At 41.8% G+C, this 288,358-nt stretch overlaps 1 protein-coding gene across 1 annotated transcript; it reads left to right on the top strand.

Moving 5' to 3' along the window:
* The first annotated feature begins 157,371 nt into the window (after positions 1-157,371).
* On the top strand, positions 157,372-282,914 carry CUNH10orf90 (chromosome unknown C10orf90 homolog). Its single transcript, XM_044445663.1, has 9 exons — positions 157,372-157,534; positions 206,929-207,023; positions 216,825-217,941; positions 249,854-250,141; positions 254,334-254,527; positions 255,761-255,962; positions 277,750-277,813; positions 279,847-279,946; positions 282,818-282,914. The coding sequence occupies exons 1-9, from the start codon at positions 157,372-157,374 to the stop codon at positions 282,854-282,856; spliced, it is 2,262 nt and encodes a 753-aa protein (XP_044301598.1). The 3' UTR covers positions 282,857-282,914.
* The last annotated feature ends 5,444 nt before the right edge of the window (positions 282,915-288,358 follow it).

Raw genomic sequence — 288,358 nt, 5'->3', positions numbered from 1 at the left:
CTGCAAATGGATACTTATTAATGCTCATATTTATTCCTAGAATGTTGTATAAATTTCATACAATCCTTGTTCATATATTGACAAATAGAGATAATATAAAAATTGGGCATCTGTTGGCATCACATTGGAGACACGTTTGCATGTGCCCTTGGAGGTCCCCTGGGCACCATGGCATTTGTGGGCAGCATGTTGGAGTCCCCTGCAATTGATGGTTTACCCATGTTGCAAGAGAGGGACAGGGCAAAGATATTCTGTGGTAGGAGAACAGCAATTTAGGAATGATCTGCAAACTTGGGTGCTTGCAGTGGAAAATTAAGCACATTTACAGTTGCAATCCTATGCATGTCTTCTCAGAACCAAACAATTGAGTTTAATGGTGCTTACTCCCTGGTGTGCTGGCATATGATTGTAGCCTTAGGTCCACTGAAATGAATTCTTTTGCATCAACACTATCTTTACAGAAAAGAATCTGAGATATACATAGCTTCATGTATATGTACTTCTTATATTGTACAACATGAACTATTGATGGAGGCTGTCAGCTATAATTTACTTTGAATGTTCTTAGCAATCCTTTTGGGCATAACTTTTACTGTGAGGCATGTATGACCAAGGATTTCTCATAAAAACACTAACACATAAAAGGTTGCAGTATTGAAGTAGGCTAGTGTGATGTTTATAGCACATTATTTATATTGTAGTAGTCGCAGTATTTTTACTTGTTTTTAAGTCAGGCTTGTTAAAACATGCTGCAGTACAGAAGAAATTATGTCATCCGTCAGGGAAAATCTGTTCTGGATACTGAAAGAAAAACTTCATGTAAGCACAAGTGAGGGTTGCATGCGTGGCTTCTTCCCACTCTCTAGGGCAGGAGGCGTGGAAGAGGAAGTTGGAATTGGTCTGGTCTCTTATTTTCTCCACCAACAAGCAGAGGATGATTGTGATATATGACAATCTGACTGGAACTGCAGAATTGCTGGATGGGGAAACCATGACAAAGCAGCCTTTTCTGTCCTTGAGTGTAAATGGATTTGGCCAATATTGATGATATCACATTTCTAGTGCCTCCAAAAAATAAATGTTCATGGAGTTACAGTGGAGTTACAGTGGAGTTACAGTGAATGCAGGGAAGGCAAAGCCTTCTGTTTCAGGATCTTTTGTTGGTTAAAGTATGGGCAATCTTTTGATTTTCTCCAATCCTTTCAGGACCATGTAGAAATGGCATTGAAAAATTTACTGCATTTAAAAGTTACTTATGAATACAATCCAAGCTAATGCTCCAATGCTGATTAATGAATAAACTTATCTAGAACATTGGTATGCTTATTTTCATATCCAGACATCCAAGTATATACTGTATTTGCATTTTAAAGCATTACAGAAACAAACAGACACGTGATAAATCAAAAAATGTTCCTTCTACAAGCACCAGCTTGCCTCCATGGTGTTACAAAAACGAACTGTATGATACAGAAACACAACAGTACAAATATTGTATTGGCTTTCCGTGGATATGAAATTAATTGTACTCGCAGGAGGAAAACTGTACTCCAAATTTGTCTGAAATGTCATGCTATCTCTGAGTTAACATAGTTATGTAAGGTCATGTTAGGGACAGCAGTGGCAAACAGTGCTACATTTCAAAGATTATATTTAATCTGAAAACTAATGTGTTTCTACATGGATTTGTAAAGAAGAAATCATGCCAGACAAAAATGATTGCTTTTTTAATTGAATTATAAAATTAGCAGATGAAGTAAATTATCTGCATGTAAAACATCTAGGCCTCAGTAAAGGTTTTGACACTGTGTCTGAGAGAACCTTGCTTGGAGAGTGAATTAAAATAAGGATGGAAAGCATGTCGATATACAGTTTGGGAGGTTGATGCTGCAAATGCCAAAGCTGGCTCAACTATGAGGGAGAGACAGGTGATAGTTTCAGGTGGCAGGTATTGTGGGGAGGGCAGCAATGATGGACTCCAGGGCAGTGTTTCTCTGTGTGGAATGGGAGAAGGGCACCCTCTTGTCTTTGCAATCTTATGCCTGCCTATCAGGGAGCAAGCCCCATTAAACTCAACCATTTAGCCCTTAGCTGGCTTGTGGTAGTTGCTTTACTGCTGCAAGTTCAGCTGTCTGTTTCAGTTCATAGGCGGAACAGTATTTGTACTTAGAGCCATTAGTTCTTCTGCTGGACTGCGATCAGAAACTCATAAATTTGTGTTTACCTCAATATGGAAGGCTGCCTTCCTTTCTTAACTTTGTGCTACATCTTCTTTGCCCTTTTGATACTTTTCGATAAATCCCCTAATTATTCAGATGCATAGTGAGCAGAAGAAGCCTGATCATCATTTTATTATTTATTGATTAAATTTACATTCTACCTTTTTTCCTGCAAGAAACCCACTAAACCTAGAAAGTCCAGACTTTGTCTGACACAGCGTGTGGCTCATTATCTGAAAATGCAGTATCAGTAATATTATACTTAACATCCTTGTGACTGTTTACAGATTGGTAACAGGCAGTGGATTCATTCCCCAAATTGGAATAATGATCTACAGTTAACAAGGTAGTCTTTCCCTTGACATGTAAAATGATCTACCTCTTCTTCCCCTCACCCTCAAAGTTGCCCTCATATGGATGCAGTAGCCTCTTTCTGCTCTTGGTCCCTAAGACCATGTGAATTATCCATTTTATGTTATTCCATGTATGCTTTTAACTGGACATTCAGAATATTCTTCTGCTTTCTGAAGATTGCTCTAAATTACCATGTATAAAGACTGCATCCTGTGTCCTTACACAATGCCTCTGAGATGATAGCTGTTTTCTTTAGAAAGAATATATAGAAACAGCATTTTTAATGGAAAGTGTTTATTTAGAAGAAACTGCTGTAATAAAATGTACTTCACTGTGAATTTAAGAGATGGCTGTAATGTTATTAGGAACTGGATTCCCTAATCATCTACTGATGGGCATTAGCATCAGAGGCAGGGTTTTCTGTGAGATTACCGTATTTTTTGCTCTATAAGACACGCCTGACCGTAAGACGCACCTAGTTTTTAGAGGAGGAAAACAAGAAAAAAAATATTCTGAATCAAATGGGCACATAATCACAGGCACATTCCCCATCACTTCCGCATGGGCTGCACATCTGACAGACTTACTGCACACACATATTCGCTCTATAAGATGCACAGACATTTCCCCTTACTTTTGACAGGGAAAAAAGTGCATCTTACAGAGCAAAAATACGGTATATTTCTTCTTGCACAATCATAAACATTGTGAATGCTGATAGTTCCTTACACTGATTTCTATAGCTTTTCTAGTTTTCTCATTCTTTCTTAGAGCGCTCCCTCATGTCATTATTTCATACTTCAGGAGTTGGAACTGAAGCCCTCTCAAACTCTACCTGGTGTGTTGCTTATGCCCCTTAGTTTTTCCCTACAGCACTCCACTATCACACAAAACTTTCAACTGTCATGATTAGCATAGACTGCATGCTCTTTTCCCACACCCCTTACATCAACTGGCTCTGCTCCGGGGCAGAGTAAGAACAACATTGGTTTGTAGAATGTATGTATGCAAAAAGTTATTATTTAACCATCTAAGCACCTAATAAGTTCCTATGTGGACAGGGATTTTAAACTAGCTTTCTTAAGTCTAAAGACAAAATTATACATGCTGGATAGTATTAATACTGAAGCAGCATGATGCCTTTGACAACAATAGGACAAACTTTTGCAAACAGAGTATGTCATACATTATTATGACATATTCATATAATGTAGCTAGAATTCACACCAAATTTTTAATGGGGCTTGATCCCTGATAGGCAGGCATAAGATTGCAAAGACAAAAGGGTGCCCTTCTCTCATTCCACACAGAGAAGCCACTGGCCTGGAGTCCACCATTGCTGCCCTCCACACAATATCTACCACCTAAGACTACCACCTGTCTCTCCCTCATAGTAGAGCCAGCCTTGGTGTTTAGAACATAAATTTGGCATTAAAAATGAGGCCAGAAAACAGAGATATTTAACTGATCTCAGCAATGTCATGTGGCTAGTGGGGCAGGTTAGAAATCTAATGAATAATAAATAAATAAATAAATAAATAAATAAATAAAGCCATCAAAGTAGGTAACATTATGGCAACAGAGAGATATGCATTTACATACTCACTGGACAAGAAGGCAAAGGTTTTTAAAATCTGGAAGGACAAAACAGAGGGACAAGAATAAGAGACTCTGCAAGGACTTAAAAGTTGTTTAAGCCTGCAGTCCAGATCATCTGGGTAAGTGAAGTTGTCCAAATGATATTGGCTCCAGACTAAGTCTCCACTGAAATCACTGGGAAGTTACGACTGCTTGCAAGGTTTCAGTAAGGCATAAAATATAACGGGGATCTAATTCAATATGTTTAAAACAGAAACAGTCTGTTTTGGTCATTTTGTGTTTGTTAACAAGAAAAGGCATTATAAGTACAATGCAGAGATAATTGCATCTCAGCTCTCTGATTGTGTAGATGAGCCACAGATGCAGACATCTGCAAGTAGGCAAGGCACATTCTTGCTGCAACTCAGTGTGTGGTTGGTGGCTCTTGCCTCTGTCATAGAAACATAGCTGGAGGGTATCTTGGAGATCATTTAGCCCAACCCCCTGCTCAATGCAGACTCTGCCACACAGGATGAAGGCACAGCATCTTGGATGGATGGCCATCCAGCCTCTGCTTAAACACCTCCCACAAAGGAGAACTCACTACCTCCCATGCAAGTCTGTTCTGTTGCTGAGCCCCTGTTAGAAAGTGTATCCTAAAGTTGAGCCAAGCAAAGGCTTTCGTAACAAATATTCTTGCTCCCAGAAAGTTGTGTATGAAATCAAAACTGTTTTTTTTCTTTGAAACATTTTTCATAGAAGCATCTCCTCATTTTGCATGGCATCTTGTACCTTTACCTCTAAATGTCATCTGACTCTACTTTGCTAATAAATTGGACTCTGTAGAGATATGTTTGCTGCTTTGTGTATTTGCTTACTCACACTTTCCTGGCAACAGTGGCACCACATATTTTTAAAAACTTCACAGGAAAAGTTTGACATGCATCAACCACTTTCACTCTAATAAGCGGATACAAAACTAAAATGTTTAGAATGTGCAGTAAACTCCTCTGCTGACTTGTTTAAACAGTGCATTTTTGATGCTTGCATTTATTCAGATAAGAAATTTCATGCTTTTTGACTTAGCTGTCTATGTGCCCATAAAAAGTAAAGGTAAAGGTTTCTCCTTGACGTTATGTCCAGTCATGCCTGACTCTTGGGGGCGGTGCTCATCTCCATTTCCTAGCCGAGGGAGCCAGCGTTTGTCCACAGACAGTCTCTGTGGTCATGTGGCCGGCATGACTAAACATCGAAGTGCACGGAACACTGTTACCTGCCCACCGAAGTGGTACCTTTTTATCTACTTGCATTTGCATGCTTTCGAACTGCAAGGTTGGCAGGAGCTGGGACGGAGCAACGGGAACTTACCTCATTGTGCAGATTCGAACCAGCAACCTTTCGATCTATCAGCCCAGCAGCACAGCGGTTTAAAACACGTTAATACTTAAGAACCAGTTTTGTCCAGGTAGGCTGAGAGGAATGATTTCTATCTCTACAGATGCTGCATTATTCATTTTAATGAATAATACTTAGTTCAACTATTTTGTGCCATGTTTAGGGCTATAAAGTATATAGAAAACAAGGCGAAATGATTACAATTTTGAGGTGGCAGCATAGGAAAGGATACCCAGAATTACAGTGTGGAGTTACTGACATAAACTCTGCTATTAGGCCAAGGTTGCCTGCATGAAGAAGGCTCTGCTGCTGCAGTCATGGTTGGTATTGCACAGTGCAAGCAATAGACAGATGCACAGATCTCAGAGAGTTTGGGTTAATCATTCATAAAATCATTTATAAAAACTGCCCTTCCTCTTAAGGAGCTCAAGGCAGTATACATAATTCTGCTCATCTCCATTTTCCCTACAACAAGCTTGTGAAGTAAGTTGAGAGTGAATGTCTGGCCTATAGGTATCCAGCGAGCTGAATGAGGTTTAGAGCTGGGTCCCCAGAGACTCAGCCCAGCACCCTTAACCTCTGCACCACACTGGCTTACTGGTTTACATCCCCTTTTTCATCTATACAGTTATGCAAATAAAATCTATTCCAAGGCCATTGATTATAAATGTCTTTCCATTAACTTACTGGGGTCAAATTCTATGTGCTTTGAGAGTGTGTTATTGGTCTATCAACCTTTTTAAGTATGAAATGAAGCTGTAGAGGATCAAGAGTGGTGCCACTGGAAGGCATGTTTCTTCTTTCTGTTTACACTTTATCCCTGATCAAAATACTCCTTTTCCTACTTCTGTTTGCCTTGTGACTAAAGGGGCCTATAAGGGCATTGGGTTATTTAGTTCATATTTCACTTTTTCACCAAGGTGTTCCAGAATGCTAACCATAATAAGGACTATTTAAAAATAGTTAAAACAATCATAAAACAAATGCTTTTAGAACAATTAAAAACAACAATAGGATAAGAAAACAGCACCTAACCCAACAGACAGCTTACACATCAAAGGTCTGTCAGAATTAAATGGTCTATGCCAGGGGTCTCAAACTCAACTTACCTGGGGGCCGCTGGAAGTAGAGTCAGGGTGAGGCTGGGCCGCATCAAGTATTCCACCACGGCGGTGGGGGTGGGCCGCTCATCCCGCAGCTGGCCCGGGCGCCGCCGGCACTTTGAAGGCCACAGGGCCCCTCCCCCGTGCCCCGCCCGTCCCGGCAATTGGCCCGCCGGCCTCGAGTTTGAGACCCCTGGTCTATGCCCATTGGTGGAGGGAGAACAGAGAAAGAACCAACATAGTTCCCCTTGGCAGGACGTTTCAAAGCCAGGGCCAGCAGGAAGTCTTTCTCTTTTGTTTCAACTAAACACACCTCTTGAACCAGGAGTACTCCAAGAAGGGCCTTTCCCAAGGATCTGGAAATCTGGGCAGGCTCATAAGGGAGAAGGTTTTTCAAGTCTGTTTCCAAGCTGTATAGAAACCAGACTAGCACTTCGAATTCTCCCCTAAACAGACTTGTAGCCAGTGAAGTTAATGTAACAAAGTGGTTACATGCTCCTGGTGATCCCCACCACCACCACCATTAACAGTCCGATACATCATTCTGTACCAGCTCCAGTTTCCAAGCAATGTCCAAAGATCAGCCCTCATAGAGTATGATACAGCAATCCAAACAGAAGGTAATAAAGCATGTGTGACTAAGGCTAGATATTCTAGGAACAGAATAGGAAAAGTTGAATTTCAACATATTTTTCAGGTTCAAGAAGTAAGTGGCAGGTATCTGTGTTGCCAGGACAAAGGGTGATGGAGATCTTGCACTGATCCAGTTGGGCCAAAGGCAAAGTTGAAGTCAGTAACAAGCAAGGGTCACAAGTTCAGCAAGGCATGGCAGGTTCAGAGTTGAAGGCAGAGACAACGCCAGGAACAAGCAAGATCAGATACCAACAAGACATGGCAGTTCCAGAAAGGAAGGCAGAAATCAGAAACAAGCAAGGGCCACATCCCAACAAGTTACGGACAGTCCAGAAGCAAAGGCAATGAGTCAGCTCCTGGCAATATTTTTTCAACAGGCTAAGAGGATGATAAGAAAAAACTTACTGGGAAAGAGTTTTAAACAAGTTCGGAGCAATCAATGCATACCAAAAGTATTTAACTGTGAACTGAGGGCCTTCCTTCAAGAACCAACTCTGAGGAAGGCTTGGAGAGCAGCAACCAGAGGGAGGGCCTTCTCAGTCACAGCCTCTTCACCGAGTTATGGAATGATCTCCTCATGGAGGCCCATCTGGTGCCAACCTTGTCCTTTTGGCACCTTTAAAAGATGGCCTTCTATGCTGAGACATTGAAAGACATCGGGTTATTTAAGAGCTTGGGGGAACTCCTCCTCCCAGGTGTTTTACAGATCTATTCTTTATCATATTCCATTTTTGCTGTTTTAAATTTGATTTAATTTGTGTTTTACTTTGAAGAAAAGGTATGGTATTTTGTTGTATTTTTATGGACTGTTCTAAACAGCACAGAGAGCATCAGCTATTGGGTAGCATTAAATAAATAAATAAATAAATAAATAAATAAATAAATAAATTCTTTAATGTCAATGGGTCTCAGACTTTTACTAGACTGTGCCAATTTTTGACAGGCATATTTCCCGTTTTTGTTCTCTGGCAGCTCTTTGTCCTACAGCAGAAACTGATTGAAGTTTTTAAAGCAAAGCAATATATTTTAATAGGTCATTCTCACCACAAACTGCTTTGAGAAGAAAACTGTGTTCTTGCAAGTTGACTTTTCAATTAAGCCATTTTTTAAAGCAATATATATTTGGCTTGACTTCATGAATATGCATGCCAGCAATAGATGTAAGTTGTTTCATGCCCCATTGTTCACCTTAAAAAGCCAGAAGCTGCCTACTAGCAAGATACTGTAGTTTTGCTTTTCATGTCAAAATTAAAATCACTTGTTTTTGCCTTGATACTTGCTTCAAAATAGCACAGTGGGTTATATGTTGAGGAAGCCTTCTTGATCTGTTCCAAAGATTGTGCACAATTCTTTTGTTGCTTCATCTCTTTTATCTTTGAAGAAGTCTAATTTTCATCATGCTTCCATCAGATATCCCTTGAGACTATTTACTCCTGGCAAGTATAATCCCTCCCAAAAGGAGGCTTTTAGAAAAATTAGGTGTTACATCAAAGATGCCTAAAATATTATTTTGGAAACTCAGGCCTTCAGGCATTGAACACAATTGGGACCTTCAGGGAGTGAAAGCTACAATTCTTGCACTGTTCTTGCTTTTTTGGTAGTGGATAACTTTGAGAGAATTTACTGACTTCATACTTAACAAATCTAGCATAGTCAAATAGAAAGACGTTCATTTCTAAAGCAAATTTCTAAATAATAGCTTTTGAATCATATGTTCCACTTTTATTAAAAATCCTGTTAACTGAATACACGGGCACCCAGTTCTTTCTGAAAATCATTGTTTTCAGTAAATGCTATTTTACACCAGAAAGTTTAAGTAGTTTTTTTTGGCAATATTCACTGTGGAATATCAGAAGGAAAGTGTATTCTTTCTTATCATTCTTCAAATCTCCTAATGCAAAAAAAAAAAAAATACTGACAAGAGTTATGACAGAAAAAACAGTGATACTGCCTTCTTCAAATAATTGCAAGATAGCCAGTGATCACCTTTATCTCCTGGTCTGCGGATCTGTGTGGTGTTTGTATATGCGTGTGTTATGGCTCTCATTTGTAAGCCTTGAATGTGGATAATGAAAAACACAATGTAAGTACTTTAAAATAAGTAAGCACATAAATCAATATCACTGAGATCTTGTGAAAACTGGCTCTGTAGGGCAATTTATAAATATGAACTAGAGGCCTTTCTGCTACATCACAGACAGTAATGACACTTCATACATTCTTCATACTGATAATTTTCTACTTCACAGATAAAAGTGCTCATGTATGCTTGTCTTGTGGGCAGAAAGACTCCAGTGTTTATTTGTTTGGTTTTAAAAGTTTAAAACCAAAGGGAAAACCAGAGTAAAATCTAGAAGCAGAGTAAAGAGGGCCAAACAACACACTGACATCCTGTATTTCTAGTACTGCTACTCTGCTCTTGATGATTCTGTTGTAGTAGGGGAACCCACCACAAGTAGAACAAAAACTGGCACTTTGGACACAGATGCAGGAATAAATGGAAACACTAACTTCCTGAACATGAAAAGTCAACTTATCTTCTTTCCACAAGCTCTACTTACCAGCCCAGCATTTTGACTTGTTTCAGGTTGCTTCAGGATCTTCTGATTTCTTATTGTGCCAGCAATGGGTTCTGCTGGCATGAGGGCAGCATTGGATGCGGTTCCATTTTTAAAACAGAAGGATTAAAAATCCTGGGGTAAAGAAGAATCTTCACCTGATGCTGAAAATGCCAGGTGAGACTTGGGAGGGAATTCAGCAGCTTGGGTGCCACCATTGAAAAGGCCTTGTCCTTAAAAGCCAACTGTCTCATCTTTTTGCAGGATCACTCAGAGAAGGACCTCTGAAGAGAATCTTAGAATCTAGGCAAATGATACAACTTCTTTGTATAAAAAAATTCTGCTGCCCTGCATTTGGATCAGCCACAATTGATATTGTCTGCATTTCCAAAAAGATTCTAAAGGGTTCTGCAAGCCACTAGCACAAGTTTGTGCCCATTCTGGCAGATGAAAGCCAACTGGGAAAAGTTAGGTTCTGTCATAGCAATGGTTGAGAAGACAGGATGTCAGATCGTCCTAAATCTGTGGTTACTGCACCCCTTCTAAAAGAAGAAGAACACTTTTTAATTATCATTTCATTTTGTATTTTGCTGTGCATGCAGCAGTGTGTTGTGCTAATATCTTGATCTGTGTGAAGCATCTGTACTTTGTGATATATGGTGCATGTGATACAGATGCGTGAACACAATATATTTCTGACTGTTCACCCTCACAACACTTGCAACACTTCCTGCCCATGGAGTGAAGCTGGCACAGGAATGATACAGATTAATCAAACAATAAATTTGCATAGAAATGTTTTAAATAAATAAAACATAGAAATGTTTTAAATAAATAAACAAACACATTGGGTCTTGGTGCACTGTGGGAAAATCTAGTCTTTACAGATGTAACATGTAATAATTAATAAACTAATTCTGATGTCATTCACACACTTCAGGGGTGACAGTGCGATGCAGAGTACCTTGCATCCCATTTCAAGTGCATCTGGATGTGCATAGCTTGTTTCACATTCCTGGCATTTAACAGAGGCTCATGGGTTTGAATAGGAGCTCTGAGGTGTGCAAAAAATTTTCGGCCCCAAGGGCAACATGTGATGCATGCCTTGGAGTTGGGGGACACATGTGTGTATGCCTTTGGCAAACAACACACACTTACATATTGACAAGGCTTGTTAGTCTTAATGGTTTTGCCCTAAGACTATGGGTCATTTTCATCATTTGAATTACAGATCAGATATACTTTGGAAAAATATGTAACTATTATGCCACATATTCAACTATTCACATATTTAAACTACCATAAAAGCACATTTTAGGCACTATAACTTTATTTAGAACTGCTTTTGACAAATCTCTTAAGTGACTTCATTTTTAAATTAACTAGTTGATCTAGTAGCTAGTTGATCTAGGTTTATTAATTTTGTAAACCTCTTCAGTATTAATCACTTCCAGATAATATATTGGTATCTTAGTTTCCAGGCAAACTTTAACAGCAATGAAGATAATTAACATGGAAAAATATTTAAGTTTCAAAACTTTTTTTAAAGTTTGCAAGTTCTTTCTGTTGAAGTCCGATAACTAAAAACTTAGAAAAGAATGAGTCAAACCACAGCAAAATGTAATTAATTTTCTAATACAGATTCTTTAAGGAGCAGAGAATGTTGCAGGTTGTTTTTAATTGTGGAAAACTATTTTATTTTATTCCAAACATTTCTAATTCAGTTTCAATTTAAAATTTCCAAAGGGTCTAAAAATAATAAAAGCACAATATAACACAATAACAACATACAGAAAAGCACTGCTGAAAACAATCACAGGAAAGGTGGGTGGGTGTGGAAAATACATCAAAGATTAAAGGACTGGGAACATTTAAAAAATATCTTTTACTTGCAAAGCTGTGATACCTTTATTGTGGAATTCTTATCCAGGCAAGTCTCCCTGGGTAAGAGTTCCATAATAATAGCACCACTGCTGGAAATGTCCTTCTTTCAGAGAGCAGAGGTATATGCATAAAATATATAACCTACTATGACCTATTAATAATTAGTCATTAGCCACCAACCACAGATTTGCACCTCAAAAAACAGACTGCAGAGCTGGAAAAGGAGAAAAAGGTCAGCCAGATTGTCAAGGTGCTGGAGCAGCTTTCCTATTTGGAAAGATGGGCACACCTGAACTCTTTAGGTAAGAAAAAAGACAAGTGAGGGGGATCATGATACAGGCATATAAATGTATGCATGACATGAAGAAAAGGGATATAGAAACATTTTTCTCCCTCTCATATTCCTACTCATAGCTAGTCTAAAATTCATGATGCAGGAAAGCAAAAAAAGTAGGGAGGGCAGCTCATCTGGTTGTAAGCCTTTAAAAAGAAAGCTGTAATTTTTAAAAAAATTATTAGTTTGTAAAAAAAAGAAAAAGCTGGGTGAGAAAATTTAGGGCACAGCCCATTGGCCAACTTCTGGCTACAGACCCACTGGAGTTTAATTCAGGACAGATAAAGTATTTCTTCACACACTGTATTGTTAAACTACTGTGTTTGTTTCCACAAGATTTAGTGATGGCTGCTAACTATCACAGCAAAGGCATGTGAGTATAAATGCCTGTGATGTGTTCAAGTCCTTTACTCCAAGTCACGAGTCAAGTCTCAAGACTTTACTTTCAAATCCAAGTCTCAAGTCATTGCAAGAAATTTTCAAGTTAAGTCTCAAGTCTCTTCCCGAGTCCTTTTAACAGAAAAAGGGAAGTGGTGGTGGGATAGTTGCAACCTCCCCCCACATTCCCGTCTGCACTTCTCTCAGTGATGTGTTGAAGTCCTTTACTCCAACCATGATTTATTTAAACAAAGCTGTTCTGTTCTTTGAATTTATCAAGATTGCAACTTAGAAAAACAATGTTCTTGACACAATTGGCCTCCATTCTGGCACAATTGTTCTCCCTGGAAAGGCATGGGAGCAAAGCAGGGGCAGCAGGTAGGAGAAGTGGTGTTGCACTTCCTGCAGAGGAGAGCAAAGTACACCAAAAAGAGCTGAAGCCTTCCCACTATACAGGTAGTACCCAGGTTATGGACAAGTGCCATTCCTGAGAACATCCTCAAGTTGAATTTGTATGTAAGTCAGATCACATGCGTAAGCCAGATGTTTGTCTTAGTATATGCATATATTTTACCTTTCTATGCATATAAAACACTTCCATATTCACTAAAACATCTTAAACAAAATACAGTGTTGCAAGAATGATAATAATGCAGTAATAATAAAGTAACTACAGGTACTGAAGAGAATTTGTATGTATGTTTGCAAGTATACAGTATCATAAAAGACAAAAGAAATAGTTCCTGAAGCAGTTTAGAATGTTCTTTCAAATCAGGGTCTTATAGAGTTAAGCTAGCTTACTATCATTTTTGCATAGCCAGTCATGAATATGAAGCATTCTGAGCACTTGAAAGTACAGTATATTTGTTCTTTTCATTATCTAAATATATTTCTGAGTTGCTCTGCTAATTTACAATAAACCATCAGAAAAATAAAATGCCACAGTTCCCAACAAAACCAAACCTAAAACAAAATGGAGAACATAATCAGAACTCTTCCTTCCTTCCTTCCTTCCTTCCTTCCTTCCTTCCTTCCTTCCTTCCTTCCTTCCTTCCTTCCTGCAGTCCTGTTGGCTACTTTGGAAGAGTTCAAGCCTGCCACATTCTACTCAGACAGGTTCTGGTTCTCTCTCTGCTGTCAATCCAGCTTCATTTCCCCATCTGTGGTATGGGCATACTAATATTGACCTAGTTCCCCTTTAGCATTTGCCAATGTATCCAGGCTCTCTGCTGGAATAACAGAATTTATGGTGAGAAAAAGAAAATGGCTGTACAAACAACTCTTGAGGCCTACTTCAAGAAAGTAATTCCAGTGGTACCCCCCCCCCCCCCGCTGCACAGTCAAACCCTGACTCTCCAGCACCAGGTCCATCTCCATCATCATCAGTTAACGTTAGGCTTAATGTTACCTCATGGATTAGGAAATAATGAATAAAAACAGGATTTTAAGCTTTAGAACAACAGCAGCAGCAACAACAATGGAGTAGGGAGAAATCATCTGGGCATCTCTACTTCTGTCCTTCCCAGAAATCATTTTGCCATGGTTCTGATTCATCCTTGAGACTGTATACATAACCCAAAACACACTGTCTTGGGTTCTCTTGAGCTGACACTGTGGAATGAAAACCTGTTAATATCTCTAGGTATTCTCTATCTCTACAGAAAGCTATGAATATCTCTAGGGAACTACATGACCACTGATTATATTTTACCAAACACATTGCATTGTTCCCTACAGATATTTAAGGTTTTTCATTAGAGATGTTCATATAGGGTTTATGGCAATCTGCACATTCATAAGTAAGTAACCTGGGGACTACCTGTATCATAATGCCCCCCAACCCTACCACTTGATCCTCCTTCCCACTGCCTACCTCATGCCAAAAAATAACTTGGTCATAAAAACAACAGAAAACTTGAGTTGAGTCAAGTCCCTGGCTTGTTGCTCCCAAGTCGAGATTGAGTTGAGCTGCTGACACAACTTGAGTCGGACTTGGGAGCAAGTTGCTCGATTTATGTCCCCAACACCGGTAAACACATCGGAGGTTATGGGCCTGCAAACAGTCTAGAAAATGGATTTTGCCTTGCATTAGTGAAGGAGCCTGATTAGTTTAACAAACACCATTTGCTTTTTGTAAATCTGCTTGCCTTAGAGAGGAAAACAAGGCAAAAGAATGTTGATAAAGTGAGATAAAGAGTTAGTGAAGAAGACCCCCTCTGCAAGGTCTGGCACACAGTGATCACGCTCCCCCTGTGAGGGGATTGGACATAGATAAGTGCTGGCACGAGGTCAGGCATGCAGTGGACATACAGACCCCGCAAGGGGATTGGGTAAAGGGTCAGGCAGACCCTGAGAGGAGATTGGGTGAAGGAACAATGGGGCGAGATTGAGTGAAAGAAGGTAAAAAGTATAAGAAGGGTCAGTTGGAGGAATGTGGGTGTGTCACTTCCTGCCTGCGTGTAGGGAGCAGACACCCAGTTGCTTTGCTCAGCTGAATAAAGAAAACTGAACGAATCTCTGCCTGACTGAACCTCATTGGCACTTGGTTTGGTGGGTCTTCGCCTGGCTAGCAGGGACCTCAACATTAGCATAGGTTTCAGGTAATCCTACCTGCATAGTCCCATAATGAAAGCACCACAATGACATGTCCTTTTCCCACCTAGGACAAGATCATTCAAAGAAGAATATAGAATAAGGAATGGTCTTGCTATATACGAACAAATTTATGGAGGATAAGGCTTTCCATGGCCATTGACCTTTATGGATTCTCCTGTAGAAGTAGTATGTCTATGTAAACTATTTGCTGGGAACTTGACCAAGGGGGTGCTATTGTACTTCTGCCCTGCCTGTTCACTTTCCATAAGTAGTTGCTTGACCACTGCAAGAACAGAATGCTGGACTGGATAGTATAGCTCCTGTGAAATGAAGGCATTGTGTTTTAACTGTCAACTGACAGCAAATTGATAGTATCATAGAATAGTAGAGTTGGAAGGGCCCATGAAGGCCATCGGGACCAACCCCCTGCTGTTGCTGGACACCAATTTACACCATGCCACTCAGATGGCTATCCATGATAGCTGTAAATCATCTCTTAACTGATTAACAAAATTTATATAATATTACCAACAGCTTAATATAGGTGCTATCTTGATGTAATGAAGAAAAGATGGGATAATAAACATATCCTACATATTGCTCAAAGCAGAGGGTATCTTGAATATGTTCTTTTTCAAACCATCTTATAAAGGCACACCAGACACAATGCAGCCTCAGAAATAAAAAGATGTGTCCTTGAATTATAGTTCTGCCAATTATGATATATGTTTAATATTCAGTCATTTATTAACTGATGCATTTATGGTGCACAGCTCTGCGTGAACAGGAAAATGTCCTACAATTTGCAGCATGCTGTGAAAAGTAGGAGTATCTTCTCTCTCAACAGGCATAGCCTTGTGCCCTAAATTGATTAAAGTAGTAATCATAAGGGTACATGTTAGGGAATAAATCCCACTGAATCCAGTGGGCATACTTATAACCTGTTGTAATTGAATGTATGATGGATACAGGCAGCTCTGTCATTCATATTGTTTCAAAGGATTTTACCAGGCTTGATTCTGTGAAAATTTAGCACACTTTTTTACATTTCTGATAAGGCCCTTTGAACTAAAGCAGATGACTTAATTAATGTAACAAAATAAATTAGCAACCATTTGAAAATCCTAAACCACAAGCATATGCTGGAATCCAAAGAAAGAATCTTGTTTAACTGTAAGTTGCCATGTGCACAGCTAAAAATGTAGCTGTGGTCATTTCTTTCAGATCAGTTGGTTTTTGCTTTGAACCATTTATTTAATTACCTTCTTTGTTTAACCCTGCAGGGCAGAAATTCATACATAGTTTAGGGATGATTGCTCTGAGAAAATCCAATCTATATTGGCAGTAAATATTGCTGTACTTTTCAAATACAGTTTCATAAAAGAGAGAAAAGAAACAATACATACACCATCTCTGTTTGCATACCTGTTTACCCCAGCAAAGATAAATTCGTATTGAATAAGAAACAAACAGAAAATTCAAACACATACTTGAGAATTTTATGGTTTCCAAATAATTTGTTACACAAAACAAACCTTATCATCAATCATCAGATGAGCAAGGTAAAATATAGGTTCATATAGGTAAAATATAGACCATTCATTTTAAGAGACTTGATGGAACTGGCAGTACATAGACATGAATCAGATTGTTGTTCATGCATACGGTTTGGTTTTTTTTTTTTTACATATTTGAATATATAGTATAGTCAGATGCATCTGAGCCATTAAACCAGTAGCCATTATAAAAGGAAAATTCAGTCACAATTCTTTTCTGGAATAAGTCTTTGCAGGATCGATCTGGTAGCTGTTTGCATCCTCACCCAGGACTTTTAAGTCCCTCCACTCCCCCGCACACCAGAAAAATGAGTAAAAATGAATAAAAAATCTTGTTTCTGTTTGCAAATCATGCCCTACCCTGAATGCAAGTGTGAACCATTGCATTTTTTTCAAGAAATATTTGCACAGTCCCAAATTGGTGATCACATTTAAAAATGCACATTTAACCCATTGAGGAAAAGTGCATACTTTAAAAAAAATGCACAGAAATGCATCCCTTTCTGTTTGTATGAGGAAAAAGAACAAAAAGGTGTAATGAGGATTGAGCCAAAATGTGCCTCAAAGTGAGTTTCAGAGAATTTAGTCAACCTCAAAAATAATCAGTTCTTCCTCCCCTAAAGAGGAAGAATGCAAATTTATTCACATTAGAACTTAAGTTCTTGAAGTGCCGTCTGCTGTTCCTTGATTTCTGCAAATTATGTACAGAAATCAAATGTATGTTTCTATAAATATTGTGTAATATTTCTGAGAGCCATCAGAAATACCTCAGACTAGTAAAATAAATGTGGGGAATGTTTGCCTCTGTACAGGGCCAGCTCTACGATTAGACAAACTGAAGCAATCACCTCAGGCAGCCAAGGTGCAGAAGGAGTGGCAGCAAGTTGTTTGAAGAAAAAAGTGTAAGCCTTGAATCATGCAACGTGGACCAGCTCTGTATCTGTATACCCATATCCTGGGCACTTCTGAGTGTTTGCCTTTGTATGCTAATACAGTGGTACCTTGGCTAACCGCCTTGCTTCACAACCAAATCGGTTTGCGAACAAAAATGTCATGAAAATTTTGACGTGCGTCGCAAACTCCGCATTGGGTGGTGACCAAGATCACAGCCATCTCCCCACTTCCCAAGTGGGGAGATAGCCAGGATCGCAGTTGCATTCATGCAGGGAAGACGTGCATGATCATGGGCATGCTTCTGCAGGAAAGATGGGCGCAATCTCGGCCATCTCCCCCCCTGCCCCCAGCATGATCGTGGCCATCTCCCCACTTGGGAGATGGCCGAGATTGCACCCGTCTCTCCCTCTCCCAGTGTGCCCATGTCTTCTCCCCCACCCCAGCATGCAGGGATGACAGGCACGTGCAGGAATGACAGGAGTGATCTCGGTCGTGCTGGCGGGGGTGGGGGTAGATGGCTGTGCTTGTGCTTGTGGGGGCGGGGGGGGGGAGATGGCCACGATATTTGTTGTTCTTTGTCACTATGTTTCACATTTTTCTGATTTAAAAAAAAATTGTTACAGAACGAATTAACCTTATTTACATTGAACCTTATGGGGAAATTTAACTTGGATCACGACCAATTTGGATCATGACCAGAGTCCTGGAGTGGATTAAGTTCATGAGCCAAGGTACCACTGTATTCTTTCCTGTGATCCTCTCTTTTTAAGTCTGTTAAACTGGGTAATCTTGGCAGTTGGTTGCTAGACATTCAGTCAGGTCTGAGCTGAAGGTCAGGACTGCTGGCATATATTTCCAGTTTTCGCTGTGGCTTGCTTTCCCTCCAGTGAGAGCTGTTATGGTGCTGTAGACTCTACAATATCGCTGTTGCTACTAATTCCAGGTGAAGCCAGGGGCATATTCACTAATGGTAGTGCTTCCTGGGCCTTATCTCAGTGGATTATCTTAATATTTTCCATAAAGGACATTATTAAAGCCGTTAGAGAAGGTTGACATTAAGTTTTCTATCAATCATTATTATAGCACATCTTTTCAAACAGTATATTTTTACATTACATTATTTACATTACATTATTTTACGTTATTTTATAATGTTAATGTGTTTTATATTTTTAGTGTTTTATATTTTAACTGTTGTTTTGTAAGCCGCCCCGAGGCTTCGGCAAATGGGGCGGCATAGAAATTTTTAAATAAATAAATAAATTTTTCAATAACCATGGCATACATAGCAAAGGAAAGAATTTGGTGACTGGGTTTGCAATGGAATTATTAATAATATAATAGTAAGATAATTTATCTAGTGAATCACATTACTTGAATGATATATTGAATGATATATTCATCTTGTTTCTGAATCTGATTCTAAACAGGCCTTGCAAATTAATTACATTTATCTGCTCATATTTCACATCCATAAATCTTATTATCTATACCAAGTCATTGTTTTAATGGTCAAATGTGCTTAATCACATAGCAGAACACTATTGTTTGTTCAGCATAAATATATAGTTTGCTGTTTTGTAGAATTTGAGAAGTGTACAACTCCTTGCCAGAAACATTTGGAGGGGCAAATATACTGCATAGAATCATCAGATTATAGGATGGAAAGGAACCTGGTGGATGATGTAGCCTGATAGCATCACAAACATTCTTTTCCAAAAGCATTTCTGACATGCATCTTTCAGAACAAATTGAGCAAAAGGTTTGTCATAATATGGCTGTTAAAGCCTGACACTGTAAGAACAGCTTTAGACTTAAGATGGGAGTCCTGATCTGATCAGGAATCCATGTTACAAGTCTTTCTTCCCATGTACACCTTAGAAATGCTAATGCCCCTATCCTGAAAGACCTGTCCTTTGGGGCACACCTTAGACATGCTAATGTCTGCCTTTATTGAAGGTTCTTCTCTGCTGTATTGTGTTCATCCTTTTTGTTGCATTCTTATGTGCCTTTAGGAAACTGATCCCCTACTTGATACCCCAGCCCTCCTCCAAACTGTGTATGTAATTTATATAAAAGCATCTTGGACAGACTCCATCTTTGTAGTGCCTTGGGGTGGGGGCTGCCTACATGCCACATGTATTTCCTGTATGTCTGAAAATACTGTAAATGTTTTTTTAATTGTACACCCCCAGCACACTCTCAAAGGATTTTTTTCATACTTGTCACATCTGTCCAACCTTGGACAACGAACCAGGAAGTTTTCATATGTAGCAGCCAAAACAGTTGTTTCCTTAAATCCATGTCTAGGAGATACATATTTTATTTTGTACTAGCATAAGCACAGGGCCCCAATCTGGATCTTAAAGGCCTTCCTACCCCTTATGCTAGTGATAGGTGTGAAAGAATGGTTTGAAACAAGGTAGTATGAAGAATAAAAAGAAAGGTAACAAAGAAAATTCCTTAGCCTAAGGGGGGGGGGTTTGTAAACTCCCGGTATCCTAGCCAATGAGGGGAAAGGAGAAGTGGCTGGGGCTAGGGCATAAAATGAGATGTGAACATTGTGCTGAGTTGAGCTGGATGATGGGAAGGAAACCAAAATGGCTCACTTTGTTGCAAAAAAGTTTCAAAAAGAACTCTGCACGTTTGGAATATTTTCTCTTCTGAAGGAAGGGAAAGAGTGTTTCTAACAATTTGGGGCTTGTCTGGGATCCTCCTAGATCCGGCATTGGCTTGGTGAGTGACTGTGGAGGAGGTGCACTTTGCTGAAATTTCAGCAACCCCATGGGCAGCTTTCTGGCCAAAATGAGGGCGATCAGAGACCCAAGACTAATTGAAAATCCAGCAGCAGAGACTTCTAAGAACCCCAGAACCTCAGAGGAAGGAGGAAACCTGATAGATGCATCTGAATTTAGGTAAGTAATCTTTATTTCTCATGTGAGGGAAAGTGATTACCCTATAAGGGTAAAGGGACCAAGGAAAGATGTTTTCCTTGAAAGTTCCTGGGGAGGATGTTAAAGTTCTGGGATCATTTCTGGGTTAGGGGACTGGGAAAAGGTAAAAAATGTAAAACTGTGTATTTGTATGATGGATGGGAATCCTGCCTTAAAAAGAATATAATTAGTCATGGTTAATAGGGCATTCTTGCTAATTGGTCTTAAAGTGTGGGGCCTTTTAGGAAAGAACTGCCCAAAGGTCAAGTTGAGGTAGGGAAACAAGTTATAGGGGCTAGCAGTTTTTTTGGGAAAGGAACTAAGGCTGGTTTTGGGGGTTTTTTTGGTATTTTGTTTCCTGGTGGAGAATTCCAGTTGATCCAGTGGGCAGCTAGAGGTGTGAGGATTTGAGGGAACCCCACAAGAGCAGAGAATGCTCTGTGCTGGCTTCCAGAAAGGGAAATTAGGAATTATTAAAGTGTATGGTCAGTATATGGTTAAGGGGATTAAAGGGATGGTATTTTGGAACAAAAGAAAGATGAAACTGCGTCTGAGGGGCTGGAGAAGCTGAAGGAAATATGGATTCCGGAAATCCAGCCCATCAGATATTGCTGAAGTATCAGTTTGTGAAGGAAGGCAGGGTAGGATGTTGGACCGTGGATGGGAAGTGAGGACATTGGAAGACAATTGGATGGGAAGTGAGGACATTGGAAGATTTGTTGAGGAAGATTCAGAAAGTGCATGTAGGAAAGAGAAGCAAAGAAGGAAGTGAGACTTGTTCAGGTGAAAACATGTGCAAAGGGAAAGTATTATGTGGTGTGGTTTTGTGCTAGTGGAAGGGAGGTGTAACTTTTTGTAGGAGATGTTGCAAGTGAAAGTAGAGGGAAGTAAACAGAAGGATTGCTGCTAGAGGCAGGTAGGGCAGATGGATTGTGGTAAGAAAGAAAAGGGGGGAGGCCAGGAAGAGAAATTCTTGAGGAGGAAATCCTGAAGGGATTCCCAGAGAAAGAAATGAAAAGGAAGGAAAATGGGAGCAACGATGCAGAAGGTAAGGCTTTTCTTTTATGTGTTGAGGAAGTTTGTTGGTAAAAATCTGAGAAATTGAATTATTGTGTTTAGTAATCAGCCTGAACAGTGGCAGGCTGGAGTTCAACAGAGTGAAGATTGTATCTGGAGGCAGTGATAGAGGGAGTGGTGGTTGCAGGCCCTGTGGGCACAGGCCTTGCATTTTCCCTCTCAAGCAAGGACTGCGGTTATAAGTCTACCTTACCAGGCAGGTAGTAAATATGGTCTTGGTTTTCTCTGGGCTGATTTGGTTTCTCTACCTGTTGAACATGCAACTGTTTGGAATGTGGGGTTAGAGTAAAAGGTAAAAGGAAAATTTTGCTGGATGTTGTGTATGCTGTGTGGGAATGAGAGTATGTGAGGTGCAGGAATTCCTTGCTTTAAGGAAGTACATGGTGCTTGGTGTGTGAGAGGGCTTTTTAAGAGCTTTGGATAAATGGTGATTGAGTGTTTTGGTACAGAATGGGAAAATATGTAAAGAATGCAACTGCTAAAATTTTTCATGGAAGCACAAAATGGAGGAGGTGGGAGGGGCCATGAAGGCCATCAAGTTCAAACCCCTGCTGTTGCAGTGCGCCATGTTACACTCTTTTCATTTGAGTAAAGAAAAGAAGGAAAAACAAATGAAAAAGGGAGAGGGTTGGTTTACCTTGTTTGCAAAGAGCATCTTGATAGCAACTGCAGGGGTTTTTTTTGGATTTGGTCTGGCCAACTGAATTCAGGGAAATGTGTGCTGAAAATTATGGATTTCTTGACTCTGTGGGCTTGGCCATCCCCACAGAACCAAGAAAAAGGGGAATGCTCTGGCAGGAAGGTACCATCACTTTGTGAGTGCTGCAGAGGGAGCACATACACAAGTGCCTCTGAGCATATGCAGAGTTCAAAGTGCTTTGGGAAGTCGGGGCAGTGCTGCTTCCAGTCACAAGTTGGGGGGCAGGCTTGCACTGGTTCTCTGGATGGGTCCTGGAGTATCTAGAAAACTCTAAAAGGGAAATCTTGGGGTGCCTAAAAAAAAAAAAAGGAAGGGGGGAACAATAAGGTTATGCAACTGAGGCAAGATATTGAAGGTTCTTTGAATGTTCAAAGCTTATATTGCCTCAGGAAAAATTCTGCTTGGGGAGGGATTGGGTTAAAACAAAAGATCCTTAAACAATCTCAGTGAGAGGCTGGGGGAAATTTTTTAAGGTCCGGAAGCCTTCTAGAAGCAGCATTGAGTGCATGCATTTATTGTTTGTGTTGGCCATCGGTTTTCCTCTCTCCAGTGATGTGTGAAGGGGGGGATTTTTTTCTGAATTCTGAGTATACCATCTGGTGGCTGTGCCACAACAGAATGATGGGGGGCGGGTAATGGATGAAAGTGGGGCTGTTGGGGGGGGTACACGTTGCTGGGTTGCCAAATATTTTTGATTAGGCCCCAAATTTTACAAGGAAAGGGATCTATGGGGTGTGTGTTGTACCAACAATTTTTTTAAAAATGATGGTGCTAAAGATAATTTTTCTTACAGTAACCTAATGTTTGGGGTGGGGTGGGGTGGGGTGAGGGGTGGAGCTGAGCCCATTTGCTAGCCCAAGGATGTAAAATACTTTTCTAGAATTTTTCTTTCTGTGAGCATAAGCACTCATGTTGATAAGATGCACAGGCATTGATTGTTTGCTTGAGAAGGGTGCTAGTTCAAGGTGTGCCTCCTCCTTGCAAAGGAAAACCTTACAAGACATTAGTATTTCTAAGGTGTAGGTGGGAAGCAAGACTTGCAATATGGACTCCTGATGAGATCAGGAATCCTATCTTAAGTCTAAAGCTGTTCTTGCAGTGTCAGGCTTTTAGCAGCCATATTACAGCAAACTCTTTGCTCATTTTATCCTGACAAAATCAATAGGATGTTAGTCAGCATTTAATTCAAGTCTCTGTGACTTCAGTGAGACAAGTTTAACTAACTTGCTCTGAAACTAATTCACTGAAATTAATGGGCTCTGTAAAGAATGCAGTATGGAAGACTATCTGCCAGAAAGAGCTGGCCTTAATGATGTTACATTTGAATATCTTTGTTATTAGGTGGATTAAAAATATGAATTCCCTCACAGTCCTCTCCATTCTAGTGTAATTAAAGGCTGATTTTAGGAGAATACAGAAGTTTCTAGTCTTGCTTGCTGGCAGACTTACAAAACACTGGAGATTTCTGGTCAGGTGTATTGTCTGTTGTAATCAAGGATTGTTTAAATTGGAAGTTGTACATACTGGACAAGATACTGGACAAGTGTCTGCTAAAGAGAGAGTATTCTAGCTGCTCTTCTATGTAGAGGTAGTGGTTGAAAAACATTTCCTGGAAAAGCATTACATTGGAAGGATTAATTTGGACAGTAAGGAAAGATGTTTCCCTCAACAATTCAACTGTACTTTCATTGAAATATGATTTGATCTGTATAGAATGTATACATTTCCTGTTCAAAACAAGAATAACCTAGTCAATTAATATAGGAATCATAAGGATGAAGGTCTCTATTGATGGATGTCTGTCCTGTTCTAAACTCTTCTGGGAATTTTTTTTGTTTTGTTTTGTTCTCTCCATCCTGAAAAAAGGACATTTCCATTACACAGTTCTTAGAACATGTCCCATTTTCTTGCAGGCTCTGTCCTGCCCTAAGCCCTGCTAGGCTTTTCTGACCTCTCCATTGTCCAGAAAGGAAATTTATATTGGCCTTAGAGCTTCTCTAACTTTACTTCTATACTACAGAGATAGTTGGGGACAGGAAGGGCAGAAGAAGCCATCATGAAAACCCCTGCAATGACTGAGAAAAACCAGATGGGTCTCCAACTTTAGAGGACAGAGCTTTGTCTAATTTCTTGGAGGCACTTCTCTAAAAAACAAAACAAAAAAAAACCCTATGGCTTTTGAAATACTGCCTATAGACCATAGGATTTTGAAAGAGTATTTTCCGTTCTGCTGAAGGAGAGCCTTGCAAATACCCTTGACTGACAGAAAGACAAACAAGTGGATCACAGATCAAATCAAGCCAGAGCTTTCCCTAGAAGCAAAAATGACAAAACAGAGGCTGTTATACTTTGGACACTGACATGAGAAGGCAAGATGCACTGGAGAAGTCAATTATTCTAGGGAAAATCAAAGGCAGAAAATGAAAGGGAAGACCAAATATGAGATGGATTGAATCCACAAAGGAAGCCACAGCCTTGAACTTAGAAGCACTGAACAGGACTGTCATGGACAGGACATTTTGGAGGGCTTTCACTCAAGAGGTTTCGATAAGTCAGAGATGACTTGATGGCATATAACAACAAATTTCTGTTCATTCTTTTCTGAGTTGAAGGTTATTTCTTGCATGTTAAAGCAGTAATTTAAAAATGTAATGCAATAGCTGACTTACAAACTCCGAAATAGGATATAAGCTCATGAAAGAATCCTAGGATGCTTGCAGACATAGGGCTTCTAGTGCCATCAGTCAAGAGACAGCAGGCATTCTGTTTTTCCTCTATTATCATTATTGTTGTTATTGATGGGGGATATAATAGAAACCATAAGAAAATTCCACAGAATTACAAGTAGATGACATCAGCATCTTCGCCCCAAATTCCATGAATAAAGCAGGGCAGCCTCATCTGGAAGCACCTTGGAAAACTATAAATTATCTCTTCTGTGATATAACCCTCTGACTAAAGTTGATCAAGTTGTATGGTCCAGCTAAAGTCTTTCTCCATATGCTTGCCTGTATTTATTTATTTATTTAGAAAATTTCTAGGCCGCCCCATTCGCCAAAGCCTCGGGGTGGGTTACAAATAAATAAATTAAAATACATAAATTAACAATATAAAACACATATAACAGTATAAAATAAGTCGCCCTGGCCAAAGAATAAAAATAAATACCTTTATTCTTCCATAAAGAAGGAGACTACAACAATGTGTTGGAGGCCTAGGGTCCTTGACTGCAAAATAGAATACACCTGTATCATTTTTCAACAAAAGTTGAAACCTGTATGCAACTCAGATGATCAGAAGAAATTGCTACTCTGGTAATATAGAAATTCAGAACGAAAGGCTCCCCTAGATGCAGATGAATACATTAGGTAGAAGAACTCTATCTTTTATGAGGAGAGCTCTGACACTGAAACAGAGGAAATGCTGGCATTAAAAAACAACCCCCCCCCCCGCCAAAGCCCTGGATTTTATTCCAGGATCGTTCTAGGCTTATTTTAGCATTGTTTAACCCTCAGACACCTCACGTTGTTCAGGTATTCATGAAAGGGCCATCTATGGTAGATGCACAACATGGCTTGTATATTCAAAATGGTGGTTGGCACACACCATGGCACCCAATCGTGATTTAACCTATAGTGACTTACTAACTCAATGAGACATACTTCTGAGTAGACTATATAGGATCCCTCCCTCATTCTTTTTAATCCCATTTCCTCCTTTCTTAGTATTGGGACACAGTTTCCTTAATGACAGGTGAGGAAGAAGGGAAGTCTGTTTACCCAGTACCTGTTGTCTGGCAAATGCAATCATTTGCTCCATCTCTGAAGCCCAAGTTCCAATGGGTCATGCTCTTCCTTTGCTCTTTATGTAAGTGTGGCAGTAAGATTCAATGCTACTGAGGAACATCCCCAAGGTCAGTTCTCCATTCTAAGAAGACATGCAGTCCTCCACTTTTCTGTTGTTCATTAATGTCTTTCCAGTAGCGATGAATTGTTTAAACAGGGATCCTAGGATAACCATTCTCAAATAACTGAGGACCCCCAACTTGTTTACATATTCAAGAGGTGAGTCAGAGGTCAAAGTGAACAGGAAGAGACCAGGCTTAAATGGGAAGCTTTTTAATTGAAGAAACTCATGAATTATTCAACTTATTCAATTATAAATCAATATTTAAATATGCTGGGTTTAAATCAGGAGCCAGTTATTGGTCCCAGTTCTGCAATAATTGGAAGCCTGCTAGTAACCACTCAAATTATTGTTGACCTAATTTAGGCCTTCCCACCTAAGTAATAATTTCCTTCAAAGTCCCTAGGATAGCACTTCAGGGAATTATCATTCAGGAAACACATGTTCCTTGCATTTCTTACTAAGGCACCACACTTGTTATTTACCCATATTATTTGTCCAAGTACATAAAATGTAGTAATGCTTATTATGTTTACAGTTGTTCTGTGTACTTCAAGAATTTACTTAAAATCAGCTGTAAACTTAATATATCCATGGCAAAGTCTCTCCATGCTCCACATATAAAACTATGAAACATTTTTATTTTCAGATGAGAAATTACTACATTCAATGCATTGGACAGAAAAGAGGGAAAGGATGGCGCATTTATTAGAACATAAATAATTAAAATGGGTGTGGGCAACATTAATTACCAATACAGCTGATCATACAGTTCAGCTCTACATATTCTAATGAAGGTATGTTTATTATAGAAAAATCCTCATGCTGTATTATTAAACATATATTCATTTTGCCCCTTTTGAATTCCTGAAAGAGTCTACATCTGTCTATATGGCATAGCAGCTAGAGAATTGGACTGAGTCTGGGAAGATTTGGTTCTAGACTGGGTAACTTTAGGCCAGTCACAGACTCTCTATATTCCACAAAATTTTATAGTATACTTTCACTTCAGACTTGGAGCAGAGTGTTTTGTTGGCTGTTTGACTAGTAGTTCTTTCACTTTAGGAAATAATACCCCATTTTCCCCACTCTGAAAATCCCCCTGGATTTTTATAAAAACAGGTATGAAAATGGAAGACTGCTATGTCTCCTAAAGAACACATAAACAATCATAAGAAACCATAAATTTATGACAAATTCCTTGTATAGAAAAGCTCCAAGAAGGCAAAGAGGTTTCTCCAATGCACATGTGCAGAAGTGATCTCTTGGGATCTGCTGCACATCAAAAGATGACTGTTGGGTCAAGTTCCAATGAGGTCAATGGAAAAAGTCTTGCCTTAGTTCCCAGTGGAATCAACAGTATTTAAGCTAAGTCCAACTCACAAGTCTGGATCTTCATTTTCACAGGAAATCTTTAACTCATATTGGTTTTTCTTTTCCTATCATGGCATCCAAGTACTGGAATGCTTGTAAAACATTCCCACTGATGTATAGGCTAGTCTGCACTCTAGTGTACAGTGGTAGTGGTAGTTAGAGAAGAGAATCTAAGGCCAGGGTCTCAGTGTTAGAAAGAAGGCGAAAGCCATAGATTTCTTAGGTTGCAATCCAGGTTGGCACCCTGTGTTGGAGGAATGGCAGCCACTTCTCTGCAAGCAGTTGGGCCTCCTCATGCATCAAACGGAGTGCTGCCAATGAGTACTCACTTCTGCTTTTTCATTACAAAAACGCAACAACATAAACAGTGGAATCCTTCCCTGCATGCAGGCAACTCATGCATCTTCAGTGGGGGAGATGTCAACTCCCTGCCTCGTTTATGGCAGTGCAAGTAGGAAAAAACAAGAGTCTTACTCACTTGTACTTCCAGTTTTGTTGCTTGGAATGCTTGAAAGGGAGATGGAGTATGAAGTATATGTGAATATATCACATCCTAAATGCCACTGGGTAGACCCTGTCCCTTTAGTGCCAGTACTACTTTGCACTTTAGCAAAGAGTAATTGCCCATTTTCATTCACTATTCATAGCTGAGCACAGAAAGCATTTTTTAAAGTAGGCAATTTGTATGTTCAATATCAATGTGAAAATACTGCTTCAACTTAATATAAAAAATCTCTTTCTCTAGACTAATATTTACATAACTGTGTTGCTTATGGTAGGTGCAATATGTTTAAAATGGAACAAAACCTACTTATCTCTTCCCTATCAGATGCACACATATTTGACGTTTAAGACAGCCCAAAGTATTCTGCTTGGGTTTTGTTGTTTTTAATTATAGCTTTCTCCTCTGGCTGCTTCAAAAGTATTGTCAATTAACTTGAGAGTTTTTATATGATGGATGGATACCTGTGGATATGTTATGGATGTAACCAGGCTACCACTGAGTGAAGAACATTTGGATAAGCTGCAAATACAGCAGATCATTGCTATTTGTACTTCTATTACAAATTCTATTTTTGAATACAGCATTTCTGAATGATAGATGGGAGAACCTGAAACAACCAATCGCATGTGCACCATCACATTAATATATATGTTTTTGAAATTCAGGCATCAACTTTGGAAAAATGGGAATAAGTATTGCCATCTTCACAGAAGTCTTTAAATATTGGACAGACAAAAACTGGTAGCTAATTTTAAGGACCGTCTTGCTTATTTTGAGGCCATTTTTTCAATTCCTATTGAGAGTATGATTACTTTTCATAAGGCAGAGAAACATAAATTTTATTCTGTGGTTCTCAAGGTTTAGTTAACATTTCGTTAGTTATACAAGATAGGCACTGAGTTGATTCAGCAAAATCAGGTGGTGTGGCAGTTTCAGTCACTGATTGTAAGATGATGAGAAAACGCCACCCACCCCAAACAATCCACTATGTGCGGTATTAATAGACGGGTTTTTGTAGGGGTGATTCCAGATGGATGGCACAAAAAACATGAATGGGTTTCCTGTGCTAAGAAAAAAAGATGGAAGAAGCAGTGAGAAACCCTGGCAAAGTTACAAACAGAATATGTCACCATCTGGATCCTGCAATACTCCAGAAATGAGGCAGAACAACAGTACAATAAAGCTTTGTATGGAAGCACCCTGTATTATCTTCTGGGGGATTCCTTTCTTGTAAATTCCATTCATAGAAGGGATTGTGGCTTAGCATTCAATTTCTCAGGCTTAAGAAAAGTTTGGAAAAATTGCTTGGCAAAGGTCTTGCTGTATTAGCCATGATGGTGATAAAGTTTATTTGCTTCTCATATTGACCAGAGCACAATCTCGTAACCTTGTGTGCTATTTAGACAAGAAGCTCCATAGGCTTATCTGTTTGGCTAAAGAAGCCTTTAAGAAAGGCACAGTATTTGGAAAGATATGTTCACTGATGTTATTTATCATTGTGTGTGTGTGTGTGAGAGAGAGAAAATTCAAAAATAATGGCAAAGCAAAGGTGTGATTACTGAGTGCAAATAATACATCTCATGTAGAATGTTTACAGGGTCAAACCTGACATTATAATTCTCTTTCAAATATTATTTTAGAGTAAATATACTCTATGACACTGTTTCAGAAAAGAACTAGCATATATTAGAAGTGGAAGATTAAACTTTTCCCTCTCATGTTTACTTCCCAAAATTATGTTCCTACCCCTGGACATGGAAAAGAAAAAAACTACATTAGAGTAAAAAAAAAAACCATAGCAATGATTTGTGCAATGTTAAAAGAGTAATTATACAACAACAATGATGATAAACTGTATCATGTTTGCTCTGCTCGTAAACCTATGGACCTGTTTGCACAATAAAACAGTCACAATGGGCTGCTGTGCATGTGCACATCCATTCCAAATATTCAGTGCTTGGCTATATCCTGTTGTCTCATGCAAACACCAGGAGACAGGTTATGCAAGGGTTAAACAAGCAACATATAACCCATGGTCTGTTGTTGGGTTATGCAAAGGTTGTTTACATAACCATCTCAATAACCCATGTTCTATGGATTTGCATGTCATGATAAGCCACGGCTGCATGTTGAATATATAAATCCCACCTATCACGTGGCAACTCATGGTGAAGCCCACTGTGCTTTAACAACCCATGGCATGCTGTTTTGAATATGAAAATCAGGTCACATGTTAACTTCTAGGAGTCAGTTGTAGCCCTTTAATAATATCCACTTATCTCATTCCCACCTCTGGCAACTAGCAAGTGATGGACTGAGAGCAATGGTTTTCCTCCTGCCTGTTGATAAACCCACTCTCATAACAGAATCTCAGTTAAATTTGAGTTCTGTGATAATTTTACAATAGTATTATATTCTAGAATATTTTCAAGAAGCTGCAATATGTCTAGCATTGTCTAAATGATAGGCAATGCAGAAGTTCCAAGTAGGTACTTAATACAACAGTAATTGAAAATCTCTGGGTTGAAATCATTCTTCTTCTTTTTTAAATAAGTAACTACTGGTTTTGTCATTATTAGATGATAGGTTCCCTTCATGCATCCATTGCTGTGGCAAAGAACCCATTAGCTTTACATGATGATTCAATTATACCAAAAGAGGTTTAGTACTAACAGTTAAAAATGCAGAGGGACCTCAAAATCAATTTCTGTGACAGTATCACACAGCATGCACGCATGTGCGTACACACACACAAACTTCCTAGCACCAGAATAGTAGAAATTAATTTAGATTTAGTGGATTTTCCACTTTTGCCCACTTGGTTATTATCAGAGATATGAGAAAATTCTTCTGCATTGATGAGATAGGGAAAAGAGGATTTTGACTCTTCAATGGAAAGCCAGCAGATTTTGATAATTGGGAAAGAAGCCTCAAAGTAATTTTTGTTAATATTGATGACAGCTAACTTCTTTGGAGCTGTATTTTTAACAGAATTAGCTAGGTAACAGTTTATAGGTCAAACCTTGAATTCTTTTGTGAGAAGCCATATGAAATATTCTTCATTTGGTTCTACAACTGAATCTTCTATGTCTAAATTTACTGCTTGCCTACAGACCTCACACATAGCCAAGTATGATTAAATTTTACTATCTCTTCTTTTGGCTTCTCATACACTGTAATCCAGATGTATGTATCAAGCTGTTGGCCTAAAGGATCGAGCTAGAAGAAAGCCATGTTTTCCTCATCCTACAATTCTTCAGTCTAGGATTTTGATGTAGTGCTCTCATGAATTATGTGGGCATCTTTTGACATTGACAATGCAATGCAACATTTGTTAGAGAATGGAAACATTTATGTTTTATCTAGGAAGGTTATCCTAGGATCTGGATTATAGAAATACTGAGGGGTCGCTACAAAACAAATACATCCCAAACATTTCTAATTTAAGAATGATTGTAAATGGAGCATGAACTCCATTATACAAGGCTTCACTGACTGTAGAGAGCTATATATGTTATGACATGTACACTCCATGTTAACTAGGCACTAAAAGTGCTGAGTGATGCACAGATTCGCAGTACCTATGAACAGGATTGTCCAGTTTAGCTATGATAAATAGTGCAGAGCTTTTAGAAATTACATTTAACACAGCTTTACTAAGAAGTGTGATGCCTTGTTTTTACCTTGTCTGTGTTACATAACAAACTGCCATAGTCACTACAGATTCACATATACATCTTGAAGTAACTTCTCAGGTCTTTTCTTCATCCACGTTTTCAAGCAGTGCATAGATATCTTTGACATGGACAGCACAATGTGCCATTTTACCTGCTGTGTTGCAAACTGAGCATTCTACTATAGCAACAGTAGAATTCTGTCCTTTGCAAGCAAGGCACAGTTTCTCAGTCACCCTGCTTGACATTTATGTGCAGCTCAGATAAGCTCAGATGCTGCAGTGCTCAGGCCCAGAGCTACAACCACTCACTAATCATACCCTTGTATGGATGATGGAACCTTGATGGCTGAAATGACACATCCTCGCAATAGCCCATCACTTGTAATAATGGATTTTTTTTTTCATTTCATAGAAGTGCATTTCTGTGTAAGAGTCACAGCCTCTTGATATTACAAGATTTTTTTTCTTTTAGAAACATATGCTTGAACTAGTCCAAAGATATTATATTTTCAATAAGCTTTAATGAAAAATTTGCAGCCACGTGAGGATAAATGCTTTCCAGACATTCTTCTGGAGGGGAGGGGAAATTCAAAGAGGTTATGTAATGTTGCTAGGAAACAGATATAACTGAATTATTTAACAGAGAAGGGTCTTCTCACCTCGTTCTCTCTCAGCATTATTAGTATGATGTTTAAATTGTGACTATGTAGCACCAACTCTATGTAATAACTGATATAATAAGTTCCTTAATGTGCCTTTAGTTAGTACTCACCAAAGCACAAAGGGTAGGCAGTAAACTGTGTGTATCCATGTATATTTCAATGTAGTGTTCTTTCTGAGCTTAAATTCTGCAAAGTGATGGAAGAAAATGGTAACCTTGGCTCCTTAAAATATGGCTCACTCTACTTTAATATTTTAATGCTTTCTTCCTACTTCACCTTGCACTGAAGTGGTGAACAATGCAACCTAATATTGTAGACTATGTAACATGTTTTCTTCTTCCTTGGAAACTTTATATAAGGAAGACCATTCTCATTATCCAGGTAGGTCAGATCTATTTCTGTAGAAGAGAAAAACTAGCAAGAATGACCCCCCCCACCCCCATCAAACAACTTGTTAAGCCCTGAACATATAAGGCATAATGCTGCTATGTCGAATCAACAGAACAGATCAGGAATGTTGAGAGCCAGAGTGGTCTAATAGTTAAGAGTGTGGGACTGTGATTCAGATGACCTGGGTTCTGGTTCCCACTCAGCCATAAAACCAATTGGGGGACTTTGGGCCAGTCATAGATTCTCAGCTCAACCTACCCCATCGGGTTGTTGTTGTGGGGATAAGTTTCAGAGAAGGAGGAGGGGAATGTTGGAAACTACTTTGATTTTGTTCTACAGGACATTTTACAGCTTTCTTTTGTGGGTGGGGACATGGCCAGCTGAGATTTATGTTAGGTTCACACAAAACATTGAAGAACCCCATGCTGTTTCCATGTCACACAGATTTATGTCTGAGCTCATTGGTCAGACAAGCATGTGGGACCCAGGCAGCATGGTTTCTGTGCTCCCTGCTCTGTCCTCCCAGGCTTACCACACATCCTAGCAGTATCCACTAATAAAATCCACATCCTTTCCCTGCTCTTGCCTATGGATTGCAGCAGCTTCCTTTTGATTGATCTGCTGCAGCCCTGAGGCAGATCCCACATTTCCCCTCCTAAATATATTTGCATGTCTGTGGCATTTCCTAGCCATGCCGGCCCCACAGAGATTTTTATTAAAATGCTGCCTCCGTTTCCAAAGGTAAACAGGGAGATGGCCAGATAACTTGGCCAATGGGAATAAAGTGAAGAATGACACATGTCTTGCTCTCTTGCCAGTGGACCCTAGGGTGTTTCTATACTGGCAATACTAAAATGGCATTTCTAAGTCCAGATGACTGGAGAAGCCATGGTGAAGCAGGGAAGCCTTAGAAGAGACTGTTGATTCTCTTCATGGTTTCAGAAAATTATTCTTACCATCCAGAAATTCTGGAACTGGATGACAGAACAGATCCACAATGGTAGGATTTTATCATGGCTTCTTATGTTGTGTTATCCACCCTTAGACTCACTGCTTGTACTCATCATGGACTATTCAATCCATGCATTATTTAAACCATGCCTGTGGGCCACAGGTTGAATATACAACTTCCACTCAGAAGTTGTCATGTTGTAAGAAGATCCTCACTGTGTCTTTCTGCAGGATCCTTTCCGTAGGATTCATATCTGGAAGCTGATGGATTCTGATAGGTTCCACTGGGCTCTGGAGAATTTTCTGGCTAGGATGGCAGCCAAAGCTCTGATTAATTTGAAAACTATGGAGATGACCTGGGCACTTGTCATAAATGATCTAGAATGTCCTCTCCAGCTTGCGCAGTCTACACAACGCCCCACAAAGTCCACTGAGCTAAGAGCAATGAAGCAAACTGGCATTACAATGGGACAGCAAGTGACTATTACAAAACCAACAAAGCTCAATATTGAGTCTACTCTGTGGCAGTCATGGAGGTGAAGAAGTGACTCTTCACCACTACCATCACATCCTTTCCATGCCATCTAGTTACTGGGAACATAAGACACCCTGTTGCCTAGGGCAGGAGAATGTATACCAGTACCAGTCTCCAGAGAGCCCACCCGCACTATCTCTGCTCTGGCAGACCTGATAACCCAATCTCTTGTTTTGTGAGAGGGCTCAGGGTAAGAAATAGGGAAGACAGATGCTTGCTCTTGTCCTACTCTGGCATTTGCTGTGGTGGCTGAGTGGGGTCAGTGCAGTGGCACTACCTATCTGGGGACCTCTTGGCAAGGGTGGGGAATCTACTTTCTTTTCCAGACCTCTGCCTGAATAGAGGATTCACCCAGCTTTATCAGAGGGTCAGCTCTGCACCCACTGAAGCTTTCTGAGTGGTTATGGCCTTGAATGTGGCACATTGTGACATATTTGCAGTTCATGCCAAGTGATTTACTTATTTTTTTAACTGAACCAAATCTGGATCCATCTCAATTAGGTTCCAAGCTGGTATTGGTGCAGAAACTGCCCTGGTCACCCTGTGGGATGACTTAACAAGACCACAAGGAGAAGGGGAAGTATGACTCTTGTTGATTCACCTTAACTGCTGAACAACTTTTCATAGTAACCTTTGGAAAGAGTGCCCAGATTAGGTGTGTGCATCAATGAACTTCGGTGGCTTATTCCTACCTGGTTAGATGGCTTTAGAAGGTACTGCCCCAAAATTTCTGCTTGCTTTCATGGCATTTATGCTGTGTGGTGGTACAGGCTTTAGCCCATTCCCAATAGTGTTCTGCATCTACATAAAATTTCATCTAGAGAGTTGCAATGTCATCAATATGTTACATAGCTCTATTTCCTCTAATCCTGTTGAGGCAGTGGGAGTTATGGATCAGTGCTTGGCTGTGGTCTTAGACTAGACAAGGACTAAAGAACAGAAACTGAATCCAATAGTTGCTGGGCACCATTAGAGGATGATTCCCCTTGAAGGACAAAGGGTCTGATATTGGAGCAACAGCCCAATCAAGCAGGACAAAAGTGAAAGGGAAAAACATAGATTTTTATTTTCAAGAATAGTTTGATCACAAGTGACAGGGTGATCAACCTAGAATGTTGGTTCAGTTTCCTTTTACACCTTTGCTAACCCAGTAGTACAGACAAAGGTTTATTAATTCGGAGACCCAGTGAAGATTTATCAATCCTTGCCTATATGACTTGGCTCTGGTTTCACTGACATAGCTAGTACAGGTTAATCATTCCTTTGTTCTAGGGATCTGGCATGCCTGGGCAAGCTTGGACAAGCCTTACATGTCCTACACCCTGTCAGGACTGGTGATGTTCAATCAAGTCTATGTTGATTCCTAATTGTTATTGAAGGCTTCTGTGGAATGGAGTGCCTTTTAAATTGGGACCTGGTTTTGGAAATTCATACCTTGTTTGGGAACAGAAAAGGCAGTTGTGCTTAGCATGAGTTTCAAGGTCAGGAAGATTTGGACTATTCAGATGGGGAGGATGGGCCCTGGGAAACTGGGCCTCCAGATATCAAGATGGGAGAGGTGGAGAAACTTATCTCAAGGTTGCCTTCTCCAGGCGTGGACTCTGAGAATAGCTGCAGCCTGTACCAGCCAGGAAGGGTCATGGGACAGGAGCCGCAAGAGCCAGCTGAACCCAGTACAACTCTTGACCCCATGATGTGGCATTGCGAGAGAAGGACTAGCCAACTAGAGGGATAGGCTTGTCACCTCCAATTGACACCTCCCCCAGAGGGCCCAGGGTTACTGAAAAAAAAAAAAAAGGATTCTTAGAAGTAGTTGCTAGATTGGGTTCAACAAACCACTCTGTACAAACTCAGAGACTAATTCTGTGGTGATTGTGCTTACTGGATGTACTCTGCAGAAGGAAATGCTTTTGCCAGAGAATGGTCTGGTGCTTTGAAAGTAAGAAGGGGAAAACCTAGCTCCTGATACCCTGGTAACCTCATGTTTTGCTTACTGTAAGGGTACATGTTCTGAAGACACAGAATATGACAGCAAGACTGCTAACTGGCGCACTGTGAAACTGTTACACCAGCTCTTTACCTCCACCTTCACTGGCTGTCAGTTAGGCATATTAGAATGTGTCATGTGATCTCTGCATCCTGTTTTGTAGGATGAACTTTTTTTTACAGTGAACTTTTTTATTGTTCCAATTGACACAGTAAAGTAATGTATAAAGTGCAAATACTTGAACTGTATTTATGTCATTATCCTTATTTATTTACCTACTACCATCAGTGTGAATGGCACTTTACAGAGTACACATGATGAATTTCCTGCCTTAAGCAGCACAATAACTTTTATCATTACTGTACTAATAAATGTTGCATTGTTATCTTCCATGAACAGAGTGGAGCTTTCCTGCAGCTGCCTCTTTCTGGGCCTTCCTGACTAGCTGCCCATTAGGGTCAGGCTTCCCATGGCATTGGAGGTGGTATGAAGGATTACAGTAGAAAGAGAGGAGATTATATTTTGCTAGACACTGTCTGCACATTTTCAAGCTTACCTTTATAACCTAAAGCACTAGGATTTTTTTTTTAAATGAGATATAGGATGCGTGTGATAAATCTCTGCCCTATGCCAAATTCTGTACTTGGTCATTGCAATCAAGAATCACAGCACCCTGCAGCCTGGTCTATACACTTGTCTTTTAGCATTTTCAACATATACTTTCACTCTACCAATTATTGATTTTGCAGTAATGGCTCCTATCCAGAGGAGACTTCTCAAAAAGAGTGCATTCATTTCAGGAGGTAAGATAGTTTCCAGTGTTATGGCCTTAGTTACTCAAATCTGAGCATTGAATTACATCAATATGTTCAATTTGATTTAAGATTTGAGAACTAAAAGAGAAAAGTTATGTTTTTCGCGACCCATGGACAACATTCCCCCAGGCTCTCTTATCCTCCACCATCCCCCGGAGTCCACCTAAGCTCACACCAACTGCTTCAGTGACTCCATATAGCCACCTCATTCTCTGCCATTCCCCTCCATTGCTGTCAATTGTTCCCAGCATTAGGGTCTTCTCCAATGAGTCCTTCCTTCTCATTAGGTGGCCAAAGTATGAGTTTCATCTTCGGTATCTGGCATTTTAAAGAGCAGTCAAGGTTGATCTCCTCTAGGACTGACTGGTTTGAACTCCTTGCAGTCCAAGGGACCCCATAGGAGTCTTCTCCAGCGCCACAATTCTTCAGCGCTCAGCCTTCCTTATTTATTTATTTAAAACTTTGATATGCTGTCACCAGATGCCTTGGCATCCTTATGGTCCAGCTTTCACAGCCATACATTGCAACTGGGAAAACCATAGCCTTGACTATATGCACTTTTGTCGGCAGGGTGATGTTTCTGCTTTTTAGTATGCTGTCTCGATTTGCCATAGCTTTCCTCCCAAAGAGCAAGCGTCTTTTAATTTCTTGGCTGCAGTCCCAGTCTGCAGTGATCTTGGAGCCCAGGAAAATAAAATCTGTCACTACCTCCATTTCTTCCCCATCTATTTGCCAGGAAGTGATAGAACCAGATGCCATGATCTTAGTTTTCTTAAAGTTGAGTTTCAAGCCAACTTTTGCACTCTCCTCCTTCACCTGCATCAAGAGGCTCTTTAGTTCCTCTTTGCTTTCTGGCATTAGAGTGGTATCATCTGCATATCTGAGGCTGCTGATATTTCTCCTGGCGATCTTAATTCTACCTTGTGATTCATGTAGACCCACCTTTCTCATGATGTGCTCTGCATATAAGTTAGATAGGCAGGGTGACAGTATACAGCCTTGCCAAACTCCTTTCTCAATTTTGAACCAATCAGTGGTTCTATGTCCAGTTCTCACTGTTTCTTCTTGGTCCGCATATAGGTTTCTCAAGAAACAAATAAGATGGTCTGGTACTCCCATCTCTTTAAGAACTTGCCACAATGTGTTGTGATCCACACAATCAAAGGCTTTAGCATAGTCAATGAAGCAGAAGTTGATGCTTTTCTGGAACTCCCTAGCTTTCTCCATGATCCAACATATGTTGCCAAATTGATCTCTAGTTCCTCTGCCTCTTTGAAACCCTGCCTGTCCTTCTGCTTGTTCTCAGTCCACATACTGCTGGAGCCTAGCTTGTAGGATTTTGAGCATAACTTTGCTAGCATGTGAAATGAGTGCAATGGTGCGGTAGTTTGAACATTCTTTTGCTTTGCTCTTCTTTGGGATTGGAATATAAACTGACCTTTTCCAATCCTGTGGCCACTGTTGAGTTTTCCAAATTTGCAGACCAGGTAAAAAGTATGTCCTTAACACAATATTAACATAGTCAGATTTCCATAGCCAGAAGTTTATGCATGGTGCATTACAATAATATAGTCCAATATAGAGTACTGAATAATTTAGTGTTTTTGACATTTCTTTCCACAGTGAGAGCAGCATAAGAACATATGAACAGCCTTGCTGGATCAGACCAAGGATCAATCTCATCCAGCATTCCATTCACACCAACGTTTGTTGGAAGCACCCATACTTATATTTCCTTGTTACTGGTGTGCATCAGGGCTAGTGATCATAGATAGTCTTACCCTTTATTATCATAATTTGTCTAATCCCATTGAAAGCCATCCAAGTTTATGACCATCACTACATGGTGGTAGTGGTAGTGAATGGTATGGTTTATGTGCTGGAAGAGGCATCTGTCCTGAATATCCTCCAATCAGCTTTATAGGATGAACCCAAGTTTTAATACTATGAAAGAGGAATCTTTTTTTCTATTCACTTTCTCCACTCCGTGCAAAACGTTGTACACCTCTATCTTGTCTCCTTACTTGCCTTTTTCACCAGAAGCTGAACAATCATTGATGCTGTAACCTTTCCTCCTAGGGGAGTTGCTCCAGCTCACTGATTATTTTGGTTAACCTTTTCTGTAATCTTCTTCTATTCACAGTACGAATATTTGTCCAGTTTTTTAAATTTTTACTGGTACAATCCTTTTAGTCCCACAAAACTGAAACAACCAGGTCTTCCAGTCATGCAACCATGTTTACCAACTTAAAATGGAGAAGTGTGAAGAGATGTCATTGGTTGGGGAGCACAAACAAACAATACAAACCTTTGAAATGAGGCTTAAAAATAGGGTGCAATTCTATGCATGTTTATAAAGTCCTACAATTCCCAGCATTCCATAGCCAGACATTTATAAATGTCTTGAAATTAGATTACTGCAGCAACTAAATTAATAACTGGAACCAAACAGTCTGAACACATATTACTAGTTGTGGCATACTTGAATTGGCTTCCTATATGCTTCCAAGCCTGATTCAAGGGGCTAGTTTTAGCCTAGAAATCCCTGAGAACTGCAGTAGTCATTGGAATGACTTTGCCACCTGCTATCTACCCATACACCATGATTGACATCTGGAGCAGTACTCAGCGCCAATTCCAAAGGAGGCTTGGAAGGGCTGGCAGCAAGTGGGACCTCCCTCCCCAGTGCAGTTCCTGTGGCACCAACTTTGCCAGCCTTTCTTTGCTTTGTAAGGAAGCCTTTAAAAATGTCTAAAATTATGTAGTTGTTTGATGGGAAAACCCACTTCTGGTGTTTTAACAGATATATGTTTTAATTTTTTCAAACTGTTTTTAAATTTTGTATTATGAAAAATGTTATGGTGTCTAGGAGCTATTGTAAACCACCCAGAGAGCTTTGGCTATTGGGTGGTATAGAAAATGAATGAATGAATGTCCATAGAATTGTCACTGAAGCTTAAACTAGACAACACATTCAATGCATGCATACATGGAATTTTTCTTCTTACTTTGAGAAGAACCACAAAGGGCCCTCTGATTAGGACCACAGTGCATTTGGAAATAGGTGCAGTCTCCATATGTGACAAACTTGATTTAAAAAGTGCTGTATAAAAAATGTCCAGTGTCAGGCCAATGAGCTTCAAGGGAATGATTTTCACTGAACTTGCAGCACTGAAGAAATGGTCCTAATCCTGAAGCCTCAAAACCTTTATACTTAGATTTTAAAATTGAAGTTCTGTTTAAGCTTTTAAAAGCAATAGGAGTTGAAGCTTTTAAAAGGAAACTTAATCACTATTCATCAGTAGTAGAGTTACATAGATAAAGATTCAAAACCATGATAAGACTTTTATCATAAGAGTCCCAAATCTCCAACAATGTGTAAGGCAGACACAGATTCCAATGAAGTATGAAGCATTGTGGAGTAGCCCCCAGTGACAATGTACAGTTTCCTATTGCAGTATTCTTTCCCTGATTATAACCTGTACAATCTGTGTTGACATGGCTGGTTCTGGATGGAGTCTGATTGACCAAACTATCTGCAAAAAATGAGCCAAGAAGGAGATGAATGTGTCAAGGACAATCCTATGGGCTCCTCACATTGTCTAGGAGGGTATCTTTCAGAGCCTAAACTCCAAGATCCTAAAATCCCAGAGCTGGCACTCCAAAGGTGGAGCCCCTGTCACAGCCCCTTGTAGCCAGCATGGAAAGAACCATGGCAGTTATCCTTCTTGGACAATTATCCTGGAGGGGAGAGAAAGGGAGTGGGAGGGAAGGAGCCTGGGCCTGAGGACTCTGGCTAATCCCTACTGGCAAGGCAGGCTCCTTCCTTCTTCCTTCCTGGTGCTTTATCTAGATGACTGAAAGTGCTAATCTGGATAAAAATCAGTGCAGAGATCACCACAACTAAGCCTCATTCAGGGCCCAGGATTCATTCAAGACATGTAAACCTTTGTGTTTGCAGACCTCTGTGCATTGATGGCAAGGCAGCAGAACTGCACCCTTACTTTGCTTAACCCTGAAATAACTGAAAAATTATTTACCACCAGAGGTCACTGTACTCTTATAATGACCAGACATGATTGGACCTTTAAGGCTGAAATGTGTTTGGTAGGAAGGGACATTTCTGGATTTCATAACTATTCCCAAGCCATTAATACCCAATACTGAATTTTCCCTAGCAGGTTTCATGAAGGGAGATCAGCAACAGAGTCTGAAGCATAGAAGTTGAGATCAAGAGAAATGTGGAACAAAGCCGTGAGCAATATAGAATTGGGGTTCCATGCAGAGTTCTTCTGCAAGACCATAATTGATTAGGTGAACAAGACCAACTTATCCAAACCTGGTCTTGAGCCACGATTCTTAACATCCCAAGCCATTCATTCATCAAGGGTGGGGATAGTAGTCCCCATCAGGCATGTGCCACCAACTCCAGCCCAAGCATCTCAGAGCTTCTTCCCCTCCCGCCTCTTCTGCCCTCCACATACACCATAATATCCATGTATTAGGTGAAGGTGTCTGAACTGGAGAAGCCTATGTGTGTGATCAGAGCTACTCTCCTCTGGAAGTCCACACTCACAGAAGTCTACACATAGCAGCTTTCCCAGTGCAAGACATGTTGCTGTAAGATACTGGGGGCTGGGACTTACAATGCATAGATATTTTTCATGTGACTAAAGAATTAGAAAGCATACTGGGAGGCATATTCATTGGTGAATCAGCTCCGAGACAGTCTGTAGGAGAAAGGACCAAACTTAGGATGTCAGTAGAACAAAAACTGAGGCAGAAATACCATAATGAGGAATTAGACCCAGCAATTAAGGCAGGTTGGCTATAGTTAATAGAGCTTCATTTGGATCAATGCCCTCACCAGGACTTAGCATGGAAACCTGTTCTGAAGGTAAAAGAGGAAGATGTGGCATGTTAAAAATAAAGGCATCTCTGAACATATATTATGTGCCCTGCCCTCACAATTCCTTCCTGAAACTTCTGACATTGGATGCAGTTGTATGGACCACCTTGATTGGAAGGTGTGGTATCCAGGCAGGCATGGGATCTGGAAATGTTTATCTTTCCCACAGAAAACCTTGGTAACATAAGCCCTGTTTTATCTGAAGAAAGATCCATCTAGTTCAATTTTCCCCAACTTGGCACACAGCTCTCATAAGTTCACCAGAATGACCATGGACGATGGATGTTATACAGGGAGGGCGGTCCTCAAGTTATGAAGGGGAGAATGATAGGCCTGCAAAGCAGGCCTTCCTGCCCCACCCATCTGGAGGTGGAAATCCCTCTGGCATTTCCTTGGTGCAAAGAGCCACTGGTGAGTTTGGGTGGGGGGTAATATTTGTGGTTTTTCCACTTTCATGGGGGTCCTGCACCCCTAACCCCTCATGAATATTGAGGGCTGATCCAACTTACATGCAAATTTGACTGAAAGATTAATTTCTGCTTTTTCAGTAATGGAACTCACTCATAGCCCAGGGACTGCCTGTAGTTCAAAACAGCTGGAGGCGCCAGATCAGGGAAGGCTGATTCTAGCCCCTGACCTGCTTCTGATAATGGATCATCCAAATCCATCTGAGAAGCCATCAAGCCCTTTCTGTTGTTTGCTCCCCAGCAAACCGTCTCTGAATTACTTCCACTTGGCTATTTAAGTTAGTTATGATCTGCAACAGCAGCAGGTTGGACCTGATGGCTTTCGTGGTCCTTTCCAACTGTTCCATGATTAATTGCTGACTAACAGCCTTTGGTAGATTTGTTCTTTATACATTTAATAAATTCGATTTTATAGCCATCTAAGAGCTTAACAAAGAGCAATAAAAAACTGTGATCAGGATATCCCATCTAAGTGAGTGATAGCTATGAGGTACCTCAAATCAAAAATTGGGCTCAAGCACTGAAGAAGAAGGATGTGTTTTAACCCTTCCTCATGACAATTTTCCTGATTAATCTGGTGCAATGAATGAAACTTGCAGTACCATGATGAACAATTCATTTGATAATCTATTGCATTTGTACAGCTTGCTATGAGAAAAGCAGGTTGCTTACCTGTAACTGATGTTCTTCGAGTGGCCATCTGTGCAGTCACACATATGGGGTGCTGCGCCTGCGCAGTGCCTTTGGCCAGAAGATTACAAGCTAATGGTTTATTTTGGCGGGAAAAAAGCTCCGCTCCCCCTCCCCCACAGCCTATAAAGAGCGGAGCGTCTGCCATTTTGTTCAGTCTTTGACAACCGAACGGACACCCTCTTGTGGAAAAAATGACTTGTAAATGAGTTCTACCGTGAACAGTATCGGTACCAAGAGAACAATGAATATTGGTACCAAGAAACAATGATAACATTCAATAATGACAGAGGTCCACTCACTGACACCGAGCGGGGCCGGTGGGTGGGTTGTGTGACTGCACAGATGGCCACTCAAAGAACATCAGTTACAGGTAAGCAACCTGCTTTTCTTCATCATGGCCTCTGTGCATCACACATATGGGTAGATTAACAAGCTTGCCATAACGGAGGAGGGGAGGTGTCCTCAACGAAGAACAGATGAAAGAACGGCTCTGCCGAAGGAACAATCTTGTCAAGCGTGGACGTCTAAGTGGTAATGTTTGGCGAAAGTGCAAGGATTCGCCCAAGTAGCAGCTCTACATACATCGTCCATCGGTATTCCCGATGCGAAAGCCGATGAGGTAGCCACAGCCCTAGTCGAATGGCCTCGAGGGGTAGTGGGCAAGTCGATATTGGCCAGTTGGTAAGACAGGGCAATGGTATGAACTATCCACTTAGAAAGTCTCTGCGGAGTGACAGGGATACCTTGGCCCCTGGTAGCATATTTAATGAAAAGTTTATGTGAACGTCGGGTAGACTCAGTCCTGGATCTGTAGAATGCTAAACAGCATCGAACATCAAGTGAATGTAATGTCCTTTCTAACGGAGTAGACGGAGCCGGAAAAAAGGCAGGTAAAATAATATCTTGCCCACCTGAAAAGGTGTGGATACCTTAGGCAGAAAAGATGGATCGAGCCGCAGGACAACCTTTTCTCTATGAAAATTGAGATAAGGTGGGTCTACGCACAAAGCGCAGAGTTCGCTGGCCCACTGGGCTGAGGTAACTGCAACTAGGAATGCTGTCTTCCATGAGACAAGACGTAAATCGACTGTGGCCAACGGTTTGAAAGGAGCTCTCGTAAGCACTTGCAGAACAACAGAGAGACTCCAGGTGGGCATACTGGTCTGATCAACGGATTCAGATTATAAAGTCCCTTCAAAAACCTTTTAATAGTAGGTTGGGAGAAAATGGATGAACCGTCCACCATACCCCGATGATAGGCGATGGCCGCCGTATATACTTTAATCGAAGATGGTTTCAGTCCAGAGTGGAGGAATTGATGATGTAAATGGAGAGAATGAACGAGAGTCAGCAAAGGCGGAGAAACGCTTCCATTTAGCTTCGTAAGACCTCCGTGTAGAAGGCTTTAAAGCGGAGTCCAATATGTATTGAATGTCCGGATGAAAGGCTGTCAGATTCGATGGCACAGTAGTTGGATCCAACAGTGCTGGTGCAGTGCCATCCCCAGCAGATTCAGAGGTTGCAACTGTATTGGATTCCAAAGTAGAGTTCGAACCTTTTGAAGTAGTTGTCGGTGTAGACGTAACGAGGACAGTAGTGGATTCGAAGGTCGGATTCGAACCCCTTGGAGTAGTGACTGGTAGAGATGTAGTGAAGTCAGCTATCGGATTTGCCACGCTGTTAGTTTTAATGATAATATATCTGGGTGACGAAGTGCACCATCTTTCTGGGTTATCAAGAGTGGGAGCGGTGGAAGATGTAGGTATTCCCCGTGAGAAATGTCCAGCAATGTGGGAAACCAAGGTTGGCGTGGCCACCAAGGAGTAATTAGTATCCCTGTGGCCCGATCGCAAACAATCTTCGCTATGAGTCTCATCACCAGTGGAATTGCTGGGAAGGCGTAGAAATTCAGATTGTTCCATGGAATCATGAAGGCGTCTCCTAGGGATTCGTGTCCGATTCCCGCTCTCGAGCAGAAAGTCGCACACACCTTGTTCTGTTGTGTGGCAAACAAGTCCACGTTGGGGAACCCCCAGCGATGGAAAAGGTTGTCGCATGTCTGGGGGTCCAGTTCCCATTCGTGAGAGATGAGCATGCACCTGCTGAGAAGATCTGCTTCCACATTGTCCGTACTGGCCAGATGGACTGCTATTATCGTAATATCTCTCGAAATGCACCAGTCCCAGATCTGCATAGAAAGTCTGGCCAGGGTTGGAGACTTCGTCCCGCCTTGCTTGTTCAGATAAAAAACGGTGGCTATGTTGTCCAATGTTATCTGAACAACCCGATGTTGAAGAACATCTTCGAAAGAGCATAGGGCTTTGAACACGGCCAACAATTCCAGGAAGTTGACATGCTTCGTGGATTCTTGATGAGTCCATGTGCCTTGAGTATACAGGCCGGAGCATATTGCTCCCCAACCTAGAAGAGACACGTCGGTACCGACTGTAATCGATGGGCCTCGGGACCTGAAGGGGACCCCAACAGTCAGATTGGTCAGATTCGACCACCATATTAGCGAATGGAGGACCGAGGATGGGACTCGAAGGAGTTTCGATGGTGGATCCCTCTGTGGGTGGAACACTTTGTCAAAAAACAGCTGCAACAGACGGAGTCGCAGTCTGGCATGTGGCACCACTGCAACGGCGGAAGCCATATGTCCTAGAAGTCTCTGGATGGACTTCGCTGGAACCTATCTGTCTCGTCGCATTCGATGAACATGGCAAGCAAGAGTCATTTGTCTGTCCCGAGGGAGGAATGCCTTTTCCAACGTCGAATCCAAGTGGGCTCCGATGAACGTAAGCTTCTGTACCGGAAGGAGAGAAGATTTCTCAGTATTAATGCAAAGGCCCAGGTCGTCCAATAAGGTGCAGGTAATACGGATAGAAGTGAGGAGCGCTTCCCTGGACCTGGAGACTAGAAGCCAGTTGTCAAGGTAAGGATAAACTTGTATGCCCTGGAGGCGTAGATAAGCACAGACAGGGGCCATGCATTTAGTAAACACCCTCAGAGCGGTAGCCAAACCGAAAAGTAGAACCATGAATTCATAGAAATTGGGGGCAACAGCAAAATGAAGGAAACGTCTATATTTGGGATGGATTGCAATATGAAAATAGGCATCCTTCAAGTCCAATGAGGCGAACCAGTCCTCTTTCCTAAGCAGTGACAAAATATTTTGGAGGGTGGTCATTTGAAACTTCCTCGTCACGATGAATCGATTCAGACCACGTAAGTCCAAAATCGGACGTAGGCCACCGTCCCGTTTGGGAATGGTAAAGTATCTAGAATAGAATCCGTGATGCCCGTCATATTGAGTTACTTGACGAATCGCTCCTTTATGAAGAAGTTGTTGTATTTCATCGAGCAGTACTGGTGTGCAAGATGTAAACCAAATCAGAGTCGATGGAGGAACAGTGTCAAATTCTATCCTATAGCCGTGCTGTATGATAGATAATACCCATCCATCAGATGTGATGGACTCCCAAATGGGGAGTCGGCTTCGCAGCCGGTCCCCAGATGAGAGGGGGGTGGGTATAGGATAGGGTAGAGGAATGGTTTGCCAGTCCTGTCAACGCTGCCTCCTGTCATCATATCAGCGACGGCCCTGCTGGTAGCGTTGCTGGGGCTGTTGTCAACGGCACTGCTGCTGTTGCTGTTGCCTGTGCTGAGGCTGTTGCCTGGGATGATACGGCTGTCTGTAGGGCGGATGGTTCCACGGCCACTTACGCCTTGGAAGCGACTAGAGCTCCATTCGTCGGGCCATCATGCGGGACTCATGAGGTTTTTTAAGTTTATGGTCCGTCTTTGAATGGAAAAGCCCGGAACCGTCGAAGGGCATTTCCTCGATGCACCGCTTGGTCTCTTCGGGGAAGTTGGCGCTCCTCAGCCACGCAAGCCTGCGAAGAGAAACAGCACCGACCAATGCCCTCGAGTTAGTGTCCATATGGTGCCTGGCTGTGGACAACTGTTGCACCGCGATGTGCATCGCCTCCTTAATCAAGACTTTGGCCAATTCACCTTGTTGGTCTGGGAGGGCTGAGATGACGCTGTGGACGCATTGCATTATAAAATACTGGTATCTCACCAACATCACCTCGTAGTTTGAGATACGCAGCCCCAGGCCTGAAGCTGTGTAGACCCTCCTGGCCAGGGATTTGATCTTGCAGCCCTCCTTATCTCACGGCGCGGTGTGACCCCTTGCCTCTCTTCCCTGGGAGGACTCCACCATGATCGAGTTCGGCTTGGGGTGTCGGAGGAGGAATTGTATGTCCTCCTCCCAAACCCGGTACATGGCTTCGTACTTCCGAGATGTAGGTTGAGGGTGAGAGGGCAAGTCCCAGGGCTGGGTCATCGCCTGCCGTAGGGTGGTGATCAAGGGCAGGACGATGGAGGTGGACTGCTCCCCGCGGACGACGTCATAGATTTTATCTGTAGACGGTCCTGGCCGCTGGATGGCGTCGATGTCCAGGGATTGGACGAGCCTGGACATCAGCTCCGCAAAAGAAACATGTGACTCGTCCGGTGATGCGGGGCCCTGGGAGGTCACCGCGACGTCAGGAGAGGTAGAATCAATGTCTGAGTCATCGGAGTCCACGCCGTAGTACGGAGGAGCCAAAGAAGAAGACTCCACTGGCGAAGTGGACCGGCTGCTTTCATCCCGGGGTACCGAGGACATGTGCCTTGGATCCAGAAGCAGCGGGTGATCACGAGAGCGTGGTGGGGACCGATCCCTTGGTGGGATAGTACCCAGTCAAGTATGGCTCGCCCCAAGATGGGTAGTAGGAGCGACGCCAGTCCTCGAATTGCTCGGATCGCTGCTCCCTGGAGCAGCTCCGGCGGGCCCTGGGCGGGGATTCGACGACATCCACCTCCAGTGTGGCCATGGGCACAGGCGTTGGTGACCTAGCCCTGTGGGGAGAGTCCTGAATCTCTCCGTCAGAGATCGAGCCCCTCTGGAGAGATGGAAGCGGCTCGATCGGAGGGTCAGCCACACGACAGGGAGACCCTTGAGGGGTAACCCTCATGGCTGCCTGGAGCGCCGGCTCAGGTGGGGTCGGTACGGTGGTTGGTGCCGGTACCGACGCTGCCGTCAAACCCCAGATAGAGCGTCGGGGTCAGTTTGGATCCTTTGCCTTTCGGGCCGGCTTAGAGGGCTTCTCTTTCCTGGCCTTTTTGGCTGATTTGTCGGCATTGGCATGCTTGTGCTTCTTGCTTTTCTTTTTGGGAGAAGCTGGTGGGACCCTCAAAATAGAGGCACCTTCGTCCGACGGGCAGGAGGGCGGGACCACCGCAGCCAGGCCAGGCTTCGGAGCGGCGACCAGTGGGTCGGACTGCATAAGAGCCCGATCCCACAGGAGCCTCCGGAGGCAGTTCTCCCGATTTTTTCTGGCCTGCTTGGAGAAGGCCAGACAGTGGGAGCACCTGTCGGTCCTATGCCCCTCCCCCAAGCAGAGGAGGCATAGGTCGTGTGGGTCAGATGGTGACATCTTTGACCTGCACTCCGCACATTTGCGGAAGGCCGCTTGCTGCGCCATCGCAAGAAGAAGAAAAAGGGAGACAGTGCAGAGGGTAAGAATATATTTTTGGGTTTTTTTTTTTTTTTTTTTAGAAGAAGAAAATAAAACGGTAGAAATAACTAGAGCTAACAAGAACTATCAGGGATATAAAACTGGGAGTAAAAGGAGAAAAAACAGGCTACGAGTAACGATCAAAGCAATAGTTGAAAGCGGCACAAGGCACAGCGAACGGCGGTCGCAAAGACTGAACAAAATGGCAGACGCTCCGCTCTTTATAGGCTGTGGGGAGGGGGGAGCGGAGCTTTTTTCCCACCAAAATAAACTGTTAGCTTGTAATCTTCTGGCCAAAGGCACTGCGCAGGCACAGCACCCCATATGTGATGCAGAGAGGCCACGACGAAGAATACATGTATTATTCCTTATTGCTTTTATATCCTAGCATTTTTCCTTTTGCAAGGAACTCATAGCTACTTACACAGATCTCAGCTCCATTTTATCTCCACAACAATCTTGTTAGGGACAGTAGGCTGAGAGTTGTGACTGGCCCAAAGTCACCCAGTTGGCTTCATGGCTGAATGGGAAATAGAACTAGATTCTCTGACTCACAGTGGAGCTCTACCTCACACTGGCTTTGTCTCCTGTTATGTATAGTGGGCATCATTTTGTCAAAAGACTTCACTTGGAATGTTCCATTCCATTGGGGGGGGGTACATTTTAAAGCTGAAGCCCATGTTAGTGATTTTTCTCATTTTTTTAATAGCCAAGAATTCTGCATGCTTTGTACATGTAAGGAATTACAAAAGGAAGGCAGATATGGAGTGGAAATTGAAATAAAACAGCTGCACTGGATTTCACAGCTGGCGTGTGAAAAGGCTATGGCACTCCAGAGAGAAGGTAAAGTGCCTGAGTGACAGTAAAGATCATCTGGCAATGTGGCCATTTTGTTTACTGCTTCATAGCATATCTTACATTTGTATTTATGCAAGCTGGGTGTATTGTTTCTATGGCTGTCCTGTATCTGCCAAAGGAAAATTGAATTCTTCCACAGATGTGTGTCTGCAGTACATAAGCATGAGGTTCAGTGAACACGTAATTATGTGTGAGATTCAATTAGGGGCTTTTGGAGGCATCTCCATTTCATTATGAAAAGTGTTCCTGTAATTCTTGCACAATACACACATTACACCTCTATCCTTGTCACTTTTAAATCCATAAACTAATGGAAATCAGAAGAAAAAGAGGGGGAAAGTCTCTGATATTTTGCCGTCCACGATCCTTTGTGGAATGCATATTGTATCTAAGAGGATAGAAGGTTTAGCGTAGGAAGGAGGGGTAAAGAGATTCAATTTCTGTCCTCATCTATCCTGAAGTCTTAAGAAATAATCCTGAATAAATGTTCATTTCTAATCCATTCTCATGGTGCATGAACTTTGGAGTGGATGCATCATCCTTCTATCACATTATTTCATCCATGATATTTTAAAATCACAGCCACCTGCATGTTGGTGGCAAACAAATGTTACGATTTTGCCATATACAGAAGAATTCCACCAAGAGACAGGACAACTGTATTGCACTAAAGACAAGAGCAACTGATACCATAATCAACACATTTATATGACACAATAGACTTTATTTGCCTTTTTGTTAGGAATTGTGGGTCCAAGCTGTGCTGCTTTCTTTTCTTTTTCAGTTGTGGCAGTTCAGTTGTGGCAGTTGAAGATCCTAACTTATGACTAGGATCTATGCCAGCCAGACTCTGCATGAAATCAGTACCAAGCCAGAATGCCTGTGACCACAGCAATTATCCTTTCCCTTGTTGACTCTTCATATATGGCTGTGCTCTCTCTCTCTCTCAATATTGCTGCTTATATTGAGGCCTCTTCATGAAATGTATCCTCATGTTTAAGGCATGTGTGAGGCAGAAGTGCAACTGTGCTACCTAGCTTGCTCCTGAGGTCAGGTGTAGCTAGGCGGATGGGTTGATATCCAGGGCAGAACTCACAAGACACTTCCTGGATGCTGGAGAACCTGTGTTGTGACTGCATGTCTAGCAGTGTCATCTGGTTTGTAAGAGCCTGAGCTGTGACTCAGGAATTTGCTGATTCAGTCTTGCCCTTGTCATGAACTCACTAGGTGACTGAAGGCAAACACATGCTTTCTTAGCCATCTGCTTCCTTGCTTTGGCCAGTACTATGGGACTAACAACAATGGTGTATCTTTAAATGATTGCTGCAGAGATTCCTGAGACATTGAGACATTATCCGTAAAGCATTTTAAATTCCTTCTATAAAATGTTCAATATTAGATGGCTTAAACACTAAAAAGGATAGGACAGAAAACAAAAAGATTCATTTTTGTTGCTGACTTCTTTGTAAAAATCAAACTGCCTCCACAAAGTCTAGATGGTACAAGTATTTAGAAAGGTGTATTTCCCAACAGTTATGCACACATCCCTTTTGCTATGGAAACTATTTAGTGAGGTATCATTTGAATGTAAAATGCCATCTTTGGCAAAAGCAGGTATCTTCCCTGTATCTTAATGTCATCCTTCCTTTCTGAAGTAATAAATTCTGCCAGTCTAGACTTACTGATCCTGTAATGATCCAGAATTGGAGGATCTTTGTTGAAAGGCTTAGTTCCAAAGGAAATAATTCCATGTCACCCTTGGGACCTTTTTGAATACTGCCTGCATCTGCAATTAGCCAAATAGCTTCATCCCCCAGATATTTAGATGGTTAAGCGCTCCATACTGCCTCCGGTTTTGCAGCTCTTTTGAGAGTCTGAAAATGTAGAATTCTTACTTCTTTCCATGGTCAGAATTCCTCATCTGGACTAGTATCTGATCCCTAACCATGCCTGGAGGGATTCTTATTCCATCCAAATGTATATATGGAAGTTTGATCTTTCTATGAGAACCTTTTTTCCCCCAACATTTTCCTACCTCTCTGATAAAAATCCTTCAGTGTATTCATATTTTCTAGCCTGATGTGACTATGCAAGTTCACAAACCCACTCATTTCCTTAGCTGTTTGCAACCTGACAGGAGCAGATAAAAAGAGGTCCAGATGGTCCTAATGCTTAGCAGTCCTGGGGAGGAAATCAGCACACCGAATGGCCCCACCTCCATCCGCGCCGCCCGGAGCCCGCGTCGCCCAGACCTCGCTGTTGCTCCACCGCCCGCTGCTGCAGCTGCCCCGCCACAGAGGCCAGGACCACTGGCCCAGGACCCTGCTCCGGCCTGCTTCCCCCAGCACGTGTGAGAGACGCACCGGGATAGGGTGGGGCACAGGGAGGGGCCCTGTGGGCCACAAAGTGCCGGCGGCGTCCAGGCCGGCCCCCGGGAGGAAACCAGCACGCCAAACGGCCCCACCTCCATCCGCGCTGCCCGGAGCCCACGTCACTCAGACCTCGCTGCTGCTGCCCCGGCGCAGAGGCCAGGACCACCGGCCCAGGACCCTGCTCTGGCCCACTTCCCCAGCGCGTGTGAGAGACCTGCGGGCAGTTGCAGTTTGAGAGCCGATCAGGGGCTGAATGGGGGGCTGGGCTGGCCAGGGGCTTTGGCCGTGGTTTGGTTTTATCTGTGGGCTAGCGGTGGATTACGGTGGATTACAGTAGGATGTTTTTAATGGTTTTAATTGTTGGTTTTAAATCGCTTTTAATTGGTGCATCTCGTGCTTTACTATGATGTCACCTGGGGAGCACAGGGGCGCCACCATCGGGGTGGTGATGGGCAATGGACGTTATGGTGTTGGGGGGGGTCTAACGGGTCTGCATAGAAGAAGGAGGGACAGATGGTTAACACCTTTCCCTCTTTCTGGTTATTCTCCCAGCGGGCGGGTTCCAGGTAGACTTGTCAACTGCTCCGCAGGCCTGTTGGTGCTGCTGCTTAATGCCAGGTCGGTTCAAAATAAGGCAACACACATCCATGATTTGATCGTGGATGAGAGGGCCAACCTGGCTTGCAACACAGAGACCTGGGCAGGTGAGGGGGTATGTTTCCCTCTTACAATTGTGCCCGCCCAGGTACCTGGTCCAGCACCGACCACGCCTAGAGGGGAGCGGGGGTCGCTCTGGTTTATTGAGCTTCTCTTTCCCTTATGGGGCTTCCTGTCCTCTCGAGGCCGGGGCTGGAGTGACTCCACTTGGTGTTGGGCAACCGAGACAGATTGGGGATTCTGTTGGTGTACCACGCACCCTTCTGCCCAACAGACTCCCTGCCTGAGCTGACGGTGATCGTCTCGGACCTGGTGTTGAAGAATCCCAGGATCTTGGTCCTGGGGGACTTCAATCTTCATGCCGAGACGGTTGTAACCGGGGCGGCTCAGGACTTCATGGCCTCCATGGTGGCCATGGGGCTGTCTCAACATGTCATTGGCCCAACCCATGAACGTGGACACACTCTGGACCTGGTTTTCTCGACGGGGCAGGAAGAGGGTGATCTGAGGGTGAGGAATTTAAGTTTGACACCCTTGTCATGGTCAGATCACTTCTTCATAAGGTTGGAGCTCAAGAGTGGCCTTTCCCTCTGTAAGGGTGCGGACCTGATTGTATGGGTCCGAAGACAGATGGATCCTGATGGATTCCTGGAAGCTCTGAGGGATTTTCCGGTTGACAAGGCTGGTGATCCTGTCGATGCCCTGGTTGAACTGTGGAATGAGGAGATGACCAGGACTATTGACACGATCGCTCCCAAGCATCCTCTCCCACCTGGCAGAGCCCATTCATCTCCTTGGTATACAACTGAATTACGGGCAATGAAGCAGGTTGGGAGACGTCTAGAGCGTAGGTGAAGGAGATCACGGGGTGATTCTGACTGAACACACTTAAGAGCCCACTATCGGGCCTATGCTGTGGCGGTGAGGACGGCGAAGAAGAAATTCTTCTCCGTTTCCATTGCCTCCTCACAATGCTGTCCGGTAGAGCTCTTTTGGGTGGTGCAGGGGCTGGTACATCCGGGCCCAAAGAAAGATCTTGTGCCACCCTCAAAGGCCCGCTGTGATGACTTTGCCAAGCATTTCAGGGAGAAAATCGCTCAGATTCACCACGAGCTTGACTCTACTATTGAACCAGATTCTACTGGGGAGATGCCATCAACGCCGTTGAGTCCACAATTAATGGACGAATTTCAGTTGTTGCGGCCTGATGATGTGGAAAAGATGCTTGGACAAGTACGCCCTACCACTTGCTTACTAGACCCATGCCCATCTTGGCTACTTAGGCTGGACGTCCACATGGTGGGCATGTCGTGAGCGGAGCCAGCTGGTGCCGGAGGTCAGACTAGATGGCCCAGGAGGCCCCTTCTGACTCGCTCTGTTTCTGTGTTACTTAAGAAAGCCAAGAACGGGATTGGGACCTGGATCCTGGAGGTGGTCAATGCCTCTTTAAGAGACGGCCGGGTACCTGCACCTTTAAAGGAGGCGGTAGTCTTGCCAGTCCTAAAGAAGGCATCCCTGGATCCAGAGGTGGCCACCAATTATAGGCGCGTGGCCAACATCCCATTCCTGGGCAAGGTGCTAGAGCGGGTGGTGGCAGGACAACTCGAAGCACTCTTGGATGAAACTGATTATCTGGACCCGGGTACAGCACTGAATCTGCCTTGGTTGCCCTGTAAGATGACCCGTGCAGGGAGAGAGACAGGGGGAGTGCGTCCCTGTTAGTTCTCCTGGACCTCTCAGCAGCTTTCGATACCATCAACCATGGTATCCTTCTGTATAGGCTAGCGCAGGGGTCTAAAACTCACCTGGGGGCCGCTGGAAGTAGAGTCTGGATGAGGCTGGGCTGCATCAAGTATTCCACCACCACGGTGGTGGTGGGCCGCTCATCCCGTGGCCGGCGCTGGCGCCGCCAGTGCTTTGAAGGCTGCAGGGCCCCTCCCCCGTGCCCCGTCCGTCCCGGCACTTGGCCCACGGACTGCGAGTTTGAGACCCCTGGGCTAGCAGGATTGGGAGTTTGAGCCACTGCATGGCTGTGGTTCCGCTCCTATGTCAACGGCCGATTTCAGAAAGTGGTGCTGGAGGTCTATGGCTCTGCGCCATGGCAGTTGTGCCATGGAGTTCCGCAGGGGTCCATTTTGTCCCCTTTGCTATTTAACATCTACATGAAACTGCTGGGGGAGGTCATCAGGAGGTGTGGGGTGTGGAATCATCAGTAAGCTGATGATACCCAGCTCTACCTCTCGTTTTCCACCAATCCAGGTGAGGCAGTGGCTGTGCTGAACCGGTGCCTGGCTGAGGTAATGGGCTGGATGAGGGCCAATAAACTGAAGCTCAGTCCAGACAAGATGGAGGTCCTGTTGGTGGGTGGCTCGGGCCTCAGGATGGGGGACTTGGGCCTTGTCCTAAATGGGGTTGCACTCCCTCTGAGGGACAGGGTTCGCAGCTTAGGAGTGCTCCTCAACCCTGAGCTGTCTCTAGAAGCTCAGGTGACAGCGGTGGCGAGGAGCGCCTTTCTTCAGCTTCGGCTGATACATCAGCTGCGTCCCTTCCTGGAGAACAACTGCTTGGCGACAGTGACACACGCGTTGGAGACTTCCCGAATAGATTTCTGTAACGTGCTCTACGTGGGGCTACCCTTGAAGATTTATTTATTTATTTATTTATTAAAACATTTCTATGCCGCCCCATTCGCCGAAGCCTCGGGGCGGCTCACAACATGGTCCAGATACTTCAATTGGTGCAGAATAGAGCTGCCAGGTTGCTGACGGGGACTGGGCATTGTTCTCATATAACCCCAGTTCTCCGTCAGCTCCACGGGCTCCCGATTGAAGTCCGGGCCCAATTCAAGGTGTTGGTTATGACCTATAAAGCCCTAAACAGCTTGGGACCTGGATATCTAAAGGAATGCTTGAATCCATATATGCCCTCCTGCCCCTTGAGATCAGCAACAGATGCCCTTCTCCGGTAAACTGAAGCTCAGTCCAGACAAGACAGCGGTCCTGTTGGTGGGTGGCTTGGGCCTCGGGATGGGGGACTTGGGCCTTGTCCTAAATGGGGTTGCACTCCCTCTGAGGGACAGGGTTCGCAGCTTAGGAGTGCTCCTCAACCCTGAGCTGTCTCTAGAAGCTCAGGTGACAGCGGTGGCGAGGAGCGCCTTTCTTCAGCTTCGGCTGATACATCAGCTGCGTTCCTTCCTGGAGAACGACTGCCTGGCGACAGTGACACACGTGTTGGTGACTTCCCGATTAGATTTCTGTAACGCGCTCTACGTGGGGCTACCTTTGAAGACGGTCCGGATACTTCAGTTGGTGCAGAATAGAGCTGCCAGGTTGTTGACGGGGACTGGGCGTTGTTCTCATATAACCCCTGTTCTCCGTCAGCTCCACTGGCTCCCGTTTGAAGTCCGGACCCAATTCAAGGTGCTGGTTATGACCTATAAAGCCCTGAACGGCTTGGGACCTGGATATCTAAAGGAACGCTTGCTCCCATATATGCCCTCCTGCCCCTTGAGGTCAGCAGCAGATGCCCTTCTCCGGGAACCATCTGTGAATGACATCAGGAGGGTGAGTACCTGGAAGGGGTTTCTCTGCGGTGGCGCCCCATTTATGGAATGCGCTCCCCAGAGAGGTCTGCCTGGCGTCATCATTATTTGTTTTTCGACACCAGGCTAAGACCTTTTCACTTAAACTTTATTTTAATTGTTAATTTATTTATTTAACTAGGTTTTTTTTAAATTTTTAGCCAAGAATGCACTGAGATTTTATTGCACTGGGGTTTTATTGTATTGTTATTTATTGATGTTTTGTGAGCCGCCCCGAGGCTTTATTGCGATGGGGCGGCATAGAAATGTTTTAAATAAATAAATAAATAAATAAATACTGTAGTTCAAAATGTTTAAATTTTATTATGTGTTTTCTGTTTTATTTTATGGCTTGGGGCAGTACAGAGATGAAATAAATAAAATGAGGTGAATGTATTGTATTTCTATTTTTAATTCAACATACTATTTCTAAATTTGCAAATTGGTGCCCTCTTTTGCTGATGTATTTTGGTGCTGGTGTTGCATAAGTAGGCAGGCAGGTAAAGAGCCCTTCATGTCCTGGTTCTGGCTGGACTACCTCTCCTTTCCCCACAGTGCCTTCAACCATCAATTGCCTCAGGGCAATTGGATGAATTGCTTATTGATGTTGTTTCTTGTGATGTTATTAATGTAATGTTACCTCATTTGTAAGCTAATTTGGAAGGATTTCTATGCTGAAAGGCTGGTTAGATATAATTGCAAGAAATGATTAATTTGTTTGTTTGTTTCACTTCCTACAGCACCCATAGAAGAAGCTATCTGTACAATAACATACAGTAAAATACCATGTAATATTATCAAATGAAACATTAAAAACAGTTAAAAACATTCTGTGAAGAGTGATGCTGTTAATTACAAAGCATCTGGGATAGGTAATGCTCTCAAGTCCCTGGATAAGCAAGTGTATCTTTAAAAGCTTCAGCACAATATCATCTTGGTATTGAAAAGATGATAAGGTTGGCACCAGATGGGCTGCAGCAAGTAGGTCATTCCAAAGATGGGAGACCACCACAGAGAAAGTCCTCCCCTGTGTTGTCACCCTCTGAGACTCCCTTGGAGTTGGAACTCAGAGGAAGACCCCAGATTTTTGCACAGTGTCCAGGTAGGAGCCATTGCCTGTGTTGTTTCATTGCTCTCAGCTCAAACAGAGTTGAGCAAGATCTATAAAAGAAAGGATACTTGAAAGCAATTATATTCCACAGCTTGAGCAGGACTTCTACAGGAGCACCAGCCATATCAGTCAGAATTCCCTCCCCCCCTAGCTGCTGCCCCAGGTCCCCTGGAAACAAGCCAAATCCATTATCCTTCAAGTGTTGATCATAATACATCCTCTACCCTAAACCTAACCTAAGTCTCAGTCTAACCTCAATCTAAATCTAAGAAGGCAGTAATCTGACTATGGCAAAGTTGCTAACTCAGAATCTCCTGCATTTGAGCACCATCCTCGTATCCGGCTGAAAAAACCTAGAGTATGCCTAGTACATGTGCTGGACCAATGATACGTCAGGTCAGTCCTATGGCTGTCATGGAGGCCAAGAAATCCTGAGCCATCCTGGATAAGGTTCCTTTAGCATGAATGTTGACATTCCCCAGAATCAATAGCTTGGGGTACCCTATATCACACCTGTGACCACCTCCATTCACTCAGATAGGAATATTGATGGGCTGCAGGATGGGAGGGACACCAGCAGAATCCCCCCTCTGTCCCACTGGCCCAACCCAAGGTGAAGACACTTCAGACTAGTTATTGGAAGGACAGAGCACCTAGAGAGAGAGATTGCATTCTTACAGATCACAGTGAGCCCTCCTCTCCCCAACACTCAAGTCTACTCTAATGCTGAACCAAGCATCCTGGTGAGCACAGCTGGGAAAGGCTAACTCCTTTCTCTTCACCCACTCGTTCATCTGTTCACTCAGACATGCCAATTCAGCTGCCTCATCCATAATTAAATCATGGATAAGGGAGGTCTTATTCTAAATGTCAAGTTGCAGCCTAAGATATCATAATCCCTGAGCACTGACCAAAGAAGTTGTGGCTCAAAACATCTGGAAGCCAGCAGATTGCCTAATCCTGCAGTGTGGTGTAACACAATTTGAGACCACCAAGCTGAACAAAGTCTGCCAGTCACGTATGATGGCCTGCCAGGTAGGTGACCATTCCTCTGTCTTTGGCAAACAGCAAAAACAGGAGACATTTTGATCCCCACTTAGCTGGTGGGCTGTATTCAGCGTGATGGACCACAGACCTATTTTAGCCCCTTTATGCTTTATTAAACTAAACAGATTCCAACACTTAAAATGAACAGTCTGACTTAATAGCATCATCTTTGCACTGCAGGGGCATGAAGAATTGTACCTTCATTTTCCTTTTGTGGGATATTAAATCTGAGGCTCTAATGAGAATGTAGTGCATCATTTTCATGCTGCTCTCTTTATCTTAATTTCTGCCTGCTCATTGATAATATGATATGGAGACTTTTAATGCTCTTTAAACACTGATCTTCCTTTTAATTGCCCATTGATTCTCATGTGTAACTCCCTGCCTTGCTTTAGTGAAGTATATCTTACTGGGTATTGGTAAATCTATACACCATATTTTTATGATCTGTTATTCCAAAGGGATTTATGAATGCCATTATATATTAAGATGTTTAGTCTGATTAATAGGTAGTTTATGCTCTGGCTTTATACTTATCAATGAAAACAACAACCTCACATTTTATTTCATCATATCTGTGTCTGCATTATTACTGTTATAAAATATTTAATTATTTCAGATGACATTCTTCATTTTGAATGTAGGAAACCTGGTGAAGGAATGAGAATGAAAGGACAAAAATGGTTTTCTATTTTAAAATGTTTTTTAAAGATTGAAAGGCCATAACATGCTCAATCAGTTAAAAAATCTCAAGGTTGTTTAGAATACTTGAGCTCAATTTATTTCAGAAATAAATTTCGTGTGTAGGATTAAACATGTCTTTCATTTTTGTGTTGTTCTGGTGTCATTTAGTGGTTAAGAATATGAGTTATAAGAAGGACCCACCTACTCCTAGTTCAGCTCTCAGCTCAGCAATTTTCCTCTTGCTAACCACTTGCCTAGAGGCCTAAATAGATGTTAAACAGAAATCTTTTAATACATTATATATGTTTAGGACAATCACAGATACAAGGGGAGTAGAACACATCATGAACCCTACAAACATGCCCTATCTCCCCCTTTCCCCGCTTTCTGTCCATTTTTTTAAATTTATGTATTTACCTTAATATTTACATACTTCCCCATTCCCATGGACTCTGGGCAGTTTAGAAGAAATGGAAACCAACAATGATTAACATTAACTGATATAATATAGTAAACAAAACTGACACAAGAACTTATCTGGGGAGCCCTGTTGGAAGAGATACATTTTTAACTCCTTAAAGATGGGGATTTGGGAAATCAGATGCATCTCTCCTGGCAGACCATTTCGCAGCTTAGGGGAAGCCACTGAAAAAGATCTTTGGGTAGTCGACAATCTTACGGAAGCAGTCTTCAGAAGATTATCGCCAGAGGACTTTAACTGGTGAGATAGAATGCATGGACAAATGTGCTCCTGAAGGTATTTTGGGCCCAAGCCAAAAACTTCAATACCAGTGATATACTGATATTATACAGTCCCAGATGTCCCAGAGACCAGTTTGGCCGCTGTACTTAGTACTAGTTGTTATTTCCAAAGTAGGCACAAGGGTAGCCTGAAATGCACAAGAGTGCATTTCAGATTTTGAGCCTAGAAGTTACCAACACATGCACTACTGTTTTCCAATCATTCTCTAGGAAGGGATGCAGTTGGTGAATCATCCAAAGCTGATAGCAAACATTCTTGACCGTGGCTTCTATCTGAACTGACATCTGAACGCTTGGATCAAGTACTACTCCCAAACTTTGAACATCTTTCAGTGGGACCGTGATCCCTTCTAGAACCAGTTGACACACCTCTAATTCTGGATTTGGACCCTAAACAGCAAACATCTCAATTTTGTTGGGATTCAGCTTCAATTTGCTTTCCTTATCTAGTCCATTACTGGCTTCCAGAAGTCATTCAGGGAGGAGATGCTATGTCTAGAAGAAGTAGCAGCAGATGATGGTAAGGAGAAGTAAGTCTGGGTATTATCAGCATACTGATAACATCCAGCACCACTCCTCTGGATGCTCTCTCCCAGTGGCTTCATGTAGACGTTAAACAGCATTGGAGACAGAATGGACTCCATAAGTCAGCTTTCTTTTGGAAGAATAACAGTCTTCAAGCACCACCATTGGGAACTGACTTGAGAGTTAGGAATGGAACCATTGCAAAGCAGTGCCTCCAATTCCCAACTCACTCAAATGACCCAGAAGGTAACTGTGGTTGATAGTATTGAAGGCCACTGTGAGATCTAACAGAACCAACAGGTGCACACTCCCTCATCAATTCTGAGTTGTAGATTGTCCACTAGAATGACCAAAGCAGTCTCAACTCCATGTCTTGGTACAATGCAAGTTTGAAATGGGTCCAGAAAATCAGTATCACTCAAGCTCCTGGAGCTGGAGAGAGATTGCCTTCTTGATCACCTTACAAAGAAATGGTATGGTTCAGACTGCTCAGAAGTTGTTAAAGTCCAGGATGTTCAAATTAGGTTTTTTGAGGAGGGGCCATACAACAGCCTCCTTCAGACAGGCAGGAACCCCACCCTCTCTGAAGGAGGCATTGATGATAAGGCATAATAGCTCTTTCAGTGTTTTCACCCCCTGGACTACCAGCCAATTTAGATATGGATTGAGAGGGCAGGTGGTTTTTCTCACCAGTACAAGCAGCCTGTCAACAGCATCAGAACTTACAAATTGAAATTGATCCAGGATAACCCAATGCATGGATTTGTTCGACACCTCTTTGTTGATCTTCATTTCCACAATCCCATCAAGCTTGGCTCTAATCTGAGAAATTACATCTGCAAAATGGCTGTTAAAAGTGTCACAGTGAGATAGTGCTAAAGATAGGTTAGGGGGCAGTGGGGCTTTAGACAAATCCCTTAGTTCTGCTGGATGTGCATTAGCAAAAGTGATACAAGCAGAAAAGAAAGCCTTCTTTGTTGCTTGTGTTGTTACCTCATAGGAATGCTTCTAGATGCTTTCTATAAAGTGTTTTGTCAGAGATGAGCCATCGGCACTCCAGTCATCATCCTTCCTGCTTCATACATCAGAGCTCTTCTATATACTGAAAAACTTTTTTGTAAGTAGGCCAGAAAGGATGTTTAGGAACAGTTGTGTCTAAGGTTCTAGTCAACTCCTGATTCCATTTTGTGACTAGGGGCATGACAGGATCACTGGCAGAACTGGCCAGAGAAACCCCTAGAGCTAACTAGAAACCTATTAGATCCATAATTCTTCAGGGGTGGACCATTCTAATAGGGCCAGCAGCACAAAAAAGGAACTGAGATCTTAGCATCAACCAGGTAATGAACTGACCAAGCCAAGACTGAGGGTACAGAAATCTCAGTCTTCACAACCAGCTGCTCAGAGCTGCATTTAGCATCGAGTGTGCCCAGCAATATGGGTAGGTCCAGAGACCACCTGGGACAGGCCCATGTTTGCCATGGTTGCCATGAATTCATGGGCAGCATCAGAGAAAAGTCAACACTGAAATCCCTCTGATTGTTAATGCAACACCAATTCTGAGGCAAGTTCTGTGAGCTTGGCCAGATATTCTGCTAGGTAATGAGGTGGTCTATATACCAGAAGAATCCCAACTTCAGAAGAATCTCTGGACCCCAACTTCAAGTTCACACACTCGATGTATTTCAGCTCTTTAACAGGGTGCCTAGTCAAAGTGATGGTATTCTTACAGATCACAGCCACACTGCCCTCCACAACTTTCCCTTGCCTGCTTCACAACACAATAGCCAGCTGGGAAGGTCTGTTCCCATATGGGACCACTATCTTCTCCCAGCCAGGTCAGATGGACCAGGTTGACTACCTCATCTCTAACAAAATTATGAATGATTGTAGTTTATTATGGGCCACCCTAACATTACAAGGGAGCAGTGAAAGGGATTGTGGGTGCTCTCCCATTTACCCTGGTTGGAGTAAAGGATGACCAGAAGGAGAGGTAGCTATAAGATAATGTTTTCTCCTCCTGCAACAGTATTTTGCCTTGCCAGTGCCATATCACCTATTGCCTTGCAGCACCTGAATGGGTGCCCCCCTAAACATGATTCACAAAACTTAATTCCCAAGCAGCAATTGTTGGAGAACCAAGCCAGGTGCTTCCTCCCTGTACCAATGTTCTTCTGGCAAGGCAGTGGGGGCTGTTGGAATGTGGGGGTGGGAGCAGCCAGCCACAGAGATGTTTTAGGATCAGGACTCCTCTTCCTCACTAGAACCCAAGCCCCTCACCAGCGCTGGATGCAGGGTGCCAGACAGAGTATCTGCCCTGTCCACTTCCGGTCTGCCTTTAAGCCCAAGATGAGCTTTCCGGAGAGCCAGGCCAAGTGCTTCCCCTCTTATTCATTTATTTCAAATATTTTTACCCCAACCTATACAAAAAACGTCCCAGGATGGCTTACAATGATGGTCATCTGCTCCATACTCAGATCTAAAGGAGAGATTACTTTAAATCGTTATCTAGCAACTACCACTCATTTTTACAGAGCCCTGATCTGTATCTTAAAAGTGCCCAATGTCCCATCATGTAGTCCTCTCTGGATCAAAGCAGTTGCACCTACTCTAGAGCAAAAGGAAAAAAAGATGCCTATGGGTTGAGTATATAGGGTGCAAGTGCATGCTCCTCCTTATAGCTGTGACCGTAATACTTAAAATTAGTAAGGAGAGACATACTTCTATTTTTTGTACTCATCTTAAGCTTTGGTTCCTGTTTGGATCAGATCATTATATGGGTGGAGAGGGTTCTTGCCCTATCTCTCTGTACAACAATTTTTTATCTTTCCAAAGCTGCTGTTAGGTACAAAGAGAACAGTGTGTTTGCCTGTTTCTCTTTCCATAATTAATAATAGTTTGCATTTTTTAAATTTAATTTAATTTTATATTATGTTTCGGGAAAATTCTAAGAGCACTTCCTCCCCTTCCCTCCCCAGCCCTCCCCTCCTGCCATGGATCTGATCCCAATTTGAGTTTCTCAACTACCTCTGGAGATCCATTCACTGATTTTCTGTATTGCCGATGGACCAAGAGGGAATCTGTAAAGATGATTACAGTTTAGGGTTGGAAGACTGCACTGAACTTCCATATTTTTCCCTGTAGTGTGCAGTGGGACAGAAGGCAGCTGTAGCATCCCTCCCTTGGATTCTCTGGCCTGCCCGCTGCCCATGTGCTGTGCTGCATTGCTGGTGCCTTGCTCATTATGGCAGGGGGTGTGGGCAGGCTGGTCCCTACTCCGTTCACAGTGAAACTTCCATAGTGGGCACACTGCACAGGGCTGCAACCTGGTAAATGTTGCATTTAATGTGGATGGCGACGATGATGGTGATGGCAGCCATGTAAATGGCATCACTGGGCACTGGGCTCATCATTAGGGCTGCTCATCCATGGAGGTGGATTCAGTGACTGAACCCTTTTCATTTCCACTGCAATCCTTCGGAAGAGCCCTCTTCTGAATCTGTTATTTTCTTAGCAGTGGGGGATTTCCCATTCCAAACAGCAGATCATTTTGGAAGAAGAATTTGAAAGAAGGGGGAGAGGAGATTTCCTCTTCTGCAAACTTAATAATGATCACTGCTTCCCCACCCCTAATGCTGCTGCTTACATTCTTAAAACCTGGACATTAAATGCAACAAGTCATTCAAAGTCATGCCTAGTTGGACCTGAGATAATGTATGTGAAACAGTTTGAGCAGGAAAAAGCATTATTCAAAACACTTTTTATGATGCATTATTGAATTGGAACTTGAATAAACAGCAAGTGAATTAAGTTAACCTTAGGATGTCCCCTGGCTGGTTTAATGATGTGTTGCACCCGGCATTAGCAAGCTGCACAGCTTAGCAAGTTAAAACTAAGCTCAGAGTTTTTTTTGCTATTATCCTGGAGCTCTGGTGCAGACCTAGTAGGGCAGCTAGAAGACATATACTGAACACATTCACAAAATCATCAAGGAACAGAAGCCATGGCAGCTTCTTTCACCTGTCACCACAGGTGTTGGTCATGCACTACACAATTTGCCTAATTACCCTCACAACTTGTGAATTGCCATGCCATCTGAACACAATGATGTACATGGTGCCTGTGGCTTCAAAACCACCCCAGAATACACCCCTCTATGTTCCTCACCAGGTTTGGACTGCACAACAACCAGCATACCGCAAGGGTTATTAGACAAATAGTGCAGTGTACAACTGGATTGCATGGGGGTGAAGAAAAGAAGCCACCATGGCTTCTTTTCCCAGTGATCCTAGGAATCTTTTCCAGCCTCAGTTTGGGATCAAACACGATAGTAATCTTCACTCCAGAGATGAATATGGGTTGACTGTGGGTTGTTATCATAGTGTCTGAATCCAGCTGTGGTAGCAAACCATCTTTTATTAACCACAAAAAATCCACCATTCACAACGAACATGAGTTCTCCTCCTGGTTTGTTCTTGGCTGCCAAACCATAGTTTGGTAGCATGTCTGGGTTCAGCCAAGAGGATAGCCTATATCTTAGCAATACCCCACAGTTCAATAACAACATAATGCTCAGCCCTCGAATGTAGCTTATCGTTTTGTCTAAACCCAGACGCCATGGCTTATGGGTGACTTTCTTTGTAAGATAATTCATGGCACTTTCAAATGGCTGTTGTCCTTCACTGCTGGCAAGAATTTCAGTTGGTGTTCACAAGTTGTGAGGAATCAATAGTGTTCTCTGAGTACTTTTTAGGAAGCTGAATTAGACTATTGCTCCTGCTGAGACAGTAATACTGACATTTATTGGTGGCTTTCCAGGGTTTCAGGCAGGATCTTTTCTCAGTCATATGAGGGGATGCCAGGTATTGAACATGAGACTTTCTGCATGCAAAGCAAGTTCTCTTCCATGTAGTTGCAAACTAGTGGGACATGCAAGGACTATGTTATGATGGAGAATAATACATGCCTTCAGACAGGATTGCCAGGGTTACTTTTTTTACTGGTTTAACCTGTAAGCCATATCCTGGTAGTATCAGAGTCTGAAACACCAATAAGACCTAAAGATGACCTAAAACTAGGAAGGTAATGGAGGGCAGTAATCATGGAGTGGGTTAATTTTCACTATTTACCTCCCCTAGACCTATTAATCTTTCTGTGCATGCTGCCACTTTTCACCAGGAATTTCACTATAATGCTTAAAAATTATTCTGTCCTTAATATAGTAAGAAAATTCCTTTGCATTTTGCATGAATTGGGTATATCTGGTTTGCTTTCTGCCACGTGTTGGATAGCAGTATACTATGGCAAAAGTTTCTACTGCACTGTCATGAACTCAGCCCTTCCCTTCTTACCCATTGTGTCTCTTTACAATGTAGCTCTTTATTAGCACTTTTCAGCCACAAGACAAAGTAACTCTAAAAGTCCTTGGACAAGCTTAGAAGTTAAGCCTCTGTTCATGTGAGGAGTGGTGAACTCAAACTAGGGACTGCTCCCCAGAATCCTTCCCTTTTAGCAACTCTGTGGCTCCACCCTCAGGGGGCTCCAGTTGGGGAAGGCCCAGTCTGTGAGACCCACACAAGGCCTCATTTCTTCTGATGTCTTGTCATGAGGTCAGGGACCAGCCAAGGTAAAAGCTTTCCCTCCTCCCTTTCTTTGACCCCCCCATCCCTTTCAAAACATTCCTGCTCTCATGGTCTGCTTTGGGCAGCCACCTTGAGGATGCCTCCGAGGTTGCTGCTTCTCCCTCTCCCTGGATTTCCAAAACTCCCTTCGCCAAATCTTAAAGGTCTCCGTCTTCAGAATCTCAGTCAGGATGACTCTGGGATGCCCACGAAGACTGGTGAACTAGTTCATTCACTGCATACACATTCCATTTATTTGAGGCAATTTTCACTTCTAGTTCTGTGCCTGAAAACTGGGGTGTGGTGATGCTGGCGTGGCCAAAAGCCACCCTATAAGGCAAATTAGTTTGGTAGAGTTGAGTCACTTTTCCTAATTTCATTATTGGAAATCAGTTGCTCAATGCCTGTAAAGACTGTGACCACAGAACCTTTTTCCTGGGCTTCCTGCCCATGTTGTGAATGTGTGTTTCTGAGAAGGTACATTGTTACCTACTGCTCTAGAAACAGCACCGTTCAACTGAGCCTGAATATTTAGTGTCTACCACCTGGGAAACATCACTCTTGCCATATGTTCCAACGGGCTGAAAGATGTTGCCTGGACTGTTTTTCTCCACACATTGCTATGTTTACATAAATGGATGGTCAAAATCCTCAATCTGCTAGTGCCATCACCTTATGCTATCAGCATTTTTTCACAGTCTCTTCTGTAATAATCAGTATTTCAAAATCCTTAATTCCTGTTTCTGATTTCTTGTCTGATTTAAATAAAGCCCACAGTTATCCCTGCTTTGGGGCTTTATTTAATATGGGGTCCAGTATGCTTCTCATGTTGTTTAATTTGACTGATGGGTACAAGTTCCACATTTATATTGTCTTGTCTAACTCCCAGTTTTGTTCTATCCATCAAGTCACTTGAAATAAGGCAACCTAACATGTAGTGGCTGATCCCTTTCCACTTTATTTCCTTCTGTCATTTGTCATCTTTGCTCCTCTTTACACCTGATTTTCCCCTCAATAATTACGTAGCCATCCATGTGTGTTAAACACTCTTCAAAGAAGATGTCAGATGCAACTTGTTACACTATCTATGACACGTGGGTTGAATAATACAACAACAACAACTACAAAACTGCAAACAACAGAGTAAAAAACATGGGATTATATCCAGTCCTATCTGTGGAACTCTGAAATGGAAACACTGACAGAATGGATTTCAAAAAACCATAGAATCATAGAACAGTAGAGTTGGAAGGGCCACTGATCCTATCAAGTCCAACACCCTGTTCAATGCAGAACTTTAGGTTAAAGCATTCCTAGCAGATGGCTGCCCAGTTACACCTTGAAAGCCTGCAGTTTGGGGGCATCCAGACCTCCCTAAGTAATTGGTTCCTTTTTCAGATTGCCTTAAGAGTCAAGAAGATTTTCCTGATGTCCTGCTGGAATCTGGATCCTTCTGACTTGAACCCATTATCTGTGTCCTGCACTCTGAAATGATTGAGAAGAGATCCTGACCTCCTCTTTGTAATAACCTTTCAAGTATTTGAAATGCTATCATATCTCCTTTCAGTCTTCTAAAGGCTAAATGTGCCCAATTCTCCTGTCACAAAGCTTTGTTTGCAGTCCCTTGGTACCTCTTTGTTGCCTTCCTTTGAATCTTGTCCTCTTTGTCTGCATTTGTCTTAAACTGTGGTGTCCACAACTGGATATAGTATTCAAGATGAGGTCTAACCAGTGCTGAGTAGGGGGAACTAGCAGTTCTTATGATTTGGAAGTGATATTTCTATTAATGCAACCCAAAACAGCAATTGCCTTTTTTGTAGCCACTTCACATTGTTGATTCATGTTCAGTTTCTGCTTCCTCTTAGATGCACACTTTAACATGGGAGCAAGGTGGTGGGCGGGGTGGGGTATTGAGAGTGTCAGAGAAGCCAAGAACAATGCTGCAAGGAGGCCAGACTCTCAATAGACTGATTTCACAGCAGGGTCACCCAAGACAGTAGGTTCAGAGCTGAGACACCAGGCTATGATGCATCCATCCTCTTCAGAAGTAATTGTCACATCAGCAGAAGACAATGGATATCTCTAATGATGATGGGAACAGAGAAGCTCCTGAAGGGCAGCTAATGGGTAGCAATGATAGTTTAAGTTGATACTGGTAGAGGATCTTTCACAGACAGTGGCAGAGGTGACCAGACTAACTCTAGATAGTACTACACAGAAGGCAATGGTAAACCGCATCTGAAAATTTCTTACCTTGAACATCCTATGCTGAAATGATCCAAAATGAAACAAGCAACAGGGTCAGAATATGAGAAAAAGCATTCAGTCAGCTAATGGGGAAGAGCAGAGGACGTACTCTGTCCAAGCCAAGCTCTACTATTTTCTCCTTATGAGAAGTCCATTTTTTTAATTGCACAACTATCAACAATTGTTTGCTTTAATATCTACTGTCTGCTTTTGACAAAATGTGTGCTAATATCCTTTTGCACAGGGATGAAGTGGATGAAAGTAAATGTTTATAGCAAACAATAAAGAACCAATATAAAAACGGAAGGGGAGCAGGATGCAGCCTTTCCATTTTCTAGCTAGAATCTTCTCTTTCAGCCTCTGCTTTATATTCTGCTGCTCACTGCATCAAGTTTTACTACAAATACTAAAGAGTTTTTAAATTTCATTCCAGTGGTACTTCATTGTCAGTTGCAATGTATCCTGGGAAACAGTGCAAGGCATGCATTAAAGAAGGGGAACGCAAATGTTTGTTCTATCCACAATTTTGTTCTCCCTGAAGAACTTGTCTGTCCCATTGGTGTAAAAGAAACTCTGCACATGTTCAAAAGTTTTCCTGTCTTTGCTGTCACTTCCTATTTTATTGACCCATTGCGTACTAGGTCTAAGTGACATGCTCAGAAATGTCTTTTTGCTATGACTACTTCACAGTTCTGGCCATTAATATGCTTCCTCCCCAGGGCTGAAAGTAGCTTTGGGTGCCTTGTACCATGATCTAATATTGAGTTGTATCCTTCACACCTGTTATTTATTCCCTGCCCACCCCACACACATTTTTTTTAACAGCATGCATGCCACTTTCTGTGGTACATTTGAAATCCTACATGATTTGGCCCTTACATTCGGAATTCTCATTTGTTTCCTTTCCAACATTTGTGCTCAACTGGCCCTAAATAAGATACTAGTAGCTTGGATTCATCATGCTGCCTTAGTTGCTAAGCAACTGGTTTTACAGAACTGGAATTTCCACTCTGTTGCTAGGGATTCCAGAGCCATCACAATTTTGGTTAAAAGCAAATTTAAATGGAGAGCCCTGTTGATGTGGCATGTCCCTTATCATTTCAATTAGATTCAAAAATTGGGTGTTCGGCTTGATATCTGTTGGTAGCTGTTTCCCAGTGCTCTGGATTTCCTAGTGCTCTGGGCTTCTACCCCGGATTCAGAATGGCAACTCCTACATAGGACACAGATCTCTCCCAGGAGCCAAAATGGCAATATAGAGCTGGCAGCTTGTTCTGTGGTGTGTGTGGACTCTGGTGTGAGAAGCCAGGGTTCCTCCTTTGCCATTCAAAAGCTGCAGACCATTTTCCTTGCAAACCATTGTTTATTGACCCAAAAAGCGCAAATCACCCAGAATGAATCTCTGAGCATGCACAGAGCAGTTTGTTGAACCCAATCTAGTATTCACCTCCAGGAACTCTCCTTAGAAATGCCTGGGCCCCATCCTTGTGAAAGTGACCACGCCTCCTCTCTGCATGCTGATCCCCTAATTGGGCTGCCCTTTGCTGATGCCAAGTCATGGGGCAAGAGCCATGCTGCCCCTGCCTGAGTCTGAGAAACTCCCCTGCTCCCAGTCCTCTCTCACCAACTGTACCCCTTGGCTGTATCCAGAGACTGCCTGCCCATCTCGGGAGTCTGACCCGAAATAAGCATCTTTGCTTCTCTCATCTCAGTGTCTTGGCATGGCCCACATTCCTGCCTACCTCGCAGTTCTCCTGATTCCCCTGAAGCCCAGCCAGTAGTCCCTGAGAATGAGTGGCTAGAGCAGCCATCTTTCTCACTCCCAACACCTGGCTTCAGACTCATTAGAGAGCTTTACTGGGGAATAAAATGATCTCTCTGGGTATTTGAGGCAAGCAGATCTATCAGGCCAAGCATGGCAGGAAACCAGAGAGTTTGTCCCTGGAAATGTTGGATAGGTATAATCATGCAAGTCACAAGAAACCTGTGCATTCTGTGCAAGAGATCTCTGCAGCGAGTCATGCTGGGCAAACCTGCCCACCTTCTCCCGAGTCTCTGCAGCAGTTCCAGAGCCTTAAGGGCATGGCTGGCAATTATCAAGCTGGAGAAAAAGGGGTTCGTGAGCCAAAGTGCGTGGCTAAGCACACAGCACACAGCAGAGAGTTCCTCTGCCACACAAGGAAGTATAGAAAACTGTAGCTTGTATTTTCTGAACAACGCTGCTTGACCCTTTCTTGTCCAGCACTTTTCTGTGTTTCAAGGAGTGGAGTAGCCTTTTCCAAATTGGTGCTCTCTAGTTTATTTATTTATTTAAAGTATTTATATGCCGTCCTGTTGCGAAAGTCTCAGGACGGCTCACATAGATAAAATACAATAAAATATAACATAGATAAAATTATCGACCCACACTGGCTGCAATAAAACATTTAAGTCATGATATTAAAACTTATTAAAATATTGCTGAAATAAAAAGGTTTGTTGTGCTAGTTGTGCTAGAAGGCACATAATGGGATGATGGGAGTTGTAGTCCAAGACATCGGGAGGACACAGGAAAGCTGGACTAATTAAAAGAAAACCCACATTTTTGAAAAAGGCAATTACAGAAGTACAAGAGGAGATGCAGTAGCACTGTCAGGTCTGAGAACTGCCCTCATATTAATAATGCCTGCATAGTGCCACAGATGATTATTTAGTTAATCTGATGCCATATCCAGGTTTTGGGGGGCCTTTGGGCAAAAGCCCTTCTGGGCCCCCTCCTTCAGTGGCTTCACTCACTGCTGCTCTTGCTCCTCATGTTCCTTCTTATCACCACTGCTTCTTGCTTGCTTGCCTGGCACAGGGCCAGCAAGCAAGCAGACGGGCGCCCACTGTGCCTCCTTCACAGCATCACCATTACTTGAGCCACATTGAGAAGCAGGTGGACCAATTGGCTGCAATGATGAAGAAAAGAGTGATTCCGGTGGGCCCCTGGTGGGGAGTGGGTCCTCTACAAGCGCCCTGCTATACCTACCCTTGATGCTGGCCTGCGTTTTACTTGCCATTTGTATCCTGCCAATTTTGTTGCAAGAATCTTTTTAATTAGGAGATGGCTCACTACTCTCAGCTTTGTGTAACCAGCAGAGTTATGAGGAGGATGCAGAGAATCATTTTAGAGCTCCAGGGTATTTTCTTAGTACTGAAAGTGGCGACATGTGAATAACAATATATTCCTCAGACTTCATATTCTGAGGTAATCCTATTTAATTCAATGGGACTACTTTCCACATAAATGGCTGGAAGGGTTTCAGCCATATCTTATTAAATCACTTATGCCCTTGAACAATTTATCCTTAATCATGATTTGTCTTATGCAAAATGTATTAGATTTCTTGTGGCCAAGTGCTTACCATCATGCTCAATCATTATGATAATTTATGTCCTTGATAACAAAAAGTCTGAGTCGGAGAAATGTGTGCAGCCTGCTACAGTGGAGTTATTTGTTAGCAAGTACCATGGAGTTAGTTTGGGCATCTCCCTTCCAAGGAGCTTGAGTTCCACACAAAAGTAGCCTTGTGCCATGGACGCCTGACTGGATGAGGGGTTGAGAAAATGACTGCTGTGTGCGCACAAACCGCTGCCCAATCCACCTGTTAGGGCTGCAGCCAGATAGCCAGACTTTTGGGACCAAACTGCAAGTCACATGGGAGAGCTGTGATAGGTTTTCCTAACGTTTAAGTGCCAAGCAGCCTCAGGAGGCCTGAATTAAACTGGAGCATTAATACTGGGGAACCGTTACTCTTTCCCCACCATGCAGTTTTCCCCAGCCAGATTCTTCTTCCTCCCCAAAGTGGGCATTAGTTCTACAGTGGAGAGGAGAATATGTTTCTGAGTTTTGTTTTTGCAGAGGAGATCATAGTTGCATCTGGGGAATGTGGCTTGTAATAGAGAATGACACAGGTGGGGGGGGGGGAACCATAGAATCATAGAATAGTAGAGCTGGAAGGGGCCATGAAGATCATTGGGTCCAACTCCTGCAGTTGTAGGACACCACGTTAAGCCATCCCAGATGACAGTCCAGTTTCTTTTGAATGTCTGTAGTGTGGAAGAACCCACAACCTCTTGTTCCACTGTCGTATTGCTCTGACAGTGAGGAAACTTTTCCTGCTATCTAGCCTGAACCTGGGTTGTCACAACTTGACTTGATTATTCCGTGTCCTACACTCTGCCATCAGTGAGAAGAGATCATGACCTTCCTCTTTGTGGCAGCCTTTGAGGTACTTCTAGAGGGATATCATGTCCCCCCTCAGTCTTCTCAAAGTTGAACATACCCAGTTCTCTCAGTCTCTCCTCATAGGGCAGTGTTTCTAATCCCGATCCAACTCCTATCCCCCTAGCCTGCATGGCCATTGAAAATTGTGATAGTCACCTGGGAGGCACCCAGTTAGGAAATACTGAGTTAGACAAAGGGTGACTATTGCTATTTATTTACTGGTTGGGGTGCAGGCATGTGTGTGTGTGTGTATACATGCAACCTAGTACTCGGTGTGCATACTCAGAAGTAGATCTTAGTGTATTCAGTGGAGTCTGTGTTCACATGAAAGCACACACTGAGCAGATTCACGTGTCACAACATGCAATCATGTGTGATTATCAAGATTATTGTTTTTTACCTCGATGTGCATGACAGATGATCAGGCTTATTGTGGTAAGTCTCCTCCCTCCTGCTATCTCCTCCCCTCTCAGTCCCCAGGTGGAATTCCAGGAGGCACTGCAGGAGGAATGAGGCTTCTTTCTTTGACAGCCATGGCTGTCAAGCAGTCTCTGTTGGGCAAATGAGGCTCATGCCATGCAGTGCAGCAGAGAGGATGAGGGAGCTGATCAGGCACACTCACCTCCTGCTCCAGAGGGGACCACAGGAACAGGAGCAGGGGCTGCCTGGCCCATGCTCAGGCAGAAGGGGGGAAATCCACTAAGCATCAAGTGAGAGGGGAAGGGGCAAGAATCAGCTGGGGGCATTGCTTGGTTGGGGACTGCCCTCTTAGGAGATTCCCCCATCCACCCCTTTTTGTGCTCTGGCAAGCAGTGGAAAGGGGGTGGGAGTGCCACCTGCCCTTCATTGCCTCTGCTAACCAGAAGGGAACTCAGCTGGGTACCAGGCAGGAGTGAGCAAGCTGTCTGAGTGTGAAATCTGTGTGCAGACCCCAACTGGGTGACACCATGGAGCTTATTCCCATTCCTCCCACTTGCATGTGAGGGACTTCCCCCAGGCACTCATGAGAGAAGCAACGGGGGAATCAACTGAGCAGCACTAATCCTTTCCCAGCACCATCCAGTGGACTGAATGGCCCCAGGCCACTCCTGCCAAGCAGCTCTATGGCATTGGCCTTGGTACCATGGTGCACTGGGTTTTCTGGGTTTGAATGACACAACAAGCCTGTGGCACTGAGACACAATAGAAGAGACCTTTCATGCTGAAATACCACAATGGGGTTTGGATGACATAACAACTCTAACAAGCCACCTTGGGTTGTTCAATAGAAACATAGTTTTAAAAAGCAACTTTCCCAAATTACACAGGAGAGTGCTGCAGATAAGAGCTGTCCATCCCATCCTGTCTCCCCCCCCCCCCATTATATGCATGGTGTGGTCAGTTAACATTTGGCAGATGTCTGTCGTTCAGACAGCTTTCTGTAGCAGCCTGCCAAGTAGTGATCACACTCTCGTTGATCTCCAGATATCTGATCAGGTGCTGAAGCGTGGTATCATTAAAACACCATTTGGCCAGCTACTTTGGAAAGCTAAGAACAACAACAACAAAGCAGGCAAGAGCAGAGGGATATGCATGTGTGGAGAAAGACAGAGAATTCCATTAAAAATATTAAATGATACTTTAGAGTACAAATCTTTATTTTATTGCATAAACATCCTCATTCATGTTGGGTTGTCAAAGTTACACTAGATATACAGAGTTGCACAAAGTGTATATTCAGATCTTAGGACATTACAAATGCTTCTCCAAGATTGTGTGAATGGATATCTGGATTCTTCCCTCCCTCCCTCCCTCCCTCCTTTTGTAAACAGAAGTGAAACGTTTCAACCATATCCTTATAAAACAATTTTGTGTGGTCAGTCCTCTGTTCCATCCACTGTGATGGGTGATTCTTGACTAGTACCAAGAAGATCCTGGCATGCCACCCTTGGACCATATAAGTTTTCCACCCTTTTGTTTCCTCTCTATGTGCTGCTGCCAATAATAGAAATAAATATACCTTATGGCTTACATGGGACATTAAATAATTGCAAATGGACAGAAGTGCAAATAAAAGGTTTGGTCAATCTGTTGCTGTGGCATGGCTGAGATTTCTATAAAACTCTTTAACCAAAACACTTGCACAGCAACACACCCCCACTGCATGTGAAAGAGCTTCCCTGGAAAGCCATCTGCTCCAGCACAGTCGTGTTAGCTCTCCATTCATGTAGCATTATCTCACTAAGATGAAGCACCACTGATATAGGCACTGTCTTGAAATCAGGCTGATGTAATTCTTGACAGCTGTATGGATCACCTTAATTTCTAACTTGCTTCTGGAATTGTTATTTCTAAATCATCTTCCAATCTTCTGTTAATATGTATTAGTCTCCATTGCCTCTGCTATCAGCATCATATAGGTGGGTAAATTAGACAGAAAGACAAAGCCCTTTTCATTGCCTTCTTTGAAAGCAGATTTTTTTTTGATCCATATTAAAGACCCCCATGCTTCTCCAGAGGTGAACTTTATGTGTGCAGATGTTCTGAGCTGTAGGTTGAGAAGTCAATTTATTTTTCCCCCAGGAGGTTTTCCAGTATGTTATCCTCAGTTATCACTCTTCTTTTTTCACAGTCTCTTAATATGTAAGGTAAAGGTTCCCCTTGCACATGCGTGCTAGTTGTGACTGACTCTAGCGTGGTACTCATCTCCATTTCTAAGCTGAAGAACCAGTGTTGTCTGAAGATCCTTCCGTGGTCATGTGGCTGGCATGACTAGACGCTTTCGCACACAGAACGCTGTTACCTTCCAACTGAAGTGGTACCTATTTATCTACTTGCATGTGCATGCTTTCGAACTGCTAGGTTGGCAGAAGCTGGGGCAAGTAACGGGAAATTACTCTGTTATGGGGCACTAGGGATTCAAACTGCCAAACTGCTCACCTTCTGGTTGACAAGCTTAGCATCTTACCCACTAAGCCACCACGGCCTTCTCTTAATATGTACATGCCTCTTAATTCCCAATCTCTGTACATTTTGTACTTGCTTGAGTTTTTAAATTGAGGATGACCTAGGAAAATAGAAGTAGCTAGGGCAAAATCTTTAACTCACCTTTCCATGTAGACAAAGCAACATTTTCAATTTTGGCAAGAATGCTGGATTGAAGGGCTGAAATGGGAGTGCTTGAATCAGTTATTGTCAATGTAAAGACTCTGTATTTACTCATGATAGTTCTTTGTCATTTCAAATGTGTATCAGGTGTACAAGTTGCTTTACTTGTGCAGAATCATACCTCATTTTTAGATTGGAAAAACATGGTCTTCCCTGCCCACCACCCAGTTTTGGAGCCTATCCTAATTTACTTGCTTATATTATAGTTTTTCCCTTCTGTGAAACATTCTTCCTACTGTTTTCATTTCTTAATTCTGTCAGCTGTAATTGTTATGGGGAAAGTTTGAAAAAGAAATGAACTTTGTGGTAGATATATCATTTTGATTGATGACAATTTTCTGAGTCAGAATAAGTTCAGACCTTTCCATTCCTTTAGCCCTTCCTAATTTCACCAGTTAACTGTTTAGGATTTTTACATAATTCAATTCTGAAGTATTTAAACCAGCCAAATCAAAGTTTTAAATTCAACATCTTCTGCTGTGCTTTTTGCTCCTCAAGAGGCATATTAATGCAGACTAACTGAGACTCAGCATCATTAACTTCAGAACTTGCTGTTGTTTGGAATTCTGATATCAGTTCCTTAAGCTAACCCTCCTTGGGAATCCTTAAGTTTAGCTGGATACCCTCTTCCAAAGGGCTGACTGTATATTCCCTTCGGTTAACACTGATTTCATTGACATTTTTTTTTCTTTTTCTTTTCCTTATTCTGGTAGTACAGCTTGTAGTACAGCTGCAAACAGGAGGCATTCCAGTCCCATGCCTTTTCTTATATTAAAAGGTGCAGAATCTAAACCATTTGTCCATACAGAGTTCCCTGAATTTTAACCATCTGCTATTACCATGGCTTTTGAGAGAATGGACTCTAGGCCTGTATATCCGATTAGAAGAGAAGAGCATGTGGATAAGAACCCCAGTCTAAAAGGAAGAAAAAAGCTTTAAGGCTATGCTTGTCTCCATCACTTCTCCATCACTTCATTCAACAAGGGTTGGCTGTTGCCACTGCTTGGACACAAGTGCAGTTGGTGAATGAGCTGTGAGGTGGTTTCCATGTTGGGAAAAAAGCCTTATTATACTTTTGACTTCCTAATCTTCTTTATGAAGAAAGGAGGAACAACTTGGATGTGTGAGCAAAATTTCCTATGTGCAATTTCTTCATCCTTCTTGCTCTCATTGTGCTGCATCCCCTAGTTAGACATTTTAGTCTCAGAGTTCATTACATTGTTCCTGATAAACTTGTGTCTTCTGGCTTTACTTAAATTAATTTTATTCTTAAAATATTTACTAAACCCAGATCTTTTCCCAGTATACTTTGCTTAATTGCATAAAGGCAATGTTCTAGCAATCCTTTTCCCACTGCAACTGATGAGTAGCCCTATTTGCAACTCTGCACTTTTTTTTTTTAATATCAGAGGTGAATTTGATCCATTCTCCCATCATACTTATCAACCTTTTAGGCCCTGCTTGCCCTTTTTCTCTATGGCTCTCTTATATATTAAACCATACCAAAGTAGGAGTAAATCACATGAAGTATCTCTGCATAACAACTAGGAGTGAATTTCTGGGTGCTTGGTTCTGAAGGTCAGCATGCACTCAGAAACACCTTACCTCTTCTTTCTCAGTGATATATCTGCTTGACTTAGTTATTTTGTACCTAGGTATAGTTGATAGATCACAGGGTTATAGTACAATACCAAAAACAACAGAAACGAAATCCTGCTAACTAAAGTCTGTCCTGATCAAGAGAACCTGAGTTCTAATCCAGCTTCTGAGAATAAAAAGTGATTGAAATGAATGTCTAGTACCCAAGCCCTGCATATTGTGTGTGTTTCATGGCATTGTTAAATCTTCTGGATCATAGCTTCTCTAAACCTTAAAGGTCCTTCCAATCTCTAAGTTTCCTTTTGATCCCACAAAACCTACAGTATGCAGGGGACTCTAGCATATTGATTCTTCTGCTTCTGTTTGAAGAAAGCTGTTTGGGCTCCCATTTTCTTCAATGAAGGTAGCCTGGAACAGGAAATCACTACTCATCTGCAGTGTCATACATGCAAAGCAAAATGCCCACAAGAAAGTAAATAACCTAGCATTATTACCTCAAAGAAAACTAAATCACCAGTTCATGAATTCTTTGTAATCTATTTTACTTCTGCTGAATGCTTTATTAGATCTATGCAACCCCCTGCAGATAAGCTCAGAAAACACTGTGTAACCTGTAGCAGAACATCTTTCATAGCTGTAAAAGTTAATCTCATTATAAAACAGAATAAGAACCCACAGACATGAAATACTGGCATAATGTACTGATGGTTCCTTTTCTCTCCAAAGAGTTCATTCTTTAAATACCTAAGTGCCCAATCATCTACTACATTTCTAAAAACACTGTGCACATGTAAAATCAATTAATTTCCTAGGCATTATAGGAGAGTGACTGAAGCTCGTTTATGCTGATTAAACTGCCACAATTGCTAACAATACAATTGTTTTATGATAGAATTAAACGCCCTGTATCTGAGTAATTGATTGCCTAGCCAGGCAGGAGTGGCATTGTGCTTACTTTTCCCAGTTTATGTGTCTTGGAATTGGCTTAGATAGGTTGGTTGCCTGTTGACAAGAAACACAGGCAATTTGCTAACAGTCCTGACTACATGGACTGGAAAGATCCAGGATACAATACTGAACATGCTTACTTGAAGTTAGTCTCACTGAAATCAGTGGAACTTACTCCTGTGCAAATGTGTTTGGAATCAGGTGTTAAATCAGTACTTGTACTGTGAGAGAGGACATCAGGGGTGGGGAGGGGTTGTGCTTGTGGTGGTGGGGGCAGGGCAGGGCAGGGCAGGGCAGGGCAGGGCCAGGCAGCACTAGGCAGCACTGGAGTCCTTTATCTTGCTGGCCATGGCCTTGGCCAGTGGCCAAAGGGTGTGAAGCTGTTTGGGGCTGGGTTGGGCCAGGGATTATGGTAGTTTGGGATGGGATGGGATGGGATGGGATGCGGGGAAGACTGGGCAGGGCAGTTGATTTGTCTTTAGTGTATTTATTGGTGGGACTCTTTTTCTCTTTAAGTGGAGCCAGAGGCTTTTTTTTTTTTTTTTTTTTTTTCTTTAGGGCTCCTTTTTAACTTCACAGCTTCCTATTTTATGTTTATATTTTAATGTATTTTAAGTTGGTATGGGAGTTCCTGGGGAACAATGGGGTGCCCCCACAGAGGTGGTTATAGATAGGGGAAGGTATGATGCTGGGGGTTTAACAGATCGTTGCAGAAAAAGGGGGGGGCAGATGGTTAGTACATGTTTCCCCTTCTGGTTCTTCTCCCAGCTGGAAGATTCCAGGCAGTGACATCAACCGGCCTCAGGCTTGGTGCTGCTGCTGTTGAATGCCAGGTCGGTCAAAAACAAATCATCCCTCATCCATGAGTTAATTGAGGATGAGGAGGTTGACCTGGCATGTATCACGGAGACCTGGGCAGAAGAAGCAGGGGTTGGCACTCATCCAGCTGTGCCCGCCCAGATACAGCATCAACCTTGCCTAGAGGGAAGGAGAGGGAGCATCACTCTAATTCACAGAGATACAATCTCCCTCATGGGGCTTCCTGTTCCTTCCAGACTAGGTCTTGAGTGTTTACACTCAAGTGGTGTTGAGTGATCGAGACAGAGTGGAGATTCTGTTGGTGTACGTGCATCCTTCTGCCCAACAGACTTCCTGCCTACACTGAAGGAGACCATCTCGGACCTGGTGTTGAGAACCCCCAGGATGTTGGTCCTGGGAGACTTCAATCTCCATGCTGAGACTGTTCTGTTTGGGGCAGCTCAGGACTTCATGGCCACCATTACAACCATGGCTGTCTCAACATGTCACTGGCCCAATACATGAATGAGGCCACACTCTGGACCTGGTCTTTTCAACGGGGCAAGAAGATAGTAATCTGGAAGTGAGGGACTTGACATTAAACCCTTTGTCACGGTCAGATCATCTCCTTGTGAGGTTTAAACTTAGGGCCAACTTTCCCCTCCGAAATGGTGTGGATCCTATTAAAATGGTCCTCTTCCAGAGTCGTATGGATCCTGATGGATTCCTGAGGGCTCTGGGAGAATTTCCAGTTGATATGACTGGTGCTCCTGTTGATGCCCTGGTTGATTTGTGGAATGGAGAATTGACCCAGGTGATCAACACGATCACTCCTAAGCATCCTCTCCCACCAATCAGAGCCTGCACAGCACCTTGGTATACTCCTGAGCTGTGAGCAATGAAGCAAGCTGGGAAACGACTAGAGTGCAGGTGGAGGAAATCCCGTGCTGAATCTGACCAAACACAAAATTTGGTACATGAGACAGAAAATCCCATAAGTACCCATCCTTATCTTGGGCAGCAGAAATACAACACAATACTAACAATTTTCTGCCCTTTAATGACATCCTAAATCTGAGACCTGAAGTAGCTGCCTAATGGTAGAGTTGTCCCTCTTCTCAGCAGCCCAATTACCTGATGTCTTCCCAAAACTCTCAGGGAATGTAGTAGGTATAGATGCCTCCACATCTGAGTTCTGCCAGGGGATAGAGATGTTTGTTTGTTTATTGCATTTATATACCACCCCAATCGCCCAGAGGGCTCTCTGGGTGGTTTACAAACATTAAAACCCCAAATACAATATCCAATCCTAAACAAATAGATTGGCTACACCACAACTGAGTATAAAATAACATGGTTAAAATGGATTAAATGAATAAATATACAATTAAATTAATTAACTTTAAAATATTGGTTAAATAAAAAGGTCTTGACCTGGCTCCGAAAAGCATATAATGACTGTGCCAGGTGGACCTCTCTAGGAAGCGCATTCCATAGTGGGGGCGCCACTGCAGAGAAAGCTCTCCTCTGAGTTGTAGGGTTAGCTGGCAGGATTGGACTTGGAGAGAGTGAGACGCTCTTGTACCCCTGCCCTTGTGGATCACAGATGTCATCACTGCCACATAATTGCCTTATTTTGTCCATCCCCGAGAATTGCAGTTGTGACTACAATTTCAGTTTTCAGTTTTTTTGGGGTGACACTCCATTTTGTAGTGTTACATTAAAGGTTTTTTCAGGTAGGAGAATCCTTAAAATCATTCCAGAGCAGAGTGCTGAAAAAAATGCAACATCTGGGTACCCTGAAGAGCCTTGTTTTGAGAATAAAAGAAGGACTCTGAAATTAAAGATCTGTTTTCTGTTACTTGATAGCCACTGAACAATGACACCAGATTGCAAGTGAACAGATGAAATAGAGAACACCTCAGGATCTAAAGGGGCTCCATAAAGCAGCTTAATAGTACTGCAGCGGAGGCTTTTCATATTCACTGTCGTAGTTGTGGATTAACAGAGCAGAAAACTTCATAGTTTGGAAATATGGGGGTGGGGGGATGAAAGTCTGAACAGCAGAAGCTTTTGAAGCCACTTTCAGCACCCACAGTGAGAACAAAGGAAAACCTGTTTAAGGAGCCATGAGATTTGTCGAAGCATGCATTGTCCACGAAATGGCAAGACACATCACTCACAAGATGTGGTCAAAAAGTGTCAGCTAAAAATCTTTTGTGCTGGAGTGAAAGATCATGTAGTGATAAAAGATGTGGTGGGAAGTAACTGGCTTTCCAGACAAAGCAGAGCCCGACCATGCTTCATTTTGACTGCAAGGGGGTGAATGGAAAGGGGAGAAATAGAAAACACAAGGTGAGTACTGAACGGCATTGCTAATACATTGGAATACAATTCTGCCTGGTTTCAGTCCCAAATCCAGAAATGATACTGAGTTGATGCGTGATCTGATATTAATCTGATCTGATGATATTAATTCTCCTAGAGCTAGATATTTGGCAGTGGCCATATCATAAGGTGGAGTGTGGTGGCCCATTCAGATGACATATATTTTGCCCGTTCTTTAACAAAATGGCCTAAGAAGGAAGTTGCAAGTGACTGCTGCCCCTCTTTCTGGGATTTTTCCTGCAGGTTGCCATGTCTCAATATTTAAAGGAAAATGCTGCATTTATAGCACAGGGTCATGTATCAAAATGAACTCTACTCCACAAAAACTTAGGCCATAAGAACATTGTCAGTCTTTAAAAGGTCATAATACTCTGGTAAACTGTGACACCTTAACATGACTAGCCCTCTGCAAAGTGTGCTGATCACACCCAATTTTGTTTTCTTTTCCACCAAAGGAGCTGCTCGGTTTCTTAATGTTTGCAGTTAAGGGGCAGATAAGAGCCAAGAAACTGATGCTTACTGCAGATAGGATGGAAATAAGCATGGTTAGGGGCCGTTACCTTAGAGATGTCAGTTTGTTCTACTTCAGATCATACTCTTCCTGAAGAACTTTAGGACTATTCCTACAAGTGGTTTTCTTTTTGGAATTATATTTTACCTTGGGACTGTATTAGCTACACACTTCCTTGGAAGTTGAGCAATTATTTGCATTTCTTGGTCATTACTCAGATTGATCATTGTAATTTGAAAAAGTATTTGAAAAGTGTATGGAAGTTGGCATACTTCTGTCAAATAGCAGATGCGGGGAACAAATTGAACAACTGACTACACTGATTTGCTGTTAATTCTAAGGCATAATGCAAGCAGTTGTTTTTTGCTGTATGAAGCCCTAAATAATCTGGGCCTGGTGGGCCTGAAGGAAAATGTTCTGAATCCTTCTGTTCCTTAACATCTCAAGCAGAATTTTGCTTTAAGTTCTCCCTGTGAAGAAATCTGTGAGGGTGAAGTAAGGAGTGTTTTCAGTTTTAGTTTTCCAATTACAGAATGTTCTTCCAAGAGAAGAGGTACAATGCACCATCGTTCCTTTGTTTTAGGAAAGCAGTGATAGTTTTTTTTTAAAAAAAACTGTTGTTATGGTCATTTATTATCATTTATTATCATTATTATTATTTATTGCCTACGTATACAGTTTAATAACCATATATGGCTCCCAGAACAGTTTACAGAGAAGCAGTACTATACAGTGTAGATGCTAATAATCGCTACATAACAACAACATCCAACAATTTCATCATTAAAACAATAAAATACAAACAGTCACAAAAGGGCCACTGTAAATGGACCCTGTAGCCACCCTGCTACCCACCACTTGTCCTTACCCAATCCTCATAGCAATGGGTAGCCATCATGATCACAACTCTGCTTAATACAAACAGTAAAATTAAATTTAAATAAATTAGATTGATTTAAATAATTAAATAAACAGTACAAGATTAAGTAAATAGTCAAAATAAATAAAAAATAAAATCCATAAATCATAACAATTGTTATTCCACTTTATTCCAATTTATACAATCTGCAATCACAGATTGTATAAAATACAAAGTATAAAAATGAGAACATCCTAACAATTAATAGACTAAAAAGTTAACCCCTCACACCCCCAAAAAATATGTTGGTTGCTGCCGAATAAACCAAAAACAAAGAAAGCCTCCTTCTTCCCTCCTGACGACCTCTTAGCATACTTCTTACTAATTCCCATTCTCTCCTTATTGTTATTCCTTCTCCTCTATCTACTTATTACCTTCTTAATAGTCTCCTCAAGAACTTTCCTTTCCACAACCTACTCACTCCTCTATTCTTCTACAGCCTTACTACCTTCAAGTTACTATCTTCTAATCATCCTCATTCCCTCATCCCCAACAGCAACTTTCCTATTTATTTAAATTCCTCAACCCACTTCCATAGCTAGTAAGGGAGAGATGGGGGGGGGCGGGGGATGCAGAAAAAGGCAGAACGGTACCCAAGCAGCCCCCAAACAGGTTCTAAATGGACAGCGCCCTTTGGTAGCCCCCCCCAAGGGTCTGGATGCTGCTGGCAGGGTCCAGTCCCCTCCCATCTGCCAGCCCACCTCCTTCCTCGTTCTTCCTGCATGCTGTGCCGCATGTCTCCCTGCATGGCTGCCCAGGTCTCTCACTCCCTGGCAGGCCCAATGGAAGGGAGGTGAGTGGACTGCAGTGTCAGTGCTCCAGCAGTGGGAGCCACTCTGAGTCCAGGGTCTGTAGGAGGCATAGAAGATCGAGCAGGAAGGCAGGAGCAATGGTGGCCAAGCTGGCCTAGGCAAGGCAAGGGGAGGGAGGGGCCAGACATGTCTGCCAGATTTTTGGTAATTTGACTCTCAAAGTAACTGCTATATGATGCAAATTACCTCTGTGCTATTATTGGTATTTTCTCTCATTCTTGTGATAATTTATTAAGTTTTTTTTAAAATTATGTTCCTCAATCTTGTAAAAAATGAATACATCTTGGTAAATTTTGTTCAGGCACAGGCCTTTGGCCTTGCAAAGTCATTGGGAAGGAGGAATGGTATTCAAAGTCCCAGCTCTCTAAGATCCTGTGATCTTGGAGCTAGGACTTTGCGGGCTGAGACCCTTCCCTCTGCCATGACCACCAAAGCTGGTGCAGAAAGAACTGTAATGGCTGTCTGCACCAAGGTTGCAAGTGTACCTTTGAGGGCAGAAAAGGGGGCATGCCAGGTGGAGCAGAGGAGGAAGCTGGGGCCAAGGAACTAGGTTGACTCCTGTTAGGATGAGTCCACTGAAAATGGACTTCTACGTAAACACCAGGGTTTGAAGGTGCTGACAGCAGAGACCACTGCTGCCATGTTTCATTCATTCAGCCCATAGGAATCACATAGGCCTCCAAATTCAGAAGCTTCTGCACATCGAGAGTAGGTGTACAGGATTGGACCCAAGTCTAGTAAATATTTTACAAGCTTGCCAAACTTTCTAATACAAATAACACTTCTGCATATCAATTAATGGATGTGTGTGTACAGACTGTGCAATTCCTGTCAATGCATACATTTAGTTTTTTACTTTTTTTTTTTACTTTACATTCATCTTTAAATCTCACTTTTCTTTAATTTACATTTGCCAAACTCTAAATAGCATTTTTGATTTATAAACTTTCAGAAGGCTTCTAGCTATAATGCATTGTAAAGTACAGGTGACAAGTTAACCCTTCATAACAACTTACATTTTTCCTCAGAAGTCCTTGATACATTTTATGTTCAGAGTTGCAAATATGAAAACCAATCAAGTAGTGGTTCACTTTTCAAGATGGTAAAGGCAAGCAACCTTGACTGCTTAGGTGGAAAAATAGGTTCTACATTTTTAAAATAAATGTTGCTCAGAATAGGAAGCTCCTTTATCCTGACCATTGGACCATTGAGCACAGTATGCCTGTATAGGAACTCGCAGTAGTTCTCCAGGGCTTTAGGAAGCAAAATTTTGCATCTTTACCAAGGGAAGCAGAGGACTGAGCCTATAGAGGGGGCCTGGCTCTCATGCATCAAAGCCGGCTCACAAATTCTTCTGATTCTGAAGAGGAGACAGAGGGGCAGAATTGGACAGATGATTTGGCAGTTTCATGGGCACCAGGTGAAGATTCTCAAGCAGAGCACAAGAACCAGCCCACCTTGAAATACTTCAGAGCTGGCTGGGTGTGGGGAGACAGACTCCCATAAAGCAAATAGTGTCCTATAAACTATGATGGAAGGTCAATTTGAAAAGGGGAAAGGGATAAAATTAGTAAAATTTATTCATGAAAATAAAGAAATATGGGCATTTATGTGACAGATTTATGTGCTAACTTTCACAAACAAATTCCAGGGTGGTGTGCAAAGCTCATTAAAACAACAATTAAAAGTGAGATCAAAATCCTCAATAAAACAAAATTTCTAATTAACCTCATGCTTGGCTAAACAAATACATTCCACTAAAGTAGCATCAGGTGGGCAATCTGTTACTGCAGGAAGGCTGAATAATAAAGGTGGAGCTCCACAGTCAAAATGTCCTTCCGTTTGCTCCCAGGTACATGTGCAAACAGTGGAGCAGCCAGGAAGCCCTGATCTGTAGATCCATACTTATGGGCAAGCTGAAGTGTGCAAAGTACCAAGTTTGACATATATATGTCAATAGCCAGGGGACAGTGAAGCCACACTTGGCTTAGATGGAGCTTTTAAGGAGCTGTCCATGGTGCTGACCCCCCCCCCCGAATTTGTTCAGCATCAGGGTCAGCTTCTTTAGAGCTCTGGCTAAAACCTGGCATAGATATGCCACCTCACTAGTACTGGAACTTCAGCCTCAGCTGTCAACAGCAGCACCCTGAAAGTGTTCTGGTTACGTACTGGAAGCCAGTGTGGTTCCTGGAGTAAAGTTGTAACATGCTTGCAGTAGGTTGCTCCCCTCAGCAACCTCTCCACTGAGTTCTGCAGTAGCTGCAGCTTCTGGACCAGTCTCAAGAGAAACCCCAGACACAGCCCATGGCAGTACTCACATGGCAGAATCAGGCCCAAATTTCTACTAGTTGTAACCCTTTTCATTCTGTTAAAGGCTTTGACAGCTGTACAAGAGTTATGTAGTAGTCTTAAATACAGTAAACAGTGTTACATGTTTTATATACAATTTTCTCAAGCAAGGCATGTTTGAAAGAGCTTATTATCTTATAAATACAAACTGCATTATAAAAAGCAATGAGTATAGGGAAATTTTAAGGATTAAAATGTCAGGGAGATAGACATATTATCTGGACAATATTTCTGCTCCACAGCTCATTCAAACAGGAAAGGAGATGTTTTGCAGGCAACTGTCTTCCAGAAAGAAAACCTGCATGAGATTGAATGAGGTCTTTATTGTATATGTGTTAAATTATGCAAGACTTTGTAATAGGATAACTCCTATCTGCCTCTTCTTCCACATTTTCTGATCATTGTAGTTTGTACAATTTCAGAATTTTGTGAGACAACATTGTATATTTTATGTGAAGTTTGAGAGATAATTAAGGACTTTTCTACCAATTTTTGGAGGAATGCATGTCTCAGAACTAGGAAGGAACTGAAGCAAAATTCAATTACATTATTGCTTTACATTTAAGTCATGAATCTTTATCTTAAAAATCATTTCATTATACCAACAAAAAATAAGTAAAAAGGGAAAGGAATCTAGTCTATAAATATGCAGCTAAAATACAACTGAAAGGTATGATAATTCGCTTCATTCCATGAAGACTAGTTGAAAAATGTCTTATCAAATTAGTTGAGCATGCAGAATATTAGCTAATATTTGAAAGCTCCCTATTTTGGAGAGCTTCAGTAGCTGCGTCAGTGATTTGTGTCTGTTTCTTACAAGAAGGTCCTCTGAATGCTGAACTGCCCTATCCCTGGTGGCAATTACAGAGCATCATTTTTTCAAAATTCCAGCACTCTCCTGGTGGGAAAGGATTCTCTGCCATGGAGATGGGACACCCACTGCTACCTCTTCTATACCCACTACATTCCCTGAGAGTTTTGGGAAGACATCAGGCAATTGGACAGCTGAGAAAAGGGACAAGTTCAACTCTACCATCAGGTAGCTACTTCAGGTCTCAGATTTAGGATGTCATTAAAGGGCAGAAAAGTGTTAGTATTGTGTTGTATTTCTGCTGCCCAAGATTAGGATGGGTATTTAAGGGATTTTCAGTCTCATGTACCAAATTAACTTGATAGCTTTGGCTAATATAAGACTTAACTTGGGGTGGGGGTACAGTTTTCTGTTGAGGTAGCAAAATATCCAAGACTGTTCCTGGAAAAGGGTAATGAATGGTGGAGATCAGTATCCTGCGCAGCCTGCAGATACGCCTGCTGAGTCCAAAGTGAGCATAAGATCTCAGGGCTGTGGTACTTGATATATTTAGAGAAGCCCTCCCCATACATCTTTCAGATGTTTGGGATTCCCAATTCCCAATATCTCCCTGCAAACTATGATAGAAGTTGTATACATCTGGAGGCTGGAGAGGAATGTCTGTCTAACAAGCTGGATACCTATGCCAAAGTTATGGATAGGAATGTATGACAATTTCATTCTTGCTGACAAAACATCTGAGCATGCCATACTTGAAGCCCTGATTGCAATGGTGAGTGCAACCACATCTCCAGAAACTGCTGGGCATATGTTCATGTTCAGTTAGCACTACTTTCTTGGTTTGATTGTGTGCAGATTTCCCACTTTGCACGGAGTTCCCTGCAGGATGAATCAGCCTACAAAGGAAAGATGTACAAATTAATAAATTCACATAAATGTGGGGAAATTTGTGTAAGTCTCATATATGATTGTTGGTTGATTTGACAGGTTTCCTGTTCACAGAATGAGGAGTGATTGCAAATATGAAAAGGAATTGAGCAGTGTGACAGTATTTGGACAATTCTGACCACTTCAAGCATGACCTGTTGCTCATCCCTAGTTATAGGGCTAATCTTAGAAAACACATAAGTTTAGAACAAAGTTTGCAGAATTAGAATTCCTTATAGATACAGATGTATTTATGTGTGAAAAATTTGTGATGAGAAAAATTGTTTTGTCTTACAGAATTTTAATGTTCAAATTTTCTTTCTAGTGTCAAGAGTTGCAGAAGTCTGTATTGACTTTCTCTACTTGATTCTCTCTAATGGCTAAGAAATTATAGGCATAGTGCTTACTAGGTCTGGTTTCCTTTCAAGGATTTTGTGAAAAGATTATGGGCTTCTCTACATGAGGCATTTACTGTGAGCTCATGATTCCTCACTCACCTTAGTCTGTGAGGCCTCTTCATCATGCTGTTGTCATCCAGGGTCCCTCCCATGTTTTCATGCCATTGTTGTCAATTTTTTCTTAGAAGAAGGAAAATCGAGTATTAAAAATAAATAAAACCAGAAGAAAAGCCTTGTATAAAGCCACAATTTCACTATACTGCAGCTATAACACAGTGCTACAATGTGGTTGGTTAACTGAATATACAGAAAGGCAGAAAAATACAAGCCCCAGGAGGAAAATCCCCATGTAAAGAACATGTTTTATTTCCTAAAATGAAAATGTAAACAGCCTCAGCAAAGCAACAGGTTAAACCCCTGTTAAACCTCATGTTGAGAAGGCTTAAGCTAAACTGTGAATTTGCATTTTTTTTCCAAGTACACAGGTTGTTCACAGTCGAGGACACCACATTCTGAGAGACAGTTCAATCCCCTGCCTCATTTCAGATTCCAAAGTGAACATTTCTGCTTTCCCTAATGTAGGTAGCGTCCAGATATTTTCCCACAAAACTCCTCCCCCCCCCCCTTCAACAGTTTGACACTAAGCAGGCTGACAGCTCTCTATCCTGCAGAACTGTACTTAGCCAGGTGGCTGCAGCCCTTTGGGGTGTAGGGAAAGCAGCTCTGGTAGTGTGGGCTTTTTAAAGTGCTTGTTCTTTTCATCCTGTTAATTCTTACATTGCTTAGCATTTGTTTCATGGCAATAGTGACATTATGTTGCAATATTGAAAAATTGTTTCATTTTTGAACTTTTATTGGTATGTTTTGTAAAAATTGTTCTTTCAAATGCTGTTTTGAGGAGTTAAAATTATCAGCTGTTTTGGATACAATTTACTCTAGAAAAAAGGCATATAAACCCCTCCCTTCCCAACTAAAGCAGCATATATTTCTCTCAAGCCCCTTTATAGTCTGAACCTTTATTTCCTTTTACAGACACCTCTCTACATAATCCATAGCTGGAGGGGGTATACTCCCTACCTTTTTGTTTGTACAGGTATGTACTTTTATTCAGATAATTCCAGACTCATCCTGTATCAAGAAGCAATCTTCTAGCAGTTAGGGTCCATTGAGATGCTCCCCTGAATATCCCAGGCTATTAACATTCCTTTTGCAAGTGCAAGATTCTGGCCAGTTATTGCATCAAGGCAACTCTATGGTTTCACAGAAATCTCATAGGAAATCCACAATAATATCATAGATATTGCAAAAGACATCCCCACAGACTCTCTCACACAATCATTTTTGAGATATTCATTTTGTATTGCTGAGCACTGGGGAAAAAAAGCTTTCTTCACTTTTTAAATCCCATCTGCCCCACCCCTACGGATTGCTTTAACTTGGTAAACTTACTTTACCCTGTATGTTCCATACCTGTTAGCAACAAATTATTAAACTATTCAGAGGTGTACCAGATGCCATTCATAGTTCTTATTTTTAAGTTGACTCAGCTTTGGATCAATCCCTTGATTGTGACAACAAATCTTAAGGGATTGTGACATACCAGAAAAGATGCAGTAAAAGAAATTGGATGAAATATGGGCTTTAAAAATATCGTGTATTGTCAGAAAAAATAAGAGAAAACTTGAAGGTAGTACTGAGGTGATATTTGACCCTGGTAAGTTTAAGTCATATGTACAAAACTGTGTATGCCACCTCCAAACTGCTGGAAGGGGTGAAATACATTAAGTATGTATCATCATATGTGGTGGGAATGGAGGCAGATACATAATTTCTGATATTGATGCAAATGAAATATTCAGTTCATTGGGCAAGAAAGAACAATCCAATTTAATCTTAAACCCCTAATGAATCTCTGTGGATAACTATAAGGCTATTAATATACTGAAATAGAAAAGAATGTGATTGTATTCTGTATTCTCAATTGCAATCTATGGGTGTGAAAGCTGGACAATGAAGATAACTGACAGGTAGAAAATGTATACTTTCAAAGCATGGTGCTGGAGGGGGGCTTTGCGAATACTGTGGACCAACAGAAAGACAAACAAGTGAGTTCTAGATCAAATCAAGCCAGAGGCTTCCTTGAAAGTAAGAATAACAAAATTGAAGCTTGTTATCCCCATCATGAGAAGGCAAGACTCATGGGAGAAGACAATCATGCTAGGGAAAGTTGAAGATAGAAGAAAAACAGGAAGACTAAATATGAAATGGACTGCATATATAAAGGAAGCCACTGCCTTGAACTTGGAAGAGATGAATGGAGCTGTCATGGACAGAATATTTTGGAGGACTTGACAGCACAGAACAACCAAACCAAACCAAACCCCTGAACCTCCTATGATTCCTGTAAACTAGAGTTGTATTTTTAATGCATGTATTTTGCTAAAGAAGTTGTAATACATTCTCATTGCTTAAACTGAAAACATATGATTTAAAGCTCAATAACAATTAAAAAAGAACAAATCTTAAGGTAGGGTGAATGAACTGTTATTGCATGCTAACAGTGCTTTCTTTACAAAAGAAAAGAAAAGAAAAGAAAAGAAAAGAAAAGAAAAGAAAAGAAAAGAAAAGAGTTCCTGTTTCCCCCTAAAAATGTTTTAGAAACTAAACATGGTTTAAGTCACAAAGGAGGAATTTTTACAAGCAACATTCTTTGGGTCATGAGTCCAACCGAAGTTTACAGAAATGCAGCACTCCCCTCACTGCAACGTCAAGTAGACCTCGTCTGTCAAAATGACTACAGAAGCCATGACTCTGTCATGATGACTGTTGTCGTTCAAGAAGAAAATAATCTCTCATGCAGTTAAAGAAGGCTTGTTCAGCTGTCTTCACGCACAACTTAACATCACCTTAAACATACGCTTATACAGAAAATATGCTTCTTATGTCTTTATAATATAATACAGTTATACCAGCATAGGATAATTTCCTATTTTATTTATTTATTCTTCGTAGTGGCCTCTGTGCATCACACATATGGGTACTGCGCCTGGGCAGTGCCTTTGGCCGGAAGATTGATAGCTAATGGTTTGGCAGGAAAACTCTGCTCCCCTCCCCTCTAGCAGTATATATGGAGTGGAGTGTCCACCATTTTCCAGACTTTGCAACTGCCGTCCATTGTGCCTCGTGCCGCTTTCACGCTGACCATTTCTCGTTCTCCGATTTTGCGATTATTCTTCTAATTCCAAGTTTACAACCCCATTCTTTGATAGTTCCTGTTGTTTCTCTTGTTGTTCTCTCGTTTATTCACTTTCTTTCTTTCTAAAAAAAAAAAAAACCAAAAATATATTATTACCCTCTGCACTATTTTCTCTTTTTCCTTTTCCAACAATGGCGCAACGAGCGGCTTTCCACAAGTGCACGGAATGCGGGTCTAAAATGTCTCCGACAGACCTGCATGACCTATGCCTCCTCTGCTTGGGAGAAGGGCATAGGATGGACAAATGTGCTCATTGTCTGGCCTTCTCGAAGCAGGCCAGGAAAAAATTGTGAGAATCACCTTCGTAGGTTTTTGTGGGACCGTGCACTCCTCCAATCAGACCCATTAGTTTTTCACCCTGCTTCTCAGCCGACTTCTTCTTCTGTGGTTCTACCCTCATGCCCTTCAGATGAAGGTGCATCCACCGTGGGCGTTCGGCCTGCTTCCTCGCCTAAGAAGAGGCGTGAAAAGCGGAAGCACAGTCGTGCTGACAAGCTGTCTGACTATAAGAAGGCCAAAAAAGATAAGCCGCCCCGAAAGCCTAAGAACCCTGAGCATTCCAAGCACCGAGACGCGGGTTCATCGGTGTCCTCAGTCTATGTCTGGGTGGCCCCAGCGATGGAATAGCTGGTCGCATGTCTGGTGATCCAGTTCCCATTTGTGAGACGTGGACATGTGTCTGCTTAAAAGATCAGCTTCCACATTGTCCGTACCGGCTAGGTGTACTGCTATCGGGGTAATGTCTCTCGGGATGCGCCACTCCCAGATCTGCATCGATAGCTGTGCTAACGTTGATGACTTTGTCCCTCCTTGTTTGTTCAGATAAAAGACCGTAGTGATGTTGTCTGAGGTTATCTGAATGACTCGGTGCCGAAGAACATCCTCGAACGAGTGTAAGGCCTTGAATACTTCCAGGAGTTCCAGGAAATTGATATGGTTCCTGGATTCCTGTCCATTCCACATGCCACCCGGCAGAACAGGGTATGCAAAACTTTTTGCTCGAGAGCGGGAATCGGACAGGGGTCATCAGGGGATGCCTTTATGCTCCCTTGGAACAGTATGAATTTTTACGCTTTCCCTGCGATTCCCCTCATTATGAGAGTAATATCAAAGATAATCCACGACCGGGCCACAGGACTGCTGATAACTCCATGGTGGCCACGCCAAGCATGGTTTTCGACACTTCTTCACATTTCTCAGGAAGAATATCTTCAACTCCCACATATTCCATATCTCATCACCCAGTGAAAAGGCACAATTCACCACCCGGACTTAACATCGCTGAAATTGACAGTTTGGCAAATTCGGTAACAATTGGCACTGTTCACCGACGTCATCTGCATGTTCTACGGATCCTGTCCCCAAATCTGACGTGTTACTCCATGCTTCGCATCCATCTGCCTTCCCTATGTCATCAGATCCAACGAATGTCCCATCGGGTCTGACTGGTTTTCACCCGGACATCCAAAACATTCTTGATTCTGCGCTAAGGCCATCAACTCGAAAATCATATGCAGCTAAGTGGCAACGATTCTCTATCTTTGCCGAGACTCGCTCATTTCTTCCACACTCAGCCTCTATAGACCATATTCTCCAGTTCCTCTTAGAACTCCATCATTCCGGACTGAAGCCATCTTCCGTAAAAGTGTACATGGCAGCAATTTCCTATTACCGTGGTACAGTTCAAGGTTCCTCCATTTTCTCTCAACCACTGATAAAGGGCTCCATAACCTTTATTCAACGGTTAGACCGGTTATGCCTACTTGGAGCCTTTCAGTGGTATTACAAGCGCTAACAAGAGCTCCTTTCGAACCCTTGGCAACGATTGACCTACATCTTGTTTCTTGGAAAACAGCATTCCTTGTAGCAGTTACGTCAGCTCAGACATAACCCTCAGGGTAGACCCTCCATATCTGAATTTCCACAGGGAGAAAGTAGTTCTACAAATGGATCCATCTTTTCTTCCCAAAGTGGCTACCCCCTTCCACTTGGGCCAAGAGATTGTCTTACCTGCCTTCTTTCCATCTCCATCGAATCCGATTAAGAGAGCCTTACACACACTCAACGTACGGCACTGCCTAGCCTTCTATAGATCAAGGACTGAGTCTATTCGACATTCCAACAAACTCTTTGTTAAGTACTCTGAGCAAAATCAAGGTTTTCCAGTTACCCCTCAGAGACTCTCCAAGTGGATAGTCCACACCATTACTCTCTCCTATCAGTTGGCTAAGATAGAATTGCCTATAATTCCAAGGGGTCATTCTACTAGAGCTGTAGCTGCTTCTTCAGCCTTTGTGTCGGGAGTTCCAATTGATGATGTCTGTACGGCTGCCATCTGGGCCACTCCATGTACATTCGCGAAGCATTATCGGCTGGATGTCCATGCTAGACAGTACTGTTCCTTTGGCAGAGCCGTTCTTTCAGCTAGTCTTCGTTGATGACACCTTCCCTCCTCCAGTCAGGGTAAGCTTGCTAATCTACCCATATGTGTGATGCATAGAGGCCACGACGAAGAAAAGCAGGTTGCTTACCTGTAACTGATGTTCTTTGAGTGGCCATCTGTGCAGTCACACAACCCACCCACCGGCCCCGCTCGGTGTCATTGGGTGGTGTTGTTTTGGTACCGTGTTATTCTTGTCCTCGGTACCTACACAATATTTTTCTTTCTTCTCGATACCGAAAAAAAAAAAAAATTCCATACTTAGCTACAATTTGTTTCTTTAGAGAGCGAATGTCCGGTCTGTCAAAGACTGGAAAATGGCGGACACTCTGCTCCATATATACTGCTAGTGGGGAGGGGAGCGGAGTTTTCCCGCCAAACTGTTAGCTTATCAATCTTCCGACCGAAGGCACTGCGCAGGCGCAGTACCCATATATGTGACTGCACAGATGGCCTCTCAAAGAACATCAGTTACAGGTAAGCAACCTGCTTTTTTCAATTTTATAGGCTGCTGAATAGCCCTCTAAGGGCTCTCTAAGTGGCTAACAACATTAAAACAGGGTAGAATACATTATATTTTTTATTTTTATACTTTTACACATTATGAAGGAAGCTCTTTTCTTATTGTTGAGTAAACTCGGGCACACGTGCTGAAATCTTCTGTATTGAAAAGTTGTCCTATGAATTTTAAGAGAAGGAGCATGTCTTGCCTGCAGCACATTCATCTCTTCACATATGCATCTCTGCTGCCTCCACTGAAATGCCTGTATGTGTGCAAGAGCACTAAAAGTGCAATAAATTCCAGACTGAAGCAGCTGTGATTTGCTGTATTTGCTTTCAGAGGCATCCTGAATGTTGCCTAATTACAGATAATAAAGAGGAGGGGTCATTACTATGTCCTACTTACATACAAGTTGACACAAATGTGAAGTAGACATTGATACCTTGTTTGTAGGGTGATGTCAGTATGGGAGGAGCTTGATTAAATTCTACATTTATATTAATTTTCAATATAAGCTTGAGCTGTCATTATTACACAGAAGAGAAAGTATTTTTTCCAGTTAAACATAAAAAGGGAACTCTGGATAAATAATGAAAAACTGTGTCTTCACCATGGTGTCATTTTCATCTAGCATATTAATCACAAACTTTGGATCTTGGATTTGTTCACACACCACTAATGTGGAGAATGCATTATTGAAATTGGCATTAATCTGTCCTGAAGGAGAAATTAAAAAGAGATCAGTTGTTTTCCTTCTGCCATTGCATAACCATAAATTTAGGCTGCAACCATGCACACATGAAGGGCAAAGGGATTGCTACCATAGTCCCCTGATATTTGAAAACCTTCCAAAGCATACTTTTAAAAGTTCACATCTCTGTTTGATGAACTATGAATAATATTTAAGGAATAATATTTCTATTGCTCTATTGTCATTATTTCACAAGAGAGTAAGAAGGTTTACCCGACTGTGTGCTATCCTAGCTGACCTGTATGCATCCTGCCTGAATGTCACCTGGTGGGCTTACAGAAAGATCTTTGCATAAATGAAGCCCATCTGAATAACTGTTGTAAGATACAACAGCTCTTCAGGAAAGTGAATAATCTTCCACAAAGCCTTCATTTCACCTCTAAAGAGAGCATATTTTGTGTCAAATTGAAGTGAGCAGCTATTGAGGTCTGTGCAAAACTACTGGAAAATACAGATTATGTAACATAATTCATTATGGTCTAGCAGCAACATTTTTTAAAGTACGCACTTTCAGCAGATCAAGACAGGTTGGAAATGTCTGCTTAAATGTGAAATATTGCTTGAACTGTGGTAATAATTTACAGTATGTTTTGTTGAGTTTTTTTAAGTAGGCACAAGTTTTATACAAAGCAAATACAAAGCTACAAGGATGATGACTCTACAACCATAGCATCTTTATTCATATCCAAACAGGAGAACAATTCTACCATTTTATTTCAGACAAGGGATATTATCTCTCAGATAAAAAGGAATTGAAACTCTAAATGAAAAATCTAATGCTTTTTTCATGCTGATTTATTTTAGATTGGCAAAGTTAAACGATGTACGCATGACTAGATGGAGCTCGAAGAGAGAATTGCTGTGAAGTGAGAGTGTTCTGCTTCCATGGGAGTTTGATTATATGAAATTCGATTGGATTATTGATGGCATGCTGCTGATTACACATTGCATAGCTATGGGCTATTCCTCTAATGTCCAACCATGCATCAATTTACTCTTATCAACACAACCAACTCACTACAACCTGAACAGTTCATGCAATCTCATTTACCAACATTATTGTGAGAGAAAGGTAATAGTGTGAAGTAATGTTCCTAAGTGTTAAGCAGTCTCCTCAAAGAAAAGAAAAACCAAATCAGATTACAACTGGCAAGGAAGATGACCTTAAACTGGAATGGGAAGATGTCACTCAAAATTCTAGAATTAGGAAGAGAATGATGAAATTGATTATGAAAAGAAAAACTGCAGTTCTCCCATAATTTGATATATTAAAAAGATCCATTTTATATGTAATTGGGTTTTCAAAAAAGCTTCTGAGAAATTCATCAAAGAGTAAGCACCATTTCAAAGATGGAAGTCAGGTTCTTCAAGGCAAGCTTCTCCCAAACTTAGGTACCCACTACTCAGTAAACTAAAATTTCCATCTTCTCTAGCAGCAAGGCCAATGGTCAGAGACTATGGGAGTTATAGCTAAACAATATCTGGGGACCTAAGACTAAAGAAGGCTGTTCTGGAACCATGATGTATCATGGGGACAATGTTGTGTAGCTTGCCTAAATGTCAAGTCTATTGTTAAATTTACCTGACATATGGCTTTTTGCTACTTGCATGTTCTGCTTCCTGTAGGTCAGCCAGGGAAGAGACAGAATTGGCACATTTGGGAGTCTTCAACTACACTGCTTGTTTATGCCATAAATCCTCTGGCCTGCATTAGAGCTTACCATAGGATCAATCCACAATTAGTATGAATCACATGTGGCTCAGGAATTTCACATTTGCCATTATTCCCCTTCTAAACTTCATGTCTTTGCTCTGTGGCACTACCTGTCACAGTATTTTGACATATTTGGTATGGAAGAGGTGAAATGAGGTTGCTTAAAGGCCTGCAGCTTGCAGCAGGCCCCAGCTAGCATGGTTAGGTCTTGCTGAGAATTGTAAGCATTCATAAGATCACAACTTAGATGTAACAGTTCCTAGGTTAATCATGCTTAGTTAGAGTTCCTAAATGCAAGAGAGCAGATAAAGAAGCTCACAATAGAAACATAGGAAAAGTGAGTTAGAAGGGGTCTCCTTGGCCATCTAGTCTGATCCCTGGCTTCAGCTGGCTCTGCTGTTGTAATTCCCTGACCTTCACCTTCCAACTAAGACCTGATATTACAAAGCAATCTCTCCCTGCCTCAAGTGCTTCCTTTTGCCCTTGGCTTCCAGGATGATGCAGATGTTTCAGGACTACTCAAAATCACTTGGTCTTTCAGTTTTCCTCCACAGTCAGTAACTACTCTTTTACTGTTCCAGCCAGAACTTCTGACCAACCCTGTTTTCATCTAGTGGCCTGTTAGTGCCCAGTTGTTGGCTCTTTACAAAACTTCTAATCACCAGTCACATTTATTGAGGCTTTGCTGATCCAAATTGTTGTTTTGCTATCTCCCTGAGGATATAAACAAAGACAGCTTCTTTCCATGAGGCGTTTTCAGACTGTCAGCTGGAAGTCCGTTCAGCCATATTTTGGGCAGCCAACACACAAAGAGAAACTGCAATTTTTGGCCTACTTGGTTATATGATACCCAACTCAGACATTTTTACCAGAATAGACACATTATGAAACGTAAAAACAAGGTTTAAATTATAGCATTTTAACGGTGCATTTAAAATCTACATGGTATGAGTAAATTACATGTTTATATCAGCATTCCATATGAATATGAGTGGTGGGACTAGTATGTGACTAGTATGTGAACAGGAGAAAATGAAGGGTTCACTGAATATCAGCATTATGTTATCAGCAACAGCATCACATTTTATAGTAACAGTGTCTGTAAAGTGTGCTTGAACATAACTATGCATTGTATTATATGTTAGGGATAGAGCATCCATACAAATTGTGCATCAACATTATGAAATGGGCTGCAAGGCCAATGAAAGAGAAAATATTCATCAAGTGAATAAATGAAAGGGGGTCCTGGAGATACTCTCCTGGGGAGACATTTGGTCTCGCACAAGGGAACCTCTGGCACACTGGTCTGATACAGCCATTCACATATGGCCTACTTGTACCTCTGTTTCAACCTCTTCTCTCTCCTTGCCCTACCACTGATCCCCAGGTCCTGCTCCCTCTGTCCTTTATGATCTTTGCAGAGATTGGAGATAACCATTTTTAGCACTTGATATAGTAAAGGTGACAGATTCCCACCACATTTACCCTGCCCCCCCCAATGAATTAAGCTTGAAGAACAAGCAATTTTGTTTGCTTGTTTGTTTATCACACTGATAAAACAATATACATCAAAGTCATGTTCTCCTTGAGGTGTGAGAGAAGCATCTGCATTTGTGAAAATTGAATCCATACTGAAACTTCTTCCCCTCCCATCCCTTTCTAAAAAGGTTTTGGAGTGGCTCCTGCTGCTTGAGGGCTAGATGGTAGAAACACTGGACACTTCACAATTGGTCCTCTTGTTTCACCTGTCACCTCCTGAGCAGGTTGAGGAACTCCCTCTCAGTTTGTTCCCTCCAGTTCTGGAATGGCTCTGTCCTTTTCCAAGGCAGACTGGTTCTCACACTTTCCCTGAGAATTTTCACTAGGTAACCTTGGAACCGCCAAGTCATCTGCCCCTCCACCTCTTCCTCAGAGCAGAATGAATTCATCCAAGCAGACTATAATGTGCAAGAGCTGGGCCCCCTGTCTGCAGCTCTTAGGCCATAAGCATTCTTCTGTACCTGGCTTAGAACATGCTCTATCCCTGTCTAAGGAAGTGAAGTAGGAGTGCATTCTGCTTGCATCTGTCTTGGACTTCTTGTTTATTTGTAAACAAAGCAACTACCATGGAAGCACCATCAGTCTCCAGTGCACACTCCTTCAGAGGAATCCAAATATAGATTGTGCTATCCCTCAGATTTGTACCATTCTGGGAAGAGAGAAATGCACAGAGATATAACTAAAAAACTGTTGAAATGCACTTCAAGAAAATTATATATCTCAGGAGCTGGGAACCTCTGTCCCTCCACATGTTGGACTCTAGTTCCCATGAGATCCAGCCTACATGACCAACTGGATGATGGGAGCTGTAGTTCAATAATAACTGGCAGTGGCACTAGTTGTCTGCCCCAAATCTATAATCAGTTTTTCAAACTGTGCAATACTGAGTGAAAGAATGGGTTTAGTTGACCAATGACTTTCTGACAGGCAGCTGTTTGACAGGGTCCTTGGAGAAGGGAAGACTTCCTAGCCATACAACCTCAGATCTGCTTAAGCTTTAATTTAAACTTGTCCTTAGCTATGATCCACAGTGAACTAGCAGCTCAGTCAAAATAGCAAGTTCTGCACATATAATTATATCCTGTACAAAATGGGAACAGTCACACCATTCTAATGCTAGCTTCTTTTCAGCATTAGATGCATCTGCGTATGGTTACAAACCTCATTACACCTTGTAGAAAAATGCCAAGCACTTCAAATATTTTCTGCTGTAAATGGAAATAGAATAATTTCTATTGCAGGGCATTTAAATGTATTGTTGATTGCAGTGTATTATTTAGTCTTTCCCATTCCTTTGAAATCATCAGTATCCGAATTTCATTTTCTGGCAGAATTAGTTCAAGGGGGAAAGAAGAAATACATCATGCATTTTATTTCTCAGCAACATTCTTACATTGGATCTGATCCTGTCATCCTTAATGCATGAAAGCTGTCAAAAACGAAAGTGCTGTATGATGGTATTATTTGCCTTTACAGATAATCATCATATCTCAAGTGGTATTGAGTCAGCTGGTAAACAAAAGGGGGGTTGTTTTGTTTTCACAGATTTGTAACAGCTTATTTTCACCATTGAAGGATCCCTCTCTGTGGAGAAGAAAAGGAAGCCTTTCTTACTCAGGTGAAAATAACCAGTTTCTGTCTGTAGAGAAAAATATATTTTCTGGAACATTTATTTACCTCTCCTCATATTAATGATTAATAATGAGATAGACTTTTTGAAGTATAGTGTACTTTGCTGAGCCAGGCGACTGCAATGGCAAGACATGAGCAGATTAGAATTTCTGAGCCAAGACAAAAGCTTTGCAAAGAGAAGGAAATGAAAGAAACCATATCAAAAGAAATCTTGGCCATTTATTTCATACTTGTTTGACCAGTCTGTCTGAACCTTTGTCCAAATGGCTGTGGAGACAGCATCATGATCATCATTTATTACCATATTCAAGTCATTCAACCAGTATGCTGGCCACACAAAGCATCCATGAACAAATATAAACAAACAGAGCTAGTAAAGTCCAACTGGAGAAGAGCACTAAAGACAAGACAGCAGGGCTGCAAAGTTTACTTCTTTCATTGATTAGATTGATCAATTAAAGTGCATTCTTATGCTTCTACTCAAAATTTAAACTTTACTGAATTCAATGGAACTTACTTCCAGGAAAAATGTGTATAGACTTGCAGCCTAAATCTCTGTTTAACTAAAAGAAGGCTTCAATTAAACTATCTGCTTTTCAAAACATTAAATGGCTGGTGGCTATTGAGGCTAGGAGGAATGTGGTCAGGGCTGCTGACAATAGACCAACTAATTTGTTTCAAAGCATTTGAGGTGGGGTGGCCATGCAAATTGCAGATTGGTAGGTGACAAGAAAAAGCAGAGAGTCTGCTGAGGGTAATCAAAAGAGTATTTACAGTTTATTCAGACATGTGAGAAATTCATGAAGCATGTAGGTAGCCCCTCAAAAGAATTACCAAGATGGAATCTGTACAAGATGTTTCAGAACCTGGAGGTGGGTGAGGGATCACATAAGCAGTTTGCTAGAGGTATATGAGAGTAAAACAATAGGGTTAAATGTGATTAAGACAAACAAAACAAAAAGAAGGACTATCAGAACAGGCAAACATTAGCATTTCTAAGGTGTTCTGGGAAGCAAGACTTGCCACATGGTTTCCTGATCAGATCAGAAATCCCACCTCTAGTCTAAAGCTGTTCTTACTGTGTCAGACTTTCAGCAGCCATATTATGGCAGAGCTTTTGCTCATTTTGTCCTCACATCGGCCTCAGTCCAGCCTGGGACTGCAGTGGGGCCAAAGAGTGCAAGATCCCGTAATCCCCATGCCTGGGTGCTGGAATCAGATGAGAACCCTCTCTGGCAAGTTGCAAAAACACAATGAATAACTGCAACCACTCAACAATTTAGCAACTGAAGTCATGTGTAGTTTGGTCTAACATTTCATTCTTATTTAGTTTTCATCTCTACACCAATTTATTTTTTATTTGTGATATAAAAGTAATGTTAAAATAATAGGAAACCTTATGAAATTACTGATAATCTTTGATGATAAAAAGATCCACCTGATTAATGGAGCAGAACATACTTGATATACACATATATATATTCACAAAAATTTTGGTGGTGGCTATCTTCTCTTAAAAGACATATCCCTTTCTTTGTGATTGAGCAAGAATTGGCTCCTCTGGGACTCTGGCTATTGTAACACAAGGGTATATCATCTAAAAACAAACATTGGTCTCCAGAACTATTTGTTTATCAGTATACAGATTTGCATGATTAATTATTCTGTTAAAACTCATATAATTAGCTGAGAAGGATTTTTTGAAACACGAGAAAGCTGTGACAACCAGTATGTTAGTAAACTCAAGGTCAAACTGTAGCCCCAGGAACAACCAAGGGTGCATGTTCATTGCACCCGTGCATTTACATCACATTTGCCTGAAAGTGATTTTGTAAACCCAGGGCCCTGCTGCCACAGAATTTGCAGCCAGAGGAACATGATGTGCTTCCTAGCAAGATGTCTTGATTGAAAGGAGAATCACTGTTGCAGTGGCAGAGGGATGCAGCCTGAGGGGAACTGACCCCCAGACCCACAGCAGTTGCCAGCCCCCATGCACGGTGCCTGTCTCTAATGGGCCAAGTCACACAGTCAGGCATGAAAGGTTTTGAACACTGGTTTCTGTAAAGCAGATCCCAGCTAGCCCCTTGCTCCTTTACTAAGTTAGCCTTAGATGAAGAAGGGTCCTGAAATGGTGGAAGAAGAGCAGAGGGCAGGTTCAGCTGGCCAGTGCTCAGACACCAGCAGGGATGGGGAGCAGTTCCCATCTTCCATCCTAATCCTGTTGTTCCCCTCTTTGCCCCACATTCCACTCCTTCTGAATTTACTAGATGAATTTCTATAATGAATTTTGATATTTGTGTGCACTGAGGAAAAAGATAGTCTTGATGTGGTCATATTTCATTTAGTATTACATTTTTGTACACCACCCAAGCTCTCTGAACACTTTATGTTGGATGAAACTTTTAAAAAAGCACTCTAAACCCATATACATAGAAGCATATAAATGTTTATACGACACACACACACATATCAGTTTTTTAAAAAAATATAAAATAATATGCATGCTTACAATACAAATATTTACACCCTTAAGATACAATCTTAGACATCTTTACACAGAAAAAAGCACTACAGCCCAGGAATGCTGAGAGCCGTTTGGCTTTTTTTCAGCCTAAACATATATAGGATTCTACCTTAAGCTTTCTAATTTGAAAGTAAGTTCATTTGAAATGTATGGACTTTATCTTTTTATTTTATTATATCACTGTGTATATTTATATAATGCCCTTTAGCAAAACAGTTTCCAGGGGCACCTGGAAGAAAACCTCTCTAATGAATCCCAACACAAGGACAGATTAATTTGGGAAGAAGCCTTCTTTCAAGGGCCCATGGGCCATAGCTTTAAAGCTGAGTGGGCTTTAAAGGTAAGCAATAACACATTCGCTTGTGCTCTGAAACGAACTTGTAACGAAAGGCTCTCTTAAATGTATTGGAGCAATGTATTCCCAATGCCCACCTGCATTTAGTAACCCAGCAATTGTGTTCTGAATATGGTCAGTTCCTAGTCTTACAAATTTTCAGCACAAACTAAATGCCTTTGATGAACTTGCTCATCCTTGCCTTTGATTTTGATTGTAAAAATACAATCAAATACAAGCTTCATCTTGTAAGCTACTGCGTATCTGTGTTACTGTTACTGTCATATAATTTTCTGTGGTTTCGCGCTTCACTTTGAGATTATTTTTTTAATGAAGATGGGTAATAAATGTCAAATAATATTGACATAAAATTATGCCAGATTAAGGCAAATAATGGATAAATGCTTGCTCTAGATATTTATCAATATTTATAAATCGGCTTGATTGGTAAATCAGATCATAGAACAGTAAAGATGAGCTATTTCAGTATGTTTATTACATCATAAAAAGTGGCAATGTATGAAACATTTCTTAAAACAGACTGTTTGTAACAAATAATATATTGATCTATTTTTTAGGTTTGTTGTATAGGGATTAAAAAGATATTGATAAACTACTTAGAGTAGAAACATAGTGGTATACAAATGTTAAACATGATTATAAATAGGCTTAGGATTAGAATGGTTGCTTATTAACTGTTTAGCTCTTTATTATTGGAAATTAAACATTAAATCATTATGGGGAAAATTCCCTGTAATCCATTTAGAGGACCAAAACTGCAGTCCTACACAGAGGCTACTTGGCTGCTGCAATCTAAGTTCCAGACAAACTATATTCCATTTGTGGATTGGAGGCATAGACTTCCTATGTTTTGTCTCCTCTTTAAAGGAAAATATCCCAACTACTTCAGTTTTATATATATAAAACATAGTTCATGCAGACTAATGCAATTCATAATGTGCTGTAACACTGCCAGTACAAATTGTTTGCAAATCAAGCATTGTGACTTTAATCAGATTTGTGCAGAAGGTGTGTGTGCGTGTGTGTGCCTTATGTGTATTCAAGTGTCACTATTAGGTTAATGAAATCTCTCAGTTCAGGAATTTCTGTAAGAATAAATGTGGAATAAACACTACAGCAGGACATCAAGGTGTGATTGATTTACCAAAGCTGCCTCCATTCCATTTTCTGGCTTTTTAAGTTGACAGACTAGGATTTGGAAAACTATCTTTTTCTTATTTATACAAGATGAACAGAGTCATTTTGAGATACCTGGACTTCAGCAATGGTGCAGATTTTATTTTTTTCAAATGAGACACCTACAGGAGGAACACAAGTACAAAAGCGTGGGTGTGCCAACTGGAAATGGTCTTTTTATTTGTCGGTGTTATTGGGTAACTAATCCCCTGTGAGGTTGAGCTATAAACACTCTCAGAGCCATAAATGCTGGCCCATTGTAGACATGATAAAACAGCATGGTATAGCATGATATGAAAGAGCATGGTGAGCCTTAGGCTTACCCACTTGGCCCTCCCTTCTTCTGTTTTGTACAACACAAAGGGAAGAGGCATTTCAATGAGAAAAAAGAGAGGCACTGAAGTATTTGTGTAATATGGAGCTAGATTCTCAGGGGAACCTAATTCCTGTTGAAATTGATGAATGATGATATAATCATTTTAGGCAGGTTCGAAATGGATGGCAACTGCTGCCTGTGTCCCTTCCCTACTGGAGCACTATCATGTACAGTGCAGTAGAGGCAAAAGACAAGCTCTGGTACAAAAGTGTATATGGATTCATGAGCACTGTACTCTTGGACTGGCTGTGCCTTGGTCCATACCACTTACACCTATGCATTAGCACTGGGAATTTTAAGACCATTCAAAATAGTGGAGATCACACATTTTAATGACACATGAAGAAGGCTACTCTTTTTGTATGTCTTGAACCAGTGTGGGTTGAAGTAGGTGGGTTTCAATGGGCCACTGAGGCAAAATGTCTACTGTTGAAATTTGAAACTGAACTATGTACTTCATGTATTAGAGGGGCATTGCATGTCCTGAAGGTTAGGAGACCCAAGGAACCCACAGAGCTACCCTGGACTGAATAAAAACTCAGACTCAGGGCTTGCTCTTCAGTTTGAACAACTTGTTTCCTGGTGAGAAGATGCTGATAAAATGAATGTCTGTTCTTTATCATTTTACCCAAAAGCAACCACCTTAGAAAACTGCCATGTTGTCTGCATGGTCCAGCTTGCTTTGGTCTGAACTGGCCCAGCTGCCTATTAGCTGCCATTTTTGGAACTTGATCTTTGCCGTGCCATTTGCCTCTACAACTGCCCCACTCACACTGGCTGCCAGCTTGCCCCTTTTGCCTGCAGGTCCTGACCCTGTTATTATTTGGGACATTGATCCATAGCAACCTTGACAGTTCATTCTCTTGGTTAGGTATCACTGGTCTACAAGGAGAAAGCCTTGGAAATGAAAGTAGCTGAGTATTAATTGGCTCCAGTTTGCAAGACACAGCTTCAGGTCCAAATTGCATCAAAATAATTCAAAATTACGAGGGGAATGTGCAATTATGCTCCACAAGTTTTCTGCAAAATGTGATATAGCAATGAGAATGGTGCCACACCAGTCATTATAAACTTATCTTTTTATTGATTCCAATAACATAACTTTCCATTCATTTATTGGTTTTTCATGTAACATTTTCATAGGGGAACCATGCAAAAATAGCAGTCACTACTATGATTGGTGGGTTCCCCCCACACCACAGGGACTGCGAAAGGCATAGACTGTTTCTTCTTGTTTAGCCAATGACGCAGATAAGTTGCACATGTAATGCAACAATAATGAGGGGCCCAACTCTTTTCCTGATCCCCTAATTTGCGTCCAAAATGTAGGTGGTATGCCTTTTTTTTAACCACTGCTGTCATACTGCACTTTTGAGATGCAAATGTAACCTTGCCACAAATGTAGCAGAAGTCATCTGTATTCTTTACATAGGTTCAAGGCATCTTGGCTTCTGAGGAAAAAAATCACGCAACTGTTCCTTGGAAATGTTAGGCAATTACACTTTCACAAGCCACCAGATGTAACATTATGATGCATAGATCTGACCAAGACAAATGTACCTTGCAATAAAAGAACAATAAATTACAGTTAGGTAATAATCTTTAGCCTCAAAGTGAAGATACTTTTATACACTTCCATGTGGTACTACTTTCATTGTTCTACCATACTTTGTCGAGAAGTTACGAGGCATCATGATCATCAGAAACCTCCCTCCCTTGTAGGCAAATATATTCGCCTGTGTATAAATATTTATTGTGAAATACCTTGAAAACTTTAGCCAACCAGCAACTTTATCACCTGTTTTCTAATTCATCTAATCAAAATATGTAAGAATTAGCATGTTTTATATTGGAGGCCAATAATTTCCCAAAATTTGTAGACTAGTGTATGTAGGTTCAACCATAAGTGATAGAGCAACATGCCTTTTCTCCTGTTGAGAAAATCTGACCCCACAGAGAAGCATGCAAACTCTTCACTGCAGGCCGGAAAGTTTTCTTCACTGTTGCCTCCGAGAGGACCTTTAATGACATGCTATATGAACCAGTCTCTGTCAGGTGGTTTTGTTGTTTCTTCACCATGCAAAACATGGAAGAAAGGGTGCTGTGGCATCTAATCCATGTGGCATGGACAATTCACTTCATGGAGTAGACTGATGGTATTTTAAGCAGGATTCTCATGAGAATCACTAAACAGTTAGGTGCGCATGATTCTAGGCTACATACAACAGGTTATTATCTAATAGTAAGATAATACCACTGAATTCATTGGTGCCATAGCAGGCCATTTTTGTTAAGGACAAAGATAGCTACTACTTTTGGTTAGAAAATATTTGTTATTTGTGTTCCTGGTATAAGCCAGCTATATTTTTAAAAGTACAGTTCATTCATTCATTCAAAGCAATTTTACCAAGGTCTCAGGACAGCACTACAACAGTAAAAAGCAGTGACAATAATCTATAGTATGTTTGAGACTACATGTATCTTCTGTTGGCTTGCAGCATGTAAAATTAACAGTATGATATCTGTATGTTTACCTATACCATACAGTGATCACCATTACAAGCAGTCTTGTGTAGTTGAATAGATACACTGACCAAGGATGGGCATGCTTTAAGCTTGCAGAAAGTACCATTTTTATCCTGGAAACATCAGGTCAACCAGTCATACCCAGATGTTCAGGAAAACTGTTGTGTATAATATCCAAGGAGGCTCTGAGCTCAGGCCAGAACAAAAAAACGCAAAAGAAACTTCTTTGTTTTTCCCAAGTTTTCTTTGCTTCAGCAGCTCAATTTAGATGGCAAGAGGAAATCGAGTTGTTGTTGGCAAACAAGTGGGAATCAGAAAACCTTACGCATCTACTGCAAATCTTCCAGAAATTTGTGGAGCAGGATAGAAGGAAGGAGAAGGGTTTTGCCAGCAAGTAAAAACCTTTTTAGTCTCATGGAGGCTCTTTCCTGCCCCTCCCTAGGAGCTACAGTTTATCAGTCAAAGATGAGTCCTCCAGGATAAATTATCCAGGCATAACCTCTGCACTCCTGCTGCTTATCCTCAGCAACACCAGCCTGTGGCAGCCCCTGCACCAAAATTTGCATTGAATGTTTTAAAAGATTTAAAGCAGCAAAACGAACAAATGAACAAACACCAAAAGCTGAAATTTCGGAGTATCAGAACAATGGTTTATATTCAGAAGCAGATATTAGGGCAAACAAACAAAATTACTGCACCTGTTTTAAAACAAGTTTTCCAATTTTATTAATTATAATTTGGCTTTGGAAGCCATTAAGAGTGTAGTCCCATGCATAATTAGGCAGAAAAAAGTCCTTCAGCTCCCACAATTCCCTAGCCAGAATGGGATTGTGCTGTACATGCATAGAGTGCATCCTATATCATTTTCTTTAGAACCATTTGTTGAGCTTCTTGCTTTCTTGATCCTATTGCATTATTTGAAGATACTGTTGTAGACCTAATTAATACACAGGATATAAACTAATTGCCTGCCCATGAATCAGAGCAGGAGGCAGAACTTCCTCCTGTGCTTATTTTCCAAACTTCTAGTCCTCCTATGGAATTGGAAACTCTCCTAGAGATTTACCAGTAGATCTCAACCTACCTTCTGCCATTCAAGAGACTATACTATAACCACATCCCTGGTATAGCATATCCTTGGGTATGAACAAACCCTCATTTCTGTATAAAGGACTAGTAAGCTCATCACCAGTTGTGCAGTAATTTCAGGAGTCTTTTGTTGCTCTGCTGTCAGGAATACTTAACATTAATTCTGAAAATGGATTTGACATCAGTGAACTTCAGAAATATTCCAGTACCAGTAAAATCCAGCATCTGCAATACCCTGACTCTTGGAAGAACTGCATCCTTTGTGCTGCTTTCCATTTGCTAAATCTCCAAAGACAAAGGCCTACACAGTGCTCAGGATAGCAGATATAATTTCTGGCCTACTTTTTTGTAATTATATAATGTCTTGCACAGATTGAGTTAACATCTTGAGGAATGCAATTTCCCTTGAACAGTTTTAAGCACAATATTCTGGTTCTATTAGGTAGTTTCACTTGCATGTAAGTTCAGTTGTTACGTGTTCAGGATGCAAAACAAACCCTTATATAGTTGATAGGTCTACAATCTGTGCTGAAGCTGTGGTGCCTATCTGTAGCCTACATTCCTCCCCCCCCCCCCCCCCAAAAACAGGGTATGGTACAGCTGCATCTATAAACTGGCAATTTACCAGGCAAAACAGCTTTATGCATTTGAAAGCAGTTCCCTTTATGTCAACAAACAATGTACACTATTATGCACTGGGAATGAACTTAGCCTCATGGTGGGCTCAAGAGACCACCCACAGCTTTCTCGGTAGGGTGTTGCACAATTCGTTTCAGTTCTATGAATTTGTTTTCTCAAATAGTAACATTGGAAAGGGCCAACCAATCAAAGGGCCAAGCAACTCCTCTTCAGCTTGTTTCCTAACTTAAATACAGAAGGGGCCATCTAAACGTCTGTGCCCTTTAAATCTTATGTCATAAACCTGGAGTCCTCAAACTTTTCCAGTAGGGGGCCAGTTGAAAGATGGCGGTGACCCGCGTGGGCCGGTGAGGAGGCGGGGCTGGGCGCACAGGCCGGTGAGGCATCGTCGGACGCACGCAAGGCGGTGTTGGGCGTGTGCCGTGGCAGCTCGCTCTTTTGGAGATCTCCGAGTGAGCAAGCCACCACCTCTTCCCCTGCGCTGTGAGGCTGCGGAGAGCAGGCGCGCACACAGGCAGTGGGCAGCGGTGCAGGCCGGATAAATCGGCATGGCGGGCCAGATCCGTCCTGCGGGCTGTACTTTGAGGACCCATTTCATAAACCCTTTCTATGTTATACAGTGGCATTGGAGCACATCATTATCCCTCCCACTGCCTGCTTCTCAAGATAACAGGAGTTGTATGGTCTAAAGTGTACAGAATGGCTTAGAGAGCCACACTTTCCTTTAGTTTGCTCAAAACCAACTTCCAAATGGCACCAGGAAATAGCAGTCCTTTTTAGTTAGACTTGTTCAAGTGTGCACTTATACAGTTTTGTGGGTCTGAAATAGCGTTCCTCACTTGGACAATATCCGGGGGGGAGGGGGCGGAATCTGTCATCAAAGCACACCGAGGTCTCCTCCTGGGCATTAAACCAGATAGGCTGCCAAGAATTTTATCTTTTACTTTTAGTTTGTCTTGACAGCTGTCAGAAAGGGAGCTGTCAGAAGAAACCAAACCTGCAAATTATCTTTGCCTGGGCAAAGGGGGTGGCCACTAGATCACCCCCCTCATGGTGGGAACTCAAGCTTGTTTTTTTTTTAATTATTTTCTCACTTTTCCAACTTTTTCCAATATGTTAACTATTGAAGAAGGTAGAAAACTTTGAGAACCTCCTTTTAGTGGAGCCATCATTTTTGACAGCTATCTGTAAACATTTGGCAAAGGGTTTTGACAGGCCACTTTGTTCTTTTTTGATAGGGGCATCTGTGTTCATGCCTGTTTTGTTTTTTTCAAAAACCATGGGGAGTCCTGTAACCCCCCCCCCCCACACCTTTAAAAGAAACTGGAATTCTGAGAGCTAGCTCTCAAACCTGTGCTCCAAAAAGGGGTGCTTTCCATTTGTCCATTTTCCACTTTTCCAAACACCTAGCATCTCAGTAAAGGCTGTAAAAGTGAGAGGAGACTCAAAGTAGGCTGGTTCAGCCCCCCCTCCCACTTGAGGATGTTATTGCAAAGGCTGTAATCTAGCAGCCATCCCTTTTCCCCAAGAAAATACTATGTGTGACTTTGGTATCTCTGAAGGTGGCATCACCTTGTGATAAATGATGTCAAGACTACCAAAGGTACCAAGACAATGTGACCAAAATAAAATGGTCCTTGATTTAGTAAAGAGGAGACTATCAAGTTTCCGAGGAAAGCCCTTATCAAAGAGAGACTGAACACCAGATCTGTTTTTTTTAAACCCCCCTTTTTATTTTTTTAACAGAAAAAAGTAACATAAGTACATACAATTGAAATACAAATACATACCATTCAAAATATATCAATGATATTAACACCTAGAGCCCAACTGATAACTAAAAATAACAATTAACACTGTGCACCCACTTCCCAGGAGACCAATTATTATCTCCATTTCATTTCATATACAGTAGTATAACAATTAACAGTATATAATATCCTTCAGTTATACCCACATCCCCTCCAGAAATTCATATTTTCTTGAATAGGCTTACACCCTTTATCTTCTATCAATACTGCTTTGACAGAATTTCCCCATATTTCATTATATGTATTTACTTTTATTATCCCTTTTTAAATGTTTATTTCTGTTGTCAGTTTATCATTAACTACCATATTCCATATTTCATTATACCATTCATTCCTGCATAACCCAATTCAGTTTCCAATATTTAACCATCACTAACCTGGCTGCCATTATCAAATTTAAAATCAATTATTTCTTAACTTCATTTATATCTTGTTTTTACATCAACAGCAATAACACAATTCTCGGTGACATTTCTAAATTTATATTTAGAATTTCTCTAATTTGATTAAACACCATAATCCATATCTTTTGTATATTGTCACAATCCCACCACATATGTTTGTAAGTTCCAATCCTTCTGCCACATCTCCAGCAAATATTAGAAATTTATTTATTTATTTATTTACTTACTTACTTATTGCAAGCATTTATATCCTGTCCTTTCACCAAGCGCTCAGGACAGCTTACACAATATAAAATTACAATGTAAAACCTCAATTATTAAAGCAATATAAACAACACATCATGAACTTTTTTTTAAAAAAGGAAGGAAAAGAATAGAAAATGTGACTGTGGGGAGAAGAAAAAGAAAAAATATCTTAAAACATCCAAAACCCTTGATTATTAAAATGAAGGTTGAATAAGAAGGTCTTTACCTGACGCCAGAAGGAGTATAACGTCGGCACAAGGCGAACCTCTCTGGGGAGCTCATTCCATCGTCTAGGTGCCACTGTGGAGAAGGCCCTCCTCATTTTATCATCAATTTGGTTTAACTTAACTGGTGTTAAATACCATCTCCATATCACTTTATATCCCTGTTCTTTAATTCTAACTGACATATTCTTATATACTCTTCTATTCCCGCCAGATCTGGTTTTAAACACTATGCATGTAACATTTATTCTATGATATAAAGAATACAAAAGTATAAGAATACAAAGTTAGTAATCATCAGCAACAATATCAAGAAAGGCCTCATTTACACTCGCATTCATCCAATATGCACACACAACCAATAGACCCTTCTCCAGCGGTGACCAAGCATGGCCACCAAGGGCTGTGGGTGACCACTTGCAGTGCTGTCCTGGGAGCTGGAAAGCCCAGGCATTTTATACCTTAAAGTTGATCCTATCACCTTAGTCCAACTGGATCAGTGAGCTTGTTTGAGCAGAGCTGATGCAGAATGTGCTGGTCTTCCCTTATCTCAGACAAACATGTTCATCACATTGCATTCTCTCTCTGGATGGTACAGGGCAGGCTTATCTATTACATTCCATTCTCCAACCACTCCTGGCTTTTTGGTTTTGCTGTGCAAAATACCTCTCAGTCAGTCCCATCATGCTCCTTGATTCTCCATTTTCTTCTGGGTCTCTTAGGCCTGTAGGAACCCATGCCCACTGTAACAACAGTAAAGCTCTTGGTACCTTCTTTGGGTCAGTGCCCAATAATGGTGCCTGTTGCACTTTGACAACAGCAGGTGAGGCATGGCATTTTGGACCTGCAAAGATATATAAGCATGAACATTTGCATATATGACTTAGTTTCTTTTTTAAAATGTGCATAATTACAGTGCAAAGAATGATGAACCAGTGGCAGCCCCTGCAGTGGCACACTTTGAAGAGGTATCATTACTTGTCAAATGAGAGATCACTTTTTGTCATCTCTAAAAAAGGGGATAAAGGGATATTGGGCAAAAAAGCCATGGAAAGCACAGAAGGGCTTGTAATCATGGCAGGGGGCACAGAGCTATAGCCAGTCACTCTACCTTGCCCACTTTGGCATTGGTAGGAGGCTGGCATTGCCTGTCCCAGTTGAGCTGGCAATCATGGCAAGCGGGGGGGTTTCCTTCTCTTGCCAAGTAACTTGCTAGCTGCTTTCTGATACTAATGGTGGGTTTGGTCACTTAGGTTGGGATGACTTAAGAGCCCATCATGGGTACAGCCCCTGCTATGTCATGGCTTGGCAGGATGGCATGTTGCCTTCAAATAAGGTACCCTGCAGGAAATGGGTAATCCAGATTCTCATGAAATGTCAACCTATGGTGGCTTTTCACTCACAATGGGTTGTTATGTTATTCAAATCCATCCAAAAAAAGAAGTTTTTGAAGGGGAGCTACTCAAGATCACTGCAAAAGTTCTTTACAGCAGAACTCAGTTTGAAATGTGTTGTCTCATGGAAGTATGGCAATGCTTCAAGAAGAAGAAGAAGAAGAAGAAGAAGAAGAAGAAGAAGAAGAAGAAGAAGAGGCAGAGGCAGAGTTTCTCCAGTCCATGTTGCTTTTGTTGAATTTGCTATCCTGGAAGGGTTCTAGTGAAGTCCTAGAGTCCCCAGTAAGTTTTCAGGCTTGCCTTTGGAAGTAGACAATGCTTTTTGACTCATTTCCAAATTATTCTTCTGCATGTATCAAGCACTGTAAGGAAAACCTTGTGAGTAGTCTGCCAGTACAACAGCAGTTGACTATAGCACAAAGGATTACAGTCAGCATTTACCTTCAGAATACTGAACTGTTACTCCTGAACAAGCATTGTTCATTCATGCATGCAAGACCTCTTGTGGCCTAATCTTAAGTGGTGGCAAATGGGCCTAGTTGCATTGAAATTAATGTGCTTAACTCTGCTTCAGATCCAACTGTAGTACCCCTCGCCCAGTATTCTGTCCACTACTTAGATCAGGAATGAGCTGGCCTTAGGCTTGAAGGATCTACTCCCCACCCTTTTTACTAAATCCTAGAGACCAACCAGACCCTCATGCAAAAGACATACTTAGGACTGAAGAAGGCATGACTTTAAATGTGTGTACAGTAATATGTCATGTATTTATTTATTTTTCTTGCTAGAATAGGTAAATAGTCCCTTATCTGGATGAGAACCTTTACTTGAGGGAGTAGTGGGCTTTGAAGATCTAGATCAGGCCTCTATATTTACTCTGGAGTTAAAAAAATTAAAAGACATAGCAACTAGACAAATTTAAAGAAAATCCTTGTTTAGCCCTGAGAATGAAAAAGTTCTGAATCCAGGAATTTGTTTTGAATATTAGAACTGAAGGGAATTTATACTCCTTCCATAGAAATGCCTACTCCCGCTTTCTAACCTTGTTTCCAGGTTCTTCATTTTGACAGCATAATTTTATTGTTAAAACTTGGAGACAGAAATATTTGCCAAATGATGGTATCAGAAAAAGATCTACCTTCTGTCCAACCATGGTTTAAATGCAAGGATTATTTTCTTTTTTCCTATGAACTTCTTACAAAGTGATAAGGATAGCTTAAGGGCCAAACCACATGGCCTGATCATTTAGTTGAATAACTATCTATTGCTCTATATTCACTTTATGCTCTTCAAATTTCAGAAAACATTGTAGGCTTTTATTGGTGTCAGTATTATTATTGCATTACATTTACACCCTGCCATTCTTCCTCTTGCAAGGTACCCAAGACAGCTTCCACAGGACTTCTCCACTCTTCTCTATCCCCCAAACAACAAACTTGTGAGGTAGGTTAAGCTGAGAGTAAGTGACTAGCTAGAGTTTCATTAGGTTTCAGTTCAAGTTTATTGATGAAATAAGCAGAACCTGTATTCTTCAGGGGTTATATATTTATTTAGGTTTTTATATCTGAGTATTTAAAGCACAAAGCCTGATTTTACTTAAGCTGACTATATAAAAATGGGATTTAGCAAATTAAGAAATGCATTCTAGCTACAAATCAGTCTTGAGCTCAAGCTCTTGAAAGGTTTTGTGATGTCTGTGGAAGCAGAACTGTGTAAGGACTTTGTCCATTTGACAGCAGAATAAATGCAGGCAAATATTACATTTTGTTAAAAGACCAAGACTCCTGGAGCCTTTCTTGTAACCTCATTTTGGAACAATATGTATTACTATTTTTAATGGTGATGTGTCTATTGGAAATATTCTGAGATGTTATCAGCATGTCCTTAAGAACTTTTGCAAAGTGAGAGGATGCAGAGTTAGTGTCATTTTCTATATCCAGACATGGAAATAGTTGCTTTAACTATTTAATTAGCATTTGGCTATCCATTGGCTCTTTCTGCCTCCAGAAGCAGAACCCTCCTTGCAAGAACCACTCGAGAGAGTGAAGCAAGTAAATGCAGTGCTCTGCAAAAAGCAATTATGGGTTACATATGGATCGAATGTGGGTTGTTGTGGAAACATAAAGTGTTGTTGAAGCATGGGTTACTGTGTTGTCTGGACCCATCCAAGGTAACAAAACATGGCTAACAGCCCACAGTCCACAACCCAATAGAAAATCAGGGGCCTCTTCATGGAATGTTTGTGGTTGACCAGTCACAGCTTGTGAATTCAGCAAGGTTCATGGAATTCACTCCCCAAAGAGGTCCGCCTGGCACCATCATTACTGGTTTTTCGGCGCCAGATAAAGACCTTTTTATTTAAACATCATTTTAATTGTTAAAACATATGATCTGGCCAGGGCAACTTCTTCTTCCTTCTCTTTTCTCCTCCTATATTTTTATTTACTTATTTTATACTGATAATTTTAATTTTATATTTGTAACTCAGTGTATTTTTTGTATTTTTGTATTTAATGGTAATTTATTATGTTCTATTGTATTTCAATGTATTTTATTACGTTGTAAGCCGCCCCGAGTATTCGGCAAGGGGCGGCATAGAAATGTTATAATAATAACAACAACAACAACAACAACAACAACAACAACAACAACATAATAACCCACATTTCAACAGCAACCCAGTGTGGTACAGGGCTCAGAGTACTGGACTGGGATTTGGAACACCTGGGTTCTAGTCCCCTTTTAGCCATGACTTTGGGCCAGTCACCATGTCTCAGCATATCCTATCCCACAGGGTGGTTGTGGGGTAAAAAGAAGAGAACTGTGTAAGCTAAATTGAGTTCTTTGTAAAAGGAAAAAGATGGAGTATAAATGTAATAATAGTGATAGTAAAAACAACAACTACCACCCTACAGTTCAGTAAGAAGCCATATTCAGCCTGTACTCAACCCCCATGTGTGGGTGATCATCATGCCTTAATCTAAACTGTGTCCTTGACAAGAAAGCAACAATCAGAATCACTCTGGATTTGGAGTTGGTAACTCTCACCAAGAGATTTGGAATCAGAATATTGCTGTAGTTATAGAAGATGTTAAAGAAGCATCTCCAATATGGTGGCCTTAAGATATTCTGGACAAATTCCCTGGTTGGGGAAGGCTGTGCTAAAGCTATCATCATTATCATCAGAAGAAGAAACTTTGCATTGGTTTTATTGAACAAGCATAGCCTAAAAGAAGGTCATGTGAATTTCAGTGCCAATCAAGAAGTATGTTTAGAATTAGGGCTTTAATCTTGCTGAGGCTCAATTTACCCTTTTGTAAATTTCCAGGAATTCCTTGTTCTCTGTTCCTCTTGAGTTTTGTAAGGTTTAATTGAAGGATGTAGGTGACATGAGCTCCTTGGAAGCAATTATTACTACACTGCAAAGAACTGATATTTTGCCTATATTTAATTCCCCCGCCCCACACCAACTCATTCTCCATAGGCTGTATGATTGCTGTTAAAATGTGTGTCTGTGAGTGAGGAATCAGGGAAGAAACATCAGAAGTGGCTGATTCATTCTTAGAAACAATTTTGGGAGGGTGAGGGAATTAATATACATGTCATCAAAAAGTCTCCTGTTATTTACAGCTTGATTGCTCATTTTAATGAAATGTTAATAATATTGTACTGCTTGAAAAGAGCTGCTGATGAGCTAATGTTGTAGGTTTCTGGGACTTGTATATCAAAACTGATCATTTTGTGAGTGAGTATTTCAAAACAAGCATTACTCCATCATAACTTCATATGATATAAACCAATGGATTAAAAATGCTGCTTTGTTGCTTATTCAGTCCCTTGTACCCCCCAAGAAAGGTCTTCCTATGGAACATATTTTAAGGGTCCAAGGTGGAAGGGGGAATTACTCCCTCCTTACTCTACTGCTGCAAACCTTGAGTTGGCAAAGCAAGTGGATTTCCTCCTAAAATGCCCCCCTTTCTTTGCATGTAAATAGTTTATGTTGCATAGAAATACATTTTACTTGGCAGAAATATGTATGGATATATAGCACAGAGTAAAAATAACGCACACAGGAATTTCAATATATGACTCTAGCTTATAGAAAACAGAGAGAGAGAGAGAGAGAGAGAGAGAGAGAGAGACTGATGTTCTGGAATGCTAGCACACTGTGCAAATTATATAATATGGAGACTAGTAAAAGAGTCTGGAATGGCTTTCGGAATATGGGCGTGTAATTGGTTCCAGTTAAAATGGAAGCGGGAGTTCAGTAACAGCATTTGAACTTAGGAGCATGTGGATTCATGCCCATGAAAGATGCATGCATTATGTAATGTGGCAGTGTATATCCCCCTTTCTGATTGTAATACCATGGTATGAATATTAATACAGTGACTGGCTTCCAGATGCACTGAAAGACATCACGTACATAGCCATTCCCACACAGCCATTCTCAAAGGGGGAAAATTGCACAGAGTTCAGTTTGCTATTCCTTCTTTCTCTGATTGGCATAAAGGTATTTTGCTACAAGTTTCTTCCAGCATTTACCTGCTGCTCCTGTTTCTTCCTTTTGGCTCAGGGAGATTTCTCTAGTCTTGGAAAAATATGGGCTTGAATTAGTGGGTAAGTTATAAGCAGTTCCCAAGGGCATTCCAATATTGATTCATTGATGCAGCTCAGAAAGTGGGGAAGCAGTTTTAGTTTGGACCAAATACTAAATGAATTCTAAATGCACTTGGACATAGCAAGATGAAGGCAAGGAGATTTCAAAAGCACAGATAGGGTAAGACTGCAGCTGTGCCTGAAGGACTATGACTGAAGTCAAGCAGTATAAGGAATAATCCATGAACTTCCAGCCTGTGGATAAGATGCAGTGCATGGGGCATGGCCAGTGTGTGGGGCATGACCATATGGCTTAAGCAAATCCTCCCACTGACTTCAGTGGGAATTTTCTGCAAGCCTAATTTTCACAGGGTGATTCTCAGGTGAGTGAAGCAGAACATGGGGAAAGCAGTGCTAACTCCCCAGCTGTAACCCCTCCTCTCCCCATGCAGCAATTCAGTTTTTTAAGGAACGTCCAATAGGGCTTCACAGCCCTGAACACTACCTGTGTCATGACAACACAGGCATTCTCTGTGGCCATATCACCCACAACCCTGTGAAGTAGGTTAAGCTGAGAGTGACTGGCCAATGTCTCTCAGCAACCTTCGGCTGAGTGAGGAGTAGAACTCAGATTTCCGGAGTGCCAATTCAACACTCTAACCGCTATGCCACGCTGGCTTTCTTAAGCTTGTGCAGTCAGGCTATTTCAGTTCAACATAGTACTGCTGTCTTTCTATGGCAATGCTCTTGTGCTTTTAACAGCAGCCTGAGAGACAGAAGTTCAAAAGGGATAGCCACAGATGGCACAGCAGATCTATCTACTCTGATATCAGAGAAGATCGTCCAATTAAACCAACAAAAGTGGGCCAGCCAGAGAGTACAAAGTTATATACAAGTTGGTATTGTAGTTAAGCCTCCCAGGGCTTAACTCTTTTTGAGAGTTAATTTGGTAATTGCCTAAGGTTTATCAGAAGTAAGCGCACTTTGGGAAAAAAAAATCCTGCACTACTGCATGAGTCTGGGAAATAGTTGTGTCATGCCTGAGGTGACACCAGGTTTCAAAGGGGGCATCAGTATGCCTTGCATGCTACTCTGCACCTCCTACTGCAGAGGAAAAGCCTGCTACTTTTCGATACAGTGGAGGGTTCTATCCCTTCATCAGTATGGAAGACATTAATTTGCCAATCCAGTCTGCTTTTGTACCGAGCCGCCAGTGTCTGTCCTGCTATCAACCAGCAATCCACCAATGAGATGACAGAAGGAAGGGGAAGGAACTCTCTCATTTTTCTCCACACCCCAGTTGCTACTGCTCCCACCACCAACAATGTCAAGGAAAAGCATGCAAGTGTGCTGAGCACAGTGATACAGAGGGCAGGTTAATGGTATTGACAAAAATAATAGTTGTCCATGGGGAATGGATTGAGATGCATGTGAGCAGCAGAAAGGAGGCATCACAGAATTTAAAGGGAAAATTAAGATGGGATTGACACAAAGCAAGGGTGACTAAAGGCTGATACGATGAGCACAAAGTGTTCAGCAGGTGTTTGGACAGGCAATATTAGGCAGATATGCATAAGGTGTAAAACTGAGCATTCTTTTCCTTCTGGGAGTTTGATCAGAGTAGCAAAAGAATTTCAGGACTTCTAAAATGCTCTTCTTAGTTTAAGGGGGATTTTTGAGTCCCCAAGGTTTGCTTCTCAGCCTATGCCCATTGAATTTTGCTGGCATCTCTACCTTCATAGAATCATAGAAGAGTTGGAAGAGGCCAAGAAAGCTATTGGGTCCAGCCCAGTATAGGACTCCAAATTAAACCTCTCAGATGGCTGTCTAGCTGCATCATGGATGCCTTTCGTGTGGGAGAGCCCAGAACCTCTCTAGGAAGTTGGTGTCATTGCTGTATTGCCCTATTGCCCTAACAGTCAGGAAGTTCTTCTAGATGTTCAGCTGGAATCTGGCTCCTGTAATATGAGCTCATTATTCCATGTCCTGAGCTTTGAGATGATCGAGAAGAGGTCCTGGCCTTCTGCTGTGCAACAAGGACTTGTAGAGTGCTATCATATCTCCCCTTATTCTTCTCTTATCAAGGCTTAACATGGCCCAGTTCTCTCAATCTCTCTGCAGAGGGCTGTTTCCAGTCCTTGGATCACCCTCGTTGCCCTTTTCTGAATCCTTCATAGATACATATTTTATACACCGTGTCTAATGATATACCATAGAAACTGGCTAGTTCCAGCAACTTTCAAGGATAGTCATACCACATATTTCTCAGTCAATGAGTCAAGGTTACAGCAGGGCTTCTGCTCAAATGGCTGCAGAGGCATCTGGCTTCTTTAATTGCTTGTACAAGGCTGCAACTGCAGCCTGCAGCAGTTGCATGGCTCAGATATGTGTATTGATCTTGGTGAGTCAGAGGTTTTGCTTCCAGGCCCAAGTTAACAGCACAGTTAACAGCTCTGCACAGCAGTTCAAGGATCAATCAGCACTTCCACCTCCTGATCCATTTTAATTATGGTATCAAACATGAAGTAATCCTTGCTTAGATTAAGAAAGAGATTTAAAGCTGGGATAAAATGATATGATAAAAGCAAGAGGTCAACATGCAGACCTAAGAAGGAAAGGAAATCTACTAATCCCATGAACTGACCCGATAGTAAGCAATCAGTACAGTGCTGGGATCAGTTTAAGCCTTTGTACTAGGAAGCAATTCAATCAATACAAGTAGTTTGCACCCCTCGCCCTTCTCACTTGACAGCATCAAAGAGTAAGTAGGCAAACCATCTCTGCAGGACACTAGAACTCAGGGGATGCGATTAGAATCAGCTTCACCAATTTTGTGCTGACATGCTGGCCCTGACACAATATGCTGATATATCTATGGCAAGGCTTAGTTTGGGTTTGATGTGAAAACTTTACTGCTCCAATTTTTCAAGGACTGTCTGAAAGCAAATTCCATGGCAGCAGCCTTGAATAACTGAAGTGCTAAGTTTACAGAGTAAATCACCACACGGCTCCCAAATTCCAGGCACATGCCTGATCTTCTACCCCAAGGCCTATGAGCATCATCTCCTTGCCCATCCACAGCTGCTAATCTCAGCAATCAAGTGCCTTGGGTATCTGAACAGGAGTACAAAACACATGATAAGAGGTAATTCATCATCTCATGTTCTACTTAGTTTCCACTGGAAGAGAGGTCAAAATTAGAATATTAAAAAAGGCCAAACAAAATAGATAAATTACTATATATTTCAATAGCAACTTTACTTTTAAGCATCATGGGTCCTGGAGGCCACTCTACAGAATGAATAGCACATCCTGTGATTTAAGTAGTGCGAGGCCAAGACACATCATTGCTCGAGATACAGAACAAGAAAGCACTTTTGCCCATTTTGGGTACAAAACTCAGCTTGCCCAATGAATGAATGATGAAAAATCATCCCATCTGAGGGCAGGGGGGAGGTCTTCAGCTCTGTGTGTTTCAGACTATAAGTGATGGCCAAAGAAGAGCAAGCAAACAGTGTGCCTGCCCCACCATCCCCACAATCTCATGCATTCAGCTAAGCTCACTGTACCTGAAGGAAACACTTAGGAGCACAGAACAGGTTGCACAGCACACAGCTCTCTCCTCCAAGGAAAATCCCCGTTTTGGCAACTATGAGTGGTACCCCATTGACCCCTCAGGGCTGGCACTTGCTCTCCTCCCTGTTGCTGTGAATTGGTTCTGCTTGACTAGCTTGTTTGCCTCTTAACCTTTTCTTTTGGTGTGTGTGGGGGGAGTGCAGGAGATCCCCAAAAGCAGAACTTGTACTCCCCACTACTTTTCCCCCATAGAAAAAAGGATATAAATTATAAATTTATAAATTATAATCAGCATCAATACAGTGAATGTGCCAGGACCACAAGTTAATTGTGCAGTTAGTTGCATTAACAAAAATAATAGCTGTCCATGGTGAATGGACTGAGATGCATGTAGGGAGCAGAAAGGAGGCATCATAGGATTTAAAAGGAAAATTAAGATGGGATTGACAGAAAGCAGGGGAGACTAAACGCTGATATGATGAGAACAAAACACTCAGCAGGTGTTTGGACAGACAATATTAGCTAAGCTTGTATCAGCCTAACAGTGAAACAAGGCTGTGTAGCACCCAGGCACTATCTGGTAGAGGGTCAGGGGACTTGACAGATAAAAGTATACTAGGAAACCCAGAAGCAATAGCACACTGGGAAGGGGTTGACTGGCACAATTACAGTGATTGATGAAAGCGAGTGAATAGGAAAAAGGATACAGGGAGGAGAGGGGAAAAGATGGTGTTGAAGTGGAAATCTATTAATTCAGCTTCGTCATGAAAACTGCTTTCTCCAGTGGGAACATGATCTGAAAGTCAGAATGTTCTAAAATGCCTTTGAATTGAGGTGAAGATGGCCTAACCCTGAATAGGAATGTCAGGATCATTAATGAAAAATCTAAGTGTGAAGATCATCTTGAGAGGCCCAGCTGGCCCATTCACACACAAGAGAGAGCAGCAAAGCTTTCCTTCCATGGCTCAAACTCAGTTCTGTTTCTGACAGTGTTGCATGCCCCTGGGGTATGCCTCAGGACAGTCCCTGTTCCAGGTTTGTGGTGGGGCTTGGGCAAGATAACCTCGACAAGCCCCTTCTCAGTGAGTCTACCTCCTTATTACCATTGCCACCAGTGCCTATTTGCTCCTGCTCCTGCTCCTCCTGCTTCTCTTCCTCCTCCTCGTCATTGTTCCCACTTGCTTTCCAGTGAGTAAGCAAGCAGTGGCTTCTCTACTGATCCCCCTCATTGTGTGGGGGCAGAATAAGGGACACATAAACAGGTAGGTTATGATGGCGAAGAGGAGGAACAACAACTAGAAGCTTTGTCTATGTGCCCCTACCAAGGATTCAGCCCTTTGCAAGTGCCCAACCGTGCTTCACTACCTCAAGAATAGGTGTAACAGAGCATTTAGTGCTGTAGTACCCACTTTCTGGAATATGTTTCCTATTAACATCAGGCAGTCGTCTTGGAATGTGATCTTCAGATGTCTAATTAAGACCCACCTATTGATGCCAGCTTTCTCTGGTAATACAGTTATGAGTTTAATTGCCAAGCAGTGATTATTTTAATGTATTTTATGGTCATATCATTATTATTAACCACCTTGTTATTTTTCTGTACTGAATTACAAGCCTGTGTAATTAAATAAATAATAAAGGCAAACAGTTGAAGGTTTTGCCCTGATAAATGGCTATGTTTTTAACTTAGTTTGTGATGAAAAGCATGCAGTACCTCAGTTGAGTTGTATTAGGGCAAAAACCTATTCATGTTTATTCCGGAAAAAATGGAGTATACCTTTGGTACAAAACAGCTGGCTGGGGCATGCTTGGGGTTGTAGTCATCTTTTTCTGCCCAAACATGCCTAGGATTACATTTTTATTAGCATAGCTTGAATCAGTTGATGCACATATGTTTTAACATATTAATTAGAGCTGAAATAATATATGCAACTTTCTATGCCAAATATTACACATGCAATTACTTCTCTTTTTACTGAAGGCTTTGGTAGGCCTGACACAATGCCTGTTAGTTTTGCACATAGGACAAATAGCAGCTACAGAGGAGCTTAACAATGAAAATGGCACACAGTGTGGGTTAAACCCATCAGTGGCATAGTTCCAGCTCACCACCATAATCTATAGGGTATTTACATTTAAAACATGTGCACACACACACACACACAGAGCACTTTACTCATATATACACTATGCCATATCTAATTTGACATTGCCTAGTAAGAGTGACCTTTCAACAGATAAGAGAGGTGCAATGGACAATAGTTTCTCTTGCTTTGAGGTTTTGTCCATAAGCTACTGGTCTGTGGGGCTATTGACCCTGGCTTCCTAGGGCTGGAAATTCCAGCCCTGCTGTCAGAAAAGAAATGTTTGCTAGTGAATGCAGCAATGGGGTGGCAAAGTATAGTTCACCTATATAATTGGGAATGTTGGGGTGGCTGGCTAGCTGCATTATTAAAGACTTTTTATAGTTGTGTGGACATGTGAATTTGTGGGAAGGCACAGCTTTCAATCAATCAATCAATCAATCAATCAATCAATCAAGTTTTTATACTGGCCAGTAGCTGAGGTTATCATTGAACTTGAAGCGCTAAGGAGGGATGTACTACACCCTGGTTTAGAAATGAGGCAAGAGGAAAGGTGGGATAGGGCCACTTTTTTCAATTTGGGTGACCTCCTTTCTGAAATATGGCACTGCTGTGGCAGGAGGAGAATGGACCCAAAGAACACTTTGTTTAGAACAGCAAACACCCATAAGTGGTTTTGAGCATTCGTGGCAGAAACAGGACAGCTGGCAAAACCAGCCCTGTAATGGGATGGGCACAGGTGTCTGTTTCTTCAACCACAGCTAACTTCCCTTCATTTCCCCAGAGAAAGAAGCACACCATCTGCCGCTCATTGAAGCAGAACGTCTGGTAGCCACAAATGCTGCCCAGGAATGGCTGGAGATACGCTGTAATTTTGACAGAAAGAGTTGAAACTGGCTTGAGACACAGTGCCTTTCACAAGGCACAATTTGTTTCGATGACTTTAAGTTGAAGGTTTTTGAAGCAATTCCATAACTTGACAAACCTGTTTACCAGAGGTAAGAATTGGAATGCACATATCTTTCCTTTAAATCACATCATTGTGTCTGGCCAAAGGGCACACACTGATTCAATAAGGGTGCAATCTTATGGATGTTTCCAGCTAGCTACTCTGGGAGTTGTAGAACCCCCTTCGGTCTAAACTTGCATAGGATTACATCCTAAGGCACAATAAGAATATTGGGCTCATCAATGAATCATCAGTGTCTGAGATTAGGGGGTTTTTTGGTCTTCAGATCACTAATTCTCCCTAATAGCTGAGGTATGACAGAAAGGTGGTTGAAATATGGAAATATGGAAAAGATGATCCAGTAGAAGTCACTGTTCCCTCAGTAACTCCCTCAGTAATAAGTAATTACTTATAGAATCAGAACTTCTTTGTAAATAGCTTTAGCTATTGAACAGTATAGGAATATAATAAATAGGTGGGTGGGTGGATGGCTAGATGGATACATAGATATGGAGATATTACTTTTGAAATGTTTTCTATTATTGGAAGTGGTTATTGTACAACCAGTGAAAAGTAACTTTTGAAAACTGTACGATGAAGACACAAATCTTCCTTTCCTGGATCAAGAAGTCGCCCTTTAGACCACATGCAGCCTGTAATTAGGGATGGGCAATGGCACTCTTTGGAGTAACACATACATTTTTATCAGGCTTTATTGCTGCAACTTCATTTTCAGCCCCTAACAAAGGTGCAATGATTTTCTGAATCACTTCAGGCATAATATTTCTAATAGGCACTCAAGATTTTCTTTCTTTTGTTGCTTTGGCTTGGAACTCCCATCATGCCCTCAGATAATCCCACCTGTTCTGGATAGTGCTTGGCCTTGTGCAGCTCTCAAATCTGCCTAGTAGACCCCCTCCCCCAAATCCAACTGTAATTATTGTTGTAATAAAGCATAAGCCCTTAAGAATAAAGGGCCCTTGAGGATACTGGAGCAAAGTGGAATGATGTAGCTCTCTTAAAAGAATGTGTTCCTTTAAGTTGAAATCATTGGGTGCCTGTAACTATATAAGAATTGATGGATACAGCCTATTTAAGATAAAAAATAGAAAGGGCAAAGGGGAGGTAAGTTGCATAATATGTGAGAGAGAGAGAGATCTGCACAGAAGTCAAGAAGGAGAACTTAGTAGCCCCACTGAATGCATCTGGCTAAATTTAAATGGAGCAAAAATAAGAAAAACATAGTTGTTCGGATATATTACTGTCCACCCAGTCAAAAAGAGGACAAGGATGCAACCTTGGAAAAACAACTTGCCAGCATTTCCAAGAAAAATGATGTGGTCATTATGGGGGACTTCAATTTCCCTGATATATGCTGGAAGACAAATTCTGCCAAGCATGGCCCCTCCAAGAGATTCCTGACATGTGTTGCTGACATGTTTCTCCAGCAGGAAGTAGAGGAAGGTACGAGAGGATCAGCTATACTCGATTTAATTCTAACTAACAGGGATGGCCTGGTGGACAAAATAACAACCATGGGAACTCTGGGGGAAAGTGCCCATGTGATACTTGAATTCTCAATTATGAAGGAGACAAAGGGTAACTGGAACCAGACAAGCATCCTGGACTTCAAGAAAGCCAAATTTAACAAACTCAGTAAAATGATAAGAAAAGTGCCATGGCAATACACCCTTAAGGGGAAAGGTGTCCAAGAGGGATGGGGAATCTTGAAGAAGATTCTCAAAGCACAACTACGAACAATTCCATCAAGAAAAAAATGTAGAAGACAGCAGAGGAAGCCCACATAGCTCCACAGATAGTTAACTGACAGCCTGAAAGAAGAAAAAAAAGAACATGTACAGGAAGTGGAAAAAGGGCCAGGAATAGCAAGGAATTCCAGGAATTGCATTAGGAAGGCTAAAGCAGCAAATGAACTGAGAAAAGCAAGGGATGCTAAGCACAACAAGAAAGCCTTCTTCAGATATATCCAGAACAAAAGACATGAGAAAGAGAAGGGTGTCCAGCTACTTAAAGTGGATGGCAGAGTGATAACAGATGGCAAGGAAAAGGCAGAAGTGCTCAGTTCCTACTTTGCTTCAGTCTTTTCCCACAAGGAAATCTGCAATCAAGAAGAAGTTCAAGCTGGAAGTGAGAGATGACAGCCTAAGATTGACAGACAAATGGTCAAGGAATACCTAGGTGGAATAAACGCTTTCAAATCTCCAGGGCCTGATGAACTCTATTCCAGAGTCATAAAAGAGCTAGCGGAGGAACTCTCAGAACCTCTGGCTATTATCTTCAATAAATCTTGGAAAACAGAAGTGCCAGATGACTGGCGAAGGGCTAATGTCCCTATCTTCAAAAAGGAAAAAATGATGAACCTGGAAACTATAGGCCAGCTAGTCTGAAATCAATCCCTGGAAAAATTCTGGAGCAAATTATTTAAAAATTCATCTGCAAGCATCTTGAAGAAAACGCAGTGATTAGTAGAAGCCAGCATGGATTTATAAAAAATAAATCCTATCAGACTAATTTAATCTCATTTTTTTAACTGGGTAACCTCCCAGATGGACAAAGGGAACACTGTGGACATAATCTACCTAGACTTTAGCAAAGCTTTCAACATAGTGCCACACAACATTCTGATAAGCAAATTAACAAAAACTGGACTAGATGGAAAAACTATTAGGTGGATCCAAAACTGGCTGCTAAATCGATCACAATGAGTGCTCATCAATGACATCTTCTCAAATTATATGGAGATAACTAGTGGGGTGCCACAATGTTCAGTCCTGGGTCCAGTGCTGTTCAACATCTTTATTAATGATTAAGATGAGGAAGTGCAAGGAAAGATAATCAAATCCGCAGATGATACAAAACTGGGCAGAATAGCAAACACCCTAGAAGATAGAATGAAGATTCAGGGTGATCTTGATAAACTTGAACACTGGGCTGAAACCAACAGAATGAAATTCAATAAGGTCAAGTGCCAAGTCCTCCACCTAGGGAAAAGAAACAAAAGGCATCAATACAAGATGGGGAATACATGGCTCAACAGAACTGAACAAGAAAAAGATCTTGGAGTAATTGTGGACAATAGGCTAAGCATGAGCCAACAATGCGATGCAGCCACCAAAAGGGCAAATGCTATTTTGGGATGCATTAATAGAAGCATTACTTCCAAACCACGAGAAGTAGTAGTTCCCCTATACTCCTCACTAGTCAGACCTCATCTGAAATACTGCATGCACTTCTGGGCACCAAGATTTAAGAAAGATGCAGGTAAATTAGAAAGGGTCCAGCGGAGGGCAACAAAAATGATCCAGGGTTTGGAAACACTGCCCTATGAGGAGAGACTGAGGGAACTGGGCATGTTCAGCGTTGAGAAGAGAAGAGTGAGGGGGGACATGATATCCCTCAAAAGCTGTCACAAAGAGGAAGGTCAAGATCTCTTCTTGCTGGTGCCAGAATGTAGAACAAGGAATAATCAAGTCTAGCTGCAGCAACCCAGATTCAAGCTGGATATCAGGAAAAGCTTCCTCACTGTCAGAGCAATACAGCAGTGGAACCAGCTGCCTAGAGAGGTGGTGGGCTGTCCCACACGGGGGGCAATGAAAAAGAAACTGGACAGCCATCTGAGTGGGATGGTGTAACATGGTGTTCTGCAACAGTAGGGTGTTGGACTTGATGGCCTTCATGGCCCCTTTCAACTCTTTTATTCTATGATTCTTTACTGTATTAGATCCAGCTGAGCTTTTCATGGAGCCCTGGACTAAAATGAGGTTGCCATACTTTTGTAGACCCTTTGTAGCTAAGTTTGTCGCAGAAAGCTGCTATGAAGAGGCAGTTGTGGAAAAATGCTTCTGCTGATCATGCAGCCATTAAAGGGTCAGGAGCTTTCCCTCCCAGCCAATGGCCAGGGATGATAGGAGTTGGAACCCAACAACATCTGGAGGGCCACAGATCCTCCACCTCTGTGCCCCACAGGCCAGCTCTTCTGTGAAAATATTTGTGTAAGGGCAGTTAACTGTGCTGTTTTATACGTGTTTACTTAAAAATAAGCACCACTGAGTCCCGGGTAAGTATGTATAAGATTGCCATCCTGGAGGTGGGAGGGGGAGTCCTGGAGAAGTATTGCATTTATATTGTTAATTTATATTGTTTTATTGAATTCTATTTATTTGTGAGCTGCCCCGAGGCTTTGGCGAATGGGGCGGCATAGAAGTCCCCTAAATAAATAAATAATAAATAAATATGTACAAGCAAGTGTTTAGCTGTCAAGCCTGAAAGTTAATAAAATCTAAAGAGTTTTTTTTCTTCCCTTTTTTGCCCTTGATTTTTCCCTGCATGTTTATACTTTAACTAGTATCAGAAGATATGTGAATATTATACTCCTGTGGATTTTATGTGATTCAGAGGAAAATATTTTTTCTCTTGCTTGCTGTCTCAACATGGAAAATCTCTATTTCTAATTATGTGTTGAGCATCTAAATTCTGTCCCGTATTGCTTTTAACTGTGAAACACAGAGACACTTTTTTAAAAAGTATATACTTACTCCCTTGGGATGTACTCAAGAAAAAGGAGGTGAGGCATTATTTCAAATAGTGAAACCTGGAATAAGATGTATTATTAAGATGTAGTGAGCAGAAGGAATATTATGTCCTTAGTTGAAAGTGTGCTGGCCCAGTACATTTTGCTTTTGGAAGGAAGCAGCAATCTCCCACCCCTTGGTCTAAATGCAGTTTTCAAGACCAGGCAAGTTAAACTCTGGTTTTCCAGCAATAAATTTCTCATAGCTTCTGCTGCTGCTAACTCTCATCCTGGTGGACCCAAGACATTCCATGGCCTGACCTTCCCTCTCCCACCATAGCAGGGAATCTTGGGCATTGCTAACTGTTGCTGCTAAGTGACTGCCCAGAAAATCCCCAAGTTTTTGTGGTAATACCTTGCAAGAGGTCCCCAGTCTTCAGTGACATCTTGTGAAACCAGGGAACTTCTCACAAGGTGTGGCTGGGTGAGACCTCCGTTTCTAACTTGAGGCAAGTGGCTGATAACAAAGCTAGCTCTCGGAAGGAACAAATTTTGTCACTAGAATTTTAAAATATCCCTTCCTTCTTTCATACATGGATAGAATGTCTTAAGTCCTTCTGTCAATGGAATTTTGAAGAAACAACAATAGAACCGTAATAATTATAATTACAGTTATTGCAGTACTTTTTGATATTGCACTGAAAAGACTGATAAAGACATGTGTGTACATGCGTGTGTGTGTGCATGTATCAAAACTGTGGAAATAAAGCATCTCTGGAGAACTGAGACAATGCATAAAGTATTGTTCTCGATATCAGCTTTATGAGTTATTCTGAATATTGGTACGGGGGACTTCAATCTCCATGCCGAGACAGTTCTAACCGGGGCAGCTCAGGACTTCATGGCCCCCATGGCGGCCATGGGGCTGTCTCAACATGTCATCGGCCCGACCCATGAACGTGGACACACTCTGGACCTGATTTTCTCGACGGGGCAGGAAGAGGGTGATCTGAGGGAGAGGAATTTAAGTTTGACGCCCTTGTCATGGTCAGATCACTTCCTCATAAAGTTTGAGCTAGAGAGCAGCCTTTCCCTCTGTAAGGGTGCGGACCCGATTGTATTGGTCCACCCCGGGAGCTGGATGGATCCTGATGGATTCCTGGAAGCTCTGGGGGATTTTCCAGTTGACAAGGCTGGTGATCCTGTCAATGCCCTGGTTGAACTGTGGAATGAGATGACCAGGGCTATTGACACGATCACTCCCAAGCGTCCTCTCCCACCTGGCAGAGCCCGTTCATCTCCTTGGTATACAACTGAATTACGGGCGATGAAGCAGGTTGGGAGACGTCTATCACGTAGGTGGAGGAGATCACGGGGTGATTCTGACCGAACACACTTAAGAGCCCACTATCGGGCCTGTGCTGTGGTGGTGAGGACGGCGAAGAAGAAATTCTTCTCCGTTTCCATTGCCTCCTCACAATGCTGTCTGGCGGAGCTCTTTCGGGTGGTGCAGGGGCTGGTACATCCGGGCCCAAAGAAAGATCTTGTGCCACCCTCGAAGGCCCACTGTGAAAACTTCGCCAAGCGTTTCAGGGAGAAAATCGCTTAGATTCGCCACGAGCTTGACTCTACTATTGAACCAGATTCTACTGGGGAGATGCCATCGACGCTGCTGAGTCCACAATTAATGGATGAATTTCAGTTGTTGCGGCCTGATGATGTGGACAAGGTGCTTGGACAAGTACACCCTATCACTTGCTTACTAGACCCATGCCCATCTTGGCTACTTAAGAAAGCCAAGGACGGGATTGGGACCTGGATCCTGGAGGTGGTCAATGCCTCTTTAAGAGATGGCTGGGTACCTGTCCCTTTAAAGGAAGTGGTAGTCCGGCCAGTCCTAAAGAAGGCATCCCAGGATCCAGAGGTCACCGCCAATTATAGACCGGTGGCCAACATTCCTTTCCTGGGCAAGGTGCTAGAGCGGGTGGTGGCAGGACAACTCCAAGCACTCTTGGATGAAACTGATTATCTGGACCCATTTCAGTCCAGCTTCAGACCCAGGTACGGCACTGAATCTGCCTTGGTCGCCCTGTACAATGACCTGTGCAGAGAGAGAGAGAGAGAGAGAGAGACAGGGGGAGTACATCCCTGTTAGTTCTCCTGGACCTCTCAGCGGCTTTCGATACCATCGACCATGGTATCCTTCTGTATAGGCTAGCAGGATTGGGAGTTCGAGGCACCACGTGACGGTGGTTCCGCTCCTATCTCAGCGGCCGATTCCAGAAGGTGGTGCTGGGGTACTATGGCTGTGCGCCATGGCAGTTATGCCATGGAGTTCCGCAGGGGTCCATTTTGTCCCCTTTGCTATTTAACATCTACATGAAACTGCTGGGGGAGGTCATCAGGAGGTGTGGGGTGTGGAATCATCAGTAAGCTGATGATACCCAGCTCTACCTCTCGTTTTCCACCAATCCAGGTGAGGCAGTGGCTGTGCTGAACCGGTGCCTGGCTGAGGTAATGGGCTGGATGAGGGCCAATAAACTGAAGCTCAGTCCAGACAAGATGGAGGTCCTGTTGGTGGGTGGCTCGGGCCTCAGGATGGGGGACTTGGGCCTTGTCCTAAATGGGGTTGCACTCCCTCTGAGGGACAGGGTTCGCAGCTTAGGAGTGCTCCTCAACCCTGAGCTGTCTCTAGAAGCTCAGGTGACAGCGGTGGCGAGGAGCGCCTTTCTTCAGCTTCGGCTGATACATCAGCTGCGTCCCTTCCTGGAGAACAACTGCTTGGCGACAGTGACACACGCGTTGGAGACTTCCCGAATAGATTTCTGTAACATGCTCTACGTGGGGCTACCCTTGAAGATTTATTTATTTATTTATTTATTAAAACATTTCTATGCCGCCCCATTCGCCGAAGCCTCGGGGCGGCTCACAACATGGTCCAGATACTTCAATTGGTGCAGAATAGAGCTGCCAGGTTGCTGACGGGGACTGGGCATTGTTCTCATATAACCCCAGTTCTCCGTCAGCTCCACGGGCTCCCGATTGAAGTCCGGGCCCAATTCAAGGTGTTGGTTATGACCTATAAAGCCCTAAACAGCTTGGGACCTGGATATCTAAAGGAATGCTTGAATCCATATATGCCCTCCTGCCCCTTGAGATCAGCAACAGATGTCCTTCTCCGGAAACCCTCTGTGAATGATATTAGGAGGGTGAGTACCCGGAGGAGGGCTTTCTCTGCAGTGGCACCCCATCTATGGAATGCGCTCCCCAGAGAGTTCCGCCTGGTGCCATCGTTATTTGTTTTTCAGCACCAGGCTAAGACCTTTTTATTTAAAACTTATTTTAATTGTTAAATTATTTGTATTTATAGGATTTTAAATTTTTAGCCAAGATGCACCGGAGGTTTTTAAATATTTTTTTTATTGTTATATTGTTATTTATTTATGTATTTTGTTTCTGTTGTGAGCTGCCCCGAGGCTTCGTTGCGATGGGGGCAGCATAAAAATGTTTTAAATAAATACATACATACATACATACATACATACTGGAGAAAGTCAGCACATCAGCACGTGAGCCTCTGCTTTTAAGACTTTTTCGTAATGCTCTGTCCAGGTCTGCTGTAGGGTTCTGTTGTGGAAAAGAGTAAAATAAAGAAAAACAAGACTTTCCTGGGCTGATTCCACTGAAGCAGCTCCCCCTGACTGCCTCAGCAATGCAAGATCTCTTGCTAGCTGTGGTGTGCTCAGCTCATGCATCTCGCCTGTGCCTAGCTGCATCTGGTCCCTGCCTTGCTGTACTGTCTCAGCAGGGCAGGTCTTCCTGCTAGGTGCAGTGCATTCTGGTTCCTGAGTTTCACCTGATCCATTGCAGATCTGGTTCCTACCTTGCCTTGCTGCTTTATCTTGCTGTGCTGTCTTACTACTTAGTCTTGCTTTCCACACCTGCTGCTGCTCCGAAATCCCGCCTGGTTACCCTGCCTCAGGTACCTGCTCCATGCTGTTTGTCTTCCTGGTTCTCAACTGTTGGCCTGTTCATGACCATGCTCTGGCCTTTTTGCATTCCCAGTTCCTGACTTCAGCCTGTTTCTTGATCACAACATTGCTCCTGACCCAGCTACCACATTCTGAGGAGTCTGTAAGCCCTGCCCTGCCTTGTCCCAGTGCCTCTGTCTTTACTCCTGCCACCACAACCCAGGCCTCAACAGGTAGAACCCTACAACAGATTAATAACAACTAATAACAAATGGCAACAAATAGTAAAACCAATTGTCAAGGTTCTGGTGATGTTATTTTATTTTATAATCACATCTTCCCAGTGAATAAGTGTGAGCAGAGTGCAGAAACAGGCTTCTCCATAGTATTGTCCTTCTGGATGGACCCTCCACACAAGGTGAAATATATGAAGACACTCTTCATTCCAGCTGATGGTGCCAGGTATATATGAATCAGGGAGCATTCTTGCTGTCAGCACTTGGCATGCTGTCTAATACTGCATGTGTGGGAATCCCTAGATCAGCCTTCCTCAATTAGGTGTCCTCCCATCAGACCCACATTATAGTGAATGATCAAGGAGGAAGGAGGAGGGATCTAAATAGTGGCTAATATCTTCATTAAAATGTACATGTTTTACTAATGTAACAGATTTATATATTGATAACTAGATTTAAAAATAATTCTAAGTGATTTCCATGAAAATCATACACATTAAAATGCATGATATATATTAAATACATAATAATTGATAAAACACTTATATGACAATAATAAAAACAAAACCTGCACCATAAAGAAAAACAGGGTGGGCAGCATATGTTACTGCTTACTTTAGGTCCTTCACAAACCATGATGTTTCTCCAGGGAAGTGTGGATTCCATGCTGCTTCATCATTAGCAGGTTAGTTGTTCTTTACCTGACCCATTTCAGGGTTTTAAAAGATTCAATTAAAGGTCTTTAACATAGTTAGAGGATAAGGACTTGCTTATGAATCACTTCAATTTCTGATTTACCCATTGAATATGATGTTCCTTCTCAAAGAATCAGAACTCCCAGAAATCAACAGAATTCCTGATTGTCACCAGACCAGGTAGAGCCTGAGGAAGGTGGGTGTTTGTCCATCCCTGTCAAAGGGAGGGGACTCTTTCTCTTAGACTGAGCACCCCGCAGGTGTCTCATTGCCTGAAACAGCAGGCCAACAGCAGGCCATGAGCAGCACTGCTTGCCTGCAAAGAAGGACTCTCCAGGAGAAAGCAATTTCTTTTGAGTAGCCCTCTGACTGGAGAGCTCGGATGTACTACAACTGAGACCAGGATGGTGCTCAGCAGGTTCTGGTGATAAAATCCTTTAGTGCCTGCCTAACCACTGTTGGGAAAAATGCTCTTCTTTCAGCTTCAGTGGCTTCTATCTTGTATCACACACCTTACCTTGTGATTGATATTCCATGCCCCTGTCCCTTGAACTCTTGCTTGACTCTGCTTATGGACTGTGCAATGCATCTGACTGCTTAATAGTGCTTTGACCACTGCCTGCTACCTTGACTACTCCTGCTTTAACCTGGTTCCTAGTGGACTCAAATTGTTGTGCTTGAATATTTTGTTAGTTTTGTTTGCATTTTGGATGGCCCTTCAACTTAGAGTCTGCTTCAGTCAAAGTGGGACAATTAATTCATAAACAAATAGAGATTGAAGTGAGTTTGGAGCTGTAATTCTTGGAAAACTGATCTTAATTTAAGCCTTTTAATTAAGTAAAAAGGCTTTAAGGGGGGCGGGGGGAGCAATTCTTGACTGCAGTAACAGCACTGCAGAAGACAGTGGTCCTGCTGAACCCTTGATCTGTCTGCTAAAACTTAACTGAGTTCTGTGTAATTTCTTCCCAGGGTAATGTCAGTGCAAGGTATCTGGTAACATAAATTACAACACTCACTTTAAGTAGTAGTTCAGGTTTGTTGCATAATGAAGGGGGAAAGCACACTTTAATTAATATTAACAATTGAAAGCAGATTACAGTAAAAATCCCCTATTAGACATTTCTCTAATCCACCTATAATTGTGTACCAAGCTATCAACAAAGCACTTAAATTCTTTAAAGGCTTTAGTAAACCCAGAAGGCAGTTGTCTGCTCTAGCATCTCAGAGGACTGGATGGGGATTCCATCCAGTTATCAAACAGTATTTTTCCATATAGCCTATCCAAACAGCATGTCATTTTGTCTCTCACAATACAGTGTATTTAAAATGTGACTGAAGTTCAACATGCAAGGCAAAACATTAAACCACACTCCAGAGTAGCAATGGTGGTAGCTTGACCATTAGTGTGGCTGAGTGGGAATAAATTAATAAGGATTTGTTTTATTGCATATCTCCTTGCCTCAACAGCTCAGAGAATATAAACCATGCAAGGTACTGGTTCACATGATTGCCAAAGCCCACTATGTTCTATTTAAACCATGTGTGTAGCAATGTGTGCAGGTGGCCACTTTGAATATTTACACTATGGCAGGTTGTTGCTATGGCTAAGAAACCGACGGCAGAGCAAAAATAGCCCATGGATTGTAGGTGATTTGTTAACCACAGCAACAACCTATCCTGTCTGGGATCAGACACCACAATAAGCTGCTAGTGACTGCATGGCACAGCTTGACTATTCACAGTGGCTACCAGCATAAATTGCAACCCTCTGAAGTTTTAAAAAAGCCACAATGGGCTGTGGCAAATTGTGAAATGACACACAATGTTGATTTAACTTGACTGCAGTTCAAAATACAGGAAGAAACTTGGGAGTTGCATGCAATTCTGCCTTGGGCTTTAGATATTTAGAGCAAGACTACAAAAGCAAAAGCACACCAAAGAAAAATAAATGATGCTGTGCAAGCTGAGTCAAATCCAAGGAGGTTTTTGCTTTCCTATAGCAAAATTTCATACCTTGAAAAGTGGTAAGAAAAGAAGAACTGTAATGGGTCAAGTTTTTTTCCAACTACATGGTAGAAAGAACATCTTCTATTTAAGCTTTGTTCATTATACACGTGTTAAAAAACCCAAGTCCTTCTAGAACAAAGAGGTGTCAGCTTCATTGTTATAGCTAAAATTATAAATGTCACAGACCATTTGTTGTTGTTAAAGTATTTTAATTTTAAAATGAGCATGCAAATTCTTAGAAAATCACTTTAAACAGTTAATCTTACAAATGCTTTTCAGGATCCTCATTTAATGCTCAGCAATAGTTTTTACTCCTTCAGCATTGTCCTTACAAAGTAACCTTCAATAAAAATAATAAAAAATCCTTAATAAATATTTGCATCTTGCTATGAGCCTCTTATACATTCAGTTACAGGCTCTCACTCATTTATACTTCCTTATATAGAAAAAAAATCCCAATGAACATGCAGACAGAACAGATTAAAGAGCAAGGAAAAGAAGGGAGAAAAGAAACGAAAGAATGAGGGAGCAGGCAAGAATAGCCTCTTTTTACCAGATACCTCATTTGACATTGCATTCATCTCTACCATATTCCTTGATATCCTAAAACTTAAGCTTTTTACCCAAACACAATATATAATACAATATAAATGTAAAAATAATAACGGCACAAGCAGTTCTCCTTCGCGGGGCTTCCAGTCCCTTCGAGACCAGGGCTGGAGTGCCTCTACTTGGTGTTGGGCGACCGAGACAGATTGGGGATTCTGTTGGTGTACCGTGCACCCTTCTGCCCAACAGTCTCCCTGCCTGAACTGACGGAGATCGTCTCGGACCTGGTGTTGAGGACCCCCAGGATGTTGATCCTGGGGGACTTCAATCTCCATGCCAAGTCTGGACTGACCAGGGCGGCTCAGGACTTCATGGCCTCCATGACAGCCATGGGGCTGTCTCAACATGTCACAGGTCCGACCCATGAATGTGGACACACTCTGGACCTGGTTTTCTCAACGGGGCAGGAAGAGGGTGGTCTGAGGGTGAGGAATTTATGTCTGACACCCCTGTCATGGTCAGATCACTTCCCCATGAGGTTTGTGCTCGAGAGCGGCCTTGCCCTCTGTAAGGTTGCGGACCCAATTGTGTGGGGCCGCCCCCAGAGCCGGATGGATCCGGATGGATTCCTTAAGGCCCTGGGGGAGTTTCCGGCTGACAAGACTGGTACTCCTGTCGAGGCTCTGGTCGAACTATGGAATGGGGAAATGACCAGAGCTATTGACACAATCGCTCCTAAGCGTCCTCTCCCGCCGAGCAGAGCCCACTCTTCCCCTTGGTATACACCTGAATTGCGGGCGATGAAGCGGGCTGGGAGACATCTAGAGCATAGGTGGGGAAATCACGGGATGAATCTGACCGAACACTTAAGAGCCCATTATCGGGCCTATGCTGTGGTGGTGAGGGCGGCGAAAAAGAAATTCTTCTCTGTTTCCATTGCCTCCTCACAATGCTGTCCGGCAGAGCTGTTTCGGGTGGTACAAGTGTTGGTTCGTCCAGGCCCTAAGAAAGATCCGGTTCCACCCTCGAAGGCCCGCTGTGATGACTTTGCCAAGCATTTCAGGGAGAAAATCGCTCAGATTCGTCATGAGCTGGACTCCACTAGTGATTCGGAGGCTTCTGGGGAGATTCCAATGTCGCCGTCTGGTCCAAAATTGATGGATGAATTTCAGTTACTGTGGCCTGAGCATGTGGACAAGGTGCTTGGACGAGTATGTCCCACCACCTGCCTATTGGACCTTTGCCCATCTTGGCTAATTAACAACGCCAAGCATGGGATAGGGATCTGGATCTTGGAAGTGGTTAACGCCTCTCTGAGGGAGGGCCGGGTACCTGCCCCTTTAAAGGAGGTGGTAGTCCGACCGGTCCTGAAGAAGGCGTCACTGGATCCAGAGATCGCCACTAATTATAGACCAGTGGCCAACATCCCGTTTCTGGGCAAGGTGTTGGAGTGGGTGGTGGCAGGACAACTCCAAGCACTCTTGGATGAAACTGATTATCTGGACCCATTTCAGTCCGGCTTCAGACCCGGGTATGGTACTGAATTTGCCTTGGTCGCCCTGTACGATGACCTGTGCAGGGAGAAAGACAGGGGGAGTGCGTCCCTGTTAGTTCTCCTGGACCTCTCAGCGGCTTTCGATACCATCGACCATGGTATCTTTCTAGTTAGGCTAGCGGGATTGGGGGTCCGAGGCACTGCTTTGCAGTGGTTCCATTCCTATCTCAACGGCCGATTCCAGAAGGTGATGCTGGGGGACTATGGCTCTGCGCCATGGCAGCTATGCCATGGAGTTCTGCAGGGTTCCATTTTGTCTCCCTTGCTATTTAACATCTACATGAAACCACTGGGGGAGGTCATCAGGAGGTGTGGGCTGCGGAATCATCAGTACGCTGATGATACCCAGCTCTACCTCTCGTTCTCTACCAATCCAGGTGAGGCAGTGGCTGTACTGAACCGGTGCCTTGCTGAGGTAATGGGCTGGATGAGGGCCAATAAACTGAAGCTCAATCCAGACAAGATGGAGGTCCTGTTGGTTGGTGGATCAGGCTTCAGGAAAGGGGACCTGAACGTAATCCTGAATGGGGTTGCACTCCCTCTTAGGGGCAAGGTCCACAGCTTGGGAGTGCTCCTCGACCCATAGCTTTCACTGGAAGCTCAGGTGACAGCAGTGGCAAGGAGCGCTTTCTTTCAGCTTCGGCTGATCCACAAGCTGCGCCCCTACCTGGAGAACGACTGCCTGGTGAGAGTGACACACGCATTGGTGACTTCCCGACTTGACTTCTGTAATGCGCTCTACGTGGGGCTGCCCTTGAAGACGGTCCGGATACTTCAATCGGTTCAAAGTAGAGCTGCCAGGCTGCTGATGGGGACTGGGCGACATGACTCCAGTTCTCCGTCACCTTCACTAGCTCCCCATTGAAGTCCAGGCTCAATTCAAGGTGTTGGTCATGACATATAAAGCCCTTAACGGCTTGGGTCCTGGTTACATGAAGGAGCGCTTACATCCATATATGCCCGCCCGCCCCTTGAGATCAGCGGCCCTTCTCCGAGAACCCTCCGTGAAGGATATTAAGAGGGTGAATACTCAGAGGAGGGCTTTCTCTGCAGTGGCGCCCAATCTATGGAATGCACTCCCCAGAGAGGTCCACCTGGTGCCGTCTTTATTTGTTTTTCGGTGCCAGGCTAAGACCTTTTTATTCAAGTGCTATTTTAATTGTTAATATTATTTATTCTTTTTATTTTCCGGGCCAGGTCGACTCATATTATATTGTTTTATACTGTCCTTATTTATTTATTATTGTGAGCTGCCCCAAGGCTTCGGCGAATGGGGCAGCATAGAAGTCTTCTAAACAAATAAATAAATAAATTCATTTAAAACGTTACAGCAAGAACAATAGAAGAGTGAGATTAAAAGTCCAGGAAAACCTGAGTAAGTCATGACATCCTGCAGAAGCATTTAAAGTTCACCATAGTTTCTGCCTCTCAAACCTCATGTTTGTCATGGGATTTATATAGCACTTTTCCCCTAACAGGTAGGTCTTTCAGTTGCCACGTGTGAACCATTATAATAATGCAATAAAAGAATGGATGAACAAACTGAAAGGGCCATACTGCCTGAATTAGTGGTGTTGTTCCAGGTAGAGATGAGAGGTAGGATAGAAAGGAAAAGCAAGGCTAGCTAGGGGCTGGAGTGGCCCCTCACACCTGCCCCCCATGCCTGTGACTGCACTCAGCAGACTGGCACTAGGCTTCTGTCGTTTTAATTTCTGCCCAATGCTGCTTCAGGGTATTGTGTGAAATGGAAATGGTGCTATGGTACTATGAGGGGTCTCCAGTAGCTGCCTGAAGAGGCTGCATGGTGATGTCTGGCTTGAGATTATGTAAGGTGGGCAATATCTGGCACATGAAGCTGGGTCCTTGCTAAGGGCAGGTGGAGGAACTGGAGAGAAAATGATGGATTCTTCTCACTGAGATATGGCAGGTTGCGGGAGGAAAATTTTTCATAGTAATTGACTTTAAAAGGTAAGCATTTCTAAGTTTTGGCTAAGCACAGCTAGGGACAGCTTTCTTTTGGAAATAAGCCATAACTTATGGGCATATAGTTGACATATATGAGATACTGTCTATGTGTGTTTTTGTGTACACACCATAATAAGGGTAATCCTGAATATAAACTGTGGGTTGCCTACCAACATAAAGTAAAACCTCTTTGGTTTTGGGACTGGGGACAGAATTCATCTAGATGGACAAGATTTCACTAGTTTTGCATCAATTTTTGTTGACTGTGCGAGAGAGAGTGTAGAATCATGTAGTAAGCTAATTAATTTCAATCACTTTTGACATGCTGCTTAAATCAGCTTAGACATGCCACAGCTGAATAAACCCATCTTAGAGTTTATGATCGCTTCCTTCCAAAGTGCTATCTCACATGCCAACCCCAACTGCAACAGTGCATTGCAAGGAGGTGCTTAATTAAATCACTGCTGGAAAGGGTGATGTATACCTGTGTTTAAGAAGCAGATCACTTGTCAGCAAATCAGAGTGATGCTTAAATGAATGATAAGTGAAAAGGAATGTTTAAAAGTTTGTGTGTGAGAGATGGTAGTACTCAGTGAAAGGTGAGAGACACCATTATTCATTAATGTTCACCCCTACCCAGTTTTGCATTTCTACTTTTAGACAATTTAATGGGAACTGGAGAAATATGGATGAATGATATTATCACAGAGTATACCATCTTACTGGAGAATAAGGCCCAGTAACATCCATGGAATTTAATTCTGCTTAAATATGGTTGGGACTGGTACATGACTATGTTTGAGACTACAGGTGGGCAGCCTGGGGTCCTCTAGATATTGTTTGGACTGCAACTCCTACTATTGGATATGTTGGCTAAAGCTTGTTGGAGGTATAAAACAACATCTTCAGGATCACAAATTGTCCCGCTTAAGACAAATGTACTGTAGTTTTCATAACACAGCCCTGGGTAGAACACTACTTTTTATCCAGTGCTTGTCTATTTCCCAATTTTGCTTCTGTCTTGACTTGATTTAAGTAACTGCCATTCTAGAAAAAGCTTATCAGGCCAGGTCTGCCTTTTCATTCCACAAACAGTAGTTTTATTTATTATTAATTTATTTAAAAGGTATTTTGGCCACCTTTGCGGGCAGGAGCCCGCCTAAGGAGGCATAAAAGTCATGTAATAGAGACCAGCACAGTAATAAAACAATCAATACAGAGGAAGCAAACCTTTTGGCTAGCTTCCAGTTGCTGTACGAAGTGATAGTTTCCTGCCAACAGTAGGATATTGCATAATATATTTAGTTTATTAGGCAGTGAGGCAGTCACCTCAGGTGGCAGATGCTGGGAAGCACAGCAAGGAGTTGGAGGAGCGCACTATGGACCTCACAGGGTGCCCCGCACCTGCTAAGCTAGCCTGCTGCCTTAAGGGGTGGTGGAGGTGCTATTCCATTGCCAGAGCTGAAGAAAGATTGTACTTCTAGTCCAATGGGGACTTGCTTGCTTGCTTGCTTGCTTGCTTATTTATTTATTTATTTAAAGTATTTATATGCCATCCTGTCGCAAAAGCCTCAGGACAGCTCACATAGATAACATACAATAAAATATAACATAGATAAAATTATCGACCCACACTGGCTGCGATAAAAACATATAAGGCATGATATTAAAACTTATTAAAATATTGCTGAAATAAAAAGGTCTTAACCTGGCACCGAAAAACATATAACGACGGTGCCAGACAGACCTTTCTGGGGAGCGCATTCCATAGGTGGGACGCCACCGCAGAGAAGGCCCTCCTCCGGGTACTTTCCCTCCTAATATCTTTCATGAATGGTTCCTGGAGGAGGGCCTCTGCTGCCGATCTCAGTAGGCAGGAGGCCCTCCTGGAAGAAGGCGTTCCTTTAGGTATTCAGGTCCCAAGCCATTAAGGGCTTTATAGGTAATGACCAGCACCTTGAATTGAGCCCAGACTTCGATGGGAAGCCAGTGAAGCTGATAGAGGACTAGGGTTATATAACGCCCAGTCCCCGTCAGCAACCTGGCCACTCTGTTTTGCACCATCTGAAGTATCTGGACTGTCTTCAAGGGCAGCCCCACGTAGAGCGCATTACAGAAATCCAACCGGGAAGTAACCAATGCATGTGTCACTGTTGCTAGGCAATCTTCCTCCAGGTAGGGACCCAGCTGATGGATTAGCTGAAGCTGGAGGAAAGCGCCCCTTGCCACCGCAGTCACTTGAGCTTCCAAGGACAGCTCCGGGTCAAGCTGTGGACCTGTTCAAGCTGCGGACCCTGTCCTTTAGAGGGAGTGCAACCCCGTCCAGGGCAAGGCCCAAGTCACCTACCCAGGAGCTCAATCCACCCACAGCAGGACTTCCGTCTTGTCTGGATTGAATTTCACTTTATGAAATATGAGGGGTGCCAAATAGCAAAATGTCTAGGGCTGGGACAGATATTGATAGAGCAAATCGTCTGGGGAAGGGAAACTGCCACTTTCTAAGCCCTCCCATTGTAACGGGAACCAGGGCAAAAGAGGTGGGGAGGCTTTTTTCCTGCTCCACTGCCACATTATAGCCAAGGTATCTGGTAGATTCAAGGCTGACATCCTGATATGCCTCTTCGTCATGGTGGACAAAAAAGTTGATTTCTGCTCAAAAGGGCTTTCAGCTTCTTTTTTCCCTGCAAGGCAAAGGGAAACTCTGAAGTTGTATCCAATGCTGTGCTTATTTACCATGGACTCATGGAAATGAATGATTTTAAATAAATCTAACTTCAAATACAATGATTTGCATTCTTCTCATTGCTTATGTTTGTTGTGAAGTCGTGCCCAACTCATCACGACCCCATAGACAACATTCCTCCAGCCTCTCCTGTCCTCCACCATCCCCCAGAGTCTACCTAAGCTCACACTGACTGCTTCAGTGACTCCATCCAGCCACCTCATCATCTGCCGTTCCCTTCTTCTTTTGCCATCAATTGTTCCCAGCATTAGGGTCTTCTCCAGTGAGTCCTTCCTTCTCATTAGGTGGCCAAAGTATTTGAGTTTTCAGTATCTGACCCTCTAAAGAGCAGTCAGGGTTGATCTCCTCTAAGACTGACTGGTTTGATCTCCTGCAGTCCAAGGGACTCACAGGCATCTTCTCCAGCACCACAATTCAAAGGCCTCAATTTTTCGGCGCTCAGCCTTCCTTATGGTCCAGGTTTCACAGCCGTACATTGCAACTGGGAAAACCACAGCCTTGACTATACAAACTTGTTGGCAGGATGATGTTTCTGCTTTTTAGTATGCTGTCTTGATTTGTCATAGCTTTCCTTCCAAGGAGCAAGTGTCTTTTAATTTCTTGGCTGCAGTTACCATCTATAACTATTTTATATCTATAAAATTTTAATTTTATATTATTGTATCTCAGTGTATTTTTTGTATTTTTGTATTTAAGTGGTAATTTATTTTGTTCTATTGTATTTGAATGTATCTTATTGTGTTGTAAGCCGCCCCGAGGCTTCGGCAAGGGGCGGCATAGAAATGTAATCATCATCATCATCATCATCATCATCATCATCATCATCATCATCATCTGTGGTGATCTTGGAGCCCAGGAAAATAAAATCTGTCTCTACCTCCATTTCTTCCTCATCTATTTGCCAGAAAGTGATAGGACTGGATGCCATTATCTTAGTTTTCTTAATGTTGAGTTTTAAGCCAAGTTTTGCACTCTCATCTTTCACCTGCATCACGAGGCTCTTTAGCTCCTCTTCATTTTCTGCCATTAGAGTGGTATCATCTGCGTATCTGAGGTTATTGATACTTCTCCTGGCAATCTTAATTCCAACTTGTGATTCATCTAGTCTGGCCTTTCACTCTGCATATGCTTCCTACTTTAGTGTTTTCTGCTTCCTACTTTAGCATTCCAATCCCCCATGATGATAAGGATATCATTTTTTAGTGTTATTTCTAGAAGGTGTTGTAGGCCTTCATAGAACTGGTCAACTTCAGCCTGTTCAGTATTTGTGGTTGGGGCATAGACTTGGACTACTGTGATGTTGAATGGTTTGTCTTGGATTCGAACTGAGATCAATCTGTCATTTTGGAGATTGTATCCCAGTACTGCTTTTCCTACTCTCTTATTGACTATGAAGGCTAAAAAGTAGCTAAGGAAGCAATATGAAAAATAGCTGCAGGGAAAGTTTTAAGCAAAATCTTAGGGTTGCCAGAAGCAATTGTCATATCATGGGTAACAATTTGAGAAACTAAAGATGCAAATTAAGAATTTACTTTAAGTTTAGAAGTCATTCAAACTTGCCCTGCATTCAAATGCAAATGGGCTTGTATTTTTTCCACAAAGAAAGTTTGCAAATCCTCAACCTTGCAATTGCTTTATAAAATGTGCCCTTTAAAATGTATATTCTAAAAGAAGCAGACTGTATTTTCATGATTTAGTCAAGGGGTCAATTTTCAAAAATGTGCATGACAGTACAAACTTTTCCCATTCAAATGAAAAAAAAAAACATTGCAAATGAGAATGGGTGTGAGCTTCAATTAGCATAGAAAATGGAGTTGGGAAAATCTTGGAGAACTTGAATTTAGTTTGGAATCAGTTTCAGGTATGGGCAAAGACTAACTCCAGAATTAGAAGATCTTAGCTTGATGGATGCCTCTTGTTAACAACCCTTGTATTACTATTATTGTATCACAAAGTCAGTCCTGGCTGGCTCAATTTAACATAATAAAGATGGTACTTAGAAACCTCTTGTCATGATCTGCTGGAAAGAGACAAAGAAAGAGCTTGGTAGAGAGAGATAATGGCTCATGATACTATCCATGGTTCTCCCTTTCCTAGCTGAAATTCCCTCTTTTGCATAGCGTTTAACAGTCTGGAAGCTGGAACTGCTTTTGCATCTGGCCACCCTACTCCCAATGGCGAGAGCACTGATCAATGTCATACACCTCTGCGATGGCATTTCAGTAATAAAAATGCATCCTGACACACAATTTCATCAAATTGGCCACAAATCTCATCAAATTGGCCATTAGGTTGTAAGCTTCTTGTGGCATGGACCTTTTTTCTGCTTCAGTTATTCTGTAACATGCCATGGAAATGCATTAAGTCATACATACAAATAGTGTTATAAAAGAGAAATGTCTTGAAATTCTCAAATTCACTGGCTACGGGACTGGGAATAGCAAGTGTGCATAATCTTTTAAATTGTGGTTTTGTTTTTCTAAAGCTCAGCACATAATCCTATCACTCAGCCTAATTGACCTGTTTCTAAGTTTTTAATTTACAGCAGGCCTTTCAGCCTTCTAAACTCCCTGGAAAGCTATTCCCTGCCTAGCAACAATTGCAGCATCAGCTGAGTCTTTGTAATCTTTGGGTTGTTTTCTCCCTCATCTCTCCTCCCCATCCTGGTTTCCAGAGGTTAGTAGCTTCTCAAGACAGAAACTCAAGACATAGAACATCAATGGAGTATTTCCTACCACAGTTCTTTTTTGCATCTGGATAGTGCCTTGTAGGATTCCAATGCTGGAGAATAACAAAACAGTCAAAATGAAAAGGAGAAAAAATTGTCGTAATGGGTAGGGATGTATGGATTTTAATTTTGTGTGTTGTGGATTGACGGGTGTTTTTCATTCATTTGTCAAGTGAATCACCCACACAACATGTTTGTTCTACTTATGTTAAGGTACTGGGATGCATGAGTGCAAGTGTGAATATACATCAGTGCAAGTGGGAATTAGCATTAATCCATAATAACACATCTACGCACTGCTACACAGGTGACTTTGTGCAATGCCCATCAAGAAGAAAAAAAACAGATCCTCATGCCTGTGGAACCTCAGTAGTTCAGAAAAAGTCGTTTTGCAAATGAATTGGCAGGTCAGATTCATACAAATCTGAACTCATTTGACTATTTTGTGGATTTCTCCAAAACCGCAATAGTGAATGATGGTCCTTCTCATTTAATTTTTTGGTCATGAAGGTCACTTAGTCTATAAATCCTACTTTCCATGGAAGTATCAGGAAGTGATAAAATATGTCAGAACACAAATCTTTCCTGTCATTCCATCATCTTTGAACTCTTGGATTCTCAGAAGGGTTAGATAAGAAAGAAACCTAATCTAAAATACTTTCATAGAGCATGGGTGTTGAACCTGAGGAATGTGGGACAAATTTGGAGACCCACACTGACCCTCAGGGATTTTCCAGTGGCCATGCCCTCTCCCCTTGGTTTTGGCCTCAATCCTTTTTCCCAACTGTCAAACATTTGGGTATTCTCTATTTTTATATGATCCCCCTGTTCTAAAAGTGAAATGCCTCTCCTAAGAAGTAGTAGTAGTAAGAACCTGAAGCTGCAAGACACTGGTATTTGGCCTTGACCCTTTTGTCCCTGACCTACCCCTTTTTCTGGTCTGCCCAACTCATCACCCCTCACTGTTAATTATTCTCAGCAGTATTGATGGGCTTTTAGTTCAATTATCTTCTGCTGGACCACATTTAAACTACCCTTACTATAGAAAGGCCCTTCACAGAAAGGAGGGAGGGGGGAATAATCCCTACCTCTGCTCTAAATGGACAGATTTCCTGCACAACATTTAAAAAACCTGCTTCAGACCAGGTCAGTCTATTTGTCCCTCCACCCACTGTTTTCCATTCTAACTAATCAGCTTCTGTCTAGGATCTCAGGCAGAAGTATTTCACTTCACCTAGCTCCCAATCCTTTCAATGGGAAATGTCATGAATTAAACCCATAACCATTTGGCTCTACAAAGTACATAGTTGTCAGCATAAAACAGAACTTTTCTGTAGTTGCATTTTGGGGATGAATTCCAGTTATGTCTTACTGGAATAAGTAGTGCCTATATGAGGCCCATGTGCCCCATTATCCAGTTTTCCATTCACATTTAGGGGTCACAACTCATGAGGGGGCTGACCTGGCATGTATCAGAGAAACCTGGGTGGGAGAAGTAGGAGATGTGGCACTTACCCAGCGGTATCTGCTTGGGTATCTGGTGCAGCACCAACCTTACCTGGAGGGCTGGGGAGGGCATGTGGCCATGGTCTATAGAGGTTCACCTCTCTCACAAGGCTTCCTGTCCACTCAAAGATGGGTCTTCAGTGTTTGTACCTTCTGTTGGGTGATTGAGACAGATTAGGGATTCTATTAGTGTATCGTGCACCCTTCTGCCCAGCAGATTCCCTGCCTGAGTTGATGGAGATTGTTTCAGACCTGGCATTGGGTCCCCCAGAATGCTGGTTCTAGGGGACTTGAACTTCCACTTAGGTCTTCTTATTCAGGGCAGCTCAGGACTTCATGGCCACTATGACAACCATAAGGCTGTCTCAGCATGTCATAGGCCCAACACATGAAAAAGGTCATACTCTCAACCTGGTTCTCTTGACTGAACAGGAAGACGGTGACCTGGAAGTGAGGGATCTGATGTTAACTTCTTTGTCATGGTCAGATCACTTCCTTGTGAGATTTAGACTGAGGGCCCCTTTCCACCTCTGTAAGGATTTGGAACCTGTTAAAATGGCTCACCCTGAAGTGTAATGGATCCTGGTGAATTCCTGAGGGCTCTGGGGAAATTTCTGGTTGATATTTCCAATTTTGACAGGTGCCCTGTCTGACAGAAATTTCCAATTCCTGTTGATGCCCAGGTCGATCTTGGAATGCAGAAATAACCTGGGCAGCAGATGCAATCTCTCCCAAATGCCCTCTTCCACCAAGCAGGGCCTGTGCCGTGCTTTGGTACACATTTGAACTGTGGGCGATGAAGAGGGCTGGGAGGAAACTAGAGTGCAGAGGGGAAAGCTCATGCTTAAATCTGACTGAATGCTTCTCAGAGCTCATTATTGAGCCTGTGCTTTGGTGACAAGGGCGGCAAAGAAGGAATTCTTCACTGCTTCCATTGCTTCCTCACAGTGCCATCCAAAGGAGCTTGTCCAGGTAGTGCAGGGCCTTTTACATTCTGGGCCTAAGTCACATCCTTTTGCACCTCAGCAGCTCACTGTGATAACTTTGCCCAGCACTTCAGGGATACATTCATTCAAATTCACCACGAATTGGACTCCACAGTTGATATTGTCCTTGAGCAGGAGGTGTCCAGAATGCTATCTGGTGCATCTTTGTTGGATAGGTTTCAATTATTGTGGCCTGAGAATGTGGACAAGGTATTTGGACAAGTCCATCCCATCACCTGTTTACTAAAACCTTGGCCTTCGTGGCTGCTCATCAAAGTCAAGGACGGGATTTAACCTGGTTCCAGCAAGTTAACACCTCTCTGAAAGTGGGTTGGGTTCCAGCTTCCTTAAAGAAAGCAGTGATGAGACCCATCTTAAAGAGGGCAAACCTGGGCCCAGAGATTGCCACCAATTATATACTGGTGGCTAATATCTCATTCTTGGGCAAGGTGCCCAATTGCATGGAGGCCAGACAACCCCAGGCTCTCTTGAAGGAAAATGATCACCTGGACCCATTCCAGTATGATTTCGGGCCTAATTATGGGACTCAAACTGCTGTAAGAATCTTACAGCTAGCTTTGGTGTAGAGGATTTATGAAATGGATTGGGGCACTAGAGGAGGGGCATCAATCTTTTCCCTATATGATGCTTCCCAAATGAAATTAACACTACAAAACAACAACCAACCAACCAAATAAATAAATATGATCATGAATTGCTCATATCATTTTTAATTTGGCCCTCACCTAGAGACTCCTAGTGTACTGAATTCCAAAACTCCTTAGGCAGCAAGGTTTTCTTCTGAATGATGCATTAATGATTCTGGAGAGCTAAAAGACAAACAGACTTTTCAGCCTCATACAACTTAGTATATTTTGTCCAGTCTGCCTGATGCATCTTAGTTTGCAGTCAATTTCCAGTAGGGACACAGAAAATACACAACTGTGCCTTAGCAGTGAAATGTGCCAATGAGCTTTCAGAACAATGGCTGGAGCAGTTGCACAGTTTCTAAAAACTGCATTATGTTTCTTACCTGTTATTTCAGAGGCTAGGGGATGTCCCAGCCATCAGTAGCAAATTGGTTTTATTGAACACTGTGAGAAATGCAGCCTGATAATGATCCCACTCTAGCATTTGAGGTCCTTGGGACTATTAGGTATATTATTTATTCACACAGTTATGGCCTTTGGATTTATCCATATTGTGCAAAGTAGCAAGCATCTTCAGCAGCAATAAAACTTCAGCAAATGCTGAAATTAGGCTTAAAGTTGGGACACTTTAAACACAGAGCAAAGAACTAAGCAGTTGCTGCTTGCCTTGGTAACCTGAACAGGATTCTAAAAAAGTTAGCTAGTAATAGTTCTATATGTTATTCATTATTTGAATGTCAAATTTAAAGTTGACAAAACTATTAATGTAAGACTATTTAAAACATAAATACGCTACTTTCATGTAACATAAAAGTAAAGGAATGGTTTGTAGGAATTATATAGCCCTGGCTCACAAATCACAAATCTTCTGCTCAGGGCAGTATTTGTCAAAAAATTGTTGGTATTTTAAATGCCCTGAATGAACATTTTAAATATGTACCATGTTTTCTCATTTACTTTCTCATGTATTTATGGTGGACCATGCATGAATTGTGGAAATATACAGCATAACTGAGTATTTTGGGGGCAGGGTACAACTGAAAAAGTAGTGTTCAGTGTCGTATCCTGAATTAGGATTGTTCAGACATGCAGCAAGTCAAGCTTCCTACTTTATGTAGCCCACTAAGGGGAGGGACAGGTGAAGACAAGAATTTATGTCTGAAAAGCAAAACAAGACTTTTTAAAAGTGGTGGTTATTGCAGGAGTAAGGATGTGTGACTCTGCAAAACATAAACTGAAGTTCTCAGATTCTATGTTGGAGCATGCTTTGTTTTATTGATCAAATGGAACTGCAAGGCTTGTGGGGCTATTTATATGCAGTTCTGAAATGTACATTACCACCACCCCCACTGATTTAAAATATTTCACATTTCTGAAATGTGCACTACTTTCATGTGCATTTTTAAATGTATACATTTTCTTAACACATTTTTGTTTGTAGTATGAATCCCATCACAGAGTCAGAAATTTATGAACTTCAGACCTCACCTGGTGTTCAGGTTTGTGTACAATTCCAGAATGTGTAAATTACATAAACTTTCATTAATAATTACCTGAAATGAAGTCCTTAGCCCTCCCTAAGCAAGGATAGGTACCATTTGGGCTTGCCTTTAGACAGCAAAATCTCATGGGCCAGCATTGGCCTTTTTACTTGAAATATTAACATCTGATTACTGCAGACATATATTTGTTGTGTCTGTGGATCTAAGGTCTTCCTACAGGCCTCGGAGTCCCTGCCAATTCTATTATTTTATTCCAATTGTATTTATCAATACCCTTCTATAGGCAGCCCTTCCTGCCAGTTCTGTTGCACAAGCAGGACCTATAACTACAATGGGGATTTAATGCTCCTTTATGTTAGATCTTGCTTTTTTCTGGTTGCTCCTAGAAGTGCTTAGTTATGCTTGGCTGTACAGTGGTATCTCAGCTCATGAACACCTCACTTCACGACCAAATTGGGTCGCAAACAGAAATTTCTGAAAAATTTTTCCTCAGGTCACAAACTCCACATCGGGTGACGATCACGACTGCACCCATCTCCCCCCCACAAGCACACCCATGATCACGCCTGTCTGCCCCCCAGCATGATCGCACTCGTACAGGGAAGACAGGCGCAATCGCGGTTGTGCTGCAGGGGGATGGGGGGAGATGGCTGCGATCTTTGTTGTTCTTTGTCACATTGCTTCAAATTTTTGAGATTAAAAAAAATAGTTACAGAACGGATTAATCTTATTTACATTGAGTCTTATGGGGAAATTTGACGTGGCTCATGACCAGAGTCCTGGAATGGATTAAGTTCATGAGCCAAGGTACCACTGTACTTGGCGGGTGCTGCTTGCATAAGAGAATTGGTGGAGAGCAATGGAACTGGTGCGGTGTAGCTTCCTATTGGATACTGCCCTTGGAGCACTATCAATCAGTAAATAAGTGGAAAGTGGTTGTGCAACAACTTTAGATTAGTTGAGGCAAGCAGTCTGCACAGTCCAATAACTGTTGATTCATTGAGTAAGTGTTCTGCAAAGAGAAAACCCCTAATTGTGTCATTTTCCTTTATTCTGACATTATCTGGAGATTTTCTTATCATAAAATGGGAAAATGATCCTTTGGATTGTGCAGTATCATGGACAGTGAAATTATAAGTCAAATGTAACAAAGGTTTAGGACCCCCATCCCTGCCCTCACTTTATAAATTAAGCAATGTCCATAGACTGTGGTGTTTATTGCATTTTCCTCTTGTGGTTTATATTTTTGTCAAACTGGTGTGAGAAAATTAGAAAGTAAAGATTACTAGACAATTAAATGGCTTCTATTAAGTTTAAAGGCTTTCAGGAAAATAAAATAATAAATGGAGGCTATTTCAGGTTCCTTATCTTTTCAGACAATAAATGTTGACTTGATTTACTGTTTCTCCTGTTTATAATGAGAACTATAAGAAGACAAAAAGAAAGTTATGATCCTCATTTCTACAAATGGCTTATGAGTGTAATAATTAAGCAATAGGCAAACTCAGGTCTCTTTATATGGAATAATAATTTGATTTGTCCTAATTTCTATGTCATAGGCTTCTGGGAGGTTGCAAATTGCTGTATAAACACCTTCAATGAAATTAAGGCAAATATTTTAATACACTACAGTTACTTGTGTCTCACAAAAGTGAAAGAGTTGGTAGGGAAGACAAAAAGATGTGTAAATGTTCAATTCTGGACAGAGCTAAGTTCTCAGTGCAGGAGTTTCCTCACACATCACTGATTTAGAGTAGTAATGAAAGCATGGCCTTTGATGAAGAAATGTTAGAAAATCTGCACACCATTTTCACCTTATGGTGGTTTGTGGGGTCATAACACCCCAGTATGACTTTTATTTTTCAACAGCACTTTTGGTGAGGTTTTATTGCTGGGAAAATGCATAGATATTTGTGAGGGTGAAAGTCAATGTTTCTTCCATTTGTGTAATTAGGTTATTCCACTATATCACCTTGCAATCTAGATGTTATGCAGCAGAAAATCAGGAAAGAAAATGCCTTTGTGTAGTGCTCAGATCTCATTTCTGAGATGAAACTGAAAGTAAATTGAATGGACCTCCAACTTGAGGATTGTGTTAATTATGGCTTCTCACAGACCATCAGTTAGCTCTAAGAGGCATAACAAACACAGGACCAAAAAAAAACCTCATAGGTTCTGTGATGTTAATGAACTGACCAATGCTGAGTCATCTATTCTTTCCTGTCCCATCCCCTGATCCCACCCAGGGGGAACCAGTTTTGCAAGATCAAAATGTGAAAAACTCAAACACTCCCTGCCAAAATTAGAGATACTGGCCATTTTGTACATCATGGATGGGAGAAGGCAGTTTAAATCTAATGCTAGGTTCTTGAGTGATTCATAGCTGATTAGCCAAGTTTTATAGCTAATTTAACAATAGCAGCAACAAAAAGGATTCTTCCTTCTAAGTTAGGCTACTAGGTTGCAGTGTTGAGGACTTCACTCAAGCGACTCACTCCCAAGCAAGTGACTAAACACGACATGAGATTTCTATTGTGTTTAAGACTCAGTCACTTTTTGGCATGAGGAAGGTGGTGGGAGGGAGGGACAAGGGGTAGGGGCGGGGAAAGAGGATTGTGATATAAGTAGTCCCTGGATTACATACTTATGAATGCAAAGACCGCCATAAACCCTATATGAATATTGCTAGAAAAAGCTGTGGATATTTCTAGAAAACTATGCAATGCATTTGGTGATCCATCATAGGTGGCTGTGTATTTCCCTAGAGATATTCATGGCTTTTTGTTCTGCAACATCATACTGAGTAATACCCAAGCCAGTGTGTTTTGTGGCATGTGCAGAGCCTCGAGGATGAAGCAGAACCATGGCAAGGCAATTTCTGGGAAGGGCAGAAGCAGGGATGCCCAGATGGCTTCTCCCTATTCCTTTGTTGTTGTTGTGTTAAAGCTTGAAGTCCTGTTTCTATTCATAACTTCCTAAACCATTAGGTGACATTAAGCCTAACATGGAGATGAACTTGGTGCTGGAGAGTCAGAGTTTCATTGTGCTGTTGTGGGGAGGGGGAGGTCGCTTTCTTGAAGCAGGCCTCAAGGGTTGTTTGTACAGCCATTTTCTTTTTCTTATCATAAATGGCCTTATAGCAGCTGAGGGTCTGGTTACAAGTGCAAGTGCTAAAGGGGAACTAGATCAGTATTAGCATGCCCATACCACAGATGGGGAAATGATGCTGAAGTGACAGCAGAGAGAGAGAGAACCAGAACCTGTCTGAGTAGAATTTGGCAGGCTCCAAAGTGGCCAACAGGTTTGCAAATATTATTCAATTCTATAGAAAGAAAGAAAGAAAGAAAGAAAGAAAGAAAGAAAGAAAGAAAGAAAGAAAGAAAGAAAGTTAGTTCTGATTATTGTCTGTGCTTTGTTTAAATCTGGTTTTGTTTAGAACTGTGGCATTTTATTTTATTTATTGTAAATTAACAGAGCAACTCAGAAATATGCTTAGGACATTAATCAAAAAGAATAAACAACATAAAGTATTTTAGGGTGCTCAAAATCTTCATATTCATGATCTATGCAAAAGTGATAGTGAGCCAGCCTAACTCTGTAAGACACTGATTTGAAAGGCTCTTTTAAGAACTATTCTATTTGTGTTTTAAAATACTATATACCTACACACATACATACAGATTCTCTCTCTGTCTCTCTTCAGTACCTGTAGTTACTTTATTATAAGCAGACTGTATATATGGAGGTCAAACAGTCCATGGCTCATAAGATGAGGTAGGTAATTGCTCCATCTATTAAGGTACTGATTTGCAACTGGCTCCACTCCAAGCCACTACTTCGAACCATATTGATGAATATTAGGATTCTGCAAAGATCTTGAAAGCCTGAATTATCTCTATGTTCACGACGAATCATATTCCCTTGACAATCATACAACTTCATTAAACACAGCTCTTAAAATCAGGAAGGATGAAGTGGCTGGGAGAAGCACTACATTTTTTCTAGTGCCAAATCAGCTTGTGTTTTGAGTGCTTTGAACATCTGGCCTGCACACCGCAGAAGCACCATGTAGGAAATGGTATCAAGATTCTGATCAATGGCTATTAATAGCTGCACAATTATTATGCTGAAGAAAACTGGAAAGGCTGTAAAATGCAGAGCAGAAGACTTAGATGGAGACTCAGGAACAGAAATTACCATGACACATGACAACAGTTGCAGTCAAGGAACTCGTTGTGATTACTTCCAAGAGGATTCAGAGAAAGCCTGTTCCATCAAGTCTTCTTTGACTAAACAGAATCCCACAGGTTTAAGACTCATAATATAAAACTTGTTCGGCCAAAACATGGGGAGATAGAAATGCAAAAGATAATCAACTGTTATAAATGAAAGATTACTGGCCTAGATCCAGGATGAGTTCACCAAACCTAGATCCCATTGAGACTTAATAAAGACTATTAGGAACTAAGATCTCCTAAATCTGCCTCTATACAGCACGTTGTCTTTTAGTGTACATGATAGTCATAGTATGCATTCCTGTACTGGAAAAACTCAGCAATCTCATTGAGTTTTGGACATATATTTGGTACCATGCAAAATACCACTTTTTGATATGTTTTACATACATTTGTGGCTATTTATAGTAACTTTGCAATGACATGCAACTATAAAATGAGTGTTTGTCAGTAGTATGTTTATTAATGTGTATTATCCAAAACACCCCCCCTTGAACATTTCCTTCTGTATGTAGGAAGCACCATGGACATAGATTTCAGCACATACACAAACATTCATTTGGGGATGTGATCTGTTCCCTGGCTTCATCCATGATTTTAAAGATATAAAGTTAGGATTCTCATTAGAAGTAGAAGTTTATTCTGGAAAAGCAATGCATGTCATACATCCAGATATCAATGCCATTTGCCATAGTAATGTAGTTTTTCTCAAAACATGACTATAGTGGATCATTGCATCCTGTAGGCTAAGCACCACCAGGCTTTGGTCTAGCAGACATCCACTTTATTGTTTGCTAGAACCCTGAAGTTCACCAGCTAGAGAGCAGTGCAAAAAAAAAAAAAAAAAGCTTGGAGCAGAGCTGGATGAAGATCAGTGTTTTGGCATGTGGAACCATTTATGTAATACACCCTGTAATCCATATGGTGTGATGATCTGCATTTGCCAGTGCAAACTGGCATTTCAGTTGATACAGATCAGAAATTCTAACAGTAAATTCAGTCACCTCCCCAAACCCCCACAATGCTTTATGTTGTTAAACAAATGGAGGACAAATACCCTTATAAATCCATTGCAAACCATCCAGCAATCCACCAGCATGAGGAGCCCCAGTTATGAAGAATCTCAGCACAAGTGAGTTAAGCAAACAGCGAGGTATCATTTATAAGTATAATTTACTTATCTCTATCTCTCTAGCTAATAATCTCAAACTCACAGATTATTAACTGAATCCAGGACAAGGACACAGCAACAGGGCAAAATCTCAGAACGGTAAGCATTTGCAAACTTATAACTGGGAGCTAAAATTCAGAGGGGAACCTGAGCAGGAACCTATAACCTCTCCCCCTGCATCCTTGTTCAGAGAGGGCGTGCATTTTTAAACTAAATCCATATTTAAACTAAACCCAGGCTTTGAAAGGGAAAAGGGAAAAAAGCCACTGTGCCCACATAGCTAGTGGAAGTGATTGCTTATAAACATAAAGTGAAGGCTAACTTCAGTTTGGGACCAGTGGAGATTTGGGTTTTTAGGACTACAGAGAAGTTCACAAACTAAAGCACAGAAATAGAATAATCTCAAGTATGAGAGTCCAGGCTATCACTTAGTTTTAAATGATACTCAAAGGAACTGAGCCTTCCTAATTCCTTCACAAGTTACATATCCTTTGTCTGCTGTCCCCTCCAACAACCCATTCTCTACTGAGTAAGTTCTGCTAATGAGTAACACTCTCACTCCCAGAAAAGACAGCAATTAGAAAGTGTTTCCAATCATTGGAAGCTAAGGCAGATCCGGAGTTCAGTCATAGCCTCCCTCCTTTTAAATGAGGCCCTCCAATAAGATTAGCTGCAGCTGCAGTCAGAACAGCCTATCTAGAGCTATACAAAAAGATAGGCTTGTGAGAGGGGTTCCAGTGATGAAGCCCCAGTTAAGTCTGGCAACAGAAAAAGAAGGCCAGGCCTCTGTTCTTCTAGTCAAGAGCTGTACAGAAACAGCTAAAAGTAAATCTACTGCCCTTTTCCAGTGTAATAGGGAAATGAATTAAAAAACCAGCCCATCCTAAGTTTTTTTTTTCAGGTGAACAAACTCAGTAATACTAATTCAATCAGTTATGAAGGTAAAAAGCCAGTAGAGTTGTGGGTTCTATCCGGAGTATTGCACCGAGATTCACATACATGTGAATTCCATAACTTCTATATATGACATAAAACAAGCATGCTTGAGTCATTTATTTTGCCATGAGCTGGGCAAATAGTTTTGCATGGCATTGAAGCCTTTCTTTCTGAGCCCTAGAAATCCTTTCCTGTTGTGCCTCTGTACATTTCATGAGATATAGCCAAGCATTGTGTCACACTTTCATACTTCTTAAGGAACAGTAACATGCTTTAAAAAAAAAAAGGAAAATCAGAGTTTTGAGATGCTGAGTACAGTGTACATAACAATTTGTATAATGGCATGGTTACGCTACTGAAAGCAGAAAGTCAAATGTCCCACAGGCACTACTTTCTAAGTCAGGGCTGGGCAATCTGTAGCTCTCCAGATTTTGTTGGACTCCAATTCCCAGACAGTGTGGCTGGTTTACAAATAGTTATGAATTATGGAAGTTATAGCTCGATAACATCAGGAGGGCCATCTGATCTCCACTCTTCTTATAAGCAGTGGTCATGAAAAGTGTGGTTTTATTAAATATTCCCTTTAATTTTTCTCCCATTTATTTAAAATGTAAAACTTATTTAAAACCTGAAATTTTAAAAAAGAGATTCATGAAGTTAATAATCTGAAAGTCTTGCTCAGTCATTCCATTTCTCTATATGTCTTCCAGGCACTGATAGGGTTATAACATAGCCAGTATTTTATTACTTGGTGTTGCCTTTATTTGGTTTAGAAAAGTCAAGTCCTCCTAAATTCTCTCTAGTTTTCATTTCTGGCCAGTTTACATTATGATGCTGCCGAACTGAATTGTTGTTTTTCTCCAAGCACCTTCTTGAATCTTCCAGATGGTCTTCCTTATATTCTAGATTCTGCTCAGGGGACTAATTTCTTGAGAACGAGAGAGCACAACCTTAAGCACAGTTGCATGATATATCAAGAGCACGAGACTCAGGCAATTGTCCTTCATTTTCCTGGTTATTGTGTTCTGGAGTTGCTGACAGAACAGGCCTTCTCTGCTCATATTTTCTTTTTTTGTCCAACATAAACATTAAGATGAACATTCTGGAGCAAATTCTCTCCTTAACATGGCTCTTAATGAAGCACCCAGAAACCACCACCAGCTTAAATATTAAAGTTTCAGGCATTAAAAATTTATGGAGCTTCAGCCGGATAGATACCCTTGCTGGCTGAACACAAGATCTCCTGCCAGCAAAAAGGTTTTTTTTCTTGTTGATGATGTGGGGGTGGGGAGTGTAGGAAAGTTATGCAGCAGACAAAATTGATATGCTGGTGATGGGGGCCCTGCATTAAGAGACACAGTTTCTAACCAATCAAGCTAAATGAAATCCACAGGCCTGGGTCTTATCTTCCTAGATAACCCTCATTAATCCAGTGAGCTTCTGAGGACAAAAAAGAAGAAATGAATTGCTTTATTTGTGTTGCTTGAACAGAATGCTAATAAGGGGAGGTGGTGGAAAAAAGTTAATTATTCATGCCAGCCGACTGAGAAGGCGGCAGATCCTGGCTTTCCCTGTTACCATTGCAACAAGTGGTGTCGGCCTAGTGCAGAAAGCAACGTAAACATTTTACACCTAAAAGCGGACAAGAAAGATGCCTTCTCAGGAAAGGAAATGTATGCTTTTGAGCTGCGCATCACACAGCCAAATGGATTTAAGAAGAGCAACACCCTTTGTAGCTTGGAACCCGAATAGATTTATATCTCAGATTTGCTTTATGATTAACCATTCCTCCTGGGGGAGACCGTGTTGCCTCGGTAAGTTGGGTACAAGTTTTCAGGCTTTCCGCTTCAATAGTTGAACAACAATTGTTTGCGCTCTCTCTCTCTCTCTCTCTCTCTCTCTCTCTCTGTATGTTTCCTTCTGTTCCCATATATGTGGTAAAGTTTTGAAAACAAAGTGGGTGACAGGCCATTTTTTGCATTTAAAGCAAAGAGAAATCCAATACATGTCCCTCGGGAAAAAGCCACATTGCATTCGATGAAATTTATTCCTACGTAGCTATTATAGAATTGCACCCTAAATAACACAAAGGATTAAGCAATACCTTTAAATTAAGCTTGAATTATAGTGTAAAAACATATACCTAAATTATGTTTTCTCCTTGTTAGTCAAAGGTTCACAAAAGCTTAAAAGGAACATTTTCATTTTACAAATGTGTTTCTGTGTCTTAATTTTTGCATTCAGCCTTGTAATTTGATGTTTTAAAATCCTGCACTGGTCCATCTTTGATAGGAAAAGTAGAATGCAAATTCTTCTAGCGAACTAAAAGCAACAGAAATTAAGGAAACTGTTATTCATAAAAAATGTAGCAGATTCTTGTAGGTTAGAGAGAACAAAATTAATCCAGATATTCAAATTAATTTAGCTATATATTTTCTAAGGGAATGTTGTTTTGCATATGATGTGTGCACGCAATATATGCAAGTGTGCAGGTTCCTATTTAATGTACATTTAGTGCCAGGTGGTTCTATCAAACATTTCACTGTACTTGTAGGAGCTTTTTATGCACAGAATAATTGTTGCTTTCCAGAAGAATGGTGTAGGGCACATGTTCTGCTATACATCATTTGAAAGCAACATTGTTAATGAATCTTGTTTTTCCAATGGCAAAAAAGACAGATGCTGTGTCTGTGAGACACAAAACAGTGGGGGAGCAGTGTTAGGCATCTATCTCCATTAGTCGGAACATTAAAAAACAAACAAAAAACCCTTAAAGTTTTGATTTGTTAGTCAACACTAGTGAAATTGTTAACATTTTCCCATATGCCTTGCTACAGCAAAGACAAGCATCACGAAATGTAAATAATGGCATTGCATTAATTCAGTACAACTCACATGCCAACTTATAAAATAGATTTTACCCCATTAAAAGAAAAAGACTAAAATAAATAACTTCTTAGACAAGAAGATAAATAGAAACAGGATTAATTTCCTTTTGTGAAAACAGTGTTAGCATACACAACACTTAAAATGTACTCATTTTTCTCTCAAACTTTATGATCTATGACAGCCTTCATTCTGTAAGACATTTAAAAAAAAGCCAACAACCCTTGTATAGCTCTGTCTTGCCACAAACTGAAAATACCTGGCAATTTGCTGTAATCTCCTGGCTAACTACAGTGTATTAAGGCAACATGAAGCAATAGGCATGATTACAGAAAGCACTTTTATAGCACGGGTGCAGTCTTTCTTCTTGTGACTAATGTTGGACTGTTGGTGATTCAGGTTGAGCTGGAGGGAAAGCTGGCACCCAGTTGCTATGCAGTGTTGTTGAAACACATGTGAGTGCTATAATCTTAATATTTGAATGGATTTAGTTATTTGGCTAAGTGCCTCTTTTACTTTGTACTTTGTATTGTCTGTAAAGTAGAAAATGGAGCCTGCAATACAGAAACTTTGTCAGCAGCAGCTACAAAAAACATGGAGCATACTGGTGAGCTGACCATAAGCAATATAACTTGGCAGCAAAGAAAGGTATTTTTCATCAATCAGAATGCACATGTCTAATTGCAGAAGTGGGCGACTTGGGCCCTCCACATGTTTGCTCTCTAGAACTTCCAGTAGCCCTAGCCATAACTAATGGTGATGGAAAATGGGAGGTGTAGGCCAAATTATCTTGAGGGCCAAGAATCACTTATAATTCCCATTATCCATAACCATTGACTTTGCTGGCTAGGGCTGCTGGGATTTGCAGCCTTCTAATTGTTTCCTCCTACAAGTTTTAGAATGATTCAGCTAAACTTGAACAAACTGAGAAGATATAGCCAGATGCTTTTGCTATTGCCTTAGGCTATAGTCCTAAACAGAATGGATAGAGAGCAAATTCACTGAAATAGAAGTGGTTGACTTCTGAGTAACACATTTAGGAGTGTGTCATTAGGATGCAACCCTTCTCGCCTTATCAAACGTTATTCAGCCAATATAGATGTAGGCTAGGGAAATGCAAGGAACCTATTTTGTGTGAAAACACTGCCAGATTTCCTGGTTTGGGCTTTGTAGGTACACTGGTCCACTTTGCAGCAGCCCAGAGCCCGAGTTCCTAATGCGCATGCCCAGGGATTGCAGGGTACTCACCAGGAACTGAGTCTCATGTGCTGCATAAGGGGTGTCATTCTTTCGCACTTGCTACTGCTGACTGCTTGTTGCTGCAGCAGAGAGCAGGAAAGCAGGTTGGCTACTGGAAATGGCAGCTGACATGCCCTCTCACTGTGCCCCTTTGCTGTGGATTCCAAAAGAGTTTGTCCCAACCCTAATATAGACACATACTCTACTAACTATGTCTTCTTACAAGTTTCAACAAAACCATAACAAGAAAAAAGAAAGATACCATAAAGTAGATTAGAATATATTTATTACATATAATCTTCAACAAAGTCAGACCAAGCATGCATGTATGCAGCTTTTCAAGAATGGTGCCTATATACTGCTTGTTCAAATGTTGAAAGTATTGTTAGATCCATTATAAGTGATAAGCATTTATCATACCACTACTTCAGTAATAGTCTTCTGGCTGTCACAAGAGTATGGAAAGTCCATTTGTGTTGGCTATGTATTAACTTCTAGAAAGCTGATAGCTAATTTAAAAGAATGTATGCATCAGTAAATATTAGACTGTTCCAATACAAAGTTTATCCCTATTATAACTTCCTTTGAAATTTCACTGTAATTACTTTTTCTTACCAATTTTTAAGTCTGGATAAAATCAAATTAGCATGCAGAAATAAATAAAAATCTAACTGATGTGATGTTATCCACAACATGTCCCTAACAGTCATAACTGTGGGATGATCTCTATTTTAATGTGCAAAAACCTAATGCCATCCATGCAAGAAGGTTTCAGAACTGATCCAGGTGGACGATCTAATCTAAGTAAGAAAGATCTAGTGCAAGTCAACAGTCAGGCCCAATGATATGAAACAAGTTCTGGAAAGCCAAACCCATCTTCCCTAATGAAAAACTGAATCTTTTTCAAGGGTATTCATGGTGGGGAGGACCTCTCTTTTCCAAATGTACAAAACACATGATAAAAAAATCGAAAATATTTGCCATAAATAGAAGAATGCCATGCGTAATATAAATGATCTATGGCATAATATTTATCTTATATACATTAAGCTTACCATTCCAACTCACCTTTAGTGATGTTCATCAGTTTATTCAAGTTTTGTGGAATCATTTGAGATATGCCTTTGGGGTAAACATTTCCAAATAAGTAAAGAAATCTGGGCTTCATCAAAGTTGCCAATTAACTAATATATCAAGTATGAATCAATAGTATGAAAGGTAGATTAGATCGGTGGAATTGTAAAATGACTATTCACTGCTTGAACTGGTGTGGTAGAGTCAAAGTCTGCAAGGATGCAATGCTTGCATCTTTTTTTTTTTAAATTAAAAGGGGTGTCAACATCATCTGCCCTTTCCCCTGGATTTCTTGATCGCTGCAATCTTAGGTGCAACTCTCAGAGTAATTGGAGAAAAATGAATTTCCCAAAACCAATATATTGTTTGTTCTCTGCTGTAATACAAAATACTTTGGGGTGGTTTCATCTGGAATGGGCAATTAAGATGTATTAGATTTACAGAAGATCTGCTCCTAGTGCAGAAGAAAATTACTGGAACTGATTTGTTGATATGGGTTAAAGCAGCTGCCTGAATTTTGAGGCCCTTCTTGGGGGTATGGCCATGAAGATGTCATGATGAGCACCTGCATTTCAAAATGTGCCAGCGCAGCATCGTATGCATCCCTTTGCAAAGCAATAGTTGCATGCATAATTGTTCTTATGTGACATGTGAATAACTTTTTGAACACCTCTGTTCCACATTTCTTGAAAAAGTAACCACGGCAGCTCTGAAAATCATGAGGTTTTTCTTGCCATTTGTCAATACCTAGGATGGTTGTGTGGTTACCATTTGCATCATGACATCATAATACATATGTGGGCTTTCAGCAACACATTCATGTCTGAAGAAATTTGTTTCTCAACCTTGGCAAACTGTAAACCTGCTGCGACTATATGGCCATCAGTGGCGATGGCACAGCTGTAGGTTCATTCCATTTTAATTGCTTTGTGGATATTGAATTCTTTCCTGTCTTTGTTTAATGTTATCCTTCTGGCACTGGGCAGAGGTCAACCATCCACGCTGATTTTATTAGATATTTTAGTAGCCTTTCATAGGGCTGATCATGAGGCTTTATTGAAATGCCTGTAGATCCTTGGAAAAGATAATGAGGTTGCTCTTGATTTGTTTCTGGCAGGTGAGACAAGTTCTTCCCATCATCATAAAGGCAGCTTACCTTGAGGCATTGCTAAATATGGGTTTAAAGTGGTGGATATGCTTGTCAAATATTTGTTTTTATCAGTAAGTAGATGATCTGCCTCTGCATACTGTTGAAAGCATTTTTTTTAACAAATGTCATTTTATGTGTAAGCATTGATGTTCATATTCCATGACCCCCCATAACATCTATTGGCAATTTAAAATGTTATTTTCATACAGTATTTTTTAAATTAATGCTGATTTTTATCATCATTTTAAATATGTAACGGACCAGGAGACTTCCTAATCATTATATGAGAATAAACAGAAAATAAAACAATATTTTAACAGTTTGTGGAAACTTTCACCAACACAATCCACAATTCATTGTTTGTGTTTATCTTTTAGAATGTATTTTGCTCAAGATGATTTAGGTGTTACAATATCCTAACCCTGGCCAGTTTAGGATCCTTCTTAAATAGCAGCGTGACTTCAGACACCCCAAAATGTCATAGGGGACTCTAGGACAGGCACAGAACATATATAAGGATAGGTTGAGTTGGAAACAGCATGCATTGCCTCTGATCTAGGACTGGGGAGGCATTTGTTTGTATTTTAATGCCAACTTTAGTACACCTTAAGTGAATTAAAACTCAATTATCCTTTGAAACTCATGCTCCTAAATTTTGTAATGGAGTTCTCCAACAGTTGAAAATGCAGATATTAGGAGAAAATGCCTTTTTTTAAACATGCTTTCAAAAATACATTATGTGAGAAGAATAGCCTGTAGAAAGTGTGTATATTAGGCAAAATTGCATACAAAATACAAGTGTTAGGAGAAAGTCACATTAAAATGTTTCAGATTTTAATTTTGAGAAGTCTGGGCCAGAATCAACACTGGTCAGGAATGCTGGGAGTTGAAGACCAAAACATCTGGAGATATTCTTTCCACTAATAAAAGAATAAAATATTGAAATTAAATGTAATCGAATAACTGAAATTTTAAGAGACCATTATGTAATTCAAATAAGGCTACTGCAAAATCTGCTATTGCTTCTTTTTAAGAATATTTGATCAAAAATTGCAATTGCAAAATACAAAATATAAATGCAATACTATGCTCATAGAAAATACAAATTCAAATACAGTGTTTACAGCAGACCAATGCAAAATCAAACAAAGTTAGTTAATACAATAATATTCATAATGTTAAATAATAAAATACAATGAGCCCCACCCATGCAAGCCCCAGTACACACCAGCACAGCCTGGCTGAGAAACACTCTGAGCACAATCCCGCCTCCATATTTCCCTTCCCATTAGAAAACACAGCAGAAGAAGGAAAAGACCTAGTCTTCGGGGCTTTGCCCAGAGGGCAGACCCAGCATGGTCTGCTCCCAGCTGGCTCCTATTGAGCTGCCTCTCCCCTCCCCAGCCTTCTCTGCCATGGAAGAGGTGGGGGATCGGAAGCGAGAGCGTAGCTAGCTTCGCACTGGTCCTGGTGAGGGAGCTCTTTCATGGACCAGCAGGAAATGAGGGTGGACCAGTGCCAGCCCATGGACTGGCAGTTGAAAACCACTGTGATCCAGAGAAGCATTCAGGCTTTGAAGCCTACTGAAGCTGGGGACAAACAAAGTCAGGATCAATGAGAAATAGGTAACAATAATCAAGAAAAACTATTTAAGTGTTCAACAAGCTTTAGGCCTGATGCAGGTTAAGTAGTAGCTGTTTTAGGCTGCTGAGTAAATATGATGAATAGGGATCCTCAAAAATTCCCAGTAGATTCAAATGAGTTCAGGTTTCTAGACATTTGATTTGTGGATTCTGCAACAGAGCAGCTTCTCCCACATCACATGGACTTACCAATTAATTCTTTGCATTCCAATTTTTTTGCACATTTAGACAGAAAAAGATACATTTCATCCTGTAGATAAAAGTGTCAAAATATGCATTTTGGGAAAATTTGTGCATTTTGCAAGTGCAAATTTGTGCAAATATGAAAGTTTGGGAAATCGCAAAAAATAATCCTATTCCATCAGTGAGTGGGCAACAGAATGAGAGAAGCCTGACAATCCATGAAATGCAGACAAAACAGTTTTTGTACATCTTGTGATGGATAAGCATACTGTTGATAAACACATATACCTACTTACTATATCTTACCTACTTACATCTACTTAGCTTGAGAGTCCTCCCTGAAACTATTAGTAAATTGACTGGAAAAAATGGTTTGACCAGCATAAGTTTTGCTCATCTTTTCTGATATATCTTATTTCTTTGTTTCTTTAATTTCAATTATATAGCCAGAGATTTCTGAGCCCCACACATGGATCATCTGCAGGTGCTCAGGCCACAGTCCTGCTTAGAAGAAGGTTATTGCTCCTGGAGGATCTTTTCTTCTTCAGGAGTCCCCTTGGTAGCCGAGTTCTTTTCAAGAGAGCTCTACTGGCCTGCCTCTTGAAGTCTAGGTGGTTGCCTAGCCTCTACCTTAGAGGTGGATTTTTCTCTTTAAAGACATAACTACAGTCACCTCCCCAGAGGTTCTGGGGTCCCCAGTCCCCTGACATGGGTGGCTTCTCGGTGCTGTTAGTCTCTGGGAGCTCTAGCTCCATGGAGAAGGAGGATTTTTTCAACACAGCACGTTACATTGTAGCATCTACTTCCCACACGGTTGCTACTACAGCAGGACCCCCATATCTGTAGGAATAGGTTCCAAACCCCATAGAGGATGCCTGAAACTGCAGATGACTAGTGAATACTATATACATACACAAATATACATACACTTTTCTTTTTTCACAATGACCTGGTCAGAAGAGTCCTTACCATACATCCTTGCAGCCTCAACATATGATTTGTTTTACTTACCCTGTTAAATCAAGACTTTTCAGTTAAAGGAAGCGCTTTACAACTTCTGTTTGGCACTTTATGGAATTTGATGACTTCTCTTTTGAACTGAAGTCAACCATGGTTAAATGAAAACACGGTGACTGAACCAGTGGAGATGGGGGTCCTACAGCATTATTCTTTTCCTCTTTCACTGTTGCTTTTGGTCAATATCCTGCGGCACATGTGTTCAACAGTCAGGCAGAAGAATTGCATCTGATAACTACAGAATTAAGAAGGATCCCACTAGTCCTCTCATTTGATAACTTGAATTGGAGACATTTAGAATTGAAGTGTTCATGGCTGAAATGATTTATGGAGAAATGGTATGTCAAAACACCTGAAACACTTTTTTTCTGTATCTCCCATGTCATACGTAGGCAACTTTTTTTTTCTGTTGGGACCCACATTTCCTCCTGGGCAATCTTCCAGGGGACACATGGGCAGGGTCAAATCCATAGAAACAGAGTGAGTCAAAAGGGGCTTCGCAGGCTGTCTAATCTGACCCTTGGCTCCAACCAGCTCCACTTATGATATGTCCACCATGCGCATGTCCAACCTATCCTTGAACACACTCATCGATGGGGCTTCAACCAAATCCAGCAGTAGGCTAGAGCCAATTATGGGTAGGCTTCCTGTTTGCTCTTTTTCTTCTCAGACAGCAGGCTGCCAGGGAAGGAACAGATATTCGTGCTAAACTGAAGCATGCAGAACAATTTTGAAATTAAGCCAAGAGCCCCATGAAACTAAGTTGAAGGCCATCTGTGGCCCTAGGACTGCAGGTTGCCTGCTTCCTGTGATTTCAACTTCTGTTGATGTTATTTTATCATTCCTATATGACAGAACATCTGTGAGGAGAAACAGTATCTTGGGCTTGTTTTTCTTCCTAATTCTTCTTCCTAAGACTTCTTGTGTTGGTCTTTCCTTTAAGCCTTCTTCCCACACTTAATTCATCCTCCAAATCCTTACATTTCTGGGCATCTTTTTTCTGTTTATTCCTTTGTTCTGTGTCTTTCTTCTCCCAAGTCCGAGTATGAACCAAGCTGGAAGATGCAGCAGAAGTCTATTAGTGCCAAGCTTCTAAGTGCTTTCCCTGCAGTGCTACTTGCAGAGTACAACTGAGTATGAGAATCTGGTTGTGCATGCTGGAGTGCAATGATAATAGAATTCTTCTGCTGGAGCAGCAGGAGCTGGTAGCCTTGTGGACTTCAGTTACTTGGAAAAAAAAGTAGCCCACTGGGAGTTAATTTTGATGCAGAGTTGGCAGCAAGTAGCTTGGATTATTTTGAAAGTTTAAGAGAAACAGATAACTTTACATGTCAAATGCTATGACTTGTTGGTGAAACAATTTTTATGCCATGACTAATTGGCAAAGTGTTCTTGAAAGGATGTTGAGTCCACTGCTCTACATTTCTTTTAAGATGGTTTCTAGCTACATTTGCAGAGTAATTTGAAACATTCTAGCTGGCACAGAGTGTACATTGTTAACTTCATGCCACAGATATTGGCCTTCACTTGTCCTGGCAAATAGGATTATTAGTACAAAAAGGTGAGTAAATAATAGTACAAAAAGTATTGTGTGAGACTTGACTATCAGTTTAATTATCACCACTGTTTGGAAAAGTGGGATCTTAAAACCAGGGTTCTAAATTTAGACTTTTAGGCCAAAAGTTTTGCATTGAAATTTTGCATGAAGCTAGATTGCTCTATGTTAAATACAGAGAATAACCTAAGGGAAATGTCCTACTCTGGGTGCATTTCTGAACCCCCTACAATATGAGTTAGCAAAACACTGTGCTCATCACAACATGTTAACCATCAAGTGGACTGTGGAAAAAATCCAAGTTTTATTGAATGCTATGTGGCAGGATGTCAAGACGAAGATGGCTCTAAAACAGTTTTGTGGTTTTAACAATTTTCTCTTGCACTGAATCATTTAGCAAAATTTGAATACTGTGCATAGTTGTGTTTGCATAACAGTGGCAATGAGATTCTCATGGTAATAGCAATTAAATTTGCATATATTTTATGTAAGAACAGTGATTAAATAAATAAGAAGGCAAAGGTATATGTACAAAGTTGGCAGTTACGTCTGCCTCTTTCTCTAAATTGTGGCAACATTATAAGGACATACTCTGTTCTAACGTATTTTCAAACACATCTTTAGTTAAGATGAATAAGTGGCAGCTGGTGGCAAAAGGAGGTTTTTTGCCACCATTGCATCTACTTGGCAAAGATTTTCCAAGTGACTCATAGCCTGCTACAAGGAAAGTAATGGCGTGTTTCTCAGAAAGAGTCAGATGTGTCATGGACGGAACATCACTGTTAATGCACCTCTGTTAATAGGATTGTCTAGTGCACCATCTAGTCCAGTTCTATAGAATGAGTTTCAGTTGTTGAAACCTTGGGATGTGGACAAAGTGCTTGGCTAAATCCAGTCAGCTACCTGTTTCCTTGACTCTTGCCATTCATAACTTACTACATTTCAAAGGATGGGGATATCAAGCTGTGTCCAGGAGTTCCTAAACTCCTCCTCGAGAGAGGGAGTGGTAGTGGACTTTTAAAAGAAGGCAGTAATTAGGCTAGTCCTCAAATTGCCATCTGAACCCAGATGAGGATAACAACAATGGACCAGTAGCCAACATTCGCTTCATAGGCAAAGTGCTTCAGTGGTAGTTGTAAGTCAACTCCAGATACCCTTGAATGAAATGGATTATCTAGATCCGTTTCAGTCAGGTTTCAGGTCTGGTTTTGGAATGGAAACTCCCTTGGTGGCTGCATTTGATGACCTTAGCTGGGAGAGGGATAAGGCATGTGACCGTGCTGATTTTCTTGGACCTCTCTGTGACTTTCCATACCATTGAGTATGGTATCCATCTGGATCGGCTTCCTGGGTTGGGACTGCAATGCTTCCTCTCCTAACTGGATGGCCAACTTCACAAGGTGGTGATGTGGGTGGGGGTGTTATTGGTCCATGCCTTGGCAGTTCCATGGGGGGCTGTTGTATTCCTCATGCTGTTAAAGAACTGCATAAATCTGCTCGGGGAGGTTTTCCAGAGGTGTAGATTCTTGTTCACCTTTTCATCCAATCCAAGTGAAGAAGTGACTGTACTGAATCATTTGCCTGGGCATAGCAATGGACAAATTAAGGGCTAATAACCTGAAATGCAATCCAGACAAGATAAAAAGTACTGTGCACCTACCAGGATGACTTGTACTTAGTGTATGAGAGGATTGCATTGCCTCTCACAATGGATTGGGCTGATATTTCCAACTATATCCCTCTTTAGACAGGCATAACCTAAACTTTAGACACCTATGTTCTGGTAACCTGTTGGCTGGATTACTGCAGTGAATTATATGTGGGGCTGGGTGAAGAGGCAGGGGGGGCTTACCCCTTTTCCTGGGGCCTTCCACAGAGCAGGGCCGAAGATAACAGGGCAAGGCTGGGAATCTGTGGGAGAGCAACTCGCGAGAAGACAACCGCCAGGAGATGCACGCGGGCGCACAGCTGTACGGGATTGTGGATGGAGAGAGGGACACCTGGGTTGGGTGGAATGGTGCAGGAGGGCAGATAAAAGAGGAGAGAGGGGGTGAGCAAGGGATGGGCGGGAGAGAGGAGAGAAAGCTGAGACACACGTGTGGTTGAAGGAGAGCAGGCAAGGCAGTAGCTGGCAGGCGAGCCAGCGCAAACTCAGAGCGGAGACTGGGGAGCGTTTGGCGGGACGAAGCCATTCGTTGCCCTAGTGACAGGAGGGAACGGAGCCAGAGCAGGCCAGGACAAGGCGCTACAGGAAGTGAGCCAGTGAAAGTGTAAAGAGGCACTAAAGACCTGGTGAGTGCACAGTCCTTCCGGTGTTGCTCTTCATGGAACTTCAAGGAAGAGGCAGCTTAGGCGGCACCCCTCTCCTGACACAGTCACAGACTGTCTTTGAAAATGGTTTGGAAATTTCAGCTGTCCAAAACAGGGCAGTGAGATTGTTAGCAGGGACTGGCCCATATGATCATATTAAGCCAGTACTGTACCATCTGCACCAGCCAGCATCTCATGTCTGAGCAGGATTCAAACTGCTGATATTGACATGTGCAACCCTAAATGACTTGAAGCCATGTCTGGATTCGAAGATCATCTTTGGCAGACCTTCTCTGGGGGCTCCTGTCAGAGGGAGTGAAGTGGTGGCTACTGAAAAGAGGCCTTTTTTGTTGTAGCATCACAGTTGTGGAAAGAGCTTTATGGAAAGACTCACCTGGTACCAAAGTGTGCTCTTTTCAGTGCCAGTGAAGGCTTTGTTTACCCAAGAATTTTAGTCTTTCAGTTACTGTTGTTTTAAATCCTTCACCTTTTTTAAAAGTTGCTTTGCTGCTAGGTTTTACTTGGACTTTTAATTCTATTTTATACTGTGGTTTGAAACTATTAATTGTTTAATTGCTGTGAATTGCCCAGGAAGCGTTGAATAGTAGGCAGTACAAAAACATACTACATAAGTAAAAGAATGTGGAAGTAATAAAATGATAGAGTTGCAGAGTGAAAATGTATAAATATAAAACTCTCAAAGAAATTTGGTTGATGGATAGAACATCATAATAAATAAAATAATAACATAATTTCTACCACTTTTAAATGTGGTCTGTCTCTTTGAAACCATTTGTGTACTATGGGAAATATATATGGGATGGTATGCATAATATCCTTCAGCCTCATGATTAGCGATGTGCTGAAGAGTTGCCAGTGTTGCTTGGCTGTCTAGAATAGCACTGCAGCAAAAACTGCCATGCCATTGGTGGTGGTGGAGTCAGATGGAATAATATTTTGAAGATTTATTTCTAGCTAGAGGCTGAACTTGATATTCTTTGACCACTTTTGGATAAAAAAAAAGGATAGTCTCTCTTACAACTTTATAGACATTCCAAAATACAGTATAATTTGACAGTAGTTTTATGGTAAATTAGTATGCGAAATTATCTCAATTGTAGTTGAAGAGTTATTTCTATTCTGATTCCTTCCTCAGCTTTTTCTTATTATGCATAACTCATGTAACATTATACACTTTTATATGAATGCGAGAAATAGTCATTATTATGTTTTGATGCCAACTCTACCTCACACTGTCATATTTTCATGTGTGGAGTTGTTCAGTTTGTTTAGCTTGATCGGTTACTACAATTTTTTTTTTTTACTTCTCCGTAAGAAACAGCCTCTGTATCTGAGGACTGGAAAGTGGTCACTTGAATACTAATTTTTAAAAGGAGATCAGGGTAGTTCCAAGGAATTATAGGGCAGTTACCTTAATGGATTAATTGGCTAAAATATTGCTACACATAAAACTATTAAAGATATAGAGGAACAAGCTGGAAAAGAATTAGCATGGCTTCTGCAAATACAGGTTCTCTTTCACTAAATTTTTAGACTTATTTGAAAGTTTTGGCAAGCATGTAGATAGACGCTGCAGTAGTTCAACTTCAGACTTCCAGGACTAATTTCTAGATTAGAATAGAATTATCCCTCAGATTGCTCACTTGTCTGTATTTTCTGATTTAGTGTAGGCTCAAACATGCATATATGAGGTGTATTATGGAGGAAACATGCAAATATCTGCTTGGGGGAAAATATGTAGTAATTAAAATGCACATTTTCATGTGAATGCAAATTTTGTTTTTGAAACAAAAAGAAATCACAGAAAATGGGAATGAGTGGGCTTAAGAGTAAACACAGGACTAGAGATGGACAATGAATGAAAATAGAATGATTTATCCATATGTGTGGAATGGGATGACCTGATACTCACACCCTGCTGTTAGGCTTCTGCAAGACATCCGCCTAGCCACTGGTGGAAACAGAAATCTGGGTGAGAAGTTTTTGGCTTGATCAAGAGTCTTCCTATTATTTCCTATCCTGCTATGGTCCTCTGAGTAAGTGAAGAAATGCAGATAACATAAGCCAGCCTAATCACTTCTCCTTTGGTTGTCAGTAGTCTCAATATAATGGGCGATGAGGAATGCCTAATGCTTTTAAATATGCTTGACAATTGTAAGCACTTTTGGAAATGCAGTGATTCCTTCTAATAGCTTTGTGAGTTCTACTTTCATAAGCTGAAAGCCGTTTTGTATTGAAAGAAAGAAAGAGAAAAATATTTAAAATTTGATGCAGGGTCTTTTCTCAAGCTATTTATGAGGTCTGTAAAGTAATCAGCACCTAATATGATATTCCATTCTATTCAAGCAGCAGCATATCAATTCGTTAACAAAAATGAAAGAGCAAAGAAGTGCAGGTCTTTGCATATCTGAATAATATAGGCTAATATGATTCAAGAAACTTTTTACTGTGCAACCGGTTTTTCATCATCATCTGTTTTATTACAAATACTTGTTAAGAATACATTTTCCAACCGCTCTTCTAAAGCATGGCATGGATAAGACTGCAGCCTTGCCAGTCTAAATTGTTAAAAACCAGCCCCAGCCTATGTTGCCCCAAAATCTCATCAGATAAAGATCACAGTTTAAATCAGACGTGCAGAACCTTTTTCAGGATGAGGGCTGAACTACATTTCAAGAGAAGTTCTTGGGGCTACATTCTAGTAGTTGGTGGAATCGGAGGCAAAAGGGATGGGCCCAAACATAGCAGCACATTTTTGCTTAAAGACTTTACTACGGGTAAGATAAGCCTTAAGAGAGGCATTTCAACCTTCTAGAATAGGAGAAAAACTGCACAAAGCCTGGGAAATGAGGAAACCACACAATGACCAGAAGTTGGGGGAAGGCCCCTTGGCTAGGAAAAGGGGTTGTGGTCTTCTGGGACTAATGTTTGACACCCCTGATCTAAATTGTGACTCAAGGGCCATTTGGCTCCAGCACAGCAAGCACTGATGAGAATGTATGAAACTCTGAAGTTTTCTGCCACAAAGTAAACCTCATAAGAAACAAGGAAGAGAGAACCTCAGAGGTGCACAAGCATCAGTAAAGGGTGTTAAGGTTCAAATACAGCATACTCCTCTGCCCAGATAATAACTCTTAGTCTTATAACTATGGGTCACACCATGAGAGTTGTAGCCAGTTGCCTGGGGAGTCACATGCTGCTCTTCAGACCTTTCTCTGAAACACAGATACTTGCCACCCACCCCCTCTCTCCCCCCATTCCCATGTGTGCATATGTACTGTCTCATCAGGAGAAGCTGGATAATGTTTGCAAATATTGATTTGCTGTTCATAAGGACATGAACATGCCTTTGCAGGAGCATAAAGAACTCCATCTAGCCCAGCTTTTTCCCCAATTATGAACAGTTCAAACTGTCATATCTCCCTTCATTTTCTTTCAGCATTTCCGCCTCTTTTCTCAGACTTTTGGAGACTGTTGGATGCATTTCTGGAGAATCTTTTGGGGTGACACAAGCTCTCATAATAGTTCTCTTTTCCTCTTGGAACCTGCTTGTCCCCAATTCCTGGGATGAGAGTGAGTGCTGAAAGCTGAGAAACCTGTCCCCATTATTGTTTGGGATTGTTATTAATAGTGCCTTACCTTAGGGAGGCCGGTGTACAATAGTGAAAAGTGAAATCCTCTGTTCTGTAGTCTTGGCTGTGGCTTTAAAAGAAATAACAGAACTGATCTAATTTTCTCTTGGTTTCTTCTCCTGTTATCTCTTTCAACTGTTGCCAGAATGTAATGACTATCTAGAAAGGTCTAGTGAGGAAGATTGCACTGGGTCATTTCAGTGCCATACAAGATCAAGGGGGTTACCATTCTGCACTGTGATTTCCTAAAGAAAAAGAATGAATTTTAGCATGACAGATTCTTTGCTGAGATACTGAGATGTTCCTTTGTTAGAAACAGCAATTTGGTCATAGCATTGCTATGCCTACTCCTGCCCATCTTACATTCTTTGCATATGGATATATAGATAATAGAAATTATTTTCAAATCACATTTTTATAACACTTTGATTCATATGTAGGCTTTTTTTTTAGATGGTGGATCTCAGAACTGATTCTGCATCTCTATGACTTTAGAGTATGTTTTCTGTGCATTGTTATTTCTAACAACTTTTAAAGTCATGCACAGTATTTAGTTCACCATTATGTATCCTAAGTTAAATTGGGGCGAGTTGTTAAAGTACTCAAGTATTATGATTGTTTACCCATGGCTCTACCCTGTACCTCTCCAAAAATGGACAAACTATGTGATAACTCAAGTATCATATGGGAAGACTGCACTGAATCATGAAGTATTGTGACCCATTCAGAGATTTTGGAATATTAAGGATGCAATTCTAGGCATGTTTAGAAAGGGGAAAGGCCTACAGAATAGCTAGGGCATGCTGGGAGTTGTGGGCCTATTCTCTGCCTAAACAAGTGTAGGCTTACATCTTAAGTGATAGAAAAGTAGTATTATAAATATATGTCCTTATCTTTCAAATGACCCTTCTCATGTGATCCCAGATGTCTTATATGGTTCTTACATTTCTGTGTTATCAAAGCAGTGTAGCCACCATGCTACTCTCATGAAAACTTCTCCTTAAGGAGGGCACTTTACCTCACTCTTCAGTACATTAAGTGACAGGTCAAACAGAGCTCCATAGTTCGGATTTTCAAAAGGGATTATAAAAACAAAATTGAAGATAAAGAGTATATATTTATTTAGTTAAACCAGGGGTCAGCAACCTTAAACACTCAAAAGTTCCATTTGGAACTGTTTCCCACAGAAAAGAAAACACCGGGAGCCACAAACCCTTTTGACATCTAAAATGAAGATAACACTGCATATATCATCTTTTACCTTTATGCTATGTATAAAAAACTATAGTGTGTTGCATTTATGAAATCAATGAATGATTCTTTTATATAATCTCCATCTGTAAACGGCTTCCCGTGCCTGACTATTTCCTGAGTGGCCACAAAACTAGCATATGTAGTTGAATTTGCAGACTTCATCCACTTCTTGAAATGATTTTTGCTCAGATCAACCTTCCGCATCAGTTCTGAAATGGCTTTTTTTTCTCTCATCTCCTTCCGGATATTTTTCAGCAAAGGCTATGTGTTTATTCTGGAAATGTCTTGCAACATTCAACTTTTTGTTGTTTGCCTATTTCTCATCACATATTAAGCATTCTGGTAAACCAGTCTCATCAGCAGTGAAAGCAAATGAATCTGTCTGCATACCATTAAATGTTCTGTTTTCTTCTGAAACTTTTCTTTTCTTGGCTTTATCTATGGTTGGCCTACTGGGGGTCGAAAAGCTCAATAAATTGCATGCCGGCAGGTGTCGCACATTGGCGGTTGTGATGCATATTTTGAGTGACGGAGCTGCAGCAGAGGGATGAAAGAGCCACATGCAGCTCTGGAGCTGCGGGTTGCTGACCCCTGAACTAAACAATTGGAAATAAACGCAAATGCTAAAATATCTCAGCTATGAAAGAGGATCTTATTTCTGTTTTTAATCTACATTCACTGAGCTTTATTGAACCTATTAAATACTCATTATGTAGATCCCTCTACCCTAGCACCTGTCTTTCACAAATGTTGCTAATGATGCTGAATCTGGTTTCAGTCCAAGCAAATAAGGAGCTTCTGCATTCTTCATTGGCTGTTCTTGCTGCATGTGTCCTTCCTGAGTTTTTACAGAGAAATCCAGAGGTTTCTGATGTGACCAATATGCCCTCTGCAACCATTCACATCTATTAGCTTGCCTCTTATGGGCTTTGATGATAGATACTTTTTTCAATTTTTTTAAACCTCTCAATGTAAATTGAATTTTGGTGAGAAAAATGGGTGGGAATTTTGACACCTCCTCAACTTCTGAACTGGGACTGTGCATGACAGTAAGGAAAAGGAAAATTATGATGCTTAGCGATACTACATGTGATTAGCAAAATGTTAAGTTTGGCCCTTCTGATCACCCACCCCCACATGCTGACAGTCTAACAAGGGTTCCCTGCAGGTTTCATTGCTTTTGCAACCAGAACACCTTTCCAGTCTACTTCCACTTAATTACTTTTCAGAGGTTACAGCATGAACATAGGAAAGCCCAACTGCTTAACTGAGTAACCAACTGTATGGAAAGCGGTTTGGGGTATACCACAGCATGAGCCTGATTGTTTTAAATGCACTGTCTCCACTGGTGGATTGTACCAAATGGAACTGATCCATTAAGAAATAGAATGAATGAAACAAGAAGCTGGGCTTTTTATGCATTTTGTTCCAAGTTAGCTATTAGACCAGTTTCTCTATTCACTGGTGATTTTATTTGCAAAATATGCAGCAAATGTTTGAGAGCAGTAGGGAGGATTGATCAGTGGCTTAGTCTCAAAAGAAATACTGAATTTACCAGTCCATTCACGTACCCAAAACCATGTTTTGTCCAAGAATGAAATGCAGCTGATATATCTATATCTGTATGACTGTGCATGTCAGAATGGATGCCTTTCCTTTTATGAATGCCTCACACAATATTGTATGCAATACTTTTTTGTTCACTTTACCAAACACTGCATGTTCTGATTAAGGAGGTGATACAGCTTCAAAAGCACAAGAATTCCATTATGGCTGAGATTCAGCCTTAACTCTCCTGTTGTGCCTGTTATTGTAGCTTTTGCTGAAGAGCATGTGACCTTACATAACGTCATTACATGCTGTCAGGACTAGGAATGGGAGAATGCATTAAGGACTGAACAACACACAGTAAGCTTTCACATTCTTTGCTCTGCAGTTGGCAGGCTGTTCACATTATTTGAACTTGGACTTTATGTTTAATTAAAATCAAAGTAATTCTGAACTTTAGGTTAATCCAATCAAGGTGGCTTAAATTAGTGGGACTTTAATTTGCAGTAAATATTGCTGCTGCAGAACTGTGCTTCATTTTCAGTTTCCCAGCTTTTGTGCAGATTTCCCTATTCTAAGAGGTTGAAATGCCTAGTCGAAAGCATAGTTACTAGCAGAAAGGGCGCTAAGCTGAAGTAAGTTGGTATTTTGGCCCTGGCCTTTTGCTTTTGGTCTTGCTTACCACTGGGATGTGGCCCTGGAAAACTGAAATCCTATGCAACCCCCTGGCTAAAAGGCATTGCTGTCATCGGGTAAAACCCTACTGATGGCACATTTTGTGCATGTCCGCTCAGAGGTAAGTCCCGTGTGTTCAGTACTTACTTCAGTGTATGGTATTGCAGCCTGAATGCTATGGCTGTCAGGTTGAGAATTCACTAGGATGATGCTATTTTGAAAGACATTTTAGAACTTAATTTGAGGCAATGCTGCATGTCCAGCATATTTTTGAATGTGAAGGCTTAGTTTCTGAAGCACATGAATTTAAGCATTCACAGCCTACATTTTTATCTCTGCAAGGTAACCACAGCCCATCACACATTAAAGAGGAGAAATAGGTACTAGTATGTCTTCTTTAAACTATTTGACCAATTTGAGAAGATATATTCAGAGCCAAGGAGAGAAAACTGAGTTGGGAAGATTGCTGGATCAAGACCCAAACTGTAATCAAGGGCATGATAGGCAGCACAGTTAAGGGGATGGAAAAGACCTTGACTGAAGAGATATTCAATGAATCTGTGGAAGTCAGGGTTGATGGGTAACAATAATCTGTAGTTATGACCTGGAGAACAGAAATGTGTCAATATATGAAAAAAGAGATTCTGCAGAAATCTCTCTGTGACTCCTTTGGCCTTTTCTCCTTTTTATTGATCTACTAAGACAGGGGCTACAGTCTCACACCCATTAATTTTAACCTGAAAAATCCACTGTGGTTCTTGCCACACCATTTGGAACCATTTCCACTGGATTTTGTCCAATGTAGAAGACTGATGTTATCATTATTGCCATATATGAGTAATGGTTGCTGGCCTTGCTCTCCCTTCCCTTGTTGTAAGTGATAGTACATAGTGAGAATGTATGAGAAATGTAATGAGAAGGAAGTCTCACTGCCCAGGTCCTTCAGCCGTACACTCCTGGAGGGGCCACTGCCACACAATTGCTTTCATTTAGTCATGGCACAAATCTTCAGCAACTGTCCCCAGAACATCTAAGTTCCCATGAATCCAATCCAGTAAACACCTCAGAACAGTTGCTAAATGGGGTATCATTAGGTGATATTCAGTGTGGATGACTGATGGTCTCTTTTGTTCCCTTTTCATTTTTTTCTTTTTTCTTCGTGTAGCAGACTAAGGAGATATTTCCTGCTTTTGACTAGGGTGGAGTTGAAATAGAGTTAAAAGAAAAGGTTTATGCAGTGAGGTTTTAAATTTTGATTTGGGATGTGGATTTTTAAAGTGTATTTTAGATATCTTATAATAATGATTATCCTCCTGAATGTCTTGATTTCACTGGATATATCAATCTAGTATTTTTGGGATCAGCCATGGTGGGCTGTTATTTTTTATGAACAAGACACCCTCAGAACCCATGGTTTGTTAATGAGTTGTTCGTACCTATGGGGACGTCTTGTAACATCTGAATCCAGCAGAACAGCTTTATTGTGGATTGTCAGGAATGACTAGAGAGCCATCCAACAAAAGCAGTGGAAACTCCAGCTACTCCTTGCAGGCTTATTAATGCTGCTGCCATCCTCCCTCAGTTCCCTCCCCTTAAGCTCATAAAAATTGAGAAAAAAGGATATCTGAGTGTGTCTCAAACATATTCCAAATGTAAATTTGGTCTATGCAAGTGTGCTGCTAAGAAATTTGTGTAATTTTCTCAGTTCTACTGCTTTACCATGAAATTAGCACAATTTCCCCTTTCATTTTACTGCTTTAGCGTGACATTTGTGTATGGTTAGCAATTCTGATTCCTCTTCTGTAAGCCATATGTGCCATGTTTCCCCAAAAATAAGACTGGATCTTATATTAATTTTTGCTAAAAAAGATGCACTAGGGCTTATTTTCAGGTGATGTCTTATTTTTTTCATGTACAACAATCTACATTTATTCATTTATTCATGTACAAAAATCTACATTTATTCAAATACAATCATCTTCTGGAACATCGTCATAACTCTCTTAACCCCAAATTGTGTTGCAGCGGATGTACTAAATGCATCCGTCTGGCTGACAGTCTTAACTGGGGCTTATTTTTGGAGTAGGGCTTTACAAGCATCCTGAAAAACCATGCTAGGGCTTATTTTCCAGTTAGGTCTTATTTTGGGGAAACGGTATATGTGACAGGTAGCAACAGAGACCAGTAGAGGGAAGTGACAAGTGGAGGGTAGGGAGCCAACAGCAGCTGGCAGACAGCTGCAGAAGGGAGGGAGCAGTGGGTGGGTGCTCTTATTTCAGTAAAACATGAACCAGCCTTTAAAAAAAAAAGCAAAGGAAGCACAAAATGGAAGGATGGAATTGAGAAAGACCATGATAAGAGGAGGGTAGCAGTATGATTGGCTAAATAGCAGACAGACAGTCCTGTGTAAGAGCACAGACTCTTAAAAAAGTGCTATTGCATTCATAAGGGCTAATCAAATTAATTCCTTTTGGCAATCTGAGGCAACAGTGTGGGGAGAGCTTCTCTCAGGAGCCAGCAACCACAGTGGACCAATAACAGGAAAAGGTGCTGACAGAGAGATGGAAGGGACAAGGAGTTCTGCAGCAAACTTGCCTGTGATGCTGAAAGCTGGTGGGAGAACTGAGGGGCCCTCAGAGAGGTAAGCCATGGCAAACCACAGAGCACCTGGCTGGATTAGCGACCAGCCTGTGGTGGTTAATTCTCTGGGTGGGTTAATGGGATGTGTGAACCCACTTTGTGTGTAGTAAGGGAAAATAGTATAAAGGAAAATTAATAAGAAAGAATGACAGCAAAATCTTTTGCTGTGTACCTGCTGATGTATACCTCTGAAGAATCAAATGCACCATTTGGTAAAATCACTGGATTTAGTGTCATCTATCAAGGCATTGGTTGCACCAGGGGTGTCATTTACCAGCTTAGCCTAGTTCGTCAGCTGTGATTCTGTCTGGAGTGTGCAGAACTGGCCAGAGTTACACACAAACTGGTTACACCCAGGTTAGACTAATATAATGATTATTGCCTATGGAGCAAAGCAGGGGCTTGTGCAAATGGGGCTTCCAGAATGCTTGGGCTGGGAGAAAGAACATTTGATTATATCACACCAGTTTTTCACCAGTTGCTTTGGTTATAGTTACAGTTACTTTCAAGCTCAGTACTACCTGGTAGTATTGTTTAATGCCTCAGCTACTCATAACCAGTTTATTTGAAGTACCATCCCCGGCTATATGAGCCTGCTTTGATTTGCCTTCCCCTACATTGGTGAGGTTGGCTGCTACCATGGACAGGGCTTTTTCAGTTGTGGTTTTAGACTTAGGAATTCCCTTCCGCAAAAACTTAACTTGGCTCTGGCATCTGATTTTAAGTGGATCACAGAAGACTTTTGTTTTATCTTGCCAATCCTTTTATTTCATCTTTCTTGCTGGAGCCCCATAAAGTCTACATTACTTTATTTTTTAGCATTTTAATTGTAAGATATCTTGTGATGATTTGCCCTGAAACCCAGGGTAGAAAGATATTAAATAAATAATGTGGGCATTTTTCAATTTTATTGATTTTAAAGAAAAACATAAGTATGTTATAACTTTATTAAATGGCATAACCAGAAAATTGTGAGGTATAGAAAATTTAAAATTGCACTTCCATGTAGCTAATCTTTCAACAGTGACAAACCTCTGCAATATAAATTATTGTCTCTGAAACTAAAAGAAGTAATAAATTGTTCCAAATTGGAAGCTTGTAGCTTCATCAAGGTTTAATGAGAGTCTTGCAATTTTTGTAATTGCTTCTCAGCAGTAAATATATGTGGAATCAAGTGCCTGAATGGGGGGGAAAGGGGCACAGAATAAAGGAGAAATGGGTGAAGAATCAAATGTGACATCATTAAAATATGTCATAGCTGAATACAGACAGTGTCTTTAGCAGATCATTTTGAAAATGGTAACTCCTACAACAGGAGAGGTTAGGTTGTTTTTAATCTAATCCACAGAGATATCATGTCTTCAATCCATATGCTTTATGATTATATGTGCTACCAGATGCTTAAAAATATTTACCTATTAGGATCCAGTGTCACTGAGTTATAAAATCTTCACTTCTCATTATCTTTGATACTTGTGCTACCATGTAAGAGTTTCTTGCAACAGAATCAGGACAAGTCACAAAATCATAGTAATCAGTCAGTGACCTCTCCAACTAAGCCAGTTGCATTAAGGGAACTCTGATCATGTCAGTTCTTGTGGTGGATCACCAGCTGAAAATAGCTCTGGCCCTATGCAAGAATTTTTCTATTTGCATGTTGGCCAAAAGTGGAAGGGGAACATGGGCATGTATGTAAGCCCTGCCCCCAATGTCCCCACATGCTTGGCTGGCAGTTTTATGGTCCAAAAAAGGGCTCTGTATATTTGGTTGACTTAGCATGCTTATAGTGCTCCCATGAACACTGCCTTACTGGCGTGTCTGGTCATGAAAGTTCTGTAAACTTTCAGCTGACTTTGCTTACAGAGCTTTTCTTAGACTAGCTGGTGGAGACTGTTGGAGTCAGGAATAAAATGCTTGCCCACATCTTCTCCCCACTTCTGCCCTACATGCAAGCAGGCACACACTTGCATAGTGCTTGTGTTACAGAAAACAGCTGTGTTTAAAAGGACAAAACTGTATAGAGTGTCAGCATGAACAGTTATTCAATAATAAGCTACTACAGTAGACCTTCTTTGCATCTTTTATATGACATACCATCATTTCGTCTAGAAAACAAGGGAATTCAGTAAAATAGGAAAGCAAAAGGATCAGTGCAAATTTTAGGTTCTGCTGCGGTACTTTAACAGAAACAAGAAGAACGATCGTTTGATCATAGCAAAATTTCAAAGGAACCCAAACATCCATACGAAGCAGATATTTCATTTGAGAAACAAACATTTCTCAAATGAATGTGTTTAAAAACAGACCTAATTCATCTCCAGTGGTCCTACTTCTAAGTACTTGTTTTATCTGAAAGCTCCCTAAATCTGCTGAAAACACTTGGCGCTGCAGCTTGGGTTCTCACTGTTGTTTTGCTCATGGCTCCCTTCTGTGCCTCATTTACCTCTGTGACCCTCCTCATAGTCACTGTTAGCTGGAAAAAAGTACTTTACCATCTGGACTGTATTTTTAAATCTAAACTGTATTGTATAGCTGGTTTCTAAGGAATATAAACTTTCACGTATTATAGGCTGTCTTTTTTATTAAGATATTTATTGTAAACTGTAGTAATTTTCAATATCTATGCTGCTGAAATTAGCACAGAGAATGGTATGTGAGGATTATAACAAATGAATTATATGCTTGGCAGTTAAGTTCGGATGGCTCCCTCAGAAGCTTATTCTGGCGCCCTGGAAATATGGCATGTCCCCATGGGTGACCATGATGTCACTGATGTGAAGCAACCTAAGTTATGTATCTGACAACATTTAATGATGAAGCAATGCAAAGTGGGGAGAGAACCCCCATTTTAGGATAGTAAGATCCATTTTTCATGCCCTTTCTGACTTCTTGGCTATTTTTTTTCAAGCCCTACACAAACCCTGGTCACAGAGAAAGTATCTATAGCAGGGGTTCTCAAACTTTTTCAATGGGGGGCCAGTTGAAAGGTGGTGGCAGCAGGCACGTTCATGCAGGGAAGGCAGGCGTGATCGCGGCCATCTCCCCCCCCCCCCAGCACAACTGTGATCGTGCCCATCTTCCCTGCGCAAGCATGACCGCGATCACGGCCATCTCCCTACTGAGTGCTCCTGCCCCAGCTCCGAACAAGTCCAAAAGCTCTGAGGTAGGCCGGATAAATTAGCATGGCTGGCCAGATACGGCCTCTGGGCAGTAGTTTGAGGACTCATGATCTATAGAAATAGCTAAGGTCCTTGTAGACAAGGTTCTTATTGCCTCATTCATGGAACTTTGAAGAAAGTCCAGACCTTATCTTCTTCCATTTGCAACATTCCTTTCTGATTGATGCTTCTATTTGTAGGGCTGTATTCCAGTAATAGCAACCATTCCATTAAAAAACAAAAAACAGCACCCCTACACTAGTCCAGCTTCTAAGCCCTCTGAGAAAGGACTTGGTTGTACAGATTGTTTTCCTGACAAGGACTTTCTGAAGTGCATTATAAGCCTTCAGTCACTGTGAGTTATAGTATCTTTCAGAACATATAACAGGCCCTTTTCAGCTCAGAAGCCATTAGTTTTATAAGTATGTTCAGCTATTCCAACTCTTCACAAAGCAATATGCATCATTTATTGGATAAAATGCATCACTTAAAAGCATAAACAACAGTGGTGTTCAGCAGGCTCTAAATGCCAAATCTTGCAGCAACTTCTTTAAGGCAGAGAAACAAACAAAATGTTTAGCTTCCACAGATACTCTGAGGCCATTCATGACTGGCAAGCCACAACATCCTCCCTGTTCCCCCCCCCCCTGCAATCACCATCTGTATTTATAGGTTTATGGCTGGTTGACAGTCTGAAGATTATCACTAATCTGTGAATCCCCCCCCACTCCAGATCATACTGTACTGTGCCAAATTCATTGTACCAGAACCAAGATGTAAGGCCCCTATTTCTTGGGTTGTCAGCTTTTGATTTCAAAAATACCGGTTCCCTGGATGGGGCAAGAGACAGGACAGAATTTTGTAGGGTTTTATTTTATTGACTGCTTATACTCCAATAGTGGCTAACATGGTTTATTGACTAGGTTAGAAAAAGACTGAGTGCAAATTGTCTCATATAGCTGCAGAATGCTGACATTTCAGGTTCAAAAGGACCTGCACTCACTTTCTCACATGGGGGCATTAAAAGGCAGCCATTTATCTGAATGTCTTGTATGTTTGTTGCACTTTGCTTCCTCCTCAGTACAGACTGTACTTGGACAAAGTGAAGCATTAAAATGTTGCACTTTGCTATCTACCTAAAGTAAAGGATTATTTCTTGCCTCAGGTCTAAAATATAACTTCACTTTGTCTTCTCCATGCATGCATGCTATGGCACATGTCATAAATCTTCATGCTTCAGAAGTGAAGCAACTGAATCTGTATATTACAGTAGCTTAAAAATGGTTTTATTTTGACACATAATTCAGGCCACTTCTTATTTTTGCATTATTTTAAAAATGCACTAATACATATTTAATTCCACAGGGAATTTACTTCAGGAAGAACCTTTGCACTTCAGGAAGTAACTTCACTGCCTTGTGTTGCATATCCCTTTGTTATGTCACTCCGTGAACCTTTCCAGAAATGGGTTGAAAACCATTATGTAGCTACCTTAAGGCACTATTGTCTTCTTAGTACAGTGTCATTTGCTGCTAGAGGTAACTAGACCAAGTAGTTGCTGCACATTCCAGATGACATGTCAGATATTCAAAATGCACCTTGCATATATAATTTCAGTGAGATTCTTCTTGTTTGCCTTTAGGGGACATAACCTTAAATATAACTCTTTACATTCGTCACCCCATTTTTTCATTTTTCTTTATGTCTTATTTTTTATTCAGGGAAAATCTGGAAGTGTTTGTGGGTGACTGACTTTATCTTATAAATTCTTTATGTAAGTGACAGATCTGTAGGCCTAGTTTACATGTTCAGTTTTACTCGGCCTTTAGCAGCAAGGTTTAGGCAGAAGTACCATGAAATTCCCCATAGTACATCACTGCAGCAAGACAGATTTTTTCTGCAATATAAAGTTTTCCCAAACTTTCTTAACCCACCATATTTAGAATAAAGGTATTAAACCTAAAACATGTACACTGTCATCACATATCTTTCTACTCAGAAGTAAGCTCCATTGAGTTCAATAAAATTATTCCCTGGTAAGTGGGTCTAGGATTAAAGGTTTATCTTAAAAGTATCAACAAGTTCTATTTAACTCAATAGATATGTCTTCTGAGGCATAGGATCATCCTGAAAAGCAAGAATAACTATCCACTTTCAACCTGTACAGTACAAACTACTCAGACCCTTCAGCATAAATTACAGAGCCATCCCATACATACAATTTCATGAGTCATGAAAGAAGAGTTTCTGTTTTAATTTTGATATACTTTCTTCATTTCTGCAATGACATCTTGGCCAGCCATAACACTAGGACTTTTCAAGAATGATTCCAACACCACTTCTTTGCTCTTTTTGTTTAATGTAACATCCAGCCTGAAAGAGACTCACAAAGCTTGCTGACTGTTTGGTAACCTTTTGCTCATTCCTAATAAAGTTATTAGGACTTCAGGTGGCGCAGTGGTTTAAACCGCTGTGCTGCTGGGCTGGTTGATTGAAAGGTCACCGGTTCGAATCTGCACAACAGGGTGAGTTCCCGTTGCTCCGTCCCAGTTCCTGCCAGCCTTGCAGTTCGAAAGCATGCAAATGCAAGTAGATAAAAAGGTACCACTTCGGTGGGCAGGTAACAACGTTCTGTGCACTTCAATGTTTAGTCATGCTGGCCACATGGCCACGGAGACTGTCTGTGGACAAACGCTGGCTCCCTTGGCTAGGAAACAGAGATGAGCACCACCCCCTAGAGTCAGGCATGACTGGACTTAATGTCAAGGGGAAACCTTTACCTTTAATAAAGTTATTATTCTGCTGATCTTTTGATTTTTTTTTTTAATGTTCCAATGGACCAACATGGTTGAAAGCATTTTATAAATTCACTGTAAAGCTTTGTCTTTCTGACCTCCTTCATTGTAAAATCATGAGTTAACTCCCCAAAGTCAATTTGTCTGTTAAGTTTATATTTGGTAAATAATATAGGAGGAGAGCTCTGCTCAGCTATACTGAAGTTTTTTATGAACTTGCTTTCTGAGGTGTCTTTCAGGTTCTGGCAGTCATTCAACAGTGTGCAAAACCGGAAACAAAGTAGGGCCATTCACTTTACTGAAAATTAGTTGCAGTTGTGTGTGTGTGTGTGTGTGTGTGTGTGTGTTTAATCTCATTTAGAAAGGTACATGGAATAGTTCATACTCTTTTCAAAAAGTAGACTTGAAGATTTGTTTGTTTCAAATGTAACATTTCACATAGGAAATTCTCAGAAAGATGTATAACATACTTGTGAACTACTAAACTAGACAGATTCACGTTTTTGGCCTGTAAATTTTATCAGCAGCAGAGTTCCTAATTCTCATGTTGTATTGTTCCTCCTACTTGCTTAAGCACCATGAACTCGGGGACTGGTAGTTCTTGAGAGATGGGTGTCCTTCCCATAGGGAAGCACAGCTATGTCTTCTAAACTAGAAGTCCTAGTTACACAGGCACACACACTCAGCTCTGCAGGAGACCCTGAGCCAGCAATCCAGTATTTTGCTTGTTCTGCTTCAGTGCTGCTTCTGATTGGCAGCTGGTGATATTACATGGACGATGGATGTTGGGAAATAAGTCTCCAAAAATTCCCTCAAGCACATTCTACAGTTTAGCCTAAGGATGCTGGAGGACTTCATTATTCCACATATGCCAGCTGATACATGGATTAGAACAAATTTATCCTTTGGCCACACCTCCCAGAAGTTTCCAACACAGTTCACTGTTCTAAAACAATTATCCAGTTATGTGGAAATCTGTATTTAGGTTAAAATGCATCCCAAACCAGATTTTATGAAAAATGTTAGATTCGTGTGGATTTTTATGCAGGTTTTAGAAAAGATAATTGCAGATTGATGTAGACATGAGATGGAATTATTTATGAATGGATACATGTGAAACTGACACAGACTTGACATCTGACTAAATTCATGGATGATATCAAAGTGGGGGCGGTGGCCACAACTGAGGAGCAGGTGATGCAGATCCAGAAGGATCTGGACAGACTGTAGAAGTGGGCAGGGAACAATAGGATGGCATTCAATGTGGATAAGTGCAAGATCTTGCACTTGGGACACAGGAATATGGGTCACAGGTACAGGATGGAGGACATGTGTCTGGAAAGCAGCACTTGTGAAAGGAATCTTGGGGTACTTGTTGACAGCAGGCTGAACATGAGGCAGCAGTGCGATGCAGCAGTTAAGAAGGCAATTACCACCCTTGAATGTATAGCCAGAAGCATAGCATTCATATCTAGGGGGGGCTCTACATGACTCTGGTGTACTCACAACTGGAGTACTACATCCCGTTCTGACTCCACATTATAGGAGAGGCATAGCTATGTTAGAATAGGTTCAGCACAGGGTCACAAAAATGGTAACCGAGCTGGGAGGGATGACATACGAGAGATTGAGGGAACTGGGTCTTTTCAGCCTGGAGAAGAGAAGACTCTGAGGTGATCTTTTAGCAACATAGGCATGTGAGGGGGTGTCATGTGGAGTAGGGCCATGACCTGTTCTTTTCTGCAGTGGAGGGCAGGACGTGTTCAAATGGGGCAAAGCTCAAGGGACCGTACTTCAGGTTGGAAATCAGGAAGTACTTCCTGATGGTTAGGACCCCTAGGTTATGGAATGGGCTTCCAAGATGGTTGAGGCCCCATCAGTGAGGGTGCTCAAGGAAAGATTGGGCAACCACATGTTGGGGATTAGATGAGTGGAGCTGGCTGGAGCTGGGGGTCAGACTAAATGGCCTGGGAGGCACCTTCTGACTTTTTTTCTGTGTTTCTATAGGCTGGTCTATATTTATTCTCATTTTTATCTCTCATAGTAATGGAGCCTGGAGTAGGTGTCCCAGGATCTCTGTGGCCCAGAGAGCAGTTTCAGCACTGCTTCATTGAAAATAAGACAGATATACATATACCTATAGTTTTGGTGGCCAAATCTATAATGGTACACATATCTAGGACACATGTTCTGCGTATTATATCAGAAATGTTTCATGTGAACGTCAGTGAATTATGCAGAAGGAATGTTCCTAAGAAGTTGAATGAATAAAATTGGTCTTCACTTTCTCCATCTATTTTTCTTCATCTCTGCCATGTGTGCACACCGTGCCATGGTGCCTGTGCATGCACAAGCAGCTGCCTGATTTGATGGGAGCGCACACTCAGGTAGCCAGGATGGGATTGTTGTGAAATCTCAGCATGTCCAAGCAGTAGAGCAAGCCCAGGGAATGTCTGAGAAGATAGAGGGGAAGGAGTTGACACTTAGAGCTGATGAGAACCTAGTGGATCCACCCACGGGAATGGGGAAATGGGGAAGAGGAGGAGGGGTTGAAAGTTCAGGTTGATGGGAGCCTCAGTGGTGAGGATGTGGAACTAGAGGGTGGATAGGTCTCAAAGCAGGGGAATGGGAAAAGAGAGCTCTGTCATTTCTCAGACATAGAAGTCCCTCCTCCCGAAGAGGTGGTGCCAGCTGCCAGGCAACAGCACCGGCAGGAGGTTCAATTGGATAAAAAACAGGAAGAGTGTAGTTGGGAATGATTTTACAGTAGTCCGCCCTCAGGAACAAAATGCCAAAGGGATTATAAAGAAGCAAGGGAATGATGGATATCAGAGAGGGCTCAACATTTCACTCTGGTTCTGGAGAAGTGTGTTTATTCAGGAGGAGAACCACAGCTCATGACAACCGCAGAAATCAGCTATTGTGGGTTTTGAGTGCTTTGGTTTGTGTGTGTAAGATATTATACAATTGTAAAAATTTTATTTGTTGCTAAGCAACAGGTTTCCTGCTTTTCAAAAAAGCTAAAGTTGTTGCATTGCATGATCTGTCTGTTTAAATATGAGAAAAATGTCTAACCATTTAGCACTTTTTAGACTCCAATTTCAGACTGAATGCCAGATATGATTTTGTGCTGATCCAAAACATAACAGCTTGCTTTTTTTCCTTTGACGTTTATGTGTGTGCATGCACACATGCATGTGCATGTGCGTGCACATGTGTGCTTGTGTAGAATGAGAAAGTTTGTTGATGCTTTGAATTGCTGTCAGAATAGAAATCTACCATTTTGAGATGTGATAGCATCCTTTGCTATGTTCTCCACTTTCAAATATAAAGCTCAAGTTATAAAAAAGCAATTGCCAGCTATCTTTTGTTGAAACTGAAAATAAGCACAAAATCTGCTTACATTCTACTTTACTGCTATACAATTGTGCATTGTTTAATCTTGGAAATCATCTTTGCTCCTTAACTATTTGCAGTGAAATGGGGTGGGGGGGGAGATGATTTCCAAGATTAAAGCAATCCACAGTATTGCATGTTGAAAGCAAAATATGCCTTGCAAAGACAGATAATAAACTGTTCTGTTATGGGTTTAATTATTCAAAAGAAATATCTAGATTAAATTTTTACATGCACACCACCAGTCACTGCAAATCTGATTGAAACCTAATGCTCTCTGATGAAGGATTGAATGCTTTGCCTCTGGAGTGAGCTGGCAGGCACAATTCTATCAACTGGAACTTGCTGCTTGAAAACCCCAAGTGCACACGCACTGCGTGTGCGTGCATGTGTCCATCCAGGTCTCAGTTACTTTAGCACCATGAAATATTTTAAAAATCACAATTAAAAGCATTTTCCAACTTCACAAACTTAGGACATAATACTATGGCTAGTAGGCACTGTCTGGTCAACCATAGCAAAAATCCAAGGTTCTTTGTGGTATTCTGCATTGCACATATGGGCTCTGCACACATGTGTGCAGCCCCTTTGAGAAGATACCAAATTTGATTAATTATTATTCAGCAGTAGCCTGAATAATAGGCTTGCCCAGCGTGAGGGAGAGGTGCCCACTGAGACCTCAGTTCTTCTTCGACTGCCATCATGAGTGCATCAGAAAGTTTTTCTTTTGCTACTTACTTTGCAAATGTTGCCTCTTCAGTCCTTCTCTAACCATCTATTCCCGGTACCAGGAGTATGGGATCAGTATAGGTAGAAAATCAGTTGGATCTAACTAGGCTCCAGTGTGACCTTTCATGTCAGGAATTGAAAGATGCCCAGCGTTCCTTGTAAAAATCGGCTTTGAATTCACGCCTGTATGGAGGAGTCTGCAACTGACATCAGTGATCAGGGAGAAAGCTCAGTACCAGTGTCTATCATCTGTACCCTTTAAACCTCCTGATGCACCCCTGGAGAAAAGAGCTAAACCGGGAAAGATTAAAAAGGCGGCAAAGAAAAATAAGGCACCAAAATTGCCCAGTCTTACTAAGGGCAAGATGGCAGCAAACACGCCAAAAAACACTGCAACATGCCACTCTCTGCTGGCCTTCCATGCACCAAGTACACTGTGCCTGAGCAAGAGCCAGCTCCACAATTTTGCTGCCTTGAGTGGCAAACAGAATGGAGCGACTTTCTCATTTCATGTATTGAGCTAGAAGGTAAATCAGCACTGGCAATTGCCTCACTGTGCCTAATGGTGAGCTATCATCTAGTGTTTGGCATCTTTTAGAAAACAAGACTCTTTTGTGTGGCAGGGGATATATAGAAACTCATCTGGCTCAAAAACTAGAGAGAAAAAAACCAGTAACTATGGGATAGACTTTTGATTTCTTCCCAAATAATTGACCTCAATTCTTGCCCAGTGGGACTTTTGAGTCCGCTCTTACCCCTGCAGCCAGGCATGCACATCCCAAATCCGGATTAGTGGGATCCCTCGACCCTCCAGAGCGGATGTGGGAGGAGGTGACAAGGAAGGGGGATATCCTTTGTATCAGAAGTTCTCTCTCAGTGGATATAGCTCAAAGCCCTCTCCCATCCTTGTTAAAAATTCAAAGATTTATTCACGTCAGGAAATTATTACAAGGGATCTGGATTTAGCCTTAATAATTTTACTGATACCATATAGATTTAGCAGTAATTTCAGGTCTCATCCTTATATACATAGGATGCATCAGCTTGTGCTATTGCATGGAAGAACATCATGGTGGCTGGACAATACACATAGGTGCAAAGGCATAAAGCTTCTGAGAGTGGGGCACATAACCATCTTGACAGTTTGCTCCATGAGTGCAGTTTCAAGTGGGGCTGTTAGGATTATATGAGACACTTTTTCATTCATTTTTATCAGGATTTACCCAGTTTGTACTTTTCAGATACATTAGGAATTTTTAGTGGTATTGTAGTGCCTGACATACTAACATGTCACATGATGCTCATTGCAGCCCATCCTCATCAAACTATCTCTGCCATTATACCTGGGCCAGTTATATCATGACTTTATATATATATATATATTGCATTTTTCCCACAGAAGGTATTTCAGAATATATTGTAGCACTGCTAAGTTTGTAGTACTGTCCTGCAGGGGAGAGGGAGCTGTTTCAATGTGTTTAGGGTGGGCAATGGCACAGCAAGAGGAAATGCTTAAATGACAGACTGATCAGGCTTCATTGTTTTTCTGCCTCTCCCACCAGTTTTCTGCCACTCTGCTTCACTCTCTAGCTTGGCCAGAGAAGTGGACAGTAAATACAACCCCCCATTATTCTTTGAAGAAGAAGAATGGATTTGGCATGTCTCTCCAAGCCTTCCTGACTGGCTCCTTTGGCCTCTTGCCTCATAAGAACAACTAACTGAGATCACATTATCTTCAGTGGAGTGTACATGTGGGAGAGGAGCTGCCCTTATTTGCTTTTGGATGGAGGGGAAAGAGAGTGCTGATCATGCTTGCTTTACCCCATGAGGAGCATTGCAGCAAGCTGCAGCACACCCTCTCCTCCTCTCCTCTCCTCTCCTCTCCTCTCCTCTCCTCTCCTCCTCTGATTGTTTTTGTGCAGGGACAGAAGGAGTTGCTGTTTTTTTCAGGTATGTATGTATGGATGAGACTATGTCCTTTTCTTTTTTGTACTTTCACCTAGTTATGGGTTAAAAAAACAGAACAAAACAACTTTTATTCTTAACGGGCTGTTTCTCTGCACAGATCATCTTTCCAACTCCTCTTATTTGTATGTGACAAAAGATCACATTTTCAACACTCTGGAAATTATGTTGTATTCACTAGCATGTGCTCCAACTGTGCTAAATGTGTTTTGTATTAATACCATGAATGTACTTCTTCATAAATATAGGGTCTCTAGTGTACATCTTCTCATGGACTCAGGCTGGGATGAGCTGTAAGATGGAATTTGGGAATTCTTCTTCGTGGTCTCTGTGCATCACACATAATGGGTACTGTGCCTGCGCAGAGCCTGTTGCCGGCCAGAATACCCAAGCTGCAACGGTTTTTGGCGGGAACTCCGCACCCCTCCCCCTTGGTACTATATAAGGCAGAGCGCCCGCCATTTTCCTCAATCTTCTTTCGATCGCTAATCGCATTGCCTCGAGCCATTACCTTGTCTTCTCGTATCTGTTTGTTCTAAATCGTTTTTTCTCCCAGTTGCATCCAAGTTACTTCTCCTTGTTTCCAGTTAATTCTTTCCTCTTTCTATATAATATATATATAGTTAGTATATTTCTTCTCTTTCCTCTCTTTCTTCCCTTACTTTGCTATCCCTTCAGCAATGGCTCAGCGTGCGGCATTTCGAAAGTGTTCTAAATGCGGGGCTAAAATGTCCCCAGTGGACCCTCTGCCTCCTTTGTTTAGGAGAAGGGCATCACACGGATAAGTGCAGACATTGCCTGGCCTTTACCAAACAGGCCAGGAAAAATCGAGAGAACAGGCTGAGAAAGATCCTCTGGGATCAAGCTTTGCAGGCCTCTGATGAGCTTGCCGCTCAATATATGTCGGCCAGGCCTTCTATGGTAACCTCCCCTCGACCATCCGGGGGAGCGGCTTCCAAGGAGCTCTCTCGCTCCTCCCACTCCTTGTGCAAACAAAAGGAGAAACGGAAGCATTCCGACCACGGGGATCCGTTGGTCCTGAAAAAGGCCAAAAAGGACAAGTCAGGCAAGGCCACTAAGAAGCGCAGATCCACTTCAGAACCATAAAGGGACTCGAACCTGACTATCTTACCGGTCCCGATGGCACCTTCGGTCCCGACAACCTCGGCACCGACACCGAGAGAAATGATGCAAGTTACGCTGCCAGGATCTCCACAGAGGGTTGAGCCTGTGGACCCGATTATGCTACATCCACCCGAACTGATCATTCATGGGTCGATGTCCGACTGGGAGATCCATGATTCCCCCCCGAGGTCCTTGCCGTGCTGCCAACCGGCCCATTCACCAACCCCAATGCCATCCTCCCCGGAGGCTTCCAGGAGGACTATGGTGATAGAACATGACAGACAATGGCGTTCATTGGGACAATCCACTAGGTCATGGGTTCCGATCCCATATGAAGGACCAGACGCATCTCAGCCTCAGTACTGGGGGCCACCCCCATTCGGCTACTACATGCCTAGGGATGATGCCCGTTGGTCCCGACAATCTAGAGAGAGGGTGCCATCTACCTTGGCCCCGATGACCTCCCTCCATCCTTCTTCTCTGGCGCATTCATCCTCTAGTCCGCCCTATCCATATGATTCTGAATCAGAGGACTCCGATGACTGTTCTACATCTCCAGTGGCAGTCATCTCCACCCAGGGACCTGGGTCACCAGAGGAGTCCTACGCTACCTTCGGGGAGCTTATGGGCCGACTCACAAGAGCTTTGGAGAAAGAGGTTGAGCATCACCAAATACAAATAAGGACAACTTCTATGACATTGTCCGCAAAGAACAGTCATCGGAAATCACCATTCCGTTGATTATGACTTTGCGGGAGGCTATGGAAGAGACATGGACCTTCCCCGACGAACCTCAGTCAATCTCGCAGAGGTATGAGTCCATGTACAAGGTCAGAGAACAGGACAGCCCCTTCCTTCTGCGACACCCAAAGCCCAAGTCGATTGTGGTTGAATCATCTCAAGGGCGGGACAATAGAGAACACTCGGTCCCCAAGGATAGAGAAGGACGGAATATCAACCTCATGGCGAGGCAAATTTACGCAGCAATGGGACTGGGCCTGAGAATTTCAAATTACGAAGCAACGATGGCGAGGTATCAGTACTTTCTGATGCAGTGACTGGACTTGATTACCTCATCCATCCCAGAACAACAACATGATCTTGTCCGTGTTTTCATTCGAGAGGCGTTGCAGCTGGTGATACAGCAGCTCACCACAGCCGGCTATCACGTTGACTGCAATTCTCACGCCCTAGTGGGCTCGGTTGCTCTCCAGACGCATGCCTGGCTACGTTCGTGCAACTTCCCGGAAGAAACTAAGAAATGGATCAAAGGAATGCCGTTCGATGGTTCGGGCCTCTTCCATGATCGGACAGACCACAAGCTCGAGCATATCTATAATGCTCGAGCCACCGCCAGGAAAATGGAAATCCCCGACTCGAACTGTCGTAAGTGGCAGCAACCTAGATATCATAGATACCAGCCCTACCATCAGTACCAGCCGCGCCAGCAACAGATTCCTCAGTGGCAACAGCGAAACCGCTCACAACCGGCTGCCTGATATCGACAGGGCCGCCGTCACCAGCCTGCCGATAAGAGGCAGTGTTGACAGGCACCGCGAACCCATCTTCTCTCTCCTTCTACACCCCTCCCCCCTCCCTACGGGAGCCGGCTACAAAGCTGACTCCCTCTTTGGGAGACCTTCACATCTGACAAATGGGTCCTCTCCGTAGTTGAATCTGGATACCGAATCGAGTTTGATGTCGTTCCTCCTTTGGGACCGATCTCATACACGGCACCATCAAAAATCTTTAGAGAAGAAGTATCTCAATTACTCCAGAAGGGAGCAATCTGCCAAATTTTGCACTCTGATGGACTCTGCGGTTTCTACTCGAGATATTTTTATTATTATAATTATTATTATAATTATAATTATTATTAGAACATTTCTATGCCGCCCCTTGCTGAAGCCTCGGGGTGGCTTACAACACAATAAAATACAATACAATACAAAAATAACAATATAAAATTAAAATTAATAATATAAAATAAATAAATAAAAAATAAAAAAATATAAACGATATAAAAGAAAAGTTATAAAAGAAAAGAAAAGAAGAAAAGGAAAGAAAAGAAGTCGCCCTGGCCAGATGAATAAGTGAATATTGTTAACAATTAAAATGACGTTTAAATAAAAAGGTCTTCACCTGGCGCTGAAAAACAAATAACGACGGCACCAGGCGGACCTCTCTGGGGAGCACATTCCATAGATTGGGCGCCACTGCAGAAAAAGCCCTCCTCCGAGTACCTACCCTCCTAATTACTTTCACAGAGGGTTCCCGGAGAAGGGCCTCTCCCGCAGATCTCAAGGGGCGGTCGGGCATATATGGATGTAAGCGCTCCTTCAGGTAACCAGGTCCCAAGCCGTTTAGGGCTTTATAGGTCATAACCAACACCTTGAATTGGGCCCGGACTTCAATGGGAAGCCAGTGAAACTGTCGGAGGACTGGAGTCATGTGAACATAACGCCCCGTCCCTGTCAGCAACCTGGCAGCTCTATTTTGAACCAACTGAAGTATCCGGACCGTCTTCAAGGGAAGCCCTACGTAAAGCGCGTTACAGAAGTCAAGGCGGGAAGTCACCAGCGCGTGTGTCACCGTCACCAGGCAGTCGTACTCCAGGTAGGGGCGCAGCTGATTAATCAGCCGAAGCTGAAGCAAAGCGCTCCTCGCCACCGCTGTCACCTGAGCTTCCAATGAAAGCTCCGGGTCAAGGAGTACTCCTAAGCTGCGGACCTTGTCCCTAAGAGGGAGTGCAACCCCATTCAGGGCCAGGTCAAATCCACCCTCTCTGAAGCCCGATCCACCAACCAACAGGACCTCCGTCTTGTCTGGATTGAGCTTCAGTTTATTGGCTCTCATCCAACCCATAACCTCGGCCAAGCACCGGTTCAGCACAGCCACTGCCTCACCTGGATTAGTGGAAAACGAGAGGTAGAGCTGGGTATCATCAGCGTACTGATGATTCCGTAGCCCACACCTCCTGATGACCTCTCCCAGCGGTTTCATATAGATGTTAAACAGCAAAGGGGACAAAATGTACCCCTGTGGTACTCCATGGCATAGCTGCCATGGCGCAGAGCCATAGTCCCCCAGCCCTACCTTCTGGAATCGGCCGTTGAGATAGGAGCGGAACCACTGCAAAGCAGTGCCTCCGACTCCCAATCCCACTAGCCTATCCAGAAGGATACCATGGTCGATGGTATCGAAAGCTGCTGAGAGGTCCAGAAGAACCAACAGGGATGCACTCCCCCTGTCCTTCTCCCTGCACAGGTCATCGTACAGGGCTACCAAGGCAGATTCAGTACCGTACCCGGGTCTGAAGCCGGACTGAAATGGGTCCAGATAATCAGTTTCATCCAGGAGTGCTTGGAGTTGTCCCGCCACCACCCGCTCTAACACCTTGCCCAGAAACGGGATGTTGGCCACTGGTCTATAGTTAGTGGCCATCTCTGGATCCAGTGACGCTTTCTTCAGGACCGGACGGACTACCACCTCCTTTAAAGGGGCAGGCACCCGACCCTCCCTCAGAGAAGCATTAACCACTTCCAAGATCCAGGTCCCAATCCCGTGCTTGGAATTATTTAATAACCAAGACGGGCAAGGGTCCAATAGGCAAGTGGTGGGACGTACTCGTCCAAGCACCTTGTCCACATCATCGGGCCGCAATAACTGAAATTCATCCAATAATTCTGGACCAAACGGCCGCATTGGCGTCTCCCCAGAAACCTCTGATTCATTAGTGGAGTCCAGCTCGTGACGAATCTGAGCGATTTTCTCCCTGAAATGCCTGGCAAAGTCGTCACAGCGGGCCTTTGAGGGTGGAACCGGATCTTCCTTGGGACCTGGGTGAACCAGGCCTTGCACCACCTGAAAAAGCTCCGCCGGACGGCATTGTGAGGAGGCAATGGAATCGGAAAAAATCTTCTTTTTCGCCGCCTTCACCGCCACAGCATAGGCCTGATAGTGGGCTTTCAAGTGTGTTCGGTCAGATTCATCCTGTGAGTTCCTGCACCTATGCTCTAGCCATCTCCCAACCTGCTTCATCGCTCACAATTCAGGTGTATACCAAGGGGAAGAGCGGGCTCTGCCTGGTGGTAGAGGACGCTTAGGAGCGATCGTGTCCACAGCCCTGGTCATCTCCCTGTTCCACAATTCGACCAGAGCCTCGACAGGAGCACCAGTCTTGTCAGCCGGAAACTCCCCCAGGGCCTTCAGGAATCCATCTGGATCCATCCGGCTCCGGGGGCGGACCCACACAATTGGATCTGCACCCTTACAGAGGGAGAGGTCGCTCTCGAGCACAAACCTCACCAGGAAGTGATCTGACCATGACAGGGGAGTCAAACATAAATTCCTCACCCTCAGACCACCCTCTTCCTGCCCCGTCGAGAAAAACAGGTCCAGAGTGTGTCCATGTTCATGGGTTGGGCCGGAGACATGTTGAGACAGCCCCATGGCTGTCATGGAGGCCATGACGTCCTGAGCCGCCCCGGTTAGACCAGACTCAGCATGGAGTCTCCCAGGACCAACATCCTGGGGGTCCTCAACACCAGGTCCGAGACAGTCTCCGTCTGCTCAGGCAGGGAGACTGTTGGGCAGAAGGGTGCGTGGTACACCAACAGAATCCCCAATCTGTCTCGTTCGCCCAACACCAAGTACAGGCACTCCAGCCCTGGCCTCGAAGGAACCGGAAGTCCCGTGAGAGAGATGGAGGCTCGGTAAACCAATGCGACCCCCCCTCCCCTCCCCTCTGGGCGTGAACAGTGCTGAACCAGATACCCAGGCGGGCACAGTTGAGAGAGGGCAACATCCCCCCCCCCTCTCCCACCCAGGTCTCCGTTATGCAAGCCAGGTCGGCTCCCTCATCCACAATCAAGTCATGGATGAGGGAAGATTTATTATTGACCGACCTGGCATTGAGCAGCAGCACCGTCAGGCCTGAGGGGCGGTTGACAAGGCTGCCTGGCACCCTCTGGGTGGGGGAAGAACCAGAAAGAGGGACAGGTGTCAGCCATCTGTCCCTCCTTCTTCTACACGGACACGTTAAGCCCCCACTGCTGTTACGTCCATTGCCCATGACCACGTCAATGGCAGCACCCGCACGCTCCCCAGGAAACATAAACGTCGAAATGGCCCGGGACGACTCCATAAAAACAGATTAAACAGGGTAAAACTATAAAGCAGTTACAAAAAAAGAAGAGAAGAGAAGAAAGAGAGGGGGAAAAAAATCCCCCTTCCCTAATATACAACGGCAGATGGGTCAATTTCAACCAAAGCCCCTGGCCAGCCCAGCCCCCTGCTCGGCCCCCGAACGGCTCCCAAACGGCGGCGACCGCCCTTCAGCCGCCGGCCGCGCTTTGAGTCCACAGGGCGCTTCCAAAGCCCCGCCCGGTCCCGCACGCGCTCAGCTGTGCGGGGGGGGCGGGGCAACCCAAACCGGACCTGCGTGCTGGCCGGTGGTACTGGCCTCCGTCGGCGGCGCGGCAGTGTGCAGCTGTTTGCGCATGAAGGTCCTTCCTTCCTGCAGCGTGGGGGAGCCACGGTACCGAAGAGAGATGGTGGCTTACGCCCCATACTCGATCTAAGAGGCCTTAACACCTTTATCACGACTAGAAAATTCCATCTGACTACCCTACAAAACATTCTCCCCCTGCTAGAGAGAGATGATTGGTTCACATCTATCGACTTGAAGGATGCCTATTTTCATTTTGGCATCCACCTGTTTTTTAGGAGGTTTCTCCGATTCATGGTCGGTCCCAACATTTTTGAATATAATGTACTCCCTTTCGGACTTGCCACAGCCCCTAGGGTATTCACAAAATGCATGGCTCTGATATGTGCTCACCTTCACCAACGAGGACTCCAAATTTACCCATATTTGGACAATTGGCTTATAGTTTCTTCTTCTTCTCAGGACCGACTTGTAGCAGATTTTCATGCCACTTGCGCTCTTCTGGAAGACTTGGGACTCCTTATTAATCCTGTCTCACTCCTTCACAGGTCATCAAGTTTATAGGGGCACAACTCAATTCAGTTCGAGCCCGGGCATATTTATCATGAACCTCTATGGACAGACTTTGCTCATTGGGTCCAAAGAAGTGGACGGGTTCGGGCATTACTCATACAAAAATTGTTGGGCCATATGGCATCCACAATCGTCGTAGTTCCCAATGCCAGACATAGAATGCAGCCACTTCAGCTGTGGTTCAATGCAGCCTTTCAGCCCCTCCACTATTCACCAAGACGGCTTCTTCTTCCGCCCGCTTCAGTTCACCAGATGCTAACTTGGTGGATGGACCCGTAAATCTCACGGTCAGCGTCCCATTTCACCAGCGACAGCCTTCCATCTCGCTCCACACTGATGCGTCCCTCACAGGATGGGGAGCACACTGCTCCAACTTACCGACACAAGCACCTGGCAAGCACATGAGAGAGTAAATCACATCAACTTCCTCAAGTTACTGGCAGTGTTCAAAGCATTATGATCATTCGAGCCCATGCTTCAAAACCGGTCGGTACAGGTAGCCTCTGACAACACAGTTACCGTATTTTACCTGAACAAACAGGGCGGTACGAAATCAGTACCGCTAGCTCAGCTATGCATGCAGATATGGGATTGGTGGAATCCAGGGGGATTTCACTAATGGCAATCCATCTTGCGGGGATTCACAACCAGGAGGCAGACACCCTGAGCAGGAAGATGTCGTCAACCCACAAGTGGGAACTGGATGATCGAGTGTGCAGAGATCTTTTTACCCAGTGGGGTACCCCGACTCTAGACCTGTTCGCGACAGCGTCAAATTCGAAGTGCATGACCTACAGTTCCAGGGCGGGAATCGGTCCGAATTCATTAGGGGATGTATTCATGGTGAGTTGGTTGGATTCATTCCTGTATGCTTATCCACCAATCCCGTTGATCACTCGCACTCTGGAAAAAGCTGCTCGGGACCGGGCACACCTGATTCTCATTACTCCATGGTGGCCCCGCCAGCCCTGGTTCTCGACCGCTCTCAGGCTGTCAAGACACATGTTTTGTCGCCTGCCATGAATTCCTCACCTGATTTCGCAGGGGAAGGGGACAGTCCTTCACCCCGACTTCAGTACCCTCAATCTTACCGCGTGGCTCCTGCACTAGCTGTTATAGTCGATCCCGACTTTCTTCCACAAAATTCCTCGATCCCGACGCCAGAACATCAGTCGGTACTGTGAGAACTGCCCGATTAGCTTCCAATGCTACATCATGGCGAGAGCTCGACTTTATGTTACAATCCGCCCTTCGACCGTCTACTCGCCGATCGTGTGAGGCGAAATGGAAACGCTTTACCGCATTTGCAGAAACTAATCATTTTAACCCAGAATTAGCTTCCATTGATAATATCCTCCACTTTCTGCTCTCTATACATCAGTTGGGACTTAAACCTACGTCGATTAAAGTCTATATTGCAGCTATATCACACTTCCCTTTCGGGTTCATCTGTGTTCTCCCATGCACTCATCCGGCGATTCCTTAAGGGGCTACAAAACCTCCAACCTCCAATCTGACCATCGGTACCGACTTGGAGTTTGTCTGTAGTCCTCCACGCACTCACTAGAGCTCCCTTTGAACCTCTCGTGACGACAGACCTGAGACTGCTATCTTGGAAAGTAGCCTTCTTGGTCGCCATAACGTCAGTGAGAAGGGCAAGTGAAATTGCCCTCCGTGTGGATCCACCTTATCTTAATTTCTCTAAGGAGAAAGTAGTGCTCCATACCGATCCGGCGTTCCTCCCCAAGGTGGCCACACCGTTCCACATCAACCAGGACATTGTGGTTCCAGCATTCTTCCCATCCCCGTCCACGCCAATAGAGAAATCTCTTCACTCCCTTGATGTGCACCGATGCTTAGCTTTCTATCGGTCACATACAGAAAGCTTCAGAAAGACTAAACATCTGTTCATCAGGTACTCCGACCCTGATAAAGGCGCACCTCTTTCTGCACAGAGACTATCAAAATGGATAGTCCAGACTATTGAACTGGCCTATAAACTGGCGAAAATGGACCTTCCTGTGATGCCCAGGGGCCATTCCACTAGGGCCATGGCAGCCTCGTCAGCCTTCTTGTCAGGCGTTCCGCTGCTGGATATCTGTAAAGCGGCTACATGGACAACTCCCTGTACCTTTACCAAACACTACAGGCTTGATGTCTGGGTCAGGCAGGACTGCTCCTTTGGACGGGCTGTCCTATCATCCATCCTTCACTGATGACACCGACCCACCTCCGGTGAGTGAAGCTTATTAATCACCCATTATGTGTGATGCACAGAGACCATGAAGAAGAAAGTCAGGTTACTTACTTGTAACTGTCGTTCTTCGAGTGGTCATCTGTGCAGTCACACAACCTGCCCTCCGGCCCCACTAGGTGTTGAGGGACGGGACAGTAGTCTTTCTTTCTAGTGACTTCTCTGATGAGTGGTACGCTCCGCTAGGGGATGATTTACCAGTCTCCAGAGACTGAGGAAAATGGTGGACGCTCTGCCTTATATAGCACCAAGGGGGAGGGGTGCGGAGTTCCTGCCAAAAACCGTTGCAGCTTGGGTATTCTGGCCGGCAACAGGCTCTGCGCAGGTGCAGCACCCATTATGTGTGACTGCACAGATGACCACTCGAAGAACGACAGGTACAGGTAAGTAACCTGACTATTTTTGTTGAGCTCAGATTTTGCTGATTCACACATCCCTTGGTGCAATATAGTTATAATAAGGCTGTGAAGCACTAATGCACACAAGGAATGCAGGAAGCATACTTTTGCTTGGTCAGGCCACTGGTCTGTTTAGTTTAGTACTGTCTACATTCGTGATGGCAGCTCTTCAGTGTTTCAGGCAGGGCTCTTTCCAAACCCTACCTAGAAATGCCAGGGACTGAACATGGGACCTTCTTCATGCAAACCACAAAGTCTGAAATATTCCTGCAACTTTAGTGCTAGTATCTTCAGAGACTGGAGCTTACTCTATTAATTCTCAACAAGATAAAGTACTAATATGCTCCTATTATGCTGCACTCTTTATCAGAATTAAGAAGATGCATGGATTCCTGTCCTGTCTACCTGTGTTCTTTTCCAAGCTTATTTTTGCATGGGCTAACTGGGTCCCAAATTCATCTTTCTGTATACACATAGAGCAGAGACCATACTAAATTATCAAAGATTGCTTATTGTATCTGAAATCTGTGCATCAGATTCACAGATCTAGTTTCCTAAAAGTAAACTTTGATAACTTACTATGGCATTTTAGAGAAACAAATCCCTTTCCGTGAGTTTTCTTTTAAAATAACCTATTTAAAAACATGGTGTCCTTCAAGTTCCTGTGTTGCATTATTCTTCCCAAGTGTACAGTTGCACTTCAGGAACTGTCCTAATGTGTTTGAATAGAAGCTGAATAGGTGGAATGTATTTTACTCTGCGTTTCCTTTTGTTAAATCTATCCAATATATGAAAATATACGTGACAGTACCCCTTTAAAAAAAAAAAAAAAAAGCCATAGTGAGTAGGGTGGGATTGGGACTGGTTAAGTATATGGGGAAGAAGTAGTCCTTAACATTTTCCTCGTCCATCACTATTGCTTCTTTTCATATTAATTTTATTTATTTAAATCTTACTGTTTCCCCTGCAGGGAATCCAGAGCAGCTTACATTATCCTCTCTCCATTTTATCCACACAACCCTGTGAAATAGCTTAGGCTAAAAGTCAATGAGTGGCCCAAGGTCTGCCAGTGAACTTCTTGGCTGAGTGAGGGCTAGAACTCAGATCTCCTTTTTCCCCCCCAGATTGCCTTTCAAAAATATTTGAAAAGTTACAGTTGTATTATTTGGAGGAGGAAAATGGCTAGGAGTAATGGTTAAAGTACTTCTCTATGCTGCTTTTTCACTCCAAATCACTTCCTGAAGAATCCTTTCAAGCTCAGAAGGAGCAACTGCCCTGTTTGCATGTAACAGGTTTGGCTGTTAATCTCCACAAGCTGGTCAAAGTAAAACTATTTTCGGCTTTATCCCCACATTGAAGTTCTTTTTCCATTTCACCTTCTGTTTTTAGGCTTAAGTAAGTCTACTTGCATGAGGAAGTAACCAAAGCACGCTTAAAACAAATATACAAAAAGAAAAACTAGCTACTTTTATCCGAGTTCTGGGATGCCTGATATATTGCTGGTATTTTATTTCTTTATGCAAAGAGGGTTGTTCATTCTATTAAATAAGCATAAAGGGAGATGGCACTGCAGAATATAATGTGGCATTTCTTTCTACTGAGGACCTTCTATAGGATGGAAACCAATAATATTCTTGGTAGTCCCCTGATAGGAGCTCAGCCCCTTATTGTGCCTCCTGTAAAGGATTTGCAACTTCTGGCTTTTTGATAGCTGAAAAGAGTTCATTTGTCTGTTTCATGTTAGATCCTATAATCATCTCTGCAGGCAGTTAGCTTTTGCTTCAAGATGTGCAAGACCCATGCATGAATCTCCTGAGGTTCTTTAGAACAGAAGCAGAACACCCAGACAGCATCCTAAGGGAGAAAAACATGCCTTTGTTTTCTTTATTTGGTGTCTCTGTTATTGTACATACTTATTTCAAGGTTTCATTTTTTTGGCAGGGGTTTTCTGATTAAGGTGAAATTTGAACCAGAGGTTTCCCTGCTCAAAGCTTACCCTGCATTAATTCTCCTTTTACTATTACCAAAGGAGATAATATTTAGTAGATGAAGAGTCAACTTTCCCTTACCACTGACTATCTAGAATTGTCCTTTTCCTCCTGCTGCCTGAAACTGAGGTAAAAAGTTCCTCCAAGGCAGGGGTCCCTGACCCCCATCCCCCCCCCCCCCGGTACCGGTCTCTGGCCTGTTAAGAACCAACCCACACAGCAAGACTCTAACTTCGAATGATTTAGAGTTCACTGCAATTTGAACAATGCTTCTAAATTTGAACTGTGAGCAAAGTGAAAAAAATGCAGTTGCAGCAAAAACATCGATTGTGTGCCCAAGTTGAAAAAAATATATTGCAATAAAAGACACTCTGTCTCAGTGTCTTGTCTTGAATCCCATTCGGCTTGAATTGATTCAGGATATCGAGGCAGCCCTGAGTGCAACTAAAGATACTCAAGAACGATGGGGAAAGTGTGTTTGAAGCAAGGGGGAGCATTTGAGGGGGATTAATGGCAATGTGTCTTTTATTGTAATTTTTTTAAAATTTAAACATCCACTGTTTTTTATAACATCTCATATGTAATCTCAAGCTTAATCCATTTCAGGAGGCTATATTTGATGTTTAAATTTATCAAAATGGGTATTGTTTAGGGTCTGAGAACTTTCACTTTCTGTTATTTCTAATAGGAAAAATTAATTCAGACTTCAAACAATTCAGAGTTCAAATGGCCTCTTGAAACGAATTATATTCGAAGTATGAGACACCACTGTAATGCCCTTGAATCATCCTGAAACCACCACCACCGCCATCTTTGGAAAAATTGTCTTCCATGAAACTGGTCCCTGGTGCCAAACAGGTTGGGACCACTGCTCTAAGGAACATGCCAGGCCTCAAGTTCAAGAGAGAGTAAAATTCCTAATTTTAGAGCTATAGTACTGGGGGAAGGAAAGGTCTTTCTCATATTCTTTTGCTACAAGTGATTCCATTTGTTTTAATGTATCGACTCCTTGTCATGTAGGCAGTTGGGACATGATCATTCACTTATATTCTGAAAGACGGCTGCTTGCACCACACAAACAAATCTGTAACATTTGTTGGTGTGCCAATCTTGCTTTAAGGCAGAGAGAAGACTCAATCAGGAATTCTAATTTGCATACTGGACCTCCCTAAGTTGACCAAGCAACTATCCAATCCTGATGAAGTAGGCACGCTAAATGCTAAAGCAGCATCTCAAGGATCTGGGTAGCCATAGCAGGCAGACTCTTTTTGTTTTATTTTATTTTATTTTATTTTATTTTGTTTTTTGTTTTGTTTTGTTTCGGCTCAAACTGATTCTGCACACTTTTGAAGTGCTTCAGCTTGTGTCCTGGAAAAGCCAGAAATAGCCACTGGCCTAAGCCTTAATTCAGCAGTTTAATGTTACTATGATATTCTAGTTAATCTTAATACCAGATGGTCAGACATATTAGGCGGAAAACACTATATAGGGACATGCAGTGATGAGGGGTGAGAATATGGACAAACAGGGAAATTGTATGTTAATCCTGGATTATTACTTGTTGTTTGAAAGATGTAATATGATTGAGGAAAACATGTGGAGTTTACAATTAAAACAATCACTTCACTTTCTCACTGGTGCACATTTTTCCTTTCCATGATGCCCAGTTCTCCTCTGCATCAGAGTTTGAACACTGGGACTATACCTGTGCTGTCTAGAACTCCACTGTAGGCCCATGTGGGTGATATTGGAAGTCACTTTATAATAAGTAGCTGCTGGCCTTTATGTCCACATTAGCAACTAAAAGTTTTAACAACATAGAGACATGAGCGTTACAACACGAGAGAGTGCACACACAAAAATTTTGTCCCCCTGTTCTTCCATGAGGTTTTATCCTCATATTATGCTACTGTGGCTTTCACACTTTAAAGCAGCAAGACTCCTATGCATGGTTTTCTGACTCATAAAGGGAATACAGTACAGAAACTGAATACACTCAATATATATATGCAAACTATCAGAAATATTTTATATAGCCATGATTAATCTAAGAAGGGCAAGTGAGTTTCAGCACATTTTTAAAAAGTATTTCTGAACTCGCAGGTTGATTATTTTGTATGAATTAGTGATCTGAGTTTTCATCTATGCATCAACATAGACTTTCAAATACTGGTTCAAGTTCTGATTGGGGGCGGAAATGGAGTTAGACCTAGCTCCATTTAAAAAAAAAAAAAGACTTGCAGTGCAGCAGTATACATATTTACTTGGAAGTGATGGTGCTTATTCCTAATTGTCCATAAGATTATGTTCTCATGCCTGAATTAAGTGGGAGTACATTTTAATATTGATTAATGTATGAATATACTGCAGGGGTGAGAAAGTTTTGGCTATCCAGATGTTATTGTACTGTGACTCCCATCAGCCATAAGCAACATAGCCAGTGATGAGGGATGATGGGAGCTGTGGCCTTCTGGATGTGTTGGGCTACCAGTTCCTTTGTCTGATATACTAAATATAGTAATCGGAGAGATGGAGAAGTGATTTAGTTCAGGTTTCAGTTCAGATACAGTTTGACTTTCTAGCTCTGAGGCCTGACTGTCTGCTGTAAAAGTTTTGTGAGACAGAAAAGCCAAACCAAAGTGATTGCCCATTATTACCATTTTCTAGTTCTGAAAATGGAATATTTGCTTAAGTGTCATGGTAACATGTAGAATAAACATTCTATCCTACATCAGGACTCACTGATATGCTTCAGCCAGAGTAGTAAAAGGCTGAAGGACTGTATTATCTATTCAGAGGCATCCAGGTTCTTTAACGGTGACTATTCAACTTCCTTTACATCTTCTGTTTATTTTCTTGTGTGGTTTCTAAATCTTAAGTGAAATATGATCCATGAAACCTATGAAGGTGAGCTTCTACTCTCCCCGCATGGCTTTTATTATTTATAAAGTACCCCAAGACTTCTAAACATCTGACAGACTGAGAAATATGTAGACAGACTTGGAGTACAGGATCGTTAGTATTCACAGAGTATCCTTAAGAGCAGTGCAGAGCTGTGCCATAAGGTAGCTTAGTTTTCCATGGAGATTGTAGATTCAATAATGGGAAACAAAAGCAATAGAGGATTAAGTAATTTATTGTTTGCCTCCCATGAATCCCAGATACAGATTTGGAGGCTCACATCATATGTTCTCTTTCCTGTATCAAGATTAACTTCATACTGGGGAACTATCAGTAGGTAGTTATGAATATTATTGCACACCAGCAGAGTTGGACCAAGCCATTTTCTCCCTGAGGGGAAGCAGGAAATCCCATTCCTCCCACACAAGGCCAACCAAACTAATTTGGAACCCCAGAAAAGAATCCCACAAGTTCCTTTCCCTCCACTGGGGTATCTGTCAGCAATAATACCTTAAATGTTTGCTGCCCGAGGCATCTAAAATAAGTTGCCCAAGTCTGCCACCTTAGGAAAATTGTTTAAAATTATGCCATACTTTTCATACTATTGAAAGAGTTTATAAATAGTCTAGTCAAGATTCAGTTTCTTACAATTTATGCTGGGATGCTCCAGATTTAGGTAATGCAGAGGATGGATTTAGGACTACATGTTCAGGATTAGAGGGCTTCAAGGAACTGACTGATCTCAGTGCAGCCCTGATATTGACTCAACTATTCATTTTCCCTGTTATATACAGACTACACTGCAAGTGAACTGACACCGTAGAAATGGGTTCTTCAAACAATGGGTTGCTTCCAATGTTAGTTTAGCTTAGCTGCCATTCATTTCATTACAGCTTAGTAGGACTAACACAGGATACAACTCAAAGAAGATGAAATGGTAAATTGACTTTTCATGGTAAAGATAAGATTCTGAAACAACTGCAAGCAATTCAGCAATGTTGCATACAGTAGGGTGAGGGGGGAAATAGGTGTGGTTGCAAATCAGTTTAACCTGGAAGAGCCTTTGGATGAGGTGAAAGTAAGGACTGGGGCTCCATAGCAGTGCATATGCTTTATAGAGAGAAGGTTCCAGACTTCCTTTCCTTTGCGCAGGAGATGGAGATGTTGAGGTTTAAGGCAGCACTCCTCTGTGCAAGAGCCCTTGCAGAGAACAGCATAAAACACTGTCCTTGATGGACTGTGATCCTATATACGCTTACCTGGGAGTAAGTCTAATTAAAAGCAGAGGGCCTTACTTCTGACTAGACACATCTTAGACTGCACTGTAAAGCTCTGACAAGCATAAAGCAACTTCATGTTTCCAGTTACATTATTATTCAGGCACAAACCTTGAAACAAAGCCCATCCACTGAGAAACTTTTAAGAAAAAAGAATCTCCTTACTCACTTAGAAATGACCACAGAGGCTTCCCAGTGGGATTCTAACTACTTCACATATGAGCAAAGAGATTCCACAATTTCTGAGACAAATGCCTGTCAGATCATGTCTGCCAGTCAATGGCACTCTTCTGTCTGGAAATGAACATTTTTTTCTTTTGCTGTACTCTTATGTTATTGCAAGGAACTTGCTATCTTTTCTCCTCTTTTCTAGGAAAAAGAGGAAATCAGTATGGAGCTGACTCTTGGGAAGCAAGCAGACCTGTTCATTATAATAGAACAGCAACGAAAGAGTCAGGCTTCACAAAGGTAAAGGAAAAAAAGCAGTAGCAGCTTCAATTTAGCCCCCGTAAGCCAAATGCATAGTTAAAAAACTATCATTTATCTGTATGCAGCATGTTGCTATTTGTTTTGTGTTTAGTCAGATTTTACTTGCTCAGCAAAAAAAGTCCAAGTAAAGTGGCAGCTAAGATGTTACAGTTTTGTAGGCAGCATATTCATTAATTCATAAATTTTCCATGTTGTTGGGAAAGATAAAACACTAGATATGCTTGAAAGAAAAAACACATTCTTGAAAAACATCACTGGCCCAATATTGCAAGTAAGGGGGACTTTGCAGATTTTCCAGAGCATGACATACCTTGCAGATAAACAAAGCTGATGGGTTCACCATGTTGCACAAAATCTTCTAAGGTTCAAATTCCAACAATGGCATTTTATCATGAGGAGTCTTCTCTTTTCTCAAAGACAGTTCTGAGGTAGCCTTTAGAGCTCAGCTCCATGGCAGATGCAAAGCAAATAACGTATAGTATTAAACACAAAAAAACTTGTGTACTTGTCCTTTCATACACAATTACACTGGTACAACTGGAACTGCTGCCTGCTTCTTTCCTAGGCTATTCTAATCTGGGTGATCATGGGACCCACCACAGGTACAACAGGAAGCTAGTGCTTCTAGAGTGACTGGAAACAAGCCAAAATGGAACAGGTCAACTGATCTTGCAGAAGAACCTCTATTAATTTGTCCCAATTTGAAAACAAACATTCTGCCCCCTTTCTTGTTGCACTCGTGATGGGTGCCACTGGTGCAACATACACAGTAGAAGCACAACTGTAACATTCAGTGCTGTTCCAAGTGTCCTGCAGATCAGGAGAAAAAGAAGGAACCAGCCGGGTTAAGTACTATAATTGCCCTCTGCTGTTGCTGCTTCTCTAGTATTGTGTCCTTCCACCTTTCAGCAGAAGCAATTAATATCAAGCTTCTTCTGAGCAAGAATGAAAGAAGAACAAGAAAAAATAATCACTAATTTGAATGGCCTTTTTTGAAAATAATGATCATCATCATCATCATAGTTCTTGTTCTTATTTATCACATGTAAGGTGATTCACCTTGTCAGCTGAAGAATGGGGCAAATGCTTTAAATACTTAACTATTGTGCTGATGCAAAACTTTGGCAAAGTGCACCTGCAGCTATACTGATGCACAGCTCCACCACACAACAAGGATTCACCAGTAATCTTTTCAAGGCCAAAGGGAGATCTGTCTTCACAGTTGGCTTAAGGTAGTATATAAATGCATCAGAAGCTCACAGCAGTCCTCCATCTCCTCTCTTCATGCCTTCCCCCATCTCCTGTTTTCTTCTTAAAGGATCACTGGAGATGAAATAATTATGTTGCTCATCCTGACTTGTACAGGCTGAGACAGGTTCCTTGGGTAGCAAAGCAAGTGAATAGGTCGAAAATCACCTTGCCATTTATCTGTCCCTCAGAGAAAGTTTCTAAATGCTTCAGCCAACTGGGAAACTGCACAAAGTCAGCCTTTATTCATGTGAGTGCTAGATCAGTTACCTGCTAGCAGCCTTACTACTGGTTGGGCCTAGCTTCTTCTTTGTAGGACAGGATGGCAGAGACATAGATTCAGTAATTCAGTTTTATGAAACAGGTGACATAGATCACTTTTCAGAAGTTGATCTTTAATTTTTCAAGTTACAGATCAATTAACTCAAAAGCTAATGGCCTTGGCTTAGATTAAGGAGTGATCCAGAAGCAAGTACATAATCATAGTCAAAAATGTAATTCTTAGAAAAAACATTAGGGTTTCAAAGCATTTAAGGATCTAGGTTTATAACACAGGATTAAAGAATAGGCTGTACTTCATAAGTCAAATACAGACTAGATTCCTGGGCAAAAATAGAAACATTCTAAAAAGCAGGCTGAGACAAAAGAATAGTTGTAGTTAGGCAAAGTCCCTGCTCCTGGAGGAATTTGACAGGATTGTTAAATGGCAGGGCTCCACACCAGTGCAGGAATTCAAGAAGAAACTAGGTCAAACAACCCTAGGTGATAAAAAATAGTCCCAGAAGCAAAATTTCCAGGAACAGAATCTCCGGGCTAACTCAGGTTCAAGGATACAGAAATAAATCATGGCTAGGCACAATCCCACATTATTGGAAATGTTTCATAATTCAGGAACTCACATTGTTGATTTACAAGTTTAACTAAGTCCAGGGATTGAGGAATTAGACAAAAAGGAGTCCTGGGTAGTAAAGAAGTCCCCCTCCCCCACACAGACCTCTTAATGAAGAGGGCTTCTGGTTCAGACAGTACTCCCATAATCAGACAAGGTGAGACATTCATGCAAACTGCTGGAGCTCTGGTCCAACAACAGAGTCTGCACTCAAAATTTCTAATGTATGGGTGTTAATACAAAACAATTGTCATTGATAGTCCTGACCGGAAGGCTTTCTGAATAATTAAAGACAAAGGCACTCAGTTCATGGAAAACAATAAATCACAATCTATAAGAACAGCAGCATCAGAGAAGGTTTCAGCAGTGCCAGGTGCAATAAACCTTGTCAGCCAGAATGGATGACAAATCCAGGGGAAGGGTGGTCTATTAGTTCAGTTGCTAGAAAGTTCAAGCAGAAAGTCTAACAAGCAGTAAAGGCAGAGTAGCTGTTCCCTGGCAGGAAACCAGACAAAGTCCCAAATTCCTTGTATTAGTTGCCAGCTGGGAGGTTTTCTAGCTGCAAGATTATCTAGAAGCTCAGACAGACTAGGTAGAAATTGTTTGGCAAATGAAGACATTTGAAGAGGAGGAAATGTTCTAGGCAATAGAAGGTATCAGCATCAGTAAAAGCTCTGTTGTTATACCAGCTTATAAAAATGGAATTGTTACAAAGCCCAGTATTATTGCTTAGTTCTGACAAATGAATCTGACCCATAAACAATTAACATATCAAGCCAGGGTATTTTGGCTTTGTTCTTGCCTTGTTGGGAGGAAACAGAGAACTGGAACAGCTTCCTAAACAGCTTTCCTCCTCTCTAGCTTTTTCTCATGGAAAGTTTCTCTGGTACAAATTAGAAACCAGCTCGAGCTCCAAATGCAATTGTTTAAGGTATGCTTACTCTTTTGGATTTGACTTTCCTTTTTGCCCATAATTAGCTGAAAGGTCAAAGAGTGATGTTCTTCCATAGCATCCACCCTCCCACCCCCTGTACTGGACCATATGTTCTGCATCCTAAAAGCTGAAGCTGACTTGCGTTCAGAGGCGGCACAGCCCACTAAGAGCACAATCTTCATATTTGGTGATGTAGCACCATGTGCAAGAAGTGGTTTCTGTCACCAAATGGAGAACCAGTGTGGTGTAGTGGTTAAGGGCATGGGACTGGGACTCAGGCAATCTGGGTTCTAGTCCCCGCTCAGCCATGGAGCCAACTGGGTGACTTTGGGCCAGTCACAGACTCTCAGCCCAACCTACCTCACAGGGTTGTTGTGGGGATAAGATGGAGGAGGAGAATGATGTAAGCTGCCTTGAGCCCTTTGTAGGAAAAAGGCAGGATATAAATTGAAGAAAAAAATGATAACAGAGGAGGGCATTCCTTTGCCTTAGACTGTGCCCTTCAGGGATGCACTGCCTTTTCAACCCTGGGGGCAACATTTGGGGCTTGTTGAGGAGCCACAAACACAATTTGAACATTTCACCACCAAGCATGCAAAGCACAGTGCAGTGCTTTGCATGTCTGCTCAGATGTAAGCCCCAGTGGAACCTCTTTCAGGCATGCAAAACATGCAGTCTGGATTAGGTTCATTAAGGGTGGGCAGTCTTTAAGCAGGAAAAAACCTGTACTCGTCTCCAATCAGTGATCAGATATAAGAGTGATAAAGGCATTTAATCTTTAAATACCTTGCTCTTTAAAAATTCAAAACTATGGATATTTAAAGTTTAAATCCCTTTAAATTTTAAAAGTATTTAAAGAGCAGAGTGTTTAAATTCAGATATAAGAACAAGGAGGTTTACTGCTTAGAACTGAAGAATGCCTCTCCTCCTGTCCCCATTCCTTTTCGCTGTCCCACACTGCTAATAGCAGCAGTCTCTTTCTTAAATTCAGTTGATCAGCTTGCCATGGACAAAAGTAGGTGATGGCTGTACAGTCCACAGCCAAGATCTGCCTGTGACCCAAGAGTTGTGCATCCATGGTGGTTTGCCTTATGGCAGCCAAGACAGGGACTTGGCTGCCATCATGTCCTCAGTATTCAAGTCACATGGCTGCTGATTGATCATCACTGGCCAGTGCCAGTGATGCTAACAGTGTGTGATCCACATTGGATGCTGTTGGTCAGTCAGCAGTTGCATGCTTCCATGTTATGCAGACTTCGGCCTCTTGTTACCTAATTCGTTAAATGCTGTCAGGTCATCTGACTTATTCTGTCCCAATGCATGAATGCCCTTCACAATGACCTGTCCTTGACAGCTCTATAAACTCAGCTTTTATAAACTCAAGGCTGTGCTTTCCTTCATGGAATTAACTTTATACTTTATTATTCAATACTTTCATGGAAAGTCTAGTAGGTTGGTCTTCCCCTTGTTCTGCCTTTGACTATTTCTAGCTTTATGGTCTTCAAACTGGTTATTCTTGGGTAACTACGCATTGGCAGTGGCATCTTCCTTAGCACCACACTATCTTCTGGGTCATCACTAGGGGGAGTATTGGCATGCAAAGCCAATGATTCAGAATGATTCTTATGAGTATACAGTGGTACCTCGGCTCATGAATGCCTCAGTTCACGACTAAATTGGGTTGCGAACAGAAATTTCACAAAAATTTTGCCTCAGGTCGCGAATTCTGCACTGAGTAACAATCGCGGGCGTGCCCGTCTTCCCCCCAGCGCACCCATGATCGCGCCCATCTCCCCCCCCCGAGCGCGCCTGTGATCGTGCCTGTCTCCCCGTCCCCCAGCACGGCCACTCATGCAGGGAAGACGGGAGCAATCACAGACATGCTGGGTTGGGGGTGGGGATGGGGATGGCCGTAATCTTTGTTGTTGTTTGTCACTTTGTTTCAATTTTTTGAGATTAAAAAAAATGGTTACAGAACGGACTAAACTTATTTACATTGAACCTTATGGGGAAATTTGACTTGGCTCACGACCAATTTGGGTCGCGACCAGAGTCATGGAACGGATTCATTTTGTGAGCCAAGGTACCACTGTACATGGAGAGGTGGGTGTTACCCAGAACATCTGCTTGTAGGCAGTGCTCCAGTTAAAAGACAATGAGGATAACTTCTGTAAATAAATGGGTAACAATACAGAGTTACCAAATACTAATTTACCATTGCTTAACGCAGAGTAAACAGCCTTAATGATTCTGTTTTCACAGTGAGACAATTAAGATTGAAGCAAACTGCCCTCTATGACTTATGTGTTAATTCTGTAGCTGAGAAAAATGTTACAATAATCCTCCCACTTAAAATCCTGTTTGCTTGTGAAAGGTAGTGTTGCTGTCTTACTTTTCTTTCTTTTTTTCATTTAGTACCATCATAATGGGATTTCTCATTTATTGCTATAGTTTTATAAATACTGCACAAGGCAGAACAATAGAATAAATGAACCAATGAACCCCCTCAAGGATTTCTGCACATACTTGCCGCTGTCTTTTTCCAATCACCTCCCCTGCCTCCACCATTGCACTACATTACCCTTTAATGCCGTATTGAATGCTAATTTAAAAAAAAAGAACTAGGGACATTTAGAAGCATCTTACAATGTGGAGAGAGAATAGTATTTTAAAAGCACACACTAATCATTTAAATAATTTGTTACATCCTAGATCACAACCACTGAGTATAATACTTAGAAGTTTTTCAACATAAGTCCTGTTAAAAACATTTTGCTCCTTCTGTTTTGTTTTGTTTTTCAGTGAGACTTGTGCTGCATCATTTCTCAGTGGATTGTATCAGGCACAGGGACAGAAATAACTGGAGAAGGGCATTTGAAAGTGGGAGTGTGGGTACCTTTTTCTAGGGCTGCTCTGAGGTAGAATACTGATGAACTGTCACTCAAATTGGAATTCTCCTTTGCAAATGTTGATACTAATTTCCAAATGATCATCTACAGTTTAATACTGTACCCAACATCCAATTCCAATGTTTGTTACTTGATAGTTTACCTTTAATTATATTTAGTAGGTGACAAAATGAGACAGAAGATGATCTTTTCAAACTTTCCTTTTTTTCACTTAAATATTTATCTTTTTCTACATATCTGCCAAAGAATTGGGGCCAAAGTCACTTGATAAGCAACTGACTTTGTCTTTGTATGTATATATTTTGTATAACCCCTCACCTGCTATCCCCATTCCACAGTTCCAGTGACAATCTCCCTCCTAAAACGACTTTTTAAAATGAAAGAGAAATTGCTGTTTGTGTCCACAACAGAAACTCTCCTGGGACAAATACCAGCTGGGTTGTGTGTGATTTTTTTCCCAGAAAGTCTGTGAATGGAAAGTATTAGTCCCCCTCCTCGATCCCCACTGCCCCCTAATCTGGATCAGAGTCCCCACAGCTACTGCTTCATAAAAAATGCACAAATGCACTCGTTTCACATATCATCTGGGGGTTTTAGGATGCTATGAGCCTTCCAGGTGACTGAAGCCTAGACAAGACTTCTTGGGAGGATTATTTGGATTCTTCAGCAAACACCACCCCTACAAAAAGATGACCCCACTGCAGGAATGCCCTCCTGAGATCCTGAACTACCATCCCTGCTGGGGTTCCTGACGCTTCTCCCACATTCCACACCTCTCCAGAGCACTGGCAGCGATGGAGCAGGTGGGATGCTTGGAGTTGCTGGAGGAGCAATTTCTGGACCTCCAGAAGATCCTTTCATCCAGGGTTTACACAGGAGGAAGGGTCTACTCAGAAGTCATAGAATTGTAGAATTGGAAGGGGCAATAAAGGACATTGGGTGCCCGGGACAGCAGTTTACAGCATCCTACTCAGATGGCTGTCCAGTTTCTTTTTAAATGTCTCTTGTGTGGGAGTGCCCATGACATCTCTAGGCAACTGGTTCCACTGTAGTATTGCTCATATCTAGCCTGAATTTGGGTTGACAGAACTTGAATTGATTATTCCATGTCCTGTACTCTGGCATCAGTGAGAAAAGATCTTGACCTTACTTTTTGTGACAACCTTTGGGGTACTTATAGAGTGATACCATGTCCCCCCTCAGCCTTCTTTTCTCAAGGCTGAACATGCCCAGTTCTCTCAGTCTCTCCTCACAGGGCAGAGTTTTCAAACCCTGGTTCATTTTTGTTGCCCTCCTCTGGACCTTTTCTAATTTTTCTGCATCTTGCTTGACTGTCTGTGCCCAGAACTGGACACAGTATTCCAGATGGGGTCTGGCTAGTGAGGACTATAGGGAAGCTACTACTTCTTGTGATTTGGAAGTAATTCTTCTGTTAATGCATCCCAAAATAGCAGTTGCCCTTTTTGCAGCCGCATTGTCATAGTTAGCCCATTGTCCATAAAAACTCCAAGGTCTTTTTCTTTCTTAGTTCTGTTGAGTCACTCAGAACAGATGCAAACTTGGTTCATACAGGGCAGAATGTTTCAGCATCACCCATTGACCTGGTTCCCATAATACGACAACCCAGCATGGGTAGGTTGTCACGTTGCCTGAATCCAATTAAGTTTCCAGAGCAGTTTGCTTATTTTTTTTATGAACAAGCCAACCCAAGAACCCATGGCTTGTTTTAGGATTGCTTCCATCCTGATTGTTTTGTCTGAATCCAGCAGCGTGATCATAGTTTATCATAATTTACTGAAAACAGCAAACAGCTATAGAGCTGCTTGGCAAGACCAACAAAAAAGTCCATGCCATTCAGTGTTTTTTGTCTCATCAATAATTGCCCTTTCAAAAATGCCAAAACAGAACTCTGGAAGGAATGCCATTTGCTTTTCTGTACCTCAAATGTGTGCACAGGGGTCTATTTTTATTATTTGTTGGTATTTCACAGTTGTATAAATATGGCTATCCAGTTTGAGTATTGACCAAAAGAGGTTGCTTATCAGCTAATTTGCACACAGTTGTAAAGGACCAGGGAAGAAATAAGAGAGAAAACAGCCCAAGACAGAAGCATTGAGAATGCACCAAAAGGTTGGCAGACAATATCTCCCCCTTGGTGTTATGATCCTTTCAGTTTTAAGTGAGGAACAGACACTTCTGAGTGTGCTCCGATTTTCAACAGTTCCTTGAACCTTCAGCTGGGTTGTGATGAAGCTCTGTAGAATCTACCCCTCCAGTATTTGTGGATTTCCACACATGCTTGGCCCTGTCTTAGAAAGCGAGCTGAGCCATAAGGTGGTCTTCAAGTAGTTGTGGAATGAAGGTTGTGCAAGTTTCAAAGCTGGTCACTGAAAATAGGTAGTGAGGGGAAGACAAGTCCTTCTGGAGAGGACACTGAGATACATACTAGAACCCGCTGGAGGGGAAGCTTGATCATTTGTTGACTATTTTGTGGGTTGTACAGCAAACAACCAATCAGGCTGTCTTAGCATTAAATATAACTGTGCCCCGTTTGAACAGGCCAAAACAAACATTACTTTAAATTCAGTGTAGCAGCTATGTTTTTTCTCTCATGTTTACTCTGGAACAGAGCCTGATCCAGATATCAAAAGCCCTCCAGTCCCCCATGGTAGAGTTCTGATCTGGATTGGCTTAAAAATGGAAGAAAAGTTGGATAGCCAGCATAAAAAAGAGCATACATTTTAAAAGAGTACACTGTACAATATGCAGTTAAATAAAAACAAATATCCTGATGCACAGTTTGTTGATTGTCATTGTTAACTTTTGCTGTATTTCAGCATTTGGTGTTATAAGATTGTGGGCAGGGATGAATTCAAAAGTATGGAGGTTAATGACAAATGAAGACACATTTTTCTCCCTGCAGAATTCTCCCCTCTCCAATGTTTTCCACCAATATTGGACAAAGTTTGCATTATATTAGTTGTATATTGTTATAATTATTGTTATCTAACGCATATAGAAAATTATCTTAGTATAACAGCATTTGTCTAAAGGAAATCCTGTTTTTGTCAGGAAAGCTTGTGATGCTCGTAGTAAGAAACATGATTCTAGCTCATCATTAATAACTTCTGGGTGTATGTTTCGCTGCTATAGATATTTTGCACAGCCAAGAAATGTTAAACAATAAGGAACTCCTGAAATGAACTGGAGCAAGCATAACTAGCAGAATGTGCATGCTATTTGTTGGAGGCAGAGTAAAAGCATTCTCACCCTTCCCCCAGCCAGTCGTATTTGATGCTTTTGTGCAACTGCACTGACCCAGCTCCCACAGAAACACTCTACAGAAAATCGCAGTCCACCTACGTAATTCATTTTGCAATGCATTTGAAAGCTGTAAGTGCATAAAGCGCTTTAATATTTCAGCAGATTGGCACACAGGCACAGTGTGGCGTAGGTTATAATCTGAAATTGACAGTTAGTATTGGCACATACATTGTTAAACAAATACAAGGCCATGTACCCAACTGAGCAAATCAATTAATTGTTCAGACAAACAGACCTTTGAATGTATAATTCATGCATAAAACTGGTCATATTTTAACTGTTGCTCTTTGAGGCATTTCTGAGTTGTTATTCTCTGTGTTTCTTTTAAAAACAGTTTAAAATGAAACTGCAGGACAAGGGAAATAACAAGGAGTCTTATATAAAAACATTAGCTGTTACCACAAATGCTTAAGTATCATTTTTCTATGGGTTCCTAGGATAGAGCACTTTAAAAATGTGGATCTTTTCCTTTGCAGGACTCTCTGCCATCTCAAAATACAAAAATGATTTCATCTATGCTTATTTCAGAGATGATTGATGAGGATAAATCAAAAGAAAATGTGTCTGCTTTCCCTATGCAGTCTGTAATCAACCAGTCTGATGCTTATCACATGAACCAATCTTTGGCTAATCATAGCTCAGTCAACATTAATACAGCATTCATATTGCTTCCCAGAAGATTAGGAATTCAGATATCTTCGGATGACAATAAAGTTCAACCCGACTCTTACAGCAAAGAGGAAAAAGAATGTCATAACCAGAAGAAAGGATTTGCTTCCATCACAATCACTGCTAGACGAGTAATTCCACCTTGTAAGAATAAAATGCAGGGGAATGTATCTAGCTCTTCTTGCTTGAAATGTCAGGGAAGTAAACTGCTCACGAATATTGTTTCTCCTTCAAATGTAACTGGGTTAGATCAGCTCTATGGACCTTTGCATGTTCAAGGATGTTGTCAGAATCCAAATGCCACTGAAAAGAGAGTTTCCAAACCTTGTCCACAGCTGTGCAAGGGAAAATCTTACGGCATCACTAGTCCAGAAAACAGAGAGAACAGACTGGTTCCCCCTGGAAACAACCTTAACAAAGAAGCACAGATTTCCTTCACTTCAAGTGTTCACCTCAGCATTTCCCAGCAGTGCCCAAATACAATATATTATGTAGACAAATCTCTCTTAGTGCCTGTGGATCAACCTCAGACTAAGAACCAAAAAATTCATAGGTCAGTAGTGTCTTTCAATATAAATTGTAGTTCTCCCACTTTAACACCAGATGGAGTGGATGGTTTAGCTAATGGAAAGCTAATCACAGATGTACTTAAGACAAAGCTCCCAGAGGATAGCAAGACACCGCTCAAAGCCATTTGGAATGCATATCTCAAGGAGAATAACTGGGTTAAAAAACAGACATTGGAAACAGACTCTTTAGGGACTGAATATCTCTGGAAAGGTACCTCTCCATCTGAAACTCTGTCAGTTGTGGATAGCCCTCAAGGTCTTGATAATTTAAGGCCAACAAAGAGTAATGATGTAAATTCAAGTGACAATCACATTACATTGTCTCCCCATATTTCTCATGGGACATACAGCAAAGGTAAGTAGGTTAAAAAAGCCCAACCTTGTTGTATCAGATATTTTGGACCGAGTAAATCCATCATCTATTTAACTGTGCTAGCAGCTATTTTTTACATGCTCCTCCAGACAATAAATGTATAGTGAATTTGAGGGCCATTTCATATTTTATGTTTTGTACATGGGAGACCCTTCTTGTTTTAGCAGTATACAAGCATAGTACTTACGTTTGGTGTCCATTAGTATTAGTATTAATATCAATTAGTATTAATGCGCGCGCTCTCTCTCCCTCTCCTTTGTCCTTTTTGTGTGCAAACGCATATGAACAAGGCCCTAAATTTTTGTGGCATAGGCTCCTAAAGCCAAAATATAATACAGGAAGCATTTCTGCACATAAATATACATTTCCATTTGTGAGGTTATGGTGGAACAACTGACTTATTCCTGCTGCAAGTACCCCATGGGCTAGGTCTGTTGAAATAATCTACAGCAAGAGTGCTGGCTTGCTCTTAATATTAGTTATGAATACTGACTAATAGGTAATGGTCAGAAACCAAGTAGTGCCTTTATGTTGAAGGAAGCCTTCTGGCAACAGTATGGGGAGGGGTGATTCCAGTTTCTCCTTGCAGCTCTTCAATACTAGATCTGGGGGAGCATAGGAGGTTGCAGAAAGGAGAGGGAAAGAAAAGTATCATCATGTGAGCAGAAGATCATTTGTGCAATGTTGTATTTCACCCAATACTTTCAGCAAAAATACTCACTGATGTAAATATTTGCTGGAGGATGTCAGTGAGATCTAAGCTTAACAATCTAAAAATGGAATAACAGGAAGTGTAGTTGTTGTTCATGTTGTTCACTTAACAAGACAGTGAAGTCACACTTTGCCATATTGGTGACCAAATTCTATAATGTTTTTTTTCAGGCTAAATGCAGTCCTGAGAATGTTCTGCAAAATATATTTCAGAGTTTTTTGCCAATATGAGGGGACCTGTGCTCAGGGTAGAAAGATGAGCTTCAATTTATCAGTGATTTCAGTAGTGTTAGGATCCAGGGTTGATAGCCCCTGTTATGGACATATAGTTTGTATCTGGTTTTGTTTCCTTCCCCCACACCTACCAGAAAAACCAGAATTACATTTGGTTTAATTTTCTGTAGTACTATTCTGTACAAAATTTATTTATTTATTAAAAACTTTTGTAGACCATCCCTTTACCAAAGTCTCAGAACGGTTTAACAATAAAATGTAAGAAAAGACAAAAAAAATTAAAACGTCCTAAAAATTTTGCAATAATAAAAAGCTCACTTAAAACAGTCAGGTCTTAAAACATTGGGAAAATAAAAAAGGTTTGGCCTAGTGGTGAAAAGGATAAAGTGACGGCACCAGGCAAACCTCTCTGGGGAGCGAATTCCATAATTAGGGTGCCACGCCAGAGAAGGCCCTTCTCCAGGTAATCACCCTACTAATCTCCTTCAGGGAAGGCACCTGGAGAATGGCATCTGCCCCAGATCTTTAGGGGTGGGTGGACACATATGGAAGGAGAAGCTCCTTCAGGTAACCAGGGTCTGACCATGACAAAGGGATTAACATCAAATCCCTTACTTCCAGATCACCATCATTTTGCCCTGTTGAGAAAACCAGGTCCAGAGTGTGGCCTCGTTCATGTGTTGGGCCGGTGACGTGTTAAGACAGCCCCATGGCTGTCATGGTGGCCATGAAGTCCTGAGCTGCCCTGGTCAAAACAGTCTCGGCATGGAAATTGAAGTCCCCCAGGACCAACATCCTGAATGGCAAAAATGAATGGCAAAGGGTGCCCTTTATCCCAGTGCAGTAAATAACAAGGACATGAGATCCATGCAGAATAGATGGCCAGCTTTGCAGCTCCTACAGAGGAATTCTAACATAAAATAACTCATAACATGCTTGTGGGAAAGAACAGGAAGAAAAAAGACAGCAAAGAGATCCCACATTACATTTCACCATCTCCCTGTGACTTTAAGTTCAACTCCCCTGTGATGCTTCAGTAGCTATTGTGAAGTGAGGTACTACTGTGCACTTTGGGGACCAGGCAGCACTTTCAGCTGAGCTTCATGTGGAAAAATAACCACTGGTTATGGCTAGAGATGTGAGGTGGGAAAAGTAGCTGAGATGGTACAGGGAACTATGTGGGTTAGGGAAATTACAGAGAGATATATGAGTCAGGAAACATGTTCAGGATTGCATCAAATTTATGGCGCAGCTGTTAACTTGTTTACTTAGAAGTAGGCTATATCAAATTCAGTGGGGTTTATACCTAGGTTAGTTTAGGACTGGTGTGTTCCTCCTTGGTATATAAGCTCAGAGCTACAACCTGCCTTATCCACCTGGAAGATAGTTCTGATATCAGGATCTAGGGAGAAACCTGAGAATTGACAACTTTGGTAACTTAATAAACAGCAAAACCGAGAGGTACCCATGTTAATCCATGGAGGATGGGGAGAGAATCTTTGTTAGGCAATGCCTTTATGAGGAATCTTGCTTGGTCTTCAGGTACCCAACTGTGCATTTGAGTACTTGAAGAGTTGTGTACTGATGAAGTTGCTACAAACACGATATTGCAATATTTGGTGTAGATTTTAGGATTTGAAGAAATCAGGACCCAGGCACTTTTTAAAATAGCAGCAGTGTGCAGTGTTGAGGTCTTTGTCCAGCACTGTTGTGCTTATTTATTTAAAACTTTTCTATAATGTCCCATCACAGATGTCTCAGGATGGTTTACAACAGATTAATACAATTCAATACAATACAATACAATACATAATAGAAATAAGAGTAACAGTTGCATGGCATCCGATGTTAAAATATAAAACCACTAAAACAGGTTAACAATTAAAATACTGGGAGAATAAAAAGGTTTTCGCCTGACGCCGAAAAGAAAGAACTGTTGGTGCCAGGCGAACCTCTCTGGGGAGCGTGTTCCATTATTGGCCCTCTTGATCTCCTTCAAGGATGACTCCCAAAGGAGGGCCTCTGACTCAGATCTCAAGGGGCAGGAGGGCACATGGGGGAGAAGGTGCTCCTTCAGGTATCCAGAACCCAAGCAATGTAGGGCTTTATAGGTCATCACCAGCACCTTAAATTGGGCTTGGACTTCAATCAGTAGCCAGTGTAGATGATAGTGGAACAGTGTTACATGTGAACACCTGCTGGTCCCCATTAATATCCTGACAGCTCAGTTCTGAACCAATTGAACTATCTGGACCATCTTCAAGGGCAGCCCCATGTAGAACACGTTACAATAATCCAGTCAGGAAGTTACCAGGGTGTGGGTCACCGCTACCGGGCCCTGCCCATCCAAGTAAGGGCACAGTTGGTAGACCAGCCAAAGCTGGTGAAAGACCCTCCCTGCTACTGCTGCCATCTCAGATTCCAGCGACAGCTCTGGACTGAGGAGCACTCCCAAACTATGCACCCTGTCCTTTAGGGGGAGTACAACCCTGTCCAGAATAGGGCAGATGTCACTCACCTCTAGGGCTGAACTGCCTACCAACAGGACCTCCGTCTTATCGGGATTGAACCTCAGTGTCTTGGCCCTCATCCAGCCCATTATCCTGGCCAGGCACCAGTTAAGGATGGCCACTGTTCCAACTGGAGTAGATGTACAGGAGAGGCAGAACTGGGTATCATCAGCGTACTGATGGTTCTGCAGCCCAGACCTCCGCATGACCTCTCCCAGAGGTTTCATGTAGATGTTAAAAAGCATGGGGGATAAAATGGAACCCTGCAGAACTCAATGGCAAAGTTGCCGTGGTGAAGAGGCACAATCTCCCAGCACCACCTTCTGGAATCAGCCAGAGAGGTAGGAGTGGAACTACCTCAGAGCAGTGCCTCCAACTCCTAACCCGGCCAGCCTATCCAGAAGGATACCATGGTTGATGATATCACAAGCCTCTGAGAGGTCCAGGAGAACCAACAGGGATACACTCCTCCTGTCTCTTTTCCTGCACAGGTTGTCATACAGGGCGACGAAGGCAGTTTCCATTCCGTAGCCAGGACTGAAGCCAGACTGAAATGGGTCGAGATGGTCTGTTTCCTGCAAGAGTGCCTGGAGTTGTCCATCCACCATCTGCTTGAACACCTTGCCCAAGAATGGGATATTAGCCACTGGTCTATAATTGGTGGCTATCTCTGGGTCTGGGGAGGCTCTCTTCAGGACAGGCCTGATCACCACCCCCTTCAAAGGGGCAGGGACCCAACCCTCCTTCAGAGAAGCATTGATAACTTCCCGGACCTAGGTACATATCCCATCCTTAGCTCCAATGAGCAGTCACGAGGGGCAAGGGTCGTGTAAGCAAGTGGTAGGCTGAACTAGTCCAAGCACCTTGTCCACATCCTCAGGCCACAATTGAAACTCATCCAACAGAGATGGACCAGATGATACTCTGGACACTTCCCACTTTAGAGTCTTGACCACTGAGGAATTCAGCTCGTGGCAAATTTTATCCTTTAAGTGCTGGGCAAAGTTGTCACAGCAAACTATGGACGGTACGATCAAGTCCTTTTTTGGGGTCAGAAAAGGCCTCATACCACTCAAAAAAGCCCAGCTGGACAGCATTCTGAGGATGCAATGGAAGCAGAGAAGAATTCCTTCTAGCTAGGGGTAGAGTAGGGAAGAGCAAATGAGGATTCACCTAGAAATAAATCCTCCTATATTTGATAGGTTTGCTCCCTAGTAGCTGTCTAAGTTTGCAGCCTAAGAGCATTAGTGTGGGTTCCCCGCTCAGTCAGCTTTACTTATAGATCCCCCACAGTGCTTAGCATAAGTTTTGTCATAGTCTTAGCCTACCACACATGTTTGCGTATGCATCTTGAAAGAAGCCTTCGTGTGATACCCTTTTTAATAGTGCTGATCCAGTGTTGTGAGTATGAATCCTGGCTATAATCCAATGCACACTGCTGAGCTCAGACCTTGGTGGTTGCACCCTTTAGCCCCCTAATGTTAAACATTATTAAGAGAAATCTTTGCGGCTGTAGGACTTTTTCTTACACGTTAAGGCACTTATTCTGTGGTGCTTTTCAATTTTTTTTAACCCTGAAATTATTTATTTATTTATTTAAAACATTTCTATGCCGCCCCCATCGCAACAAAGCCTCAGGGCGGCTCACAACAAAAACAAACAAAAGCATATAAAAATTATACAATAAAAATATTAAAAGCCGGTGCATTTCGGCTTAAATTTTTTATTGTTAAAAAACCTACATAATAAATTAACAATTAAAATAAGTTTTAAATAAAAAGGTCTTAGCCTGGCACCGAAAAACAAATAACGGTGCCAGGCAGACCTCTCTGGGGAGCGCATTCCTTAGGTTGGGTGCCACCACAGAGAAAGCCCTCCTTCAGGTACTCACCCTCCTAATTCTGCTCAGATAGGTTGCCATTTTTTACAGATGAAACAACCCAGCATTTGCTTGCAGTTAATTAAAGACAGGGTTTTAAAGACAGGGTTTTAATTCTTCATGAAATGTAAAAATAGTTCAGTATTGGAACTGAATACATAACAGAAGATTGGAATCGTTGGAATAGATTTTAAAAGCCAACTAAATGTTAGTCAAGAAAAATAAAGTAATGTTTCTGCTGCTTTTAAAACACACACACACACACACACACACACACACTGAATTAGTGAGCTTCTAAGGTACCATTCTACTTTGAAATTGCAGAAATTCCACACAATCAAAATAACTCCGGTTGTTTTTCAGTGATGATATTGTGATCTTCTTTGTTCTTTGTATCTCAGTGGCAGAGGACATGCATGCAATACAGAAGGTCTTGGTTTCATCTGTGTGAAAAAGATTTTAGTTAGCATAGTTAGGAAGGACATCTGCCTGAGGTTCTGGAAGCTGTTGAGACCCATAATAGACATTGTAGGGCGAGTTGGTGCATTCTGAAATAGCTTCATACATTCATATGATATGAAGTGCTCATAAGAACACTAGAAGAGCTGTGCTGGATCAAATCAAAGGTCAATCTAGTCCAGCATTCTGTTCATGCAGAGACCAGCCAGCTGCCCACAGAAAACCTACCATTAGGTCACGAATAGCCCCTCCATGTTCCCATCGAGGGGGTACCACTAGGCATACTGCTTCTTGATACTGAATTACTGCCTCTGAGACTGAAATATGCCCCCTGAGTGGCTTCCCTCCAGTAACAAAATTTTTGGTAGTCTTATTGCATTCACCTTCCCCATGAGCATTATAAATAGTGCTAATTAATAATGACTCAAAAGGTCATGGCCTTTCTTGTTAGGATCAAAAAAATAATGAGTAGTCAATTACCTGCCAGCCACTTAGCAATGACAAATTGTAGGAAATGAGTAATATTCATGAACCTTCATTAGAATTGGTGTTGAATTATACCTTCAAATTAAAGATGGGAAAGATCTGTTAGGTCATCCAGTCTAATCTGCATATAAAATGCAGCATGGGTCTACAGTTTAATAACTTGGAGCAGCCTTGGGTTAACATTAAGTGTGAGAGCTGAATGTTGTCTTCCCATTTTGCAATACGGTATCTCTTGGTGTGCCCTCCAAAACTCAGGCTGCCTGATATACTGTGGATACATTTCAGGCTCCTAATGAAAAGGAAAAAGTCTGTGAAACATGGAAGGTAGGTGCTAATTAGTTAAGTACTGAAGGGTTTAGTTAAGAGCTGCCACAGGCTAAAATTATGTGTTAATGAAAAAACAAACATAACATCGTTTTATGCCCTAATTTTTCAATTGTTTTATACTGTTACAATTTTCTGTATATCACCCCAGGATTGCCTTTGTTGATGAAGTAGGAGTCTAGACATTGTTCAGTAAACAAAGTTCAACACATTGTTAAATAAATGAATGAAAATCAGTTACAGTTCTGACATGCATACACTTAAAACCTGTGCTTATATAATATACTTGTTCTGTTTTTCAGTCCCAGTTATGTAACCAAAATTCTATTTTGGATATTTTTCTCTCTTCCCAGGCAGCATTATTTCTCAGACTTGCTGCTGAACAGTTGCTGTTATCTTAAAATCAGGTAAGGGCACAATCCTCTGCAACTTTAGACAGGAAAAGGCCTGTAACTCCCAGCATGCCCTAGCCAGCATAGTATAGTTGCCACAGCATGCTGGGAATTGTAGGCCTTGTCTCTTTCTAAACTTGTATAGCATTGTTGCATTTTTAGGCAGGGAAGGCTGGCCATCTTGAGGGAGGCTCTCAACAGCACCATGGATAGCTCCTATAACGTAAAATAAAGAGGGGAGGAAAACTGATGAATTAGGAACTCAACTGACATTGGAGTTACCATCCTGTCCTGCCTTTAGGCAATGACCTCCACATATTGTCTGGGGGACTATTGGAACACCCAGTTCCAAGATCCTGCAGCTCCAGAGCTTGTATTCCAGCATGTCAGATGCCATCTCTGCCCCCTTCACAGCTACCCCAGGAAAGAACCATACCAGGTGCCTCTCCCAAGGTCAGAAACTGTCCTTGAGGAGCAGGGAAAGGGGAATGGCAGGGGGTGGAAGTGAAGAGGCTGGAGCCAACAACTTAGGCTTTACCCATATGGCACCCCATTTTCTTTCCTTTTTTGCAGTTTCATCTAGAGGGTCAAAAATGGCCATCTAGATGAAGTTTAAGGTGCAAAGGACAGGGTGGTGGAAACTGCTTCTCCCGTTGGATGCAAGTAAGCACCTCAGTTCAGATGCATATGTGCACTGAGTGCAGAGGGCATTGGATTGTGTCCTTAGTCTTTGCAGCTGGCAGCACATCTCACCTGTATTTCCTCAGTCCTTTCACTTTTATCTGGCTGGTAATGGGTTATTTTCCCTTTTTGCTTTGAAAAGGATACCCTCATGCCATCTCAAACTGGTTTTGGAAATGCCCAACATTTTAAAAGAGGTTTACTCTATGGCATTTTCAAGATACTCAAGTCCAAAATCTCCTTAGGTGCACAAAACTATTATGTATTCATTCTAGATTTAGAACATTTCAAAATGTAATAGAACCAGCCGCTTAAGTCTTTGGATATAGCACTGGGGTTCTGTAATTTAGGCAGGTGTTTTAGCAGGTAAAGAGGCCTTGCCAATAATGGGCTTCAGTGGGTTAAACTGCTTGACCACATCTCTTAGAGCCCCCATGTGGATGCAGCTGCTGCTTACAGAAGGCAACAATTAAATATAGTTTACCCAGTCTGTCATCTGCAGCAGCTTGAAAAACTGTATTCAAAAAGTGCTCATTGATGACTCCACATCAACCTGGAGAAAAGTGAGGTGTCACAGGGTTCTGTCCTGGGCCCAGTGTTCAACATCTTTATAAATTTCTTGAATGGAGCAGAGATGCATCACATTTTCAGGTGACATCTAACCAAGATAGCTTACATAGGATTGTACCTTAAATCAGATGAGGGTGCAAGGACAGGTGGAGTAAGTGTGCAGGCCAGACAGTGTACTGTGGCTGGAGACCAAGGCTAAGAACAAGAAGAACACATGGACTGCCATCTTGGTTCAGACCAGATTATCCAGCATTGCTTTCCTCTCTTATTGTTGTGTTTTCTTTTTTAAACTTGGATCTATTTTACTACAGTTACAATTTTACCCTCACTTTGTTTGGACATGGAAAGGGTAAGTTTCATTGAAACAGAAAGAAATTGTGATAAGATCAAAAGCTTGTCTCCTTACAATGTAAGCCTAACTTGCAGTTTAAAGAGAAGGAAAGATATCTCTGGTATATGGAAGTCAGCAGAGTGGAGAACTCCATGAAAACAATTGTGGCCTAGGAGTCACTATGTGGGTGAACACCCTGGAATTCACTGGTTTCATTACAGCCCTTGGCAAACAGCTTCTGAAACACCCTTAGACTTCAGATAGTTCTGTACTGGAAGTAGTCAGCAACTCATAATGCAAATATGCTTTGCATAAGTGACAGAATTTTACAATTTCATTTCATCCAGTGCTTTCCATTTAATTTTTATTGTCACATTTCCTAACCATAGACTCCGCAGTCTGCAAACAGAGTTTGACTTACAGTTGAATAGTGAGGCTTAATAGCAGGTGGAAGCTGAAGATCTGTCAGTTAGGAATATGTCACATTACTTTTGGAGAAGATATAAAGTGACTGTTCTTCAAATCCTGATAAGCTTTTTTTTTTAACACTGAATAGACTGATGTTGCTTGAATGCATCTGTGAGTAGTAGTAGGCAGGCAGGGAGGCAGGCATATATCCCAGAGCTGTAAATGCAAGGATCCTATTTTATACTGAGCACCCCTTTTCCTACATTCAATTTCCTGAGAACATCAGGAAGCTTATATTTCTTTTCTCTCTTTCAATTAATGTTGAGTTTAGCTTCAAATCAATAGAACATATGTGTGATAAATGCATCTGTTTATTCAGTAATTTTAAGTCTCAGTTGGGTACTGGAGTTCCTTCCTGGAGGATTTCCTCAGTCTCTAAGATTATTTTTCTTTGAGGCATAAAATGGCCACAGTTTAAGAGGGAGGTATTGAGTAAAAAGAGAGATAGCAGTTAAAAGCTCAGAAACATGGCTTTTGTTTTTGCCTTTGTGCTCAATGAGTGAATCTTGCTTTTTAATCAGTCCCAAAGTGGTCAGCACCTCTTTGAGGGGTTTGTTTAATGGGGCTGCTCCCTTAGCATTCTGATTATGCCATGAAACACTGCCCACAATGACCCCGGCCCACTGAGGACTGAATGCATGCCTGTCTTATAAGTTTCTGTTGTTTCTAGATAATATCTTTGATCAGGACACTATGGGCCTTCAGCTTAATGCAAATTCTTTACTATTCTATTAAATTAGTCAATAAACCAGCATAATATTCTTCTTCCAACAATGTTTCAAGTTAAACACCAGCAGAAAGTTTCCTCTCTGCACAAAATTCAAATGATTCCATTCTCTGCAGCTTCTGTCCTGCCTTTGCTAGATTAAGATACTGATTAAACATTAGTGTTTTGTTTTTCAAATATTTGGCAATATATATGTCTTCCATATATGTTGTCTAGCCTTGTTTAAAAATCATTGATTTTTCCAGCCAATTTTAAAGGTCAAATTGTGCCAGGTGTGTGTTCTACCTGTAGTGTGTGTTACGTGAGAGAGGAAGGGCAAATTGGTTTGAGTATGTGTAAAACTAGCCAATGTTATGCCTGCACAGGATATTATCTAACTTGTAATTCTCTAGTACAAATGTGCATTGTGTTACTGGATACTAAATTCTAAACTATGTGCAAGAAAAGAATCCAGCAAGTTTAATTGTGCAAGATGCAGGGCAAGTTTTTTTTTTTTTGCTTTATTCATACTTAAATGAACTCAACATAAATATCTAGCTTTTACAACATCCAGGAAAAACTCTTCCACAAGGAACACAAGTTTACTTCACATTTTAGTCGTTTTGTAGAGGACATCACAAACTATTTCATCACATTCTCATGGATACTGCGCTGATAATCAGCACCCTCTTATGCAATAATCTTTGCCTCAAACTAAGCTTCATCAGTGTCTTGCACTGTCCTTCTATAATTTTGCACACATTTGCTACATAGAGGAATTGAAAACTCAAGATGATGCTCACCAGATGTCTCATAAATATTGGGTAAGGTGCAGTTTTGTGATTTTTTTCCTGGATAATAATACTACAGTTGGATTAAAGTTTTAATGCTTATGATTTTTATTTGATGTTTACAAACTTTCAGCAAAACCACAGAGAATACTAAACAGGAGTAGAACTACAAACACATATACAGAAAAAAGAGGAAAAACAAAACAAACAAAAACACGCCCCAAAATCATATAACCAACAGTAATGATCAGAGACACATTGAATTGGTCTTGAAAGTATTTGTTTGTGTGTTTGTTTGGTTGCTAAGTTGTGTCCAACCCTACACGACCCATGGAAAACATTCCTCCAAGCTCTCCTGTCCTCCACCATCCCCCTGGACTCCACCCAAGCTCACACCCACCACCCCAGTGACCCCATTTAGCTCAACCATCCCCTTTTCCTTTCGCCTTCAGTTCTTCCCAGCATTAGGGTCTTCTCCACTGAGTCCTTCCTTCTCATTAGGTGGGCAAAGTATTTGAGTTTCATCTTCAATATCTGGCCTTCTAAAGAGCAGTCGGGTGATTTCCTCTAAGACTGACTGGTTTGATCTCTTTCCAGTCCAAGGGACCCATAGGAGTCTTCTCCAGCACCATGATTCAAAGGCCTCAATTCTTCGGCGCTCAGCCTTCCTTATGGTCCAGCTTTCACAGCCGTACATTGCAACTGGGAAAACCATAGCCTCGACTATACGCACTTTTGTCAGCAGGGTAATGTCACTGCTTTTTAGTATGCTGTCTAGATTTGCCATAGCTTTCCTCTCCAGGAGCAAGTGTCTTTTAATTTCTTGGCTACAGTCCCCGTCTGCAGTGATCTTGAAGCCCAGGAAAATAAAATCTGTCACTACTTCCATTTCTTCCTCATCTATTTGCCAGGAAGTGATAGAACCAGATGCCATGATCTTAGTTTTCTTAATGTTGAGTTTCAAGCCAACTTTTGCACTCTCCTCTTTCACCTGCATCAAGAGGCTCTTCGATTCCTCTTCATTTTCTTCCGTTGAAAGTATTACTAATAATATATATGTAGACATATGTTCACACAACACACAAATATTCAAAGTTCCTGTTCCTCACACTACTGTAGGTTGACATAGCATGACCCAGTGTTGGAATGAGTGTTGAGACTAAGTTGTCATCAGTAGTATAGTATGCCAATACTGTGATTTTTTTATACTTAAATTGAATTAATTAGGATTCTAGTCTTAATTTAAATTTTCCATACTGTTCCATAGAAAGAATCTTAAAATAGTTTTTAACCATTTAATGAAGATTTCTTTTTAGTCTGTATGTGTATGTGTACTTTTTGTGCTTGGACTCTGTTCTTCCCACTTCTGAAATCTTTAGAGTTCTATAATAATGTTACTATAAATCTCAATTAGCTGAACATTTCTGCTGTAAAGTTATGGATACCATACCAGATTTCAATTCCATATTTATCACTTTTGAGCTGACACAAGTAGTAGTATAATTACATAAGGCAGGGACTGCTTTTGCCACTGAATTAGCAATTTGAGCCCTGAATTAAGCAGATGTGGCTCAATTTCAGAAAAGTTGAATTTTCCATCGAGGGAACAGGTGATTACCCTTTTATGAATTGCGAAATACCTTCTGGATTTAAGAACTGTGGCAGCAAATGTGGAAATAAATGTTTTTGTTGTTTTATGCATTAGTTCAAAGACTGAAGCTTATATTAAAAAGTCCCACAAACATAGAACTCATGTAATAACTTTGATGCTCTAATAAAGATACATTATAGTACAGTGTCGTGTTTTCTCAAAATAGAGAAGACTAGGAAACTACTACCCTTTCCTAGCTGGGCTTTGATGGTTTGTAATTAACCAACCCCCCTTTCAGGAGGCCCTAAGATAAAGCTCATAAGTCCCAGGGTGATATGAGGGGAAGAAAATCACAAGGAAGAAATCTTTTCAAGTATACGTTAAAGGAAAGGAATTAATTCAGTTGCAATTGGAATTCATGTGATGAAAATTTAGGCCCTTGGAATGACTATGGTCTGTTCTGCATGAGTCATTTATAGTGCTGTTAAGTCAGTGTGTCTTACTGACTTACATTTGTAAGCACTACACAAAGAGCTCTTCCTTTGCTAATTTTCTGCTACAGAATCTCAAGGTGGAGCTGCGCTATAGTAGAATAGTACAAATCCCCCAGGAGGTAGAATGGCATGTTCCCTGTTGGAATTTAATATATCATTTTCCCCAGTCAATAAACCAAACCAAACCAGGGAAGTGTTCTGAAAAACAAACAAATTTGAAAGATCATCACATTGTCTGAAAAACCTGTAAACAACCACGAAGGAATTATGAGTGCATAATAAATGCCTCATATAGAAAAGCAGTATAAAGGCATGCTAGTATAGTCAGTAGAAGGACTACAAGCATAACCCTATTTCATATTTACATGTCCCTCCAAAAGGCATCTCTGAGCAGAGTCAGGACATGGAAACCCACAATGTATCTTGCATCCCTAGAAATTATTTGGAGGGAGTAGAGGAAAAGGAGAATTTTTTCCATTCCATCCAAATTAAATATCCTTGCAATGAATGTTTTATCCAATGTATATGCATAGTAGCATTATTATAATATTTCAGAAGTGAGAAAAACAAAGTCTATATGCAAATAGTGCTGATGCAAATAGAAAGCTTAGGCTCCATGTGCATCCTTAACACAGATTATTAGATTGGTAGGCCCCGTGTGAAACTCTCAGGCTGATGTGACAAGATCCTGGGTCAAGTGGGCATTCCCCATGTATACTGATTTACCATGAGGAACCAGATTTTCCTGAGGAAATTGCTAATAGCTCTGGAGTCAATGACAGTATGAAGCTGACCAGAGCATTTCATAACTTGGCAGGCTGTTTCTTAGCATTGGGGCTGAGCTGTTTTAAAATTAAGGTCACATGCCTGATGGCCCATTTATTGTGTTCTTAGATGTTTCACATTAGCTGGCTTTTAATCTAATAGCCTTTAGCTTTGAATCAATGTATGTGGCTTTATTTTACCTGACTAAAACAATAAAATCTCAGTTAACCAAAATACACATATGCAACTACCAAGAATAACTATGAGGTTGTATCATCCTCCCTACCAGCTGTGCAATACTAAACTGCTGACTCACCATTCTGGCAAAAATTAGTATTAGGTGTGCAAACAAGCTAACACAGCTGTTTATGGCTAATGGACTTTAACATTTTCACTGCTGGTAGAACTCATTATTTCTATCTTTTGGTATCATTCCTAGTTATGTGGTATGAGCAGATAAAGATTATTTTTGTTATCATTGTTAATATAACACTGTCATAATGCTTTAAAGGGCACAGCAGGCAAAATTGAATTCCTAAGGGCTTATATTCTAATATCTCATATAAGTGAAATGACAGAGCAAATAAAGTAAGAAAAGATCTATGATTATTCCAGTGATAGGGACTTAGGCTTGGTTACATAAGCAGTCTTCCCCTACCTGGTACTCTCTGGATGTTTTGGACCTAAATTTCCATCAACTTCAGACAACATGGCCAATAGTGGGAGTTGTAGTCTAGAAGACGCCAGTTTTGGGATGGTAGCATAAAGGCTTGAGAATTGAGTTTCCATATGAACTATGTTGGCATTCCTCTTATGCCTGTTTTATTTTCTTTCTGTCCAGACTGCACATTGTTCCTAATTGCTTTCTATATGGTCTTTGAGCTTTTGTGCATTTTATTCAGCACTTCCCACAATACCCAAATTATATTATCTTGTGTTTCCATACAGAGCTGCCTTACTATCTCTTTTGGAAAAAGTCTTTCAGTTATCTGAGCTTATCCTGCCCCCTGACTTCAGATAAGAATTGACTTCCAATAAATGTTTAAGCATCTTATTATCAACCCAGTTGTCTACCAAGAATGCATTGTCATTAAATTCACTAATATTTAGCATGGTAGATGTTACAATAGTACCAAACAATTAGGATTCTATTTTGATAGACAACCAAGATACTGGTTGTTGAATATACAGAGGGAACCTGCAGACAACAGCAGCCTTTATTAACAGTTACTTTTTATTTTGCAAGATGAAACTATAAAAATTAGAACAAGTATTAACAAAAATATATCCCTTTTCTCTTCACAGTAGGTAGAACTAACCAGACTATCTCTTGATAGTCCAAAGAATGAATGAACTTGCCAGATAAGACAGCCAGACCTTATTAAATCCATTCATCATGTGTGAAAACTTGACCCATCCTACTCAAATCAAGACATCTGGCTTCCAATATTTATTGTTAATTGAAACTAAGACTGCTAATTAATTGATGGGTTCATATTCCATCCACTGCCTTGCTTTTAAGTAATTATACAATCAATAAGTGTTAAATTCAGGCGGTTTTTCAGGATTTTGATTGCTTTGATTACTTGATCTTTGATTAAAAGTATTTTAAGACATCATAAAATAGATGTATTATTTTATTGTAAAGGCCATCTTAACAACCAGCAGTATTTAAAGATGTAAGCACATAATTTTCAACAATGCTATCAGCACTTAAACACTTGGAGGTGACCATTTTCATTTAAAAAAACCCAGCAATATCTGATTAAATTTTTCTGCCCTAATATACTTCTTGATATACAGGGAGTATTGAGATGGACTCTCTGTCTTCATCTCCATCTCTCTGCATTATGGTCCATTTGGCAGTTAGCATGATCATGTAACCAGAATAATGGTAGTAATTGCATGAAAGCCTCATCTGGTCATTTCATTGATATATTGCATGCGATTGCAGTGGCCATGTTGACTAGAGATTAAAGGGAGTAATAGTCCAGGTTGGAGAAGGCTTTTCTAAGAGAAGACATGGATATGGTATCCTATTTTTTCTTAAAATTGCCCTTAAATTTGTGAGTGTTAAGAAATCTACAAACACAACTGGAGGAAGGGAACTTGAATGCATTTATACTGGCCAAGGGCTTGATCCAGTACAGACAACAATAGAGAAAATAAACTATCTTTTAATATGTTGTTCCAAATACAATCTGGATTTAAAAACTATGCATTTCATTTCCCAGTTTTTATTTTCATTTTTGATACCCTCCTTGCAGAGTGTTAAAGATTGAAATATTCATGAACCAAATTATACAATTCCTATTCTAGGCTTGTTCTAAATAGAATGACATGCTAGATACGTTAGAAAGAATTTATCAAATAACTCATTCATCTTGACTGAAATCACAATTCTCATGGGTACCCATTGAGTTCTTTCTCAGTTCAAAGCCTGAAAATTCCCACTGATGAAAAACCCTTTTTTCTCCCCCATTTAACTGGATAGGTCTTTCATATATTAACTCGATGTTTAATGAATTTTTATCAGTATACATTTTTCCCTTTCACAATATTAGACATATTTTTTGCAGAGTCCCTGTCTCACCACTATACAATATATTTTGCTTAGACTTCACTTCTGCTCTGGAAACACTGCTTTAGGCATTTTCAGCATTTTGTTAAGTGACCTTTATGAAATATACATTATGTGTAATGTAGAAAAATGAAAATAATATTCACACTTCCAATAAATGCTTGATTATATTTGACAAATATGCCTATATTCTTACTGTCATCCTTCAGTCAATCTCAAAAGATAAAATTTGTCAGTATTTTATATACTTTGTAGTCAGGTCTTCATGGGGAAAATTGTAGAAATATCCCTACTATAGATTTGAAGATACTGTTGATTTTCAGTATATGCTTCTAGCAAATATTCTACCAGGAAATGTTCCATTTGAATGGAAATCAGGGGAAAGCATTTGGATTTTACCAAAAAACCTGGTAAAATATGAAAGTAATATTTTATACTACTTTTATATTTTATACCTAAAGTAGACCCCTTCATGGATCACTGCCTTGCCATGGCGAAGGGGCTTGTGTAGCGCCATGAAGCTGTGAGCTATGCTGTGCAGGTACACCCAAGACGGTCAGGTCATAGCAGAGAGCTCTGACAAAAAGTGATCCACTGGAGAAGGAAATGGCAACCCACTCCAGTATCCTTGCCATGAAAACCCCATGGACAGTACCAAAAGGCAAAGAGATATGACGCTGGATGATGAGTCCTTCACGTTGGAAGGTGTCCAGTGTGCTACTGGGGAAAAGCAGAGGGCTAGTACTAGTAGTGACAGGGTCAAAGCTGAAAGGACACTCAGTGGTGGATAAATCTGGTCGTGAAAGGAAAGTCCGATGCTGTAAAAAATTATACTGCATAGGAACCTGGAATGTAAGATCTATGAATCAAGGCATGTTGTACATGGTCAAACATGAGATGACAAGACTGAACATTGACTGACAAGACTGAACATCAACATCTTGGGAATCAGCGAACTAAAGTGGGCAGGAATGGATGAATTTAATTCAGATGACCATCATGTATACTACTGCAGGCAAGAATCTCTCAGAAGAAATGGAGTAGCCTTCATAGTCAATAAAAGAGTAGGAAAAGCGGTACTGGGATACAATCTCCAAAATGACAGAATGATCTCAGTTCGAATCCAAGGCAAACCATTCAGCATCACAGTAGTCCAAGTCTATGCCCCAACCACTGGTGCTGAAGTTGACCGGTTCTATGAAGGCCTACAACACCGTCTAGAAATAACACCAAAAATGATGTCCTTATCATCAGGGGGACTGGATTGCTAAAGAAGGAAGCCAAAAGATAACTGGAATAACAGGTACAAATTACATTGTACAAATTAAATTATTGGAGTACAAAATAAAGCAGGGCAAAGGCTGGCAGAATTTTGTCAAGAGACTATGATGGTCATAGCAAACACTATTTTCCAAGAACCCAAGAGATGACTCTACACGTGGACATCACCAGATGGTGAACACAGAAATCAGATTGAGTATGTACTCCAGCCAAAGATGGAGAAGCTCTATACAGTAGTAAAAACTAGACCAGGAGCTGACTGTGGCTCAGATCATTGCAAAATTCTTGTTGCAAAATTTAGGCTTAAATTGAAGAAAGTAGGGAAAAACACTAGGCCATTCAGGCATGACCTAAATCATATACTTGATGAATATACAGTAAAAGGGTAAAGGTAAAGGTTTCCTCTTGACATTAAAGTCCAGTCACATCTGACACGAGGGGGCAGTGCTCATCTCTGTTTTCTAGCCAAGGGAGCCAGCGTTTGTCTGCAGACAGTTTCCGTGGTCATGTGACTGGCATGACTAAACATCGAAGTGCACGGAACACTGTTACCTTCCCACCAAAGTGGTACCTTTTTATCTACTTGCATTTGCACTGCAAGGTTGGCAGGAGCTGGGACGGAGCAATGGGAATGCACCCCATTGTGCAGGTTTGAACCGGTGACCTTTTGATCAACCAGCACAGCAGTTTAAACTACTGCACCACCTGCCTCCCAATGAATATGCAGTAGAGGTGACAAATAGATTTAAGGAATTAGATCTGATAGAGTGCCTGAAGAACTATGGACGGAGGTCTGCAACATTGTATAAGAGGTAGCAACTAAAGTGCAAGAAAGCAAAATGGCTGTCTGAGGAAGCTTTACAAATAGCTGAGGAAAGAAGGGAGGCGAAAGGCAAGGGAGAAAGGGAAAGACACCCAACTGAATGCAGAATTCCAGATCATAGCTAGAAGAGATAAGAAAGCCTTCTTAAATGAACAGTGCAAAGAAATAGAAGAAAGCAGTAGAATAGGGAGAACCAGCGATCTCTTCAAGAAAACTGGAGATATGAAGGGAACTTTTCATGCAAAGATGGGCATGATAAAGGACCAAAATGGCAGGGACCTAACAGATGCAGAAGAGATTAAGAAGAGGTGGCAAGATTACACAGAGGAACTATACAAGAAAGAGTTTAACGTCTCTGATAACCACAATGGGGTGGTCACTGACCTCGAGCCAGACATTCTGGAATGTGAAGTCAAATGGGCCTTAGGAAGTCTGCGCAACAACAAAGCTAGTGGAGGTGACAGCATTCCAGCTGAGCTATTCAAAATCTTAAAAGACAGTGCAGTAAAAGTGCTACACTCAATATGCCAGCAAATTTGGAAAACTCAGCAGTGGCCCCAGTATTGGAAAAGGTCAGATTACATTCCCATCCCAAAGAAGGGCAATGCCAAAGAATGTTCAAACTACTGCACCATTGCACTCATTTCACATGCTAGCAAAGTTATGCTCAAAATCCTACAAGCTAGGCTCCAGCAGTGTGTGGACTGAGAACTACCAGAAGTACAGGCAGGATTTCGAAGAGGGAGAGGAACTAGAGATCAAATTGCCAACATGCGCTGGATCATGGAGAAAGCTAGGGAGTTCCAAAAAAACATCTGCTTCATTGACTATGCTAAAGCCTTTGATTGTGTGGATCACAACCAACTGTGGCAAGTTCCCAAAGAGATGGGAATGCCAGAGTATCTTATTTGTCTTTTGAGAAACCTGTATGCGGGTCAAGAAGCAACAGTGAGAACTGGGCACTGAACCACTGATTGGTTCAAAATTGAAATAATGCCTTTGCAAAACCATAAAAAGGAACAAACTTAATTCCAATGGTATCTCCTTCGCAGGATCATACCTAGATCAGGGGAAGGGACCAACTCAAAAATTAAGGGGCAAATAGTTTGATTGGCAATTCATCCTGGCCTTGTTGGCACAGTGGCATTATCAGGCTCTGTGTTGGAGGTCTCTGCATAGAATGTTGAACTAGGGAAACCCAGATTCACTCCTTATGGTCACACTGTGGCATTGGCTGCATTCACACAACATGACAAGCAACTCTGTGTGGTTACTGAGGTTCAGGGTTGTATATCATGATCTACCTGACAAGCAAGTAGTTTCCACTTTATTGTATTCTCCAGCATCCACAGTCAGTCCTGCCACTGTTGGCACTTACCTCATCAGCCACTCTACCTGAAATCCAGTCCAAGGTGTAGGGGAGAGGGAAGGACTGCCGCTGCAGTCCTGTACCTCCTTATGCATATTCATTGCATCTGCCAATAATGTCTAAAATTGGAAAGAGCTATATGGGATATCTAACATCATCTTGTTTTTATTGACATACAAACAACTGGCCAACAATAGTCTTTCCCTAAACATGTCTTTCCTTCAAAAGAAGAAGGAAGGATCAGCTGCCTGATAATGCTTGCTTTGTAAAAGAGCTTGCTTTTCTACAGCATGATCAAAAAGCTATCTTGGGGAAGGCAACAAAACTAGTTGGCAGTACAGACAGTTTATATCTAATGAAAAAGGGGGGGGGGGGAATTCTGTTATTTGGGATGTGTGGTTGGGACCACCAGGGACTTTGAGGCCTTGGGGAAGAAACTCAGGGAGCTGAAGGCCCAAGTGGCCTTCTTGTCAATCTTACCTGTCCGGGAATTTGGGCCAGGAAGGGACAGGAGGGCCTCTGAGGTAATCAACTGGCTTAGGGTGTGGTGCCAGAAGGAACGCTTCAGGTTCCTCGACCACGGAACTCATTTTCTTGCCAATGGACTTCTGGCAAGGGACGGGTTATACCTCATGAGGATGGGGAAAAGGTCCTTTGGAGATGCTCTAGCGAGCTTCGTCCGGAAGACTTTAAACTGAGCTGGGGGGGGGGGGGTCAGGCCCCCCAGTAGCGTGTCTGCACTGGACAAGTGTGCGGGGAGGATCAGGGCTCTGGGAGCAGGGTTTTAGAGATACTGCAGGGACTGACAGGACTCCTACAGAGAGGGGCCAGGTATCAGGGAGGATGGGAGGAAGGAGGAGGCTGGGGACTCCAAGGAAAGGAAGCGGTGGGAAGGAGTTGAGATGCATGTACACCAATGCTAGGAGCATGGTTAATAAGCAGGAAGAGCTTGAAGCTCTCCTGGGAATAGGAGGGTATGATCTGGTGGGAATCACAGAAACTTGGTGGGATGAAAGGCAAGTCTGGAATGTGAACATAGAAGGGTAGCACCTTTTTAGAAAGGACAGGAAGGGAAAGAGAGGTGGGGGCGTGGCTTTATACGTCAGGGAAGGGATAGGATGCAGTGAGATAGAATGCAGCACAGATGGGGATTCGGTAGAGGCAGTCTGGGTGAAACTTAGGGGTTTTGACAGGGAAAGAGACCTGACAGTGGGGGTATGTTATCGCCCTCCAGGTCAACTTGAGACCCTGAATGATCTCCTGACAGGCCAGATTCTAAGGATATCTCGGGGGAGAAACACAGTAATTATGGGAGATTTCAATCTCCCGGATATTACTTGGGAGACTCACTCAGCAGTGACAGCCAGGTCACGTCGCTTCCTAGAAGCTATAGAGGGAGCGTTTTTCACACAGAGGGTCCGAGAGGCGACAAGGGGGGGAAACATCCTTGACTTGGTCTTGACCAGTAGGGAGGAGCTGATAGATGAAGTACAGATTAGGGAAACTCTGGATGCGAGTGATCACTCCATCCTTTGAGATCAGGGGACTGGGGACGTGCAGCAGGTTGAGCACTAGAAGCTGGGACTTCAAGAGGGCCAACTTTGGCCAACTGAAGGCCAGACTGGGGAAAGTCTCCTGGGATAGGTTACTGGAAGGAAAGCGAGTTGAGGAGGGGTGGATAGCACTTAAAAGGGAGGTTTCGGAGGCGCAAGCCTTGACGATACCTCTAGTCAGTAAGGTGGGGAGGCAGAGGAGAGTGCTGCCATGGATGCGAGAGGTGGTTAGAGGGATTAGACGAAAGAGGAACCTCCGTAGGAAATGGGTACTGGGGGAAATAGACAAAATGGTATACCAGGAGGAGGAGGCCCGTTGCAGAAGGATTCTTCGCAAGGCTAAGGCTGCTTAAGAGCTGAGACTTGACAAGAATATCAAGTGCAACAAAAAGGGCTTCTTTCAGCATGTAAATAGGAAGAGGAAGGGGAGACAAGTGGTGGGACCACTAAATGAGGAGGAAGGAGATCCAGTGGCTGATATGAGGGAACAGGCACAGATGCTAAATGACTATTTTGCCTCTGTGTTCTCCCCAAAGCAGGATGGGGGATATCCGCATAGGAGATAAGATGAGGCTGGGGACTTAGGGGCACAGATTAGAGTCTCCCCCCCTTGAAGTCAAGGGGCTCCTCAGGGCATTGGACATTACAAAGGCGCCAGGCCCTGACGGGTTACACCCGAGTGTACTTAGAGAGTTGGCAGGGGTTCTCTCACGTCCACTGGCCTCCATTTTTGAGGCCTCATGGAGAACGGGTAAAGTTCCAGAGGACTGGAGGGTGGCATCAGTGGTCCCAATTTTCAAAAATGGTAGTAGAAAGGACATGGAGAATTATAGACCGGTGAGCCTTACGTCCATTGTAGGAAAAACAATGGAAAGGCTCATAATAGAGAGAGATCTAGTGATGCTAGATAGTTAAGGGAGGCTGACAGCCACACAACACGGCTTCCTCAAAAACAGGTCCTGCCAGACAAACTGTGGAATTCTATGACAAGGTTTCGAGATGGCTAGATGGAGGGGATGCAGTGGATGTGGTATACCTGGATTTCAGCAAGGCCTTTGACAACGTGCCCCATGATATCCTGGTGGAGAAACTGAGGAGTTCTGGGACACACCAAAGCACTGTCCGGTGGATTAGGGCATGGTTGACTGACTGAAAGCAGAAGGTAACCATTAGCGGGGAATCATCGGGATGGTGGCCAGTGACAAGCGGGGTCCCCCAGGGCTCTGTCCTGGGGCCGATCCTGTTTAATCTTTTCATTAACGACATGGAAGAAGGGGTGAACAATCTGCTGATCAGATTCGCAGATGACACTAAAACTGGAGCAGTGGCCACAACTGAGGAGCAGGTACTCCAGATCCAAAAGGATCTGGACAGACTATGGAAGTGGGCAGGAGACAACAGGATGGCGTTCAATGTGGATAAGTGCAAGGTCTTGCACTTGGGGCATAGGAATAGGTGTCATAAGTACAGGTTAGGTGACAAGTGGCTGGAGAGCAGCACTTGTGAAAGGGACCTCGGGGTACTGGTTGACTGCAGACTAAACATGAGTCAGCAGTGTGATGCGGTGGTCAAGAGGGCGAACGCCTCCCTTGGTTGCATAGCCAGAAGTGTGGCTTCTAGATCAAGAGAGGTATTACTGCCACTCTACATGACTCTGGTGTGTCCACAACTGGAGTATTGTGTTCAGTTTTGGGTCCCTCATTACAGAAAGGATATAGCCAGGTTGGAGTCAGTGCAGCGTAGGGCCACAAGGTTGGTGGCCGGTTTGCAGGGGATGCCATATGAGGCGAGACTGAGGGAACTGGGTCTCTTCAGCCTGGAGAAGAGGAGACTCAGAGCGGATATGTTGGCGACATACAGGTATGCGAGGGGATGTCACATGGAGATGGGTAGAGACCTGTTCTCCCCTGCAGAGGAAGGCAGAACGTGCTCCAACGGAGCAAAGCTCAGGGAGCCAAGGTTTCGTCTGGATGCCAGGAAGCACTTCCTGACAGTCAGGACCCCGAGGGTGTGGAATGGGCTTCCACAAGGGGTCGTTGAGGCCCCATCGGTGCGGGTGTTCAAGGATAGGCTGGACGTCCACATGGTGGGCATGTCCTGAGCGGAGCCGGCTGGTGCCAGAGGTGAGACTAGATGGCCCGGGAGACCCCTTCTGACTTGCTCAGTTTCTATGTTTCTGTAAAAGAAATATTGAAGGTTCAAGTGAAAAAAGGATATGTGGTCTACCAAAAGTAAGATTCCAAATCTTCTGTATACGTCCTTATACCAATAAATCATGCAGATACTGCAATTACATATATGCTCTCTTTTCGTCTGTCTCCCTATATTTCAACATTTTAGTAATAGAAACATTTTGCTTTTTCTTAGCTATTTTGTTCTCACGTGTTTCCTTCTGTATTAGACTTTCATGTCTTTTTTCATTAGTTTTTAAGTCCTTCTTCAACTGGGATAATAGCAAAACCCTTTCTCCATCCAATTGCAATTCTAGCTGTTCTCCACAGGTTGCATATATTTTCCGTTTGTTGCTTGGAGAGCTAGAAATATTGCTTTAGATAGTCTTAATGAGAGATACATGCCTTATTCCCCAAACAATACCCTGAAAATATTCCCAGAATTTGAAAAGTGTGGGCTGCATGAGCTCAGCTTTTTAAGCACTTTTTTCTTCCTTTGTTTCCTGTACGTTATCTGCATCTACATATTTCACAGAACATAATTGACAGCTGTTTGTGTTTTATTTCGCAATCTGTGGCTGTTTATGCAAAATGAAGAGCCAGATCTGAGTCCGTTTTTAAAGATTTAATTGGTGATGGTAAAAGAAAACATTTACCAAATGCAGTGCTTTCATGTGTTTGTCAGATAAATGTCCAACCTGTTGGGTTTGGTGTTTAGCTGTTTTTGCAGCTAACACTTAAAACTGCTATAGCTACAGTTCAGTCTGACCCTGTGTTAAATGATTTTTAAGGTAAACTACCACTGCACGTTAACACTCAGGGCTAAACAACCACAAGATAGGAAAGCTGTCTTGTAGTTATCAGTGAGTGTATGTTCTTTACTTTCTCCTCCCAGTGAGGTTTTTTCCTTGAGGAACTATGAAATAGCATGCCTGCATTTAATGACTTCCTAGGGTGGGTGAGATACAAATGAAGCTTCTCCCTGTTGCCTGCTAACAGCTGAAAATGTAGATTTCTTTCCGGAAAATTTAGCTCCTTTTGTGCTGGTAGTTGGAGAATATTTTAGAAGTGTTTAATATTAGGGCTGCAACATTTAACCAATTAATTGGTTAGAATCCCTGATTTTTAAAAAGCCAAAGTTATCCCAATTAATTGGAGAGGCTGTCAAACTGGCCCCAGCAGCAGCTGCTCAGCACTGCAATACAGCGTGTACCATGGATGGGTCCCGATGTGAAAATTAATCTAGTCTTATTTAAGGATGATAGTTTCCCATAAATACGTTGGGCCTGCAACACAATGTTGCAGGTACAAAACTTGCAAATGAGGTACAAACCACTCACTCCCTGGAAGAAGTGACACATTTCAGGGGACAACCAAGCCTGAAAGGACTCTTGTAATGTTGTTCACGCTTTCTGGGAGAGGGGAGAAGTTTCAAGAGGAGGAAAGAAAAGAGGACATCTTGTTCTTAACATACAAACTCCCTGGTCTTCAGCTGATTTCCTAAATAGCACTGTATGGCTTCCAGCCTGAAACCAGAACACTGCATTGCATTGCTATATAACTGTGGATATAGAGGGGGAGAGGGAAAAGTTGTTCCTTCTCCTTTCCTTACTCCTGAACTGTATCTGACTAGTGCAAGGAGGGGGATTTTTCATTGTCACAATATGCATGTGTCTCAATTCTGATGTATCCCTACAGGATTACTTGATATAAGACTGGTTGTGACTTGAGCAGGCCAATTTCATCTCTGCCCTGCCATCTGACATATTCACTGAACTTAGGAACTTTTTTCACTTAGGCTGCCTCTCCCTCCACTTCTTTAGGCTCAACATCAGTCCACTATTTTTCTTCCAATTCAAAACATGCATATACTTCATGTGCTCAGGATTCCTGAGTTTATATGAACTACTCACATTTTTGGTGGTCCCATTTTCTGCAAGTTCCAAACTGATAGACTTTGTGACCTTTCCTCATAGGCAAGTTGCTTCTACCCCATTTCCACTGGCCCTGTCCACCTCTTCCAGTTCTGTGATAGCCCTTCTAAGAGTGCAATGACCAGAACTGTGTCATTGCACCATTATTTGTATAATGTGGCTTTATGATATTGGCGTGTTTATTTTAAATTCCTTCCTAAATGATCCCCAACTTGGAATTTGCCTGTCTCAACATCTGCACAGCGGGTTGACATTTTCAACCCGCTGTGCATTACACACTCGAAATTTCTTTTCTGGTGGAGCACCAGTATTAGCAGGAGTGGTCAAAAAGACTTATGGGGAAGCAGGAGTACAGACTGCACCTTCCCTGTGAGATTTGCTGTCAAACAAAACATTGTGTTCATTCTGTGCTACACTGAGTGTTGCCAGCTCCCTTCCTTGCCCCTTCCTCTGGATCAGAACCACCAAACACTGGTAATGGATTTTTAAGCATCCCCCATCCATTTGCTTCCAAATGTTGTGCTCACCCAATGGAGGTGCTTTAAAAAGAAAAAAAAAACCCTTCGTTGGTGCTAACATAAGCTTTAAAAAACCACATGCAGCAGGAGAGAATGTGTAAAAACTCCTTTCTAGTGTGTTGTGGCTCTGATATCAGCCAAGACAATGTTTGCTTACTCTTGAGTAAGAATCAAGGGAAGGTTTCAGCTGTACTCTGTGCAATGAATGTAAGATATAGTTTGACCACAAGGGTGGGTCCAGACAAGGATTTTATCCTGCTGTCGCCCTGTCTCAAACAGAATTCTGCAGGTGCAGGGGGAGGGCAGTTGACATTATAGTCTCTTTGCAACACTCTCATGTTTTTCCACTGCTTTGTCTGTCTCAACCTAGCAACAAAACAATAAATTTGAATAGACTTATGTCTGATCAGCCTGATGCTAATAATTAATAAACACAGGCATCCCCATCCCAAGCAGGTCAATGTCCATTATGTACTTCCTTCTGTTTTCTTCACATAATTCTCAGCTGCCTATTCTTTGTTTTCATACTGAAGTGCTACAAATTGATTACTGAGTCACAATCTGGAAATTCTGTGTGTGCACACATGTGTGTAAACATGATACTACCTGCCTGAAGCACCATGTTTATGATGTGCTTGCACAGTGTGGGTTATCCCAGTGAACTGAGCCCAGCAGAACTTTTTTTCTCTGTTACTACATTTGCTAAAGGGGAATGTCTTTAATGTCTACTTCACTTCTCAGCAAATGCACCACATTGTGATTTGGGTCAACTGGGCCTAGAGCTTTTGATTCAGCTTTGTTTACTCTGTTCAGAATGTGTCCTTGCTTCTGCAGGAAGAACTGTCCCGTGAAAATCAAAAACTTGCCATGAACTGTTGCACTGAGAGCCTATTTGTCATTCCTGGGCTGTAATGCACAGACAAGCACACCTAGCACTAGAGTCCAACAAAATCAGAACCAAAGTCAAGCTGGGATGCCTTCACAAATTCCCCTGCAGAGCCTAGCCAGAACTTATTTTGTGCGTATGTTTAAATTTAACATAAGAAAGACCCTCCAGAGATAGCATTATTTACGGGCTGCCATCTGAGCCCAGGACTAAAAGAGCCATGGAAAGCTGCAGGGAAACTTCAAGGGAAGTAGAATATATTCATCAGGTCAGGACTCAGGATGTGACAAACTTGTAAGCAAACTGAAATGCTCCTCCTGAGATCTGCCTTCAGAGGAAGGAGAGGGACTGATGTGGGTCTGCCAGTGGATAGGAAAAGAGAAAAGTGGCTATGAATAAACATCTCACCTGGCCTCTCAGCTACCATGCTTTCCCCAAGCAAGGTTTCAGAGGCCCATCTAGTAAAAATAGCTAATATGGAGGGTGAAGAGGCTCAGAAGGCCCCTGCTATTGCTCCCTCTTTATTAAGCTCTTGCTAGTATGTCTTAGGATGCACAGAAATTTTCAAGACTGGAGCTCTCTGAACAATTATCCAATAGGACTGTGCTCTTATCTAATGATTATATCCTCTTCCTGAATTTTGCTAAACTGATGAGACCTAATGGACTATTCTGCAAATCAGACTTAACAGAGCTTGGCTGAGCTCACAGATAATGACAAGCAACCCTGCATGGCTTCCACGCTTTTTTGTGTGGACGTTCCTGCCAAATAACCAGGCTCACCATGGTAACTCACCTTCCTTCCTCTATCTCCTTCACTCTCAATCCTCCAGATGGTATCCCAGGAATTAGGGTCCTCTCCTTGATGGCCATGATCATGAACTGAATTGTATTCTCTGTGGAGGTCAAGCAAAGAGGGCTTATGCCCTAAAGCACAGTGGAGAGGACAAGAGACCTAATCAGCACCCCTTCTGCTCCAGATGGAATCATTAGTGCAGGAAGGGGGTGCCTGATCCATGTTCAAGCTAAAGGGAAGGGGTTAATCCCTAGCAGAGTGAGAATGAAGGGCAGCAGATGAGGAATGGGTGCTGCTACTTAGTGGTTTCTGGCCCCTTCTGCTTGCATGCGAGAGCGGCTTCCCCCCTACCATATGCCAGCGCTCAGGTGATGGTCACCCCTCCTGCTCCTGTGGTAGGAGTGGGGGAAAATCAGAAATCCTTTCCCAGACCTGATCAGCCTTTCCTACCCCCAAAAAAAGCTTTATGGCAGGAGGTGGGTGCAGCAGGGATTCTGCTAATATGTGTGCAAAATAGCAATCATCAGCGACAATCTTTGGCTAGCCACTTGGCAAGAGCATCAACGGGCTCTATGATGCTGGCGTTGCTATGAGTTGTGTTTTCTGAGTTTGCATAACACAATGAGCCATTGTGGTAGAAAAATGTATAGAGCAGACCATTGTTTCTGTTCATGGTTTCTGAAAAACAAACTGAAATACTACACTGGATTTGAATGGCACAACAGACCAGTCTACATAAAAAGACACCACTGCTTGGAGAGGATTTAAGATTCCCATCTCCCATTTTTATCCTGAAATTCTATTCCCTCATGGACAGTGTGGGGGAAGTCCCCCGCCCCGATTGAACAAATGCTGAAGATGGATTATAGTTACCTGATGCACCAATACAATGTGGCAAATTATTCCTGCAAGCAAATGCAGGATGTCAGAGCCAATCCCCTATCACAGTTCTCTGTTTGAGAACATCTGCCTGCCGCTTTCAAAGAAAACTTGTTTTTCTTTTTTTGGGGTGGGTAGGGGAGGCACCTGGCCACATATGACAGATACATTGATCAGGTTGGAGAGCTGTTTCCCTGCAATTTTGTAACTGTTCGTTGCTTCCTGCCTGATTCATGAAGATCTCTACTGCTCAGCTTTTCTCCAGGAAGTCCACTAGACTGTGCCTCTGTGCCCAAACCCTGTTATCTTTTACCGGTCTGTGAAAAAGATGTGGGTTGTGCAATCTTAATTTTAGACTTTATCTTACAGAGGAGACAGGAAAGTGACTGATTACATAGAATGAGGGCTCCAGCTGAGTGGCTCCAGAGAACATGATTCAGCCCTGCTTGCAGAAAGAGTTTGCAGTGAAACCATCACAATTTAATAGAAATCACAGCTGGAGAGAACTCTTATTGCCAAGCAGAATGGGCTTCTTCATAGTCTAACCCCTCTCTCCCTCTCTCTTGCTCACTCTCCTCAAAAAAGTTTAATTTTAGCTTAGCTGCTGAGTAAGGGGCAGCTTACTCTAATTCCATTACCAAGAAGGTTGTGGAACCAGCTAGTGAATCCTTGTGTCTCCCACTGGGATCATATTGATGAAAGAGACAATAAATTAGATATGTTTTAAAAGTTATGGTGGCAGGAGAGGAAGAAGCTTTCTAGCTATTTGCAGAGTAATTATTTTATAGGAAAATGTTCGTCCCTCTGTTCCAGAGATATTAACATTGAAAAATGTAAGAGCTACCATTTTAGATCAGGCAAATGTTTTACCTGACCAACTATTATATACAATAACAGTGCTGTTATTCTCTGTTCTCCAAGTTATACAGCCACAATGGTACCATACCCACACAAGAAGGAGATAGCAGCAGTCTAGGGGATACCCCAGGTTTGCAGAAGTACTTAAAAGAATACAAAAGGGGGAAGGCAAAACAACCTAATGAGGCTTTTATATTCTCAATGAACACAGAATGATGATAAGGTTGGAACAAGGCTGACTGACTGGAACCCTGAACAGGAACACTAGTTCGCAATAATTTGATACAGTTCCCACCTATTTTTCCCCCTAACATTGGCCAAGTATCACAGAATCATACAGTTGGAAGGGGCCTAGAAGTCCAACCCCCTACTCAGTGCAGGACTCAGATCATTCATCCAAATACTAATGAGGCCTGACTCCACGTAGCTTCCAAGATGAGGCAGGTTCAGGCACCTCAGGCTATATGGAAGCTCATTCAGTACAGATGACTCTGATTTCATATGGTAGGCTGAATACATTATCCATGTATTTCATTCAGCTTTGCAAGGTCAGATTTGGAGAAGTCATGATTCATTCTCCTTGCCCATAGCATAGGCTGATATGTAAAGAATGAGCAGTTCTGCTTTGAGGCATTTGGCATCTTATTAACCCAGCTAGAAATGAACTAAAAATGCCATTGAAACTGCCAGTGCAAATGCCACTGTCCCCTTTGCCTCTTACAATAAACTCCTTTAATGGAGCAATTTGATAATTTGCAACTCTAGCAGATATATAGGTTATATTTATTCCTGCCCCACGTGACGTCTTACTTAGATCCATAAAGAAAGCTTTACTGTTGCAGCTGTTGGTAGGAGAGATGCAATGTGGAAAATAGAGATGCTGCCATAGTCACTAGACCAAAAGCCCAGTTTCATTCCCTTCAGTATCTTTAAGCTATGTAATTCCCTTCCCTGTACAGAGATACTCACTGGCACTTCACATTTAGGGAAAGATATAAGGACTGGACCACACACACACACCCATACCCATATACATACATGTGCCCATTAAGAACGCTAGCTTAGGAATTGAACAAGAAAAGTCTCATGACAGCAGGGGACATTGGCAGAAGTCTAAGATTCCGTGTGGACCTTGGAGCTGATTATAGAACAGTGGAAGATTATAAGCCATGGAATTTGGGTGGCTGTGAATTCATGGGAGAAGAGAGCAGTAATTATTTTGGAATGATTGATTTTTGAAGCATCACTAAACTTGAACAGAAATTGAATGGTAGAATTAGTTGCCCTACAAGGAAGTCCATCTAAAATTGCCACTGGTGTCACTATCCATTTGTTGTGTTCCCAAATAGCATGCAGTCTCTTTGGAAATAAAAGGACAGACCTATGGCAAGTATAAAGACTTTTGGCTCAAGTTGCTTCCCGACTGAATTTGCTTGGAATGGGGAAATTTGGGGGTGACTCTGGGGTCTGACCATCTGTCTTATGCAGGAACCCTGTAATGCTTTACAGTTTGGGCTCACAGCCATTCTTTCTTGTTTGCATGTTTTTAACTTTCGTTAACCGCCCAGAGAACCTCAGCTATTAGGTGGTATAAAAATACATACATACATACGCTTTTAAAAATTTCCCACCTGAATTAATTATTCTTTGTCATGGTCTCTGTGCATCACACATATGGGTGCTGTGCCTGCACAGTGCCTGTATTCAGGAAGATTCAGCTAGTAACATTTTTGGGGGGAACTCCGCTCTCCCACCCCCTCGTATAAATGGGCAGAGTCCCTGCCCTCTTGCCAGTCCGCTTTCAACTGCCATTCGCTGTGCCTTGGGTTCTCTCATTGCTTTCAATTTCCCTCACAAACTTCTACTTTACACTTTATCTTTCCCATCCTAAATCTTATCCTCACTACCCTAAACCTTAAACCCCCTCACACCCTTCCCTTTCCCCCTCCCCACAACACATTCCACCCACCAAAAAAAACTTTAAAAAATAAATCCTTCTATCGTCTTTCTTTACTTTTATTTCTTATTTCTTCTCGATGGTGCGGCGTTCTGCTTTTACAAGCTGTGGCCAGTGCAGAGCAAAGATGCCACCTATAGACACACACTCGCTCTGCTCGCTCTGTCTAGGTGAAGGACATTCTGTGGACAAATGTGTTCATTACCAAGCCTTCACCAAACAGTCCTGCAAGAACCAAGAGAATCACCTCAAGAAAGTCCTATGGGATAGGGCCTTATTATTGTTCACTTAGCCTTCCCATGATCTCTTGCCATGAAACTCAACAGGACAATTCTACAGAGTAAGTTTCCCTCTGTGTTAAATGACTGCCAACAAGATGCCAGAGAAAGCCAACCTACAACTGAATGCCTAGATCAAACCTACAGTGAGGCACTGAAATAAGTTTGCAAAATAAATTTGGCTTTATACCAATAATGTGTCTTTTATGGAGCGTGTCCTGTGTTCTTGACAATTATTTTCCCCAGTCAGTTGCTTAAAGTTGCATAGCATACAATTTTGGGTTGTGGAAATGAAACGTTGGTATACGTGCTAGTTAGGAAGCTATTAATTTGTAATCACAGGTAGTCTTGTTAGGAAAGAGAATAACATGATTAAAAGCAGTTTAGGGAACAAGGAAGTGAGGAGGCTAATGATCTCATGCAGTTTTCTGATAGCAATGACACAGCATCATGGCTTCAAATGTATGAAGCTATAGTAATGAATTAAATCTTTTAATAACATGCATACAGTGCTGCACAAAATATTCAAAAGAAGCTTGCAGAATGAAGCTGGAGTGTGGAGTGAGATTTTAACCATTGTTACTTAGTTCTCACTTTGCTTCCCCTCCTCTTCTAATAGACACGCAAGCATTCTCAGGAAGCAGCAGAAAACAGTGCACAAGAAACACATACCATGAAACTATACCTGCCTCCTTTCTGCAGCAACCATCCAAGAAAGTATTCATGGTGGAAGGTAGGATTTCTTCAAAAGACAAACATCGACCTAAGAACACTTCAGAGGCCAAAGAAAGTCAAGCCCAATGCTTTCCGAAACCAGCAAAATGTATTTCTGATTGTGGGTGCCATATCAAGTGTTCAATGGTATGGGATGGAGAAGATACTTACAGGGACGATTCATTACCCAAAGGTAAGCCATAACGCTGTCTTTGGCTATTAGGCATTTTCTCTGTGTTAAAATGTAATCTAACCAAAACTGTTAATGGGAAACTTGTCTGTATCTGCCTGCATTTAAATATTGGAAAAGAGTAGTTTGGAGATTGTTTCACTTACACCAAAATCATATACAAGTCTACTCAGAAGTAAACCCCATTGATTTCATGTGCATTTAGAATTGTAGCTTCCATGCATTTATATCCATTTTAGGTTCTGGCCATGCCTTATACACCCCAAACAAGAATAAACTAGTGTTGGTGGAAACACACAATACTTTTCAATGCTCTTCATTTTAGTGCTCTTCATTGAATCCCAAAACATATATATTTTAGCACATTCTCATAGTGTTTTTATATCCAAATATATACAGTTGAACTTCAACTTTCACGGGTTTAACTTTCACAGATTTGATTATTGACCTGTTTGCCATTAATAATTAAATGGGGTTTGGTTTTGTTTTTGGTTTTGTTTTTTTGTTTTGTTTTTGGAGTTTTGTGGCCTACTGCAGAAAATCATCACCACCATAAAGAGAGAGGAAACAAAAGGGGAGAGAGGGAAGCCTCCAAAGCAGACCTTCTTGCCCTGTCCATCTAGAGAGGGAAGTCTCTCTAGCATGTCCTTCATGAAAAGAGGAGGCACTGGTGAGCATAAGGCAGGGCAGAGAATAAGAACATAAGAATGTAATAAATAAAGAAGAGGAGCCTTGCTGGATCAGACCCAGGTCTGAGATGGAAGCAATTCTGTACATGTATGGTCATCAGTATTAAGTGCTGGGGTGCAGTTAGAGATATTTGCAGTTTTCCCATTTTTGTGGGGATGCTGCACCCAGGGTGCATTCTCAGGCCCAGAAAAGCTTGACCTCCCCCCCCCCCCCCCCCCAGTGCCCTTTCCCAAGGGATCCTCAAACCTTTTGGACCCATTGGCACATTTGGGAATTTGAGGAACTACTGTGGGTGCCACCAGAAAATAGCTGCCATGCAAAATGTACATGCTAGTCACATGAAATACTGGGGCTAGTTGCTGAAAGGGAGGGGGAAATAAGGCAAAAGGATAGAGGGGAAAGAAAGAGCATGACCAGGAGAGGAAATAAAGAGCAAGTTAAGATGTGGCAGAATTAGCTTGGCTAAAAATGGGGAGTAGAAGGAAACATGGTAGAGAAGTGACTGGGAGATAAAGAGCAAGGCTAGTGATAGGGAAGAGAGAAATAACAAGGCTAGAGGAGGTTGGGAATGCAGAAAAAGGTCTGCAGGGATGGGAAAAGATTGGGTGGGGTCAGGAAGCAACTCTTTCCTTCTCTTCCTGCCTTCTAAATAGCTGATCAACAGATGACTGAAGAACAGGAAGGAGAACCTAGTGCCTTTCAAGTGTTTTTTAAATTAAATTTGTTTTTTGGAGAGGGTAGGGAGTGAAGAGCTTTGGAGACACCACTGGAGGTCCACTGCTGAACTCTTCATTCACTGGCCATTTTCATTTGCTCCAGCCATATGTAGCATATACACACTCTCCTAAGGGAACATGACAACGTGAATGGATATCAGTGCCATTGAGTGCAACAGGAGCTTCAGATGCAGCAGGCCCACAAGTGGAGCTTTCCTACCATGTCAGCAATACTGGAGAGTGCTCATGCCTTACTGACATAGTCACTTCACTTTAGATGCTCCAGATGTTTTGGATCATAACTCCCATCCATCCTGACCTTTAGGCCATGCTGGATGGCCTGATGGAAATCCAGAACATCTGAAGTTATAAACTGTTCTGAGAGCTTTGATAGCTTTGAACAGTATACAAAGGCAATAAATAAATAAAGTGCACCAACTTGAGTACAATATGTCAGGCAGAAGTGTGTTGGTTGTGATTTCTGCATATAGTGATACAAAATAAGCCCTGTGCAGGTATTATTATGAGTAGGGATATGCTGGATTTGTTTAATTTGTGCATCATGGGTTGATCATCATCTTTCATTCTGTCATCTGTATACATTGATGCAAAGGTGCACTCACACAAAGGTGGAGTTGCACAAGTGCATATTTGCACAAATCCCTCCCCCACCCCCCAAAAAAAACCCCTGCCCTGCAGTCTACAAAACTACTGTGATTTGCAGAAAGCTGATCCATGGTGGAATCCACAACTCAGATACAAGAAAGTCAAATGCATTTCAGAATGTTGTAGATTTCATCAGCATCCCAAACTATCAGTCAGAAAACTAACCATGTTAGCAGGAACATGGCCACGTGGAGTATACTTATCTTGGTATTAGATTACATTCCCCCTCCCATGGGAGCTTGAAACCCCAACTGATGCTGCCATGTTCCTGCTCACATGGTGAGCTCCCCTTCTTATAACAATGGTTGAAGACAGACATAGGTATTTGGGGGTTATAGCTGAGATTCCATATTCAAGTAAAGAAGCCGCCATGGTGGGATCTCTGCTCATTTACATTCATATACATTTACCCCCATGTCAGGCTGATGTTGATCAGCTAGCTAACTCATTCTAGACACCACCTCCATGTTTACATCAGTCTAATCAACACTTGCCCCAGTTCAAAGGCTCTTCTCATACCGAGAGCAACTCCTGGAAGTAGAGGCATTCTTCCTTCGCTGTACTATTAGAAACAAATCTGTATGTACAATGGGAATATGCATATGAGACTACTCCAGTAGTGCAGTAAATGTGAATTGTGCTCATCAGGTGTAATTGCAGTGCCTTTGGAGCTTTTTGCTTGGAGAAATATAGAAAACAAACATACATTTTTCCATTTATTTTGCAAACATCTTCAGGGAAAACAACTTTCGAAACCTTGACTCAGAAAAAGCTTTGCTCAAGTAAAAACAAACAATGAATAGCAAAGAGGACTTGCAACTTTTGCTAAACAGGTGCAGAAAAACTCTGGGTTGTTAGTAATGAACAATATCAAGTTTCCATCATGACACAAGGGGAAAAAGTGTTTGCTCATTACAACAGTGGATTATTTGAGGCAATCTGAAAAAGGCTTAGTTACCAGATATTTAAAACTGCAGACTGTTTGACAGGAAAGATGTTCTTGTTGTCACTCTTGTAAGAGTGGTGGATCTCAGTGCATGGTTAGCCAGAAAAAAAAGTCCTACAACTTACTGAGAATGCTCAGAATTGTAGGACTTTTTCTGCCTAGACAAGCACAGAATTCCACTTAGTGTTCATTTGAATTTAATTTGCTGCCCTGGATGAACCCTGTATTTTTTTAAGTAGGTCACTAGCAAGGCTGCAGATGGGGTTCATAATTTTTAATACATCCCCGCATTAAAACAAATAACACCCCACAAATTGAAAACATAGAAAGCATGAAATGAATTGGAATTGAATCCTTCTGCTGGAAGTGCCGGCTTTTATCTATGTATGTACTTACTTTAAGGCATTATTTTACCCTGATTTTCAACCCGCAAAGTTCCCCCAAGACTTTATGCCACCGCCACACATAGGCCCCGCTTTGGGCTTAGCCATCCAAAGAAACAGCACAATGTAGAAGAAGGGGGGAAATGAGCAGGCTCCATTACTGGCTCATAAAGTTACAGTTCTGATGATCAGCTGTGCTGGAAACCATCTAGAAGGCTTACTGATATGGCTGCTTGCATATAAAAATTAAGGGAGGGTCAAAGACAGCCAGTCTCCCAAGGCAGCTTCTTTCTCTCTGCTGCAGTTTGATGATTCAGCCGCAACTTGCTAAACTCTTAGGGAGAGCCAGAGGCAAATGGTCTTTCATCAGGGCCAGTGGAATAACCTGGCTTCCTTCATTGCCTCTGCTGCAGCCAGGGATAACTTGCTGAGATTTAAAAGGTAGCTATTGGTGAAGATTTAAAATGAAGACAGTCAGGCATGCTCTCAATGTGTCTCTCCAGCCTTCTGCCTCCTCATTTTGTTGCCCATGTACACCACCATCATTTTCTTCTCTCACAAGGCTCCAGAAGAGAGCAAGGATCAAAACAATGGTGCCTATCCATGATATTTTGTTTGATATGAGAGGCTAGCTGGTCCAGGCTAGTATAATGCCATCCCTCCTCTGTTTAATCAATTCTCCATATATCCTTTGACATTTTCTTTTGGAAACTGCACTACAGATCCAAAGATGACAGGAAGAACCCAGATACAAATAAGTTACATGCTTTAATAAAGATCTGTCTCTCTTTAAGACGATTACAAATTCTGTGGCTCAGCTATCAAACTGAAGAAGCATAAGAAAAGTGTGAAGATTGAGACGGTTGACAGGGTAACAACCTCCACGGCTCATGAACCAGATGTTCTTCATGAGAAATATGATGCCTTCCAGCAGCCAGAGGTCTGCTCTGAGCCTGAGAAAATTCCTACAAACCCACTGACTCTCAGGGTAAAATATCAAAATGTTTTCTCTGCTCAGTTCCGTGATGGTTATTTTCCTGAAAACCCTGTGGGGGGAGAAAGTCATTTTTCCCCTTTTCTTTCTTTTATATTCAGCAAAACAATGAGGTCACTTGAATCTCCTCTTAATTGTTCAAGCACTCAAAAAGGACTCAGGAGTCATTTGTGATTTCAGCTTTTCTCAGTATCCTAGATGCCCCTGCTGTAACCTCACTGTTTGTCTACTTTTCCACTCTCATCCTCCTCCGTTTGTAAGTCCTTACTGAGCTAGTAGTTGCACACCAGTTATAGCTGGGTCTTGCAGGAGATCACTGAAGTTTAAAGTGCTAAACTTCAGGCATGCAGCCAGCACTGACTCTGATGGAAGAATGTGCTTTTCCCCAAATGTCAGAAATCATTTGCCTGGTGGTAAGATCCAGTATCTCAGACTCTCATAGGTTTAGAAAGAACCTCTGTATACTATGACTACTGGACATAGTGCCACGGTGCCTGTATGCGATTCTAGAATATATAGCATCCTATACAAATTTTTGCAGGTAGGTTCTATTATTCTTAAGTTATCAGAAAGTTAGGGACTTAGACAGGATTAGCTTGGCTTCTGCTAGACTGATTCCTGTACAATGTCTCCTTTGCTCTGATGAACACATCCTTTTTGTCATGAATTGCCTGCCCCTGGCACATTATTTTTGTAAGACAGGGTATTGGGGGGTGGGGAGGGAGGAATTGCCCTGTGCATTTTATCTAAAGACAAAACAGAATTAGATGGTTGTCATCAGTATGCTCGTGATAACACCTCTGCCCAAAACAGTGAATGGCATCTCAGAATGGTTTTGTGTATCTATTAAATAGTGTGAGAGACAAAAGAGAATCCAGCAGCTTTAAGTCTCATAGGTGCTGAGAAGTCCAGGAGTCTTAGCAGGATCCCCTTGTTTTCTTCCTAGCATAGGTTATCCATTAGAATGCTGAAATATATAAGAACTGGTGGTTGCAAAAGCAAAACATGATTTCATCAGATTTTGTAGAAATACTCAGTCTTGCTTAATGTAGCAGTTTCTCAAGCCAAACCATTTTTATGTGCCTGGAGTTGTTGTTTTTAAATACTCTTAATGTTTTTTTCTCTTAATACTCTTAATACATGCTTTTCAAATAAACAGGGAGGTTGCCCATCTTCCAAATTCTGCAGTCAGGGCAAAATAATCAAAATCATTTTTCCTCTTTTTAGGAGGCTCTGGAAGTTCACAAGCCTCACTTTATTTCCCGCTCGCAAGAACGGATGAAGAAACTTGAACACATGGTACAAATGAGGAAAGCCCAGCAGGGTGACGCTTCAGGAAAGAAACCAGAAGCTGTTCTTTCTCACAAACTCTCCTCATCATCCATTACAAGTAAGAAGAAACAATTTACAGTTCCTCATCCTCTCAGTGGTAAGTTGGTCTGAGGTATATTCACCAAACCCATCAAAGCATTTGATAGCATAAATAGCATCCCTTTAACTTTTGGTGGAAATTGTTGAGTCTGGAGGTGGTGTTCCTTCATTGCCAGTACCTTCACTGATGTAATCTGTGATGTGGCAAAATGTTCATGTATCAATCTATAATCCTTCCCAGTTCCTAGTCTCCTTTTCCCTGACAGTGCTACAAAAAAGGGACAAATTATTTCTAAAGGTACTTTTAGAAAAATGTATTTTGCCTCTGTGAACAGTTATGCCGTAATTCCCTTGACATCTAGATTTCAAACAGCTGTTTGTGCTGCCTTACAAATGCAAACACCTTCTAATGACCAGTAATCAACACTGATAGCCTACAGTGTATAAACTCATTAAAGCATCAGGAATAATTGTTTCATTTCTGAGGTAAAGTAAGGTGTCAGTTCTTTTCTTTTGCTCAGTCTTAGCAGGTATCAGCTCTAAGTGCAAAACAAAAACTCTTCACTAGAAGTGAAGCTTCCTTTTCTTACAAGCTCATCAATATGGACTGAGAACAGGAAGCCCCAGGGGATTCATGCTTTAGTTTTTCTCAGCATAAAGCTTAAGAGCATTCCTCTGCTATACCACAGAAGCAGGATGACTACACCCTGGTGAGACTTCCAGCTGTAAGCTTCCCAAATCCTGTTATTTCTGGGAAAAATAGGGGCAATCTGTTCCATTATTTCCTAAAAGGAAAGGATAGAAAATTTACTAACGAATAAAGCCAGAAATGCTTGTCTAACCATTTTCTTTATCTTAAATATATAAATTTGATTTATAATGATGAATGTGATCATTATTATAAGTTATTGGAGATTAGTTTAGAATATTCTTTTTTAGAAAAATAGATGTTCATATGTAAAATAATCGCATCCTTGTATCTTAAAAGTATATTCCAAGCACACTGCTTATCCTTGTAATTTACAAGGCTTATCTCTTTTTTTAACCTGTTCTAGCATTTGGAATATTTCTGTTCACATATTTTTGTAATAGTTATTTCTGTTTCACTATTATATTATTTTTTTCAGGTGTTCACACTGTAAATCGAAGCTCTGCCATTGTCAGTTAAACGTTAAAAATAGATTTTCTTTTTCTCACTGTTGTTGTATTCCATATTATCATTCACCATCCTTCACAGATGGTTCACACTCAGGATCAGGAGGATGTCAGAAGTCCCCTTTCTCTGGAACAGGATGCAGGGAGAAAGCAGTCACTTCCTCCTTGCAGAGGGCCTTCCCCTTGTAGGCAGTTCTGTTTCCCATTTCAGCAGACAAAGGAGAAACTTGTTCAATATCTTTAGCCAGTAATACAAAATAGATGGTTTCCAAGTTATGCCTATTTGGTGCCTGTAGTACCTTTGCTAGTCCCTTGGACAAAGTAACATTCATGGTCATCTTTCAATTTCCCCCCAGTTTACTAGCACTTATAGGCAAACAGTATGCTCCCTGTCATGACCATTCACTGGGGAAGTCTGCAACAGAGTCAAATGAATTTAGTTTTCTAAGAATCCAGCTCACAGATTCCACCATGGACCAGCTTTTCCAAGGTCATGTAGATTTTACAAACATCTTTTTTATTTTTCATATTTTTTCACAAATTTAGTCATAGAAAAGTAAAAATACAGTGGTACCTCGGCTTTCAAATGCCTTAGTTCACAACCAAATTGAGTCACGAACAGAAATTTCAGAAAAAAATTGCCTCAGGTTGCGAACTCCGCATCAGGTGACGACTGCAACCACCCCCATGTTCCCTGCACCTGCATGACCACAATCATGCTCGGGGGGGGGGGGGGATGGCCACAATCATGCCTTTGTTCCTTGCCTGAGCGTGACCATGATTGCACCCATCTATGGCTGTGATCGTGGTTGTGCTCGGGGGCGGAGGAGATGGCCGTGATCACACCCGTATTCCCTTCCTGAGCACAACCATGATTGTGCCCATCTATGGCCATGATTGTTGTTCTTTGTCACTTTGCTTCAAATGTTTGTGATTTAAAAAAAATAGTTACAGAATGGATTAACCTTATTTACACTGAATCTTATGGGGACATTTGACTTGGCTCATGACCAATTTGGGTCGCAACCAGAGTCGTGGAATGGACTAAGTTCATGAGCCTAGGTACCATTGTAAAATGACACAAACTGCACACTTTCTCCACAGTCTAAAGCATGAAATTTCTGAAGGGATTCACATATTCCTCATAGTGATTTCTCTGTATCCTGATCACCTAATATTTTATAAACATGCACTGAAGGCAAGCAGATTGATGTTTCTGTATTCTCATATTTTGTTTTGTCATAAAGTTCTCAACTGTAGTAGGTAGGAAGAGCATAAAATCCAGTGAGATTAGCATCTATAAACATAGGTGACATTTTCTTAAATCATATACTTTGGGAAAATAGCTAGTCTAATAAGCAATTGCTCTGCTTGAACTTCCTAGAAAATTCCTTGGTATACCAGAATTTATCACATTTTAACTTACTAACCACCATATTCATCTCCTCAACAGTTTAACATTTAGTGGGTTTTTTCCACTGAATAACCCATATTAATAGATTAGTTGATGGAGAAAGTTTTGTGATACTTTACATGGTTATATTTCTATTAATTTTGAAGTATTTTTCTGTATTTAACTATGGCTGCTTATATATGTCAGTTTTGAATAATAAAGGTCCACACTGTGCATTTCTAGAAGATGCATAGCCACCATTGCAACCATAAAAGGGGAGGATAGTTCATTTTGTCAGACAGCCTTTCTATTAGCTCAAACAATGGAGGCCCATGTCAAATTGTATAACTATATTTAATTACATTTTTATTGGTACATCAGAAGCTGCCTTCTATTGAGTTAATATGACTGGCAGTGGCTTCCAAAGTTTCAGACAAGAGTCTTTAACTGTCCTACCTGGTAATGCCAAGGACTGAACTTGAGAATTCCTACCTAAAAATACGCTCCATCACCGAGTGCTTCTCCAAGGAACTCCTGGAACTTTTGTAGTGCCCTACATTTTGTCCTTTTGTCAAGGAGTTCAGAGAAGCAAATATGGTTTACCTTCTGTGGGATCTTGCCCCAATCTAGGAGAAGTGTAGCCTGTGAGAGGGGTTCTGTTTCAAAAGAGGAAGCTATACAGTCAGGCCCAGTTGTGGGAAGCCACATGCCTAAGAACTCAGTTCTATCAGACCTCCTTCTGCCTAATGACCCAAGAAGGGTTTTGATATAAAATATTGATATGGTTTAGCTTCCAGATCTGGGAGACCTGACCTTGACAGGGGCCACTGCTTCTCAACCAGAGATGCTTTCTCTGGGACCAGGATATGGTGTTTAGGATATCTGTTTTGGTATACTGTCAACCAAAAAGCATAGGGTGGAGGCATCTTGAGAGCCAGGTTTCTCTGTCAAGACTGAATGTTTAATAGTGCTTTGGCAGTCACTCCCTTTATTTAACTTCATCCTGCTTATTGGGGCAACTGGCCTACCCCAGCTCACATTCTCTTGTGTAATTTACAGATAAGTAGACCCACAGTTGAGTCCTTCTAGGACATTGTCAAAATCCGTGCAATAAAACAAGGGTCCCCAAATTTCAGCCTCCTGCCTTTCACTTTTCTTTCTATAACCCAAAACATGACTGGGGTAACATTATTTGCTCAGAGTTCATAAAAATAGTTTTGTGTGGCACTTTTATACCACAAACAAAAGGACAAAAGAAGGTTATATGTAGGTGGTTTTAGTGTCTTTTGAAAGCCAAAGGTATGCACTAAAACCTTCAGCCACCAGAATTAAAATCAATTGAAGGAAAGCATTTTTATACCAGTTTAAATTTGTAGGCCAAACTGCTGTTGAGTAAAGGGAAGGTTAATAGGCTAAGCACTGTTATTCAGGTTTTACTGTAATGCATAGCCTTAAGAAAGATTAAATCTTAAATTTAGCCATAGCAGCTGAAATTTGAAAGCCATATTTCTGCTTATTGAAATCTTCTGGGGGTAACATTCAGCCAGAGCAAAGGCTTTGTATATGCAGCATTTGCCTTGCCAGAGGCACTTTTGCCAGGGGTGAAAAATGACCCCTTTTGCAGCTAGTGCTAGGTTTCTTATTGATGCAGGGGTATCAGCATTAGGGTTTGCTGGAAATAGTTTACTGATAACCTGAAAGGCTTCCTTTTTCTCTGCAACTGTGATTAAGACTGATTACTGGAATTATTGCAATATAAGGTTGTATTGAGCCTTCTACCTTGGCTCTGATACGTAAGATTGCAACTGCTTTCCCCAGTTGTAACCTCACAGTAAGGTTGAGAGTTGACCTAAGAGTTGGTGACTGGCCCAAAATCATCCAGTAACATTCTTATTTTGGAAGGGCTTTGAATCTGGGACCCCCTAGTCTGAGTTTAATAGTCTATAAATTACAGTTACTGACTACAGTGTACTTGCTATTCACATTAGTCTATGAAATAATAGCACTGGGGTGGTCTCAGTATCAATCCCGTTGTTATATATGTACATACTGTCATGCAAAACATCATTTTACCCATTTTATTTTCTTAGCTAGAATTGCATTTTTCTCTTTCTTTTGGTCTGTTCACAGTGGTCTTCTGACAGCAAAATTTAGATCATGTAGAAAGAAAAAGTCTCATGGAGGATTAGAACATGACAAGAATTTCGCCTGTATGCGTTCTGCTGACAAAGCATAATGTAGTTTAAAAATGCATGCTTTTCTTGAAGGAGCTATGCCCTCAACTGACCACACATTAAAACTGTGGTGGTTTCTGCATTTGCAGTGTAATTCTGGGTCTGGATGGAGGGAGACAGAATGTTATAAGGCACAGGGTGTGTAAAAATTAAATTAGGATCTCCAGGTAGATCTAGGGGTAATGTGAAATAGTTCAGCAAGAATTTCTGTGTCTCATTTGATTAATAATAGCACCAACAATATGACATTTTCCACCTAAAGTAGGCTGCTGAAATGTAGAAAGCTCTTTTCAGTTCTGGTACTGCAAACACATTTCTATGTTGACAATTCACTCAGAGGCATCCCATCTTTAATTCTAAGTTTGTGTCTTTCATATCAGGCTCTGCTTGGTGGATCCTGAGGTTCCAGTAAAAATACAATGTAAAGCCAACCAACCCTGCCTATCCTGACCTGGGGCAAATCAGTATGTCTTATCCTAATCCTCTCATACAGGTTTATTTAGTCATAAAATAAATCCCCTGGGCACTGTCTAGTGTGCCAGAATAACTGCCATTGCAATGAGAAACTAGTGCCTCTTAGCACACACGAGGAAACTAGCTGAAACTACCACCCTTTGAATGAATTAGATCAATGGAACTCCCTTCTATGACCTTTGCTGACTTGTCCCATTTCAGAAGAGTTAGTTGGGCTAATTCACAAACTAATCAGAACTAGCTTTCTGTTGTGCAGGTGGTCACAGAGAAATCTGCACATCAAAGCAGCAATCCTAGTGAACACACAGAGATCTGCATGTTCATTTTTTTAACAAACAAAAAATAGCTAAGTTACCCATAAGAAAAAAAAATTGAAATCCTTTTATTGTAGTACTTTTACTAGGCCAACCAAAAGATCACAGAACATTTGCATGTTTTTGGGTTGGGGTGATCTTTTGGTTGGTGTAATAATAAGGAAAAAAGTGGCATTTTATTTATTTATTTATTTATTAAAACATTTTTAATTTAATAAACATTTTCTGATATTTTAAAAATAAAAGGAAGAAAACTCCTTTGCTTTGCTTGACTTTGTAACTTTGGTGAATCCTTGTTCATTGATAATTCAGAGCGGAGAGAAGGTAGGTACTGAATCTTAATTTCTGTGCTGATGAAACTTGGCAGGACATCTCCCTAAAGGAAGTCATTTCAAGGTGCCCCTGACGCAGTTACAAATTAATGAAAATCTCAAGATGAGTTACTTCTCATCTCAAATGAACAATCACTGGCATTCTGATGTAGATTTTTTCTTTAGTGTTCCACCTGCCCTAAAAAGCTGCTGTCGTCCAGCATACATTTTCTGTTTTATTTTGCCACCATTTTAATAGGTCACATCTTTCCCCTCTGCAAGGCATGATGGATGGAATGCTAACTACCATGAACAAAAGGAAACCCTCACAAGAGGATTGTGAGGTTTTCCTCCGCCAATCAGTTGTGCCCCTGTGAAGACTCTATAGGGGCAGGAGACCCTACAGAACACAGAAGGAAGTTGTGTGTAGTGGAGGACAGGGGTAGAAGAATTGCTCCAGATTGAACAGAGCCAACTTCTCTGAGCAGAGCAGAGCTGGTACAAGATAATTCTGGCTAATTTGGGGTAATTCCTCCCCTCTTCCAGCTACCTCCCACACCTCAACCTATGCTAAGGGAGAAGAATCCACATTGGGGCCTCTATAAAATCAGAGGGAAATCACATTGTGGCTCTGTGTGAAAGCCACTGAAAATGGCTTGTGTGGTGTCATTTCCTTTGGCAGTTAGAACACTAGGAATACCTCATGCCACAGAATATAGATGAGAATGGGTTAACATTTCTAAAATATAACCCAAGAAGATAAAATATATTTTTAGTCGAGGAAGGAATTGGCCTCTAAAGTATATATACTTTTCACACAAATAAAACATAAAACATTAAATTGAGAAAGAAAAATTGATTACTTTTAGATTACTTTGCCCAGTCCCAAGTCTGGTGCCCTCCTTGCCCTCATCCGGGAGCTGTGCAGTGGCAGCCAACAAGGGGAGCAACCCCTGTGTGGCTGTCTGTTTAGTAGGCCGTAGCTCATAGTAGACCACAAAACTCCCCAAAAAATCCCATTTTGATGGCAAAATTCATGAATAATCCACAAAAGTTGAACTCACAAAAGATGAGGTTCAACTGTATTTCCACATGTGCATTTGTGCTATTCTGTTATACCACAGTGCTGCCTAGAGATGATGATGTGGAAAACAGGAAAAGAAACTCTTCGTGTAGTACTGAATTATGTTTTGCCACTAAATCCAAAGCGGATGCAGTGCATAAGGTGACTTGCATATAAGATGAGGTCTATATTTTGTCTGTTTTTCTTGTGTTTCACAGGACATCTTATATGCCAGTATATACAGTAAGCCATTAGAAAATGCTTTCAAGTAAAACAGTATTCCCAATTAATAGTGCAGCAGATGTTTAAAAGTTATCATTTTTAATGCAAGTACTGCAGTATGTGGTGCCAAGGGCAGACAGGCAGGTGCCAGACCCAGGATTGGGTGTGTGGCTGCACACAAGGTTTGCGAAGCAATGCAGGAGGTGCTCCCATGGAGCAGGGAAGGCTCCCCTTCCAGCTCAGAATGGTGTGCCATGTCCCAGTGAGAGCAGGCGGGGAGGGTGCCAGACTCAGGACTGGGCACAAGGCTCATGCAGCGAAGCAGGAGGAGCCACCATAGAGCCTGAAATGTGTGTGTTGCCACCCCCGCCACTGGTGAGGGTCGGGGGTGCCAGACCCAGAACCAGCTGTGTGACCACACAAGGTCTATAACCTGATGTAGAAGACAAACTACAGTTAGAGAATTTTTTTTCACCTGGCATATAAGACAATTCCCCAATTTTTACTTTGCTATTTTCAGTTTTAATGGCCATCTTATATGCCAGTATATAGGCTAACTACCCTTAATGGTAGCAATTATCTTCAAAGTAGAAAATTCCTTAATGCTGAAGGATAATAGTGCTATTAGCCCATGGTGGGGCAGGGCTACTTTGCTGGATATTCTTTAAGGAAGTTCAGGAGGAGCTCAAAAAAAGAAATCAATTTCTCACAAAATTCTTTTCTGAGAAATTTTCATTTCTGCCTTTATTCAGAAAATACCCTTACATATGACCACTCCCCTGGTTTTCATTGCTAACTATTCAGTTGCAAGGCCTTTTTGCCCCATGGCTTAAAAGTGAAAGCTGAAGTCAAAGGAAGGGGTGTGGCACATACCTATTCTTCTGCCCCTGGAGCACCTGAACCAGCACCAAGAAAGTGAAGTTTTGTGTACTACAATTTGAAACAATATTTTATTTATTTATTTATTTATTTATTTATTAAAACATTTCTATGCCGCCCCTTGCCGTAGCCTCGGGGCAGCTCACAACATAATAAAATACACAATATCCTATTGGCTCCACTTCAGATGGGTCCTCTCAAGATTTAACTTTTTAATATGATATAAAATGGAATAAACATGGCTTTATGACACTCATTCTCAGTTACTCACATGAGTCCAGGATAAATTATATATAGCATAGCTTTGTGGAATATCTTTCATTAGACTGTAATTATGCACAGCTCCTGATTCAGATAAAGAGAATAGTGCTCTGGAGGGGTTGAAATCCCCCAACCTTTTCCCCTGAATTTTCTCCCACCAACAATGTTCTCCTTTCTCTTCCTCCCATGAACCTGGGAAGAAGAATAAACCAAGATTACATTTTGCAGTTCCTAACTTGTTATGTTGAAACCAGGAATCATGGTTTAAAATAAACGTTTGTTAAAGGAGCCAGCTAAACAATCCAGGACTTGCAATTAACCTGTTTAGCAATTGTCTGAATTTAATTTTAAATAGAGATTTTTTTTTGTTTGGAATTGGGCAAAACAAAACTGATTTCTGATTTGCATCTCCTCCAGGCCACACAGCAGGAGGAGGGAAGAGGGGAGCTGGTTTAGATTTCAGCACAAACCCTCCCAGTGTGGGTAGAAGTATGTGGTGTGGAGCTTTCATTTGAATTGGAAACTCTGTGCAAAGAGCCTTTTCATCAGGCCAAATGAATTTTACAACATTTTTATTGCTCTCTTTTCTATTTATACTTTTCTAACCTTTAAAGACAAAAACAATCTGTGAGGACACTTGGGATTTTGAATGATTTTAAACACACACACACACACTTGTCCCGTGCCTTTTTTTAATGCACTAGGGGTCCCTTGGGTTGCTATATTCTTCTTTGTATATTAGCCCTGGCTGCTCAACTAGGATATGGGAGGCAGTAGTTTCATGATCTCACTTCTATTCTGCCTGTGGAGTTGAAAAGCCGAGTATAACCTTGAAATCTCCTCTCACCACCCAATGTTCCTGGAAGCCAATATCCTGCTGTTGAAATTCTAGACCTTGCTAGTACTGACTTGTGGCATTTTAGAAGCAAAAATTTAAGTGCAGGAAGCTTACAAGGCACTCAAGTGTGGGCATGTCCCATCTCAGACAAGAAGAACGATTTAGGAAAAAGAGATTGTATGTCCTGTGTCGAAGCCCCATGCTATCCAACCTTTTCCTTGTACAGACTTTCACAGCAGCTCAGGGGAATACAAAAAGGACAGGGCCAAGTATGATTTGTCCATACATTTCTTGGTCCTTGGGGGAGTTATGCAGCAGTGTATTTAAAAAAAACCCAGCAATGAAATCAGTATTTGAAAAACAGAGATCCTTAGAGGATATAGTGATGTGATGGAAACAGGCTTACTGCATATACTCTACATTTACCTTTTTAAAAGGAAGCCTTCTGGCTCCAGTATACAGCATTTCCATTTGTATTGATTTGTCTTATTTCTGTCCATTCGAGTCTGTTAGGAGAGATGGTGAAACACTACTTGGAAGCTTAGGTGACTTCAAAGGAATGTACGTGCTGAGTTCTTTGCACTTGTGTGACTTTCTCATGGATATCTTGTAGGGAGGGAAAGTACTAGAGTTGCTTGAAACACAGCTGTTGGCCCTATTGTTTCTTGAAGAGTTGGCTTTCTACTGGTGGCCTTCAAACTGATCTCTAACTTTAGCAGTATGTACTATTTTTAGTTTGATTTTTCTGTTCTCCAGACTACAAGGAATCATAGAAGCACAGAGATAAAGAAACTCAAATGCAACATGGTGTCAGACAGAATGATCTTATGACCCTTGTACAGCATCTTGAACTGGACAGAACCATGCCAGCTGCTTCTCTGAGGTTACCAGAGTGACCTTGGAGAAGGGGTTCAATGGGTATGGGGAAGAGGAGACCAGCACGGCCAGAAAATATCCTGTCAGTATCTCAAGCCTCCTTCCCTCCTGATCCTAAACGTCACAGTTAAACAACTGGAATGGTCTGTCTAGCTTTTTGCAAGGAGGGAGCAGCAAGGAGGTGATCTTTGTCTCCACACTCTCCCCACTCTCCCCAGGATGCCTGTAATCCTCCAAGTTCAGAAGGTTTTGAGGATCACAATAGGATTGTATCTTATGAAGTCTATAAAGCCCTGGCTAACAACTGCAGAGACCCAGAGGACAAGTCAGCACAACTCATCAGTCACATGTCAGCCCCAACATCAGCAGTCCATTTGCACCAGCAACCACCCTGTTTTTTCCATCCAGATAGGTGAAGGGGATTAAGTCCTTTCTGGAAACAGCTAGCAACTAGCTATGCAACCCTATCATACTACATAGCGCTAAGGCCCTGGCCAACTTTCTCTCAGTCATGAGTTTGACTTCCTGGCAAGTGCGCCAAGCATTCATGTGTCACCCCCACAAGAACCAAACCTGAGCAAATGCTGGGCAAGTAGCAACCCTCTTCTGTGCAAGCAGCATTCCTTTTCTGCATACATGACTTGCAGCCTTTGTCTGTGCGCCATGTGACATGGAAGGAGGTTGCCAGTTGTGCAACCAGACTTCTGCAAGTTGGCGTGGCTCACTTTCTAAGACAGAGCCAAACATAATTGGAGGTCCGGGAACTGAAAAAAGGAATCTGGGGAGCTTCATCACAACACTAGCTATAGCATGTTTTCAGGATTATACAAAGTCATTCAGCTTTGTTCAGTGTCTCCTTTCATTTATGTGAAATCTGATGCATGCAGACAGCTGTTGGAGACATCTTCGCATGTGCACCTGCACTGCATATACAGAGGCTTTCTTGATACTGCAGTGAAAGAGGAACATTGTTTTCTGTAGCAGTTCAGTGTGTGGGGTCATGAACAAACTGGTTCAAAATGAGTAATCTCCCCAATTATGCTGACTAGCCCACAATTTTTATTTCACTGTTGCTGTGATACAAAAACAAAAGCCTCAGGAGAGCATTCCATTTCATATTTAACCTAAGTAGAATAGAGTATCTATTGAGAAGGCAGGATCACACATCACACACAAATCACACAATTCATTTTGCCAATGCTCTTGTAATTTAATAGTCTTTTGTACAGAGAATAGTAATTGACATCCATTTCAATTTCTATATAAATACCAACATCTGTGCAGTTTCTTTTCACCTTCTTATCTTTAAAAAAAAGTTTCTGGCTAGATGTGGTTGTAGTCCATGCAGAGGTTTTCACTAGGAACCAACAGCAGTTTTAGAAAGGGTTCACATGTTTAGCCAGCAGAAAGTGTTAAGAGCACTCTAGCAGCAACTGCCTGAAACTCTTATTAGCCTTTGTGTTTTATAATTTTTATGTTTGATTTCAAAAAAGCTCATTAGTTCAACCTAGACTTCTTTACTGTTGACTGCATTGAACAATTAGATATCCTACTGTGATGAACTGGATAGAAATAATGTTCAAATAACTGGATTTAAATCTTTAAAAAGGCTTGATGTAATTACCTCAGTGACAGGGCCACCAGCTGTTTATAGTCATTTAAATCCTCATAATGAATAGCCTTGTGATCTTAGTGTACACAAACACTCATTGTTTTTTTTTAAATGGCAATAGTATATGTCTGTGTTTTTTATGAATTAATATACCCTCCCTCCCTTTTTAGGGAGATAATTTCTTCATTGAAAGCGACAGTATAAGGAATCATAAAACTACAATTCCATCCTAAATTTGTTATCTGTTAGTTTCTCTTGATTAGGTATGGATTCATCTTACACTGAGCTCCTAAAATCCATATTTTCATGAGTGCTTAGAAGCAATAGAATTGGGTCTCCCTTGGCGTGTTCAAGTAATTACCACTGTGGAGTTTCAGAAAACATTCTGAGACACCTTCATGGATCTGATAATTGTTTAGGGCTTGCAAGCACACTCCTCTTAGCAAAAGAGACCACAGACAATTTTGTGTCTCCCTTGGCTGTTCTCTTATGTTTGCAGAGGTGGTCAGTGCTGGCAGTGGGAGTTTGAAGGCCTGGGCAAGGGAAGACATGATAGCTGTACACATAAATGGTATGAAGAGAGCAAGGGATGTTTTAAACTCTAACAGTCTCAAGCTACGATACAAATGAAAACTAATTTTATATCCATTTCTATATCCATTTATTTCACATGCAGTAGTCACATCCTTTGTTGCCTTACGACCTCTTTGTTGTCATTGTCATCTTATTCTTTTCCTGCACCTAGCAAATTCCAACTCAAGGACTGTTGGAAGTTGTTTAAACTTACATAAAATTGTCACTTTAATTTTTTCCAATATTTTTGTTGCATTTTTGAAAACATTTCAACATTTCAAAACTTTCAAAAATAGAAACTTTAAAGTATGTATACCCCAGGTTATTCAGTTATTCAGTGGTACTGTTTTACAGATATCAGCTGGTGTTTTCAAGTATTTTTATTTGGCTTTTGCTTTGCTTTGTTTGTTTTAATATTAAAAAAGCAATGTAGAGGCAAGGCTTCATGGTATTTCAGTAGTTTCTGTCACAGCACAGTTCTTTACATTTTCTCCCCCCCCCCCATTACTTAATGATAACACAGCCATTCCAATATTTTCTTTGTTACCCTGTTTTCTATAATTTATTGTTCTATTTATTTGCATCATCTCTACCACACACTTAACAATCTCCTTTGATATCTTTCACCATTCTCATTTTCTGCCTGTTAAAGTGTATAACTAGCTACAACAAGGGCATCTTTCAATCTATTGATATTGGGTTGTGGGGTGCACATTTAACAGTTGCATCCTGGTTCCTTACTGCACAATCCTGTGCGTATTTACTCTGTAAGCCTTACTATGCCCAGTGGAGCTTACTACTAGGCAAATATGCACAGGGCCGCAGTGTTATCCACCTTGCTCCCTTCAGGTAGCCTCAGTCTAGCATGCAAAGCAATTTACTTTCTCTTGGAAGCATAGTTGCTTTCTTTTAAAGAGAAAAGGGGGAAAAACATATTCTGTGTTAGAAATAGTCAGGACTCTGTCCCTGCTTAGGTTAATCATTATGCATTTTTGTTCCTTTGCTTTGCAGTATTGGTGCTTGATGACTTAACTTGAACGGACTGTTCCTGCCTTTCCCTTCCCTGTACCACTGTCTTGTATTTTCATTTGGAGGAATGGGTTGTGCTAAGCTTTCTTTGTCTTTTATATGCCCACTCAGAAGTAAACCATACCGGGTTCGGTGGGACTTGCATCAAGGTAAATGGATATAATATTGCAGCACAAAAGTCTAAGCATACTTAGACTGAAAGAGAGTTGTAGCACTTCTTCCTGCCTAAACATGCACACATCTGAGCTATAAGTGTATGAACTTTCTATATTGCTAGTGGTATTTCTTCTTGAATCAGGGCTGAGCTGTAGGCACAACTTGTATCCATGAATTGAGCCAGGAAGTTACAGCTGGGGAAGTCAAACCAGGAGTTAGTATTGATGAACAAATCCAGAAACATATGGAAATGCATCAGAACATCTGGAATCATTGTTTCTCAGTGAAAGCCTTAGCCCAAGCAAGATTTCTTCAGGCTTCTCTACATGAAGATTTGTTTTCCACTATATTTATGGGGGGGAAAGGCATCATTTAGACATTTTTCCCCACATGGGCTTTTTTTTTCCTCTGGTTTCCTATAAACTGTATCGCACAACCACAAGATGTGGCTGCAGCATAGAGCAATTGCTAAATTACATGAAACTTTATTCCAGCTTGTTACACCTTTAAAAGATACTACTCCATTATCCTTGAAGGTGTGGTGGTGGCAGAAAAGCAAAAGAAACAAAAATCAGAGAAGAGCCAAGATGAACCAGCAGCAAGACATGCAAAAACCAGAAGTCGAACCAGCAGCAAAGATAAATCAGTGTTAGAATCTTCAAGACAAAAAAAAAAAATTCTAAAATGCTGGAGAAAATTTTAAATAGTCTTATCCCCAGTAACCACCTGCCTTGCTTCATTTAGCAAGGGCACCAAGAGACAAACCTCAGATAATGACTTTTGGGACCTCAGACTGAATGCTTTGGTAACCTAGGCCAAACCTGTGGAGGTCTTTGCAGGTTAAAAACAGTGCTTCAGATTGAGTTAAAAACACTAACAAAGAGGTGTTTTATTTTATTATTGGCATAATAAAATAAATTTGACAAGTTCTCGTTTGTATTCCAGCTGTGCTGTTTTGGATTAGCTTAAGTTTCTGTATCTTTTTGAAAGGCAGCTCCAGGTAGAATGCATTACAGTCACCACAACCATTTCCCATTACCCCTACATTTAGCAGAAAGGGTAAGGGCTTCCAGAACAAAAATGCAACATCTGGGGAAGCTTCAACCATATCAGTTCTTCTTTTAGAAATGAAGCACGGAATGTTAGTAAGTCTTCACTTCTATGCCTTAGTGATTTTATTTTAGGCAGGAATCCAACCTCCTCTTATTTTTCTCTTCAGTCTGTCTTCCCTGTGGCTTTAAGTGGCTTTCCAACTGGTAAATGTGTTTTGCTCCTCATTCATCTCCATTCTTTGGAGCCAGCATTAGTATTTGTTAAAATACATTATGAAGATTAGCTATTTACTTTGGTCTGCTGCCCTAAGATCTTGGTGGTGCATCCATGTCTCACCAGGGGATTGTCACAAATAAATTACTGCTGTACAGGATATTTGATAAAAACTAGAATCCCAGCAGGGTTAAGAGATTTGAATAAAACATGGATTAACTTCTCCAATGCACATGTTGCTTTTTTATGCCTCTACCTGAATATCTCTTAAGCTGTCAACTTTCAAGTTATCTTCCTTTGGTACCCTCAGATTATTCTTCACATTATGTTCAAAGAAACCTACTTGTGATAATTTTACAGATGTCATCCTAGGGATGGCTTTCAGTAGGGATATCAGAGAAATATGCATCTTATTCAAATAAATTTGGATTTCTGTGAATCCAACCCCTTGATTCTGCAGCAGACCAGCTTTTTGCAAGTCATGTAGATTCTGCTCATTGTGGAATGGATGCTTTTCTCTTACAATATGAGGAGAATTTGTGCAATTTTGCACTTTTGCTAGCAAAGATAGAAACAAGATGTGGATTTGTGCATGCATCAAACACAAGCACACTGATTCTAGTAAACTACAGTCTCCTGTCACACTGGAAATATGAAACTGATGCTTAAGGGTTTGTTAACCAGAATCTGAATCCCGTATCTAACCCTGTTTCAGACACTGGTTATAAGTTGAAATTAAACCGCATGTTTCTGTGCCATACTGTGCAAATCTTTACTAATTACTGAGGTCCTAGCTGCTGTTAAAGATTTTTAAAAGCCGACTGATTTGTAGGGTGTTTTCAGGTCCTTGACTGTCTTATTTCAGGGATTCATCATTCAGGCTATCCGGAAGCATGACCGTATTTTTACCCATATACTCTGTTTATGAATCTTCCTGTAGCTAAAGCTGCAGGAGAATGTACATAATCAAAGCTAAAACAAAGATTATACAGAATGGAGTTTAACCACTGTTCTCTAAGGACTAACATGCATTGTTTGGAACAAAAGATTTAAATAGCAAATTTAAGGCTGGTGGACTGAGGACCAATGTAGTGTGGTGGTTAAAATATTGGACTGGGGACCTGGGAGTTCTGGATTCTAATCTGCACTGAGCCATGAAGCTCACTGGGTGACTTTGGGCCAATCACTCACCCTCAGCCTAAGCTACCTCATGGGTTAATATTAGGGCAAAACAGGAGTAGAGGAGAACCTTGTGAAACCACATTGGGTTCCTTGCAAACAGAAGAAAAAAGTTGGATATAATGGATATATAAATGCAATGTAATAATAATAATGGCTGGGGGGTATATTGAACATTAACTATGTTGATTTGCTATTAGTTTATGTAAATACACTTGAGTCAAAACATCTGAAAGAAAGCACACACAGCTACATTATGTCATGAGATGATTAACTAGTATAATAAGATGAATTTCTGCAACATGAATTTCCATGTGTTCACAAAAGCACTTGAAAAACATTTGATCCTTCAGTGTTTCTTTCCCTGGTCTTAAAAGGGATATCAAGATGGAATGGCATGGGATTGCATGTTGGTGTACGTAAGTGATTCAGCTCTTAAACTAAAAGCACTCTTTCCTCTTTTCAAGAAAATATCAAATGGAATGTAATTGAGATACTAGGTATGATTTCTTGAAAGACTTGCATACATTGGTTCCCTGGGACACCTCCATAAATCTCTATGGAAACCATGTGGCAGTAGAACCTGCGGAAAGAAGATCTGTATTTAAGGCAGTGGATACTGAGTTGACATCTGTATCAAACTAAGCAGCTCTGAAGCTGCTTGCCACCCTTAAATGTGTGTATGCAACATCCGCGCATGCACACACAAACTTTTCATGCTACTGTCCAAAGAGCTATGTGCCATTTTATAGTCCAGTCTTAAAAATACATAGTAGGGAGGAAATCCTAACAGTTATTTCAGTGGGGCTTCCAAGTTAGTAAAATTTATGACAGTTAGACTTATTTCCAATTAAATGCAATTCATTTTTTGTTTTAAGCCATAGGTCATAAGAATTACTTTCAAGCAAAAACATATTTAAGGTTAGAATTGGTCAAGTTAATACCCTAAGCATAAGAGCTTGGAAATAACTTGATTTGAATGAAACTTCAAGGCAAATCTGGGCATGTTTGTACAGAGGAAAGGCCTACAACTCCTAGCAGGCCCCGGCTGACCTGGCATATTGGCTGGCACCATGTTGGTAGTTGTAAGCCTTTTCTCTGATGAAACATGCACAGGATAGCAACCCGCTGAGTTCTTTCAGCTATTTCCAAGTAAGCCTGCTTAGGACTGCAAGATTCACAGCCTAATCCTGCACATGTATTCTTGGAAATAAACATTACTTGTGTTCACTGGAGCTTAAACTCAACTAAATGTCTGTGTATTGCTGGTATACAGCCCAATCCTATGCATACTTGCCTCAATGTCCCATTGAGTTTAGTGGAGTTTCTTCCCAAGTAAGTGTGCATAGGATCAGATACCTGGCTACAAAGGAGTAAACTTCATGAACACTATTGGCTACAACAAAAAAACATATTTATTTTAAAATGTCTCAATGAAATTTGTGGGGCTTCTGAGTAAACGTAGTTAGGCCCAGGCTACTATCAATTCACATTGGACTTCTATATTGCTTTCACAAATGACAGTATAACGTAGTAAGTTCACACTGCATTTTAAAAAATCATTTATTACAAATTGCATGGACCACATGGGTCTTCATGCTTCACCCTGGCTGACTCTTCAGCAATGACCTCATTCACATAATAGTCCATTATTGCTTAATTTAGCTGTGGGAGGAGCTGTGTCATGCCAAGTGTCAACCCCTGTATATGGTAACCACAGGCACCTCTGCTTGCCATGGTCTGCTGTGTTGTACAAACCTATTTTGGATTGTTTGAGGGTGCAAACAATCCTCAAATAACCTGACAGCAAGCCATGGATTATTTGAGGCTGTTCAACTCCCTCAAACAAGCCATAACACCAACTTCACATGACATGGCAAGCTATGATAGCACTGCCGTAACTGCTAAGGGCCACCAAGCCATGGTGGTTTAGCATTACATGCAAACATTCTCAGATCTGCAGTTAATTTTTGGTTATTGTTCTCTGAACCTATGAATAGGCTTCATGGCCAGAGACTATCTTCTTCAAGCATATCACAGTGTCACTGTTCAGTCATGTGGAATATGTTTTTAAACAAAGATACGTGTTGATTCATGAAATACTGAGTGCTTTGTGCAAAGAGATCACTGGCCTACATGTCAGGATGACTTTCTCCAATAAAATATCTTTAGGTTTTTTTCTGGACAAAGCCAATCTTCCCCTGTGTCCCCCTCCACCCTAATTCAGGACTTAAGCCCAAGTCTTACCACATTTCATTTCTTCTGCACTCCTTTAAACATACTTATGGTTCAGATATAAATTCCAAACATCATTACCCTCTGTGATGATAGTCCACATTCTTGAAATGGATGGGACCGGGATAGTGATCCCTGCAGCCCATTCATCCCTGGGAGACTAGGGAGCTGGTGACAAAAACCAAGGGAAGGGTTTTAGAGATCTTTGTAATAGTTGATGATAGTTGTGTGCCCTGTGGTACTGTTCCTTTAAGGCTCCCAGGAGTGACTGTTAGTTATTTGCACACAGGGAATGTCAGCGGAGCATTTTTTTGGGGGGGGGGGGGGGGTGTCACCTGGAAGGCCACATTATGAGTCATTTTTCCTTTTCCTTACAGGATTCAGGATGATTTGGAAAGCCTAAAACAGTAATAATGTAGCAGCCAGGTCAAGCTCCATATCTACGCTCTCTTCTCCCGCAGTATGAAATATATTAAAATGTCTGTGTGGACTGCTTCTCCCTGGGCAAAAGTGGTTTATACTGGGTAAAAAGAACCCCAAAACAGTAAGCTGACCCACAAATAAATTCATGCAAAACAATCAAAGATAACAAGGTTTGCTGCCTTCTAGCTGATTTAGTTCAGCTCATAGTATTTAACCAAGACAAACGCCAACCAGAATGGGAACAACCTCCATTCCCTCCTCAAGAACCACCCCCCCCCCCGCATTAGCAGCCGAGATTCTCACTTCCCTTACAGAGAGAATGCAAAACAAGACCTACTTTGAAAGGCACAGGGCTGATAACTAGGTGGCATTTAAGACATGCATATGTCACATAAAGATTTTAAATATTAAACCATCATAGTGCATATTTTCAGATGTTTACATATATGTGCAAATATCTGAAATATGCACCTACTTCTTGCCAAGAAACACTGTTTAACAGGCAGACTCAGAAGGGGATGAAAGTGTCACGAGCATTCCATAGTGCACCATCAGATGAAAAGAGCAGACCAATTGAGTTGCACCAGCTTATCCACCATCTGGCCCCAAATCAGGAACCACCCTGAGGATGGAGCTAACTCCTTTTTGTTAGAAGGGAGCAAAATTATTCACTTTTGAGCCAGCTTCTTAATATAACCCATATTTCCCTAATATCTGCTAATGTAACTTCACTGGTGTCTTTTGTAAATAATTTCTGCAAAATTCCTCTTTTGTATCACAAAGCCAGCATAATTGGACAGTTTAACATCATAAAGACATAGTTAGAAGTCTCTTATCTTGATCAGCTTGGAAGGGAATGCAGCCAAGAACATTCTCTACAGCTTCAATCTGTAAAGGGTGTGTGATGTTTTAAAGTGTTCTGAGACTGTGTTCCTTTAAATGGTGGTAAATTTCAGAAGGGGAAGAGGGGATAAAAGAGGGGAATGAATGAGTGAGGTGATTGGCTGGTGACTGAGAGTGTGTGGGCTGAGCTTGGAAGTGTGCAAGGAGAGAAAAATAGGAACTTTTCAGTCAGAGAGAGTGATGGTCTGTCAGCAGATACAGTCAAGTGTGATCTGTCAAAACGTCAGAGAGTGGTGTCTGTCAGAAGTCTACAGAGTCTGAAGAGGCAGCCTTCTCATTAGAATCCTGCAGAATGCTTTGAAAAGCTTTTAGGATTCTGAAGAAGGAAGTGGACTACGTAGAGGGCACATTGGTGACCAGGGAGAGTCAGAACCTCATGCTGCCAAGTATTATAAGGGTGTGAGAGACAGAAGTTGACAGAAACCTGAGTGCAGGAGTGAAAGGAGGATCTTAGGTGAGGATTATGAGGGGAAAAGAGTGATATACTTCAGTCAGAAGTTATTATTTTGCATTGTTTTGTTTAGCAAGGAAATAAGTTACTGAACATCTTGAAACAAATATGCTAATATTGCATTTTTCTAGGGTTTTTTTTTTAACCCAGTTCTCCCCCACCAGACCCCCCTCCCCCAGCTTAAAGATTTCCAGAAATTTTACATCACTAGTCCCAGACAAATCTGGGGGCAGGATTTGCTAATTCATCTTAAGTTATTTAGGATTTTCTTTTGCAGCTGCTAGTCACTTCTATATTTAGGTATGGTGAGTTCTTTGCCCATGCTATTTAGACTCTTTGGAATGTATTTTCCTAGTTTCCTTGGGCTTGCTTCTTTGATGGGTGGGTGGCATACTGAAGGATAAATGCTAATTCTATTAGAAATGGTATTGTGCCACTTCCCTTCCCTTGCTAATGTCTTCTGAAATTTCACAATATTTTGCTTCAGGGTTTTTGGGTTATTTCTCTGCTCTGTAATGAACTGGGGCTGTGTTCTCCAGCCTCCGCCTGCCTGCCTGCTATCCATCTTGGCTGATATGTGGCTCTGGCCCTATTATTGCCCAAGTGTGAGTGAATCTTCAGACTGAAAATGTGGTGTGGGGATTTAATAGGGCCCTCCAAGGACTCAGCCCACTGTATGATCAGAATACTCCTGTGAGATAAGTTTAGGAAACTTTCTGATGAGGCTTTTATTGAGTAATTACCCTGTCACATTCACAGAATATAGATCCAGAAGAGACAGTGAATTGACCAGGACTAGCCAGTGAGCTATCTAGCCAACCAGTTGGAGCTTCTCTCTTATCAATTTCAACTTCCTGTCCATTCACTTCTAAAAGGAGTTGAGTCCATTCTGCCACAAAATGGTTGCCCAAGTGAGCGGAGTTGAACCAGCCTCTGCCTTTACTTCTCTATATATCACTGCTGCAGGCACTTTTCTCCTAGCCTGGTTGCAGCATCAAAAGGTGAGCTAAGAAAAGTGCTTGTAGTGGTAGAGTCATAGGCAAAGGAAGGGGAGGGTTTAGCTCTCTCATTTGCAAATTGTTTTTGATGTAAAGAAATAACAGACTCCTAACTTACCATTTTAGATATGAATGAAGCAGATACACTGATAAACATGATTGTCGCTGTTGCATGTAGCTCAAGGGTACTGCTCTCTATGAGCAAGGTTCCAAGTTCAGTTCTTAACATCTCCAGGTAGGAAATGGTTGTGTCTGAAACACTGGGAAGCCCTAATGGGGTGATAGTGTAGATCGAGAACTCGACAGAGCTCTGGATGATTTGCAGACTTGCAACATTCTGCTCCCCAGTTGTTCAACAACAGGAACAATAGAAAACTTTTGTTCCCCTTTAAATTAGGCTACTGAAATGGAGATGGTTTTAAGCGAAAATCAGGAGTGGGTTTTTATTGAAGGATTGCAAGTTCAGTCATGATCAAGAAAGCAAACTAATCTGTGCTACATGTTCTGGGGCAAATGGTTCCTTAATTCTATCGGGTGCCTATCCACCCTGAACCACTGTTTTGTACCTGAGTTCAGCTAGAAGATCTTGAGGTTGTATTTAAAGAGAACAAAGTAGATGACAGAAACCTGAGGTACACAGATATAGACAATAAATGAGCCAAGGCCTGTCTTGATTTAAGGCAACAGCCTCTCTTCCTAACCTTTCTTTACAGTGCATGGTTCCATTGTAAACATGTCTCTAGTTTAATGTGATAAAATGATGCCTGCAGGAAGTACCTCTTTGTTTAAGGAGTATGGAGAGGGAAGTGAGGCAAAAGCAAGCAGGAGAAACTATGTGAATGCTGGTTACAAGTGTCTGGGCTTCAGATTTGCACTAGCAAAGAGAAGAGTCAAAGAGGATACAACTTTAGCTTCAGCGGTCTTGGGGTATGTTAGAATGAATTCATATCCAAGAAGGAGATGAACCTCTACCAAGTAATTTCTGTTTTACAATTGTTAGATAATCTGTTCAAGCCAAAAGAACGGTACATTTCAGAAAAGGAGATGCATATGCGATCGAAAAGGTAGGAACCAACTTCTAGTCTCCTTCCGTTTTGCTCCATTTCCCTTCTGTCTCCAGTACTGAGTAATTATAAGTCATCAGATGGGCAGGGCTAGCCCAAGACTGAATTTGATTACTGCTCTGGGCAAAATTAATGTCTTCCCTTCTAGCCCCATTTTATTGTAAGCTGGGAAGAATAATAGTAGCATATTAAATAACTGAGTTTGCTGGGGTGCATTTTCCCCATTTTTAATGTGTTTCACTTCTACACTGCATCTCTTTACCTGGCTAGCAGATCAAAATCAGAGCACTGATTTTCTTAGAATGTCAGGGACATCACCCTGACAGCTGGCTGCTAAGATACTGCAAAAGTGGAAGCTGTGGCTCACTCTCCATGACATGTGCATGGCTGAAAGAGGTGCCTTGTAAGTCAAGAACCTACTTCTTGGCATCCTAGCATGTTGCTTGCCTCTTTGATGGGTTTGTGCTTCATATTGCTCTGAAGGGGAGCTTTCTGCCAAAGTTGGTTTTAACGTACTTTCAGCTATTTTAGCTTCCAGTCCCATGTAATTCATATTGCATTTTGGTGTGAATGGCATGTAGTGCTGTGGGGGCATCCTTCAAGGAAGTTGATCTTTAAAATTCATCAAATATATATATACTTATTCTTTACTAAAAGCAATATGGAGTGGGGATATTGCTGCTATCAAGGGCAGAAAGCTGAACTTTCACACAGCACTAAGTTCCTCAAGTGCTGCACTTCACTTTTTTTCTATGTGAGTAAATGGCAGCTACTCGTATTTTCTTATATGGGATAAAATGAAAATATGTACCTTAGGGACACCAATCTAAACTTTCCCCAAGAACTGTGTATACTTATTGCATTCAGTTTTTTCTGTTTCTCAGACCTTACTAGAAACCATTAAGAATCCAGCTTGCTTCTATTGACATGGCTGCATCTATACTTCCTGGTCATGTTAGGGTATGATGGATCCCAAAAAACTGGTGCCATTTATGTATAAAGATTCTGTTTTGGATCCTTGCAGAAACCTTATGAGATAAATTAGGCTGACAGACTACAACTTTCTCAAGGCCAATTAAGGAATGACATGATTTTCTTAATAGACCACTTCAGCACAGTGGGAAAATCCACACACATGTGCACATGCAAACATACTCAGAGGCATGAGTCTTTCCCCCCTAAAGCTCACAGATGTCTATGGGGCAGGGGAAGGATGCAGGGTGCATCAGGATAGCATCTGGAGGGGAGGGCAAGTGCAGGTTTGGCTGAGCCCTCAGCAGCTCCAGCACTAGCAAAGTCTCCCTTCTGGGTGACAAAGAAAAGGGAGCTAGCAATGGAATCTGTTCCTGTACCTGTCCTGCCTCCCCTTCCTTTTTCTTTGCAGGGCAAGCAAGCAGTAGCAAAAAAAACTGATCTTGCTGCTAGTGCCTACCATTTTAACTCTCCTGTGGATGCTCTAAGGCCCTGACAGAGCTCTGTTGTGGCCCCTGAAGAAATTGTGAAGAAATTAAGATGGAGTCAGCAGGAAGCCCAGCCCCCCCCCCTTTTTTGTTTCTACTGGTACATGTCTGCCTGAAGAAAAGAGGTGGAGAAAAGGCACAAGGACATCAGAATGTGTAAACAATATGAGTACCAATGATCTGGTATGAAATAAGACAACTCTAGAAATTTCCATAGGAAGATGCGTGTGCCCAAGAAACCTGCTTTTGGTAACCTCAAGAGGTCAACAGAAAAGATCATTGGAAAAGGCCACGTGGCTTTTCCATCCTGCAGCAATTCTGTGCTGGATGTCTGACGTGACCAAGAGAAGAAAACTGCACATTTTCATAGTACAGATAGATTTAAATGATCTCATGTTCTATTTAATAGACATTTTGATCTGCTGTTTTCCTTGTCATTTTAAACAGTGTTACCTGTACTTCCCTTTTAAGATGGGATGTTAGTAACATCAATAGGAACATAATTTCAAAAACCATTTAAGAATAACATTCTGGAATGATATGCTAAATATTAGCATTTTTCACATGTTCCAGGATTTATAATAATCTACCTGAAGTGAGGAAGAAACAGGAAGAGAAACAGAAACGGGTCATTTTACAGAGCAATAGGATGCGGGTTGAAGTGTTCAAAAAGGTAATGATTCTCCAATGAATGAATTGAATACAAAACTTGGTAACTTTTTAAAAAGAGAGGCTGTTTTTTTTCTGTGTTCTGCCAACTCGTATTCACACACTGTCATGCAACACCTGCACCAGTATGCAAGACAACCAAAAGCAGCATTTTAAAAGTTTTGTTTTGTATTGTCTCAGCCTTGGGCAAAGTGATGATCAGAATGTAGTTTCACTTTGCCTGAGGATGTATGGATGTGAATAAACTCTATACCCTTGGTTTTCATATAGTGGGTAATAATGTCCCCTGCAAAGAAATAAGATGTAAGAAACTATGACACAGTGGAAGAGGCAAACAGACTTCCCTGACTCTACTTTTCTAAAGAGCAAAATTGTGAAAGAGCAGTAGATTTTCTTTCCCTTTCCTGCCAAACCATGGATAAGGGAATGGGGCCAGGGAGCCGGCCTCTCACAATCCATTATCTGCAGCTTTTTCAGCATCCCTTCTCCACTCCTCATTTATCCACCTCTGAACATTCCCTGAACTCATCTTGTTTGTCCATCACATTAAGACTAGAGCAGAATGACCCAGTGGTGCCTAAACAGCGCTTAGAGAGTCATAGATTTTTCAGATTCCCAGATCCAAGTTTGGAAAAGAGCTCTGACAATGGAGCTGGGCATTCATGCACCTCCCTTCCACTTGCAGCCTGAGTGGAAGGAATCTGCTGGCTGGTTCTCTGATAAGAACGAAGTCAGAGAAGGGCTAGAGTGTGTTCACAGGGCATGGAGGAGGCTGGATCCACCATATCCCCATATTCAGGCAACTCTGCAACCTCCTTTCCTGGTTGTCTAAAGTGCATCTGCTAGATGGCTGAAATTGGAGGTGAAGATTTTCTCCACGTCTCTCCTTCCCTGCATAGGATACTCATAATCTTCTGAGTTGGAGGCTTATGGACAACACCATTAGATTGAACCTGAGGCCATCTTGGATTACCAGAACTTTTTTGCAGTTTGGATGGCATTTAGCTGTGGTTGAGAGACAACCATGCAATTGTGACTCTGCTTGGCTCACAAACTTAATCTGTTCCAGGACTCTGGTCATGACCCAAATTGGTCGTGACCCAAGTCAAATATCCCCATAAGATTCAGTGTAAATAAGGTCAATACATTCTGTAACCATTTTTTTTAATCACAAAAATTTGAAACAAAGTGACAAAGAACAAAGTAACAAAGAACAAAGTACTGTACAGTACAGAACACTAACCTAGGTGGGCGGGGAGGTTATTGTTTGGAGGGAGAGTCCAAACGATAATCATGTGATAGCATTCATGCTTGGGGGGGGGGGGGGGGATAGCCATGATCACAGTCATGCTCATGCAGGGAAGACAGGCACAATCACGGCCAGCTCCCCATCCCCCTGAGCATGATTGTACAGGGAAGACGGGCGCAATCGCTCTCATGCAGGGAAGACGGGCCCGATCACAGCCATCTCCACCCAAGCATGATCACAGCCATCCCTCCCACCAAGCACGACCGTGATTGCGCCTGTCTTCCCTGCACGAGCACAGCTGCGATCGTGCCCATCCCCCCCCCCCCCCGCAAGCACGATCGTGCAGGGAAGACGGGTGCGATCATGGTCGTCACCCAATGCAGAGTTCATGACCTGAGGCAAAATTTTGCCAAAATTTCTGTTCGTGACCTGATTTGGTCGTGAACTGAGGCATTCATGAGCCAAGGTACCATTGTATTCCTGACTTCAGGCATTGTTATTATAGGTGGGTTACCGCATTGTGCAAACAGGGCAGTTTGCAAACAAGCCACCCTGCTTTGCTAATCATCTGTTCTAGGGTTATGATCAATGTAGTGGCTTGTCCTGTTATCCTAATAAGGAGACAAAACCCACCACAGGTGAGACCCTGCAGCGAGTTAGCTGCTTGGTGAGAGCAACAAAATTCCTTGCCACACATGTTGACTGCCAGTGCCAGCTGCCCCTTCTTTCCACTGTGACGGCCAGCTTATTTCAAGAGGGAGGCATCCCAAGAGTGGTCTGACCCTTCCCTGAGACCCAGGAGGGTCAGGACAAAAAGAAAATGTTGCTCCTGGATATCCTTGTGGGTTGCTCCAGAGGTTTCCTCTGCAGCAGCCAGCAAGGGTGGCAGGGATCTGCTCCTCCTCGTCAAGATAGTGTGCACCCCCTCAGCAAAGAGGAGGGCACATGCTTGCCAGTAGCTGAAGAGAGACAGACGGCACCCAACAAATGACCCCTTGCACCATAGTTTTCAGTGTATGGTTCCTCTTCTATGAGAGGGGGAGGGATTTCCTGCCTTGCCTGTATGGTGCTACCCACTGCCCCTTTGTGGAAAGTGGCCCTGACCCACAGATTACCCCAGCCAAAGCTGGAAACCTCTGCACACACACTCTGCCTCATGAAGAGTGAGCTAGCCATTAAAAGCAAAAGCATGAGGGATCTTTTGTGGGGAAGGGGGGAAGCTGGGGGTTGCAAAAAGTAACCCCTTAAAGAGGGACAGCCCCAGTGAGCCAAAATTTGCTCTCAGAGACAGCTTTTGGAGAGAAGAACCTTATGTTTCCAGTCTCCCCCAGAACAATATCTGGAGGAAGGAGGGGAAAGGAAGGGATGGAGGGAAGGAGCAAAACTCAAAGCAGGTTTTCATGACATCCAGACAGAGTCAATATGTTTATCAAGTATCTTGGAGCATAAAAATCTGTCTTCAGGTAAATCAGTGCACTTAGCTTGGTATTGTTTCTACACCATCTGGGTAGACCAGTCTCATAGTAAGTGCATGCCTGTATCACTTCATCCTCCATAACATCTATTAATACAAAATGCCTTATATTGTAATATAAGGATTTATTTTTATTTTTGCTTTCCTTGTAGCAATTACTGGACCAGCTTCTTCAAAGAAACACAGAATGACTAAAGGTTCCTGAGCACATAATTCTTCTTGGGCCTTCAATGCCTTTGATTAATTAAAAAGCCATACAAACTTAGCATGATCTTAATTACATGGAGAGTTTATTTGTTTTTAACTCTATAAACAAAAAAGCTAGCTTGTGAGGGGTTTTTCAAAATAAATTTTCAAGGGATTTTGGAAAATCATATTTTGATGGTCATAACCCATGGAAATACAGCTTTACAAATGGTTTATGCAGTTGTTTCAACAACAGAACATTTATTTATTTATTTACTTTTAAAACCGTAAATCTGACTTTTTATCCATCATTGCAGGCATATATAAATGTATGCTCTACCCCTTAAATACAGGATTCCCATGTATTCCATTAATGATTGCCATTAGGCACAATACTGGCTTATTTGAGTAGAAGGAAAATGAGTATCATTTTTGTTCTGGTTAGAAACTTGCCAAAATGGCACTACAGCCTAATAATTTCTGCAGCAGTTTTAAATTAATGGATAACATAGTATTGGGTCCAGTAGTCTACACCTCTGAAGAACCATATTTCTGTCGTTATATAATGAATCCAAATAAGGAGGTTACCTGTTTAAAACCAATATTTAGAACCTAATTAACAATTCTTTTGAAACATGCTCTTTGTTAAACAATGTAATTTTGCCTGGCTTTCCTTGGCATAATGCATTCATAGCAGTTACATAGTTTTTCTAAAGTAAAAAGTGGAACAAATGTATTGTTGCTTTTGAAAAAGAAATATACTTGTGTAAAGATTACATAATTTAAAGCACCTGTGATTTTGCTTAAAAATATTTCAAATTGTTATTTGTACATTCAGAAATAAAGCAACCTAAGCTGTTTATACAGAAGAAATAAAAGCTAAGTTAAAAATGGACCACTTTTGGCTACTTTTATTGCATAGTGGTAATTCTGAAGCTATTGTTGCAAAGCATAATGAAATTCATACCCTTAAGACAGCATAATGAGCTTTCCACAGATCCTGGTGAGAAAATATTGTCATAGGTTTTCTTCTTCTGTGTACCATCCACTGGTTCCCACTTTACAGTTACTTCCATAATGTGATTGAGCACATCTAAAAATACCAACACACAGCTTCCCTCAGAGCACCTGCACTAGTTTTCTAAAGTCCATACTTGCTCAGTTATTAGAACAATCATCATTTTTCTGTGTCATCAAAGTATGGAATGGGCTTCCACAGGAGGTGGTTGAAGCCCCATTGGTGAGGGTGTTCAAGAATAGGCTAGACAGGCACATGGTAAGCATGTAATGAGCAGTACCAGCTGGAGATGAGGTCAGACTAGATGGCCCGGGAGGCCCCTTCTGACTTGCTCAGTTTCTGTTTCTAAAAGTTTCCTCACTGTAAGAGTAATATGACTGTGGAACCAGCTGCCTAGAGAGGTGGTGGGCTCTCCCACACTAGAGACATTCAAGGTGAAAGTTCACAGCCATCTGAGTGGGATGGTGTAAAGTGGTGTCCTAGACCCAATGGCCTTCATGGCCCCTTCCAAATCTACTATTCCATGATTATATGACTATTAAAGAGAAAGTGACTCCTCGGGTGTAGGGTTTTGAAAAGGAGCTCTGATGGAGTTCAGCTAAGCTTTGAGTGGAGCTCAATATACTTTGATGTTAAAAATCTTCAGTTTTAAGGTTAGCTGGTATAGGAAACAATGGTACTTTCAGTAAATAACGTTTGTTTTTCAGGCTTTATCTTGGTGGGTGGTGATCCTGAGCTTTGGACTTCTACTGAATTTTGCTTTTGAATTCGGTATGTGCCTGCCTGTTCAACTGTTTTTTTGACTGCTTGAACATTAACTGTTTCTACTTGTCTGTTTCTTTGCCTAAAACCTTAGTGCCTGACCATTTGTCAGTAGTGAGATTGCTTCTTGGAATGCCTGCTGCAGTCAAGGCAGGACATGTGTTACCAACTGGTGTGTGCCTTATGTTCTGTAGGGGACCTTATATTCTCCAAATCTAAAGATAAAATATGTGGCAATTTCAGATAGAAAGCCTTTCTCATAAGAACTTTGGAATATAGTTAACAAACAGCATGCCTGAGGCAAGTCATTGGCTGGAAACAATTGACAGGTATAAATACATGTTTTGGGGAAGGAGGAAAAATATTCTGCAGTGGACCTAATTTGTCTTTGCACTATTTTTGAAAAGCGAATATCTTTTTTTATGAGCCTGACACTTGCCCTGTTTTCCCAGATATGCTGCTGTAATAGAAAAAAAAAGTCTTGGGGGAAAATGCTAGTTCTTCATAAAGGCTTCAAACACCTGTGCATTTGTGAGATTCTTTGGGACTAATAATTACTTCAGTAAAATTTTGAAACAGAGGCTAAGGAACTAACAGCTACAAACTACAGTTCTTGTTGAAGTTTCAGAATATGTAGTATTCATGTAATTCTATACCTATTCTTACCAGGTTTCTTCTGTGTGATGCACTTCTATGCTTTGTTAGAATACTTGTATCAAGAAAGCCACAAAATAATATTGATGGAATCATATTTATGATCACAAAGTCTTTCAGTGCTTACCAGCATGTGTTTATGTAAAGTAGGCTGGTGAAAGACAGAATTGTATGAAATAACTAAATATTGTAAAAACAACAACAATAACTGTGTATATACCAATTCCAAAGATATAAAATGTAGAGTAAAGCTGCAGAAGAAGCAAGTCATGGCATAAGGGGAAAGTTCATCCCTAATTCTTCTTCATGGTCTCTGTGGATTACTCATATGGGCTCTTCACCTGCACATTCAGGAAGATTTCCTAGCTAAGCTCAGTATTTTTGGCAAGAGCCCTGCCCCCTTCCCTCAGTATAAATAGACAGGGCTCCCCAGTTCACTTTCAACCACCGTTCTTCGTCATGGTCTCTGTGCATCACACACAAACGGGTGCTGGGCCTGCACAGTGCCTGTTGTTGGGAAGATTTTACAGCTTTAACAGTTTTGGCGGGAACTCCATATCCCCTTCCCCCTGGTATACATGGGTGGAGTCCCCACCCTTTCGCCAGTCTGCTTGGGACCGCTGTTTGCTGTGCCTTGGGCCTTTTTTGCTTATCTCGTTGCCTTTTTTCTTCTCGATAACGCTTTCACTTTAATTGTCTTTCTACTTGCTTCACTTACTCTTCCCCAATATTTTCCTTCTGCTCCCTTGGACTTGTTCACTACGCTTTACGCTCTTATCCCTTTCCCCCTCCCCACAACTTCTATTCCCCCATTTTAAAAAATGAGAAACCCTCCTATCATCTTCTTACCCCGCTGATTATCCTCTTCATTCTTCTCGATGGCTCAGCAGGCGACTTTTCGTAAGTGCACCCAGTGTGGAGCAAAAATGTCTCCAACTGATCCACACTCCCTCTGCCTTCTCTGCCTTGGAGAGAGCCACAGGATGGATAGATGCAGCCATTGGCAGTCTTTCACTAGGCAGGCTAGAAAGAACCAGGAAACCAGATTGAAAAAGATGCTGTGGGACCAGGCTCTTGTGGCAATAAAGGAGGTCACGGCAGCTGCCTCCTTTGTCACTCCTGATTCTGGAAAGAGCGCCCCCTATCGTCCACCTCAGGAGGTTGGCGTCGGTACTGACCACAAGCACTCCACTCGGTCTCCCTCTCCTAAGAAACGTAAGGAGAAGAGGAAGCACACCGAAACTGAAGGGACTGCAAAACTGAAGTGTCCCAAAAAGGAGAAGACCAAGTGCCACCATAAGAAGCACCTTTGCATGCCTTGTCAGTATGCATCCAGTCTGCCTATTATATCAGTCTGATGGAGCCATCTGGTTGCCAGTCTGCCATGCAGGTGACACCACCGTCATCACCCCCTTGCATACTGCTCTCTCCTCACTCTAGGCCAGAATGCCTAGAACCGGTGGCTCAAGCTTCGATCTCTGATGGGGAGATTCGTGAATCAGCTCCTCCATCTGGTCCGGATCACCAGACTGCAAGATCTCCAACTCCAGGTGGCCAGTCATCACCAGAGGTGTCTCCAAGTCCCCCACAGCGTCCACCGGCATTCCTCTCACCGCAAGCACCGGATCAACAGCCTTCCAGATACTGGATGCAGCTACCATATGGATTTTGAACCTGACCAACTGGACCGAGCCTACCTGTGGGATTAATACCTACCACACAACTATCCTAACCAGCACCACCAATGCACCACCAACATTCTACACCTCTGTTGACGTCTAGGAATGCACCATTCACAGCAGCTGCAGCTATGGCTCATCCTGATTTGTCTCCTGGCGACTCTTCCTCTTTGAGCCCTCCATACTATTTGGATTCAGACTCAGAGAAATCTCAACAGGCTTCTACATCCTCTGATATGCTTATCTCAACTCAAGGCCCAGGACTGGGTCGCTTCTCCAAACTCCTGGCTTGAATGTCATCTTCCCTTGGGATTGACATACAGCAACATGTTGATCCCAACCAAGACAACATATATGATGTTATCCAGAAGGAGGACGCGGTTTCAGTAGCACTGCCCTTCATATCTACGCTTCAACAAGCTATGATGGAATCCTGGCAGCTCCTGAACCTTCTTCACCCAACCTCCTGGTACAAAGTCAGGGAACAGGACATTCCCTTCTTACTGAGACATCCACAGCTGAACTTCATCGTAATTGAGTCCACTCAAGGCCGTCAGTCCAGGGAGCACTCTGCACTGGTGGATTGTGAGGGGAGGAAAATCGACATGTTGTCTCGCCGGATCTACTCCACCATGGAACTCAGTCTTCGCATCTCTAACTACAAAGCCACAATGGCACGTTACCAATATTTTTGTGGCAAAAGATTGAGTCCCTCGCTGCATTCCTCCCAGTCCAGTAGAGAGAACTGGCCCATATCTTCATCAGGGAGGCAGTGCAGCTCTCTAAGCAACAACTGGCGATGGCGAGGCACCATGTCTTACCAGTGTCTTGAGGGCACTGGTTGGTGCGGTGGCGCTCAGGCAGCACACCTGGTTAAGAGCCAGAAACTTCCCACAAGAAACTAAACAACGTGTGGAGAATATGTCTTTTGATGGCATGGGTCTTTTCCATTCAAAGACCGATGACAAATTGGATTCTATCCATAAAGCTTGACTCACCGCTCGCAGGATGGGATGGGCTCTTACACAAACAAAACATAAGTGGCCCTGGAATAAGCCTACTCAGTTCCAGCCCTTCCAACTCTACCAGCAGAATTACCCCTCTGGATGTCAGCCTTTTAACCAATGGCAGCCTCGTCCCCATCGCAGTGAAGCACCCTGCTACCAACAGCCCCAGAGACGCTCTAACAACAAAAAATGCCAACACTGACAGGATGTGCAAACCTTTCCTTGCTCCTTAAATCTGCCTTTCCCATTGGTGTAACTGATTTGCTCAGCCACAATCCTAGTCCTATAATAAGAGTGAAGTAATAATAAAGTATGTTCTATGTGCATTGGCAGGGTAATTTTAGCAGATTACATATTTAAGGGGATATTTTGTCAAATGAAATAAGA

This window comes from Varanus komodoensis, unplaced genomic scaffold, assembly GCF_004798865.1.
Source record: "Varanus komodoensis strain SLA01 unplaced genomic scaffold, ASM479886v1 scaffold49, whole genome shotgun sequence".
NCBI lineage: Eukaryota > Metazoa > Chordata > Lepidosauria > Squamata > Varanidae > Varanus > Varanus komodoensis.
The sequence above is the reverse complement of the archived record's forward strand: the minus strand, read 5'-3'. Positions and strand labels throughout refer to the sequence as shown.

Excerpts from the sequence above, each read along its gene's own strand:
- CUNH10orf90 (XM_044445663.1), top strand. The coding sequence starts at position 157,372 with ATGCCTTCTCAGGAAAGGAAATGTATGCTTTTGAGCTGCGCATCACAC. Across the intron at positions 157,535-206,928 it reads GGGGAGACCGTGTTGCCTCG|GAAAAAGAGGAAATCAGTAT; the intron begins GTAAGTTGGGTA and ends CCTCTTTTCTAG. Across the intron at positions 250,142-254,333 it reads GGACGATTCATTACCCAAAG|ACGATTACAAATTCTGTGGC; the intron begins GTAAGCCATAAC and ends TCTCTCTTTAAG.